This window comes from Lissotriton vulgaris, chromosome 2_1, assembly GCF_964263255.1.
Source record: "Lissotriton vulgaris chromosome 2_1, aLisVul1.2, whole genome shotgun sequence".
NCBI lineage: Eukaryota > Metazoa > Chordata > Amphibia > Caudata > Salamandridae > Lissotriton > Lissotriton vulgaris.
In genome coordinates this window covers 827,490,335-827,778,692 of record NC_141687.1, presented here as the reverse complement: position 1 = coordinate 827,778,692, position 288,358 = coordinate 827,490,335, and the positions used below count along the sequence as shown (strand labels likewise).

General features: G+C 43.8%; 2 protein-coding genes across 2 annotated transcripts in view; both read left to right on the top strand.

The window, feature by feature from the left end:
• The window catches only part of LOC147731232 (lanosterol synthase-like), a 95,394-nt gene extending 8,309 nt beyond the window's left edge, over positions 1-87,085 (top strand). Inside the window, exons 2-5 of the mRNA XM_086954167.1 lie at positions 37,177-37,257; positions 38,405-38,575; positions 84,556-84,634; positions 86,948-87,085. Of these exons, the coding sequence (XP_086810293.1) occupies positions 37,177-37,257; positions 38,405-38,575; positions 84,556-84,634; positions 86,948-87,085 (469 nt within the window). The remainder of the gene's footprint in view (positions 1-37,176; positions 37,258-38,404; positions 38,576-84,555; positions 84,635-86,947) is intronic.
• A 31,468-nt stretch (positions 87,086-118,553) lies between these two features.
• SPATC1L (spermatogenesis and centriole associated 1 like) lies at positions 118,554-287,517 on the top strand. The gene is made up of 4 exons (XM_086958709.1): positions 118,554-118,791; positions 198,842-199,207; positions 246,279-246,427; positions 287,041-287,517. Exons 1-4 carry the CDS (start codon positions 118,605-118,607, stop codon positions 287,362-287,364), a joined length of 1,026 nt encoding a protein of 341 aa, XP_086814835.1. The 5' UTR covers positions 118,554-118,604; the 3' UTR covers positions 287,365-287,517.
• The last annotated feature ends 841 nt before the right edge of the window (positions 287,518-288,358 follow it).

Here is a 288,358-nt window from a genome sequence, read left to right as displayed (position 1 = left end):
TGGTCTCCTCGGATCGGAAATTGCCCATGGTGACACATTGGGTCCGATCCGAAAGAAAGCTCTTTAGCCAAGCCAGTGCCATGCCCCCTAGTCCACTCCCAGTCAGACGCTCAACCAAAATCTCATGTGAGATGGTGTCAAAAGCTGCCAATAAATCTAGCAGCACCAGGACAGCTGTATGAATGAATAACTATTCCCCAGGGGTTCCTTCATGACGTTCATATGCCCGACTTTACGTCAAACATGGCATTACTAAACACCTTCAAGGTATAAAATATACCTTCACTTGCTATGGCAAAGCACAAATCTTGATGCAATCCCAATAATTGACAGAACTGCCTCTGGCTATTTTATTAACTTTGATACATTTTCCGAGGATCCCAGTGAACCTGAAATTACGCCAGTAAAAAGAACTATGAAAGAACCAGCAACAGACCTTTTTCATCACATAGAAAAGACTTATCTGGTTTCACCATGGATTGAACTTTGGATTGTGTTGGGTGTGCTTTTTCTTCTACTTTGGTTGACTCTGGTAATAACTTTGGGAATTCTGATAATTGGAAGATTTTTTAAAAAGGACACAGCAAGTAAGAACACCAACTTACTACTCAAGCCACACAAATCATCTCATTGTGAACAAAGAGACTTGTCATCAGTGAACATCAAAGTCGTTCCTATACCTGGTGGTATAGCTTGGGACAGAACTGATTATGAAATATTTGGCCCTGCGAAGCTGTTGAAGATTCCATACCAGTTCAAGATTTCCGTGAATTACTTTGTTTAATCTAGTACCTTTTCTGATGATTGGGAATTAGAAATGCCTGCTGAATTTACAAAGTCGTGAATACTTAGAATGTTCATCAGATTATGAACAAATGTATTGTTATAATCACTATGGTCATCATTTCTTGCACAAATCTGCAAACCCTAGAAATGTATTGATGTATAACCAATGGGAACATTGTCCTACACCACCAAAGGGTAGCTCAAAAAAAGTTTTGGTAACATTTCCTTTCTTTTCAGGTTTTAATGTTTCAAATCCAGAATCATTTTTCTTTAAAAATGTTAATAATACAGGAATGAAAAGTATGTTAACAAATACCAAGCACATTTATTCTGCAGCCTTTTATGCTCAGCTGTCTTCACTAGGTTTTGACTTTTGGAAAGACAACATTGAGACACAAACTGTCTGGGGCACAAAAGATTGGCAAATGCAGGGGATAGAAGATTTATTTAGAGCCTGCGTCATCCCAGAGCAAATTATGTTTTTGAATGACACTGTCCATCAGACATCTTGTCTTGGATTAGCCAAGATCAAAGAGCTTAACAATCCGTCCATACCTACACCTACACCTGATAGTAGTAACACTTCAGAGGGGGAGGTCGACGTACATACTATTTTGCATCACAACAGAACAGATCTAGATTGGAAAAATGGTTAATCTGGCCCACAGACACAAACAACTGTCAAGATAGATTCCTGAATCAAACACAGGGGTTCACATTCACTAGACCAGATCCAAAATATGTTCAGAGACAGCATCCAGGAATAGTAACAACATACAGTGTAGGGAAACTGTGCCTTGAATGGTTACATAGATCTACACTCAAGGATAATACAACACTTATCTTTACTTAAAGATGGCGCTGATCTTAGGGAATTCTTACTAGGAAGAAAACCACGTCATAAACGTTTTATATATGCCGGTATTTATGCTGCTTATAACGAAGCATGGAAGATTACGCAAGCAGAGACTGCAGAAAGAATACGAGAAATTGATCGTATTAATTTAGAGAAAACTCGCTCTGTGGTTGACAATGGGTTAGCGACTCTGTCGTCCAGGATATATTCTTTGGACAGCATAGTATCCTCTGCCATAGACACCATGGAACAGGACTTGGTCATGTTGCAACATGGTCAGTCGCAATTACGTTCTATCATGCTATTGGGCTGGGCGTTCAGGCTATGTGCCTTGGCGTTTAATCAATACTACGCCACTGTTTTCAGAATTGTGTGTATAATATTTATTGATTGATTAATTGAAATCTTTACAAAAACGCAAATACTCCATTATGTACATTTGATTTACAATACATCATTAAAATCACATTTTAAATATCAGTATATCTTTAAAATTGTAAACATTCGTTATTAAGGCTGCTTAAGTAAAATAAATTCATATATTTAAAAGTTAATGGAGAATATATTCATTCTAATATCCAATTTCATGTTGTTCTCATTTTTTCCATACAATCGTTAAAAATTTTGTCAAGGCAGAATTAATGAATACATCGTCTGAACAAAGACATCGAATCAATGCTTGCCTGCATGTCCTTATTTCTCTTTCATTAAATAACTTTTTTAGTAATGCTAATCTTTCATTTTTTAGTTCTGGACAGAGATACAAGAGATGTATAATATGTTCCTCACCGGATTCGCACAGCCTACACATTATGTTATTTTCAAGTTTTTTCCAAGGTGGTGCATAGGAATATTCTCCCGGCCATACTCCAAATCGCGCTTTGATGAAAATCTGTTTACTTTTCAATGACCATGCTGTGTCCAGATATTGCTGAGGCCTCTTTTTTGTATAACCATTTATTATGGACCATGCATGCTTCCTTTTACCAAAGGTAGCTTTGTCGCTGATCAATGATAGGTAATCTGTTGTTTTATTCACAACTTTTTTAAATGATTCCTGGGTTATGGTGGAGGTCCAAATCCCCCGAACCTCAAATTCATCCAAAGCCTTATCCAGGTATTTCCAGGCAGATGATTTATTGTTTCTTCAATTTCTTTCCACAAAAGCTGTGAAATTAAGTTGTCCTTATCATTTTTCACTCTGTTCCATACTTTGATTATATGACCCTTTCGTGCGAACAGTTGATTATTCAAGCCAAATTCCAGCCTGACTTGGGTTTGGGATGCATTTTTTGGAAGGAGGAAGAGGGATCTAAAAGTTTTTGAAATAGCATTGTTGACAATCATTGCGTCTTTTCTGTTTAGGGCCTCACTGCCGTAAGTTAAAGATGGTAACAATTTAACCGATATCACCTTAAGAAGTGGTTGATAGGTTAGATTACTCGTTGACTTTTTGATAATTCCAAATGCAGCTGTTCAAGCATTTGCTTTCCTAATGATATCAAGCTTCTGGGGGACAAAGTTGCCATTCTCATTAAATATGACTCCCAGATATCCTTAGGTTTCAACTTGTTCCAGGTTCTCCTTTCCCAGAAACCATTTGGAATTATACTTCCGTCTGGAATTTTTTGCAACAACCATAACTTTAGATTTGGTTTCATTTATTACCATATCATTTTCTGTGGCATATTCCAATGTGCGTGTAATTAGACGTTGTAAGCCCACCTTTGTGTTAGAGTAGATTTGATATATGTTTATCGGCAAGCTTAGGTGGGTGAGCATTTATGTCGTTCAGGGCCTCCGTCAAATCGGCTAAAAACAGGTTAAATAATAGGGGAGCCAATACACACCCTTCCTTCAGTCTACCTAGCGTTGGTATTTCCTTGGTTAGTGAATGACCATTACCAATACGTACTCTGGCCCAGGTATGTGTATGCAGAAGATATATATATATATATATATATATATATATATATATATATATATATATATATATATATATATATATATATATATATCAAAACACAACCCTTTCAGGCATAGAGTGACGCATAAATTATGCAAAAAAGAAGGAGAGAACTCTGGGTAGTTCTCAAGTTTAGGTGGAAAGCAGCTCCTGTTAGAGCACTCTCAACACCAGCGACACTCTAGATCTGCTCACCTCAAATGTCTGTTTTTCTATCAAAGTTTTTAAGCACAGGATTAGCACAGTGCTATCCACGCCGAGATAGAAAAGGAAAAAGTATTTTGCCATTTATACAGCAAAGTTTTTAAGCATAGGACTAGTACAGTGCTGTCCTTGCCGAGCTGTAAATGACAAAAGCCATTTATCATTCCAGGCACAATATTACAGCTTTAAATTGGAAAAATACCAAATCAAGCCAACCTGAAATGAGTAAAAGCAACCCCTGACACAGTGTTACGCTCTAATTAGAGCTCTTCAGAGAGGTATAGCTTTGTCCAGACACAATGGAGCACCCAGTATTAAGTCAAAACACAACCCTTTCAGGCATAGAGTGACGCATAAATTATGCAAAAAAGAAGGAGAGAACTCTGGGTAGTTCTCAAGTTTAGGTGGAAGGTTTTCAATAAAAGCAACATCTTGCCTGAAGCCGTGGGGTCTGTCTCCTTCTTTCGCCACGCCATCGGTGTGGAGGTCTGGGGATTCTCATTGAATATATATATATATATATATATATATATTTAGTCCAAAGGCCCGAAAGCTTAAAGATGCACACACAGCAGCTGTCACCAACAGGCTTTTATTCACAAGAAACCGGGATTTTATTCAGAGTAAAATTTCATTTCTTCAGCCTACGCGTTTCGAGGACACAGCCTCTTCTTCCTGGGCTGCTCTGCATAATCACTCAGGTGCTCCAAGTTCGTTCATTTGAATACATGCAGTTACCCCCAGTGGATCGTGCTCAGTGCTATTTGCATGCTGGGATTTTGAGTCCAATTTAATAAAGTCATTACTTGCAATGAGTTCCTTTTGTGAATATTCATTGTTTGAGCAATATTGAAGCATTAAAAAATTCTCCAGTGGGCCCCCAAATGTCATTCCGGTATATTAACTCACAACTGCTGTGCTGCACGGCATTGGTACAGTTCCTAGTTGCCGCGCTGCCTCTCCTTCCATTGTTGGGAAGGTGCAATCTTTCACGGCAGGGCAGCCGTGTTTATTTGTTTAGTCCAAAGGCCCGAAAGCTTAAAGATGCACACACAGCAGCTGTCACCAACAGGCTTTTATTCACAAGAAACCGGGATTTCATTCAGAGTAAAATTGCATTTCTTCAGCCTTTTCCAAAGTGCTGATGGAGCCTGCCTGCTGACATCGGTAAACTCACTCAGAGGATGAATAAATGTATGGAATCAAATGGGACAGCACAAATGAACTTTCTAAAAGATAAAATTCTTACCAGCATTAGGAACTTCACTCCCCATCATGCACCATGGGCTTATGGTATGAGGACACGCCCAATGGAGGGAAATGCTGGAAATAAAAGTTGGTAAACGAACAACGAAGGTCTCATTTTCGTGTTTTTCCCTGCCCAGGAAGAAGGGGCCAGCGAGCCCAGAAACGCGTTGGCAATACTAATCTTAAACTGATGGAAATCGGCAGGCTGCACAAACAGAGCTGGATGGCAGGAAATGGTTGTGTGCTCTCCCGAGCCCCAGGGCATTGCTTAAACATATTCACACGGCGCCTGGCCGTGGGGAGAGGCACCACTGCGAGCTGCTGAATATGTTAATCAACAGTAAGTGGGCTGCAGTCTGAACTCTTCATGACAGGAACAGCACCTTTTCCAAAGTGCTGATGGAGCCTGCCTGCTGACATCGGTAAACTCACTCAGAGGATGAATAAATGTATGGAATCAAATGGGACAGCACAAATGAACTTTCTAAAAGATAAAATTCTTACCAGCATTAGGAACTTCACTCCCCATCATGCACCATGGGCTTATGGTATGAGGACACGCCCAATGGAGGGAAATGCTGGAAATAAAAGTTGGTAAACGAACAATGAAGGTCTCATTTTCGTGTTTTTCCCTGCCCAGGAAGAAGGGGCCAGCGAGCCCAGAAACGCGTTGGCAATACTAATCTTAAACTGATGGAAATTGGCAGGCTGCACAAACAGAGCTGGATGGCAGGAAATGGTTGTGTGCTCTCCCGAGCCCCAGGGCATTGCTTAAACATATTCACACGGCGCCTGGCCGTGGGGAGAGGCACCACTGCGAGCTGCTGAATATGTTAATCAACAGTAAGTGGGCTGCAGTCTGAACTCTTCATGACAGGAACAGCACCTTTTCCAAAGTGCTGATGGAGCCTGCCTGCTGACATCGGTAAACTCACTCAGAGGATGAATAAATGTATGGAATCAAATGGGACAGCACAAATGAACTTTCTAAAAGATAAAATTCTTACCAGCATTAGGAACTTCACTCCCCATCATGCACCATGGGCTTATGGTATGAGGACACGCCCAATGGAGGGAAATGCTGGAAATAAAAGTTGGTAAACGAACAATGAAGGTCTCATTTTCGTGTTTTTCCCTGCCCAGGAAGAAGGGGCCAGCGAGCCCAGAAACGCGTTGGCAATACTAATCTTAAACTGATGGAAATTGGCAGGCTGCACAAACAGAGCTGGATGGCAGGAAATGGTTGTGTGCTCTCCCGAGCCCCAGGGTATTGCTTAAACATATTCACACGGCGCCTGGCCGTGGGGAGAGGCACCACTGCGAGCTGCTGAATATGTTAATCAACAGTAAGTGGGCTGCAGTCTGAACTCTTCATGACAGGAACAGCACCTTTTCCAAAGTGCTGATGGAGCCTGCCTGCTGACATCGGTAAACTCACTCAGAGGATGAATAAATGTATGGAATCAAATGGGACAGCACAAATGAACTTTCTAAAAGATAAAATTCTTACCAGCATTAGGAACTTCACTCCCCATCATGCACCATGGGCTTATGGTATGAGGACACGCCCAATGGAGGGAAATGCTGGAAATAAAAGTTGGTAAACGAACAATGAAGGTCTCATTTTCGTGTTTTTCCCTGCCCAGGAAGAAGGGGCCAGCGAGCCCAGAAACGCGTTGGCAATACTAATCTTAAACTGATGGAAATCGGCAGGCTGCACAAACAGAGCTGGATGGCAGGAAATGGTTGTGTGCTCTCCCGAGCCCCAGGGCATTGCTTAAACATATTCACACGGCGCCTGGCCGTGGGGAGAGGCACCACTGCGAGCTGCTGAATATGTTAATCAACAGTAAGTGGGCTGCAGTCTGAACTCTTCATGACAGGAACAGCACCTTTTCCAAAGTGCTGATGGAGCCTGCCTGCTGACATCGGTAAACTCACTCAGAGGATGAATAAATGTATGGAATCAAATGGGACAGCACAAATGAACTTTCTAAAAGATAAAATTCTTACCAGCATTAGGAACTTCACTCCCCATCATGCACCATGGGCTTATGGTATGAGGACACGCCCAATGGAGGGAAATGCTGGAAATAAAAGTTGGTAAACGAACAACGAAGGTCTCATTTTCGTGTTTTTCCCTGCCCAGGAAGAAGGGGCCAGCGAGCCCAGAAACGCGTTGGCAATACTAATCTTAAACTGATGGAAATCGGCAGGCTGCACAAACAGAGCTGGATGGCAGGAAATGGTTGTGTGCTCTCCCGAGCCCCAGGGCATTGCTTAAACATATTCACACGGCGCCTGGCCGTGGGGAGAGGCACCACTGTGAGCTGCTGAATATGTTAATCAACAGTAAGTGGGCTGCAGTCTGAACTCTTCATGACAGGAACAGCACCTTTTCCAAAGTGCTGATGGAGCCTGCCTGCTGACATCGGTAAACTCACTCAGAGGATGAATAAATGTATGGAATCAAATGGGACAGCACAAATGAACTTTCTAAAAGATAAAATTCTTACCAGCATTAGGAACTTCACTCCCCATCATGCACCATGGGCTTATGGTATGAGGACACGCCCAATGGAGGGAAATGCTGGAAATAAAAGTTGGTAAACGAACAATGAAGGTCTCATTTTCGTGTTTTTCCCTGCCCAGGAAGAAGGGGCCAGCGAGCCCAGAAACGCGTTGGCAATACTAATCTTAAACTGATGGAAATCGGCAGGCTGCACAAACAGAGCTGGATGGCAGGAAATGGTTGTGTGCTCTCCCGAGCCCCAGGGCATTGCTTAAACATATATATATATATATATATATATATATATATATATATATCCACAGCAGCTTTTTCAAAGAAAATACTCGCGCTCAGAATATGCCACAGTTTATTTAGCAAAGGTTATGCGTTTCGACAGCAAGAGCTGTCTTGATCACACGATTTGCTATTGTTACAGGAAGTGTATACATAGGCTCTAGACACCAAAAAGGGACTGTTTGTTTAGTAAGTGGTGTCTAAGTCAACCTGGCGGCCATCTTAGAACGGTATACAAATGTACATAGTAAAGGGCGCATGCTCATATATTTACATAAATATACATCATCAGTGCCTAATAAATCACCCAGGTTGTAAAAAATGTTCGTTAACAGCTTTTTACATATTCACAGTATTGTACATATTTATAATTTACATTGTATTGTCATTATAATTCTTCTTTCGACATAGTGTCAACATTTTTACAAATATCAACAAAAACGGGAGATATATCTCATTGACGAAGATATGCAGAATACTATATGGCATAGTGCCCAAAGAATCTCAGAACAAAGTCCTATATATCCATATATATACATATAAGATAGACCAAGATGTATTCGTTGATAGCCTAGATATTATTCCTTGTAACAAGTGAAATGGGAAGAAAAGAAAAGAAAGTGCACTAAATTGAATACATTCTTATCTGAAAACAGGACACTTGGAAGAAAAGGGTAGGTTATCCGGAACGGATGAGACAGTCCGCAGGTCAAGTAACCTTTCCTTTCCTCCTGCGTGCAAAATAAAATGAATATTAAGACCTACGTGAATATAAAATAGTCATATGATAAACTATTGCTACATAGTAACTAATCATATTAGTAAAAGCATGTCAATTGTGTTTCACATAAGCACAATACATGGTTGCAGAAAAATCATTATTATAGAAAAATCATTATTGCAGAAAAACACCAATGTCAGACCAAATAACTAATCTCTTAAGTGAGAGGCCAGTTCTTCATCGAGATTGTGGCCTTTGGGGTATTTGGTCTCGAGATCAATTATCCACTTTGATTCTCGTTTTCGTAAGGCCAAAGTTCTGTTACCACCCCTGGGACCAATATAAACTTGTTCCAATGCAAAAAAGCTTAACAGGTTGCTGTTGGATAGATGGAAAAGCTCAAAATGTCTGGCTATGGGATAATGCGGGTCCTTATTATTTATGGCCCGCATGTGCTCAAGTACTCTCTTCTTGGTTGTTAGTGTGGTACTTCCAACGTACCTCATCTTACATGGACACATTAGTACATATATACAATAGGTAGAACTACATGCCAAAAATTGATCAATCACTTTAGGTGTGCCATGACCTGGAATAGAGACACATTTGACCATACTGCTGTTGCGACAGGCTTTACAGTGCCCACAGGGATAAAAACCTTTCAATTGATGTTCACTGTCTGATCTTCTTGGTGTAATATCATTATGAACAATGATGTCTCTAATGCTCCTTCCTTTTCTGTATGTTATTTTAGGTCTGCACTGCCGCGTTGGGCCAATAATAGGGTAACTAGTAAGTACATCCCATTTTTCTGCTAGTATTTTAGATATTTGGGTAGAATTTCTACTGTAGGTAGGTATCAACCTAGTGATGTCTTCTGACTCCTTGTTGTTAATCTTAGTAGTTTTCTCTTCTTTCGGGCTAAGCAGTCAGTTACGATCTACAGTTCTAACTCGATTTATGGCTCTTGTTAGTACCCACTCTGGATATCCTCTTTCTCTAAATCTTTTGATCATGATATCCATTTCATGTTCGAAGGCAGAGGTACTGCTACAATTTCTTCTCGCCCTCAGCAGCTCCCCGTAAGGGATACTCCACTTTAGGGTATCCGGGTGGCTGCTGAGAGTGTGAAGAAGTGTATTTCCCGCCGTGGCCTTCCTATGGAGGCTAGTTTTAAGAGTGTTGTCTTTGGATGTTATAGGAAGATCCAGAAATTCCATTGATGTATTGCTGATCTGACTAGTCAGCTTTATATTGTAGCTATTGGTATTTAAGATGTTAATGAACTCTACTGCTTGTACTTCACTGCCTGTCCAGATTAAAAACAGATTGTCAATATATCGGAGCCACACTTTTACTTTAGTAAAGTAAAAGTTCAAAGTGTGGTCCGACCTGATCTCCTCCCACTTGCCTAGGAAGAGGTTGGCAAAGCTTGGGGCAAAACATGTGCCCATAGCAGTGCCCCGGATCTGTTGAAAAAGATTACCGTTGAACATAAAGATGTTGCCGGTCAGACATAATAACATCGTGTCCAACAACATCCTGGTATGTTCCAGATATTGTATGGGTCTTTTTCGTAAGTAGTTATAACTTGCCTGTATACTGTCCTCATGATTTATAATAGTATACAGGGAGTTTACGTCCATAGTAATTAATAGGTCAGTTGTCTCCCAGGTCACATCTTGAAGTTTACATATGAAGTCTGTACTATACTTTACATAGGATGGCAATCCAATGACACGTTCTCGTAAGAAAAAGTCAACATACTTGGAGACATTCTCTAAAGCGCTCCCTATGGAAGACACAATAGGTCTCCCTGGTGGAATAGTGGGGTTCTTATGAATCTTTGGTATAAGATACAATATGGATAATTTAGGATCATCTCTTTTTAAAAAACAGTACTTCCCCCATGTTATGTAGCATTGTTGTTCCCATTGTTTCAATTTCTCCCAAATAGCAATGATACTGGTATTATATACATCTGTGTTTACTTGGATGTAAAATTGTTTGTCATCAAGTTGTCTCTGTGTTTCCATTAGATATAATTCCTTTGCCCAAAGAACAATATTGCCTCCTTTATCTGCGGGGCGAATAATAATGTCTGTATCATGTGCCAGATCTATAAGGAATTTTCTTTGTTCACACAATAAATTGAAACACACTTTTTTGTTAGCTTTGCGTTTGAGTTGAGTTTAAGTAGGGCTTGAGTTACTACATCCTGAAAAGTGTCTATATTGTCATGGAGTAAGTTGGGATAAAAAACAGATCGTGGTTTGAATTTAGTTGATGGAGTCCGATCCGTACTTACACCTAACTCCCATTTGTTTTCCAATGTTGTAGTTTGATCTTCTTCATTAGCCAGATCTTGTATATTATAGATTCCTGAGGCATCTCCAATAATGAGATTGGGGAAGGTACAGGCAATATCACATTCTTGTGGTTGTGTTGTTTCATGATTTGGTTTATACAAAAAATGCCATTTTTTGAATTTTACCTTTCTCACAAATTTATACAGATTTTTTCGAGTATCTGCATAATTGAATACCTCTGATGGACAGAAAGTTAATCCTAAACAAAGAGTGCTTTTCTCAGCAAATGTTAATTGTCTTTTGCTCAAATTAATAATGGTTTGATTTACCATGTCCGGATCCATTATTTCTTGGTTTTTGAGCCTTGTGTCCTCGTTCCCATGGGCTCTTTTGTGGTTTTCTTTGGTTTGCCTTTGTTTTCTTCGTTTCCGTCTTTGTTTACTCCTCACCTCCCTCTTCCTCTTCCATGGCCTCTTCCACGTGATTTCCCTCTCGTCGGCGGTGACTGGGGCGTTGATCTTGGTACTTGACAGCCCCTTCGTAGGACCCTGAATTCGTACAAAAAATGTGCCCGTCTTGATGGTATCATCCTTTCTGAGATTGAGCTCAGTGAGAGATCAGTATCTGACCCACTTATATCCAAGGTTGTAATGTTATTGGGTGTCGCAGTTCCTACCTCTGTTGTTTTTAATGGTGGTAGGTCATCGTAGAGATAGTCATATTTAGGACTATTTGTAAGAATCCGGCCGGATTCATAGTCAACACAGTCTCTATGTAATTTGCGTTGTTTACGATTTTTAATGTCCTCCTCATGATGCTCCAATTTAGGTTTCATATCTTTCAAAAATTTGTTGATAGTATTCGTGATCGTTACTTTCCGATAAATCTTCCTTCAATGCCTTTATCTCTGATAGAATCACTTCGCGATCTTCCCATGCATATTTGATCAAAATATTCAACATGGTTCTAGATCCGTTGATCACATTTTCTTGCCAATCTAATAGCATTTGAGGGCTTAAGGATTCGTAGGAGGGCATAATATAAATACGTAGACCCCTTGGGACCATTTGTCTGTCCACATAGTCCTCTAATGAAATGGCTTCCCACCATTTAGATGTTTCCGACTTTTTCAGTTTTTCTAGCTTTTTCAGTTTAGTATTGAGTGATACATCTAATGGATTGTCATTTTTTTGCATGGTACATGTGCCCACGCCTGGCGCTCTTGCAAATAACAACGTTCTACTTCCATGTTGATGCCAAAATTTAAATGTGAGTCCTTGTGTAACTATTGTTTTACTACACGTGCGTAAGGCTGAATAGATTTTTAGTAAGCACTTCCCTTTACATGAAACTGTGGTCACGATTCCCCTTCTAGTTAGACGGTTTCTGTTGCCGCTTATACGTTTTCACTTTTGTGTTGATACCAGAATCGTATCATTCCGGGCTTCTGTTTGCTGATTCATTCGCACACTCGGGAATTTTGAAGGTCCCGTAGAGATTCTTTCAGGTATCTTATTTATTATATATGCACGTTTCCCCAAGAAACATATACTACATCAATCAATAATTCCATATATTATGATTGTTCTCCATCATAGGAGCCTCGATGTTCCATAATGTGCATATACTCGAGAGATTACAGCGTCCTGAGTCAGTGTCTCCTACAGCAGTGCAGCGGGCAGCTGAGCGGGCGCGTCTGCTCCCAAACATACCCACCCTCTCCCTCTGCACGCTCCCCAACAAAGGGCAAAAGGAGACACTTACCTCCTCAGCGCTATCGGTGAGCCAGTTCAACAAAGTTTGCGAAATTATTTCTGATCCTTCGTATAGAATGGCGGCCGGCCAGTGGACTTCTCCGGTAATTTATTCTCCATTATAATTCTATGGGCATTATGCCATATAGTATTCTGCATATCTTCGTCAATGAGATCTGTCTCCCGTTTTGGTTGATATTTGTATAAATTTTGACACTATGTCGAAAGAAGAATTATAATGACAATACAATGTAAATTATAAATATGTACAATACTGTGAATATGTAAATAGCTGTTCACAAACATTTTTTACAACCTGGGTGATTTATTAGGAACTGATGATGTATATATATGTAAATATATGAACATGCGCCCTTTACTATGTACATTTGTATACCGTTCTAAGATGGCCGCCAGGTTTACTTAGACACCACTTACTAAACAAACAGTCCCTTTTTGGTGTCTAGAGCCTATGTATACACTTCCTGTAACAATAGCAAATCGTGTGATCAAGACAGCTCTTTCTGTCGAAACGCGTAACCTTTGCTGAATAAACTGTGGCATATTCTGAGTGCGAGTATTTTCTTTGAAGAAAGCTGCTCTGGATATATTAACTGCCGAGAGACCTGCTCTGCGTTTTCTCGCCATCTGTCTATGGGCCACGGACTTCGTGCAAATGGGTCGTGTTGGAGAATATATATATATATATATATATATATATTACCTACTGGCGGTCGCCAGTAGGTATATATAGTTAGGATTTTTTTGAATAGGGATTTCTGAAAATTCTATGTTGAATAACTTTGGCATTGATGGACGGAATTGGCTGAAATTTTCAGGAAAATGGCACATTTTGTTTCTGAGCGTCCCCTTTAAGTTTGGGGGGGTTTCGTCAAGCGGGGGCCGAGAAAAAAGGGGGGTCCCAAAACGTGTTTTTAACATTGAGTTTTCCATAGGGCGGTTGGACTCACTTTTAGCTCGAACGGCTGAATGGATTTCCACAAAACTTGGCAAAATTGTAGGGACTGGTAGCCCGATGTGCCTTTGCTATGTCTCAAGATATATGCTCCAGTGGTTTTTACGAAAATTAACTTTGAAAAATATATATTGGGCTACATTGGGCTATATATATATGTTAGAGCCCAAATGTAGCCCAATGTAGCCCAATGTAGCCCGATGTAGCCCACTGTAGCCCAAAGATGGCCACCAGAGACAAAAAAAACAAATGTAGCCCAAATATCAGCCAGATGTAGCCCAACTATAGCCCAGTGACAGAATGTCCCAGAGTGTTCTAAAGAACAACTAGAGCGCTAACAGTCTTACTTATGACAAAAGTATGGCACACCTGAAGTCATCTTGATTGGAATAAAGTGTTAACACTTAAAACATTTAATTTGCAAAGGAACAAAATGAGGGGGTTCATTGTGCCATAGAAGTTATGATTAGTGCTGAAGAAAGAAAAATTAGGGCACATTTTGAGTGACTTCTCAAATCCTCTTATATTTCATTAAAAAATTCTGATATGCAGTCTCCCAAGATGGCCACCAGAGACAAAAGAGCCCAAATGTAGCCCAAATATCAGCCAGATGTAGCCCAACTATAGCCCAATGACAGAATGTCCCAGAGTGTTCTAAAGAACAACTAGAACACTAACAGTCTTACTTATGACAAAAGTATGGCACACCTGAAGTCATCTTGATTGGAATAAAGTGGTAACACTTAATACATTTAATTTGAAAAGGAACAAAATGGGGGGTTTCATTTTGCCATAGAAATGTTATATATATATATATATATATATATATATATATATATATATATATATATATATATATATATATATTGCCACAGCTTCTTCCTACGTTTAGTAGACCAAAGACACGGCACAGCAACAGATGGCTTTCTGCGTTTTTTATTTACACACCAGTGCAAAAAAGAAAGTGCATCAAATGGACGGTCTACGCGTTTCGGCTCCTGCCTTCCACTGGACGGAATTGGCTGAAATTTTCAGGAAAATGGCACATTTTGTTTCTGAGCGTCCCCTGAAAGTTTGGGGGGGGGTTTGTCATGCGGGGGCCGAGAATAAAGGGGGTCCCAAAACGTGTTTTTAACATTGAGTTTTCCATAGGGCGGTTGGACTCACTTTTAGCTCGAACGGCTGAATGGATTTCTATGAAACTTGGCAAAATTGTAGAGACTGTTTGCCCGATGTGCCTTTGCTAGGTCTCAAGATATGTGCTCCAGTGGATTTTGAGAAATTAACGTTAAAAAAATATATATATCTGTGACAGCGTCCCGGTTAGCGCCCCGGTTCGCGTACCAGACGCGTAACGGAACTTCGCGAGGAGAAGCGGATTGGCTCTCCGGTGACTGTCAATATTCTAAACAGTCCGGAGCGGCCACCATCTTGTCTCTCGGTAGGATCGAGAGACAAGAGGTGGAAATAAACGAAGGGGGAAATGAATGAAAGGGGGCAAGGTAGACCCCTCCTGACCCCCTAGGATTGATGTGGGGGCTATTAAAGGGCCCCGCGGGGCAAAAAAATAAAATAATTTTTTTTCGATTTTTCGCGTTGGAAGCGCTACCCGGTACGCGAACCGGGTAGCGAACCGGGTAGCGAACCGGGTAGCTCACGGGTAGCGTAACGGGAGTCCGCCATCTTGTGTTTCGGATGAATTTAGTCACAAGATGGAGGATAAATAATGTTGGGAATGGGTATAAGGGGGCACGGGAGACATATCCTGACCCCCTAGGTTTTCTGAGGGTGGCTGAGGAGGCCCATATATGTAAAAAAACCCAACCTTTTTTTTTCAAATTTTCGCACGGTTAGCGCCCGGTCCGCGCACCGGGTAGCGTTCCGGAAAGCGTAACAAGGGGAAAACCAAGGGAAATAGTAAAATAATATTTTAGAGTGCTTTGAGGTAGGGTAGCTCTGAATAGAGCTGTTGTGTTGTGTGGGTGATGTAAGTACCAACATGTAGGTACCAATGAAGAGTCTAAAATTCAATGTACACCGTCTCCTCTGTAGATATTTTGTATGTTCTAATATGGGTTATTTAAATGTAAATGTGTGGAAAAGCACTTCATGCTTTAGCACCTTAGCTGCTATGGAACGCCCAGCTTCAGTGCTGAATGTTCCATTGCGCAGGTGCAGCTGGAACGTCCAATGGCCGACGGCAGCACTCCCGAGGTAGTGGTGCCGTCGGCCGTTGGACGGGCGCAGCACTTATGAGGTTAAAGCAATTGTATTTTTGAACTGATTGTTCTTTCCTCTTAGTCCTCCTCTTTGTTTTTTTTTCCCACACTCTTCTTCAGCATGATAGTTGATAAATTTGTTCCCTCAAAAAATGTATATACATAAAAAAATTATATTAAATACATATAAAATATATTTTTCCTGTAAAAGAAGAATACATTTTACAGCTTTTGATATTTGCTATTAAAAAACCATTGAAATTCACTGAAAAAACCATAGGTAATAGACCATATATAGTTAGGAATTAGCATTTACAAAACCTTGAAAATTCACTGAAAAAACCTTAGGTTATAGACCATATATAGTTAGGAATTAGCATTTACAAAATGTTTTTTTACTCACACAAAACCATTGAAATTCGCATATATAGTTAGTTGCACTAACTATATATCGCGCACCCGCAATCCACTGCTGATCATGTCACATATTACATCATTCATGACATGGTCAGTGACATCACTGATGACATCTCAAATGACATCACTGATGACATCACTGATGACAACATCCAGTGACTGTATGTTTCTGTAAAGTTAAAATATGTCTTACATATTGAAGAATGAGTGGATGTATAAGTGTCTGGATGAAGGAATTAGAAGGTGCATGACTGACTGTATGAGTGAGTGATTAAATGTGTCTCACTGAGTGCATGGGTTAGTGACTAAACTGTCTTAATTTGTGCATCATTATGTCTGTTGTTCTGTAAACTGCTGCATGTGTTGATCAGTAGCTATATGAGTAACTATATGGGTTATTGATTGGTTGCCCAAGTATTTGTATGGGAGACTGAGTGTGTGTGTGGGTGGCTGGGAGGTGTATGACTCTGTGCTTAGATGTGTGAGCAGTTGATTCACTAGATGTATGGGTTCAAAAGTGCATGTGGAAACAGCTGTATGGGCGGTTGACTGTGTGCATGAGTGTATTGGTGAGTGAATGGATATCTCAGTGCTACATGTCAAAGTAAGTACATATGTAAAACACAGTACATGTGAGAGTTGACATATATAAATAACTGTGCATAAGAGCCAGTGAATGTGTGAGTGGCTGTATGGATCATTGTGAACTTGTATCAGGGATTGTATAAGAGAGTAAATATGTATTAGTATATGTTTGAATAAGTAAGGTGTGTATAACTATATAGTTGAGGAAATGGAGGTGTGATTGATTCTTTGCATGACTGACTAGGTGTGTGAGTAACTCTAAGGATGAGTGACAGTCTGTGAGTGTCTGTTTACACTGAGTGTATCTAAGGTTATATTAGAGTCTGAAGAGGTTCTTCGTATAATCACATGAATGATGTCATCAGTGATGTGATCAGTAATGTCAAATGAGATGTCATCAGTGATGTCATCAGTGATGTCATTTGAGATGTCATCAGTGATGTCATCAGTGATTTCATTTGAGATGTCATCAGTGATGTCATCAGTGATGTCATTTGAGATGTCATCAGTGATGTCATCAGTGATGTCATTTGAGATGTCATCAGTGATGTCATCAGTGATGTCACTGACCATGTCATGAATGATGTAATATGTGACATGATCAGCAGTGGATTGCGGGTGCGCGATATATAGTTAGTGCAACTAACTATATATGCGAATTTCAATGGTTTTGTGTGAGTAAAATAAGGTTTTGTAAATGCTAATTCCTAACTATATATGGTCTATAACCTATGGTTTTTTCAGTGAATATATATATATATATATATATATATATATTACGCTCCAAGTTCACCATCAAGGCAATCCTCGCACACTCGTGGACGGGTGCAGCTAGTATGGCGGTGACCCATATGTAAATTAAAGCTCCAGTTTCAGAAAAGAAACGCCGCACTCACAGGACCCCATCAGAAGTGCTTTTATTAACAAGAAACGCGTATTAATATATATATATATATATAGATGTAGTACAATTGTGGAAACATGACGACTCCGTGCCACGTTTTGAAGGTACCCCACACTACTTCAGTGATGGCGAGACTATAAGACTGTGAAAAGGGGATTGTGGGTAACAGCGGCAACTGGGACACTGTGGGCGTCTGATGAAGGAAACCCTCCGAAACGCATCATGCCCTGATGTCCAAAATAAATATGATGGTTTGAACCCTGCTGTGCCTCCCGAATCTGATTCATCCGATGAAGATTGCCTTGGAAAACTATAGCGTGCAACGGCTTGTGCCGCGGACCGCTGGGCAGGCACTCCCTTAAGTGGTCTAAAAGGGGTCGCTAGCAAGTAAGGAGACTCCTGGACCGCCCTGCAGTACAGAGGCAGCAAAGTTAAGCTGTAATTCAGTCCATACTCAAATGGAGGGACATCGTTACTTCACCGGTATCCCCGATGACTCTGCAGCCAAGGAAACCGCGAGGTTGGGAAACGCTGGACAAACACACCTTCGCCCAGAATCTACACCCCAATCCTCACCTGGAAACATAGCACACCGGCCTTCCAATGGGGAAAATGCAAAAAGAATGCCGAGAACGGAACCGTCAACAGCAAGTAAGGTACACTGCTTGCTGGGAGATGTAGTACAATTGTGGAAACATGACGACTCCGTGCCACGTTTTGAAGGTACCCCACACTACTTCAGTGATGGCGAGACTATAAGACTGTGAAAAGGGGATTGTGGGTAACAGCGGCAACTGGGACACTGTGGGCGTCTGATGAAGGAAACCCTCCGAAATGCGTCATGCCCTGATGTTCAAAATAAATATGATGGTTTGAACCCTGCTGTGCCTCCCGAATGGGATTCATCTGATGAAGATTGCCTTGGAAAACTATAGCGTGCAACGGCTTGTGCCGAGGACCGCTGGGCAGGCACTCCCTTAAGTGGTCTAAAAGGGGTCGCTAGCAAGTAAGGAGACTCCTGGACCGCCCTGCAGTACCGAGGCAGCAAAGTTAAGCTGTAATTCAGTCCATACTCAAATGGAGGGACATAGTTACTTCACCGGTATCCCCGATGACTCTGCAGCCAAGGAAACCGCGAGGTTGGGAAACGCGGGACAAACACACCTTCGCCCAGAATCTACACCCCAATCCTCACCTGGAAACGTAGCACACCGGCCTTCCAATGGGGAAAATGCAAAAAGAATGCCGAGAACGGAACCGTCAACAGCAAGTAAGGTACACTGCTTGCAGGGAGATGTAGTACAATTGTGGAAACATGACGACTCCGTGCCACGTTTTGAAGGTACCCCACACTACTTCAGTGATGGCGAGACTATAAGACTGTGAAAAGGGGAGTGTGGGTAACAGCGGCAACTGGGACACTGTGGGCGTCTGATGAAGGAAACCCTCCGAAACGCTTCATGCCCTGATGTCCAAAATAAATATGATGGTTTGAACCCTGCTGTGCCTCCCGAATCTGATTCATCCGATGAAGATTGCCTTGGAAATATATATATATATATATATATATTTCCAATTCCTCCTCATTCACGAAGAAGACACAACAGCACTCGAAGGGTACTTGTCAGTCACGCTAGATTTATTTCGCGGAAGGGGCTCACACAGATGCGTTTCGGCGTGCCGCCTTCGTCAGTGTGTGTTACACAATTAGCATCACCGTCATTCTATTAAAGTTTTCCAATGCTCATGAACATTGACAAAGGACTAACATCACATTACTCAAAGTGCGCGCCATCTTGAAGTGACATTGGATATATCTTGTATCTCAACCATTCAATGGAATTAGTTGTTATACAGCCCACAGATGGGCAAAGGCTCCTTGAAAAGGGTGATGCACATATTATTCAAATTGTTCATAACATAAACAAGAAATTAAGCCATGGATCGGCTAATGTCCTTCATCATTTCATGTCAACACTTTCATCTATATTCAAAATACATGTCCATTTCATACTAAAAGGAAAGATTAATTTTGAAAAGAAAACTTTACATTCAGGTACGTCAGGTTGTCAGCAGCAAAGGGAACATGGCATTTACATTTCATAATTCAACTCTATGAATAAATCATGAGTTATATCTCTGTATGTTATCAGAAACTACTAGTTCGTAAAAAGATTAGAGGTTCCATGAACCTAGATAACTAATTCAGAGAAAAGACTTTCGTCCGCTAAGACAAATTCATGACAATTTTATGAGACATTCCTAATTTTTGATTTTATGATCCATATACTGTTAACGCAATTTACATGTGCTGAAATATTCATCTAAAACCCTAAGGTTCCAAAGTTCATAGTTCAACAGTCAGAAATTCATAATTTCAGGAAAAGAATCAAATCAGATCAAATCAAATCAAATCAAAGTTTCAGTTTAAGAGTTACTAGAACAAATACAAAATACACAGAACAATTTCCTTGAACAAGGGGACAGCCTATACAGAGATAAAGTGGGGCTAGCTTAAGTCCACACTACCAGTTTGTACTCCTACAGTGTTCAAGTTCTTTTTACATTACTGTAGGCTATGTCTCTTATTTTCCTAGATGGAATGCCATCTCTTCCCCACTGTTAAGACCTTTAGGGTGTTTCGTAGAGAGGTCTATTATATATCTTGACTCCAACCTCCGGAGTAGCCTCAAGCGGTCACCACCCCTCACATTTGGAGGCACAATATCTATTCCAAAATATTGTAGTTTGTTGCGGTCCCGCCCGTGTGTATCAGCAAAGTGACGAGCCACCGTGTAGGCTGGGTCTGCTTTGTCTATTGCCCTAAGATGTTCTAATATTCTTAGTTTGAGCTCTTTGATTGTACTGCCATTGTAGCGAAGGCCACACGGGCAATGCAAACAATAGACCGCATATTGCGTACTACAGGTGATGAATTTGTTGATTGTCATTTTCCTCCCTGTTTCAGTTATTATGTATGACAGGACCCTTTTACTGCCTACGCACGCTTTACAGCGGCCGCAGGGGTAAAAGCCTTTCTGGTCCCGTAGAGTGTTAACTCTAGGGGCAGATTTTTCAAAGTGGCTGGTAACGAGCATATCTCCAAATGATCTTGCTTTGCTGAAAGTTAAAAGTGGGTGAGTCGGTAAGTCCTCCTTGAGTACATTATCAGTTAACAGAATGTGCCAGTTTTTCTTAAGCATCATTCTCAGATCTTTTGCCCCTGATGAATATGGGGTAATTAGCCTGAATTTCCATTTATTGTTGGCTACCTCTTTCCCATGTCTTCCCCGAGTAGGATTGGAAGTGAGAAGAGTTCCTCTTTTGATCTTCCTTACTTTCTTCAGTGTCTTTTGCAACAGTTTTTCGCCATACCCCCTGATCTTAAAATGGGATACGCACTCCGAATCAGCCGCCTCGAAGTCGGAATCTCTGGAACAGTTTCTACGGAGCCTCAATAGCTCCCCATAAGGAATACTATTGATGAGTTGGGGAGGGTGGCTGCTGCTGGCAAAGAGTGTTGAATTGTATGGTTTAGTGGGGGTATTACTTAGCACATAGATGCATCAATGACTGACTCACTGTTTGTATGTGTTTTGAAGACAGCATATGTGCAGGACTGTATGGGTGGATGAGTGTGTATATGTGTGTGTTAGTGAGTGAATGACTGTCTCACTAGTGTCTTTATCAGTAACGACATATGTTTTAATCTAGTATATGTGAGTATTGATGTTTATAAGTGAGTATATGTGAGATTGTAAGAGTTCCTGTTTAAATAAGTATGTTTTTCTATGAGTGATTGTTTAAGAGAGTAAGTATGTGTATGTTTTCTTAGAAGTAAGGTGGTAGTGTGTGTATAGTTGTATATGCAAATAAATGAATGTTCAATAGTTTATTTGCATGTGTGAGTAACTTTTGGATGACTGTCGGTGTCTAACTAGATGTATAGGTGTATCACTACATATGATGAGTGAGTATATGTATGAGTGACTATATAGAACTGTTGGTGAATGAGTGGATGTATACATAGATGGTGGTATTACTGAATTGGTTGTTGTAACTGGTATGGATATCTCCATTTTTTTGAAAATGTTAATTCCTATTTTCGAATATGTGTTTTAAGGGTTACATTACACTGAAAGGAGGTCTGTCACTCTGTCACAAAGATGGTGTCATCAGTGATGTCATGAGTGATGTCACTGACCATGTCATGAGTGATGTAATATGTGACGTCATCAGCAGTGCATTACACGCGCAAGTTATAGTGAGTTCAACTAACTATAACGTGGGAATTTCAATGGTTTTATGTCAGTAAAATTTCCAGCTAACTATAACTGGTGTGAAACCTATGTTTTTTTCTGTGAATTTAATAGGTTTTTTAAATGCTAATTCCTAACTATAACTGGTGTGAAACCTATGGTTTTTTCTGTGAATTTAATAGGTTTTTTAAATGCTAATTCCTAACTATAACTGGTGTGAAACCTATGGTGTTTTCAGTGAATTTCATAGGTTTTTTAAATGCTTATTCCTAACTATATATAAGGCCTCAAGCCTATGTTTTTTTTCTTTGAATTTCAAAATTTGGTTAATAGCAAATGTCTATAGCTATGAAATGTAACAATTTTGAAAATGATTGTATTTTAAACAATTTTTTTTTATTTTTGGACCCTGGTGCGCTCCCGGGGCGCGCCCCGGTGAGCGCCCCGGAAAGTGTAGTTGTTTGAAGCGCCCCGGTGCGCGAACCGGGAAGCGTCCCGTTAGCGCCAATGTCGCGAACGAAAACATGATCGTGACGTATTGCGTAGCCGCGTCCGCGTGATACGCACGGCGTAAGCGCACCCGGAAGCACTCGAGCGAATACGCTTGCGCAACATAAACATCCGACACGCTTACGCCACGCGAGCCGGGGCGCGCGTCGCGTAAGCGCGTCGGTCATGTGACCCGAAAATAACACTTTTAATTGGTGCAGAACAGTTTTAGTTTCATAATGATGAAATCCCTGGTCTTGTGCCCTGAAAATAACACTTCTCATTGGTTCAGGCCTTTTTTTTTTCCAAATGATGAAAGACCCCACCTTTTTTCCTTATTCTGACTTTGTCCTTTGACTTTTTTTCCATCCCAGAGGGGAAGAAAAAAGTAAATGCAGCCAAGGTGACTTGCCTAATCTGTGGCATGGAACTTTCTAGAGGGAACCCGAATAAAAAATATTCATTCGGAAACAACACAATGATTAATCACATGCAGCGCAGGCATCCAATAAACTATTCTGCTGCCGAGATGACGGAACTGGCCAGAAACCCTCCCCAAACTACAAGCACCACCTCGAAAAGAAAGCAACGCACTCCGTCGGGACAAGAGGCAAGAGAGACGATGCCTTGCATTCAGCCACGGTTTGCAGATTTCCGTATAACCTGTAAATATTGTGGGAAGACCATCTCCTACGGAGAACAGAGCGTAAAGCTCATAGTCCTTGCTGGGGACAACCACAAATGCCCCAATAAACCCTAATTATTTCTTTTTTTTTTTTTTTTGCTCCAGTTGAGCCATTTTCAATTCCCTGTTTTTTTGTTTCTCCCCATGAAAAATACAAAAAAAATATAAAACTGTTCATAAAACCCCAAAAAAGTTAAAAATGTTCAAAAAAACAATAAAAAAAATATAAAACAACAAAAAGAAGAAAAAAAACAGTTCTTTTTAGAACTACCTCCAATTTATAAAAAAAGGCTACATTTTTTAAAACTCTGTCATTCTTTTTTCCCCATGGTCCGCTCCCCGGTGCGCGTACCGGGCGCTTCCCCCGCGCAAATCAAAAAAAAAATTATTTTTGCCCCGCTGGGCCCTTTTATGGCCCCCACATCAAACCTAGGGGGTCAGGGGGGTCTATCCCTGCCCCCTTATGGTCATTTCCCCCTTTTTTTTTATCCACCTCTTGTGTCTCGATCCTACCGAGACACAAGATGACGGCCGCTCCGGACTGTTTCGAATGTTTACAGACACCCGAGAGCCAATCAGCTTTCCGTGTGCACCTCGCGTGGCGCGCCCGGGGCGCTCCCCGGTGCGCGTACCGGGGCGCTGCCATAGATATATATATTTTTTGGAACCCAAATTACTCAAAATCCACTGGAGCACATATCTTGAGACATAGCAAAGGCACATCGGGCTACCAGTCCCTACAATTTTGCCAAGTTTGGTGGTAATCCATTCACCTGTTCGGGCTAAAAGTGAGTTTGACCGCCCTATGGAAATTAACATGGGGAAAACACGTTTTGGGACCCCCCTTTTATCTCGGCCCCCCCTTGACGAATCCCCCCGAAACTTTCAAGGAAGGACCGGAGCTCCGCGAGGCAAATTTGAGGAAGTTTTCAGGCAGATTCATCAACCGGCGCCAAAGTTATTCCAAATAGAATTTTGAGATTTTGCATTGAAAAAAATCCTAACTATAACTACCTACTGGCGACCGCCAGTAGGTAATATATATATATATATATATATATATATATAGATAGATATATATATATATAATACTATAGTGATAGTTAAGACCATGTTTTCCCCAAAAAATGCCCCAGTGAATCTTGTTCTGCATGGATAGTGTCAGGGCGATCCGTCTAGCGGGGGCCAAGAAAAAGGGGGCAGTCAAAAAAATGTGTTTCCCATGTTCATTCCCATAGAGTCTTTAGTCACGCCTGCAGCCTGAACTGCTGGACAGAATTACACCAAAATTGGCAGAAAGCTAGCTTTTGGACTGCAGATAGTGCTTTTTCTTACTTGTTGTAACAGGCCCGGATTTAGTGCTGTTGGCGCCTTGTGAGACAATGTCTGTTGGTGCCCCCCCCCCCAATGACCACCTCTGCCACGGATGCCCTCATTAGCACCCTGTAAAAGTGCCTCTCAAGACTCCATAACCACTGTCTCTTAGATTAATTTACTTTTATAGCACCACTCATACCTGTTTAAGGTGTCAGAGCACTTTATACCACACACACATTGCACAGAGACAATCATAATGTGTGTAAATCAGTGTATAGGAAATGTTACATTAGACAGTACTACACGGTGTAGTGTAGGAGTGGCATATCATCGATACTGGTAGGCAATATAATTACAGTTCTTATTCCAGAAAGGCACAGATTCAGAATTTAAAATGCAACATAATTGTTAAGGTTCCTCTTTCATAATAAGAATTATTTTCTACCCAAATGACCCCTTTTCACAAGATTAGGATGATGAAAGACTGGGCAAAAAACGTATAGCTTTAACATACACCTTGTAGTTTGCAGCAGCTCAAGGGTGACAGTTAATAGCACAATGTTCTATATTAGGATTTTGACTTAGAAACGACAAGTAACAAAAGGAGATCTCTCACAGAAACAGAAACCCACTGACCTATTTACATTATATGCACTTCGTTATCTGCATGGTACACTTTCTTAGCAGCAGGCATTTTAACCCTCTGCACTACCTTAAGATGAGTCAAAATTTCCACTAGACAAACCTCTGGTCTCTTTCCAGGTAGACGATTTATCACTGGATTTCTCTTGACATTTTAATTGATGTCTGAAAGTTGCTGGAGGCCAGGAACGAAGCAGCAGGTGCTTTTAAAATGATGATACACATTTTCAAAAATGACGGCCCCACCCCAAGTCAACGCCTCGCACCGCCCTAGAGCCGGCCTTGTGCTGTAAATCTGTTCAGTGGTTGTTGTGAAGTTTAATGAAATCTAAATTTGTGTATCTACGACCTTGAATAATTTGTGAATAATGACAATCTCGTGCAGAAATCTGCAGAGCTCTGATTTGCAGCCAACACTTCAATCAGGAAGTGTTGGCAGCCATCTTGGGACTTGGCTTCAGCTGAGTCCTAAAAAGAAAATGCAAAAAAAAGAAAAGGGGGCTGTGGGATCCCAGAAGGACCCAGCCCGGGCAACAAAGCATATTTGAAAAAAGTATTCCTGCAAAATTGCCAAAATGTGCGAATATGTGGCAAAAAAACACTTGTTTTGAAAATGGTCCTCGGGTGGACCAGGTCCCAGAGGCATTTTGATAAAAAAAAGAGGGATGCGCATGGGGACCCCCTTCTAAGCCTCGTTGAGCCCCCGGGATCACCACCACCCAGGGAATAGAGGGGGCTGCGCAGACCCCCCTTCCTGGGCATACTGGTAGTCCCAGGGACTACCACCTCCCCAGGGCTTTACTTCTAATAATGGAGGGTGGCCCCCACACGCCACCTCCCTGAGGCAATAAATTAAGCATATTGTGGGGTGCCAAACCGACCCACCCCAGGCCCAAAATAATATTTTAAAGTAGTAGGGGGGATGGTGTGGCCTACCTCCTGGGCCAATATTGACCCTTGGGACCACCCCCTCCCTGGGCCCAGCCCGTCAATGCAGAAGGAGGGGGGCCATGCAGCTCCACTCCTTGACCCATATATGGGGGATTGGGGACTGCCGCACCCAGGGCTGGCTCCTGCAATGTTCCAGGGTGCCCTGACTTGGGGACACCTTTGACAGCTCCCGTCAAGTCAGAGAAAACATAAACTCTGCTCCCAGCAAGCAAATGCTGTAAAACCGCTCCCGCCTTCTGAGAGCCGAGTTTTCATCTCTTTCCCTCTCCGCAGTCAAGGAGGATGGGGTCCCCAGTGCCGAAATCAGCCCAGAGAAGAGGGCCACACACTCCCCTCCCCAATTAAGTCATGCAGGCCCCAGGGGATGAGGTTCATGGGCCGTTCTGGCCTTGGTGCTCATTGCACAAAAATCAAACCTCAACAGTAAGCACTTACACATATAAACATAGCAGGTGCCTGTTGAAGCCCCGCTTCTTTAAAGGACATTTGATCCTAACTCCAGGGCTTGGTGAAGGCAAAGCAAGTGTGTTTTCTTGGCAAGTCCATTTTGAAAAACAACCTGAAATCCTTTGTGGAGGTACTGCATCATTGATCTATTGGAGCGCAATCTGTATCTGACTGTGACAAGTGGGTTATTTCTTGCCCTCTCCGGGTGAGAGCAGAGTCAGTGGTTCTCCCATTAGATTGCTAGGAGTATGCAAATGTGAAAATGTGGAAATCACTTGGATGCTTCTCCGTTTGGGCCAGCCCATCTTAGTAGTATCCAAAGGTCTTCCTGCCTTTTGCCAGGATGATGGACAGAATTACAACTGCCCCCCATGCATTTCCTGCTTATTTAGGTGAGGAGTTCTTGATGCCGAGGAATATGACAACATCTCCCCCAATGAAAAAAAGCACTTACTTCATATAGTTAAGAGGAAGTACCCTTGTTTGGAGCAGATTTACCTCTTCGTAGTCTCGTTGTCTTCTCTATAGGAGGATTTATGTTATGACATACTTCTGTATAAAGACGCATCAGGAACAATCACATTGCCAAAACGCACACAATGTCATTGTTGGTGACATTTCTTCTTGTTCCATTAGGCAGCTGTATTGTAGAATATGTAGTGGACATTTACCCAAGAACGCAGCACTTTGTAATCAACCAGTATAAAGAACTTCACTTGGGCGAATATTTTGTGCAGAACTGTGGACTCTTGTTGGATAAAAGGGCAGGTTTGATTCATTTGTGGCTGAGTCACTCACACAAATACTGACACACCCACACAGACACTAAGACACCCACTCACACACTCAGGCACTCACACACCCACTGACAGACCCACTCAGACATTCACACACCCACTCTCAGATGCCACTCACAGACCCATTCAGACACACATGCACCGACTCGCACATATATGCACTCACAGAGCCACTCAGACATTCATGCAACCACTCACATACCCATATATCTACTCACACAGCTACTCATAGACCCACTCAGAGACCTACCCACCCACTCAGAGACCCACCGATCCACTCCGAGGCTAATGCAACCATTTCACAGACCTAATCAAACACTCATGCACTCACTCTCACAATGACTCACACACTCATGGAGGTACTTGCAAACCCACTCCGACACTCTCACACCTACTCACAGTGCCACTCAAATACTCATGCACCCACTCACACACCCACTCAGATACTCACGCACCCACACACACACCCAGTGTGACCCTTATGCAGCCACTCGCAGACCCACTTGCACACTCCCTCACACACCCACTGAGCCACTCACACACTAACTCTCAAAGGTTAGTTAGGAAATAAAATGGAAACAACATAGAAATTCACTTTAAAAAAACAATTGTTACAGGGACATTATAGTCAGGAAACAACATTACAAAACTTTAGAAATTCACAAAAAAATAATACGGTTACAGGGACATTATAGTTAGGCTCAGATTTCACTCTTACAAAACCACAGAAATTCAGCAGTTATAGTTACCTAAGCTAACTATTACTTACGCTCCTGCAATGCACTGCTTATGACCTAACATATTACATCAATCATGACATGGTCAGTGACATCACTGATGACATCTTAAATAACATCACTGATGACATCATCTACAAAACCACTCACACCCCTATACAACCTCTTAAACACCCATTCCCATACAACCCCTCACATACCCATTCATAGACCCATACATGTACTCACACACCCACTCCCTGATTCATAGAGCCACTCATATATCCACTCACTCATGCAGCCACTCACAGAGCCACTAACGCATCCAAACAGACAAGTATGCGCCCACTCACTCACCAATACAGCCACTAACTCAACCAGTCATACAGACATACAAACACTAACACAACGAATCATACACCCATTGAGACACTCACAAACTGAGTCAGTCACCCATATAGCCACTCAGAAACCAACTCAGTCACAATACAGTCCCTCATACAGCCACTCACTCACTCACACACTTACTAACGTACTCATACAGATACTAACACGTGTACTAACTCACCTATACAGTCACTTACACAAGTACTCACTCACCTATACAGTCACTGACACAAGCATACACTCACCCATATAGCCAGTCTCACATTCACTTACTCACTCATACAGTCACTCATTCACACACCAACTCACTAACCCTCACACCACTTATGCACCCACTCACTCACCTATAAAGCCATTCACACACTCCATCACTCACCTATCCAGCCTCTCTTATACCCACTTACTCCTCTATACACCACTGACACAGCCACTCGCTCCCCCCACACATACTGTCACTCATTCACCCATACAGCCACTCTCTCACCCATACAACCACTCACATACCCATAGAGCCACTCAGACACGTACTCACACATGGATACACACAGTCACGCAGCCACTCACATAATATGTGTTATAAATAGTATCACTCATTAGTAGTACACAATCTATACTAATTTAACTTTAGTAGTATCTTAGTATATATCTCTAACACTCTGAAACGTTTAGAAAACACGCACAATCAGTGGATGATGTAATCAATGATGTCATTTGAAATGTCATCAGTGATGCCACTGACCATGTTATGAGTGATGTGATATGGAGGTCATAAGAAGTGAACTGCGGGGGGGGTTAGTTATAGTTAGCTCAGCTAGCTATAACTGCTGAATTTATCTGGTTTTGTATGAGTGAAATGTGAGCCTAACATTAATGTCCCAGTAACCATTGTTTTTTCAGTGAATATATATATTAATTCCTAATTTTAACCTGCTTGAAACCTATGGTTTTTCATTGAATTTCAAAGGTTTTTTAATAACAATTCCCAAATATAATGTTGACTGCTTCCCCATATTGTCAACAAGAAACCAAATCTGCAATGCTACCTAAAAAAACAAGCAATAGTTTCACTAACCACTCACAAATTAACATCAACATTTAACTAGTGTAAGGACGTCGACTATGTACTGCGTGAATTACATCCAACTCATACCCATATTTAAAGAGCAATAAGTGATAGAGATACTATTTATACACTCCGACACCCAACAAAATAACAATACCCAGCGTCACCACCACTACAATCACCCATCCTCACCCCTCTCCCTCTACGACGTCAGAGGCTGCGCAAAACAGGACAATGGACCTTCCCAAGATAATATATGCCCTCAACAGCACACTAGCTCAATGTTCAGAGATGTGGTAACCAACTATGTATAAGGGAAGGAACTCGCACATCAACAATAATATACATAATGCCAAGACTACCGGTGAAATGCTATACACAACTCACTATAGAAACTAAAAGGTTTTCCATGTGTAGATATACCATTGATACTTGTGTACTCCATAGTGGACGCAACCACATTATCTCGGACTCTGGGGAATATCTCGGTCATGTTGCTGTGTTGTCTCCCCTCTTGAAGCAGAAGTGGAGTGGGCTGATCCAAAGTACTCAAGTTTGTGAGTAGAGTCTGTCCTACTTTTTAAGTGTTTTGGTGTGTGGATGTAGCTAGAACTGTATCATAATCAAACATGTAGCTGTCTTGCACATTGTGTGAGAGAAGTGTGAGGATACATGCAGTTGAATAAGCTGATACATGCCATCTATGGAGTGGTCTGTGTTTATACAGTTTGAACCACACAAAGAATACAGAAATAAGAAAGTGCATAGAGATAAAGGTATCTATCCCTTGCAGGACAAAGGTATCTAATTCTTGGAGGGACAAACGCAAGCATTCAGGCAGTTACAAAGCGAATCTATTTAACCAAATAATAGCCTTTCTGGAATGAAAAAGCCATATGAACTTCACAGCAACCACAAGACACTGTTTTTTTTGGAGAACGCAGATTATATTCAACTCTTTTGGCAGTGTCCAGCTCTTCCGGCAAGATGTGGGTAAAGTATTAAATAAAATCCTGGGTTGAGGTTTCGAAGTAAGCCTTCCTTTTGTGGAGAAGTGTGGCTCAATGATTAGAGCGGCAAACCCTGATGCAGAGGTCTAGCCCGGGACCAGGGTTCAATTCCCCGCCTCGGCGGGTCTTGGGCTCAAAATTCCACGGACCTGATAATTCTCGCCTCGGTGCCTATTCCAATCATGGAGTCCCACTCTGCAACTCTGGGCAATAGCTTGCTTAATTTCCACAACGGCCCCCACAACGCTACGGATGCCTGGCCTCCACCTTGGGGTATCCAGGAGTGGACGCCTCACAGTGAAAGCCAGGATGGGTTCCACAGCGGTATTCGTACAAGCGCCTTGAGACCCTTGCGGGTGAGTAGTGCGCTATACAAGTATCAATTTACAATTTACAATTTGGGTATATTTGGAGTACGGGAGGTAGATAAAAGAGTCCTGGGGAAGAACATCATATCTCTGTTGTTAACTCTAATGGCTACGGCGCACAGGGAAATTTGTGTAAATGGGTCTCTGAGCTCCCCTTGTGCAAGCTGGCTAAACTTTTCAAGGCATATAGCTAGATTAGTTTGCTAGACGGGTTCATCCAAGAACGAAAAAATGTGGGCCCCTTTATCTCACTCGGCATTTGATATCAACACTCATAATATATATTTTCCAGGCGGATCTAAAACTACATTCTCGCTGGGCTACCTCTTCGGCTTAGTCAAAGGATTAAGACAAGCTAAATGAGTTGAGCGGATTAATGGTGGCTACCATTAGACGGCTCATCAACTGCAAGCTGGAAAAGGCTTCCTCCTGGTGGCACAGATCTTGGAAGGTGCATGGTGCTTAGATCCTTCAAACCTCCAGATAGATCTCGCTCTTGACCTTTGTCAAATATGAGAACAAAAAAAAAACGTGGTTTTAGGCAACAGTTACCTGGGATCAGGAATGCGGACATGGTGTTGAAATTAAATGTGTGGTAATGTACCTCTGCTCTGCATTTGCACATAGTGGAATATGATAACTGTACCAGGCTTTCATCCATGTTGATCAAGTTCCAGGCACTTGATTTCAAGTTGCACAGTATAGACTTTCATAACATAAAAGACTGCATTTCTTTAATTTGCATTTATTTTTAATTTACGGTGTGCCTACATGGGTTTTCCTGAAGGTGACAGGCTCACAAAATATTTGCAGAATATGTTGTTCTCTTTAGCCATGTCTCTGGCCCTCCCCATACTGAGCTCAGGATCCCAGTTCTCATACTTTTTTATGCACTTTTTTTAATGATCTCTGGATGACCTGTGAAATACTTTGCACAAGACTATCATTAAGGTCCTGTTTGCAGAGCAGCCAGACCTGCCGGGCACACTTTAACTAAAGAACTGTGGGGCAGATTTATGTTGGGAATGCGCCACGTTTGCGTCACGCAACTGTGGCGTAAACGTGGCGCATCCCTACGACCGATTTACAACGTGACGCATCTAGGCAGATGCGTCACGTTGTAAAGCCCTGCGCCACTTGTGGGCGTTCCGGCGCAGGGTGGGCGTTCCGGGGCAGGTGCGCCTCGCAAAAGTGGCTGAGTGAAATCTATAAGATTTCACTCAGTCACTTTTAGGCCAATGCTGCGTCAAAACCCTGCGCCTGCTTGAAGCAGGCGTAAGGCTTGATGCAGCATTGGTCAGATAGGGCATCCCCGAGCATTGCTGGAGCTGCGTCGCGCTTGCGACGCAACTCCAGCAATGCGTCACTTTTACGGCACAGATGCGTGACGCATCTGTGCCGTTTTTGCCCCATGGTGCGCCGCATTGTAAATGCGGCGCACCATGGATGGCGGAGCTGCGGCGCACGATAACTGGCGCATCCCTGGGGATGCGCCAGTTATCATAAATCTGCCCCTGTGTGTTTGATGGATAGGGTTGCCAACTTTCTAAGAGAAAAACTAGGGCAATGTTTTCCTGCTGTAAGAGTCTGCATAGGCATGATACAAAATAGGACTTTAAGCAAAATCATATATATTCATTTGTAACATGCCTTTTCTGCCTTTGTTGCTTTTAATTGTTAGTCCAGGATCATAAAAGCAGCTGTGGAACACATTTAAAAGTGTATTTTATTTTATATTTTCTGTTTGAAGTACGTACAGATAAGGGCTAAAAATGCCGGCTTATTTTTTACTGGCCGGGACATTAAAATACTGGGGGTGCCAATAGAAAAATGGTCAGGTGACTACCCAATTGATGGGAGCTGCAGCAGCTGCCTGGGCTAGCATGTAGGAATTGAGTATGGGGGCTGAAGCCTTTTTAGCCCATTGGGTGTGGCGCACCTGAATTGCTGGGTACACAAAGATATCTGCAGATGGTGCCGTTGTTGTGTAATATGTGGTATCCCCTCGGGATCGTGTATCCCCTTGGTTCGGCAGACTCCGTAGGTCCTGCCTATTGGACACTTTGGACGAGCCCCCAAGCAGCCCCGCCCGCCTCAGGAGAAGGCAGCCTCGGCTCTAGCAGGCAGAAGCAGCTGCGCACCGAGCCGAGCAGCTGTCAGTAATATGCATATTTATCAGCTTTCAGGCTTACTGGGGCACTCGAAAAGGGTGTAAATATATAACATAACTCTTTCATTTCTTTACTCTGCCGTGACCTCTGTCTGACTATTTGAACGGACACCCTCGAGATATGAACTACTTGTAAAACAAAGGAGAAAAATAACAGGATAGCTCGAGTGCAAAACGAAACGAAAACATTACTTTAAGGAAATGGAATGAAATCAGTATGAGTTAAACGTAATTAAAAGGGAGATGACAGTTTCACAGTAATGGGAAATCACGGAAATAATGCAAATATTAAACAGGGAACAAGGAATAATTTCAAGATTGGAAAAGAACAGAGAGAATGCATGACAAAAAAATGGAGAAAAAAACATTTTGGCTTTTTAATAAAAAAACATACTCAAAACCTTAAAGATAATATATGGAAAGAAGAGTGTGTGCATGAGCTGTACCTTGAAAATATTTGAATTAACATATGTATGCTTTGACATTAATAGGTCACATTTCAGTGCTGCACTGAGAGGTACTTCTTAAAAGTGATAGGGGGAGATTTACAAGCCCCGTGTGCCTCTTTTACGTCGCCGTTGCGTCACTTTTGTGACGCAGCGATGGCGCAAAAGATGCGCCATGCTGCGGGGTATTTACAATGTGACGCACCTGGGAGATGCGTCGCGTTGTAAAGCCCTGTGCCAGAAGTAGGTGTTCCAGCGCAAGAACGCCTTCCAAAAGTGGCTGAGTGAAATCTTTCACTCAGTCACTTTTGAGCCCATGCTGCGTCAAAACCCTGCGCCTGCTTGAAGCAGGCGTAAGGCTTGACGCAGCATTGTAAAGATAGGGACCCCCAGAGAATTGCTGTAGCTGAGACTCAACTCCAGCAATGCGCAGCCTTTACGGCACATATGCGTCATGCATCTGTGCCGTTCTTTTTTTGTAAATGCGGTGCATCCATGGCTGCGGAGCCGTGGCGCACAATAACTGGCGCATCCCTGTTGATATGCAGGGATGCGCCAGTTATTGTAAATCTGCCCCCCTGTTCCTTCAACATAGATTTAGAACCATTTCTCTCCGCCCTTAAACTGGTGACAGTACCATTAGTAAAATAAGAGGCAGGGTAGTTTTTATTTGAACCCTGTCTGTGTCCTAGATCACTATCAAGTAGCGTTATGGTCTGTTAAATCAATCACAGTAGGCTTTTGTGCAGCTGGTATTCTGAAATCATATATTTGAAAGTGCTATGCCTAAGATCACAAAATGTAAGCAGGGAAGCCGTGATTTATCCAGGGTTTCTGGTTTCACTTTGTGAAAATCAGTCACTAAATGGGTATAATTTTGTCCCCTTATTATGTTAAGGCTTTGTTTTGACCTCTTTGTACAATTTTCTGCAATTTTTATATAACACAAACTCAACCCCTAAGATACTGGAGTGCTTTATATCAGCAATATTTACATTTAACATGGTCACGTTTCTTTTGATATGGGTAGGTTAAGTGATTTGCCTAGAAGCAGGTGTTGAGACTTGAACCTGGTTACTCAGTTCCAATGCCGACAGCTCTGGCAGTAAATGTCAGGGTAGAGCAAAGATGAGCAGAAGGGTAGAGCATTTGGGGCCTGCTGCCTGTGCCCTGGGTCAAGCATAGCCGCCAAGGTTTCAGATTGCGTATGTGTGACATCATAATTTCAGTGACATTCAACGACCATGAGTGACACTTTCTCACAAGCAAAATCAAGCAATGAAAATGAGGGAAACATATAAATATCAGGAAAGACACCAATGGGGGCGTGGCTTGGCCGGCTGCAAGATGGCCACACTCTAAGTGGGCTCTGCAGACCAAGCCAGAGATCCGTTAAAATCCTGCAGACAACGGCCTTCTCAATAGTTGCAATTGGTGCACCCTGTTAGATCCTCTCCTCACCTGCGGCATCGCTTGGAGCTCTTTTTACCTCCCGAGATCGTTCACGAACTGGGAGCTGCCGCCCATCTGAGGCGCTGGGATTACACCTCATGGGCCTGCGGGGGCCCGACCACTTCACTTCTGCTGTCATCGGGGCTGCCTGGGGCTGCGTGCACCCAGAGGGTCGCTGGTGGGTTTTCGCTGACATCAGATGAGTGTTGCCGCGACCGGGGGCTCTCTGTGGCGGGGCTGGAGGCGCACGCGCTGAAGTGCATTGCCCGGGCCTAGGGTGCTCCGGCACCATATTCCACCCTCACTCCTGCTTGGTGCCACCCCTGCTAGCTCTTAGTGCCCGGGCCTGGTAACGCGAGTAGTGTGTCCCCCGCACCTCCCATTCGTGTTTGCCCCGGGATGTGCGCGCTCCTCGCCCCACTGCTGCGGTGCTGTGCGGGGATCTCTGGTCCCACTCTCACCTCTGCGGCCTCTCTCGGCGGATTGAACCGGGTGCACCAGCGTTCTGACTGCCGTCGGAGCAGAAAAAAAACAGGTAGATGGGCAGGGCTTATGTAGCATGGAAAAACTGGCTCTGTGATTAGCTGGGTGGAGGCAGGACTGCCTCACCTAGTAAAGACTGGGACAGAGAGGACCCATGAGGGGGTAATGAGATGAGTTAAGACTAAGGGGCTGATTTAGAATAGGGTGTATGGAGTAAAGGCATTTAGGGTGGCAAAGGACTTTTCGTCTGCCTCCCTGCCTTAACGTCACCCTTCAGATTAAGAATTTACAGCCTACCCATCTATAGATTCTTTGGATTTGTATGAACCACCGTCACAATGGTTTATACAAAGCCACTGAAATGTTTGGTGCGCGTCTGTCTTTGGTGATGAATGCTTATACTAAACATTTGACACGTTTACATTTTGCTATGAGAAACTCCCAAAGTGGACATTTGTTTAGATAAATGTAAAACTAATGGCTCCCACACCATGAGTGTTTTCTTCAATGGTATGGGGGAGAGTGGGCCATTCTTTTGATTTTTACTCTACCTTGCCAAAAACCTGAGGGTGAATAAACAGCAAAAAAACAAAAAGCCATCCAACCGCCCACTCTAATTGAGTGGACGGTCGGATGGCTTACTCGGATAGCTCATACTTCATTGGGCCATTGGAGGATTAAGTCAGTGATGGAGCCAGAGTAGGCTTGTTTGTCGAAATACTGCCGGTCTGCCCAGTCCTAAATTGGCGGTGGGGTGGACTGAGAGTTTGGCGGACAGGGTATCCGGGTATTCTGTTGTCATTGCAACTAATTACCCTCCCCCCAAATTCCCAATTGGGCCCTAATTACCTTGATGCTTGGAAACTCTAGAATTCAGCAGCAGAATCCATAAGAAAGACTTGGGATCTTGGCCCTGCACTTCGTTTTTTTTGTTTTTGTTTTTTTTTTAACAAATTGGGCACTGGTTAACAAACCGTCTAATTTACAGACCTATGTACAATTCACTTTGCGATCTGCACTATTTCAATATCAAGTTTTATGGTTTATTATAATACTTGACTATATACTGAAGGAGTGGATTTAAATTTAAAATCTACCTAGGTTTACAATATGAATGAGTTTAAATATTGCATTTGGATGGGAATGCAATATTCATGTGTCTGTTTTGTTTTGCAAGCAAACATGAAATGCATATGTGTTTATACAATTTAATCATACATGTCTATCATGTGGATAGAAACATATTTTGTGAACAAGTGTCTATCTTAAGTATTGCTATATCAGATTATAATTTTTTGTGGGCCTTTGTGTGTTGGCAAATGATTGATGCGTTATATTGCCATGTATGTAAACTGTGAGTGGGTGCCTATTTAGTGAGTCAGTGGATTCATATGCTTTCTTCTTTGTATGTATGAGACTCCATTGTATTGATTTGTAATGTGTGGGGGCCTTTTATATTCAATGGACATGTATTGTGTGTGTGAACATTGTGCTTAGCTGGGTGCTTCATGGAGGTGTTTATATTTAATAACTGCCAGCGTAGTTTGCATGCAGGTTATTCTTGTTTCTTGCATTCGTGTTGTGTGTGGTGGGTGTTTCCTGGGTGAGTGCCTATCATGCTGCTGTTTTTTTGTTTGTGAGTACATCCCTTGTGTGTTGCTGTATGCCATGAGTCAGTGATATTTGTCGAAATTCTCTCAAATTGTTCCTGTGCTGATCCATCTTTCTTCTTGGCCTCTGCAGGAGCTGGGGTGTTTGCTTCACCTACGGGACCTGGTTCGGGTTAGAGGCATTTGCTTGCATGGGATACACCTACCGTGATGGGTATGTTTTACATTTGTTTTCACCCCCATAGCACTTTTCGCAAATATAATCATCTCTCGGTGCATGCTCTTTGAGGCTGGCTGCTCTATTGAGTTCAGTGCAGTGTTTTAAGTAGTGAGTTGTGTCTGGTGAATGAGGACTCCAGGGCAAGTTATTCCAGTTGGTTGGAAAAAGAAACATTTTAAGGCTCTCGAAAAGGGCATTAGGAGGGGACTAGCTTTGATCTTGACAAGGAGTTATGATTTGGGTGGTTGCCAGGGAAACATTTGGTCGCCTCTCCTCATATACTGGGTTTTGAGCATAATGAGAAATGTGTAGATTGTAGAGCAGAGTGACCTGTTCTATCTGCATAGAATATACATAAGATAAACTTAATGTGCAGTTCCACGACGAATAGAAGTTCACTTCATCTAAAGTAATTCTGTCTTTCAAGGACCATGTCTTCATTTGAGGTCCTCGGAGGCAACTTTGTTTGTGAGCTTCAACCTTACTAATAGCTGTGTTTGCACTGTGCCTTTTTCTAGGATTCATGGGAGCTAAACCTTATAGTCCTTGAGTTCATTTTTACAGTGTGTGACCAGGCCTACACCAGCCGACAGCTGGGGCTTTAACCTCAGTAAGGGAGGATGTGGTTCCTTGGCACTAGATTTGACTTCTCATCAGTTCTGAGAGTCTCAGACCAAGTTCTCACGTGCAGTACACAGCGTGTATATTTCGGTCATTAAGAAGACAAAGACATGTTATGAATCTGTCAGCCGCCTCTGCGGCTGGTGTGCTGAGGAACAAAGAATTGCTGCTGTGGGCCAGATTGACTTACATCTGCTCTATACATACAACAGACCGGTTTTTTGTAACCTGTAACATACAGCTGAATCCATAGCCAGCTCGATGTATTTTCTTTTGGTAGCAAGTGGGGGGGTGGGGCGGGTCTGTGTGCAGAGGCAGCAGGTGTACTTTGACCTACCTCTTAAGTGTGTGTGCAAGGGGGATAATTATGCCCTAACGGAACTACCTTAGTAACGCATTCTACATCTCTGCCCCTGTGATTCTGCTCCTTTGATGTCAGCTTCGGTAGGGGATGGCAATGACACCACAAATTAGCTTTGCTTACATTGACCAACTGTTTGCCTGTGTAACTGTTTCTCAGGTCTGCATGCAGTGAAGTCGTCTCGGCCTGCCAGTTCTTGCTTTCCCACCAAATGGCAGATGGCGGGTGGGGCGAGGACTTCGAATCGTGTGAGCAGCGGAAATATGTGCAAAGCAGGAACTCGCAGATCCACAACACATGCTGGGCCCTACTAGGACTGATGGCTGTCAGGTAATGTCTCCCCATTCACACCACCTGTCATGACTCAGAGCTGTTGGGTACTTAGTTGCTGTACGTCGGTGCACTTCATTCCTGCTGAAACCCATTGGTATTGTTGCTGCCCTGCTGACTCCCCCGTATTGTTGCTACCTTCCACATGAGCAACCTCTTCAACATTTGTGTCTTGTACTCAAGTAACAAGAACATTTTAAAACAAGAGAGTAATTTAATTCTAAAGGTAATGTTTGTAAATGTCTAGGAGCTCTTCCTAAAGACACACCAGGCTTTAATGGAAAGTGAGTTAGTGATATAAGGATTGGGATGGTCGGATTGCCTCATCGAGTGATTTCAGAGACAAGTTTCTCACCTTTCATAGAAGCAGGTCTGAATTTGGAGGGCAAGTACAGCTTGGACATAACTGCCTTGCCGGTCTTCTTCCCAATTGTATAGTTTATGGATATTCTCTCCTTTCTCAAGTGAAAAGAAACACATGAGACTCGGGGTCACCTCTGGGGAGCGTCTTGAAACTTAGACATTGAACGCTGAGAGTAAGGCCACTTAAAAGCCCCCCTCCACACCTCCCCCCTTTTAGGCATTTTATAATTCCAATGGTGAATTTTACATTAGGTTTCAACTATTCACCCTAACAACAAGGAAGGTCTGATTCTCTCAATGTATTCCAAAATAGTTTTATGACCTTTTACGACACTGTGCAGAAGACCAGAACCTGTCTCCAGATAACCTTTGAGAGAATCAGGCATGCCCTTTCTCAGCCACACAGTGGATGGGGTTGAGAGTATTCTCCTGAAGCAGCCAGTGGTCCACAAAAAAGGTACATATCCTTTGGTGCCCATCCCTGGCGTTCCACTCCCATGAGATGATGCCTTTAACTTGGAGCACCCCGTGGCTGCCATTCTCATTGAACTTTATGCTTTTTACATTATGACTGAGTGAATGAATGAAATACATTTCTACAATGCAAAACAGCTACTCCAAAAAGGAAAGTCCTGGCATCATGTGATACTAAGACGCAGTTAGAAAGAGTAGAGAGAAGAGCAATCAGCCAACATTAGCCCCCTCTGAAAAGGTGGGTCTTCAGGAGGCTCTTAAAATAATTCTCTGATGTGGGGCATCTAATATGATCCAGTAAAAGATTCCAGAGCTTCGGGCCGCCCACCTTCTCTGGTCTTTTTAATCTTTGGAATGCACACCAGGTTATGGTTGGCTGAGCGTAAAACTCTGCAAGGCGGGTATCTTTTGATGGTGTCACAGATATACATTGGCTATTTCATTTGAGTGGCCCTAAACGTTATTGTCAGGGCTTTGAACTTTATTCTTTGCTTGATGGGAAGCCAGTGGGAACTTATTGAACCATTCTGTCTGAATCAATTGCCCTTTTAGAATATTCAGCACCAGTCTGGCTGCCGCATTCTGAACTTGTTGCAATCTGTTTAACAATGCTCAAGGAAAACCCAAGAGCAACTCGTTGGCGTAATCAAGTCTAGATGTGATTAATGCATGAACAATGATCTTTCTGGTGTGTTTTAGCAACAATTTGAATATTTCTTAGAGTTTTCAGTAGGGAAAAACAGACTTGGTGGTAGCAGTAACAAAAGGCGTAAAAGAGAGGGCATTGTCTAGCTCGACCCCCAAGTTTTTCACTGAGGTAGATTATGCCAGGAGAGTCCCATTTCAGAAGGCAATGGGTTAGTCAAATCCGGTATGAAAGAGGAGCCAAACATCAGGATTTCAGATTTGTCGAAGTTTAAGCAAAGGCAGCATTTCTGCATCCAACCTGCTACTGCAGATAGGCAAGCCTGAAAGTTGGCTGAGACTGAGGCGTCAAGGTGTTTGAAGGCAGATATCAACTAGGTATCATTGGCGTAGAACACCACATTAAAACCCCAGTCTGAACAATTTAGCAAAGCAATCCATATAGACAGTAAAATAGACTCTGGCTTAAGGCTGATCCTTGTGGAACACTATAGATGACCTCCTGAAAACCCTATGCAAATGGGGGGGGCTGGGGGATAGACTGCTTTCTTGCAGTTGGAGAGAAAAGATTTAATCCATTTCCACATGGTGCCGCCAATTCCTGCTTTTTCAAATTTTGCAGGAGAATGTCATGTGACACTATGTCGAAAGCCGCCAATAAGTCTAACAGAATTACAATGGTATTTGTACCCAAGCCAAGGCAGGTTTTGATAAACCCAGTCACTTCTAGGAATGCCATCTGGCTATAATCCCAGATTGAGAGGGATGTAGCACATTGTTCAACTCGATAATATCCCTAATCTGGTCATTAACAGCAGATTCCAGCATCTTCCCACAAGTGGGAAGAAGTGAGACCGGTCTGTGTCCGGCAGCGCATAAGGATCCAGATCAGTTTTTTCTTTAAAAGTGGAAGGATGAGCGCCTGCTTCCAAAATGTAAGCACTGAACCTGATTCAAGGAGAGGTTAAAAAGAGCAGTAATATGTGGATTCAATGACTGAGAAGACCTTTTGAGAATGTGAGGCGGGCACAGGTCCAGCAGCCAGCCAGAATGAGCTTTTAGGATCAGGGTCTCTGAGGCCCCTAAGGACATCTATCTGACAGAGACTTCTAGCCGCAGATTTGTTAACGTAGAATTATCTTCAGGTGTAAGACGGGATCCGAAAAACTTTTTGCCACAGCATCCCTGCCCGCCGGGGGGACAGCACCATGTGACTCCGCCCTGACATCGTCCGCGTCCGTGACGTCAGCGAGGATACACAAGTCCCACCCCGGCGCGCCTGCGTCAGTTTTTTTCTCTTTACCGCGTGCAGGAATTTATCGCGGATCCGGATTGTGTCCTGGCCTGTTTTCGGGCCTTCTATTCTTTTACACAATTTGGCGTTAAGTGCAACAGTGTGCGAATGCCTTCGGGCTTCAAAACGTGTACCTCCTGTGCGCGTCCCATGTTGGTGACGGACCCTCACCCAATTTGCATGTGGTGCCTGGGTGAGCACCATGACTCGGAGAGCTGCAACGCCTGCTAGCACCTTAAGCCTAAGTCACGGCGGGAGCGCCGGATGAAGTTGCTGTAGGGGCTCTTGTCCAGGTCGGTGTCATCCCAGCATCCGTCCCCTACCTCGGAAGCAAGTAACCGCCGGTTTCGTCTGCAACATAGTCTTTCGCCGCGGCCCCGTGGGCATGGCTCGACAGCTGGTAGGTCCTCCAGTTTATCTCCGAGGCCTTGTTCTCCTTTTGCGGTGGGCGCCTGCTCACCCCAGGACATGCGCCCCCGCCTGTCGCCTTCTTACCTGCCGTTTCCTGGCATAGAGGCGACTAAGGCCCAAATAACAGCCTTTGCAGTGGCGCTGCAGGCTTCTTTGGCTCTTCCTCCACCTCCTGAGATGTCCAACGATCCTTTGCCTTGCGCGGGGTCTTCCGTGGAGTCACCAGCGGCCTGGCGCCGGAATTTTCAGCTCCAGGTCATAAGAGAGTGCTGTTGTTGAGGTTCGGTGCTTCGGGGCTCCCCTCTTCGGCGCCTGGTGTCCCTGCATCCCCGCAAATCCCTAACGGGGCTCCCTGTGGCATCGCAGGAGACCGCTAGAACTCCGGGCTTGCCCCGAGTCCCCCTCGGTCCTCTGAGCAGGCAACTGCCTCAACAGAGGTGGAGCCAGCGCCGCTTCAGCACCAGGAACCATCCATCCCGGCTCCGGTGGAGGCAGGGGTAGAGGCAGGGACCTGGGATGCTTTCCCGAGTCCTCCTCGGTCCTCGGAGCGGGCGGCTGCCCCGTCTACGGCCGAGCTGGTGTCTTTTCGGTGCCGATCCCTCGCCTTTCTGGTGTCGACCCCGCCCCACCCTCATGGTGAGCACGTGGTGGCAGGAGTCGGGCCGGCGCCATGAGTGCCCACTCCGGCGTCGACTGACGCTGATCAGGTGCCGGTGGAGACTCCAAGGAGCCGCACCGGTGTCGGGTTTCTAGATTCATCCCCTGAGGTTCCTTCTTCTCCAGAGGTCGGCCATCTGTTGGTGTGCTCGTCCCCGGAGACAGGGCGCCATATTGCTGTCTTTTCATCGGCATCTTCCAGAGAGGGCTCCTCGCCGTCCCTACGGCCTAAATCCTCAAATCTTTCTTTCTGTGGCTGGTGGATGGCTTTTTCCCCAGCCTCTCCACCTTCCGGGGTTTCTCGGGTTCCTCATTCATCTGTGAATCCCCCACTATTCCGGGGCTGGCCACTTCACCCTGGACATGGGGACGGGCAGCTCTGCCGGCAGCCGTCGCCCACGGAGGAATAACTTTTTCATCCGCAGCACCCTACGGAGGCTAGTGTTGCCTTTGTTCGGGGCATTTCCACAGCCGCAGGTATTCTGCGGATGGGTGAACCTGTCACTCTGTTTCCTAAGGACAACCTTTTGGAAGTTCTCCACCAGGGCTCTGGTGGATGGGAGTTGTTCCTCCCCTTTGAAGCGTCACTCCACAATTCACTTATGGGGGCTTGGGGGTGCCCTGCCACGGATTATCTGTTGCCTCAGGCACTTCTGCATCATCACCGCCAGGTGGTTGGATTCATGGGGGCGTAATGTCTTTGCTTCTTCTAGCGCTGCCTTGCGGTCGCTTAACACTTTGTGTGTATTGACCAGGGCTACTTCCAGTCTGTGGGACTCTGTGGAGTCCCTTTGTTCTCATGTTTCTCATGAGGGTGCCCATGCTGACCTACGGAGCCATGTGTTGGTCTACCTCTTCGATTGGCTGCTGGTTCAGCCCCTTTTGGCTAAGAGTGTCCTTTTTGGCTTCTTACTAATCCTTCTGTGGTTTCTGCCACAGGTTTTCTAATTTGTTCTCTGATGCAGGATTTCTTCCCTCAGAATGGTCCCATACTTCTTGGGCCGTGTCCTACCCTACGTGGGTTATTCGTAGCTATTGGATAGCCCTGACTTTTTCTAGGAAGGTGTGGACTCCCCCTTGTGGGTTCCTTGCCTTCCTGGTGTTGTTGCATGCCGCTTGTGCGTTTTCTTGGGCAGCTGCGGCGTTGTGCTGCAGTGTTTTTGCCTTTTGTCTGCCGTTTGGCCTGGTCCTCTTTCTGGGGTCCAGAAGGGTTATTTTTGTGTTGACGACTCGATTCGTCCTATTTGTTTCTCCTCTTATTTTCCAGCTGGTTGCTGGTTGGTACCCAGCTGCGACCGCCGATTCCTCTGGTCCACGGCCAGGGGCCTTGGAGGGAGGCCTGGCCCGCCTGCTTCTGGTTTTTCGGGAGCCTTCTCAGACTATGTTTTTCTCTTCCACCTGCCTTATTACTGAGGTGTTGTTCTGTCTGGCCTGTTGATGTCCAGCTGTGATGAGTTCGGACGCCCTCGGGTTCTTGCCCTCGTTTCTGCTCTTCTACTTGGAGTCTCTGTGTTGCTCTTCTTCCTTGGCACTCCCTGCATTGCCTGTACTTGGGGCTTTTGAGGTAAGTCCCTGGTCCTTTAGCTGCTGGATTTCTTTTCGCATTGCCTGTACCTGGGGTTTCTGGTTGAGCTCCCTCTTACATTGGCTGCTGACCTCCTTTCCTATTGCCTGTACCTGGTGTTTCCGGTGGAGATCCCTGGTGCATTGGCTGCTGGTCTCCTTTCGTCTTGCTTTTACCTGGGGCTTCGGATGGAGGTCCCAGGTACATTGGCTACTGGTCTCCTTTCGTATTGCCTGTACCCGGGGCTTCCAATGGAAGTCCCTGGTATATTGGCTGATGGCCTGATGATGATGATGATGATGATTTGAGCCTTGTATAGCGCAACTTTGCGTCAAGGCGCTGGAGATGGAAAGAAAAAAGCTGAGTGTGAAGAAAAGGAGGAGTGCCGGCTAGAGGTAGGCTTCCCTGAAGAGCCAGGTCTTCAAGGCCTTCCGGAACTGAAAATGAGAGGGTTGATCCCTAAGCGCCACAGGAAGGTCGTTACACATCCTTGGAACAAGGGAGAAAAAAGCCCTCCCGCCCCATCTTGCCTTCAGAATTCTGGGAACAGCAAGAAAGTTTTGACGCACTGAGAAAGACGCTGTCTTTTCTCCTGCAGAGAAAATCCAGCTCCAGTGTTTCCAGTCACCCTTGCAGGTTACTGGGAGATCGAGTCCTGAGAGCGAGATACAAGACCTTCTTCATTCTAAAACCAAGGTACGGAGCTGATTAGACCCTTAGAGAATTCTTGATTCAGATTCTTGGCAAAACTAACTTAACTTAAACTGCAACTCCCTTACTCCTTCCCACGTACTAGGCTTAGGTTAGGTACACCGGGGTAGGCGTATTTAGAAACACCAGTTGAGTACGTTTAGTCAACTTTTATCATTGTATGTAATTGTATATATTTTATCCGTTTTAAGTATCATATGGCTCAGAAACCATATCAATGCTTTTACAGTATTATTTCATAATACTCCCTTTAATGTACGCACTTTACTTTATGATAAGTATTGCAATTGTGGCAATTCACTTCTCTTGCATGAGAAAGAAGACTGCTGAATAAATAACACCTTTTATTGAAAACGCCCGTCTCTCTATTTCTCTGCACTCTGGTGAAACTAAGTATGCACGATTGTCTGAGTGAAATAGCTATCTGTTGTTTTCACAGGACTCTGGAGATATACTCCTTATTCTGGAGGGAGCAAAGTTGTCATGTTTATGTGGTTGTCAGAAGCTAATCCCTTCTTGTCTAATCAGGAAAGTTAACTCCTTCCTGTTCATTCTAGAAAGTTTCTAGTGACCTCTGAGCTAGCTGGCATACCTAATTAAGTCTAACATATTCAGTAGAGACCTAGTCGACCTCTGTCCTATGCCTAAACTGCCGTTTATGTTATTCTAATGCGCAGAGCCTATTGGGAATATAGGAACTACACTACATGGCGCCCAACGTTTGGTAAAGGCGATTATCTAACGCAAGATACTAGATTAACTCAGTCGTGCTTTTTCACACAGACCCCTTTTTCCCATAAAAACTCCAATAGACGTCTGGAGTGGGTGAAAGGTTAATATCCGCCAGAACTTAGTAGGAAGAGATTCCTATGTATTAGTTTTTGGTTTAGTCAACGTTGAAGGATACAGTGTTCCAAAATATTGTGCACCTAATCTTTGTTTCCTCAAAACTTGCTGTGCAAAAAACTTTCATTAAACAATGTCAAATCACGGCGACAACAATGAAACCGGTGGAGCCGCAGTAAATGCGAATCAACCGGGTGCAGACGTTACAGGGTTTAATGAAGATAACGACCCGGATGCAATAATCATCCCGGTCAATATAAGAAAAGCCACAACTATAAAACTTATAGAAAATGGAGTATCATCAAGAGGTGGTATGGTCGTATTTGTGATAGAGGCACATGAATTTCGGCAGACAGAGGTATTCTATTCCTGGATACATTTTCCAGCAGCACATGCTGTAACACATGAGTTCCACTACTACAAAATAGCGGAATCTCCTGAGGAATACTCTCCTTTCGAGGAAGTTGAAATTCCAATAACATACCAAGAGCACCTGCTCTGGTTTAATGGCTCCCTAAAACATCAAAGTCATATTACCAGGCTCGGTCCACTAGGTAGACCAGGAGCCACATGGCCGGTTCTAGCCAGCTACACACCACATCCCGACATTAAAACAATGTCAGACAGAGAACTTGTAGGTCAATTAAAACAGCTAATTAAAATACATAGACAATTGGTCCAATAAGTAATGCTTACTTCAACAGTCCAACCTGCAATTAAAGTTCCACAAAACACCCTGCAACAGGGAAACACACATAAAATTACACCACAGAATATACAATCATGTCTTGGTAAAACACCCGCAAAACGGGAACAAATTCCATTCTGGTTAGCTCAAAAAATCACTCAAACAGAGGCAGTATTTCCAGATACTACCCCTCACGAAAAACACAGAATTCTGACTATCTGTCTCCCAATGGGGATCGCACCACATTTGGAGGACTGTGACACTTGGAGCACAGTCTTTGCTTCTATATACACAAGAACACATGGTGTTCCGTCTATGGCGGTTATACCAGATGTACTAAAACAGATTCAAAATGAACACAGTCCAGAACCTGCTTTAACTCTGGGTATGAAATTACTGAAAGACTTTAAGCAGGTCTCGGCTATATTATTAGCCAACATAAAAGGAGAAGCAGCATCTGTGGCGATCCGCCAAAAATTAAAAGAGACGGATATAGCAGAACAACCTTTTGAACTTGCTAGAATAATTGAAAAATCCTATGAAGAATTAGGTAGAGATAGCTTGGGTTGTAAACCAGTAAAACCCCAACTAATTGAAAATCCTGAAAAGACTTTCATTAGAAATAATCTCAATTCTCAAAAGAAGAAGTGGGAGGGTAATAAACAAACCTCTCCCAGAGAAAAACAGTTTCAGTCCAGAGGAAGGTCTCCCCAACGAAGAAATAGATTTCCAGAAGGGGAGGCAAGTCTCCACAACGGGAGCCCTCTGAAAAAAGTTACAACCTTAGAAATAGGGACAATTTGAAAAAAACTGACAGATATCAAGATATTGATACATGTCCCTCTCGATCTTTTCAGACTTCCTCAAAGAAATCCGAAAGAAGAGGACGGTTAGAACATAAAGAAGAGCACGTCAAGTCCAAAGACAAGGAACCTGCTCATCAAAGTAAAAAATTCCAACTTCCCAGAAAGAAGGTAGCCAGTATTAAAATAAAACATGCCGAGAATCCTGAGGACACAACTGAAAAACGGAGAGTGGGCCCAGACAATGCTAGACAGCGCAGCAGAAGTGACCATAGCTCGCAAGATCCTGATGAATCTTCTGGAGACAGTGGACACAAATTAATACATTCAAGTGGAAACTGCAGACACCCGAGTTAGCGTGCCCCATAAACTATATGAAATAACATTACGTATAGAGGGAGATAAAACTAAGAAAATAGAAGGTTATTTTTGGCAGAATCTATCTAAAGGCTATGATATCCTTCTAGCAGAGAAAGACTGGCCACCAGAGTTTGTCAGGGAGTGCCCACATGGCGAAGAAATGATTATGCCTGCCTTCTCAAATCACATTACAATTCATAAAAAATACACACTTGCTAGAAAATGGGCAGTGGCCCAAGCCCCTGCATTATATAAAAATCATGTAGGGTGGGATGAGGATTCTCCTCACCATAAAATCCTGTTAAAAAATCAACCTACTGCACAGAGGCAGTATCCTGTTAAGCAAGATGCTAAAAAACAAGTAAGAGAAATTTTAGATCAACTTGAATATCAGGGGGTGATTGAAATATGCACCTCACAAATGAACAATCCTTTGTTTCCTGTCTCCAAGCCAGACGATTCATATTGTCTAGTTTTGGACTACAGACATCTAAACTCCTGCTGTAAAACTTTTTCAGTACAAAACTCACACAGTGGAGCACTAATGAATAATATCGTTCGAAAAAAATATAAAACGACATTAGATATTTCAAATGGTTTCTTCTGCCAAAACATAGCACCTGAAAGCAGATATGTGACCGCTTTCTCCAGCATGGGGACCCAAAACAATTTTGTCGTCTCCCACAGGGATTCAAGAACAGCCCAGGACTGTTTTCAGCCAGGGTAACAGAGTTACTACCAATTTATGATGATGAAGCATTATCCTATGTCGATGACATCTATCTTACAGACGATGACTTGGAGACTCACTTGAAAAGAGTGAACACCATAATACTTGGGTTCGCATCTGAAGGGTACAAATTCAACTTTAAAAAATCACGAATTGCCCATCTAACTGTCCTATTTTTAGGATATGAATTATCAAGTAAAGACAAAAGCCTAGCAGACAACTTCTTAGAGAAGTGTGTAGTGCTCCAAGCTCCAAAAACGCTGAAAAACTTACAATCAATTCTAGGTTTCCTGAATTTCGGAAGACCATACATTCTAAATTATGCAGAGAGAGTTAAACCTCTCTAGGAACTAATAAAACCTGATTTTAAACCAATTAATTGGACTAAAAAATACACAGAAATATTAAGATCATTACAGACAGACATGTTAACTAAAACAAAACTGCAAACACGCGCAAACGAACACAACCTTGTAACCTGAGTCATCCCAGGAAGATGTGGATTCACATACCTGACCTCTAATGGGGGAGAAAAGGTACCAATAGCTTACAAATCACACTTGTACACACAAGCTGAAATAAAATTCAGTTCTACTGAGAAAATTCTAACTGCAGTTCAAACGGCTGTAGCAAAAGAAAAGCCCTAGCCCAAGGGAAAAGGATATCTGTTTTAACAGCATTATCATCCCTTGAGGCTGTAACAAGACCAGGCATTCCAAATGCTATAGCTCTAGATCCAAAATTGATACAATAGGAAAATTCTCTTGCTACAGAAGACGTGAAACACGCTTTTGATCCGAAAATGAAAAAACTAGAAAATCTGGACTACGAACATGAATGCCCCCTGTCAATCGAAATTCTGCCTCTCGAACAGTACACCAGTGTAATCTACACGGACAGATTTGCACAACAGTACGTTGTGGGAAAACAAATTTACAATGCTGTGTGCGCGATTGTTAAAGGTCGCTGGCGCTTAGGTAAATTCAGACCGATGGTCACTAAAACTGAATCACTCAGAAACTGTACAGCTCAGCGAGCTGAAATAAGATCTCTAAAGATGGCGCTTGAAAATGCCGATCGCGAATTCCTGACACTAATAGTGTGCGATTCACATTACTGCGTCCGGTCTTACAATAATTCCATGCAGACTTGGATAAAAAACGGTTACAAAGATGAGACAGGTGCCACAGTAAAGCATAAAAAACTATGGGGACAAGTAGTTCTTTTGCAGAAAGAACTACAAAAGACTCACGTGATACATACGCAGAGTCTTCAACGTGATGGCGTTCACGTTGTAGGGAATTTATTGGCTGACAGAGCCACAGCGGCAGCTGATCACTCGGCTTAGGTAGCTACAAAAAAGCGTACGAAAAAACAAATAGATGGCGAAACGCTGCTTGCAGTAAAAGCCTCAATGGAAGGCAATTATGCAGCGTTACCTCTAAACTATCCACTCGGCAATACATACATAATTGATGCGAACTCCGTTCCTTTCGCTCAAATCCCTGGAGTGGGGGATAGAGTAATCCCAAACACGAACCTGAGAGTCTTCTTGATTAAAGAAGCACACATGGGATTGGGTCTGAGGCACCAAGAGATCCTGAAATCTCTAATAGAATTACAATCAAAATACTGGTGGCCGGGGATGAGCGTACAAATTTATAACTTTGCAATGAATTGCCAGGACTGCAACAGAGATCGCAGTTGTGAACCGGACCAGACACCTGCCCAGACACCTCTATTAGACAGCATCAGGCTATCTATGCGCAGACACCCAGACGGAAAAATGCGATCCCATAATTATTAAGACGATATTCATTTAGATGTGGCCCTAGCACTTGGCTGACACCAGAACTGTTATAAAATATTTGCGAGTCTTTATCGGAAAATACGCAATTGGCGTGCTACATTCTGACCAGGGTCCTGAGTTTAGCTCTCGGGCTCACAAGGAGGCCATGGCCAGCATGGGCATTGCATTGCGGTATTCTAGTCCATTCCATCCCGAGGGAAATGCGGTAGTGGAAAGAAAAAACCGTGACATAAAGCAATCTATAACAGCGAGGGTATTAGGTTCGGGGGAAGGGTGGGTCAAACATCTAATAAGTGTCCAACGTAGTCTTAATAACATGCCAAGAAATTCTCTAGGAGGTATCAGTCCTTACAAACTTTTATTTGGTACTAGAATTATCATCCAGGATTTGGATTGTCAGACTTCAGTGGTGAAACAAAAAACCTTTGATATCAAAGATTGTTTGGCTGTTTTACAGGACTTAAATGAAACAAGAAAAAGTCTGAGTAACGAAAAGCTAAAGCCAACGACCACTGAAGAAAAACCACCTGTCCCAGCAAGACCTGTTTGGATTCCAAAGATTGGGGATCTGGTCAGAGAAAAGATTGCGGTAAAGAAGGAATTTGGGCCTTCTTACAGAAAAGCAGTACCTGTCTTAGCTGTCAGCGGAACAAGATCAGTAGTACTACCGCCCCTTGCTGGTAAAAAGAAGAAACAAGTTGTATCGATCGACCTGGTGAAACCACAACCATGTGGCCAATAATAAGTAGTAGGCCCAGTGGACTCCCAAGAAATAGCAGAAGACCAAATCTTGCTACAATCCAAGAGGTTCAAACTGAGAGACTAATCACATTTGATAAACCTGCAGTGAATAAAAAAGGACTATGCAACAAAGCCATGGAACTTGTGCCTCTTGAAACCCAAATCGCAACAGTTCGTCAAGAAACACCTGTCTACAACGATGTAGCCTCTGACTATACAAATGTAACAAAAGAAAATCCAAAGATCAATGGAAATCCGGAAGCAATTCCACCATTTGACAGAACTGCATCTGGCTACTTTATCAACTTTGATGACTTTTCCGATGATCCAAGTGAACATGGAGACAAGCCAGCAACAAAAACATTCAACAAGAAAATCACAGAGCTCTTTCATCAACTCAGAGAAACATATCTAACTTCACCATGGATTACATTATGGATTGTGTTTGGTGTACTTTTTCCACTTTCTATGGCTCATCTTGGTTTTAAGTTTGGTTAGATTTATTGATGGAAATATAGTACAATGGACACAGCAGTCAGAACATCAACTTGGTCCTGAAGCCACACAGATCCTCCCACGTCGAAAAAAGAGAACTATCATCAGTGAACATCACAACCATCCCTATACCTGGTGGTATAGCATGGGACAAGTGTCCCAAAGGACAGGATATATAGAAAGGTGGTTGTCGCACGTGAAGTCTGAGGCCAGTTGTAAGTGGTCCGATAGTAAGACCAATTTCATGAAAAAGTACACTGTTTTTTCAGGAAACCCTCACTCACCCTAGTGGTGACATGCTTCATCATCGGGTCCACCGGGAGAGATCGAGTACCTCCCCGGTGTGCTGCGACGCCAGGAGACTGCGGAGCAGGTTTTAGTGTGAAGATGAAGTGTGAAAAAGTAATGAGGTTAAAAATGTCAATGGTTGTACCAAAAAAAACTTTATTCACTGGTCAACCTGACATATTAAAAACTGGATATGTGAAGGGAAAGTAGCCAATTATATTATACTGGTGTTTACCCTGTAAAGGAGGTCAACATGTTTCTGCCCATTCTATGTGTTAATTTACTGGGCTTTCATCAGGACCGGTAAGCGAGTGTGCCAATGACAGGAGGGGCGCGCTAAGGCCCGCCCTGCCAATGGTCGTGAAAGTTAAAAATAGCACTATGTGTAAAATGGTGCAAAAAAGAAAAAACAAACTCATAAGTTGTGGGGTTTTACCTCTTTTGCGAGGAACCTAGGAGTTTGTAAAGAAATAGATCCACGCCCCATAGAACTCAGGAGGGGGGTGGGAGCGACAATGGCACACCGCCCGCAACGCTCAGCACCCGCTTCGGCACCTAGCTGCACCCTCGCTGGATCTCGTGGATTGCAGCGAGGGTGCAGCTAGGTGCCGAAGCGGGTGCTGAGCGTTGCGGGCGGTGTGCCATTGTCGCTCCCACCCCCCTCCTGAGTTCTATGGGGCGTGGATCTATTTCTTTACAAACTCCTAGGTTCCTCGCAAAAGAGGTAAAACCCCACAACTTATGAGTTTGTTTTTTCTTTTTTGCACCATTTTACACATAGTGCTATTTTTAACTTTCACGACCATTGGCAGGGCGGGCCTTAGCGCGCCCCTCCTGTCATTGGCACACTCGCTTACCGGTCCTGATGAAAGCCCAGTAAATTAACACATGGAATGGGCAGAAACATGTTGACCTCCTTTACAGGGTAAACACCAGTATAATATAATTGGCTACTTTCCCTTCACATATCCAGTTTTTAATATGTCAGGTTGACCAGTGAATAAAGTTTTTTTTGGTACAACCATTGACATTTTTAACCTCATTACTTTTTCACACTTCATCTTCACACAAAAACCTGCTCCGCAGTCTCCTGGCGTCGCAGCACACCGGGGAGGTACTCGATCTCTCCCGGTGGACCCGATGATGAAGCATGTCACCACTAGGGTGAGTGAGGGTTTCCTGAAAAAACAGTGTACTTTTTCATGAAATTGGTCTTACTATCGGACCACTTACAACTGGCCTCAGACTTCACGTGCGACAACCACCTTTCTATATATCCTGTCCTTTGGGACACTCTTCCTTTGATTACCTGTAATTTGTTTGGGGACTAAGAGTGCCCTTAAAACCCTTTCTCTCTTTTTGTTGATACATAGCATGGGACAAAACTGACTATGAAATCTATGGCCCGGTTGAGCTCTTGAAATATCCACAACAATTTAAGATCTCCTTAAGTGACTTTGTATCACCTAGTACTTTCTCTGATGATTGGGACTTTGAAAATATTAATAATATGATGTCAGATTTAGAAATGTCAGAAAAATTTACAGAACATGATTATTTACAGGGTTCATCGAATTATGAGGAAATGTATTGTTTCAATCACTTTGGGCATTATTATCTGCATAAATCTGCTAATCTTAGAAATATTTTCAGTTATAATCAGTGGGAACATTGTCCAACTCCGCCAAAAGGCAGTTCAAAAACATATTATGAGAAATTTCCATACTTCTCAGGGTTTAATTACACTAATCCAGAAACGTTTTCTTTCAAAATGTTAAATAAGACAGGAGTGAAAAACATTTTAACAAATACTAAACTGATTTATTCTGAAAATTTTTGTGAAAAAATGTCCACATTTGGTTTTGAATTTTGTAAAAATAACATTGAGACAAAAACCATCTGGGGGACAAAAGAGTGGCAGGTACAAGGTCTAGAATCATTATTTAGAGCCTGCATGATCCCAGAACAAATAATGTTCCTGAATGAAACTATCCAACAAACAACATGTCTTAGTCTAGCCAAGATAAAAGATTTAAACAACCCGTCTATACCAAAGCCTATGCCTGATAGAAACACCAGTACAGATGGGGGGTTAGACGTGTCCTATATTTTAAAACAAAAAAGAACAATTCCTGGTTGGAACAAATGGTTGATCTGGCCCACAGACACAAATAACTGTCAAGATAGATTCCTAAACAAAATACAGGGGTTCAAACAGAACAGGCCAGACCCAAGATATTCCCTGAGATAACATCCAGGGATAGTTACAACATATAGTGTAGGAAAACTATGCCTCGATTGGCTACAGAGATCCACACTTCCCGAAATTAAGCAACACTTAACTTTACTTAAAGAAGGTGCTGACTTGCGAGATTTCATAATGGGACCTCGCAAACAGCGTCAAAAACGTTTCATATACGCCGGTATATACGCAGCTTACAATGAAGCTTGGAAAGTAACACAAATTGAAACTGCAGAAAAAATACGAGAAATTGATCGTATTAATTTGGAAAAATTACTTTCTGTAGTGGACAATGGGTTAACGACTCTGTCCTCCAGAATTTATTCACTGGACAGCATTGTATCATCTGCTATTGATATAATAGAACAGGATATGCTAATGTTACAACATGGCCAGTCCCAATTACGTTCTATTGTACAGCTAGGCTGGACGTTACAAAACCTCCGTTCAGGCTACGTGCCATGGCGTCTAATCAACACAACGTCATTATTTTCTATCTTTAAACTTACTGATAGACAAATCTCATTGGCACAAAAAGGAGCAGACTATACGGTGCTGAGCATTGAAAAACTAGAAAGATTACCATTGACAATGTCAGAAAGACCTGTCATTGAATGGATAATACATGGCACCATTACAATCCCGATAACAACTTTTCAGTTTCAATACTGCCAAAAGTATATACCAGCAGGCCTGTATGAAAGGTTGGGTAAAGGATACATCAAATCAACCTGGAATTTACCTTATACACATAGATGTTATAGTGAAAGGAAAAAAGAGGTATTTCTTAGTGGTAACAATTGTAAAAATCACTAAGCGGTACACTTCTGTGTCAAGGTATTAACTTGCATGGAGCCTGCGAAGGTTCATCAAACAACCTTTCATGTCATCTGCACGGCACCCCTGCTACACAGATAGAACCCTTTTTCAGACAACTTTCCAACGGTAGCTACGGTATATTAAGTGACCACAGCTGTTGTGGCATGATGCCAGGAAAAGCCTATCTCGTGAGCGTTACTTCCAGGGTCATTTGTTGTATGCAAGTATTGTATCAAAACAGCAATCCAGACATGGAGGCAGCAATATGGCCTTCTGTGAATATCTCTTCTATTCGAATTGATACTTTAAGCAGAATGAAGTCTTTTCTTTTACAAACAACTGTGCCTTTAACCTCGTCCAAAGAGACGTATGAACTGCAAGTTGCAAGGACAGCGGCAGAGATACATACCCTATTATCGACAAATTGCCCCATGCATTTCGTAGAAATGTTAAGCCAAATCTTAAGCATGTCAGATACCAGTGGCCTTGCACATGTATTTAAGACAATTTTTTCGGGACTGTTAGCACCCTTTGAAACAGTTCTGGGCATCTTCCTGAATTTTGTGTATTCTTTTTTCGGTGGCCTGCCTCTTATTTTGGGACTCGTAGCAGGAATTTTATTTTTGTTTCTTCTGCTCCGATATGGCAAGCCAAGTCACAGACAAAACTCAGGATACGAAGGAAGAAACGATCCTAGCAATACGATACCGAGACCGTATCACTAAGGTCCTCTGATTGGCCCGGCTAAGAGATCTGAATACTACCTGGTTTCTTTCATTCAGACCAATCTGGCAAAATTGCATCTTACCTGTGCTTCGATGTCTACTATGCGGAGAAGAATGCGTGTTGGAAGTCTGTCTTACACTACCATCAGCAGTAGATCTGCTGAGAGGGTTTGAGGTATTCCAGATTAAAGAAGGCGCACAGCCGAGTAACCGTAGGGTATTGTGGTGTAGTAGGGTATTATTTTCCAGGCAATGGGGCGGGCGGTAATCCCTCGTAACCGCTCAAGGGTGGATCAGAAATCCACACACAATGCACAAAAACAACAGAAGCCCCTGCTCTAGGATAAAAGTAATCAGAACTCAATGGTTTCTGTTTGGTGTATCAATAGTGACTAAAGCACATTAACCATGTTACAAAGTCAATACGATGTGCCCAGAAAGAAATTTGCAATGGAGTAGAATTCTTCTTAATGAAAACACTTTATTGTTCCTCTTGTTGTGGCCAACACGTGTTTCATCGCAGGGAAACAAACTGCGAATCTTCAGGGCTGGGTATAGATACAAAAAATACATTTGTATGGTTGTTCTATAAGAGCGAAGCATTAAAAGTGGTGGGTGAACCCTTAGTGATACTACGCAGGCATGCCATTGGGTGACATAGTGTCATACAAGTGTGACTTGAAATCTCGTAGTTTTGGTGACTTCAGTGTTTGTGAATGGTGATGTCCTTTATATTGTGGTTATACAGAATGTGTGAAAGTGACTTCGGATAATCTGCGATTAAATCTTTTTAAAAAAATTTTTTAAAAAAGCAAACACAATGACCAGTGTGCGTATTTGTGATATCCATTGAATAGAATTTCGGAAACAATCTAAGAGTTGGTAACGAGTGGAAACAAGTGAATAAGTAACTGTGCTTGTGAACAGGTGTACAAACCATTGTAACCTGTAGTGACTTTTTAGTGAGTCTATTATATCTAAGTGATTTGTAGAAGCAGTCAATTGGAAACATAGACAATTACGTACTGTAAGACCGGCAAGAATAAAATATCCTGTCACAGCTACATAGATAGGTGTAATGTGATTCAATAAAGTTTTTATGTTGGAGAATATTGTCGAGATACAGGATGGTGGATCCTGACGGATAAAGCACTGATGCTTATCCCCTGGTATTACGGACACGTAAAAACTGCTCCAATTTATGGTTTGTAGTACAACCTTGTGGTGGTGTCTACATCTTGCGAGGAAACTAACAATCATTCAATGTGCCACTGGTCAATATGAGCGCCGGCACGGAAAAAGGGGGGATGGGGTAAAAATTTATTTCATTGCAGAGGTATGCAATGTTTGAAAACCACACTATTTAAGTTTCATATCCGAACACCGAACGTGGGTCATTACGTATTTCTCAAAAACACGCATTTCATTCTTAAGTTAAAGCACATTTTTGGTCTAAGTTTTGTCTAAGTTGGTGCGAGGTCAAGTTCGAGTCCTCATCTATGTTAGAATATAAACATACAATAGTTAACTCACCCTTTTTGCGAGAAAAGACGGGATTTAAGTGTTGTGGCCAAACGCCCAGGAGGGCGAGAGTATGGAGAAAGCGCTTTAGGCGCGTGGTTTAGTTCATACCTATAAGTAAGCAGAAAGTGTAACATCGAAAAATCAGATACCGAGAGGCTTACGCTCCAATACGTTCCCAACATATGATGATCTCGATCTAGATCTAGTAAAAAAATGGGAGGAGTCTGTTACCAATAACTCCTTTGCCCTTATGGACATCTTGATAGAAAGTGCAGATCGCAAGTCCAGCAAACTACTGGGGGAAATTGCGATACTGGAGCAAGAAATTAAAGACCTCAACCTACCAGAACCAACTGTGAAAAATTACACCATTCTGGATGAGGTTCTATTTAAACATCAGGAAGAAATAAAGAACAGGAAGGCCAGACAAATTAAAAGAGATGACGCAGACTACCGTAATGGTCGTATCTTCACCTACGATCGGAAATACGATTCTCTAATTCGATCAGACAACCCAAAGAAAAGTGGCAATGTCACATCCGCCCCGAGTTCTGTCTCATCCAGTAATGCTTCACTCAACTCAGCGGGTATAAGCGAACCCGATCGAGACCTACTAGATACCAACAGTACCCCTTTTTTAGTGGAGCTAGGAAGGATGCGCAAAGGGAACAAAACACAACCCCAAAGAGACCCAACAGATCAAAGACCCACAGAGGCAGCAGGGGTGGCAAACGAAGATTACAGAAAAAAACTGAGGTCAGGAACAGCAAGGAGATAGAGAGTGGTCACAACGAGGTCCAAATAGTTAACCTTTCCTCCTTTCCTCTTACTCCCGACATGACAAATCTCCTTTCCAAGGGTTTAAACTTCAATCCCTTTTCAATAGGAGACACATGCCAAACCAAAATAGACCTCTTTAAATTTGTAAGGAGCCTTAAATTGAAGAAATATTTTGCTGGAAAAACTACTAACACGAGAAATGTTAAAAATATTCCTGATGTATTAACAAACAATGTGACTACAATAAAAGATATACAAGCAATTCACCTATTGTTATCTATTACTGAATGTGAGGACAGCCCCTTAGAGATGGGACAACTTTTAGAAGAATTGAACATCGACACAGATCTGGGGGTTGTTAGTGGCTTGAAAAACAAATCCACTTGGACACCAACACTACCAGGTGGAAACACGATTGACAATTTCCACAAGCGAGTTCTTGAGGACATCAACAAATTAAATACAAAAAAACTCAATGAAACATTCACATTTAAAGACAACCTCACCAAAGGAGAGCGTCTTGCCCTCGCTACACTCACACAGACTTCCACCATTGTGATCCGTGAAGCGGATAAAGGAGGGAACATTGTAGTCATGAATGCAGACGACTATAACAATGAAGTACTAAGCCAATTGGCTGATACCTCTTGTTATGAACTAATCACCATTAACCCAATGAGCACCCTCACCAGACTAATAAATGATCACTTGCAGAAGTGGAAAGAAGATGGCCTACTGAATGAAGAAGAATATATGTACCTCAAGGTACACAAACCGACATATCCGTGGCTTTACACCCTCCCCAAAATCCACAAAGATCTCCCCTTCCCACCCGGTAGACCTATTGTCTCGGGCATAGGGGGCCCAACCGAGAGATTGGCAGAGTATGTGGATTTGTTTCTAGGTCCTCTGGTCAAAAATTTACCCTCATTCATTCAGGACTCCAAACACATACTAAGTGTACTAAGTGACCTTGAATGGCAACCCAACACTACCATAGTAACTATGGATGTGGTTGCCCTTTATACGAGCATCAATCCTGTTCTAGGCATCGAGGCTATAACACGGGTTCTGTCCAACAGACCAGCATCCTTATGGGCACATACCCAAATGTTAATCTCTATGATGACTCTTATCCTCAACAACAACTTTTTTATGTTTCAGAAAATCTGGTATAGACAAAAACGTGGAGTAGCCATGGGCTCCAAATTCTCGCCATCTTTTGCCAATCTGTTTATGGGTGCCTTCGAAACCAACCACATCTGGGGCACCAAGGGCAGTGAATATACCGACTCCATACTATATTGGGGACGTTATATTGATGACTGTATCTTACTGTGGACAGGCTCAGACGAACTTCTCCAAAGTTTCTTCGAATATCTCAACCACAATGATTGGGAACTGAGCTTTACTATGAAGTTCAGCAAAACTAAAATAGAATTTCTAGACCTGGAATTCTATGTTCACGACAATAGACTGCACAGCAAACTTTACAGAAAACCCACTTCATGTAATGCTATTCTTCGAGCGGACAGCTACCACCCACCACACCAGATCAGATCAATACCTTTTGGTGAATTCTTGAGAGCCAGAAGAAACTGCAGCAAGGACAGCGATCTAGCTGACACTGTACAAGACATGGAACGGAGATTCGAAAGACGTGGCTATCCACAAGCCACCCTGTCCACAGCCAAGAAAAGACTTAATAAAATCACGAGAACAGAAACACTCAAATGTAACAACACTAACAAGGCGAAAGATTCCACAGTGAGGATGATCACTGAATTTAACAGTCTACACAGACCTATCCGCACCAGTATGTCCAAACATTGGAATCTGCTTAAAAATGATCCAGTACTCAAGGATCTCATTCCCTCAGTTCCCCAAATAACTTTCCGCAAAGGAAGAACCCTGAGGAATAGACTAAGCCCCACAGTTCCAAGAATAGACACAACTCCAGACTGGCTGACGCAACGCAGCAAAGGGTTTTACAAATGCGGCTTTTGCATAATGTGTAAATGGGCTAAACACAAGACAATGAAATTTATTGGTCCAAATGGAGACTCTTACGACATCAGAGTGAACATCAACTGTACCACGAAATATGTAATTTACATTATTGAGTGTCATTGCGGCAAACAATATGTGGGTAGCACAATAAGGTGTCTTAAAGATAGGATCTCAGAACACGTGAGAGCTATACAGAAGCAAGACCCTAAATATCCTGTTGCCTTACATGTAGCCAAATGCCAGCCTACCACTGAAGACTTCCGTATCAGCTTTTACGGCATTGACACAGTACCTATTCATATAAGGGGTGGCAATCGAGAACTGGCGTTGAGACGCAAGGAAGCGACCTGGATTATGCGTCTGCGCAGTATTGAATTCGGCTTGAACTATGACCCTGAGATGCAATACTTCCTAGGGGACTGAGATGAAAGAGAGAGAAAAAGAAAAAAAGAGAAAAAAAGTAAAAAGGACAACATAGACAACCCTAGCATTTGCTTACTCAAGAAACCGACTCTCACAGTGTAACACTTTTAGTAATACTTTCATAATGTTTCTACTGTAACAACACACCGCAACGCCTTCTTAGTGCTGTTTATTGGAACCATACTTATGTAACCACATGTATTCGTTTTATAACTGTACTTCACATTAATGTATTTTATTGTTAAATCGCCTGCTGATTGATGCAACTTCTGTCATTTGAACTAAGAATCTTCAAACCCAACATCTCTTTACTAATAACCAAGCCCAAACTCGGAGTTTATATTCAAACTCATTCTTTCTATCAGAACACCGTCTACCAGAACACCCACGGGCTAATAACCAAGCTCAAACTCGGAGCTTATATTCAAATTCACTCTGTCTATCAGAACACCGTCTATTAGAGCACTCACTGGCTAATAAATATTGCTAAAACGTACTAGTTTTCTTTCCCTACAAACCAATCCCCAATGGCACCATCGATTTCTCACCCTTTCTGTATAATCATTTATAGTATTTCTTCTAAAAACAGCCATTACTCAAACCGAAATGGTTTACAAGTTCGCGGTCTAGCTTCTCATCAACGCTGAGATAACAGCGGAAACATAGCATAAATAGCCCTCCCCACTTCCGGTCAGGTGACCGTCTTCGACAAACGGCGCCGGGAACCACAAGAGGGAGAACGAGCTTAACCAGGTAAATTGTCCAGCCGCCTTTTCCGGCAAATTCGCTACTCTATAAAACACCAGAATATTACAGAAGAGTGTTACAACACACCGCTTGGCTGTTTCTTACTCCCTCTACAGGTGCACCCGCCTGATTTTCGTTTCTGAGCGTAACAGCTGTAATCCAATTCTCCTCCCGGTTATGGCCCCCTTATGAGCCCAATAAGGTACGATTATTTCTCTACAGTTTCCCCTTTTTCTCGCGGAAACTAACTCCAATAAGGGTTCGTCATAATCTGATTTTTCGATGTTACACTTTCTGCTTACTTATAGGTATGAACTAAACCACGCGCCTAAAGCGCTTTCTCCATACTCTCGCCCTCCTGGGCGTTTGGCCACAACACTTAAATCCCGTCTTTTCTCGCAAAAAGGGTGAGTTAACTATTGTATGTTTATATTCTAACATAGATGAGGACTCGAACTTGACCTCGCACCAACTTAGACAAAACTTAGACCAAAAATGTGCTTTAACTTAAGAATGAAATGCGTGTTTTTGAGAAATACGTAATGACCCACGTTCGGTGTTCGGATATGAAACTTAAATAGTGTGGTTTTCAAACATTGCATACCTCTGCAATGAAATAAATTTTTACCCCATCCCCCCTTTTTCCGTGCCGGCGCTCATATTGACCAGTGGCACATTGAATGATTGTTAGTTTCCTCGCAAGATGTAGACACCACCACAAGGTTGTACTACAAACCATAAATTGGAGCAGTTTTTACGTGTCCGTAATACCAGGGGATAAGCATCAGTGCTTCATCCGTCAGGATCCACCATCCTGTATCTCGACAATATTCTCCAACATAAAAACTTTATTGAATCACATTACACCTATCTATGTAGCTGTGACAGGATATTTTATTCTTGCCGGTCTTACAGTACGTAATTGTCTATGTTTCCAATTGACTGCTTCTACAAATCACTTAGATATAATAGACTCACTAAAAAGTCACTACAGGTTACAATGGTTTGTACACCTGTTCACAAGCACAGTTACTTATTCACTCGTTTCCACTCGTTACCAACTCTTAGATTGTTTCCGAAATTCTATTCAATGGATATCACAAATACGCACACTGGTCATTGTGTTTGCTTTTTTAAAATTTTTTTTTAAAAAGATTTAATCGCAGATTATCCGAAGTCACTTTCACACATTCTGTATAACCACAATATAAAGGACATCACCATTCACAAACACTGAAGTCACCAAAACTACGAGATTTCAAGTCACACTTGTATGACACTATGTCACCCAATGGCATGCCTGCGTAGTATCACTAAGGGTTCACCCACCACTTTTAATGCTTCGCTCTTATAGAACAACCATACAAATGTATTTTTTGTATCTATACCCAGCCCTGAAGATTCGCAGTTTGTTTCCCTGCGATGAAACACGTGTTGGCCACAACAAGAGGAACAATAAAGTGTTTTCATTAAGAAGAATTCTACTCCATTGCAAATTTCTTTCTGGGCACATCGTATTGACTTTGTAACATGGTTAATGTGCTTTAGTCACTATTGATACACCAAACAGAAACCATTGAGTTCTGATTACTTTTATCCTAGAGCAGGGGCTTCTGTTGTTTTTTTACTACCATCAGCAGTACCAATGGATATCGATGCTTTGCTTTGTCCCGTAACGACTCATGCAACGTGTTGTCCCCAGCGGCTACCGATTCTGATGACGGCATTCGTTGAGACTTCACCATTACGATTAGGTGGCGGTGAAGTGCGAGATGAAAGCGGCACCTCACAGGTACAACCTTCTGTGAACATTGCTGATCTGAACACCGATGATGGCAATGCATCGCTTATATGCACTATTTCTGTTTTTTCAGCGTAGGCACAACTTTCACCTACTGTTGTAGACACATTTTTTGCTGGTCTAGCTGAGGTAAAGTTCTCTCCTAACAACGAGAATAATATTTGAAAAAGCGACCACACAGCGTTCCCTGAACTCTGAATCCGGCCTTCAGTTTTTATAAACAACACTACTGAAAACAGTTGGAACTACTTTTTCCCATGAAAGCGAAATTATTTTTCGAAATTTCCAAAATATTTACCTTTTTTTTCGGCACATGATACTCTGCTTAAAGTAGAACTATTCTTAGAGAACAGAACTTCTATTTTTAGAGACTCTAGAGACATTATTTTGAAACAGCCTCTAGCACATGTACACTCTTGTATAATTATGTGATGAAATGGTCTCGGCCTTCTTTTCTGTATTAAGAGCGATTTCATGAATGTAAATTTCGTGATTCATTCAGTCAACATTCTAAATGAACAAAATTTTATCTGAATGATACCACTGCTTTAAAGCGTGCACTATAATACTCATTTTCGTGTATCGTATCTATACCATTTCAAATGCATTTGATGTATTTTGAGGTGGGCTGGAAAACACATGCATACTTATTTGTTTATATATTGCTTAGTATTTAGTAATGATGGACATTATACGTGGAGTGGGTGTTGTGAACGTATCTAGGACCCTAATTAAATATTCCCGATTTATGCCCTTATGTGATTATAACAAATCATATCCTTATAAAGGCATAAGAATCATATCCATATTTAGTCATAGCCAATGCAGTCCAAATATGGCAAGGCTACTTCCTTAGACTCCTAGAAAGTACAACGCGTTCTTTAAACAAACCAAGCCTCCAGCAACCCGGGAAATCCCCCTGCTTTTGTTTTGATTTGTCCTAGAACTCCTGCGAGTCCTGAAAGAAATGCCAGTTCTTAGTGACAGTTCTTATTGGCGTCTTATGTCCAACCTTACGTCAAACACGGCACCTTCCAGGTATAAATATGCCAGCATTGCCTTAAGCAACACACGGTGGTTTGGAGCAGAGCGGCTATCTACTTACCCAAAGCCCAGCTGATGCGAGTGCTGAAGGAAGCCGTCCCTCCCATTTGACGCACTGAGAAAGACGCTGTCTTTTCTCCTGCTGAGAAAATCCAGCTCCAGTGTTTCCAGTCACCCTTGCGGGTTACTGGGAGATCGAGTCCTGAGAACGAGATACAAGACCTCCTTCATTCTACAACCAAGGTACGGAGCTGATTAGACCCTTCGAGAATTCTTGATTCAGATTCTTGGCAAAACTAACTTAACTTAAACTGCAACTCCCTTACTCCTTCCCACGTACTAGCCTTAGGTTACGTACACCGGGGTAGGCGTATTTAGAAGCACCAGTTGAGTACGTTTAGTCAACTTTTATCGTTGTATGTAATTGTATATATTTTATCCGTTTTAAGTATCATATGGCTCAGAAACCATATCAATGCTTTTACAGTATTATTTCATAATACTCCTTTTACTGTACACACTTTACTTTATGATAAGTATTGCAATTGTGCCTATTCACTTCTCTTGTATGAGAAAGAAGACTGCTCAATAAATAACACCTTTTATTGAAAACGCCTGTCTCTCTATTTCTCTGCACTCTGGCGAAACTAAGTATGCACGATTGACTGAGTGAAATAGATATCTATTGTTTTCACACGACTCTGGAGATATACTCCTTATTCTGGAGGGAGCAAAGTTGTCATGTTTATGCGGTTGTCAGAAGCTAATCCCTTCTTGTCTAATCAGGAAAGTTAACTCCTTCCTGTTCATCCGAGAAAGTTTCTAGTGACCTCTGAGCCAGCTGGCATACCTAATTAAGTCTAACATATTCAGTAGAGACCTGGTCGACCTCTGTCCTACGTCTAAACTGACGTTTATGTTATTCCAATGCGCAGGACCTGTGTGTCTGCTGGTCCACAACCTGTGTTCACCAGTGTCGGCCGGCAGTACCGCAACAGAAGTGTTTGTTTCTCCCTGGAGTATTTCTAGGCTGCTTTGAAAGTCCATTGTAATTCCAACAACGCTCAATTTTTACCCTCATTTTTACAATCATCTGACCCTCTCTTCAGGTTCAGCATTCTGTCTGGGAATACCCTATGCCCTACACACTTTGAGGTGCAGCTTTCCAGGCGAGCCACCCACAGATGATGAGAATGCCCCCGCCCCCCTCCTTCATGTTGTCAGTAGGCTTCCAGCCTTCTCCTACTGCAACCTGGTAAACCCACAACTACTCCTCTCCATGGGCAGGCTCCGACAGCCGTACCCGCCACATTTATCTAGCAAAACTTTGCCATCATTTTGTCATGTGCGTCATATAAAGATGAATATGTACAGAAGTCAACTATTCAAAGCAAGTGATAAGCGCCATTTGTCTGACTTAAAACTGAGCCAAGCTTTAATTTTCCACTGCAATATATTGAACACACTGTTACATGCCTCTTTAAACATATACATTTGAGCGCAAGCAGTAGCATTGTTACATTTCGACCCTGCAATTAATACAATATTAAGTGGGCAGCTATAGTTTGGACTCATGAAGGGAAACCGGTAAGAATAAGGCTATGTAGTGAGATGCTGTCTAAAATACCAGTCTGTGAATGTGACCGGTACACGCTCTGCAGACATTTATAGTTAATATGCTGCCTACTCCTTGGTATCGGTGGTTGTAGTACATTATTATCCAGTCTTTTGGCCGTCTATTGCCACGGAACCTAAGGTTAATACTGAACTGAAGTTTTTCCACAATATGTTTAGGATTCGTCACACACTTTTGCACCTTTGTAAAGGTAAGTTTAGAAATGTGTACTACGACAGCGAGACAAACTCGAAATTGGCATACTAAGGAAGAATGTTAGTGCGTATCTTGTGGTATTCCCTCATGAATGATTATTTACTAGCGATAAATATCGACTCCAGGAGTTGGGTAAAGTTTTGAATTTGATATTACAGGATGGCACTGCGCAAGTTAGGAGAAAGCGGTGTGCATGGATTTTTAATTAAAATTTAGATAGTATAATGTAATTTACTTCTCCATTGTCGATAAGGTCTGATCTTACTTTTAATGTAATTTTGACACAGCAAAGGCCAGCAGTATAGATAGTTCTCCCAACATGTAACTGTTTGACCCACCAAGGCTTCGAATAGCAGTGTATTTAATGCTGCCCTGTTTTCTTCAAGAACGTCACACACCACGGACTATTGTAAAAACTCATACGGTTTCAATTTGATAACTGCGTCACAGCGCACCTCTCGCCCATTAGGAGTCCCACAACGGTCATAGTAGAAGCCATTTCTACATCTTATGCCTCAATCCTTTCCTCAACCCCATCCCCTGCACCTGTGTCACAGCAACGTCAACTCACCCCTCGGCCTTTTTCACCTGAGTAACATGCTCACAGGAGGACAAACCTACATCTAGCAATTCCTATCTCCTGAACCTCTGAAGGCGCATATTTGGTGCTTACCAGCAGCCACAGGCCCTTAATATGTTTTAAAGAGAGGTGCTGGACTTCACATAACTCCATACTCTCAGTCGCCTCTAACACATGTCATACCAGAGCAAGGTACATATCAATTTACGAGCATGCTGATGATTGGTTAAGACTTCTGGCTACCCAACCAAGCATTACAGATTGTATACGACTCACACAACCAACCTGACACACGCAAGTGTGTTATCTACATTCACATCACTGATTGTCCAACTGGCATGAACAGAAATCAGACTCCTCTATGTGACTGTGACGGAATCCAGCCCTCTGTTGCCATAGTAATGTCAGATTATGTGCTATTAAAAAAAATTCTAATATAAACGAAAAGAGTACTTTGTTAGGAACTTGAGCAGAAGTTACAAAAAGTAATATTATAGGTTAACATATTTTATTTTGTGAAGTGAATGCTCCGTGATATGAAGCAAGAGCTAACAATCCTTTTACACAACCCAAAGAGTCTCCTCAACAACACCTAGTGCTGCCTTCAGCACGAGACAAAAACTTTGCACAGTAGTTTTGGTGAAAATGTAGTGTGAGCGCTACATCGCTGCCAGTTTTGTGAAACGAGGCTATACAACTATCTTACCAAAAACAACAGTCTTAGAAGCAACGGCTTCATTCGCCCCATACCTGCATGCTTAAAAGTGGTTTGTTTGTTGTTGGATGAATGGGATATTCCTAGACGGAATGCCCTACACAAGTGTGTTTCAGTGCAATGTGCAACGTGGATGCCGCCAATCAAAAAAGCTGCTCCGCACATATGGAAAAATTTGACTGCAATATATAAACTCTGCTTTTACTTATTATGCCTTGCATGGGATTGTTTGTTACAAGAGAACTTTGATGATGTTGACAGAAGAGTAAATGTATAATATTTATGAGGCTATGAATTGAGTTGAGCTGAACTACAGCAACTGAACATAAATTGTCCCTTTAGTGATCATTCTCCTGCTGGAGGCGGGGGCTATTTGTGACTATAAAACACAACTTACTGTTTCGTTAAAGTTGAGGGTGGGAAAAATGATGTATGTGATTTTGTGACCTCGCAGAAATTAGCATATGCTTGGAGTAGAAACGAACAGCGCCAAAAGACTATATATAGTGTTATTGTGTATAGGTAGCTGTACATTCTCATTCCCTGGTAAGAGTTGCAGTCTTGCCTTTATCGCCGAACTTTGATGTGAACTTTAAGACTTTGGCGCCAGAGCTGCCTCTCTGCATAGAGGTGAATACTGTGTGTTAGAACCAGATGCTAAAACTGTTGCCACATTGTATTCCTAAGTGCATGTGGGAAAACATGCAATTGGGTGCAAAAAAACAGACCAATACCATGCAATGATCATATTTCACTGAAATGTTTTTGCACCCGGGTTTTGCATGATGGTCAAAAAAGCTCTTATGTGGCTGCTAAACAGAAAAATCCTTCAGCCTGATTTAGATTTTGGTGGATGCAGGACAATCACCCAAAAAGTTGCACTCCAGACAAGCGTGCAGAACCCAATCAGCCAACAACCAAGAGGTTACATGAGGTCCTCTCAAGACACTTGATGGTGAAATGGCAAGAATGAATCCGACCATCGTGCGCTCAAAGACGAAAACAATGTTTTTGATACATATGCTGTGGAGGAGAGTTTGAAAGTGCGCAGATTAATGTACTGTCGCAGTGCACTACAAGGAGAGACTGGGAAAGCGACCAGAGCGAAGGCATCGTCCTTCACCTGCAGCAGCTCGGGGCAGTAATTTCAGCAGCAAAACACTTTATTGAAATCAATACTGTAGCACAGCGCTCTAGCTGTCGCGCGTTGCGTGATGACGCAACGCACCATGGTAATTTTGGATGGCAGTACGGAGAAGTTCTCGAGAGCACGGGACGTCCCGGCACTCTCCTGTTGCATATAATAAACCTAAATTTGTATATCCTCACCCCTGGCTCCAGCAGTTTATTGGGGGCGACAGCAGCTTTACAGTGGCAACGAGGCTGGGATCCGAGAAAGCACACAGAAGGGAGCTTGAAAAAAAAGAAATCGGACCCACTGAACACAGTGCTGACACCATGTGGAGCAGCAAGGGAGGGGAACCATAGGAACAGCAGGAGAGCGTGGCAGAGGACAGAACCACGACGTGCAGGCAACCAGGGAGCGCAAATTTACCAGATACATCGGGCAGAGCACGACGGCAGCGTGGCAAGAGACTAATCCCACAGGGACACCCACCATCATAAGGACAAGGAGGAGACAGAAAGGGGCAGACGCCACACCCGCAGGAGGTCCCCTGTCGATAGCGCCAAGAATATACGCAGGGCCCTGGCGGAGTTGGAGCACCACAGAGAGGTGGGCGCCTTGGGGCCCCAACAGACCCAGACGCACAGAGAGAGGGCAAGCGCGCCAGGCAGCCCGAGGGAAAAAGAAACAGAGCCAGAACGACGCATCGAAATGAGCGCACAAGCGTCCTCACTCACAATGCCTATCCCGTTCTTACCCAAGCCGGGAGAGCCCTTAATGAAGTGGGAGGACTGGAGAGAATACTCCATGAATTACATAGAAGCCCTGGAAGATGAAAATGGAGAAGCTTTCCCCAGCAAGAGAAGAATACTACTGCACAACTTGGGCCCAGAAGGGAATAGGGTTTTCCAGAATCTTGTACCCACCCCTAGGCAAGCGGCAAATGACGACGTATTCCGACATGCAATAGAGGATCTAAACAACCACTATCGGCCAGCAGTATGCACGTCTATAGATAGATACAATTTCCAACAGAGGAAACAGGAAGTGGGCGAATCAATAGACGACTATGTAGCTGCGCTGAGGAAACTGGCGATCACGTGCAAATTTGGTGTCTTGCACAATGAATTTATAAAGGATCAAATAGTCATGCACACGACAAACAAGACTGTCCAAGACAAACTATGGGTGAATGGAGAGGCAACGCTTAAGGAAGTGATTGCCATGGTGAAAAAAGCAGAGCTATCCAAAAGGTGCGCTGAGGCAGGAAAAAGAGAATCCGTCCCGAGGCCCATGGTTAATAAAGTCGATGATGCAGAACCAGTAGAGAGAAGCAAAGCCATGGCCACAGAAGGGAAAGCGCCGAACAGGTGGACAGGAAGGCCAACACAGCAAAGAAGACAGAACAAAGAAAGCACAAACACGTTCTACAGGTGCGGAAGCCAATCTCATGCGGCGCACGACAAACGCTTTCTGCCGTTCTGAACAAAATGCATGTACTGCGGGATAGTAGGACACTACGAAAAAGTGTGTCGCCGCAAGATGAGGACCAACGGTGAAATACGTTACACATGAACCGGAGGAGGAAGAGGATAGAGAACAGGACGAAGAGGACAACGTACTGTGCGTCGTAGACCAAGTACTAGGAATCGACTGCAGACGCTCCAGGAAACCCCAATGTGACATGGTGATTGGCGGAATACCGATAAAAATGGTAGCGGACTCGGGCTCCCCGTACACCATTGTCCAAAGGACTGTGTGGAGCGAAAACTTTAAACCCAGTCTAGGACCGCGTCTGGAACCCCCGGACATAAGGTCAGTCACGTACACTGGGGAACCCATTCCGATAGTAGGGTACCGAGTCTTAAAGTTCGAGTTCAAAGGCTGATGTGCGGAGTGAAAGCTGTACGTGGCGGAGAAGGGCCCGTCAGTCCGTGAGTGGATGGATCAAGGAGATTTGGGTATACAATTGAACCCAGGAGGAGACACGCAGGTACTAATGACCAGCACAGAGGGTCCACCGAACTTCGAGAGGATGAGAAGTGCATTCCCCAACGTGTTCGGAGGAACAGTGGGCAAATTAGTGAAATTCACACATCGGATTGACCTAAAGGAGAATACCACGCCAGTATCCCACAAAGCGAGGAACATACCCATAGCAGTCAGGGAGGCAGTACAACAGGAACAGCAAAGACTGGAGGGCAATGGGATCATTGAACCAATAAATTGCTCCGAGTGACTGGCTCCGCTGGTGGTGGCTATGAAACCTAACCGCAAGGTCCGTCTTTGTGTGGACCTATGCGAGTTAAACAAGTGCATCATCGTGGAGAAATTCCCGTTGCCACGAATAGAGGAGATGCTGGCAAGGACTAAGGGGGTAAAGGGGTTCTCCACCATCGATCTCACCTCAGCCTATCATCAGATAGCACTACACCCCACGAGCCGGAAGATGACATCGTTTATAACACCCTTCGGATGCTACCAGTTCCTCCGCATGCCCTTCGTAATAGCGTCAGCAGCAGCTGTATTCCAAAAACATATGCATAAATTGTTCAAAGACATAGAGGGAGTACAGTACTTCCAAGACGACATATTGGTGATGGGCAAAGATCAAACCGATCATGACAAGAAGCTGGACAAGGTGCTCCGAGTTCTGGAAGGTAATGGCCTCACGGCTGAGTGGGATAAATGCCGGTTCGGGATGACATCCATCCCCTATTTGGGTCATGAGATCGGAGAGCAAGGCATCACACCCAAACAAGCCAACGTTAAGGCGATATGTGAAGCCCCAGCACCAAAGAACAAAGAAGAGATGAGGTCCTTCTTGGGGATGGCTGATAATTACAGCAAATTTGTGCAACACTTTGCCACCAAAATGCACCACCTGAGGCAGCTCATAAGGGACAAGACAAGATTTGCATGGACAGAAGAGGCACAAAAGGACTTCAACACAATAAAGGGCGACATCAGCAAGGCCGTACCCCTTCAAGGATATGATCCTCAGGGGCGGTCAGTATTGATGACAGACGCCAGTGAAAAAGGACTGGGAGCAGTCCTTATGCAAGAAAGGAAGAATGAAGAAATGGCGATGCTCCGCTTCGCGTCCAGATCCCTATCCCCTATGATAGAAAAGGAGATGCTGGCAGCAGTGTGGGCCATGGGGAAGTTCCGCCAATTCTTGTGGGGCACGAGGTTCAAGCTCAAGACAGACCACAAACCCCTGGTCAGAGTACTCACGTCAAGCGGCCGTGCCAACGCAACCCTCCGCATCGCCAAGATGACGTTGAAACTGTTAGACTACAGGTACGATGTAGAATACATCCCAGGGGCAAGGAATAAAATAGCCGACTACCTCAGTAGAGCCTCGGCGATGGAGGAAGCCCCTATCGGAGCTGATGAGAGTGAAGTCCTGGTGGCTTTCACAGAGGATCCAGAGAGTGTGATAAGTGGCCAAGAATGGACAAAAGCTTATGGAGAAGATTCTGACAATGGGGGTGTCAAAGAATTTCTGCTACAGGGATGGCCGGAAAAGAAACATCTACGGGCGGCACTCAGATAATTTTATGAGGTGTGCGAGGAGCTGTCCATAGGAGATCAAGGGACATTCCTGTATCGAGTGGACAAAGTAGTTCCCCCAACGACATTGATACCTCACCTGCTTGCCGTACTACATGAGGGGCACTTGGCTATCGTGAAGACGAAGATGCGAACGAAACAGATGTACTGGTGGCCAGCAATGTACCTCCCCAACTGGCTTGGAAGGTGGCGACGAGGTACCGACGGAGAGAGCGGTGCTTGCCTCGTGTCCTGAGCCGTTGCCAGGTGGGGTGGAGCCCTCTACTTCGACTACAAGGTGACATACAACAACTGCGAGTAAAGACTACACCTAGGAACCCAGGTGATCTTTTTTCATGTTGCAGATTGTTTCATATGTAGTCACTTTTTAAAACACTACACACTATATCTTTGCAGTAGCATTACTTAATATCCAGGTCCTGATAAAAGCAATGGACTCTTTTATCCCTAGAATTGCTGAAACATGTTGACCGCCATTACATCTAGGTAAATATTTGTTTAATTTACCACTGCTGCTTTTTTAACATTGGTGGAGTGAGCATAAACCAGAATAAATATTTTTCCTGCTCCCTCACCCAATTTTATTTCCACTGACACCTTTTTCACTTGCACTGCAAATCAGTCACTCTCACTTTTCCACTGATGAGTGGCCTGTGATACTCCAAACCATACCGGTCACCACTAGGTTTACAAGAGGTGATTACATCTTATCTTTCATCTGAAACCAGTGGTGTACCTTTTGTATGGTTAACAGGAATCCCAAATGATGAAGGGTGGTTCCGAGTGGTGACTGATGGGTATCCTGTTAGGGATCACAAGGTACCTATCTATGCTTTTCTCATTTTTATGTATGGGTTGACACTGACTCCTCTAGCTTAGTGTACCACATTTAGACTTTATGTTCAGACCTTTTGACACTTTTGTGTTTTATATGTCATTTAGGGAATGTGTCTCTGCTGGTCTTTAAACTCCCTTAGGCCCCCCTCACCTTAGTGTTTTTTCTCTTCCATCCAATTGGAGAGACATGTAAGGGAATGTGACCAGTGCCAAAGAGCGGACAAGACTCAAACTCCCCTAAGGCCACCTTTAGGGAAATTCCCCAATCCTACGAATCCCTGGGAGGAAGTGTCGATAGACATTCTCGGGCCCATACTGAACACCCAGGGTACTCCAAAATATGTGTGTGTCCTCATCGACAGGTATTCGAAGTGGCCTGAGGTGCACATACAAGAGGAGATGGACACAGAAGTAGTCCTCCGATTCCTCACTGCCACATTCCTCAGGGAAGGCATTCCCAGATCCAGCTTGAGCGACAATGGGCCACAATTCACCTCGGAAAAGTGGTACAAGTACATGGAGCGTAATGTCAGATTATCACCCACTGGCCCAACACGGCAGAAGTGAGGATAAACCCAATCCGCTACCCCTACTCAGACCGTGGCTCGCAAAGCGTGTAACCGTGAACCTAACGGTCTGAGCACCGGGAGAGGGTGGGAGAAAACAAAAGGGGTGGAAGACCCAATGGACCTCGTCCTGTAACTGCCTGATCGAATCTCACAACAGTAAAGAAACTGACTTCTATGATCTGTAGAAGGGGAGAAAGAGACAAAAGAAAGAGAAACACATAAATCTCCAATTAGTCAATCTCGCATGTAACATGCATCAAAAATAGGCATTACATAATCCACACCGTATTCAGCTTACCGGTAGTGTTCGTATAATCGTCTTTATCCTTGTTCTGTCAGTAGCAGGCAATCAAGTCACCAGAATCTATGTCCATAAATAATAGAAACTCCCACGAAGTTCAGGTTAGGGGAAAAAGTCAACAGACATAAAAAACCCTAAGAAAAAAACCAACTACGGTCAAATACAAAAAAAAGATATAATGTGGCCACATGAAACGAAGTGAACTAGGAAAAATGCTAAAAGATGCTGCTTCGTGAAAGCGTCTTGTTTTCACACAATGATGGTGATCGGCAACAAGAGTCCCGGAAATGCAGCGCCACCGAGCACAGCTACCACCTCTGCACACAGCAGCGCACAGAAGGCTGCCGAAGGGGAGCACAAAGGAGGAACACAGGATTACAAAGAGCGCTCCTCACCAGGAACATCCAGGACTCGGGAATCCGCCCGAAATAGAGCTCAACAATATTCACGGTCCCGCGAACAGAACAAAGCCTTGTTCAAGTATAAAGCAGGCACGAAATCAAAGGATATCCAAAAAACCATGAAGGGAACCCACGCTTGATGAAAAAATGACTGGAATAGAAACCAAGCAAGGAAACCCAATACTAGCCCCACTTTAAAGCAATTGAAGAAGGAGGGGCGATACCAGCTGACACGGGTGTAAGCCTATGCATGTTCATAGAGAGAGGACAGAGTGAAGAAAAGAGGTAGGAAACCTGACTAATTCCCAACAGTACCTCCCCTCAAAGGTCTTCCAACCGGACGGGGCTTAGTGGGGTGTCGTAAATGAAACAGCCTCACCAGTCGAGGAGCATGTATCCCATCCACTGGCTCCCAGGTGCGATCCTAAGGGGGGTAACCCTTCCAGTCAATCAACTACATCAACCTCCCACTTCTACGTCTTGAGTCCAAAATGGCATTCACCTCAAACTCCTCAACCCCATCGATCACTAGCGGAGGAGTGGGGGGGGCAAGGTCTGGGTAGTTCTAGTGTATGGCTTCAATAAGGAGGTGTGAAACACAGGATGAACATGATACTCATCGGGTAACCCCAGCTTCATCGCAACAGGGTTCACCACTTTAATTACAGGAAAGGGACCCACATACCGTGGCTGCAATTTTCGAGACCCTTCCACTCTCAGGTTCCTAGTTGATAACCACACCTGATCTCCAATACCATAGATAGGGGCCGGAACCCTGTGTCTATCCGCCTGCTTCTTCATGTCCTCCTTTGCTTTCAACAGGTGTACCTGTGCTTTATCCCAAATCTGAGCCAAGGCCAAACCTAATGTATTCACTGCTGGAACATGCCCTGTTGGTTGAATAGGGATGGCGCTCTTGGATGGAATCCCATGGAACAATAGAATGGAGACATCCCTACTGCGGAATGAAAGCTGTTGTTATATGCAAACTTCGCTAGGGTAAGAGCCATAACCCAACTACAAGTCAATGAAGTCAAAAGACACCGCAGATACTGTTCCATAGTTTGGTTGGTACGCTCGGTTTGGCCATCCATCTGAGGATGGTAAGCAGATGATGGGCATAAATCCATATGTAATGCAGCACACAACCATGTCCAAAAATGTGATATAAACTGGGCCCCCCTGTCTGTCACTATGGCTGATGGTAAACCATGTAACTTCACCGCTGAAGATACGAAAACTAGGGCCAACTCTCTGGCTGTAGGTAATTTAGGCAACGGTATGAAATGTGCCATTTTTGTAAACAAATTCACCACTACCAGTATGACTGTAAATCCTGATTCAAGAGGGAAATCTGTTACAAAATCCATACTGATAGTGTGCCATGGAGCAGGAGGAACCGGCAGGGGCTGTAACAACCCAGAAGGACTAGTGTTAGTTGGTTTGCTAACGGCACATACTGGACAGGACGCGACAAACACCTGGACATCATGGGCTAAAGTATCCCACCAGAACCAGCGTAAACAAAATTCCCTAGTCTTGTACATTCCAGGATGACCCACAAGAGATGAGGAATGACACCACTCAAGTACTGTATCCCGGAGCTCAGGAGGAACAAACAACCGGTCTTCATGATACAACAACCCATCTCTTAGGGAGAAGGATGGTTGTGACAACCAAGGCGTAAGATCTAGGGTCGCCATTTTCTCCTTCACCAAAGCCATAAAGTAATCTATGGAAACACTACCTACAATCTTGTCGTGTGCTATAATAGGTCTCGTTTCTTTATCTGTTCCTGTATCAACCTGATTCACGTGTATATGAGACAACGCATCTTACCTCAAATGGTGGGCTGCAGTCCTATAGGTGATAACGATGTCATACTCGTTGAAAAAGGAAACCCAGTGCATCTGTCTTGGGGTCAAAGCTTGAGCTGACCGGAAAAACTCCAAGTTTTTATGATCCGTAAAGATCGTTATTGAATGTCGAGCTCCCCACAGATGATGCCTCCACTCTTCAAACGATAACTTAATAGCCAACAGCTCACACTCAGCCACCGTATAATTACGTTCAGCTGGTAACAGAGTCTTTGAGAAGAAGGCAATGGGGTGCATGAAACCGGTGTCCACATCCCTCTGAGAAAGTACCCCCGACTGCACACAAAGAGGCATCCGCCTCACCAAAGAAAGATAATGCAGGGTCAGGATGAATAAGCATAGGGGCCGAGGTGAATCTTTCGACCAACTGACATAATGCTGCGTGTGCTGTATCTGACCAAACAAACTGCAACCCCTTCTGCAGTAATGCAGTCATGGGAGCCGACTATATCCGAGAAATGCGAAATGAATCGCCTTTCCAACAGCCGGTGATTTAACTTTACAACCAGATCAATAAAAGCCACACAATCATCCGGAGGATTCACAACCTGAGACACACGTCCTTTAACTCCTCACAGAGACCCTGATAGAACAATGAAGTCCTCTTATCCATGGGCCAATGGGTTTCTGAAACCAAACGGTTGAAAGAGGACACATATGCCAAAAAATTCTGTTTACCCTGTCTTAGTTTTAGTAGTTCAGCATTGCTAGCTTGCATATACGCATGTTTAGCGAACAAACAACGCATCCGCTCCTTGAATGCTGGATAATTATATAACACAGGGTCATCATTGTCCACCAATGGGACAGACCACAATGCAGCTGTCCCCGCTAAATACGAGATGATGAATGCAACTTTAGCGGAGTCATCAGGAAAAGCTGTAGGACGGCACATAAAATGGAGGTGGCATTGGTTAATAAATATGCTATGCTTGTTAGAGTCCCCCGTGAACCATTCGGGAACAGCTAAAGGAACAGGAGTAGGGGTGGTAACAGTTACTGTTAGAGGAGGACCGCTTCTAGCACCAGGACCCAACCCCCCTGTCATACTGAAAGGTAGCAGGCTGGACCACAAGACCCTTAGCAGACCCCCAAGTCTGGTCTCTAGCCCACACGGTACTCAATTCCTGCTTTAAGCCCTGATTCTCTTGTTTTAAATCTTGTACCTTAGTTTGGAGGGACGCAATCGCCCCCATTAACTCCTGCAGAGTCGGAACCCTGTCCTCCCCTGTATTCCCCGACACTTCCATCCTCGCTTGGGCAGTGTATAAAATTTTTGGGCTTGGTTTTCTGTCAGATTATCACCCACTGACCCAACACTGCAGAAGCGAGGATAAACCCAATCCGCTACCCCTACTCAGACCGTGGCTCGCAAAGCCTGTAACCACAAACCTAACGGTCTGAGCACTGGGTGAGGGTGGGAGAAAACAAAAGGGGTGAAAGACCTAATGGACCTCGTCCTGGTACTGCCTGATCGAATCTCACAACGGTAATGAAACTGACTTCTATGATCTGTAGAAGGGGAGAAAGAGACAAAAGAAAGAGAAACATATAAATCTCCAATTAGTCAATCTCTCATGTAACATGCATCAAAAATAGGCATTACATAATCCACACCGTATCCAGCTTACCGGTAGTGTTCGAATAATCGTCTTTATCCTTGTTCTGTGAGTAGCAGGCAATCAAGTCTCCAGAATCTATGTCCATAAATAATAGAAACTCCCACGAAGTTCAGGTTAGGGGAAAAAGTCAACAGACATAAAAAAACCCTAAGAAAAAACCCAACTACGGTCAAATACAAAAAAAAAAACGATATTATGTGGCCACAAGAAATGAAGTGAACTAGGAAAAATGCTAAAAGACGCTGCTTCGTGAAAGCATCTTGTTTGCACACAATGATGGTGATCGGCAACAAGAGTCCCGGAAATGCAGCGCCACCGAGCACAGCTACCGCCTCTGCACACAGCCGCGCACAGAAGGCTGCCGAAGGGGAGCACAAAGGAGGAACACAGGATTACAAAGAGCGCTCCTCACCAGGAACATCCAGGACTCGGGAATCCGCCCCAAATAGAGCTCAACAATATTCACGGTCCCGCGAACAAAACGAAGCCTTGTTCAAGTGTAAAGCAGATACGAAATCAAAGGATATCCAAAAAACCAAGAAGGGAACCCACACTTGATGAAAAAATGACCGGAATAGAAACCAAGCAAGGAAACCCAGTACTAACCCCAATTTAAAGCAACCGAAGAAGGAGGGGCTATACCAGCTGACACGGGTGTAAGCCTATGCATGTTCATAGCGAGAGGACAGAGTGAAGAAAAGAGGTAGGAAACCCAACTAATTCCCAACACGTAACAGGATCAAGACGAAATACACATCTATATACCATCCTGCCGGCAACGGTCTAGTGGAGAGGTTTAACCGGGTCATAATGGGATCTGCACAAGCTGCCATTACAATGGACAAGGACTGGGAAAAAGAAGTGCAGAGTATGTTGTAGGCTTATCGTATTACGCCCACCAGCACAGGGTATAGCCCCTTCCAGATCTTGAGAGGGCGTGACCACTTCACCAAGGACAACCTGGCGTGGAAGGAAAAGACAATCACTAGTAAATGGTCCCCAGCTGTGGTGCAGCATAACTTGGAGAAAGCCCAACGAATGTATACCGAACACTACAATAGAAGACGGAATGTGAAGGAAGCCTCCCTTGAAAGAGGGGAGTGGGTCAGAGTCAAAATGGCCATGCTAAGAAGGAAAGGGGACAGCAAATACAGCCAACCCTTGCAGGTAAAGGAAGTGTACGACAGAGCAGCTTTGCTTAGTGATGGCAACGTCTGGTCCCAAGACCGTATGTCCAAATGCAATAAGATTTTGCAATGGACCAATGAAGAAAGAACGAGAACATCACAAGACCAAGTCCCAACCGCAGGTGGAAAGGCACAGTGCGAAAGAGAAACGGATCCTGGTGCAGGAGTTAGCAGCACAGAGTTCGAAATAGACGACAACCACATAGCAGGAGAACATCAGGAAGAGGTTGGTGAGACTCCGAGGAGACAGAGTCCTTGGGTAGCTGAGGACAAGCTGGCGAATCCGGCAGAGAGCAGCCCCAGTAAGGCCTCCACCACTCCAGTAAGACGGACAAGGACAGGCAGAGCTGTGGTGAAGCCTGCCAGATACCGAGACTATGAACTGGGAGATGGGAGATAGTCTGATGAGTGTAAAGACTGTATATTTTCTATTGAGATGTAAAAAGAGGGAGATATGTAGCATTGTGCTCTAGTTGTCGCGCGTTGCGTGATGACGCAACGCGCCACGGCCATTTTGGATGGCAGTAGCGTAAAAGTTCTTGAGAGCACCAGACGTCCCGGCGCTCTCCTGTTGCATATAATAAACCTTAATTTGTATATCCTCACCCCTGGCTCCAGCAGTTTATTGAGGGCGACATCAGCTTTGCAAATACATTCGCCAGCCATTCCGAATTAGAGCCTTTGCCAAATGAGCTGTGGTCTTTTATTTTATAGTGCTGAGCGCCCTGTAAGGAGAGGCATGCTTTATAAACTGTTGCAGTTATATATATATATATATATATATATATATATAGTCAGCAATGCGGGCTTTATGCGGTATGTTCCTAAATGAGGAATAGGCTCCTACATGTTGGTCATATGATTCTCTTAACTTGCATTAAGAGCCAATAGTTGAATGCTGGGTAGCATTCCTGAAACGACTTTCTTTTATTTGTATTAACATGGGCACAAACGTCTTTCTTTGTCATTTAATTTTTTTTTTTTAATCAAGATTCCTGAAAATTCTAACTGTTTGTATAAACTTGTATATACTAGTCATGTGTCTTGTGAATGTATTTTATATGCTTGTCTTTTATGAAGGAAAACTTCGAAATAAAGACGTTAAAAACTGAAACTATATATATATATATATATATATATATATATATATATGTATATATATATATGTATATATATATATATGTATATATATATATATGTATATATATATATATATATGTATATATATGTATATATATATATGTATATATATATATATGTATATATATATATATGTATATATAGATATATATGTATATATATATGTATATATATGTATATATATGTATATATAGATATATATATATATGTATATATATGTTATATATATATATATATATATATATATATATATATATATGTATATATATATATGTATATATATATGTATATATATATATATATATATATATATATGTATATATATATATGTATATATATATATATATATATATATATATATATATATATATATATATATATATATATATATATATATATATATATATATATATATATATATATATATATATATATGTCAGCTCCAACAATCCCTCCCCACAATCCTTGGGAAATAGGAGGCAGCACTCCGAAGATAGATGCACAAAGTAATTTTAATCTCACAAGCGCTTTCGGCACTCGGCCTTCGTCAGGTATGAGACGCTGATAACAAACAATAGATTGTATTTAAACTCCCGCGTTGCAAGGGTAATAAACATAAAGATAGGACTAACCTCAAAGGATAATTCAAACATAGAGTGGCGGTCGCCATCTTGTAATGGTAGTGGTTGCAATATGTTATACATATATATTCAAACATCCATGAGTAATATCTCAATATGTTTCCACATAATGCAACAATATCAACTAAATCATAGCGCCCTGTATGGGCATATTAACACCACGTTTGAGGTCCCTCTCATTTCTTTATGCTATATCGCCCTGGAGTGCGACAGGCTGGTGCGAGTGGAGCTGTTATATATATATATATATATATATATATATATATATATATATATTCCAGGAACTCCGTCTAGACATCCTTTACACCGGACACAAAGAACGAACCGGATCCAATCAGGTGAGTTTGCTGATTTTTATTTATTGCGACCTTCCGTTCGCCATGACGCGTTTCGGGCCCTAAAGCCCTTGATCACATGACATGGTCATTCTGTCCTCGTGATTTAAGGTGCATACCTGGGTCATCTACGATGGGCCTGTAGACATAAACAACAGACTTCTGCCTAATCCACAACATTTAACAATATCGGCGAGATGATGTATAAAATATGGCAATCACCAGCAATGTTGCTAAAATGTATACATTACATCGTTTTCACCTTTATAATTCTCCCCTTGAAAACCCAGGGACTATAAAACATTTTATTAGTCCTCCATATTTTAAGTATTAAATACAGCCCATATCAATTTATAATACATCAAATGTAAAATCATGGTTCAATATTTCATTATATATATATACACAAAAATGAATATAAATAAACATTTTGAATTTATTAGTGCAAATAGGCCAAGTATGTGCAATGTCTGCTGAAATCTGTGCAAAAATATGCATCGTTTTTCCAACTGGGTTTGAAAACAAAGAAAGGGGGAATAAATAATAAAAGCCCAAGTGGGCTTAATTTGTTTGGGGATAACTGCGTCTACACTGCCCTCATGATCTTGTTTACCCATTGCACATGTTCGTGAGAGTTATGTGATTTCACCTGTGAATATAGAGCAAAAATAAATCCTAAAAGCAGTTTTCTGTGTAGATGACACACCCCGCAAAATTTCTCCTGAGCATGCCCTTTGGTCATACTCCTGCTGATATATTCAACATCATATCTCAGTTTACAAGCATGTGTACAAGTCCTCTTATATGTATGTATATGTATATATGTATATATATTTATATATATATATATATATATATATATATATATATATATATATAGATATAGTTATAGATATATATATAGATATGTATATATATATATATATATATATATATATATATATATATATATATATATATATATATATATATATATATATATATATATATATATTACCTACTGGCGGTCGCCATTAGGTATATATAGTTAGGATTTTTTCCCTATGGGATTTCTGAAAATTCTATGTCTAATAACTTTGGCGTTTGTGGACGGAATCGGCTGAAATTTTCAGGAAAATGGCACATTTTGTTTCTGAGCAGCTCCTGGAAATTTGGGGGGGGTTCATCAAGGGGGGGCCGAGAAAAAAGGGGGGTCCCAAACCGCGTTTTTCCCATGTTAATTTCCATAGGGCGGTTGGACTCACTTTTAGCCCGAACGGCTGAATGGATTTCCACGAAACTTGGCAAAATTGTAGGGACTGTTAGCCCGATGTGCCTTTGCTAGGTCTCAATATATGTGCTTCAGTGGATTTTGAGAAATTAACGTTTAAATCAGGATATATATCTGTAACAGCGCTCCGGGCAGCGATCCGGTTAGCGAACTTTTCGCGTATCGGAACTTTGCGATGCGAAGCTGATTGGCCCTCCGGTGTCTGTCAACATTCTAAACAGTCCGGAGCGGCCGCCATCTTGTCTCTCGGTAGGATCGAGAGACAAGAGGAGGCCAAAACAAAGGGGGAAATGAAGGAAAGGGGGCAAGGTAGACCCCTTCTGACCCCCTAGGATTGATGAGGGGGATATTATAGAGCCACGCGGGGCCCCCAAAAAAAAAAAATAATCCGATTTTTTCGCCGTAGAGACGCGTCTTGGTAAGCGAACCGGGCAGCTAACCGGGCAGCTAACCGGGAAGCTAACCGGCAGTGTAACGGGAGTCTGAGGAGTAGCTGATTGGCTGTCAACATTGTAAACAGTCCGGAGCGGCCGCCATCTTGTCTCTCGGTAGGATCAAGAGACAAGAGGAGACCAAAACAAAGGGGGAAATGAAGGAAAGAGGGCAAGGTAGACCCCTTCTGACCCCATAGGATTGATGAGGGGGATATTATAAAACCACGCGGGGCCCAAAAAAAAAAAAAAATCCTGAGGAGTAGCTGATTGGCTGTCAACATTGTAAACAGTCCAGAGCGGCCGCCATCTTGTCTCTCGGTAGGATCGAGAGACAAGAGGTGGAAAAAAAAAAGGTGAAAATGAATGAAAGGGGTAAGGCAGACCCCTCCTGAACCCCTAGGATTGATGAGGGGGCTATTAAAGTTCCCTGCGGGGCAAAAGAAAAAAAAATTGCGATTTTTCGCGGTAAAGGTGCTTCCTGGTACGTTAACCGGGCAGCTAACCGGCAGCGTAACGGGAGTCCGACATATTGTGTTTTTTGAACGTTTGTGATATGTGCACGTGTGGATTTTGTCTAATTAAGGTTAAAAAAATATATATATATCTTTAAGCGTGTTCTGGCGCGCTTACGTTTTGGGTTTGGTTTGTGCTGCAGAGACGATACGTCACGGTTATGCGATGCATCATGAGGCGTCTCACGGGCTACGTGATACGTCACTTAATAAAGAATATATTTTACAGCTATAGATATTAGCTTTTAAAAAACCAATGAAATTCACAGAAAAAACCATAGGTTATAGACCATATATAGTTAGGAATTTGCATTTACAAAACCTTGAAAATTCACTGAAAAAACCATAGGTTATAGACCATATATAGTTAGGGATTAGCATTTAAAAAACCTTATTTTATTTGCACAAAACCATTGAAATTCCATATATAGTTAGTTGCACTAACTATATATCGCGGACCCGCAATCCACTGCTAATGATGTCACATATTACATCATTCATGACATGGTCAGTGACATCACTGATGACATCACTGATGACATCTCAAATGACATCACTGATGACATCACTGATGACATCTCAAATGACATCACTGATGACATCACTGACATCTCATTTGACATTACTGATTACATCACTGATGATATCATTTATGTGATAATACATCTTCAGACTCTAATATAACCTTAGATACACTCAGTGTAAACAGGCACTCACAGACTGTCACACATCCATGGAGTTACTCACACACCTAGTCAGTCATGCAAAGAATCAATCACATCTCCATTTCCTCAACTATACAGTTATACACACCTTACTTATTCAAACATATAGTAACACATATTTACTCTCTTATACAATCCTTGATACAAGTTCACAATGATTCATACAGCCACTCACACATTCACTGGCTCTTATGTTCAGTTATTTATATATGTCAACTCTCACATGGAGTGTGTTTTACATATGTACTTACTTTGACATGTAGCACTGAGATATCCATTCACTCACCAATATACTCATGCACACAGTCAACTGTCCATACAGCTGTTTCTACATGCACTTTTGAACCCATACACCTAGGGAATCAACTGCTCACACATCTATGCACAGAGTTATACACCTCCCAGCCACCCACACACATACTCAGTCTCCCATACAAACTACTTGGGCAACCATTCAATAACCCATATAGTTACTGATATAGCTACTGATTTAAACATGCAGCAGTTTACAGAACAACATAAATAATGATTGCCAAATTAAGACACTTTAATCACTAACCCATACACTCAGTGAGACACATTTAATCATTCTCTCATACAGTCAGTCATGCACCTACTAAATCCTTCATCCAGACACTTATACATCCACTCATTCTTCAATATGTAAGACATATTTTAACTTTACAGAAACATACAGTCACTGGGTGTTGTCATCAGTGATGTCATCAGTGATGTCATCAGTGATGTCATTTGAGATGTCATCAGTGATGTCATCAGTGATGTCACTGACCATGTCATGAATGATGTAATATGTGACATCATTAGCAGTGGATTGCGGGTCCGCGATATATAGTTAGTGCAACTAACTATATATGGAATTTCAATGGTTTTGTGCAAATAAAATAAGGTTTTTTAAATGCTAATCCCTAACTATATATGGTCTATAACCTATGGTTTTTTCAGTGAATTTTCAAGGTTTTGTAAATGCAAATTCCTAACTATATATGGTCTATAACCTATGGTTTTTTCTGTGAATATATATATAGATAGATAGATAGATAGATAGATAGATAGATAGATAGATATATAGATAGATAGATAGATAGATAGATATATACTCTTTGTCCTTGAGTGTGTCTGTGTATTCCTTTGTTTTGTTGTTTATGCTGCTCTCTGTAGCACTCCCCTTCCTGTTTGTAATTATGCGTGGCTGTGTTCTGTCATTTTGCGTGTCTGCTTTGCTAGTTTCTGGGAGTCTTCCGTTGGCCCTGTTTATGTCTAAATCTTGCCACATGTTCCTGGACAGGTTTCCAGATGTTGCAGTTCTTGAAAAAGGCATTCGAGTTTTGATTGACAGACAGCAAAGCAACGGAGACTGGCCTCAGGTAAGACAAAGTGACACCCGAGATACCTTGCTGGGGCATCTTGCTTGGCATACGCAGTTGGAAGGCTCGTTCATTGTTACAACTTGTGAATGATGCAGGAGGTCTTGTCATTTTAGAAAATGGGTTTATTTATCAACTGGAACTTGAAAAGTGTAGTCATCCTCATGAGTTCCCATCAGTGCAGAGAAGAAACAGTGGGGCATATTACCAAGCAATAGCGATAATTATCGCTATTGCTTGGTTAGAGACAAAAATTTACCGCTGAACTGCGGCGATTTTTACCGCAAATAAACCTTGGTATTACCAAGGTTTATCGCAAATGCGATAAAAATCGCCGCAATGCATGAATATCGCTGAAAAGTCAGCGATATTCATGCATTACCGAGCTAATGCTCTTAGCCATGTTATCCACCTCCCATTGGATAACATGGCTAAGAACTGCTCAGGGCAGGTGTTAGCTTTTGGAGATATTCGCGCTTAGCGCGAATATCTCCAAAAGTTGGTAATAGGAGATAGCGATGTTAGCGACTGTTTTCAGTCGATAACATATTGGCACGCCCACTTTGCATCTCATTAGTGATAAATATCACTGACATGCAAAGTGGGGCCCAAGATGGTCGCTATCTCCTACTAGCTGTCGCTAACTGGTGTTAGCGACAGCTAGGTAATAGGGAGATAATTTTATCTCCGCTTTCTTGGCTTTTAAAGCCAAAAAAGCAGAGATAAACCCCTTTGATAATATGCCCCAGTGTTCTTTCGCAGTTGTGCATTGCTAACAGTCACCAGCAGCAGGCAGTTCCAGAGTGTTCTTTTGTATCATGATGTTTGCTTGGGTTTTTAGACCAACTATTTGATCATTCACCGGATAGTCCCTTTAATGATAGCTCTTTAGTGCCTTGTTAAGGAAAAATACTGATTTTGGTAGAAGTTGAATTAAGAGGCAAATTCCTCGGCCTGTTAAATTACCTCTGCAAATGGGTTTCTTGTTCCTCATCATAAATCATAAATCTTATAACAGTCCACAAAAAGTAAACTACCTCTCTTCACCGATCCAATTTCACTCATTGCGAGTGACTTAAAGCCAGGTAACATGGTCAACAAATGCCCTACATTCATCTATTGTCGCACACACACAAGTGTGATCCCACTGTTGACTAACTTGATATCTCACTCAGCATGAGTACTATCCCTCGTCAACAAGCAAATTTCACACCCCTCTCAAGGGCACTGCTGCTCTTCAACCAAACACCTTATGCATAGCAAGTGGGCTGCTTACTTCTCTAACGTAATATCACATTCACTTATTGAACTTTTTTTTAACCAATTCATCTTTGGCATTCATATATACAGGTATGCGTCACTTACGGTAGATATACAGTACGTATATGTAGCGTTCAGTTTCCTTAAAAAATGAACTCTTTATCCACTAAACAGCAACCAACTGCCCCACTACAGCATTACTCATGAAAATGTTTACATACAATCAAGCCATTTTACAGAGGGGTTATTATCAGAGTTTATCACTGTGTCTTTTTTGACACTCTATTACGTCGTAGCTCAAATTCTCTCCTTTGCAATGTCTATAAGACAATCAAGTAAAGAATGAATTAGGAGACGTAATTGCTCTTTCTTTCGTCATCAACCTAATATCATGGTTTACCAGTGCAGCATACCTTGTAAAATGCAATGGTGAAACTCTATTAAATATAAAAGTATGAACGCTTGAGTGGAGTTGCTTGATTACTTAATTCTCCTGTCACCTTAAAAACTTAGGTTGGGGAATGTACCACACTTACTGCAAGTGCCCTACCCCGTTTAATCAGCCAAATATCACACTCTTCTGAAGTCCACTAAACCTCGTTAGGTAAAGGTCACACTACCCTCTATCCGAACCAAACACCGCACTCAGTCGGTTGACTACCCCTCTCCACCACCCAGACATTAAACTCCAGTAAAGGCACTACCTTCTTCCTTGACCAGATAATAAATGGATCTCAGGTGCATCACCCTTCATCAACTGAACAGCATAGTCCTAGCAAATGCACTGCGTTCTTCACTACCATAAATGGCAGTGCGCCGCTTTCCATGTGCAGTCTTGTCTTACCACCCAAGCAAAGTCTTTAATGTTAATGCTCAAATACTATATTGTGGCTTTGCTATTACTGGTTAAAGTCACAAGGGGGTCACTTTATGGCTTGTCTCCATCTTCTGAAGTGTTTCATCTTGAGTGGCAACTCCCTGTTGCGCACAAAGGTTGCAAGTAAAGCTCAGAATTTAGTAAAGCCTTAACGCTTCGTTCTGTTTCCCCATTAGGAGAACATCCCTGGAGTCTTCAACAAAAGCTGTGCAATTAGCTACACATCCTATAGAAACATTTTCCCCATATGGACGTTGGGACGCTTCTCGCGACTTCACCCAAATAGTCGATTGGCTGGCAAGCTGAAGATCTGACTGCTGAGAAATAAACAAAGTGTCTTACGGGCTGGAGGAGGAAAGGGCACTCAAACCAGGATGGGCATGTTGATTGTTCAGTGTGTTATTGTTATAATTCCTTGCCTCCCAGGTTTGTATAGTGGGACTCTGTAGGAACCCGGTCGTGGTTTCTTCTTCTTTCCCTACCCCGTCCCTCTTCCTACCCCTTGGAACATTCCTTCTGTTTAGCCAGAGGCTGCCTTGGAATGTTGACAAGAGCAGCTTGACTGGCAAAGTTTGTTGGTTGCTGTGTTTTGTGCTCTATGCACTTGAGGTGGCAGAGTGGAGGCCATAATAAAGAAAATCTTCACTTACCTGTTTCCAGTCTTCATTGTAACACTAGGGACAACTGGTCTGGGAAAGGGAGCAGGACGGCTCTCCTTCCCGTCTGTGTTCTACCACCACGTCAAGAATAATCATTACCTTGTGGCCCACAAGGTTAAGGTACTGTTTTCCTGCATTCCTTAATAGCGGCAAGCACTCCACAATTTCACGTCTATTCTGGCACTAGAGGAATCCTCCTCCTCTTCTTCCTCTACGAGAGCTGACTTCTGCTTCACAAGCTCTTTCTCTCTCTCCTCAGAAGCATCCCTGTTGATGGAGTCTTCGTCATCCTCACTGAGTTCCGCATTGTCTTTCTTCCTGGATCACCCCCGGCTTTTACCCGCGCCTTTGTAGGCGTTGCCGCCACGCCGGCTCACATTCTCCCTGAGGCGATTCTGTTGTAACCTTTGTAATAATGTGCATACCAATAGAAGTATGGTAAAGATAGGAGGTCTTTATTAAACAACCTCATCCAACATCCAACAGGAATAACTGACAAAGCTGGAACCTTCCCAAGGTACACATGAGGAACATTCCACTGACTTGGTTCCATGCTGGAACACTCCCATGGAACCAAGTCACATCATCACACTCCTTCCCCTTTACATTTCACAAGATCAAACTTAACAAATGAACGAGTACAATGACAATAACCAAGTGGAATGATAACACAATGCTATAACATAGTTTAGCTGACTTTCAACCCACATCTCAATTTCTATAAGAAAAATACATTTGAACATTTCTTGCAAAGAGAAAGATGTTATGCATAGTCATTCAGATAAGCGGGAGCTCTAGTAACTCTGCAAGAGCTGCGGGAGTCACTAACTCTCGTAACAGAATTTGAGATATTTTTACCATAAGAAACAGATGGTAAAAAAACATCACTTGAAACACAAATAGGCACATGTGCAACCCTATTTAGATTCCAAATTCATCCATCATCTGTTTTCACCGCATTTTTGAACATTTTTACAATTTTCTTTACATCAGTAAACTTAGACCACCTCTTACAACCAACAGGAACTCTAATTTTTACCATGTCACCAATTTTGAAATTAGGAACCAAAACATCTGTCTTTTTATCATAATAAGTTTTCCTTCTCCTCTGTAACTGGACTTCTTTATCTCTCCATTGTCCAATAATGCTATCTTTCAAACCTTTGTCCAGATCCATCCAACCTGGACACAAATTAGTATTTGAAGATCTACCCCTAAACAATTCAAAAGGAGTCTTGCCCGTAGTGAAATGAGGGGTGTAGCGATAAGCAGAAACTCTATTCTGCAATTCCACCCTCCAATTTATAGAATTAACTCTAGCTAACTGAATTCCTTCTTTCAAAGTTTTGTTTAACCTTTCCAAGGAACCATTGGATTCAGGATGATATAACGAAATCTTTTTGTGAACAATTCCACATTTTGTCAAATAATTTTCAAACTCAACTGAACAAAATTGAGGCCCATTATCCGAAAATAAAGACTTTGGAAAACTTTCTCTTTTAAATAATGTTTCTAGAAAATGTATCACACAACGAGAGGTAACATCTTGCACAGCACTAACCTCCACCCACCGAGAATATAAGTCCATCAACACCAACAAATAAGGAGTATTCTTCTCACCATGCAGTGGACCGACAATATCTATTGCAACTTCATCCCACGGACACAACGGTAAAACTCTGCACACCATAGGCGAACACCTTGGTTTGAGAACCTTGTCACTTACACAGCACGCCACACAGTTGCAAACAGCCCTTTCCACCATCAAATCAAGACCCGGCCACCAAAAATTCTGTCTGATTCGCTCCTTTGTTTTTGAAATACCCAAATGACCAACATGAGCCATTTTGATAATTTTGTTTCTAAAACTCTGAGGAGGAATTAATCCAGTCCCCCTTGCTAGAATCCCATTCACCACAGCTAGTTCATGAGAAATTAATGACCAAGGTTTAGTCAATTTCCCATTAAGATTTTTAGATACATAATTCATGACTTCGACCAGTTCACCATCCTTAGATAATTCTTCCTTCCACTCATCCTCTTTTATGGCACCTGACGTTATTTCACAAACCCTGACTTCACTCTCCTCATCTCCTTCATCATCATTCTCATCCTTTTCCAAATCCTCCACACAATTCACTAAACGTGACAAACAATCTGCGGAAACATTAGTGCTACCAGGAATATATTCAAACCTGAAATCAAATTCCTGAAGAGCAATTACCCATCTCCTAATCCTTGCGGAAACAGCACCTAGACCTTTTTTCTCCATTATCTCTCTTAAAGGTTTGTGGTCTGACCTCACTACAAAAGGACAACCCCAAACAAATTTCCTAAACTTATTAATTGCCCGGAAAATGGCAAGAGCCTCTTTCTCTATCACAGAGTAATTTAACTCTGCACCTTTTAAACACCTAGATGCACAAGCAATGAGATTTCTCCCCCATTCCTAACCTGAAACAAGCCCTTTACAACTAGCATCTGTTACTATGAAAGTAGGTTCTCCAGGTCTTAATGTTTGCAGATTCGGTGAAAGTTTGAGTTCCTTTTTAATTTGTACAAACTCCTTATTGCATTCATCAGTCCAGACAAACTCACATTTCCTACACATCATACCTCTTAAATTCTCAGTTTTGTCTGCAAAATTCTTAATGAATTTATTGTAAAATTACGCCCTACCCAAAAATGACGAAAGTTCCTCCTTTGAACAAGGTTCTTTAAGTTCTTCAATCGTTTTTACCAAATCTTCTTTTGGCCTCACACCAAAACCAGAAATATGATGACCTAAATAATCTAGTTCTGTCACACCAAACTTACATTTGTCGTGTCTAAGAGAAAGACCAGCTTTTAGCATCTTTCTAAGAACACACCTCAATCTACAATCATGTTCTTCATTAGTACTTCCACAAATTAACACATCACCCTGATAACATTTCACGCCACTTACGTCCTTAAACAAATCCTTCATAATCCGCTGAAACACTGACGCCGCAGAAATTAGTCCAAACGGCATTCTTTTAAATTTGTAGGACCCGAAAGGGGTTATGAAAGCCGTCAACTCTTGCGATTCACAGGATAGAGGAACCTGATGATAAGCCGAAGCCATATCTAAGGTCGTAAAATAACACGCACCATCCAATGTTGCAACAAGCTCTTCAATGTTGGGAAGAGGAAATTTATCTACTATCACCTCTTTATTCAAAGCCCGAAGATCCACACATACACGAATCTCATTATTGGGTTTTCTCGCAACGACAATGGGGGCCAAACATTCTGTCGCCTCCACTGCTTCAATCACACCAGTTTTTAATATTCGCTCAATTTCTTCCTTCACGGCATCCTGCATACAAATTGGAACATGCCTAACTTTTGCTGCAACAGGGATTGCACCAGCTTTCAACTTGATTTTGTGTTTGTAACCTCTCAAACATCCAAGTTTCTCACTGAACAACTCTTTAAAGTTTCCTACCACTTCAACACTGTCATCATCTACAGATTGTACCTGAACTGATGGGTTTGCATTCGGATTGAGCACCACACCCAAATTAGCTTGATGCGACCAGCTTATTAAGCTATCACCCTTTTCCGCAATGTAAATTTTCCCTACAACATATCTCTCATTGTATTCTATACTTTCTGTGAAGTAACCTAACATATTGATTGTTTTTTTCCATAACCAGTTGCTTTCACATCAGATTTTTTTAATACAAATTTCCCTTTAAAATGTTTTAAATAATCTTCTTTTGAAATGAAAGTTAAATGTGAGCAGGAATCAAACTTCATCTTAATCTTAACTCCTCCTACACTGACCTAATCAGAAGGATGTTCTAAGATGCCATCATTAATTTCGAAAGTTACTTCTTTAGTTTCAACTCTAATGTCTCTTCTAAATCTTAGATGACAATTCTTTCCCAAATGGCCTTTCTTCCCATACACATTGCATACAACTTTCAAAATTGGGCAATTTTTATCATTAGCCATATATTTCCCAATCTTCCACATCTGTAGCAATTTCCTTGAAAATTATTCCCAGTTCTCTTTTCCAAACATGCTTTGCTTGCTTGACTATCACTAACACCACCTTTAGCATCAACAGAATCTTTCTTCTTTTTCTCTTCTTGATTCTTCACCTCCTGAACTTGTACTTCCTCAATCTTTTCGTTGGTGCACATATTTTTTCCTGTTTTGCTCAACTCTCCCACAAACTTAACAATGTGTTCTACCCCCTTAGCAATAACCATCACTTCATCTAAAGGTGGTTCATCCTTCATCCAGAGTTCCTCCCATATTTTGTCATTTGAACATCTCAATACAAATTGATCTCGTATCCTCTCTTCTGTTAACTCACCAAATTTACAGCTTGAAGCTAATTTTCTTAACACAGTTACAAACTGTTCAACCGTTTCTTCCTTTCCTTGCTCTCTCAAGCCAAAATTATATCTCTCCATTATGGTACTTACTTTAGGCAGAAAATGTAAGTCTAATTGTTTTCTACAAATTTCATACTCATTAAGTCCCCTTTGTTCTGCTTGACTTAATGCAGGTAAATTCTCTAAAACTTCTTGTCCTTCTCCACCAATGCAATGCATCAAGAGAGCATGTTTCCTTTCTGCACTTAGATTTTTGCCACAGACCCGTGCGTAATTCTCAAACATTTTTTTCCACTTTTTCCATCTAATAGGTGGATCACATGGATCAGAAAGAAAAAACGGTGGCGAAGTTACATTCTGCATTTTCACACGCACTTCTTTTTAACTTTTCCTTAGGTTTAAATAATTATATTTCCTCACCTTTTTTAACTTAGGTAAACCACCAAGAGTATGCTCTATCTTATTTCACTTTTTACATATGTTTCCATGCAACACTATAACTTTACTTTTCTTATAGTATCATATTTTCATACATTATACACAACAAAAACAAAATTAAATTTTTTTAAAATATAAAAAAATTGGTGTGCTTATCACCGTAAGCCAGAGGTCTTCAAACTTTTTGATGCCAAGACCCCCTTGTAAAACCTTTTTAGGGGTAAGGACCCCCTTCCGACAAAGGTTTCTAGAAACTGGTACTCCTCATCATCATCTTTTGACAACCATAAATGCGCCTCTTAGACCTCATCACATTCATCCATCATTCATCCACCCACACTTTCACACATCCATCCATCCTTTCATCCTTCCATCCATCCTTCATCCATCCACCCTTTCATCTTTCCATCCATACATCCATCCTTAACCCATCCACCCTTCCATCCATCTACCCATCATTCATCCACCCACCTTTACACACATCCATCCATCATTCATCCATGCAACCTTTTATCCATCCATCCACCCTTTCATCCTCCCATCCATACAACCATCCTTCATCCATCCATCCACCCACCCTTTCATCCATCCATCCACCCATCATTCATCCCCCCACCTTTTCACACATCCATCCATGCATCATTCATCCATGCAACCTTTTATCCATCCATCCATCCTTCATCCGTCCACCCTTTCATCCTTCCATCCTTCCATCCATCCACCCTTTCATCCATCCATCCATCCTTCATCCGTCCACCCTTTCATCCTTACATCCATACATCTATCCTTCATCCATCTATCCTTCACCCATCCACCCTTTCATCCTTACATCCGTACATCCATCCTTCATCCATCCACCCTTTCATTCTTCCATCCTTTACCCATCCACCCTTCCATCCATCCACCCATCATTCATCCACCCACCTTTTCACACATCCATCTATCATTCATCCATGCAACCTTTTATCCATCCATACATCCATCCACCCTTTCATCCTCCCATCCATACATCTATCCATCATCCATCCACCCATCATTCATCCACCCACCTTTTCACACATCCATCATTCATGCAACCTTTTATCCATCCATACATCAATCCACCGTTTCATTCATTCCTCCACCCTTTCATTCATTCATCCACCCTTTCATCCATTCATCCAACCTTTCATCCATTCATCCACCCTTTCATCCATTCATCCACCCTTTCATCCATTCATCCACCCTTTCATCCATCCATTCATCCTTCATCCGTCCACCCTTTCATCCTTACATCCATACATCTATCCTTCATCCATCTATCCTTCACCCATCCACCCTTTCATCCTTCCATCCATACATCCATCCTTCATCCATCCACCCTTTCATCCATCCATTCACCCATCATTCATCTACCCATCTTTTCACACATCCATCCATCCATCCTTCATCCATGCAACCTTTTATCCATCCATACATCCTTCATCCATCTACCCTTTCATCCTTCCATCCATCCACCCTTTCATCCATCCACCCTTTCATCCATCCATCCACCCTTTCATCCATCCATCCACCCTTTCATCCATCCATCCTTTCATCCATCCATCCTTTCATCCATCCATCCACCCTTTCATCCATCCATCCACCCTTTCATCCATCCATTCATCATTCATCCACCCACCTTTTCACACATCCATGCTACCTTCATCCTTTCATCCATCCATCCACTCATCATTCATCCACCCACCTTTTCTAAGCCTCTCTAATGGGGGGGTGGGGGGGGGGGGGTCAGTATCTCTCTGTCTTCTTCCTTCTGGGGGACGTGTTACGGGACCCACAGCTCCAGGCGCGCAATATCCATTGACCTCAAAGGGCTACACTACAGCCTGCTCCCACAGCCCCCCTCCGCACCCCCACTTCCCCTCCTCCCCCAGCTCGAAACGGCTTCAGGGACACACACCACAGCCACACCCGAGTACTTGACAGGTCTTTAAAAGACCTTTTACTTGTTAATGAGGCTTTGATGTTTTTTACACCTCGGTGTGAATTAGGCCTCCACCGTGAGCACCCTTGATCAGCCCAAGCCAGACTCTGCACTCTGACAGAATCTGCGACCCCCTTGCAAGGACTCCACGACCCCCCTGGGGGTCGCACCCCACCGATTGAAGACCTCTGCCGTAAGCACAAACTCCTCTTCTTTTCTTTAATCTCCCACTGATTTTTATAGTAAAAAAAATACTTCACTGCTGATAACCTTTCTTTCTCATGTTCATTTTGATCAGTGTTCCTTTTCCTATGAAACCGCTTCTTCCTTTTTCTATTCTTCTGTTTTCACTTTTAAAACACGTGTCTCACCATAAATTGCCTTCAACTGACGTTATTAGTAAATTCTTTCATCCTTCCTAAGTTCAAATCCGTTTTTTTCTTCCAAAGGCGATGAAATCACAGTTCCTCCGATTTTTCCACACTTAAAATGGCCGCCGCGTGACGTCACAAACACTCGGTTCAGTTTCTCTAGGCAAATTGGGCACATCCTTAAACGATTTAGCACAGTGCTGTTTTTCCACACCTAAGATGGCCGCCACGTGACATCACATACAGTCAGTTAATTTTCCTTTGGCAATAGAGCTTGTTTTTCAACATTACAAAATCTCTCTATGGTGAGATGAGCTTGTTTTTCTTTACTCACGGCAGTGGAACGCAGACGAGGTACATGCATTTCACTTCGGAGCACAGCTGACCAAACTCTCCAAAGCGTTGCACTTCTCCCTCACTGATCTGCCTCACAGCCCTCCAGTGTCACACACTGTTTTCCGCTCACCGCCGTGCTCATTATCCTCGAAACTGATTTTCTCCATTACGTATCAATTTCTTTATCCTTTCTCTTCCTTGTTGTTGAGGTTGTTGACTTAATTCACCGTCGGTAAGTCACACCACCAAACGTCGCCAGTGTAATAATGTGCATACCAATAGAAGTATGGTAAAGATAGGAGGTCTTTATTAAACAACCTCATCCAACATCCAACAGGAATAACTGACAAAGCTGGAACATTCCCAAGGTACACTTGAGGAACATTCCACTGACTTGGTTCCATGCTGGAACACTCCCATGGAACCAAGTCACATCATCTCAACCTTCGCCTCATGTCAGCAAGCGAATGCCGAATCTCTTCCCCAGGGACATCTCTTCTTTATTTCCCACGCCTTCTAGGCATCACCGTCAAGCCCGCTGCCTATTTTCCCCATATCAATGCCCTTGGCAGTTATTCAAGGCGTGCTCCATTTCTTCAAAGGCGTACCGTTGGTACTTGACTCCGCTATAATCGAAGGCATGTTTCCCTCCTCACCTTCGCCCATGGTAATATCAGAGGTGCTGGACCCCGCCTCCTTCCTCCTCTCTTGACCCGCTGCTCTTCATTCAGTGTCAGGAATTAAAAGGAAAAAAAAAAAGCGAAGTCAACCTTGTCTGAACACCGGTGACACACACACCATTTGCATGTCTCCAGTTTCATCAGTGACACGCTCACTTTATGAGAAATAAATTCAAATCCACACAAATCATCTTGGAACACCGGTGACATGCACCCCTATATTGTGTGTCCCCACCTTTATCCGTGACATGCTCACTTCTCATCAGATCTTTCAACTACTTTGCGTGTCTCCAGTTTTAACAGTGGCACACTCACTGAACATCATCAGAATTTTCAGCCTTTTTGTGTGTCTCCACGCTCACTGTTCTTCAGAACCTCCAGTATATGTGGTTTAATGCTTCACGGTGACACGCACACCGTTTTGCGTGGCTTGAAGTTCACTGTGACACGCACACTTCTTGGTGTCTCACCTTTAAAAGAAAATTCTGTTTATTCTTTTCTTCTTCTCGGCTACCATTTCCTCTTCCGTTCTCCATGGTGATGCACTCACCATCTTTTTGGGTGCCACTCCTTCCACAGTGATACCCACACTTCCCAAGACTTTGTGTGTCATCCTTCTGGGAACCTTTTCACCTCTTCTTTTACTGTCATTTATGCGATGACACGCACACTCATCCTTGCGTGCCATTTCTTCAACTTAACAAGCATCTCCTGGATCAACAGTTCCTGGCAAGAACATCTTCTTACACCTTTTACCATCCTTGTTTTCGTCACAGTGACACGCAACCTTCTGATGTTTGCCCACCTCCTTGTCCTCAGCACTTGTCTATTGTATCCAACTATGGCTGCTGCAAGCATGACCCAACCTCTGCCATTCCTCAATGAGTGTGGTCAACCTAATCATCCGTGGAAAGAATGGATCAAGATCTTCGAGGCATACCTTATTACAATCCGGGGAGAAAAATTCAGTGCCGTAAGGAAACAACACATTCTTCTTCACAACCTGGAGACCCATGGAAGGAAAGTTTTTGATACTCTACCCGAACCAGACCTAGAGGATGAGGGAGATCCTTACGATACCTCTTTGATTAAATTGGAAAATTCACTTTGGAGATAAAATTAATATTGTCCTGGAACGCCACAAGTTCTTTTGTAGAGTTCAAGGAAAACATGAAAGTATTTCAAGCTATGTGGCAGTGCTGTGAGGTTTAAGTGAGCTATATCCCTAGGAATGAAGATCGCTAGGATTAACCCTGGAAGTAAGGAATTATGACTTAAATTTAATGGACTGACATTGAAGAAGAACGTCTCTGATGCAGGAGTACACCTACAACCATTTGTGAACATCACACTAAAGATGACGCAACAGAGGACAAAACTAAAACGACAATAATACCAAGCGAAAATGTTTTTTTTATGTTCATTTTGACATAAAAAGTATTGTCCAATGATGATTTGTGTGAGAAGTAATTGGTGTTACCTGCTTTGAGATGCAGTATGCTCAGATGGTAACAGGATGATTGGCTCATGGGAAATGTGCTATGCGGCTCAGAGTGAGGGGTGAAGAGGTTGAGAGTTTGGGTAGTTTGAAGCTCAACTCTCAGGCACCAGGATCTCTGTGCAGCAGCTGTTTTCCTTTCTTCTGTCTTCTTTCTCTGTCTTTGTTTTCTTTATGTCTATCTACTCTGCTGTGAAATGGATAATAGTGCTGCTGAAGAAAGCGTCTTGTTTCTTCTCTGCAAATGGAATCAACGGAGGGTTTGTGGTGCTAAAGTCGCCATTTTCCCAGCTTTCAGGAAGAGGCAGACTTTTGTCAGAAAACCAACATTTTCTAAACAGTTTTGGCATTTTTCTGGGACGTAGCCTATTTTTCCTATTTTTGGTGCTTTCAACCTTTTTCCAGTTAGTGGTAGAAATGGGTGTGAAACCAATAATGGATCTCAAAAAGCTATACATTTGTAGACAAAACTCTGAATTCAGCAATGGGTCATTTGGGAAGATCCTTCAAGGTTTACAAATGGAAAGTAACAGTTGAAATAAAAGAATATTGAATTAGTTGAAAAACACAGCCATTGTGCCTACATTTTCACCTGTAACATCTTCTAACTATGGTAGATTTTTGAAAGCTTTATACTGTTACGCCCCCAGGACCCTTCTGGTTGCGCGGTTATATGAGGCTTGTAGGGTTATCTTGGAGGTTGTGTATTGCTTCTCTCTCTTTAGTTTTGAGGTTGTTAAAGGCTTTGGGTATGTTGAGTTCCTCAATTTGATTGAATACCGCTTACTCGAAGGTGGTGATCTCAACTGGGATACTTGAGGGCGTTGTCATTACATTGACAACATCTTGATGTTATGGATGGGATCCAATGTAAATGTAAATGTATAGGCATTTATATAGCGCACTACTTACCCGTAGGGTCCCAAGGCGCTTCGACCGCTGCAAAACCCTTCCTGGCTTCCCTGAGAGATGGTCCCTTAATGTGTATCTCCAGGGTGAGACCAGGCATCCCCGGCGGTCTGGTGGGGCCGTTAGTGAAGATGAGGCAAGCTAATGCCCAGAGTTGCCGAGTGTGAACGCTGATCAGAGTGGGCACCGAGGCGAGAGAATTATCGAGTCCGCTGACCCTGGTCCAGAGACCTGCCGCGCCGGGAATCGAACCCTGGTCTCGGGCCGTCCTCTGCTCTCGGGTCTGCCGCCTCTAACCAGTGAGCCACACTACTCCAATGAGCTCCTGACCACCTTCCTGACCTGGTTGAATGAACGGGACCCCTACATACGCTTCACGAGCAGCGCAAGTGCCTCCAAAATTGCATTTCTGGACCTCAACATAGACGCAGTCGAAGGGAAGTTACAGACAACCACGTACTATAAACCTACATCTAGAAACTCCCTTTTGCAATTAGGAAGCTTTCACCACAGACATCTATGGGAAAACCTCACAAACGGCCAATTCTTACAAATACGCCGCAATTGCAGGCTCATACAGGACTACAAGAGAAAGTCCTCTGACCTAGCTATCAAACTGAAAGAGCGAGGATACCCCGAAAAGATAATTCAAACCACCGAAAAACGGGCACACAACCAACCAAGAGAAGCCCTCCTGGAAGATACAAGACGGGAAAACACTGTTACCCTATTGACATGCGTCACTACATATAATGTGGCCAAAATACTCAAACATAACTGGCGCATACTGAACATAGGTACCTTCAACTCGGAACAACCGCTCTTTGCCTATAAAAAAAACAGGCAGCTTATGAGACCGCCTGGTCTCCACCAGGCCCAAGAAACCCAAGACACCAGTCACCAACTCAGTACTCAACGCATGGGGCCTACCAGGAGTAGTGGGTCACTACCTCTGCGGGGACTGCATCGTCTGCCACCTCACTCAAGCCACCAAGTCTTTAGATCTAGTAACAGGCAAAATATGGCGACAGGTGAAGGTCACTAACTGCAACTCGACTAATGTGATTTACCTAAATGTTTGTGTGTGTGGACTATGCTATGTAGGCATGACCAGCCGTAAAATAAGAACACGTATTGTAGAACACAGCAGCACAATACGTTGTAAAAAGAACCTGAGTAAACTAACTGAACACTTTATACAGGCTGGCCACACACCCAATGATCTGAGATGCACAGAAATAGAACAAATTGACTGTTGAAGAACCGGGTTTTAGAACCCAGCGGCGCCAGGGGCACGCCCAAAGTCTTCGGGTTCACCTGTCTTAGAATACAGAGACATGGGATACTTCTCGGTGGCGTCAAAGATCGAGTTTATTGGCTGCAGCCAGAAACAGAAGTCCACGAAGTACAACACAGGTATATTCGTAGGAGACTGCTCAAATTCGTAAGGCAAGTCATCCTCTTTTATGCCAAAAATCAAATTCTGGACAAACACCCACTATTTACAATTTGTCCAATCATAGGCAACATTACAAAAAGTATCGCATGACAACAAACCCACTTTTCAGTTGTCCGGCCCACCATCAATTATACAGGAAAGCCCAAAATTTCTTCTTGCACAAGCCGGACAAACCCATAAAAAAAGACCACAACCCATATCATAAAGAGGCCATAAAAGAAGAAACAGAAACAGATAATGAGCAGGATAAGGGGTGTGTGTGTGTAATAAACTTTACAATGTTCTGTGCTCTGATCCTCAATCTTGATCAGCTACCGGGCAAGGAACTGGCTTAGCAAGGTCAGCTTCAGGCAACGGGGTCAGTTCACTCGGGTCATCCAAAAGTCAGCTAACGTGTACTAAAGACTCGTTCGGCCGCAGTCATTGGCCTATGTGAGGGCAACCACAAAATGGCTGCCATGCACAAAATGGAACCCATGGTTCGGAACGAAATCCCCAAATACATAGTGAATCCATCGGTCTAACATGACGAAATCACTCGTATTTGCTGCACTCACTAGTTACGGTTCGCTACTATCAAATTCGTAATGAAACCATGACATTTATAAAACGGGTTCAGAATTCACGGAACCTCAGACCCTTATTTTGCCCTTACATAGGCAATAACCTAAACTCACGTTAGTCTGAATCTAGGTCTATATCAATGTTCATCAGACCATCAAGATGTTGATGGAGCATCATCCTATTACTCAGTACTTCTCTCGACACAGGTTTCCTCACACACGTAGTAGCACAAAGGCTACATATAGCAGGACCAAACTGTATACAGAGACAACACGAGAAAAGAATCGCAAAAGCCATCCTGATGATCATCAAAATCTTCCATCCCCAAGTGGACAACAGTCCCCAAAACCATCCAGTCAACGACCAATCTCCTTCGTCCACATGTACAGACTTGGAGATCTTATGTAGCTTAGAAATGGCCTGGTATACTGTAGGAGCATTCTCTGGTATAAAAACGCAGCAGCTCGATTGGATCAATTTACATACTCCACCTCGATCTGCAAGTATGATATCTAAAATCCTACGATTCTGTAATGTCATAAGACGATCTGCTTGAAGCTCAGCGCTCAAATTACTAAGGGCACCGGCAGTTTCATTTATGGTGGACTCAACCACTCTTGTCAATTGCCGTATGTTTCTACTGTTAGCCATAGGTCCCCAAAACGGCAGGAAACCCTTGTGAAAGTCTCCCAATTCTTGTCCCGCGGTATCTTCCTGATCAAAGACACCTCTAACAACTCTCGTTCTGTGGTAATCTGCAGCAGCAGTATACGTAGGGGGTAACAAATATGCCACGTAACAGGCTCCCGAAAAATCAGGGAGCAACCATGTATATGCTCTGTCATAGCAAACAAAATACGTGCCCTTAGCTGCTAAAAACGGTGGGGAAGTCTAGGACGCAAAAACATACGTCCAAGTACAAACACTCTTCCCCAATTGAGCTCTCGGATTCTTGCCATTACCTTGCAGACAAAAACAACCACGATGGGGTACGATCCAAATCAGAGGTGACTTTTTCCGTCACTGCTTTTCACTCAGACTAAAACTATATCCAGTCACGTTCCATCCAATATAAGCTAGTTCCTCATCCTTAGGAATAGTCTCATCTGTATCGATATCTCTGATCATATCTGTTATTCCCTTCACTAAGGCACTATTACTCGAGTTATCTTTCATGGAACGCAGGGGATAGACTTCATGGGCATAAATAAACATCGTCTGATATGCCCATACAGACCCATTATAACTAAATGGCAGAACCAGATAGGGAATACCTCTATCCGTAGTATGTGGCATAAGACCACACACCCAACAATTAGTTGTGTTCACTACCAACTGGTGTTGATGCAGAAGCTGTACAAAAGAATTATTAATAAACTCTGACCTCCTAACCAGTTCATGTTCAGGTAAAGTATGAAAAGAATGCAAAGAAGTAGTAGTAGGAAAAGACATACGTTGGGAGGTGGGTGCAGATGTCAATTGGGTAGCAAAAACAATCCAGCCCACCAAAGACAACGTCATGCTAAGAAACACTAAAAGACACGTTATTAAGAAACATTTGCTACGAATCAATTTACACAATTTCGTCTTAAAGTTAATTTCTGCAACAACTCTCTTAATCTCAAAAATCTCCATCCTCTAACAGTGCTGTTCGCGGCAGTTGGTTTTCTTCGCTCAGGTGTGCTTCTGTAAGTCCAGGGAAGGCCCTAGAACAAACCAGATCTGTCGACCTTGCGTCTACATGGTTTGCCACTCCAAGTCTTGATACCGCGACCCTACAGCTGAACTTGGATGGTGGTTCGAAAAAGAAAAATAGAACAAAACAGCTTTTTGGACGAGAGAGTGCAGTTTTCAAAAACAAAAAGGAATTATTTCTTTATTTGTCCATTGTTTCTTGGTTGCAAATTATAGCTTCTCCCTCTGAAGAAAAAACCTAACGGGGACCCAGAGGACTTGAGCAACCTTCGGCCAATTTCTCTATTGGCGGCACCGGGTAAAATGATGGAAAAATTTATCCAGCAACAGTTAAATAGCTATATTGAGGCTAATAATATCTTACATGAGACCCAATCGGGATTTAGACCCGGTTTCAGTACCGAGACAGCTCTAATCGAGGTGGCCGAGTCAGTGAGGTGGTCGATGGAATCAGGGGACTCGGCGTTGCTGATGCTCCTGGATCTGTCGCCGCTTTTGATACGGTCGACCACAATAGACTATTACAACGGCTAGCAGGTATTGGGCTTCAGGATCAGGCTCTCGGGTGGTTACACTCGTACCTAACTAACAGACGCAGAAGGTGGCGCTGGGGGCATGTTCTTCTAAGCCCAGGGGCCTGAGATGTAGCGTTCCGCAAGGATCGGCACTAAGCCCTTTATTATTAAATATTTATCTGGCCCCGCTTTTCACACTAATTGCCAACTGGGGGGTCACAGCTATATCTTACGCTGATGACACCCAGTTGGTTTTTCCTTACTCAGAAGTGTCAGGGTCAGCCTTTGCTAGATTTAAGGGCTGTCTCGGCGACGTGGCAAACTGGATGAATACGAATAAATTAAAGCTAAATCCAAATAAAACGGAGGTGATCTTTTTTAGGAAAGGCACTCCGCCCACGGCAGAACTGTGGTGGCCCGGGGAGATGGGGCCTGCACCCCTACCCAGCGTTTCAGCAAAAAACTTAGGGGTAAAGTGGGACGATAGTCTATCTTTTTCCTCCTACATTCAGCAGGTGACGGGGGGCTGCCTTAGCAAACTGAGGAATTTACGGAAAATTCTCAAGTTACTGCCAGAGGAGTGTAGGAAAACGGTGATCCATGCAACAATTACATCTAGGCTGGATTACGCGAATGGCCTATATTTGGGTCTTCTGGAATTCCTGATTCAGCGCCTGCAAACCGCGCAGAATGCAGCGGGGAGGCTGCTGAGACGCATACCGTTTAAAGACCATGTCACCCCCCCATCTAGGTGCCCTACATTGGCTGACGGTGGCGGGCAGAATACAATTTAAGGCTCTCACGCTGGCGTTTCGAGCTTTGTACGGAAACTGTCCATATTACCTAAGATCTCGGTTGCCCAGGTACTGTCAAGCCCGCTCCCTCCGCTCGAACTGTCGGGTCCTGCTGCTCGAGCCACGAGTGAGAAGGGCTCGTATGGGGGGAAGGTCATTTTCGGCAAACACGGCTCGACTTTGGAATACATTGCCTCCAGGCCTCCAGAGCGCCACCTCGGAAGCTAACTTCAGAAAACAGCTGAAAACCTGGCTCTTCTCACAGGAACGTCAGACATTTTTCCCAGGGTTCTTGATCCGTTTTGCTCTCACAGCGCCGGGACACCTCCTTGTGGAGGTAGCTGTTTGCGCTATATAAAAATCTGTATTATTATTATTATTAGCAGCCTTTACCAGGCACTGTCTGATCTAGGAACAACAATTCAGGCTCAGTTGTGTCCAATCTCAAAGGCGGAGGCACAGCTGCTTGCAAAATATCATCGTCCTCTCGCTCAGACCTTGTCCATACCAAATGTGCGTCACTAAATGGCACGAATTTCAGCACACTTTCTGTCTCTGAATCACCAATACCTTCACGGGCCCACTGGTCGTACTGCAGAGGTAAAGGAACCCTCTTACAATGTACGCCGTGGATCCAATTCTTTTTGCCGTGGACTCTCACTGCTGTTCGTGTTGACAGAAGTACTTGGTGTGGTCCAGTCCAACTGGAATGATCGTTCTTGGTCCGCTGAAAGTTACGTACTAGGACTCAGTGTCCAGGATTAATAGTGTGTCCTGGATCTTCAGATGCTTGTGGGAGGTTATCATGAACCTGTTGATGTAAGACACGCAATTTAGCCATCAGGTCATACAAGTAGTCAATCAACACAGAGTATTCAATCTCGCTAAACTTTGTTGGCCTCGGCACTCCCCACACGTTTGCCAGGCGACCAAATACTATCTCATACAGACTAAGTCCTATTTGAGAATGTACTGTAGTTCTAGTTGACAAAAGTGCCAACGGCAACGCATCGGGCCATTGGAGACCAGAACTTGCCTGAATCTTGGCTAGCTTAAGCTTCAGGGTGCCATTATGGCATTCGACCAAACCAGCTGATTGGGGGTGATTCGCAGCATGGAATTTCTGCTTTATGCCCAAACCCTCACATACTCTCTTCAATGACCAAACCCACAAATTCACTTCCGTTATCACTCCACACCATCCTTGGCAAACCGAATTTAGGGAAGAATTCCTTGAGCAAGGCTTTAGCTGTGGATAAGGCAGTATTATCTTTTAAGGGGTAAGCCTCTACCCATCTTGAAAAGGCACAAACAACCACAAGGACGTATTTCAAATTGTTACATCCCTCCATGTGGATAAAATCCAATTGTAGCACCTCGAACGGATACGTCGGAGGCGCAAAGTGACCAGCTGGAATTGGCGTTCCCTTGCCAGGATTATACATCGGACAAACCATGCAATTCTTGACCAGATTATCCGCACACTTAGGAATTCCACCATTCTCCCACACTGGAGCCAACAACTTACAAATCCCTTTTGCACTGATGTGAGCCATTCCATGTGCCATCGTAACCACTGGAAGCACATACGCATCAGGCAACAACCATCGCTGATGTTCTGACAACTCAATCCAACAACCAGTCGAATCCAACATTCCCGTACTTTCTCTCCACACACTCAACTGTTTCTCAGTAGCTTCAGCCTAAATCGATTTCACACTCTCTATTGTGTCTTCACACATTCCTCTATCTGGAACCCATCTCGCTGGACCTGCAACATACATTCGACTCGTCACATCTTTCGCCGTTTCTTTCGCTACCTCATCCGCAAACGCATTACCACGACCAACGTCATCTGTAACCTTCGTATGTGCACTGCATTTCAAGATCGCAACTTGCGTCGACAACGTAAGTGACTCAAGAAGTTCATTCACCAACTGTCCATGCTGAATCTTCGTACCATGAGAAGTAAGGAATCCACGTTCCTTCCACAAACGCCCAAAACTATGGGCAACACCAAACGCATATTGACTATCAGTGTACACAGTCACTCTCTTTCCTTTCGACAACACACACGCTCTCGTCAGTGCAATCAACTCTGCTGCTTGAGCTGAATTCTGCGGAATACGTGAAGCTTCAGCAATCGTATGCAAAGTCGTAACCGCATACGCTGCAGTCGTATCGCCATTTGGAAGCTTAAAGCATGAACCATCCACCCATAAGGTACCATCAAAATTCGAAAGAGGAGTATCTTTCAGGTCAATTCTAATCATCGTTTCTTCCTCTGTCCTGAGAAAGCAATCATGCTGTTCCTGAACATCTGTCTCTACAGAAATCGGTAACAACATATCTGGATTCAACGTGTTGCATCGCTTTATATGCACATGACTCGCCAAAAGCGTCAACTCGTAACCTGACAAACGTGCACTAGTCAAATGCTGAGTCTTTGTTCTGTTTAATAAAGTATCCACTGCATGTGGAACCATCACAACCAACGTATTATCCATCACCAAACCAGCAGACTGTCGAATAGAAACAGCCGCTGCCACTGTAGCTCTCAAACAACTCGGCAATGCTCTCGCTACCGGATCCAAAGTCGACGAGAAATACGCACATGGAAGCTGCTTTTCGCCAAACTGTTGCGTCAAAACTGACAATGCACAACCCTCTCTCTCGTGAACATAGAGTGTAAAAGGCTTACTGTAGTCGGGAGTACCCAACACCGGAGCAGAACACAATGCATCACGTAATTCAGAAAAACTCTTCTGACATTCGTCAGACCAAGGAAGAGGATTCGGAGTATCCTTAAGAGTAAGTGCCAACAGAGGTTTCCCAAGTAACGAAAAGTTCAGAATCCATTGTCTACAATACGAGGTAATACCTAAGAAAGCACGCACTTCTCTCTGTGTGGTTGGCACAGTCATTTGCGCAATCGCTTGAATTCGTTCTGGGGTCAACCTTCTTCCCTCCTTCGATAAGAGATGACCTAAGTAGGTCACTTCTTGTCGACAATACTGCAACTTCGAAGGTGACACTTTATGATGAAGATTAGACAAAGGTCGCAACAAAGAAAGAGTAGCTTCTTTACAAGTTTCCTCATCATCAGCAGCAACTAACAAATCATCCACATACTGAATAAGAGCAGCACTAGCAGGGAAGACAATCGTATCAAGCTGTGTTTTCAAAGCCTGACTATAGATGGATGGACTTTCACAATAGCCTTGAGGAGCGCGCTTAAACCGGAAGCTTCGGGCTCCTAAAGAGAAGCCAAAATATCTCTACTCTCCTCGGCAATTGGGATACTGAAGAAAGCATTCTTCAGATCGATAACCGAAAACCAGGCAGCTGAAGCAGGGATCATAGTCAACAAAGCAGTAATGTCCGGAACAACAGGAAACTGTGGCACAACAATCTTATTAACCTCTCGAAGGTCGATCACAAATCTATATACAGGTGGATGAGAAGAGTCAGTACGTTTCAGGACAGGCAAAACAGGAGTGTTACACACATTACCTCTCGTTTCTTCAATCACACCTTTCTCAATCAGATCATAGATGATCGCTAAAAGCGCTCTTTCACTATCACTAGAAATCCTATATTGGGGAATACGTGGCAATCTAGCATTTGCTTTAAGCGTCACAACATAAGGTGGAATCTCCAAAAGACCCACGTCATTAGGACCAGTAGCCCAAAGAGTATCAGGGAGAAAACGCAATTCCAGTGGAAGCCGATCTTTAGACAAATACATCGGAGAGATCACTCTCTTACCCAATGTAAGCTGTACTCCCGGAGGAGAACAATGCAATGTCGCATGCAATCTCTTCAACAAATCCAAACCCAACAAATTCTCACCACAACCTGTCGTCAGAATGAGGGGTGCTTCCAATTCATAAGGCCCGATAGAAAGAGACAAAGGACTAGAAACTGGATTACGAACAGGGGCGCCAGAGAATCCTACCAAAACATTCGTTAAGCCAGACAAAGGTGTGCCAGGGAGTTTAGAGTGCTTGATAGAACTCTTCGCTGCACCAGTATCCAAAAGAAAAGGCTCTACCACACCCGATGTAACTACTGCAACATAAGGTCCACTCTGGTCTACTGGAACTGACACTACTCCCTCTCTTTGTCCATGGCTATCCTAGCAATCATTACAGTCAGCATTCTCACTCTCAACATAGTAATCATCAGCATAGTATTGAGTCGACTGACCAGACGCGACATACTGCTGATCAAAACAATTCATAGAATTCTGTGGGGGAAAGGAACGTCCATTCTGGGGGAACACACCACATCCTCTACCTCTAGGCATTTGCTGAACACATCGACCTCCCACACCAGACACACCTTTCGCACGCTGTAGCAAAATCGGACAACTATTCTTGAAGTGGCCTTCTTCCTTACAGTATGCACACTGAATAGGGCCTACTGGAACACGCTGCTGAAAAGACTCGGGCTTCTGTGATATTCTCTGAAACTGTTGAGATTGCTGAAACTCACGCTGATTAAAGCGAGGCGGATACGCCTGTTGCAAAAGAACCTTCGTCTTTAAATCTTTAGTCTTTTTCTCTGCTTTATCCTTCTCATCTTCATCTCTATTCTCGTAATATTGTGCAGTAGCCAATATCTGGGCCGAAGAAGAAACAGCCCATGAGCTCTCAGAGTCCATCATCTTATTACACAACTCGGTAAGCAAATTATGAACAAACTCATCCACAAACAGCCTTTGGCCACCTTCCGTACTCATATCTTGACCACTGTGATCGATAAACGTCTCTTCAAACCTAGTGAAGAAATCAGACACACTTTCGTCTTTCTTCTGCTTATATGCTGCTAACTTATCCCAATTCACTCGCATAGCAGGCATCAAAGTGGAGAAGTGTGGCTCACTGGTTAGAGGAGGCAGACCTGGAAGCAGAAGTCAGCCTGGGACCAGGGTTCAATTCCCGGCTCGGCGGGGTCTTGAGTCCTAAAATGTCCATGGACTCGACAATTCTCGCTCCGGTGCCTACTTGATTCACGGGTTCACACTCTGCGACTCTGGGCAATAGCTTGCTTAATCTCCACAATGGCCCCTCGCGGCGGGATGCCTGGCTTTCACCTTGCGGATACCCTGCCGGGGTTATCTCACAGGGGAATACCAGGACGGGTTCCCTAAGCAAGCGCTTAGAAACTGCTCGGTGATTTGCGCTATATAAATTCCTGTACATTTACATTTACAAAGTCTTCATAAAAGTATTAATCCTACCAGGAAGTTCCGCAACTAAAGGCTCAGGTTTAGCTCCTCCACCTTGACGACCATCTGCAGCAACAATATTCGCCCATGTATCACCTAACTCTTGCGCATGATTCTCATGACGAATCTTCGCCCACAAAGGTTGAGGGACCACATTCCCCAACAACATATCTATGTCAGCTAAATTCATTACACACGCATCAACTGTCTGGGACAACTCCTTATAATAACCTGCAGGATTCTTACGGGGGTCAGGTAGAGTCTGCTTAAGGGCCAAAACTTCAGCTCTCTTCCAAGGAACATGTACCCAGACACGCTGAAAATGAGCCGGTACACCCTGAATACCCTGATTAACATTAGCCACAACTTCCTCTTTCCATACCGGAGGAACTTCTCTCATGGGGTACTGCTTCACTTTTCTCCTGACAGAAGGATCAGGTTCAAACAACGGCTGAGAAGGAAGTCTACACCTAAACGCAAGAAGCGTCTCTACTGCTTCTTCAACATCAGGACCCACTTTCGTCCCTTTAGCAAAATCGAAGTGAACATTCAATAACATCGACGGAATAGGACCCATCTCAGTATCGTCCCATTCTTCACGAAGAAAAGTACACATAACATCAAAAACATACCTTTGCTTCGGCGGTTCCTACTGTAGAAAAACATCCATAACCGCTTGCAGATCATACCTGAAAGCATTCAAAACCCATCTACGAGCAAGGAAATCTAACACTGTTCGCTCCTCGAAACTCGGGAGCTGACTACGCGTTTGTGTCCTCACCGAAACTGGGGTCATATTAAGTGACCCAAAAAGAGGAGACAAAAAGCTAGTGACAGTGTCAACTATTCCTTGTCGAGCAGAAGGAGAAGAAGTCGACATGGGAACAAGAGACAAAGTATTCTGAGAAAACGAAGACATAGGGTCAGTAGAAAAAGAAGTTAAAGGCAAAGGAGTAGAAGGCAAAGGAGTCTGAGGCAAAGGAGTGACAGGCAAAGCCGGCGGCCATAGAGAAGGCTGCGCCGGAGGTGGGAGAACCAACTGTGGAAGAACCGGTGGCTGAACAACAGCAGGAGGCACAACAACTGGAGGTTGCGCAACTGGGGGTTGCGGAGGTGCCGTAGCACTCTGCATATAAGGGGGTGGTGAACTCAACAAATGCGACATCTAAGGATCCTTTTCAGAATCCTTTGGCACATTCGAGACAGGAGGTGGCAAAGCCGGATAACACTTATCAATGGCCATGCAACGCTGTCTATCTGACACCTCAATCTCACGGTCTTCTTCATCTTCTTTGAACTGCCTAGCAGCTTGCATTATAGACATAGTTCTATCTTTCCTATCTCTTTTAGCTTGCTTAATTTCTCTCTGTTTGGCTTCCTTACGCCAGAGGCGGAAAGAGTCAAACATCGCCGGCCGGGCTTTCTTCTTAAATAGCTTAACTTCCAAATTATCTAAGATATCTGATTCGAATTTTTTTTGAGTGTGAATACAGGTTGGGCCCACCACACAGATCTCATTGGGCCTTTCTCAGAAATTCTCTGAGTAAGATATACTTTAAAAAAAATGCTATACCTTGAACATTGTGCATAACACAGACCGGCTATTTGGTACCACTTGGTAGCGCATAAATGAGGCGTTTGTTTGAATAATAAATCAGTATACCCCACATGCTCCGTTCTTGCGACTTTTTTCACACGTATAGAGCATGGACACCACGCTCCTAAGTCACTGGACATTATGTGCTATTTATGCATTCTAAATGTTTTTCTGTATGCATGTTTTTCTGTCGACTTTCCTCCCACAGGAATGCGCAGTTAGAGGGAACCATCCTCTACCACATAACGCACCTTAGCGAGTGCACCACATAACATGCATTCCATGCCAATCGACTCATTGTGGAAATGGAGAACTTTTTTCTCCGTCCACCAAGGAAAAGTTAATAGTCTCTTTTTCTTTTCCCTCGTGTCTTTTGTCATGAGCCCAGTCATCAGTTTTGTCTGACACGTTTCATAAACACTTAATAAATACATTACATCTCTGCAACATTTCTTTAACTTCAACAAAACTTTACGAAACAGCCAGTGTAGGATATCATACTGTGCGCGCTTTCCTCTGTTTATTCTCCAGACGCTACTCACAGAGCAAGATCGCCTGCACCTGAACTGCTCTCACAAGTATTGAAGCCTCCCCCGGTTTCTGACTCAAGAAAACCAGTTTAGGAAGCAACTAAAAACCTGGATTTTCAATCTCCCAGACGAATATGTCATGGCCGCTATCTAATTCTGTCTTAGCAATTGTTTGCTCACTATCTAGCCAGCGCCAGGATGCTCCTTCCGGAGCAATAGTTGCGCTTTATAAATACACAATACAAATACAAATACAAACAACGCCGGAGTTCCGATGAGGCCGAAGTAGGTACGGAGGCGGGTCCCTGACTTTGATGCAGTAAGTGGGTTATGGGGGGGCTGCTTAACCACACGCTGATTACAGAATCCTTCTGCCACAAAACCACTGAGCCCTGAGTGATTCTGGTCATTGTTTTTTTTTTTCCATCTTTTCCAATCACACAGAGTGTGAATACAGGTTGGGCCCACCACACAGATCTCATTGGGCCTTTCTCAGAAATTCTCTGAGTAAGATATACTTTAAAACAAAATGCTATACCTTGAACATTGTGCATAACACAGACCGGCTATTTGGTATCACTTGGTAGCGCATAAATGAGGCGTTTGTTTGAATAATAAATCAGTATACCCCACACGCTCCGTTCTTGCGACTTTTTTCACACGTATAGAGCATGGACACCACGCTCCTAAGTCACTGGACATTATGTGCTATTTATGCATTCTAAATGTTTTTCTGTATGTATGTTTTTCTGTCGACTTTCCTCCCACAGGAATGCGCAGTTAGAGGGAACCATCCTCTAGCACATAACGCACCTTAGCGAGTGCACCACATAACATGCATTCCATGCCAATCGACTCATTGTGGAAATGGAGAACTTTTTTCTCCGTCCACCAAGGAAAAGTTAATAGTCTCTTTTTCTTTTCCCTCGTGTCTTTTGTCATGAGCCCAGTCATCAGTTTTGTCTGACACGTTTCATAAACACTTAATAAATACATTACATCTCTGCAACATTTCTTTAACTTCAACAAAACTTTACGAAACAGCCAGTGTAGGATATCATACTGTGCGCGCTTTCCTCTGTTTATTCTCCATACGCTACTCACAGAGCAAGATCGTCTGCACCTGAACTGCTCTCACAAGTATTGAAGCCTCCCCCGGTTTCTGACTCAAGAAAACCAGTTTAGGAAGCAACTAAAAACCTGGATTTTCAATCTGCCAGACGAATATGTCATGGCCGCTATCTAATTCTGTCTTAGCAATTGTTTGCTCACTATCTAGCCAGCGCCAGGATGCTCCTTCCGGAGCAATAGTTGCGCTTTATAAATACACAATACAAATACAAATACAAATACAAACAACGCCGGAGTTCCGATGAGGCCGAAGTAGGTACGGAGGCGGGTCCCTGACTTTGATGCAGTAAGTGGGTTATGGGGGGGCTGCTTACCCACACGCTGATTACAGAATCCTTCTGCCACAAAACCACTGAGCCCTGAGTGATTCTGGTCATTGTTTCTTTTTTTCCATCTTTTCCAATCACACAGAGTGTGACTACAGGTTGGGCCCACCACACAGATCTCATTGGGCCTTTCTCAGAAATTCTCTGAGTAAGATATACTTTAAAAAAAATGCTATACCTTGAACATTGTGCATAACACAGACCGGCTATTTGGTATCACTTGGTAGCGCATAAATGAGGCGTTTGTTTGAATAATAAATCAGTATACCCCACACGCTCCGTTCTTGCGACTTTTTTCACACGTATAGAGCATGGACACCACGCTCCTAAGTCACTAGACATTATGTGCTATTTATGCATTCTAAATGTTTTTCTGTATGTATGTTTTTCTGTCGACTTTCCTCCCACAGGAATGCGCAGTTAGAGGGAACCATCCTCTACCACATAGCGCACCTTAGCGAGTGCACCACATAAAGGGTCTCTAATATAGTAATTCTCAGACCACCACTTTAATTCCCACACATACTAGGTCCTGATGAAAGCCAGTCCAATAATGAGAACCTGGCTGAAACATGTTGACCAATAAGGATATCGGAGTTACTAAAGACCTCCACTGATATCCGTATCTCGTTTTTTAATCACTGCCAAGGGCTCAAACATTAAAATAATTTGTCTAACTACTTGGGACCCATTGGACAGTTTTTTAACCTTCACTCTTTCACTCCTCACTGCACACTCACTGCACATAACCTACTCCACAGTATTCAGGCGTCGAAGCACACCCGAGGTACACTACACTCGGTACCTTGGGTGGGACCCAATGATGAAGCATGTCACCATCTGGGTTGGTGAGTGAGGGTCTTCTAAAAAACACAAATGTGTTTTCCATGTACAAACATACCTTAGGAGCACTTCCTATATAGCCAGTTCTCCTTGATTTATACAAGCTTTGGGAGAGAACAGGTAGACTGTATTGAAAGTAGGGAACTCTGGGAAAAAGGCAGACTAGGAAAAAGCAAAGAGATTGAGAAGAAAGTGGAAAGGTACAGGAGAGAACAGGCAGACAGGGAAAGGAGGCGAACTAAGGAAGAACGAGCAAACTGGGGGAAAGTGGACAGACTGAGGGGAAAGCAAGCAGGGTTCAGAGAGTTCCCTGAATAGACGAGAGGAATATTTTATGAAAAGACAAATGACCCACTGTTACCTATCCACACGACTGGAGTTTCCCCTCACAATACTGTAAACCTATATTATATTATCTTCATAAAGAATATTTATATATTCAAAAAAGTCAAAATACTACAGGAGCCACTTCAGTAACCCTGCTTATAAAGTGATATCATCATAAATCCACAACATACTTTACTGGAAAAATCATCACAAAACCAGTCACCTACATGGGACATCTTGAGAGATCTGACCTTCAGTGTCTAGCAGGTGTATAAGAAAGAAATTCTAAATATTTCCTTGACCTCCGGCCATTTCAACAGACCTGCTCCAGCATCTGGAACTAAAGAGAAGAAAGCCTTAACACTCTGAAAAGTATTTTGCCCATTAAGAACGGTCAGCTAGAATACACCACATCAGTCCTTCCCAAACTTCCTAGAACCATAACCCACTTTTTAGCATGCCAACGTATCAAGACACACCTAGCTTTAATGGACATGAAGCGGGCACATGTATTTACGTTAATAAAAGCATTGTGTGCACAGAACATTTTCAATTGAAATGGCCACTACATTTGCACAGACATACAGTTTTAATGATGAAACTATATTGCACATAAATGATCATGTGATTTTGTTTTCTGAAGTGCTGAATGTGTAAAGTTCATTCACAGATATTTCCATTGTTGTGTGTTACAAATAATGATATCCTGGAGACTTTCCTGTCACAGTCTCTGTACCCCAGCAAGATTTTCACTTAATTCACCTTACTTTTCTTTCCCTGACTACAAAGTGAGAGGGGTTTGTAAACACCAATCCGCAAGTAAAAATAAAACAAATACCAAGCAGCAATTTGACAGAAGACATATCCTGGCATTAAACCTCTGACTTTGAAGCGCAGCAAATGTGACTAAATGAATACAGAATTTAAAGGCATCTTTATCGCTTGGATTTTCACTGCCCTTTACAATCAACCTAATCACGCAGATGTGACCACTAGTGTGAATAAAGAGGGTGCACATAAGTACATATCGTCCTCCAAAACATGCCATGGATGAGACATTTAATCAGACCTTGCTCATCACGATGGGAAGCCATTGGCAGGCCTGTTCAAATGCACAAGAAACGATCATGCTTGATATTCTCTATACTACTTAATACTTGTTAGAGATGCTCGTGTACCAGTGGATCTGTGCTCTAAATTAGCTCCAGAAAAGAATGACCTATCAATTTGAAATATTTTCTTTTTGAAAATGTTTTTATTATTTTTTATCCAGCAAGCATACAATAAACAACATTAAAAATTAGAGCTGCAAGTAAGAGACATTCTGAAGCAGACATAACTGCATATATCCATTCGAAGAGCATCAATTTTACAATGACCATTGAAATAAAAACGTGTATCTTCACACCCACAGGTAAGAGGCACAAGGTACAAAGGATACACGGTAATGGCAGATGAAATGTCCTTGGGTTGTGTGAGTGGTGGCACCGATTTGGAATGAAAAAAGGCAGTTACCTCGACTGAACAAAATGCACAACAATGGTTTCTCTACATAAATATCACTTCACATCAGCAAGTAAACCTACCATGGGAAGAGTAGTGCTCAACAGTCACCAGTACGCTTAAGAGTGAGGAGCCACATCCTGTGTATTGTATTGTAATTGCATTTGTATAGCGCTTACTACCCCTGACGAGGAGTCAAAGCGCTTTTTTTGGCGAGACGCACGCTACTCCGGGACCCATAGCGGATTAGTGCTGAATTACTATAGTAAAAAATGCAAGTAAATTTTAAGTGGTGTATAGTTACGTCAGTTATTTGGATTCGGAAGGATAGCAGAAGGATAGAAGAGGAAAAAAGGTTTGTATTTATATAGCGCTTGTGACCCCTGATGGGGTGTTGAAGCACGCTACTATGGAAACCCATAAAGGATTAGAGGTGAATTAGTATGCAAAATATGAATGTAATTACAGTGGTGGATATTAGTCAATTATTTGGAGTGAGAAAGATAGCGGAGGGATAGAAGGGGAAGAAAGGTGTGCATTCATATAGCACCTGCTACCCCTGATGGGTGTTGAAGCGCTTCTCTGGCAAGTAGCACGCTACTCCGGAACCCATAAAGGATTAGTGTTGAAAATTAGTATAGTGAAATATGAAGTAATTTGAGTGGTGGATATGTAATTCCGTTATTTGGCTAGAGAAGGGTAGGTGGCGGAATAGAAGAGGGAAAGAGGTTTGTATTTATTTAGCGCTTGCCACCCTTGATGGCGTTTTGAAGTTTTTTTTGGCGAGTAGCACGCTACTCTGTAACCCATGAGGATTAGTGTTGAATTAGTATGGTGAAACATAAACTTAATTTGAGTGGTGGATATGTTAGTCAGTTATTTGGATTGAGAGGGGCTGGGGAGGGGTAGAAAAGGGAAAAAGGTTTGCATTTATATAGCACTTGTAACCCTGATGGGGTGTTGAAATGCTTTATTGGCGAATATCACGCTACTCTGGAACCCATAAAGGATTAGTGGTGAGTTAGTATAGTGGAATATGGAATTTGAGAAGTGAACATGTTAGTCTGTTATTTTGATTGAAAATGGAGGAGAAGAGTCAGAAGGAAGAGTTTAAAGGAGTTTGTTTTGGGGGATCGGTATAGTAAAAGAGGTGTCAGATGATGCTAGGAGAGGTAGAGTAGGAGAGAGTCTAGAAAGGGTTATTTTGGGGATCATAGTAGTGGTGTGGTGTTTGGGATAAATGAAAGAGTGGATGTAAAGAATATATTGATAGATGTATAGGGTGAGAGACTAAGTCTACTGAAATTGCACAATTATGTAGAATAAACCCTTTTATGAGCCTTTTCCACTTTCTACTACTCTTTCCAATGCACTACTCTATGCATTGGAAAGAGTGGTAGAAAGTAGTTTGAGATGAGTCAGAAAGATGGGCTAGAAGATATATTGAGAGAAGTATAGGCTGAGAAATAGGGTAGTGCAGTGGAAATGCCAAATAAGAAGAAAGTGATAAATATATAGATCCATAAGTACATTGAATGTATAAAGATGCATAAAGGAGGAAAGTATATGTAGATTAAAGATATTGATAGAGGTAGAGGATGAGGAATCGGGTGGCGCATTGGATATGCTTTTTTTCAGGAGAAAAGTAACAGACACACAGCTTCAGGTAGATGGAGGTACATAGATGCACAATGGAAGCAAATACATGTAGACCAAAGATGTTTTTTTAACAACATAATTATTTTACATGTTTATACAAAGCAATACACAAAGATAGATACATATCTATTGTGAAAATAAATGCTTATATACAGAGGGATATGCTGTAAATTTCTGTTTCCGTATGGTGCCAAGAGCCATTTCTTGAGTAGTTTTCTGAAGATAAAGTGGTTGTCGTGGATCTTATGTTGGGGGGTAAAGAGTTCCATAGTTTGGCTGCTTGAACAGAGATGGATGTCCCACCCATGGTTTTTTTCTAGGTGATATATAAGTGGTATAATTGCCACATATGGTCCAAGGGGTTGTGTCAGAGTGTGGAGAAGCAGGTGAAGTGAACCGCATTTGGGTTGAGGGTGTTATTGCCTCAGTGGTCAGGAGTCTTAAGACATGTCACCTATGGCAGGGGCTGTCATATGTCTTTCGGCCTCGAAGTGAGGGGCTGTAGGGAGGCGTACAGTTCACTGGTGGTGTCGCAGTACACCAAGCTGTTGAGCCAGGCCTTTTCCGTGGGGGAATGTCCATTACCCCAGTGAAGGGCGATTTCAGGCTTGGCCAGGATTAGGACCATGGCTGTGAAGAGACAGGCAACTTGAAATACTTTCAACAAATAAAACAGGGATTGGATCACGTACATCAAATTGTCCCAGCGGCTGTGGACTAAAATTATGCTTGGAGCTAAACTGGATAGAACCGCTGCGTTACATTTTTAGCTTGAGTTCCTGGAACCATAGCATTGATTTGCAGTCTTGGACACAATTTGGAAAAGGGAGTCTCTGGCATATGTGGTGGCGAGCCAAACAAACAACCTTCTAGTCTTCTGAATTAGACGGGCAAATGGAATTAGAAAGAAAAACAATTTCCAGGCTGAAACTGTGCGAGAGAAATTGTTGAAATTGCTGTTACTGAGGAGTCCTCAGGAACCATCAGAAGGAGAAACACCACTTTGGGAAACCTTAAAACTTGGCCAGATCCAGCTCCAAGATCGCAGGGCTCTTTTGAAATTAAATAAAATCTGAGTCGGAAGGAACTCAATCATAAACATAAATTTGCTTTTTTGCTGAGTTCCGTAAACTCAATGACATGAGACATTAACATTTTACCAGATACTTAAAATTAACTTGACCATAGAGCAGCTTAAACTTGTATGAGGCACCGATGAGCTTTCCTGAATAACTCTCCTTAAAAAAATTGGCAAAGCAGTAGTATACCCATTACATGCCTCAGTTATGAATCTCCTGGTGTTTTGTTTAAAGTGCCAACAGCTCAGTTGCAAATATTTCCATTTAACAATGGATTTAGGAACGGGTAATATGAAGACTAAGTCTACTGAAATGGCACAATTATGGAGAATAAAACCTATATGAGCCTTTTCCACTTTTGCCTTGTGTAATCCATGCAAAACGGACGGGCTTCAGTAATACCTTACCTAAACCTAATGTTTTTACTATAGAAATTGATGACATTACTAATGCAAAAAAATTGACCTTATTGTAATTTTGCATATGTTGAGGTGTCAAGCAATATAACGATATGTATGTATTAAATATGCTGCAAAGAACATACTTTTCAGGGTTGGCAGAGCTATGATAATTACTTTAGAGTACTTTGATACTATTTAGTGTTACTTGATATTTTAGCCTACTCTAAATTAATAGCCAATGTTGAATCTGTTCACTATTTAGAACATTGGAATGTTGGGAGCTTATGGAGTGCTCCATGCTTCTACGGGCTGGTAAAGGCCTGCAGAGCAACATTCCAATGTTTCACAAAGGCCTCTTGGAACTTGAGGAGATTTAAATCCCCTCGAGCTTTGAGAGGCCTTTGTTTTATTTGTTAGAACATTCTGCCCTCTAGTGGCTGAATGTTCTAATGCCTTATAGCCCTTCGTAGCAGGGCTATACCGGCTATTAAAGTACCGGTCCCTTGTTAAAGTCCCTCACCTTCGGCTTGGGCCTTTAACACAGGAGCGGGCCGTTAATAGCCGGTATGGCCTGCTAAGGCGAGCTATAAGTCTTTAGTATTGTATAGTGGTCGCAGTTCTTTAAAGAGTAGAAAAAAATTGTTTTCTTCTGTCATTTCAGTTTATATGTCAAAGACAGTTCTTTTGTACGCTCCTATATGACATGGAGAAGTTAAGATATTGCGCCAAAGGTGCCAATCTATATGCTTGATTTTTGTATTGAACACCTGCCTTATTTCCAGTTGTCTGCATTGTGTGCTCCCTCTCTGTGCTGGTTAGTGAGTCTGGAGGCTCTTCCTGAAGCCAGTGATGTCACAATGCACTGGGAGCTGCAGAGCTGTGTCATGGAACCCTGAGGAAGGCCAGGCCAGTGCCATCTCCTGCCTTATTATGTGACCAGGCCTTGTCCAGGAATGGATGGTCCCACTGAATGGCTTACCCACCTGTTATCCGAGAACGTGGAGCTAAAACGGCAGGTCCGGCTGATGAGGGAGAACCTGGAGCTCCGAAGGTTTTTAGAAGAAGGTTCCAACGAGATCCATGCAAGAGATTGTCCCCACATTAAAGGTCATGGATATCCCGAGCCCTGCTCTCCAGTAGGTGAGAAAAGAAAACACAATCTCTGGTAGGATCTGTTAGACACTAAAATTCTAAATGGCCAGTTATAAACAATTTCTACTATACCCAGCAGCTGGCATATCGGTTTTTGGACATTTACAGCACTGCCATGGAAATAAGTTGCATTGTGGAAGTGATTATTGGTTTTGACTGATTTAAATTAATGTATGTTTTTTTTAACTACCCTAGAGTTGTCTAACATAAGTCGTAATTAGCTCGATAGTAGACTAGTTCCAAATTTTTCTTAGTGGATATATGTAGCCTAGTGTCTTCTTCGAGTAATTCCACTGTAAACTACTTGTTGATGGTCAATTGACATTACCAACAGAATCTATCAAGTTACATAATGTTTCTTTTCTTTGCTACACAAAAGGAGAGACAGAGGATCACACTTATGTACATTTATTAAAGAGGCACGTTTCTGTCTCAAGTCAAATTTTACACCTTACTCAATAGGAACTCATATTTTTACCCCAGTAAAATCTTTGGGTTCTGTTGACTAGTTTGAACCAAACCAGGTGAAACGGCCTTAAAAAATCAGCGTCTATCATGCCAAATTTGGTGTCGTTTTCAAAGTAGATAAAAGTTCCAAGGGAAAATTCCAAATCCATTGACTTTTTTCACATAACAGAGAAATAAACATTGATAACTTTCTATATGGAAACTCAAAAAACGCTTGCTGGAAATGTGCTGCCCAACCATCAAAGGAACCGTAAATATCGACTGAATAGAGCCTTAAACAAGCATTTTCAAAACAATAGGTCTCGCATTTGCTAGAGTTAGAGCTATTGGTATTGTAAATGACAATGGGCCAGATGTAGGAAGCCAAATAGCGATCGCAAATGTCAAAATTTGCACAATTTCAGCCTTTGCGATCGCAATTTGTTTTTAGCAATGTAGATAAGATTAAACCTACTCACAAAATAAGGAATCGCAAAAATTGTGATTCCCTATTTTGCAATTGCATTTAAGGAATCGCAAATTGCGATTCCTTAAATGCAATGTAATAAGCACAATAGAAAGTGCACTTTAGCCTTAAGGACTCGCTAATAACTACCAACTTCAAGTTGGTGGTAATTAGCGATTTCTTTTAAAAAAAGCACTTTTTTGCTTTTTTTAAAAGTGCCATGTGGCACACATTCGTGCCCTTAGGGCATGTATGTCCGCCACATGTGCACACATGCACATGCCAGGGGTGCAACAGGGTGTCCTTTTGGAACCATAGCACCCTTGCAATCACACCCACAATTTGTGAGTGCCTCTTGGTTACTCGCAAATTGCGGGCGCAAATTCTATTCATTCCTATGGACCTCTTGGTCCATAGGAATGAATGGGATGGTATTCCTTGATTGCGAATCTCAATTTGCGTTTCGCAGTCAAGGAATATTAAGGATTCACAAATATTTTTGCGATTCCTACCTACATTCAATTTTGCGAGTCCTAATAGCGATTTGGTAAAAATCGCTATTAAGGACTCGCAAATTTGAATTTACCTACATCTGCCCAATGTCTTTTTTCGATGTGTTTTGGTTTAGAGTGGAGTGGATTTATGTTGTTTGTAGTGGAATTATGTTCTTTGAATTGGAATTGTTAGTTGTGAAATTGTGTGGTGTGTAGTGTATTTTTGTAGTGGAAACATGTGACATTGTGAAAAGAAAGGGGTAAGAGCTGCACAGAATAGATAGAAAGGAAGATAGGGAGGGATAAGTAGTTTGTGCATGAAGCGGTGAATAAACTCTAGATAGAGGAGCAGAAAGAGAGAAAGAAGGGGAGAGTAGGCCATAGACTAATAAAGAGTGTACGCAGAAGAGACCTCACTTTTGCAAACACGCTATGAAAGTCAAAGTGCATTTATTTGCAAAAACGAACTAACAAATCAATAGAACGTGATTACCTTTAGTTCTGGCAGAGTTCTAGTTTTAACATTCAGAATGGTGAAAGGTTACGCTAGAAAACATCTTCGTCATTATGCTATGTATATAGATAGCCTTCAGAACTGTTCAATCTACCCTTGGGTTTTCATTACTTACAGCAGGTCGGTTGCTAATTGTTCACAGTGATTGTAATAGCACACTTGCAATGCAGCTTCAATCACTTAACCTTCCTTCACAACTCTAAAAATGTGATACTCTTTTCACGTGAAGCTGTTGAATCGCAAATAACTATTGATCAATAAAGCTCACTGTTCTGTGGGTTTTCCTAGTAGGTACAGAAATAAAAGATGTAGGCTGCGCTAAATAGGTATACAAATAAGCAAATACTCATTAAAACAGAGACAATAAATGTTTGTTTACTGAGAATTTGTATTTCAGCTTTCACTGCCCAGACCTGAGAGGGTGAGGAGCGATAAGCTAATACAAAATTCAGTCATCAGTATTTAACCACCAAGATTTTTCAGTGAGCTAAGCACTCATTGCTGATATCTGGGGTAATCTGCAAGTCAAAAGAGAAACTGCTGACAACGCCAACTCAGCTTTTCACACGTTTCCAATGTCAATAAACTGAAAACCATTAAATTGTGAAAACGAAAATCTCGTTTTCATTGCTGAAAGCTGCCTGTAGTAAGCTCATATGTAATAGAAAAGGTATACAGTCAAGTAGTAGGTACAATAAAGTATTTATTCCAGAAGTAAGATAGCCCACAACATCCTTCTAGTCTTCCAGCTTTGAAAATGACATAAAGAATCTCAGACTTAGAATGCCATAGGAAATGTAAGAATGTTTTAACATAACAAATTCCTTAAAGCCATACCAGATAAATATACAAGTAAGTATATACATACCACACATCCTCCCCTTATTAGGAAAATAACAAGAGATAAAACAAACTTATATATACATATATATACATATATATACATATACTTGAGATAATCGAGATAGAAATTTACAAATTCATTAACTAATAATATATACATACTAAATCTGGAAATAGAAAACTTTAGCTCATTAATTCATGACATAATCACGAAAACGAAAAGGTAGATTTCTAACTCTTGACGCACCGTTCAATCTACCATTACCCTCTCCCTCCCCTCTTAAAAGGAGCAAAAGGACGCAATGCAGAATGAGGGAGAACACCACAAGAATCCCCAGACCCACCCGGAGAAGCAGAAGTGAGAGAGTTTTGTGTTTGGTGACTCAAATCCTGACCAGCACGGATTAAGTTGTTTTCAGCAACATCATACCAATCCGAATTAGAATCATCAAGGATATTGTCATCATGTTTATTTTGGCGAATAATGGTGGCTTGCTTATTAGTAATTTTAACAAGCGCATTTTTGTTCCACCAACCCCTATCTTGTAAAAGAACTGCCATATGTGCCACCCTGACAACTTGAACAGGTGATGAAAATTTAGATAACCCTTTGGTTACTTTAACAGGTTTCTTGATTATCACCCAATCACCAGGAAATAAACGTTTCTCTGTGACATGCATGCGTTTATCATAGTTCAGTTTGTAGCACTCTTGTTTCTTTACTACAAAATCTCTAACCTTGGTAATATCGACTACATTGTGAGGACAATTTTCAATCAACCAAGTAGGGTTAAGCTTAGAAGTTGGAGTACGACCCTTCAGTAACACAAAAGGTGATACACCCGTAGTACAATGAGGAGTACAATTGTAATTCCAAATCTTATGAAATAGAAAAGAAGAAATATTTAAACCCCCAGCCACAGCAGTTTGAACAGCCTCTTTCAACAAACGATTTGCACGCTCCACTAGTCCATTAGAAGCTGGAATATAAAGAGGCACCAAAGACTGTTTAATATCCAAATCTTTCAAGAACAGCTCAACATCACGAGCCACAAAATGTGAACCATTATCGGTGATTACCTCATAAGGTGTACCTTCAGTGTAAAATAAGCGTTGCAAAAATAACACAGCAGAATTTGATTCAGCAAATTTAACAAAAGAGAAATAAATCCATTTTGAGAAATATTCAATTGCAACAATTAAAAATTTATTTTCAAAATTAAAAACGGAAAAAGGACCTGAGAAATCAAGACCTATTTTTTTCCAAGCTCTTGTAGGCCACTCCACTGGACAAAGTGGTGAGTTGGACGACTTCCAATGCTTGTCCGAACAAAGATACTGGAGACACTGATCAACATGAGCCTTAACATGACTGTCAATACCGGGCCATCAATATGTCTGTTCAATTTTATTGACAGTTGCAGTCGTCCCAGGATGACCATCATGAGCAAGAGAAATAATACGAGCTCTAATGCCACGTGGAGGAACAAATTTATCCTGTCGCATTAAAATGTCATTGGAACAAGACAATTCTGAAGCAACCTGACCAAAATTCCTCTCCTCAAGGGAAAGACTTCTATCCAAAGGCCATCCCTGAATCAAAAACTTCTTAACATTACCTAAACAACCATCTTCCAGTGACTCACTAAACCATTCATCACGAGTGATACCAAATTTTTCCACAACATCTTCAATAGAGAACACACATTCAAAATCCTCATCATGCTCAACAGGGTGAAGATTCGGAGAGGAATGCGTGATAGGCAATCCGCGCTGAAATTTTTACCACCAGGGAGATACTTAATGTCAAAATTAAACTCCTGAAGTCTTGCTAGCAGCCTGATAAGTGAGAAGAAGCTTTGTTGGAAGAACTATCAGTCAACATATAGATCAAGGGTTTATGATCCATGAATAGCTGAAACTTAGTACCCCAAATATACATGCAAAACTTCTCTACTGACCAAGTACAAGCTAAAGCTTCGCGCTCAATCGTACTATCGTTAAGTTCAGCTGATGACAAGGTGCGAGAAGCAAATGCAATCGTACACTCTTCTCCCTTGACCATTTGACTAAGCACTGCACCAAGTCCTCTAGAACTGGCATCAACCGTTATAATGCATTGTACCCCATACGTAAATGGTTTAATAGCAGGAGCATTGACAATTAATCGTTTAACTGCACTAAAAGCCTCTTGTTGCTCAGACGTCCATACAAATTTAGTGTGCTTTTTAAGCAGATTCCTCAAAGGTTCGACAACTAAAGCATATCCTTTAACAGAACGAGCATAATATTCGCTTAAACCAAGAAATGCTCTTAATGAATCCTTATCCAAAGGAGCCGGAGCAATACTAATGGCATCCAACAATGAAGCTTTTGGTTTAATACCATCACAAGACAAATTATGTCCCAAGTAATCAAAATTTTCTGCTAAAAATATGCACTTGTTCAAGTTCAATGTAAAACCTTCTGTTTGTAAAGTTCTTAACACTCTCTCAATTAAAATATAATGTTGGTCAATTGTTACAGAATGTACCAAAATATCATCCTGAAAAGCCTGAATCCCAGGACATTTATCAAAAATCTTATCCATCAGCCTCCGAAAAATACTGGCTGCAGACGCCAACCCAAAAGGAAGACGTTTATACATATAAACACCAAAAGTGTGACAAATGTGGTTAAAGGCTGTGATTTAGCAGACAGGGGAATCTGATGATATGCTGCACGTAAATCAAAGGTGGAAAAGAATTTACTTGAACCTATGTTTGCAAGCATTTCATGAATCTTAGGCAATGGGTGTACATCAACCACAATATTGCGATTCAAAACCCTCAAATCCGCACACAGCCGAATATCCCCAGAACTTTTCCGAGCTACGACTGCAGCCGGAATTCCACTCAGATGACTCAACTGGGCAAATGATATCCTGAGCACACAGTAAAGTAACTCAAGATGTTTTTTCAGATCCTCTTTAACAGATAAAGGTACAGAACGTACTTTTTAAACAACTGGACACACATTCGCTTTCAGTTTTATAACATGTTCAACATTTTTGACTAATCCAATTTTATCACTGAAAACAGTTGTATATTTCTCAAAAACTTTAGATAATACAGGATCATGTGTTTTGAGATCATTAATAGACAAAACAGGAAAATCACCCAGAACAACTGGTTCAGGATGACCCGGTTTAAGCATGATACCCAAAGCAGCCTGGTTGCGTCAGCCCAAAATGTCTCTCCCATTCAATGCTACATAAATCTAAGTGTTGATAATTCTTGAAAATAACCCCTCATAATGATGTCATACTCCCCAAATGCTTTGGGATTAACATCAGTAGAAAGCAATTGAACATCAGACCACAAGTTGTTAAACGTTTTCACATCCAAGATAATAATCAGCGAACCTGAATCCGCCATAACATCAAGAGCTTTTGTACCAACCAACACACTGCAATTAGGTCCCTTAACTTTGTTTCCATCCAGGGAATTAATGTGAACGGACAAAGAAGCAACATTTAATGCATCACAGATTTCTTCTTCAGTGTAAAAAAGGTTAACTTTCCCTTTACTTTTTGGTACTCTGCACATAGTAAAAAAATTACCAATCTTTTTGCAGTTATTGCACCGTTTACCTTGAGCAGGACATTTTGGATTGTTACCAAGATGATACTTCGACCCACATCTGTAACAAAAAAAATTGGACTTGTTTTCAACCATTCTTTTGTCTTTAGGACGAGTGCTTATAACATTTACATCTACCTCACTAGTGCTATCACTAGATACACACATAACACTATTACTTGAAACCTTGGTATTTGAACAATTGCTAGACGATTCAGCCAAAATTTTTGAGGAACTGACTGAACACTCAATACTTTTAGCAATAATCATAACTTCATCCAGGCGGGGATTTTTACACGTCAAAATCCGTTCTTGAATTTTCCTATTGAAACAGTTAAACACCAATTGATCATGAAGAGCTGTGTCCAAATAATTTCCAAAGTCACATTTAGCTACAAGGGCACGTAGAGTCGCAAGATAATCCTCAATAGACTCTTCAGATGATTGTTTCCTTTTGAAAAAAACATGACGTTCAACCATAATGGATGGTTCATCCTTATACTGTTTTCCTAAACAAGCTAGTGCTTCTTTGTATACATTCCAAACTCTTCTGAAGTAGTGTTCTGAATAACAGGTAGACTGTCAAAACGTTGTTGCCCAGCATCACCCAAATGATTAAACAAAATTGCCCTCTTTCTAGAGGCAGAATACTCCAAAGCATCAATTGCTTCCAGATAGTTAGTAAATACTCTGAGCCACTTATGCCAAGGTATTTGAGGTTTGCCAGGTACTTTCAGAAAACAAGGAGGTGCCAAAATACTATTATTTGAATTATCCATTTCCTTGCTTAAATAAAATATCAATGTTGGAATAAAATAACTTATTTATTCCGCAATATAATTTGCTCAAAAAGAGAAGAAAAAACAAAAATAATTCAAAAGAGTTTCAAAAATATCACAAAATAACACATATATTTACCGGATTATGTGTCATATGCTCGATGCTTCCAACGATCCACTGTAAAGTTAATAACGGCTGGCATTTGTTGCTGTCGATTTGATATTTAACAGTCTAGGCAACCATAAGAGACAATCAAAGAAATTTTAATAAATGGAAGGGAATTAACTACAAAATGTTTGTAAAGAAAACAATTTATTAAGAGTTAAAAAGAACAATATCACATTCACAGATTTAATATGTACGTTAAAGTGTAGTTTAAACAAACTAGACTTAAAACAACAATCTATAAATCTCATGGCATGAATCACAATGCAAATGTGAACATATATAAAGTTAAAAAACACTGGAAGTGGCAGATTGGTACTCTACGCGCGTTTCGGCGGCCAGCGCCTTCTTCTGGAGTAGCCACAAAAAGTTTCTAAAAAAATAAATAAATATAGACAGAAATAAGGATTACACACATAGGTAAATGACTTTACAACAAGAGAACAGTTTACAGATTTTACAGTAGCTTAAAAATTGAACCTTCCTATTTAAGATAGTCACAAAATAATGACAAATCTTATCATAGTTTTCATTTCCTTGTAATACTGACCAATATGGAAAAGTAATAAAAATTTACTTGAATAGACCCTGTGGTAGAAAATAGATAGGGGCAATGAACCCTCTTTAAGACTATGTAGATATTGATGGCCTTTTAACAAAACTGGCAGAAAAAGATGAGAATGATAATCTATACTTACAAAAAGTTGTTGTAATGATGTAAGGAAAATACTTTTCTTTCTTAGTTTCTTTAGAGAGCGGTTCTAGCTGTCTGGTAACAAGAGTCTAAAGAAAAATTTACTTTCTATATTAATCCTAGCTTTATGCGACATTGATATATATATATATATATATATATATATTTTATAGCAATTATAAGACACTTACATGATCTGTAGATATAGCGTGTAAAGCTCAATGGCGACGTCTAGTCAAGATAGGACATTAGTATTTTATTTCCTAGATGGACGGATTCCAAACAAGAAAATATCACGCTGTAAAATCACAAGGGATAAAAATGATATTTAGAAAAAAGGCCAGGTTTGTTATCTTATTCTAGCCATATCATCATAGTTAAGTTATCTTTTTGTATTTTAAGGGTGATTTTATGAAAGGGTTCCTAGGCAGATTATCTGAAAGATTCAATACTGGTTAGTATTGTTAGGTAATCAGTCTACAACTCATTTAAATCCAGGAGATGCAGGTATTGGAGTTTTTTTATATATCACCCTTATCTTATTCTAAGGAAATTAAGCGAGATAGCGAATGATAGAATCCATATTATTTTAGTTAGTGTAATGATCGGTTAGATAAATTGATCTCAATTTGAGAATATGGATAAACTACCAACCTATCATTATAATTAATCTATTTGGAAATTCGTGTTATTCTAATTATGTTGTTCTAAGGAAAATTTCAGTGAGTTACCTGTATGAAAAAAAGGTTAATAACTGATCCCGCCGGCCGGAACCTCTTATTCATTCAAGTGAAGGATATACTTGGTAATTTAAAATAGCGAGATCCTCCTGATGTGGAGATATTTGGTAGAGGAAAACCCCTGTATAATTAGAAAAAGGAAATTTTAATTTATTTAAAAAGAGGGGAGCGCAAAGAAAGCGATTTAGGTTCTGTTATTTTAATATTCCTAAGAAAGGATATCACTATACATACATATTATTGTATGAGAACTCTTGTTGTTTTACCTCTAATAAGGTGGTTCTTCTTCCAATTGAGATGATTAGTTAAAGGTTAAAATAACTCCCTGTCTGGAAAATAAAAGAAAAGGGATATGTAGCTAATAGGTAAATTTAAGAGTTAGTATTGTGCTATTTAATCTAAAGGTGCACTTACCCAAAATGATTCAACAGGGCTCTCTACTTCCGGCGGCGGTACTCGAGGTTTGTGCAAGCGTGCACAAGCAGAAAGTGACTGAATGTGTCTGTGCGGGTGTTTATATAGTGTTGGGAGGGGATTAGATGTGGCTCAGGTGTGCTTTACATAGGAGTAGAAAGCGGACTGGAGCCGCTGAAGAGATAGAAGTGGAGGGCAGACTACTGCCGCTGAGAAAAGACTCCATATTGCTGTTTCATGTGTTAACAGGGTAGGAAAGGAACTGAAAAAGTATATTTCAGTGCCAGCATTTCTATCGAGTAGCGATTTAGAGATGAGATTTTTGAAATAAAAACAAAAGAAATTTTCAAAAGTAATTCGCTAATATTGGAATGGGCATTTAATAGGAAAAAGACCCAGTAATATACAATGATATATGGAAATGAATGGAGGGCAATTACGAACAAGATATATTTAATATAACACGGGAAAAGGAAAGGGGTTCTTCTGCTTAACAGTGGAACGGAGACTATAACCACTGGCAGATGTCTAGTAAGGTTATTTCTTGTGAGATGTGGGTTGGGATTACTGGGGGGCCGGAGGTTCTCTTGCTTAAACAGCTTGTAAAGCAAGGAAGAATTGGAAAAGACTCATTATTGATAAAATTCAAAGGAGGGCCAGAGTTACTCTTGCTTGAACAGTTTGTAAGGCGAGGTAAGATTTAAAAAGGCTCATTATTGGTGGAATTCAAAAAGGGGGGGGAAAGAAAAAAATATATAATGAAAATAAATACAGGCCCTATAAGAATATAATTTTCAATTATTAGGATAATATATTCTTTAGTCTCAACTTAAACTATACAGCTCATAATGGGAAAAAGAATAAAATGAATGAAACATAGGGAAATGGCTTCTATATGGAACATATAATTTGCATCAAGGGAAAATTCTATTATCAGCGGATATACCTAACAGACAGAGGGTAACTTAGCATATGGCATGTTCCCATGGTATTTCGCTATTTAACCCCTGGCGGAAGGTGTTAAAGACAAAAATCCAAAACACCTCCCTTTTCTTTCTTATTACTGATCCTCCATTCGTGTCAGAGGTGTGGATTTTTTCTAAGACTCGCCAAGAGAAGTCTTCAGCATTGTGCCCTTTCTCTAAAAAGTGTTTTACCATAGGGGCAGCAAGTTTTCTAGTTCTAATTGCAGAGCGATGTTCATTTAAACGTGTCTGAATCATACGGGAGGTTTCTCCTACATACCCCAGGAGACAGGGGCATTGTATAAAATAGATCAGGTTCGAAGATCTGCAATTGGACATTTCCTTTGCAGATGTTTTGTGTCCATTGTGTATAAAGTCTTCTCCTCTCAAAATGTTGGTACAAGAGGAGCAAGAGGAACAAGGAAAAGTTCCTTTGATTGGATTATTTGTCACAATTGACCTTTGCATCAAGTTTCTTCCATTTGTAGTTTTATTAAAGCGAGAGTGGACAATATATTCTTTTATGTTTTTGTTTCTCTTATGAGCGAAGAGAGGTTTGGCCAGTTTTTGTTCAGAGGGGCAATTACTGTTTAAAATATGCCAATTTGAATTTATTATTGTTTAATTTTGGCATCAATGGTGGAATGTTTTGTTATACAAACAATCTGATCTTTTGGATTCGGACGGTTGGTTATAAGAAACAGTCCCGATCGTAGTAACGGGCACGCTTGTAAGAATGTCTCACCAGCCGGTGAGGGTAGCCTCTCTCAATAAATTTACTTCTCATGATTAAAGCTTGTCGGTCAAAATCAGCTAAATTGGTACAATTGCGCCTAACTCTCAGGAATTGGGAGAAAGGGATGCTGTCTTTTTGTGATCTTGGATGAAAGCTATTGTAGTGTAAAAGAGTATTCCTGGCTGTAGGTTTGACATGTAGATCAACAATCAGACTGCCTCTATCATTTATTATTTCTATGTCCAGGAATTCAACTTTGTCACAACTAATATGCGATGTGAAACGCAGATTGGGGTCCGCTGCATTCATCCATAGGATGAACTCATTTAGGGTCTCCCTCCCATCGGTCCAGACAAAGAAGATATCATCTATGTATCTGGACCAATGGGAGACGGACTCAAAGAAGGGGGCTATAATGTTATCGATGTACCTATCCTCGAATGCTGCCATAAATATATTTGCAATGGATGGTGCCACCGAAGCGCCCATACTTACACCTTTGATCTGGCGGTAAGTATTGGATCCAAACTCAAAATAATTTTCCGTTAGGACAATTTCTAAGCATGCCATTAAGAAAGTTTTAGGGCTGGGTATATTGTGTAAGTCAACAACCAGGAGGTAGTTTTCATTGCCTCTGCTAACGGAACATTACTATATAGGGATTCTACATCCATAGTAACGAGTAGGTCTTGGTTGGGATTGAAGGCTAATCCCTCTATCTTTCTTATCATATCACCTGTATCCCGGACATAGGATTTAATTTTTGGAATAAAGGGGCGTAGATAGTTATCTACATATTTTGATAATGGTTCTGTGGCAGTACCTATAGTGGAAATTATTGGACGATAGGGCGGATCGTGTGGATTCTTATGGATTTTGGGGAGTCCATATATACATGCAATTTTACCAGAATTATGATTGAGGAAGTCAAATTCCTTGATACTAATTAATCCGTCTTCAAGGGCTATTTTTGTCAAGGACAGTATTTTTTTAGATAGATTTGAAACGGAATACGATTGCACTGGATTATAGAATGCTCTGTCATCCAACATTTTAAGCATGTTTAATTCATATTGGGTGGTATCAATGAGAACGATACCACCTCCTTTGTCACATCTCTTAATCGTTAAATCTTTGTTAGAAGAAATGCTTAGCAGGGCTTTATGTTCTTCCTTATCTAAATTGTAGATAGGTTTAGGAATAAATCTAAGGGCCTGGTCTAATTTTTTTAGGACTACCAATTCAAAAGTAGTTACCTCTGGCCCTAGTTGTTCTAAAGACGGGCTAAAAGTTGATGGAAGACTTAGAGGTTTTATGATAGCGGTTTCTTCTTCTCTCTGATTATCTGTTGTAAAGAACTTTTTTAACCGGATTTTGCGAAAGAAAGAGATGATGTCACAATAGAGTTCAAAAAGATTAAGAGTAGAGTGAGGTACATAGGAAAGACCTTTAGATAGCAATGTAAGACTAGATGTGTCCAGGTTGGTTTTTGAAAGATTGAAAATGGGGATTATAGTCCCTGTTTCCAATATTGCCTGTTTCTGGTTTCGCGTATGAATTGGGGTTCCTCCTGTTGTCGGTGGTGATGTTGGGGTGTGTAGTTCCCTCTCGGTTGTCCCTGGAAGTGGACCCGAGGGCGTCCCCGCCCCATCCCTCTGTTCCCTAAAAAAGGTTGTCTACGGGTACCTCTACCTCGGGCCTGGTTGTAGTTTGGTTCTGGTTCATAATAGCCTTAATTTTCAATATCTGAGTCAGAACTTTGTGAAAAGGTATTTACCCTTTGTTGTTCATCTCTATTTTCTACAGTATAGTGGTTCTGTTTATAGAAATCAGGTTTTAGGTAGGGATAGGTATTTTCAATTGTGGCGAACCGTTTATCTTTTAGTAATTTGTCATTCTTTCTTTTGTCCAGATAACTTGAAAAAGACTCAAGTTCTTTATTGCAGTCTTGAATCTTTTTCAAAGCCTCCTCTATATTTCCTATTTTTTTGGAAAGGGGCGACCACTCGGTCCCCCCGAACGTATGGCAGAGTACCACGATCCCCCCGGGAAGCCATCTTGGGCGGGAGGCGAGTCTCGGCTGGTATGCCCGAAGCGGCGTAGCCGGGGCGCGCCTTTTCCCGCCCTAGAGTGGGTTGGCCTAGACACTGACGCGGCTGGCCACGCCCTTGGGGCAGGCAGGGGCGGGTTTACGCCCGCCCTGAAGACGGATAAAAGGAGAAGCAAGATCCGAAGGCATCCTCTTGTTCCTGTGCTCTGAAGCTGCACCTCCTCGCTGCACGTGAGCTCGAGACGGAACGAAGAGCCAATTTTGAGCGTTGTAATCGTTCTTGTTTGTTTTGCAGATACTCTGTTGGAGAATGCCGAAGAAGGTGGGAAAGCGCATGACTACTGAACAGATGCTGCGTGTTCTCATGAAGGAGATGACCGAACTAAAGAGGCGAGTGGATAAGAACGAGGAAGGGGGACCGAAACGTCCTTTGGCGGGAGCAGCCCCGGGAGGGAAAAACAAGAGGCCCAGGAGGGGAGCAGCGGGAGAAGACATCCCGGGTCCCAGTGCCCCGCTCGAGGCACCAACTCCCGTGCCGAATGAAGGGAATCCTATTCCCGTTGTGGTCACCCCCGTGTCCGAGGAAGATATGCCGCCCGAGCTGGCAGCACAATTGGCAGCGTGGTTGGGAAAAGGTAAAGAGGGCGCCACGGCTGTCGACGCACAGGAGCTAATGAAGCAACTGCGTGAGTCACGGGAAGCAGCGAAGGTGTCCACGCCGGCCGCAGCAGTAGAGAAGCCGCAGGGGACGGGTTCTGTAGCAGAGACAACGTCCGGTGCAGGTAAGCGGCCATTGCCGATTGCGAGGGATGAGTCGGCACCCTCTCGTAGGGAAAAATTGGGTCAGCATGTTCCTTTGGCTATTAAGGAAAAGATATGGGCAGGGGAGTATGTACACATATTCTCGTTGCTTACTGATCACTATGAGATGGAGCATGTCAAGGGCCAGAAGGAGCTCATGCATCCGAGTGTTTGGCGCGCAAAAATGGCCGCCTTTAAGGTAAATGAAAACATTGGCAATTGGGGCCAAGCGTGGGGGGTTTTTACATCGATCTTGGGGGAGCGAAGGCCCGATCTGTTACCCGAATTGCCGATTTATCAATCACGAATCATGGGGTACTCGGTATCACACGAGGGTAATCATTGGTTCTGCTATGATAACCTGTTTAGAAAAGCTAAAGAACACGATAAAAACTTAACATGGGATTGTTATGATTCTGTGTCATGGTCCAAAATGAAGGAGACTGGTATGTTGAAATTGCCATTAGTGGGGAGTATCGTTGGCGAATCTTCCCGCCAGTATGCGGGGACGCCCTTTCGGTCAGGTACGGGTACAGACAATTACTCGAAGCCTGCCGGTAACACAGGGAAAAGGGGGGTTTGTTGGAACTTCAACAGGGGTAAATGTACTAGGCCCCAGGGATCATGCAAATTTAGACATGAATGTAGTGGGTGTGGGCAATCATCCCATCCTGAGTCCACGTGTAGAGCCAAAACGGGTGATAACGGGGGTAGAGGAGGCGCCAAACAGGTCTAACATAGTCCGAGGGGCGCCTTTACCTACCCCGATTGATACCTTGGCAATGATTCCTTGGCTCAGTGAATACCCGGATCGTGCTTCTGCTGGGGTGTTGCGGAACGGGTTTTCTTATGGTTTCCGCATCCCAGTGGGGGACTTTCAGGGTGCATCGAAATGTAAAAATCAGCTATCGGTCTTTCAGCATACGACTGTGGTACAGAATAAGATCAGGAAGGAGGTTGCTCGAGGTCGAGTCGCCGGTCCGTTTAGTGTACCACCGGTTCCTAATTTTGTTTGTTCCCCGTTAGGTGTGGTCCCAAAGAAGGACCCGGGTGAGTTTCGGCTGATACATAATTTATCAGCCCCACGTGGTCTCTCCGTCAACGAAGCGATAGACCCGGAAGTGTGTTCGGTGCGGTACGCATCATTCGATGAGGCCGTAGCCATTTTGAATCGCCTGGGGCCCGGGGCGCTGATGGCTAAATCTGATATCGAGTCAGCGTTCCGGTTGCTCCCGGTACATCCAGACGATCAGCGTCTCTTAGGTTTCATGTTTCAGGGTCATTATTACATGGATAGGTGTATGCCGATGGGGTGCTCTATATCTTGTGCCTATTTCGAAAAATTCAGTAGTTTTCTACAATGGGTCTTCACAAGGAAGACAGGTTTCCGAAATGTGATGCATTACCTGGACGATTTTTTGTTCCTGGGGGCAGCCGGGGACCCGGAATGTGGGCAGGCTTTGGCACAGTTTTGTGACTTGATGAATCAGTTTGGCGTGCCATTGGCACCAGGTAAGACTGTGGGGCCTTCCACGTGCCTCGAGTTTCTGGGGATCGAGTTAGATTCCGCAGAAGGTTGTTTTCGTTTACCAGCTGACAAAGTGTCAAAGTTCAGGACATCCCTGCAGATGTGTATAAGGGGACCTAAGGTTAGGCTGCATCAATTACAGCAGTTAGTTGGCCAGTTGAATTTTGCCCTGAGGGTTATACCAATGGCCCGCCCCTTTTCCCGTTCGATCGCTCAAGCCATGGTCGGCCTGAAGGAGTGCCATCATCGCACAAGGCTCTCGGCAGAGGTCCGCCAGGACATGCGCATTTGGTTGGCATTTCTGGCGAATTTCAATGGTCGAGTCGTCTGGAACAAACCAGCCGTGTCCTCTGAGGAGCTGGGGCTGTGGACAGATTCGGCAGGGAGCATAGGTTTCGGTGCCATATTCGGCACGAGATGGTCTGCACAAAAGTGGCCGACATGGTGGCATGACAGTGGACTGACAAGTAACATTGCTTTCCTGGAACTTTTCCCCATTTTAGTGGCCCTGAGAACTTGGCCCGAAGGGTTCAGAGATCACTCGGTGGTATTTTGGTCGGACAATATGACCGTGGTCGAGTGTATCAATAGTCAGGCAGCACGATGCAAATGGATTTTGAGACTGCTCAAAGAAATTGTTTTACTTTGTATGCAATTGAATGTGCTATTCAGAGCAAGACATGTCCCAGGGGTAATGAACCAGGCGGCTGATGCACTGTCTCGTTTTCGTATACAGGCTTTCTGGGGTTTCCTTCCCACAGCGGACCCGGAGCCGGCACCCTTTCCCGAAGCTCTCTGGTCTCTCGGTGCCCCGAACTTCGTAACCTCGTGGGAGAGAGTTTAGCACCCAGGACGAGGAAGGCATATGAAGGGGCGTTCCGGTCCTATTTGGCCTTTTTGGGTACTGATAGGGAGGAGCTTTGGGGCCAGGAAGAGTGGGTGGTGGATTTTCTGATGTCCTTACATCGGGTCGGGAAATCGGTGGCCACGGCTCAGAGGCATCGGGCTGCCATTTCCTTTGTTGCTAGGGCTCACGGGATCCAGGATCCGACAGCGTCTTTCGTTGTACAGAAAGCGCTACGGGGGTGGCAACGCCTTGAGGGTCGCAGAGTAGATGAGAGGCGCCCGATAGGTTTGGATAGGCTGGCCCAGTTATTATCCAGTCTCCCTGCTACGTGTTCATCTCAGTTTGAGACGGTGTTATTCCGAGCCGCTTTTACGCTGGCATTCCATGGGGCTATGCGGGTAAGCGAATTAGTGGCGAGGAACAAGCAGGATGTGACAGGAGGACTGTGCCAGGAGCACGTCCAGATCAGAGGGGAGACGATGACGGTCTCTTTTGTCAGGTCTAAGACCGATCAAAGTGGGATGGGTGACTGCGTAATCATACGCAGGATTCCCGGGTCCTCCATGTGCCCGGTAAGGTGTCTAGAAGATTATTTAGCACGAAGGGTGGCATCATGGGGGGGGACCTTGTTGAGACACGCTGACGCCACCCCACTGACAAAGTTTCAGTTTCAGCGGGTGCTTGCGATGTCGATTGCCGCTGCGGGCTTGAACCCGGGCGAGTTTGGGACCCATTCCTTTCGGATAGGGGCTGCTACAGAAGCAACAGCCAGGGGTCTGGATGTTGAACAAGTTAAACGGGTGGGGCGTTGGTCCTCCAATTGTTATAAGAGGTATGTGCGGTTGCACATGTTGTGAAGCTGTTGCAATGTACTCACGCTTCTTGTTTTTGTTTGGTTTTCAGTTGCGCAAGCCTACGAGGCGGGGCGGACTTTGCAGTCGACCCTACACCGGGCCAGCGGTCAGACATCACCGGCTGTGAAAAAGGAGGTGTGGGTTGTGGGCCACTCATACGTGAGGCGTGCCGTAGACGTATTCAAGGCAGGTGATATGATTCACGTAGCTGGGGAATACGGGTACAGTGTGTCCTTCTACGGAAGAGGCGGGCTCTGTATTGACCAGTTTCAATCATTTTTTGAGGGTTTGCTAGGGCGGACGAGGTCACCGCCATCTGTAGTGATAGTACATCTTGGGGGTAATGATTTGGTCACCACTGGTAGACGACTTCTTCTTGAGGCGATGCTTTCCACTGTAAGTTGGTTAGCGAGGAGAGTTCCAGGGTGCACAATTGCAGGGTCCCATATGATCCCACGAAAGGTGTGGCGGGGGGCTATTTCGGTGCCTGCTCTAAATCATTCTGTTAGGAAGCTTAATAACAAAGTGAGTAGGTTGTTCCGTTCCAAGACTCTGCATGCTATTTCCCATGGGTGTATTAATGATGACAGTATGTATTTGGGGGATGGAGTGCATTTGTCTCGGGTGGGGAATGAGTTACTCATAGGAGACTTCTTAGCATGGCTAAAAACGTTACACCATGACCTTTAGGTAGGAGTGTTGTGGGGGGTCCGGATAGCCGGTCAACTATCCGGCCTGTGGCGGTAAGGTCATGATCGGTGAGCACTAATTGGAAGATCCCTATGAGTGGGCGTCACCCAGCACGGATGGGAGCGCTCGGGGGAGGTGGCCATTGGCCCCTCAACGGGGAGGCGGTCCCTTCTAAGGATGGGTCGCCGAAAGAAGAGGAAAGGCGGTCAAGGCCCCTTCCTGGGTAGGAGGGGTTACAGCCCCCTCCTGGGGAATTTCCCGGGGCCAGGACGTCTGCGACGGCAGATATGGTAAGTTGTGTGGGGTTTGGGGGGAGGTCTACGCTACCTTCTAGATACCTCACACGAGTCCTCGTACGACCTCTAAGTGGCGACGAGTTTTATTGGGGCCCCCGTCAAGTCAAGGGAAATTGGTAATTGCACTTGAGGTACGCCTCTGGGCCGCCCCTCACAAGTGAGGGCGATATTTCTGGGTTAGGGATCTTGACACCGGTTACGACCTTGCCGTTGGCCCTTAAACGTTAGGATGTACAATTTCAAAATTTCAAGTAAATGTTTTGCAGGATGTTAGTTCGGCTAGGAGAACCTTTGTATTAGAGACTCTGTTAAGGTTAGCCAAACATCGCAATGTGGTAATGAAATTGTACATAATATGAAACTGTTTATTTAATGTTTTAATTTTGTTTCATATTTTAATAAATACGGCCGGGGGGGTTACTCCCTCCCGTCTTCCAAAGACTTCAGAACTGTTTCCGGTTTCCCATCCTTGGGGATTGTGTTGAGAGGGGGTGGCGGGTATCTCAGCCATATGGAAAGGGGCGACCACTCGGTCCCCCCGAACGTATGGCAGAGTACCACGATCCCCCCGGGAAGCCATCTTGGGCGGGAGGCGAGTCTCGGCTGGTATGCCCGAAGCGGCGTAGCCGGGGCGCGCCTTTTCCCACCCTAGAGTGGGTTGGCCTAGACACTGACGCGGCTGGCCACGCCCTTGGGGCAGGCAGGGGCGGGTTTACGCCCGCCCTGAAGACGGATAAAAGGAGAAGCAAGATCCGAAGGCATCCTCTTGTTCCTGTGCTCTGAAGCTGCACCTCCTCGCTGCACGTGAGCTCGAGACGGAACGAAGAGCCAATTTTGACCCACCCACCAGCCCCTGATGACAGCAAGTGGTTTTGATTAAAGTTGATGGACAACTCTGATTTTCGTTTACAGGTCGTGGTATTATCGTGATGATTTTGAGTATGTAATAAAGAATGTCGATTTGTGTTTTGCAAATAAAGAAATTCTACTTTAGTGTTTATTGGTAAGCATGCTTTTAATAAAAGTATAGTTGCTACTGTATTTTAGTTTAATCATTTAGTTAGCATTGTCGTATTTATTTTGGTCGGGCGGTAAGGTCATGATCGGTGAGCACTAATTGGAAGATCCCTATGAGTGGGCGTCACCCAGCACGGATGGGAGCGTTCGGGGGAGGTGGCCATTGGCCCCTCAACGGGGAGGCGGTCCCTTCTAAGGATGGGTCGCCGAAAGAAGAGGAAAGGCGGTCAAGGCCCCTTCCTGGGTAGGAGGGGTTACAGCCCCCTCCTGGGGAATTTCCCGGGGCCAGGACGTCTGCGACGGCAGATATGGTAAGTTGTGTGGGGTTTGGGGGGAGGTCTACGCTACCTTCTAGATACCTCACACGAGTCCTCGTACGACCTCTAAGTGGCGACGAGTTTTATTGGGGCCCCCGTCAAGTCAAGGGAAATTGGTAATTGCACTTGAGGTACGCCTCTGGGCCGCCCCTCACAAGTGAGGGCGATATTTCTGGGTTAGGGATCTTGACACCGGTTACGACCTTGCCGTTGGCCCTTAAACGTTAGGATGTACAATTTCAAAATTTCAAGTAAATGTTTTGCAGGATGGTAGTTCGGCTAGGAGAACCTTTGTATTAGAGACTCTGTTAAAGTTAGCCAAACATCGCAATGTGGTAATGAAATTGTACATAATATGAAACTGTTTATTTAATGTTTTAATTTTGTTTCATATTTTAATAAATACGGCCGGGGGGGTTACTCCCTCCCGTCTTCCAAAGACTTCAGAACTGTTTCCGGTTTCCCATCCTTGGGGATTGTGTTGAGAGGGGGTGGCGGGTATCTCAGCCATATGATTTTTTCCTCAAGTTCTTCAACTTCTGATCTAACTTCTGCTGCTAGTTCTTTGGCAGTTTCTACAAATAACATCATGAGGTCTCTTGAGCACCTACTTGCGATTCTGCTCCATTTATCTAAGAATGCTTTGTAATGAACAAAGAGACCAGGAATATTTCTTACACGAAGGCCCATAGGAATGATGCCAAGACGTAAATATGCCAACAGGAATTCACCATGGGCTTCAATCCGTGTAAGTTTCTTTTTGAGTTCTAGTAATTTCTTTGTGTCATCATTGTGTCGATTGGATTCACCTGTGGTGTTATATTCCCTGGTCTAGGAATCTATTTTCTATGAACTCAAGGGGTCCTTGTTAAATATACGCCAATTTGTTGCTGTCGAAACAGGGAGGTTAACGAGGCGATTTGTTCGTTTACACGAAACCCAAAGAGGAAGATTTATTACACCTCTGTGACAGCTTATGAACTGGTGTATTATACAAAGAGGCAGAAGGAATAGAGAAGTAACACTGTTGTTCATGGTGCAACACACGTGTCCTGATGATGGTCTCGGTGATTTGTATGATATGAGACCGAAACGTCGACGATACGACACTTCTTTGTAAATAGAATCCCTGGATTTAAATGTGTAGTTGTCGAACAATGTGTATATATGGTAGATATGTAAATACTATCCATATTGTGTACAAAAAGCGTCAGTAAGTACTGTACATGTCAAAGAACTGAGTAACAGTACATCTTTTGTGTTGCCGTATATGGAATGACATATGATTTATACGTATGCAAATGAAATACAATTTGACATAATGCAATAAAATAGCTAATGCATTGTAAGTATCTCGCTCGAGTGCTTTGGAATTCATGTTCACTGCTGTGACAATATTTGACAAATTGTAGAAATAATATGGAATAACTCCTTCAGGAACATTTTTCTATTGTGTTATTGATTATACCCAGTTCCTTGGGAATATTGGGTTACCCTATTAATTTTGAAGTAAAGTTAATAACTGCACAATTACTATAAAAAAAAACAACAGTGCACTGTTTAAAATGAATACAAGTCGCCCCAACTCGTATTAAAACAAATGTAAGCCTTCCCAACTTAACAAAATGGCCGCCAAAACGTGATGGCGTCACACGCTTGCAACTCAGCGTGATGAGGAATGACGCTCGTAGTTAGAGTCCAAGTTCCGAATTCAAAGGGCAGCCTGCAGCACGGGAAGAAGAAGACTCATGCACAGAATGAATGCGCAGTTGAATGTCAACAAGAGCTAACGGTGAGTCGGCCGTTACGGCTTTCCAGAATGAAAATGCCAAAATATCCAAAATTACATACTCACAATAGTGTCATTGGAATATGAAGCTGAGAAGAGTCCAGGCAATAATAAAAACAGTTATCAAAATATGATATCTCATTGGTCGGCGGGATTATATAATTTCCATTGAAGATCCTTTCTCCTGAGAAATATATATATGAGCAAAAAAAAAATGTAACCAAAAAGTCGCCAAAATATGTAGTAAGCGGGGCGTGGCCAAGATGGCGGGGTAGACGGACGTGTCTGCTAGAGCTCCCGACCCCATCGGAGGCCCCAAGCCCTGATCTTAGCTGAATCTTCCCCCCGGAGCCCCGCTGACCGGCTCCGCTGTTTGGAGAACGAGTGGCAGCCTGATCGCCGCTTTCAGCGCACAGCGGAGTGCTGAGCTCACCGTGTTCCCGGTGCCGTGCTCGGAGCCTGCGCGGGCCGAGGCTGGAGCTGTGCCCTGACCCGGACGGGATAGCTTGGCACCGGACGACTGAGGCGAGGAGTGGACGCGCCGCTGTGAGTGGGGCTCTCTGGCTCCGGCGGACGGCATAGCTGGGCGTCACGGAGTGGAGCGGTGAGGTGTCCGAGAGAATCTGCTGCCCTCTGAGGCTCTAAGATGGCGGCGAGCCGAGATGGGGGATCCTCGCCCGAACCCGCCGGAGGTCCACGGACTGCACAGTAAGTGCGCTACCCGGGCGGACTGCCCCCGTTGCCCAGCAGACACTTCCGTCGGCGCGGTAGGCAGAGCGCCTGGAGCCGACACTGCACTAGCCGAGACCCAGTAATCTCCTCGCCCGAGGTGCTGCCCAGACCGGGGGAGGAGCTACGCAAACGCCCGGCTTGGAGGCCTAGCCGGGCGGCGACGGAGGCCTAACACAGCGCCTAGCGCAATTGCTCCCTTGCGGAAGCGGTCTGCAGCCGACAGGACACAGGCGAGTGGCACCCCCAAATCGCCAACAATACTTTTTCACGCACACCGGAGCACCCGCACGGCCCAAGGTGCTCGGACTGCACATCCTGGTGCACGCTGTTTGCGGTGGGACGGCCCTGGGGGGGCCGTGGAGCGCCTGGAGCGGCCGCCTCGCACCCTGAGTCCTGGGGGTCGCCGCATACCGAGGTACTGGCCAGACCGAGGGGAGAGCTACGCAAGCGCCCGGCTTGGAGGCCTAGCCGGGCCGCAGAGTGGACCGAGCGCGGCGCCTAGCAGAGTGGTTCCCTGGTAGAGGCGGTCTACTGCCGACGGCACACGGACATCCCCCAAGCGAGTGGCACCCCTGATTCCCCGGCACCACATTGACCGCGCGACGGAGCATCCAAAAGGCCCAAGGTGCTCGGGCTCCATACCCTGAGGCACGCCAACTGCAGTGGGACGCCCCCAGGGGATTCATAGGCTGCGTGGGCGCCCTGGACTGCCGGAGGGAGGACTCGAGGGGGATCTGGTAGATGGCCCCGGTGGATGGACACCGCGACTAACCCCTGACCCAGGCGAATACGCAGGGGGGCCCGGGAAACATTGAAGGAGGGAACCTTGAACCCCTGCATAACGCCAGGACTGTGGCGAGCGACCGGGAGCCCACTACATCGACCGGACATCGCGACTAAGGTGAGGGGCGCCCACACCTGTGCCAGAGAAGCAGCTACAGGATCTCCGTGGGGACAACTACGGTAGCCCCCCCTCTCACACCTGGGGTGGGGCTATTGACCTGGGCCGGTGGTGGTCTTCTGGGCGGACGCGGGCCGACGTCCGCCCCGAGCTGGGAGCAGGCTCCTTGAGGCCCGGACTCTACGTGCAGAACGGAGTAGACTGCTGGGGAAGCCTGAATCATGGCCGGTCAAAGAGGGGGAAAGCGCAACGATCGTACCGACCGCACGCTCCCTGAGATGCTCAACAGACAGCAGACCAAAGGGGACAGAGCTTCTTCTTCGCCTGGAGCAGCTGGGGGCTCGCAGTCAGGCGCAGCAGCGGAGCCCCCGGTAACCAGATCCTTTTTGGAGTCTCTCTTTGGCACGCTGAGGGAAGACTTCCAAGCCCTAAAACAAGAAGTAGCGGGGGAGGTGCGTGAGGTCCGTAGAGAAGTGGAGGGCCTAGGGGAGAGAGTGGACACTGTGGAGACCTCCGCACACAGACAAGCTGAAGAGATCACTCTCCTCCAGCAGGAAGTACTGACCCTTCGAGAACAACACCTGGACTTACAATTGCACAACGAAGATTTAGAGAACAGGTCACGAAGGAATAACATTAGGGTCCGGGGTGTGCCATCCTCGGAGGAGAACCCAGACATTGTTCAATACCTGCAAGAACTTTTCCGCATGGTCCTGGGAGAAGGGGATGACTTCCCCATTAGAATCGACAGAGCGCATAGGGTGGGTCCCACCAGAAGATCTAATGGCCCCCCTCCAGACATCCTGGCGTTCCTCCCAGACTTTCCACTGAAAGAAAAGATCATGGCGGAGGCCCGAAAGGCGCGCTCTCTCACTTTCCGGGATCACCCAGTGGCCCTATACCAAGACCTGTCCGAGATCACGCTTCAGAAGCGCAAGTCGTTCAAGATTGTGACAGACTTTCTCAAACAGCATGAAACACCTTATTCATGGGGACACCCCTTTCGTATTATCTTTAAATGGCAGGGTGAGACGCACCATATACGGAACCTCCAAGACGCCTGTGAAATCTTGAGCATCACCACAGAGGAGGAAGACTCCCACACGCCTAGACGGCTACGCACAACTGACGATGGCTGGCATCGAGCTACAAGAAGGAGAAGGGGGACAACAGAAGCGGCACGGAGGCCGGGGTCCCCGACGATCAGAGCGGAACAAGAGGCCGCTGTCCGGACTGCATCCACGGTGCTTGAAGGCCCAGAAACGGTGGCACTGACCGCTTAATTACGCTCCGGGGGGAATTCATAGTAGCAGTATTTCCATGGCGGGCTTGGAAAGTCGGTGGGGGGAGCGAAGGTTTGACTACGTGTGGCTGGACGTCCACTAAGGTAACATTCCACGGACTGGTTCGTTTGGGCTTGTCCGGGACTATTTCAGGAAGTTTTGGGTGCACTGGTGAGGGGGGGGAGCATGACCCGAGGGTCGATGCTGAGGGCAGTGAGGGGGGAGTTGGGGACGTTATGGTGTGTGTTGAGAGACATGGGAAGGAAGGTTTGTTTGGAGTTGGGGAGGGGGGGGTTGGGGGGGGAAGAGTTGGAAGTTACCTTATCCAGTGCTTCTACAGTGTCAGTGAATGCTAGTGTAGACAATCGACTTTGCTTGGCAATCATCCTGTTCCCACGCACTCTGGTTCGCACACACAGGCAGAGTAACCCGACCCGCCCATGGCTGAATTGAAAGTAGTGACCCTGAATGTTAAGGGGTTGAACAATCCCACGAAGAGAAGGGCTATCCTTTCCTTATTAGAAAACTCTCGGGCAGACATCTGTCTGCTCCAGGAGACCCATTTGTTAGCTAGTGATTGTCACAGAATGAGGTCCCACCATTTCCCTACACAGTTCTTTTCCTCCAACACGACTAAAACAGCGGGGGTGGCTATTCTTCTGTCCAAATCGTTTAAGGGTGAGGTGTTGCACAAATTCGTAGAACAGAAAGGTAGACTCCTTGCCTACAGACTTAAAGTGGGAGTCCTAACGTTTACTGTAGGCACAGTTTACGCCCCGAACGAACAGCAAGATAGATTTCTACGCGGGGCTCTGGAGGATGTCACGGCTTCACCGGACACACACATAATACTAGGGGGGGACATTAACTTGGTCTTTGACTCCTCAAAAGATAGGTCGGCGCAGCGATATTCACAGACTGGGGAACTCTCGCAGGCAGTTAAGACACAGTTAGTTGACTCCGACCTGCATGATCTCTGGCGCGAACTCCACCCGACTGACACCGATTTCTCCTACTACTCGCACGCACATAAAACTTATGCCAGACTTGATTATCTACTGGTCTCCGGACCTGTTCGTGGCCTTGCCACAGCCTCGGAGATGGGTGTTGTTTCTCTATCGGACCATGCACCGGTCTCGGGGACCTTCCATCTCCAGCCGAACTCTGCCCGGAGGGGGGTCTGGAGACTTCGAGACACCCTCCTACATAGGAAAGACGTGGTGCAAAACATTACTGATTCGATCAAGGACTTTCAGCTGCACAACTCAAACGCTGATACTTCCCTGTCGACTCAGTGGGGAGCCCTCAAGGCGGTATTGCGGGGAGAATTTATTGCGGTCTCAGCTGCGGATAACCGAGATAGGAAACGTACACAGGACGAACTCACCCAGAAGGTCAGGGAACTGGAGAACGTACACCGTCGCACTGGGGCTCCAAGAGTTTGGAAACAGTTGAAGGCAACTAGGAAACTCTTGTCCTCTCTGGACCTTGATAGGGCGGAATATGCGGCATTGCGCCTCAAACACGCATATTACACTGGGGGGGATCGATGTGGCCGCCTGCTGGCAGCCAAACTGAGAGTGGCCCATCAGAGTCGCCAGGTGAAGGAACTGACAGGAAGTGCAGGACAAGGGATCACTGGTGACGCCAAAATTGCGGAGGCCTTTCGTCGCTTCTATGCTGCTTTATACAGAGCAGAAGCCGCCAACATGGAGGACGCGGAGGGTTACCTGGATTCGGTGACCCTGCCGTCCCTGACTCAAGAGCAGGCAGATTACCTAGAGAGAGAGATTAAGATTTAGGAGGTGATTGCAGCGATTTCTAGGCTCAAACTAGGAAAAGCCCCTGGCCCAGACGGCTACACTGCCCTCTTCTATAGAACGTTCTGCGGGACACTAGCTCCTATCTTGACCAAACTGTTTAATTCCTTCTCTGATCCTGGAACTATCTCCCCGGATCTGCTACAAGCGACAGTGTCAGTTATCCCCAAACCAGGGAAGGATAGGAAGCTGTGCGGCTCGTACAGACCAATCTCCTTACTGAATTTAGACCTGAAACTCTACACGGGGATTCTTGCAGCGAGATTGGCGCAGTACCTCCCTGGCCTAATCGAACCGGATCAAGCCGGTTTTGTGCCGGGACGGAAGACGGTGGACCACACTAAGCGCATAGTTCACGTCTTGGAAAAAGCCTCACGTATTCCAGGGGAACGTATGCTGCTCTCGGTCGATGCAGAGAAGGCGTTCGACCGGGTGCACTGGCCCTACCTCGAGAGAGTTATGGCGAGGCTGGGAATGGGGGAAGAGTTCCGAACCATGGTCTTTAATTGCTATAAATCCCCCTCAGCCGCTGTGCGAGTGAACGGCTGTGGCTCTCGACGGTTTGATATCGAACGCGGAACGAGACAGGGATGTCCTCTCTCCCCCCTCCTCTTTGCGCTCTACATGGAGCCCTTCGCCCAACGAGTGCGGCAGAACATGGCCGTAACAGGAGTACGAATGGGGGGCTTCACCCATGCAATAAGCCTTTACGCAGACGACGTTATTTTCGTGCTGGATAACCCGAGGCAGGCCCTACCCGCATGTATGGCGGAACTCAAAGCTTTTGAGAGTGTGGCCGGCTTTCGGATGAATGTGGAGAAATCCACGGCTTTGGACCTTTCCCTGACCTTAACAACTAAGGCCGACTTACAAAGGCTTTTTCCCTTACGGTGGTCGAAAGATCAGGTGCAATATCTAGGGATCACTTTAGCTCCGACGTTGCAGGCTATGGTTTCCATTAACTATGAGGCAGTGGGCAAAAAGGTGAGAGACGAACTCGGGAGATGGAACAAAGGAACGATCTCCTGGCTTGGTAGGGTAGCAGCGGTCAAAATGACAGTTTTACCCCAAATTTTGTACTTATTCCGGGCACTGCCCTTACAACCCCCCAAGGGCTGGATCCAACAAATGCAAACGGACGTCTCCCGATTTGTGTGGCAGGGCCGCAAACCCAGAATGTGCCGCACTCTCACGACACTGACACCAGAATCAGGAGGGCTAGGAGTTCCCGACCTCCGCAAGTATTTCCAGGCAGCCCAATTGAGATATCTGGTGGAATGGAGCAGGTGGGAGTCCGATAAACACTGGCTCTTCCAGGATCAAGCGGTAGCCGGGCGCCCTTTACAAGAAGTACCCTTTCTTCGCCGCCCACACCGCCCCCCGAATCTCTATGCTTCTTACATAACGCGAGTTCCACTGAAAGTATGGGATGCCACAAATCACACATTTGACGTCACCACGTTTCCCTCGCCTTTCACACCGATTGTAGCCAATCCCGACTTCACACCGGGGATGGAGCAAGGGGCCTTCTCACATTGGAGGGACAAGGGCTGTAGGGCACTCTTTCATATGTACGCGAAGGATGGAGTCATCCCCTTCCACAGCTTTAAAGATATTTACCAGTTGACCGAATCTGACCGCATGAGATACTGGCAGGTACGACACTGGGCCTTACAGCCGAATGTGAGAGAATCTGCGGACAGGAAGCTCCTACCGTATGAACGATGGCTGATCACCTGCGCCTCAGACTCTAAACTTATCACTGACCTATACAAAATGCTCCAGCCCCCGTCCTCCCACTTCTACATTCCCGGTAGGGAGCGCTGGAGTAGAGAACTGGGGAGAACGCTTAGCCTTAAGGAATGGGACCGTATCTCATACAGAGCACGACACTCGGCCTATCACGTGGGCCTCACAGAAACCTTCACCAAAATCTCCACCTACTGGTATCACACCCCAGAAAGACTACACGAAATGAACAGGCTCCTTAGCGACAGATGCTGGAGAGAGTGCGGGCAGATTGGTACACTAACACACATCCTCTGGGATTGCCCAGTTCTACAAGCCTACTGGTCGTCAGTGATAGATGAGATTGATAAATGCTTTGGGATTGAACTGCCTCGATTTCCAGCGTATACCCTGCTGGGTCTCCCAAATGATTTAATGTACCCGCTAAAATCTAGGAGGGGGAGGCAGATTGCTATTATGCTGGGCTCTGTAGTACAAAACATACTGATACACTGGCGCACCACTACCACACCCTCACGCACTGGCTGGCTGCACCGGTTGTGGCACGTTCTGGGGATGGAAAAATTGTCTCTCACGTTAGCAGGAGATGTGACCGGTTTTGAGGAACTGTGGCAACCCTTTCATTCACTGCTGGCTTCAGAATTTACGGAAATCACATGCCCGAGATACCTTAGGCTGCTAAGGCTTACGCCCCCTACATGAAGCATTGTTTTATTCAGGAGGGGATAACCATGGACTCACGGGCAGGTACAGAATCAGAAGGGAGAAGGATGATTGATTGCTTTAATGTTGCTCCGCACTGGACTGGGAGGGTGGGAAGGGGGAAGGTTGTTGGGGAATGTTGTTTTACTTAAATAGAGGTACGAGCCCATAGGGCATCTTTTTTCTTTGTTCTCTTTTTTCTTTCCTTGTGTACGCCTCAGTGCGAAGGGCAGGACAGTGGAGAAGCCCTATGGCCTGGTCATTGGCATTTCTGATCTTGAGTAGCCTCTCGCAATACCCACTGCATGTTTGTAATTTGCTTTCCGTATGCGGCTGTACCTTTCTAATAAAATACTTTAAACATAAAATATGTAGTAAGCTCATATGTAATAGAAAAGGTATCCAGTCAGGTAGTAGGTAAAATAAAGTATTTATTCCAGAAGTAAGATAGCCCACGACATCCTTCTAGTCTTCCAGCTTTGAAAATGACATAAAGAATCTCAGACTTAGAATGCCATTGGAAATCTAAGAATGTTTTAACATAACAAATTCCTTAAAGCTATACCAGATAAATATACAAGTAAGTATATACATACAACACTGGCCATATTTCCTTTAAAAGTAGGGTGCTGATCTTGGTCCATCCTGTACTTTAACCTCCATCTCGTTCCCTTCCTTCTCCCTCTCGCCCCCTTGCCTAGGAGCAGGATAGATGATTCAGGTGAGGGAGGAGCAGGGGTTGTTACCTGAGAATAAATACAAAATCCTCACACCCCTTTAATAAAAGCGCTATCTTACCAAAGGCCATATTCAGGGCTGCTAAAATTATGCAATACTGGGGCTGATTCCTTTTAGCATAGTTATGTTTTTGCCACATAATTCATCATCTGCTGCGTAATCTGCACATTTCAACAGAAAAATAGTTTCTAGCTCAAACGGATCGATAGTTACCATGCGCTCTGTGACAAATATTGCCGAGCAGTGAAAAACACTTGCAAGGGGTGATTGGCACTCACTGTGGGCCATATCTGTATTTCAGTGGGAAAGTGGTACCAATGAGGTGACACCTAAGCCTAGGTAGTGTTAACACGTGCAAAAATTCCAAAATAACAAGATAATACTAACACTAATTGTGCCACATTATGCTGCCTGAGTTGTCTTCTCTTGCCGCATAATTTAGTTAACCATGCCATGTAATTTGGGAGTCTCCTGCCACATAATTCCAGTGTCCCTGGCTATAATGTACTTATCCTGCACTCAGAGCCAGAGGAGGCTTTGTGGGCGGGAGGCACAGAAACAATGGGCCGTATTATCAAGAACGGCGATAACATTATCGCCTAGGGTGACCAACCGTCCGTAAATTCCACGGGCAGTCCGTAAATTGGACCTCAAATCCGTTGTCCGTGAGGATCCTTTTTACGGACGCCTTTTGTCCGTAATTTTGGGCCTTTCAGGGAACAGAGCTGTTCCCTGCAAAAGGCCTCAGCTCCCTGATGGGGCCGCCTCGCACTCCTCTGAGCACAATAGCAGCCCCACCAGCCCATTGTCATTCTGTGTGGGGCTGATTGCCACATACAGAGTGACAATGGGCCGGTCTGGGCTGGCACAGCATGTGGTGGCCTCCTCCTGCCTCAGTCCGGGGCAGGGCATTCGGTTACATGGAAGTGAAAAAACGCCCATGCTGCTGCTAAGTGAGAATCCAGTTAAGCAAAGGAAGTGGGTGAAAGAAGTTTAAAGGAAAAGAATATAGTTACAGTATAGCAGCCATGGTTGCTGCTTTTTTATTTTATGCAACTAACAATCATTGACAAAGCTAATAGTCCTGGCTTGTAGTAGGAGTAACGTTACTTGTTCTAGGTGTAAAGTTACATGTTGTATTATATATCTGGATGCAATGACAGAAGCAACAAAAATACCAGTCTGGGGGCACATTATATTAAGCTTATATTTTTAGCTTATGTGTTTTAAGCCACACATTTTATAACATTAAACACCCTTTTGGAGAGACCCCCTAGTTTTTACATCCCGCTTAAAGCTCTGGAAACAAACACCATGTCACAGTCGCCGTACGTCCAGGCACTGTGCATCATGCATTACTCATGCCTTCCACTTTTTCAGATTGCCTATGTGCAGGGGCATAGTGAACCCTGCCTCACCCCACCCCTTGCGTGTGTGGAGTTCTTGATGGGTCTCATAATTAATGTGAAAAGGTGAGTGAGTAAGTAAGTGAAGGGATGGGTGGCTGGATAGATGAGTGAAATGATGGATGGAGGGATGAGTGAAAGGGTGGATGACGGGCAAGCAAATGGGTTGATGGATGAGTGAAAAGATGAATGGATTGATGAATTGATAAGTGAAAGGGTGGATTTATGAGTTAAGTGAAAGGGTGAATGGATAGACGGATGAGTGAAAGGGTGGATGTAAGGCTGGATGAGTGAGTGAAAGGGCGGGTAGATGGACAAAAGGATGGATAGATGAGTGAAGGAGTGAAAGGGTGGATGAATGAGAGAAAGGATGTATGGATGAGTGAAAGGATGAATGAATGATAGGTTCAATGGATGGAATCATGAGTGGATGAGTAGATGGATGGGTGGGTGGATGGAAGGATGGATGGCTAAGTGAAAGGGGAATTGAAAGAGAAAGAGGATGGGTAAATGAATGACTGAACTGGTGAATGGGTGGAAGGATGAGTGACTGGATGGATGGATGAGTAAGTGAAACGATGGCTGGATAGGTAAATGGCTGGATGGATGGGTGGAAGAGTGGATGGATGAGTGTATGGATAGATAGGGTGAAAGGGTGGATGGATGGATCATGGATGAGTAAAAGGGTGGATTGAGGGATGGATGAGTGAAATGACGGATGGAAGGATATGTGATGGATAGGTTTGTAAATGGATGAATATGGACATGGATGGGCACACAGATGGAAGGACAGAATGAATGGTGAAAGACTGAATGATGGATGAAAGTATGATTACACATTGTAAGCCCCATTATTTTAAGCAACATTTCCTGTACATTGACTTTCACATTTATATGAGTGATTGTCTCTATATAATATGTGTGTGTTGTAACACACTCCAACACTCTGCCCCACATACTTGGGATGAGTAGCACTATAGAAGAAATTAAAATCGCATGAGGGAGGGTCTATGTGAAGATGAGGGGCACCATTGGAGGGTGATATCAAGGCCAGACTGGCGGGACCGGGCATCAGGCATTTTCTCAGGGAGCTGGAAAGGTGGGGGCGGTTTTGTTACCACAAAAAGCCCTGCACATTTGCTCAAAGCTGCCCACATTTATTTATAAAGTTTTATATATACTGACAAACCATGAAGTGCACAATTGTCTCAACCTAATATAAACATATTTTTACTTGCACTTTAGTAGTTGTCTATTTGCTTACTTATACACTATTGCGCAACCTTCTCTGATGTGTCTGTAAAACTTACCTGTTGTCCTGAATTTTGACCTCCTGTACTACATTTTTGTCCTGAAATTTGACCCTTTGTCCTGAATTTTTACACTCACTGTCCTGAATTTGCACCCATGTCAGTTGCTCACCCTATTATGGCCGCTTTAATGGTAGGAAACTGCCGCTAAAGCGGTGGTAAGGGGCTTGATAATGTGCCCTTGTGAATTCCCATAGAAGCCTAGTTTTGATGTCACGCACACCAGAACCTGGGCTTCTATGGGAACTCACAAGGGCATATTATCAAGCCCCTTATCGCCGCTTTAGTGGCAGTTTCCTACCGTTAAAGCGGCGATAATAGAGTGACCAACTGGCATGGTTGCAAATTCAGGACAGTGAGTGTAAATAATGTTATCACCGTTCTTGATAATAATGCCCAATGCGTTTGAAATTAGTTAAATCAGAAGCTAAAGCTCTAACATAAGCAGTGTATGTTGAAGACGTTTTCAGCTTTCTCGGGTTTCTGTATCTTTTTCAGACACCTCCATGGTTCTGTAACATCATGGCCCAAAATCCCGTTACTATAAACAAACAATGGTCCAAAGCCTATTGATTACAACTGATGACTCACTATAGGACATATAGGTTTATGGAGTACAATGTTATGTTTTGAAAATAATATCTTGGCCAGGTTTTCAATGGGACAAATTATATGTCCAGTATTGGTTGAAAAATAATGTGAATATTTCTTCTTTTTGTTCATCACTGTGTTTTCCTTTCATCTGTTTCAACTTTTTTGAGCACATCCTTTCTTCTTTTGCACGCTCCCTTCGGGGCAACCTATCTGCTTTTACTCACTTCAGAACATATTGTAATTAGTATGAATACAAAAAATGCGAATTTAAGAATGAAAAATAAATACATATATATTTTTCTTTAACCGTGGTGTTAGGTTTTCTCTCAGTATAATGTATTGATATACTATTGGGCAAATTGGATATTGTTGCTCATAAAAAGAAATTGAGTCATTGTTGATTGAGTCATCAGTTGTAATCAATAGGCTTTGGACCATTGTTTGTTTATATTAATGTATACCCAGGTCCATGTCTTATGGGCTACCCCATTTTCTTAATGGTCACCAAAATCTCGTTACGACAATTTTGTGGGCAAATGTGCCTTATGATTAGTATACAATCTACAAATCTGTTATCAACTGAAGGTATTTTTCCCTCAATTATTTTTGGCATTATCATCAGGTACGTCTGCTCGGGGCCTGATGGGCAGGACATTCAGGGCAGAAGATTTTATCAGGAGAATATGCCCAAGTTCATGTTTGGCATCATAGGCCCATAAGGTAACTAAGCTTTGTCCTGCAGCAGAGGAATGTGTGTAACCTACTGGGTGAAGAGTTGACTCGATTCTTCATCGTTTGTGACTAGTTTAATCGAGTCGTGTTGAGATATCAATGCTGCTTATTGAGGAAGAAATTCAGTTTGTGGAGTGTGTTTCACACCGGACTAAAACGGGTTTCATTTATTTTTAGTCTTCTATAGTGCACTGGCTTTACAATCCGATTACTGTAACCGCCTCATAATTTAGCAAGTGAACAGGAGTAGGCATGGGTTGCATGAGAAGAGGAAGAGGAAGAGAGTGGGCCTCGATTGGAGAGTTTGATGCTTCAGGAAGCTAGTAACTGTTCAAGAGGTTTCCGGGTCACTGCGTGACCCTAAATCAGAGCTCAGCTCGAGTGGGCATCATGGCAGAGCTCTGCTATGGGTACATTTATTCCAGGGCGAGACTTTCGTTTCGTTTTCAAAGCTGCCAAGTTTTCAGTTTGCATATGTGCGACATTCCACTGATGTAGGTGTGGCATTTTGAGTGACAATGAATCTTGAGCAGAACAAAGCACTTATGTCCGTGTAACGAGATTCTCCTTAAAAATAATTTCCTTCCTCTGTAGTGGAATGGCACGGAGAGTACATTACTGCAGCACTCCTGCGCAGGATCAAATTACCAATGTTCAGAAACAGCATAGCATCACTCCAGTCAACACAGTATTGTTACGAGTATTTGTACAGCACACTAACACCCTATATGGATGGTGAGTCAGTGGATATCTGAAGTAGAGCGCTTAGTGACCTGACTGCAGGTCTGGCCACAGGCATGGGATGCATCCACAGACACAGGGAGCACATTGTCAGGGCTGCAGCTGGTGCGGAGTTCATCCTTGCCTGTCACAGCTTAACTTTTTCCATTGTACTTATATAGCACTTGCTATCCACAGAGTGGCCCCAGAGTGCTCTTAACTGTTTGGCAAAGTCTGTAGGCGCCTGTGTATGTAGATGGGTGGGTGTTGGTTGGTATTATAAACCAAGCATTGGCATAGCCAATAGGTCTCGCCTTTGGGGCCTTATAAGTGTTTAGGCAGAGCTATTGACTTTGCCAATGTGTTTAAGCTGTGATGTAGAGAAGTGTGGCTGCCTTGCAGGATGCTAAAAAGTTGTAATAAAAAAGTGCCAGAAGCATTTTTGTTACCTTATATATGACCAGGAAGGCATTATGTCCAACAGAACGACCATATTAAAAAATGTTGGTACAATAAAAACTTTCCTCATTTTTTGTTCTTGCAATGCTGGCAACTTGTTTTTGCCTATTCCAATGGTTGTTTGTTAAAGTTTTTTTTGAGGGGGCATAAACGATTGGAGATTAAAGGTTGTGAACTAGTACCTGTATTATAACACTAGCAGCGGCCAGACGGTAGGGGAGAATCAACAGATGGCAGATACAGAGAGCCGGCTGCGGTGGTGTTGAGTGAGGGAAACATCGTCTACAATGAATTTTTAACAACGACTTACTTTATCCAAAAGTCTGAACAACGAACCGTGACATTTCAACGATGACCTGAACCACGAAGTAGGGAACCACGAAGTACAGAACCACGACTCTTCACTGTGGACCGGAACTGGATACACTTTGTTTTGAAAGCTGACGTCTTGTTTTGTGTGGCGTATCTACATCATTTCCTCTTTGGTTATCACAGGGGTTCTGTATTACATCATCTGGTAAGTGTTCCATGAGGTTGGACTGTGTTGATGTATTCTAGAATTGCATGTAGTCAGTTAGCTGTTGGACCTGAATGTATGATGACCTGATCCTTGTACCTGCTTGGAATAAATATTTGACTGTACTTGAATATCACCTGGAGTAATCTTTATTACATTTTGGAACGGGAAAGTATGATATGCACGTCTCTTCTCTACGCCTCTCTAAACATGACGTCACTTTTCTCCGCCCCCTCTCTTCTCTGAACCGAACATTAGAGAAACGGGAACTTGCCTCAAATTATTTGGCGAAGGCACTATTTTTAAAATAAATATTAATTTACGCAATCCATGCCTTTTGAAAGGAATTCTTGCAAAACAATATAACAGGAGTTAAAAAGAATGTTTGGATGCAGATTTCATTTTTCAAGATTGCTTGCACGACGTGGGAATTGCTACTTTTGGAATTTACTTGCATTTTCAGGTAGGTCAATCTTTTTTTCAAACATATTATTAACCTTTGACATAGAATCTAAAGTGGATTGTGGTAGTGGGTTTGGGAAGTAATTTAGTACTCGTTATTCCTCCATTTTAGTATTACTTACAGACAACTGATTTAAAATAGATAATGGACTAAACAATTTGTGGCGCAGGGTGAATTAACGTACTTTTCTTGTCTTTCAACGTATTATTAAGTATGTCTTTCCATTGAAATTTTTTTTTTATTTACGTAATCATCTCCTTTAAAAATAAAGGTATCATTGTGCTGCACTCTGCTTTATTGTGCTCCACGAAGAACACAGCTCGTTATATGTTTATTCAAAATAAGATAATGGCTTTAATTGGTAATGGGCATTTAAATCTGTTTAAAATCGTTGTTTAGGTAGTAGTTGTTAGAAAAGTAGTGGTTAAGGACAGTTCGTTGTTTAGCTTTCGTTGTTGAGGAAGTTGTGGTTTGTGCAGTAGTTGCTAAGTCATAAAACCGTTGAGTGATGTTGAGGTGGTAGTTGTGGTGGCGACTGGTGCTGAGACAATGCTGAGGTGATGCTGAATGATACTTAGGTCTTGCTGAGTGATGATGATGTGGTGGTGTACTATTGCAAAGGCGATGCTGAGTGATACTGATGTGGTGTTGAGTGATGTGGTGGTGCTGAGTGATGCTGTGGTGGTACTGGGTGATGCTGTGGTGGTGCTGAGTGATGCTGTGGTGGTGTTGAGTGATGCTGTGGTGGTGCTGAGTGATATTGTTGAGGCCCTGAGTGATGCTGTGGTGGTGTGGAGTGATGCTGTGCTGGCCTTGAGTGATGCTTTGGTGGTGCTGAGTGATGCTGTTGTGTTGCTGAGTGATGCTGTGGTGGTGCTGAGTTATGCTGTGGTGGCGTTGAGTGATGCTGTGCTAGCCCTGAGTGATGCTGTGATGGTGCTGAGTGATGCTGTGATGGTGCTGAGTGATGCTGTGGCGGTCCTGAGTGATGCTGTGGTAGTGCTGAATGATGCTGTGGTGGCCTTGAGGGATGCTGTGGTGGTGCTGAGTGATGCTATGGTGGCGTTGAGTGAAGCTGTGCTGGCCCGGAGTCATGCTGTGCTGGCCCTGAGGCATGCTGTGCTGGCCCTGAGTTATTCTGTGGTTCTGCTGATTGATGCTGTGGTGGTGCCAAGGGATGCTGTTGTGGCGCTGAGTGATGCTGTGGTGGTGCTGAGTGATGCTGACTGATGCTGTGGTAGTGCTGAGTGATGCTGTGGTTGCCTTGAGTGATGCTGCGGTGGTGCTGATTGATGCTGTGGTGGCGCTGAGTGATATTGTTGATCCCCTGAGTGATGCAGTGGTGGTGCTGAGTGATGCTGTGGTGGTGCTGAGCGATTCTGTGGTGTCGCTGAGTGATGCTGTGGTGGCCCTGAGTGATGCTGTGGTGTCGCTGAGTGATGCTGTGGTGGCGCTGAGTGTTGCTGTGGTGGTGCAGAGTGTTGCTGTGGTGGTGCAGAGAGATGTTGTGGTGGCGCTGAGGGATGCTGTGGTGGTGCTGAGTGATGCTGTGGTGGTGCAAAGTGATGCTGTGGTGGTGCTGAGTGATGCTGCCGTGACACAGTGTCTTTGCTAGTTACAGTGGGTAGAAGAGGGGTAGAAGAGGGGTAGAGGGGTAGAAGAGAGATAGAAGAGAGGTACAGGGGTAGAAGAGAGGTAAGGGGTAGAAAAGAGGTACAGTAGAGGTAGAGGGGTAGAAGAGGGGTAGAGGGGTAGTAGAGAGGTAGAGGGGTAGTAGAGGGGTAGAAGGGTAGACAAGGGGTAGAAAAGGATAGAAGAGGGGTAGAAGAGTTGTAGAAGAGGGGTAGAAGGGTAGAAGAGTAGAGAAAGGGGTAGTAGAGGGGTAGAAGGGGGATAGAGGGATAGAAGGGTAGAAGAGGGGTAGTAGAAGGTTAGAGGGGTAGTAGAGAGGTAGGGGGTAATAGAGGAATAGTAAAGGGGTAGTAGAGGGGTAGAACATGGGTAGAAGGGTAGAAGAGTGGTAAAGGGGTAGAAGAAGGGTAGAGGAGGGGGCAGAAGAGGGGTAGAGGTGTAATAGAGAGGTAGTGGGGTAGTAGAGGGGTAGTAGGGTAGAGGGGTAGTAGAGGGGTAGTGGGGTAGTAGGGAGGAAGAAGGGGGTAGAGGGGTAGTAGAGGGGTAGATGGGTAGAGGAGAGGGGTAGTAGAGGGGCTTAGGGGGAGAAGAGGGGTAGAGTGGTATAAGAGGGGTATAGGGGTAGAAGAGGGGTAGAGGTGTAGATGGGTAGAGGGGTAGTAGTGGGGTAGAGGAGTAGAAGAGGGGTAGAAGAGGGTTAGAGGGGTAGAAGAGGGGTAGTAGAGGGGTTGAGGAGTAGAAGAGGTTAGAGGGGCAGAAGAGGGGTAGAAGAGGGGTAGTGGGGTAGAAGAGAGGTGAAGGGGTAGAAGAGAGGTAGAGGGTAGAAGAGAGGTAGAGTAGAGGTAGAGGGGTAGAAGAGAGGTAGAGGGGTAGAAGAGAGGTAGTGTAGAGGTAGAGGGGTAGAAGAGAGGTAGACGGGTAGAATAGAGGTACAAGGGTAGAAGAGAGGTAGAGGAGTAGAAGAGAGGTAGAGGAGTAGAAAAGAGTTAGAGGGGTAGAAGAGAGGTAGACGTAGAGGTAGATGGGTAGAAGAGAGGTAGAGGGGTAGTAGAGGGGTAGAAGAAGGATAGAAGAGGGTTAGAAGAGGGTTAGAGAGGTAGTAGAGGGGTAGAAGGGGTAGAAGAGGGGTAGAGGGGTAGAAGGGTAGCAGAGGGGTAGAAAAAGGGTAGAAAATGGGTAGAAGATTAGAGGGGTAAAAGAGGGCTAAAGGGGTAGAAGCTTAGAAGAGGGGTAGAAGGGGTAGAGGGTGGTAGAATGTTAGAGGGGTAGAAGAAGGGTAGAAGAGGGGTAGAAAAGGGGTAGAGGGGTAGTAGAGAGGTATAGGGGATGTCTAGGGGTAATAGAGGAGTAGAAGAGGGGTAGAGGTGTAGAGGGGTAGAAGAGGGGAAGAGGGGTAGTAGTGTGGTAGAGGGGTAGAAGAGGGGTAGAGGGGTAGAAGGGGTAGAGGGGTAGAAGAGGGGTAGAGGGGTATAAAACGGGTAGAGAGGTAGTAGAGGGGTAGAAGAGTAGAAGAGGGGTAGAGGGGTAGAGGAGAGGTAGATGGGAGGTAGAGGAGTAATAGAGGGGTAGTAGGGCAGAGGGGTAATAGAGGGGTAGAAGAGGGGAAGTAGTGGGGTAGAGGGGTAGAAGAGGGGTAAAGGGGCAGTAGAGGATTAGAAGAGGGGTGGAAGAGGGATAGAGGGATAGTAGAGGGGTAGAAGAGAGAGAGAGGGGTAGAAAATGGGTAGAAGGGGTAGAGGGATAGAAGAGAGGTAGAGGGGTAGAAGAGAGGTAGAGGGGTAGAAGAGAGGTTGAGGGGTAGAAGAGTAGAAGAGAGGTAGAGGGATAGAAGAGTGGTAGAGGGATATAAGAGAGGTAGAGTAGAGGTAGAGGGGTAGAAGATAGGTAGAGGGGTAGAAGAGAGGTAGAGTAGAGGTAGAGGGGTAGAAGAGAGGTAAAGGGATAAAAGAGAGATAGAGGGGAGGTAGAGGGGTAATAGAGGGGTAGTAGAGGGGTAGTAGGGTAGAGGTGTAGAGCGGTAGATGGGTAGAAGAGAGGTAGAGGGGTAGAAGAGGGGTAGAGGGGTAGAAGAGGGATAGAGGTGTATAAGAGGGGTAGAGGCAGAAGAGTAGAAGAGAGGTAGAGGGGTGGAAGAGTAGAAGGGATATGGAGGGTAGAAGAGAGGTAGAGGGGTAAAAAAGAGGTAGAGGGATAGAAGAGAGGTAGAGTAGAGGTAGAGGGGTAGAAGAGAGGTAGAGGGGTAGAAGAGAGGTAGGGATATATAGACAAATGAAAAGGAAGTTATCGACTTCAGGAATGTGAAAGAAAGCTCTTCTATCTTGAAAGCTGATTTCAAGCATCTCCTGAGAAATGCGGCAAAACTAGAAAGCTCTTGTATCTTGAAAGCTGATGACCCATGACGAGAGAGGAAAGCCATATGGCGCCTCTGCTTGTAAGTGTGCGCCCACGCGCGTAATTGCAAGCTCTAGGCGACAGTGGTAGCATTTTCTGAAGCCCTTACTAAAAAGTCTCGCCAGGCAGTGCATGCGCTGGCTCAGGCGAGACCTAACAAGGAAGAGCACAGAGGCACTTGACCGGCTGGCACTTGGCATCACTTGCAGATCACATCTTCAGTGCAACAGCATCTGGGATATTCTTTGGTGTGCCCGAAAAGGTATGCCTAGCACAGAAATAGCTATAATATATATATATATACATTCATGCTGCCCTCTGACCTGCATGTCCCAGCTTAGCTGGTGGGTGTCATAGGGCGCCAAAGCTACCCATGTCTATGTGCCTACCTCATCTGAACAGTTTTTTCTTTGAATTTTGTCTTATGTCGGCAAAGTTAAACCATAGGTGTGAGGTGATCAGGAATATTATTGTAAATAAAAAAAATAAGTTGCTAATGATAGCATAGGGGACAGGGAAACAGAGATGCAGAATGAGTAAAAGTAGAAGGAAAAGAAGCAGAATTATAATGAGATCCACCAGGAAATGCCCAGAAGACAACAGACAAGGTATGGACAGATTGAGAAGCTGAGGAGACTAAGACAGAGTCATGGGTAGACAGAACCGAGAGGGCAGGTGGGTGAAGAGCTAGGAGTTAGGGGCAAATGACTCACATAATGATAGAGCAGAATGGGAATGAACTGTTGCTGGCAGCTGCTGGAATCCCCTCCCTTCCTCCACCCCACAAATGCCCCTCCTCTCAGTCACAGTATGGTTCCAGGCAATACCAAGTCACCAGGGGTGAAATACTCTAGTATTTGGATTGCCTTTTGTAAACCATTGCAACAAACTCAGTCCAATCTATTTTGTTGATGATTATTAAGTCTGCAATTACCAGATTGCCTCTCGTTCTTAAATATAACCCAGGTTGGATAATTGCCTTGTTAGTTACATGGAATAGTCTCTTCAGATTACGTCAGTATGCAAACCCATAAATAAATAAAAAGGTCACTATGCAGGTGCAAACCCAACATGGACCATACTTGAATAACTGTACAGCTTGAGGTCCCTAAGAAAAGGGCAGCAGCAGGATTCTCTTTGGGTACAGAAGACATTGCCTTGCCTTTTGTCATTGAAAAACACTTGAAGACTGGGAACAAGAATAGTTTATGAGTAACACCTAGGCCTCTGACTTTAGGCACTCCAAGAGCTGCCGATATGTGCGGGAGCAGAGATCAGTAATTATTAAAGAAGATATACCGACAGAGCTGCTGTTTGAGTCCATGAGTCAGCCTGAAGACTGGATATACATGCCCAAAACAGGCACGCTGCAGGTTAGTGCCATGGAGGTTAGGTGCTGACAGAGAAGGGGCTGCGAGCAGCCCCCAGAACTCACTGCTGCTCACTGCCAGTGTGCGTTTCAACACCAGTGACACAGCAGCGTGTGACGCAGCACGTTGCCAACAAGTCACTGCTGATAGGACTGCAGCCGAGCTCCCACGTTTCCGGCTGGCATCCAGAAGGAGGGACTAAGTGATAAACCGGAGACTATGGGGAATATCTCAGATTACAAGAGCACACTATGAACTGAATTCAGCTGATATGCGTGACTAATTTACGGGCCTGCGTTGATGCGAAGTATTCAGTCAGAAAGCGTCACTCTAACATCCGATGCGTGGTAGTTAAGCAATGCTGCGTTTCATGGTGAGTTCTAAGCCCAACTTTTTATGAGCTGCGGGACTGGCATGCTTGCAGTGTTCTTGAAATAACCATTATTCTGGCCTCCTGATATACCTCTGTACAAAAATTGTCCAGAGATTTTCATTTTTGATTTGTGTTTTTGTATCATTAGATATGTGTAAGAGGGCGGGTTTGATAAACAGGCGTGGAGGCGGTAGAGGTGGTTTAAAGGAAGTAGGTTTATTGAAAACAAATTATGAGGTGACGGGGATTTGTAAAGGATCTTCAAACTTTTCTTCTTCTTCCGATGTCTCCGGGGAGGTGTCAGGTGATGAAGTGTCCCTTGTGTTCTTCGCCTTATCTTCAGGACGTGGTTGGTTTCCCCGGTGGCTCATAAGAGAAGGGAGGAATAAATGAGGGGACCGTGAGAATGACAATAATAACCTAAAAGGATGTATTTCCCTATACCACACCTTTAGTGGTTATGGCCAATAGAAGAGTAACAGAGTAGGCAATCCATATGATTCGCACCGAGGTAGAGTGAGATTGGGATAGGGGTAATTGTTTATAGTGCCTAGGGTAGAACGTTTAAAAGTGCTCAAAAACGCCTAGGGCAAAACGATAGGAGTGCTCACAGTGCCTAGGGCAAAACGATAGAAGTGCTCACAGTGTCTAGCGTTTTCCGTTATAAAGAGAAAGACAACAGTATTGCACCATGCATTTAACCAGCCTATGTATCAGGTACTGGTTCAAGTGTGTACAAGTTACTGAACGTGTGCAATCCCCGTTTAACCAAACAAACCCTCCCCGTATTTCCCCACCCGCTACCCACTACAGTTCCCAAGAGCCGATGTCACTCACCGACCCTGCTGTAACTCTTCCTAGAGTCACAGCCGCTCTCCAGCCTCCACCGGACACCACCAGTCCTCACAACAGCTGTCTTCGTCGACGTCCTGTTCGGGTGTTGTCTGGGTCTCCTCGGGTCCCGCGTCTTCTTTCACCGGGTCAGCGCCGTCGTCTTCAAGAGTTCCTGCCTCATTCACAGGTCCCACGTCTTCTTTCTCCATCGGTGCACTTCCTCCTCCTTCTTCAGCGTGGACGCTCACTTTCTCCGCCCTCGCCTCTTTGTAGGCGTTTCTCATTCGTCCGGCAGGGCTGTGTCCGGGTGATTCCTCCTCCACTTCCGGGTCACCACCTTCACTACGTGCGAGCGTCTGAGGAGAGATAGCAAAGGAGCGGGGTTGATGTAGTCCGAACGTAGGGCGGCGCGAGGTATTGTGCTCGGCTATTCCGGTCTCTTCCTCACAATATGTAATTTAGTGTGGTATCCTGCTGCTCAGCCAGAATGACTGCGTGAGAGAATGTTGGTACGTGAAATGTTGGAGTGCTTAAGTCAATTGGTGGATGGGTTGGGCAGCAGGGAGGCTGCTCCTGGTGGGGCTCTCTCCTATGTAATTTGCTACTCAATAAACGTACATGGAAAACTACTTGGATTCGACTTCCTTCATTTTACTACATTTCGATACCAGAAGTGTCAAACTACGGTCTGGAAAAGAACTACTGATATTTCAAACATCAAGCCATTTGTTGTAACCTCGTCAGGGAGGAACCGGACACATTCATGAGGTAAGGGAAGTAGATTTATTCAAGGTCACAGCCTGGCAGACACAACACCAGCTGACTGAACCACCAACTGACTCCACAAGAACATTACCGTAGATTATAGAATACACACAGGTATTCTGGAAGGGTGGGGAAGTGGGAAGACAAAGAAAGGCATAACAAGAACAGGTAGCCATGTTGTGAGAAGTAACAATGTACAACACACCTTCCTCCTTTATAGAGAAAAGTAAATAACTACTATTTGCAACAAAAGTTAGCAACAATATTCATTCAAATAGGGAAGTGGTCTGCGACATCTTGAACTTCTGAATCCCACGTACAAAGGAGTGTTTTGGAGGTCAAGGGTGTTAGGAGGAACATTGCCTGAATCACAAGCATCACCACACCCTACACTCCTTCTACCAACAGGCACAGAAAACGAAGTAGTGTCTTCTATAGCGGACAACATGTACCCACTATTACACGGAGAGACATAAATGTCTTGACCAACAACATTAGTAAAGTTAGTGAAGAATTTTTTTGATACTGAGCTACTCGGCGGATTTTCCATTTCTCGCCATTGGTCAAGACAACATAATGAGGAAAAACATCTTTGACAGTAAAAGTGCTGCTCGCCGCTAAAGCCTGAACTTTTGCTTTCCTGAGGGCGTTTGGACTATCCCTATGATTTAGTGTGGGTCCCTGGTGTTTGAACTGAAGGGGGACGGTGCCACGAGAACTGCCGACGGAAGCGGGTGTCTGGGACTGCGAGGACCAGCATTCCACGCTGTCATCACCTGGTACCTCTTCCCACAGTAGCCCTCCTTCATGCTTGTAGCCTGAAGCTATTTAACGTCTCGCGGTCCCCGCTTCGCGGGAGCCGCTCGCCGCTACAGCCTGAACTTTTGCTTTCCTGAGGGCGTTTGGACTATCCGGATGATTTAGTGTGGGTCCCTGATGTTTGAACTGAAGGGGGACTGTGCCACGAGAACTGCAGACGGAAGCGGGTGTCGGGGACTGCTAGGACCAGCATTCCACGCTGTCATCACCTGGTACCTCTTTCCCCAAATAGCCCGTCTACCTCCCTACTTAATCAGGCTCCTCACACGCAACGCGGGACGCGCCCGAGCAAAACGAGGGCCAAGGGCGGGCCCGTTTTAGCCCGTTATACACCAGGAGAGACCGGACCGGGCTACCCCCATTGCTTTATTTCATTTTCTTTGGAAAAGTAATCTCTGTGGTGCGAGTTGGGCTGAAAGGAAATTTCTGCTGCTACGTCGCCCCACACTAACTGTATTATGTCAGGGCGAGAAACTAGGAGTAAAGCTTTGTCCTCAGCCGCTCATACAGTTGGTACCATGGATAATTTCATAACTAGAGCTAGTTCGCTCCTATCGCATGAAATCACATCTTTAGAGCGGAGAATTTCCCAGGGAATAGACATGGGTAAAAGATCTTCCTTGGGTGCTATAGCAAACGCTAGAACGCCTGATAGACGGCTGGTTCCTGAAGAAGCCAATATAACTCTACCTAACTCGCCAAACTCTGGGAATAGTGGGACACCTAATAGAGTCTCCCTTCTGGCTATACCCCAGTCTACGGTAATACCTAGCACCTCTTCTAAGACACTAGTTGACACTCTGGACAGGTCTAATGATCGCCAGAATAGAGGGAACCGGGAGGGGGCAGTCCCAGAAAGGAAGCGTGGGCCACAAGCATCCGAGGGGAAAAAAGCAAAGGTTGCTAAACATTTAAACAACCCAGGGGCATATTACCAACGTTTAGCGATATTTACCGCTAACGATGCTTAGCAATGAATTTTTTAACGCTAAGCATCGCCGGAAATTATCGCAGAGATAACTTGCTATTAGCAAGGTTTATCTCAGTAGTGATAAAAATCCTCGCGCTAACTGCCAATTGAGAGATTATCGCTGGAAAACCAACGATTATCTCTCGAAGTTTGGCCTTAGCTTGATGATAGGGGCTCACAAACTTAGCCATGATATCCACCTTCCATAGGATATCATGGCTAAGTCAGGAAAATACTAGGTGTAAAAAAAGCAGTGCTAACCGCGGTTAGCGCTGCTTTTTTTTATCACTAACAGGGTTAGCGAAATCCTTGATAATAGGAAAAATGTCGCTTAACAACGGGCATATTACCAACGTTTAGCGATATTTACTGCTAACGATGCTTAGCAACAAATTTTTTAATGCTAAGCATCGCCGGAAATTATCGCAGAGATTACTTGCTATTAGCAAGGCTTATCTCAGTAGTGATAAAAATCCTCGCGCTAACTGCCAATTGAGAGATTATCGCTGGAAAACCAACGATAATCTCTCGAAGTTTGGCGTTAGCTTGATGATAGGGGCTCACAAACTTAGCCATGATATCCACCTTCCATAGGATATCATGGCTAAGTCAGGAAAATACCAGGTGTAAAAAAAGCAGTGCTAACCGCGGTTAGCGCTGCTTTTTTTTATCACTAACAGGGTTAGCGAAATCCTTGATAATAGGAGAAATGTTGCTTAACAACATTTCTCCTATTATTTTTCTCTGGAACGCCTCCTTTGCATCTCATTAGAGATGCAAGGGGAAGCGTAGAGAAAAAGGGTGCTAACATGCAAATTTGCGTGTTAGCACCCTCTTGCTGATAGGGAGATAATTTTATCTCCGCTTTCTTAGCTTTTAAAGCCAAAAAAGCGGAGATAAATCCCTTGATAATATGCCCCAACATTTCTCCTATTATTTTTCTCTGGAACGCCCCCTTTGCATCTCATTAGATATGCAAGGGGAAGCATAGAGAAAAAGGGTGCTAACATGCGAATTTGCGTGTTAGCACCCTCTTGCTGATAGGGAGATCATTTTATCTCTGCTTTCTTGGCTTTTAAAGCCAAAAAAGCGGAGATAAATCCCTTGATAATATGCCCCCCAGTCATTAAGACTGGGGGCATTAGCAAGGATCCTGCTCCCGCCACCTTTAATTCCATCTTTCCCATGGCCCCAAATCCACTCATGGCGCCTACAAATAATGCCATCTTTCCCCCGGGCCCAAATCCATTTACGGCGCCTACAAATAGTGCCAATTTCAGCGGCTCACTGGCGCTCGGTGCAGATCTTCCAAATTTCAATCTAGCCACCGTACTTAAGTGTCTGCTTAGCCCAATAGAAGTAAGGCTCACCCAAATTGAAGCAGAGCTTACAAAATTAGAAGCAACTACTGGGGCTGCTGTAGATTACATCAAAACTGCAAGACCCACTCAGGGTAGCATGGATAGGAACAAGGGAGTCACCTCTACAGCTAATATCCCTATAACTAATGTCCCACATATGTTAGCTTCCTCTTCCACCGTCTCGGGCACTTTGAACAAGAATAGCATCCCCCCTCCTGTCAGTGCCCCAACGGTGACTAACAAGCCAATCACGCCCGGTGGTTGCAAGTACTGGATGATATAACCTTCACTAAAAACTTGGCAATTGATCTCCCCCCTGATGCGGCCCCTTTAGTGGTTGTTCTAACAGGTGTCCCTGAGCTTGTTCCTCCTACTAGAGAGTCATTTGATTCACTGAAAAACAAAGTTGTATGTTGGCTGAATAGGTTCAGACTCCTCCCCCCCACAAATCTGTATTGAAATTTTACTGGTAAGGAGGGTACCCTGGGTGGGCAGAACCCAAAATAAATTAGCGGTGATTGCGGCCTGGTAAATTTCAGGGACCCAAGGAAGGTCTCCCATGTTTGTAATTGGCCAATAGTTAACCCTGAGACCCTAATTCATGCTATGCCACTGTCTGCCTTTTATCCTTCTGATAAAGCGCGTTTAAGGTGGGGACGTGATGACGGCTGGACTAGAGTGCCCCGTAGGGGGCAGTACAGGGGGTATTGGAATGAATACCACAACGCCCACTGGCCTGCCCAATTATTGGACTACAATAGGTTCAGGTGCTTGGATTCGGTAGAGTGACAATAAAAGGAGTGGGGGCTAATAGGGAGACACCATGTCAAAAAGGGACTAACCAGGAACTCAACTCATGTCAGGAGGATTACTTGCCCTCTGGGGGAAATAGGCTCTCAGGAACTTATCCCTGAGGGGGTCAGTTACCCCAGGGGTCTTGAATGCTCCTATGGTATAAGCGATGGTGATAACATAGATGCAGGCTCAAATATCTTAAATATTCCCTTGCTGAGCCCTCTGACAAGAGAATTAAGCACCTTTAATAGGAGTACTATGTCTGTTTCAGACTCTGGCTCCTTGTCTATTTTGTCCTGGAACATTGCAGGTCTACGTACCAAAATGCCATGTCCTGACTGGGGTTCTTTTATAGACAAAAGAGACGTGTGCCTGTTCCAGGAAACCTGGGCCAGGGATGACGCACTACGCAGTGGATTTGCTACATATTCTGTCCCTGCAAAGTGGGCGGGCTAGAGGGGCCCGTCTGGGGGATTAACCATCTGGGTGGGTGCCCATCTGGGGTGCAAGGCCAGGACACTGAATACGCCATCTGAGGACATTCGATGTGTCCTTCTAGAGTGGCCGAACACCGCTAAGCTAGCTCTGGTAAATGTGTACTCCAGACCTGTGAATCCAACAAAGGAGTCTCAAACTATTGACGAGCTTTACTCATTCCTTAGTTCCATTCCGCAAGGTGTCCTGTTCGTGGTTGGGGGCGATTTAAATTCCAACTTTGAGCCGCTTCCGTCTTTGTTGGACGGAGCGTCAATGGAAGAGGACGACCAGTGGGAAATTCCACCTGTAGCGGGTCCACCACCCAGGGCTTGGACACCATTAGCGGTCAAATTATGGCTCTGACGCTTAATTTTTCCATCAGGGCATGTAATGGACGCTCAAAATCTGATATTCCACCTAAACCTACATTTAATAGACTAGGGCAAGAGTCACGTCTGGACTACATTTTTGTTGAGACGCGAGCATGGGACAAGGTCATCGACTTTGTTGTTGCGGAAAGAACTGAGAGCGACCACAATGAGTTGATCTTGAAATTCTCTATGCCAGGGGTACCTAACACTGACCAGATGGCTAATAACCCCCTTGATTCTAAGGCGCTCTTATCTAATGACAGAAGAAGGGTGAGATGGGCAAAAATAGTAGAAAATCCTGAAGGCATGGCTGAGCTTTTTGCCCAGATCGTCCCGGTACTCCAAGCCATGGCTACTCTAATTTCCCAAACCCACCACACAGATACCTATAAAGAACTGGGGAACCTTTATTTGGAACTGACACATAAAGTGGTGGAGGTGCTAAACCCCATAGTGCCCAAACGGAAATGTAAGGGGAACAGAGCGTCATGGTTTAACCCGACCTGTAGGAAGGCAAAACTAGACCTTCTGGCCGCCATAAAACAACACAGTAATAGGGCACTGATCAAAGTAAAGAGAACTGAGTATAAACGTTTAACCCAGTGCGCCAAGGTGAAATGGGATCAAAATAACTGGACCAATATGTTGGCGGCCTTAAAATTCAGAGATTCACGGAAATTCTGGCTGATTGTAAAAACAGGGTCTGGGGATCAACCAGCAGCAGTTGAAGCTAACATTGCTCCCACTGTCTGGGAGGACCACTTCCGTGCTCTATATGAAAGAGCCAATATTGATCAAGAAGTGGCAGTGGATGGCGCTTCTCTTTGTTTTAATGCCCAATATAATCAGGACGACTTCTCGGAGGAGGAGGTTACTGCAGTAATCCTAAAACTCGCAGCAGAAAAGGCACCAGGCTTGGATATTTACCCAAGGTATGGGCCCCTTTTCTCACGATTATTTTCAATGCAGTTTTGGGGGGGGGGTGGCGGTACCCGGTACTTGGCTGGGGGCAGAGATTGTCCCCATTTTCAAAAAGGGTTCACCTCTGCTTCCGGCCAATTACCGGCCTATCAGCCTCATAGATGTACCGCAAAAGGTTTTTGCGAGGCTGATCTTAAATCGCCTACTGGATTGGATTGAAGAGTATGCTGCTCTGAGCCCGTACCAGGCAGGCTTTAGGAAAAATATATTAACCACGGACCAGATCTTTCGTTTGACCCTCTTATGTTGGAAAACGGTGAAGATTGAAGGGGGTAGCCTCTACACCGTGTTTGTAGACCTCCGTGCGGCTTTTGACTTAGTCCCGCGGGGGAAACTGTGGTCTGTATTATCTGACCTAGGCATTCCTCCCTACCTTCTAAACATAATCAGACGGCTTCATGCTGATAACTTTGCACATGTGAGGTGCGGCAAGAATGGCGCACTTTCAAACAGATTCCCCGTTGACAGGGGGGTGAGACAGGGCTGCGTCTTGGCACTGACCCTGTTCTGCCTCTACATCAACGGGGTCATTGGCCACCTGAATGCGGTGGCGGATAGTGACGCCCCAAAGCTTGCAGGCAGCAGGGTGCCAGCGATTATGTTCGCGGATGACACCCTGCTGCTGTCTAAATCCCCTATGGGGATTCAACGTATTCTCAATGGTTTTGGGGAATTCTGTCATGAGCATGGCCTCGAGATTAATGCTCTTAAGACCAAGTTCATGATTTTTAATCCTCCACCAACATCACAACCAAATCCTAGCATAGGCTTGACTAGAGAGGGTTCACATCTTTGAATACCTGGGGGTGAATATTAATGAAAATCTGACCTGGACACACCACGTAATTAAATCCCAACTTAAACTGGCCCAAGTAGAGGGGGTATAATCAGGCTGACAAACAACAACAAATCTACAGTTAAACCGATTGGCCCACCACTTGAAATCTATAGACTCCAGGCCAGGGGTGCGGTAACGTATGGTGGTGAACTGTGGGGTCACGAGAGTAGACATTAGCTGGAAGTTACCGAAAATACATTTCTTAGGCAACTCTTAGCTCTACCCCAAAGCACACCCCTCTTGCCTCTGAGGCTTGACCTTGGCCTAAGACCGCTTGACGAGGATTTGGGTTTTAAACCTTTAGCTTACTGGCAGAGGCTCTGGACAACTCCAGAGCTTCATAATTACAGGATGGTGCTACGGGAAACCCTAACCCTTCCAAATTCTGGGAAAATGCCCTGGCTCACCCATGTAAGAAGTGAACTTGGGAAATTGGGGCTCCATTCACTAATGTCCGAGCCGGAGCATGCCTGCTTTAGGGTTACACGCAATAATCTAGCAAAACTGTATCATGAATACAAATTTATGGTTTCTATAAAGAATGCGCAGATCGGAACTTTAACAGAATTATTCTTAAGGATCAAGGATGTGTATCAATTTGAGCGTGTTTTAGATGACATGTATCCCAGTGCTACTAGGAAACTGTTTTTGCAGTGGAGGTATGGAACACTTCCAACTAGGAGTTTTACAAGCAAATGGAGTTCTTCTAATCCGAAAAATTGTCCTGGCTGTGAGAGTGCCGTGGAAAACGATTTGCACATACTGTTTTTCTGTCCAGCTTACTCCAAATGTAGAAGACATTGGATTGTTCCATACTGCAAAAACAGATTTAGCAAGTGTGACTGTCTTTGCTGTTTCCAAATTTTTAAAAGCCATGTGGCGCAAGCGAAGGATCGTAATACAATTTGAATGAAAAATCATTTGCTTTTACTATCACCTGTGGGGATTTTCTCACCCGAATATATTAGTTATGAGAGATTCTTAAATTTATAAACTGTCTAAATATCTACACTCTGTTGCTGGCGGGACACTGCTATCTTACTTCCTTGCTCCTAAATGTTGGACTGTAAATATAATCAATTGATCTTTTAATATGTATGTATATTTTTATGATAACTTTTATGGCTAATTTGCCGAAATAAAGGAATACAACAACAAAAGGGCCTTAGAATTTGGATAGACCCCTAGATATCATACCTGGTTTTACCTTGACTAAATCACCTTTGGAAATGTGAGAAGATGTGCATTTGAAATTAACAATGGGTGTAGGTTTAAAATGTCCACCTTTAGCAACCCACTCTTTAATCCAGGAAGGAGTGAGTTTGGTACCAGGAAGTCTGCCATGCATGAGCTCAAAAGGTGACTTATCACTATTACTGTGTGTACTAGTACAATAAGCCCAGACCATTTCTCGAACAATATCATGGGCAAGACTACTACTGGAGCAAGCCATCTGAATTATATCTTTGACAAACCGGTTGGTCCTCTCACACAAACCATTCCCCTGCGGGTTGTACAAAGATGTGCAATGGTGTGCCACCCCGCATCCGGACAAGCAAGGAAACATGTTGTGAGAGACATGCTGGGTGCCGTTGTCTGTGATGAGAAGAGAGGGATAGCCTTCCTCTTGAAAGAGATTTTTTAAGAAGGCAATAGTGGGCTCAGTGGTGATCTATTTAACAAATCTTACTGTAAGCCACTTAGAGAAAACATCAATGACTGCAATGGCAAAACATTGGCCAATTGGTAGTTCATCCATGGGTCCTATAAAAAGAAGACATATACTGTGCCATTGACCATTAGGAACTGTTAAATGACCCACAGTTGAACCAACTACAACTTTAAATCTTTTCTTACCCTGTCTGCAAGCAGAACACCTCTCAATCCAGGAGGACACTTGTAGATCCATGCCCGGCCACCAAAAATTAGCTTTGAGCCTACGCTGAGTCAAAGTTTGTCCCAAATGTCTTTCATGGGCTAGATTGAGCAGTTTGGGCCTTAAGCTAGAAGGAGGGATGAATGTATTGCCTCGCAGGAGAATACTATCACCACAAACTTATAATTCGTCCAGTACTTTGAGGAAAGGACGGGCAGAGACATGCACACATCTCTCTCGTCTGGAACCCACTTGAACTAAATCCATAACTTCTTTAACCCGTTAACCGCGGCGGTAATTCTGTTGCGGTGCGGGCGTTCTCTTGCGTGGGCGGGCCGTGTCAGCCATTGGACGTGCGCAGCACTACCAAGGTAGTGCTCGCCACGGCCGATGGCAGCAGGAAAGGGGTTAAGAACATGGTCACTTGCCATGGATTTACACCATTCATCATGAGTAAAAGTGCCCTCACCAACAGCAAGCACATCTTGAATGGAGGCAACAGCTCCTTCATTCGCAAAATTAAGAGACATGTCAATGAGCTCTTCCCACCTGATGGAGAGTCTAGACAGACAATCTGCCTGGAAATTATGCCAACCCTGAATATGAGAGATGTCATATTGGTATTCTTGAAGCTTGGTAGCTAGTCTAGCCAACCTGGGAGAACCCGTGCCACACCACCAGGATACAAATTGCGAAGGAAGGGTTTGTGGTCTGTCTTGAGTAGGAATTTAGTGCCCCAAAGGTAAGTGTGAAAGTACTGAACACCCCATGCAGGGGTGAGTGCCTCTTTTTCGATTACAGAATAGTTGAGTTCTGAAGGGGTGAGAGCATGAGAGGCAAAGGTGATGGCTCTCTCACCTTCAGGATATTTCTATAGTAGAACAACGCCTAGGCTAGTGGCACTCGCATTAAGCATGACAATAGAAGTATGATTTATGTCAAATGGTGCTAAAACATTGGCCTCACATATTTCCTTTTTGATAAGATTGAAACAAGTATTTTGGTCATTGCCCCATACAAATTTTACACCTTTCTTGAGTAGGAGTCTTAATGACAAGGTCTTGTCGGAAAAGTTCAGAACAAATTTAGAATAATATTCTATTAGTCCCATGAAGGATTGCAGCTGGTCCTTGTCAGAGGGACATGGAGCTAATCCAAATGCCTCCAAGAGGTTCCTTTTTGGATTTACTCACAGAGCTTTAACTTCATACGCAAGATACCCTATTTGTTGCACAAGAAAGGAAAATGTTTCTTTGCGAAAGGTAAGTCCAGCTTTGGCAATTCTGTGCAAGACGTCTTTGAGTACAAGGTTGTGATCAGCAATGGAGTCCCCAAATACAAGGATGTCGTCTTGGAAGAACACAGCTTTCTGAATCCCCTTGAAAATCTCAGTGACCATGCACTGAAAAAAGCTGCTTGCTGAAATTAGCCAGAAGAGAAGTCACGTAAACTGAAATGTCCCCTCTTTTGTTATGGACGCGGTAAGATGTTTGGAGTCATCATGTAGCCTTATCTGATGGTATGCGCTCTTGAGATCCAATTACGAGAAGAACTTTGCTCCCTTCAAAGTAGACACCGATTCTCCAATGTTAGGTAGGGGAAAGGTGTCTTCAACTACACATTCATTCACTGACCTCAAGTCCACACAGAACCTCAATTTTCCATTTGCTTTTTTAGTAATTACAACTGGAGACACCCATGTGGACGCCTCCACAAGTTCAATTACACCACTTTGCAACATTTCATTTATTAAGGATTTAACTTCATCCCTGACTATTAAGGGAACTCTTCTTGGTTTGTGCTGGACAGGTGAGGCATGTTTCTTCAATTGAATCAAGTGAGAATAACCTTTCAATTTGCCCAGTTCATTCCTGAATACAGCACTAGCTCCCTGAAGTATGTCATCCAAAGTATAGTCATCCACTACCATGACCTGAGACGGTGCCCTGGGATTGATAATGATATGAAGGTTGTATTGATTAACCCAACCTAGGATTGGAGGTCCATCAACAGCGACATAGATTTTGCCCTTAGTAGACCTGTTGGCAAAAGAAATATCAGATTCAAAATAGCCTAAAATGTCTATAGTGTCACCTTGGTAACCTGCAGGAGAAATGTTAATGTGTTGCAAAGATACACTCTCTAACATGGATTTAGGAATGATAGTATATCTAGATCCTGTGTCTACCATTAGAGACACTTCAAGGCCATCAATAAGAAATGAGGCTTTGGGTCTATTCTCTCTCTTATCAATATCAATGGTCACATTAGTATCTTCAACTACTAACAACCTCTCTCTCTCCCTTCTTGTTTCTGTGGGGAAATCTTGGATGACTGCTACTTTTGGACGACTTTTAGTTTCAAACATACTTTGTTTGACGCAAAACAAAATCTAGATTCGGAAGGGTGCCCGTTGCTGCCACATCTCGAACAAAACTTGGTAGATGTCTTTACAAACGTATTCTTTTTGTTAACAGGTCTGTTTCTGTTTCTAACTAAAGCCACCGGATCATCGTCACCAAAATCCCTTTCTTCCCCAACATTCTTTTCTAACACTTCAGACACTTCTTGATGAGTGTTGTTTTTTTGTAATTCCGTCATACATATATTTTGACTGTTGAATTACTTTAGCCAGATCGATAGCGACTTTTAAGGTGGGATTTTTTGCTGCCCACAATCTTTCTTGAATTTTACGATTGTTGCATTGTACAATCAACTGGTCTCTAATAAGTTCATCAGTCATAGCTCCAAACTTGCATTTTACGGACAGTTCTCGCAGTCGGGCAACAAACTCATCAATAGATTCTTGGCTCCGTTGTTGAATATAAAACTTATAACAGTTCATTGCCAGATTCTCCTCTTTTGCAAATCTTACCTCTAACCTACAGACAGCGTCTTTATATTCATCAGGCATGTGTAGTTCATTTGCTTGTAACGCTTTGGGAATGAATCTAAAAATGTGTTGACCTTCTTTGCCCAATGTGCTGAGTAGCAATGCCTTTTTGCGCTTTTCTGAAAATTCCTGACCATCTAAAACATCAAGATAATTGTCAAATATTACAATCCAGTTCTCCCATGGTATGGAGGGGGTACCAGGTTCATTTAAGAATTGAGGTGGTAAGGTGACTGCAATCTGTTGTGCCATGACTAATGGCACTCGTGATCAATACAAACAGTATAAAAAAATGCAATTATATACTTTGAGTATGTCAATAAACAAATTATTAATATAATTCAAACTGAGGGCATGCGCATCACCATGTGACAAGCACTGGAAAACTGTGAGCAGTACCTGGGAAATAAATACTGCTATGATGGTTTGCTCAGAAGCAGGCACAGCACGTTCACACTTTTGGTGTGCGTGTCACCGAATATCATGTCACAGGTGTGCGCATCACCGTAGGCGTGGTAGTTGAGATGCACAAATTTGCAATGAATAAAGTAGCGGTAGAGGTACTGGTAGAGGCTAAATTGAAATGACCTTGATCATTGATGAGAAACAGAGTAATGTGGCGATGTGCATAAAAAAACAACACCCAAGATGGCGGCTTTATGTTGGACGGCGTGCATCAAAACGCTGTGCGTTTTGTGGAGATGCGCGAAGAAAGATTGAAAAAAACACCCAAGATGGCCGGTTTACGTTGGACGGCATTAGTCGTGATGCTGTGTGTTGCGTGGAGACGTGCGATGAAGGAGTGAATTGCAGGGACAGGAGCTTTTTGGTAACACCGCTTAGTAGCACTGCTTCCTAGCAACCAGGAGAGCGTGCAAGACTGGGGCGTACAGGAAGGGACACTCGCACCCAATAGCTGACTCGACTCACGGTTGATGAGGATGACGTCAGGGGTGATTTCGGGTGATTTTTTCCTGTTTCTTCATTTCTGCCCTGATCAGTAACACGACCGCCGGGAGGCAGTAGCTGAGCAGAATGTCGTGGGTTATCTCGGCGAAGTGTCGCTTGAGTCTGTGTGGAGGACGAGCTGTGATGCAGACAACTCGCGGTTTCCTTTGTGGCTCGGTCAGCACTGCTTCTCCAAATCGTCACCAAATTGTTGTAACCTCGTTAGGGAGGAGCCAGACACATTCATGAGGTAAGTAGATTTATTCAAGAGCACAGCCTAGCAGACACAATGCCAGCTGACTGAACCACCAACGGACTCCACAAGAACATTACAGTAGAATATAGAATACAAGCAGGTATTCTGGAAGGGTGGGGAAGTGGGAACACAAAGAAAGGCATAACAAGATCAGGTAGCAATGTTGTGAGAGGTAACAATGTACAACACCATTCCTAAACTTAAAGAGGCTGACAAAACCGGCAACCAACGATCAAGCTAAAGGACTTTCTTTGAAACTAATGCTGAGCACTTCAAGTTAACTGGCACATCCGAACCCCACCAGTGACCTTCCATCGGTCACCCACAACCCAAAGGTGGCAGTTACAACTTAAGTCTACCAGCTCCTCCTACCTGCTGTTTTGATGCCTTCCTGCCTGTTTGCCTCTCCTGTAATCTTTCTGTTCTTGTCCTGCTGCCTTCAGACTAACATCCCTTTCTTGCTGCCTGTGCTACTACCTCTTGTAAGAGGTCTTCATCGTGTACTGCACTTCGAAGGAGATGTGCAGAGGAGGGCCACGATCTCTAAAGAATGAAGTAAACTGAGCTGAGGTGATACCGCCTACATACTGGCGACTGAGTTTACCAAGGGACCATCGTGAAGGAGAATACCCGCTGTTCCTGTTTGTGCACTGAGGAGTTCAATTGTCATGTTTTGAAGAGGAGTGATCAGTGGGAGGTATTTAATGCTTGTTTTTGTTTTCACGTTTTTCTCTTTGACTAGACCCTTTATCACTGCACCATTCATTTAAAATAAACCGTCACCTATTTACAACGTTCGTTGGTGCTAGCGTGAGCTGTACATCACCTCGCGGAGCGCCCTGCTCCTTCTACAATGTACTGCTTTGGTGTGCCTGCAGCCACCTGGCATTACGTTCTCCTACATACTGCCATCTTGTGTTTGGAGGCACCATCGATGCAGTATGCAATGCTCTGTTCTGCCTTAATTGCTTGTTAGCACGTCTTCTGCCAACCACGTTTGTCTTAATAAAGCTTTTCGAAGATTTCTGAGGTCCGGTTGCTTTCCGGCTTTCAACTTGAGCAAAATGAATTGTGAGGCGTTTTCTGGTGAGCGTTTACTTATCATCAGTTTTCTATGCCGTCATTCATCTGCAGTGTTTTACTTCAGCTACAAGTTGTCTGTGATTACGCATGATTTGCTTCAAAAAACATCTTATCGCCGTTTTGGATCATCATTGCTTCACTGCAGGTGCTGCTGTTTTTTGTAAACCTGCTGCCCCTCCTACATTGGTCTTCGGGTCTTGCACTAATGGAATTTAACGTTACTCCTGAAATTTGTTCAACTGTATTACATTTGGCACCGTCAAAGTACTAGACTTTTATTTCTCCACTGTGCCACCTAGTACATTAACTTTGCCTGCTGCATTACTTGGAGTTAACTCAGAGTCATCCTGCAATCTACATAAACTTTTGTGGGCAACCTATTTACTTTGTTTTCAAGAATTAATTCCTGGTTTGACTTGCTTTCCTATTCTCCTTAATGTGTTTTAGACCATTACCTTACCCCTGCAAGGGCTGTTATTCTGGAAATGTATATTCACATGTCTACATGCTGTTGCTCTTACTTGCTCTCATCTGTTTGCTAAGGAACCTTTCTTTACCTGTTTTGTGGAAGTACAAAACAGGTATGCTCTGTTCTTGTACGTTCTGCCGGGTGGCTAGTTGCCACACCTTCCACCCCAGCTTTTGTTTGGGGCATTAATAACGTGTGGTATTTTACGCCACACCTACTTCTGAAGTTCCTGCGTTTTGCACTGTACTGTGTGGCATTTCCTACCACACCTGATTTGGTATTCCTACATATTACACTGTACTGTGTGGTATTTTACGCCACACCTTGTGCTGTACTGTGCGGTATTTTCCACCACACCTAGTTTTACATTTCTTGTATTGCATTGTACTGTGTGGTATTTTCCACCACACCTATTTCTGCTGTTCACACATATTGCAATGTACTGTGTGATATTCTCCGCCATACCTTGTTCTTTATTGCATTGTGACATGTGGTACTTTCCGCCGAACCTAGTTCTGCATTCCTGTATATTGCAATGTACTGTGTGGGACTTTTTGCCACACCTAGAATTTGCTGTCTTTCTGGGGACTTTTCCCCATGCTCTTCCTTGAGTTAAAGGCAACTATCCTCTTGCTTGTTCTATCTGCAGCTGTCTTCCACCCTTTCACTGTTCTCTTGCTCCTGTGTTTTGTTCTCTCCTTCACCTCGTTGCTTATGCCCAAGTTTGCCTGGCCAGCTTGAATGATCTTTGTACCTGGCTTTTGTTGTTTGTGTGAGGGAGTGTCTGGGTTGTCTTTATGTGAGAAAGGTAGTTAGTGCAAGAGTCGTTTGTATTTTCTTTTCCTACGTTTCCACCTTTTATTTCCATGCCTTGTTTCAGTGTATTTTCTCCTCATTTTCTTGCTTCCATTCTGATGTCTTTTGATAGTTCCTTCCTTTCCATTGTAAAGGAGGGAGATGTGTGGTATCCTGCTGCTCAGCCAGAATGAATGTGCGAGAGAATGTTGGTATGTGGAATGTTGGAGTGCTTAAGCCAGTAGGTGGATGGGCTGACAGCAGGGAGGCTGCTCCTGGTGGGGCTCTCTCCTATGTAACTTGCCACTCAATAAACCTACATGGAAAACTACTTGGATTTGACTACCTTCATTTTACTACATTTAGCTTGGGTAGACATTGCTGATCCTGGGCGAATTTTTCTGGACAACATTTTTTTTAAATGACGGATGTGTTGCAATGATGATATAATATTGTAGGACCCATGAGACCTATATACTTCAGTTTGGTGTCAAAACGTAGGTTTAGGGGGTCAAGTGGTCCTATAGAGATAGAAAATAACTCCTCAGAGGAACCTTTCTACCATTCTCAAAAATGGTGGCTATAATAGAGGAAGAACAGCCATATATAGAAATAAAACAAATAATATTGGTTTTGAATCCTTTGTTTAGGATCTGAATGTGAAAAAAAATGTTTATCACTCCTGTTAAACACATTTTCATAGTTAACTTTATTTATTTGTTTCAGCAATCGCGCATGGTACATTTGCAGAATGTTAAACATTTTAGAAGAGCATATCGACAGGGACATCTTTATTTAGCACTGGTTTCGCAAGTACATGTACGTGTAAATTCTGTGGATAGAGGCTTAGGAAATTTTGTAGGTTTTAGTACCCCATCAACATCTTCCCGACCAAATTCACATGGCATACATAGGGATGATCCAAAACATTTACACATAATCTGATCAAACAGAACACTTTTTTTTTTGATAATCAAATTTACTGAAGTTTTCAACACAAAGTTCATTAATAGTAGATCACACAGTCCAATCAAATACCCCTGCCCCTACCACCTCCCACCTCACAGTACATATCAGGGAGATAAGGTGGTAATCGGAGCAGTCCAGGGAAGGCGGGTGTGTCTTCGGGATGACCACGATAGTCGCCACATCTGATTCAGAGGGGAAGACCCGTCTTTGGCCACTTGACGGAAAAGCTCCGTCAGATGGGGGACCAGATCGTCGCGGAACGCAGAGTAATATTCCTGGGGAAAAGCGTCAGGCCCTGGCGTCTTGCCAGAATGTAGCAGGGAAATGGCTCGTGAATTTCTTCCAGAGTGAGAGGGCGGTCTAGGGTATCCGCCGTTTCCCTGGGAAGGCATGGAAGGCATGTTACAGAGTCCGTCAGCAAGGTCGCAAAGGAGGCTCCGGGAGGGCGCGCGGTGTAGTGGACCTCATAATATTGCGCAAAGGTTTGCGCAATGGCCAGAGATGTCACATGGCGTGTCCCATGGGCCGTTCGGATCTCAGGAATGATGCAGTGGGCTCTAGGGTAGGATACCACATTGTGGAGCAGTTTGCCGTTCTTGTTGCCCCAGCCGTAGATGCGCGCCACAGAGGAGCGCCAGAGCATTTTGTCCGATTCCATGGAGAGCCGTCGAATCTCGTCCCGAACCAGCGCGAGCTGTCTAGAGGAGTCAGCATTGTCATCAGCCAGTTGAGCCTTTTCCAAGTGAACGGCTATGGACTCCAGCTGCGCCAGGTGGGCGGTTTGGTCTGTGCGCTTGGCATGTACGAGGCCCTTGGCGACTCCGCAGAGGACACCCTTGCCCGCCTCCTAAAGCGTTCCCTGTGAGGGGACCGACCCTACAATGGCAGAGAAGTAATGTCGGAGCTCCTGGCCGAGGGAATCTATCAGTTCGGGATCCTGCAGAAACCACACGTTTAGATGCCAGGTTGTCTTAGGGCCTGTGGATGGGGACCCAATGCGGATCAAGATGGGGGCGTGATAAGAGATTCCCCGGGAGAGAATCTCTGCCCCTGACATCAACTGGAAGTCCGTGGCAGGCATCAGCATCAAACCTACTTGTGAGTGGGTGTGGTGGGCGGCTGATGTGTGAGTGTACTGTTCCCTACCGGGGTTCCACACTCGCCACACATCGCAAGGACCCAACGCCGAGGTCCATCCCACCAAGCTCTTTGCAGAGGCAAGCTGATGTGCCGAGGGAGGGCTGGACACATCCCTAGAGGGTTGGAGGACCAGCAGAACACTTTTAATGTGTCAATGCACAGAATTTGACCGGTGGAAGGTCAGTTAGCTGGACTGATCTTTTGAACTCACTGTACCGAAGATCGTCAAATATATGACAGTCAGAACTTGTTTTCCACACATGCACAAGGTATTTTACCTACATCTTTAAAGTCACATTCTTCTTCTGTCTCAGTGAATCACTTTAAAAACGTTCCAGGTACAGCAGTTAAAGCTCCAAGCTTTGTTCCAATTTTGCTCATAGTGTCATCACCTGTAAGAATAAGTGCCTTGACTAGACCACTGGGCATCTCCGGGTCAAGTTTTTTGTAAAGAATATGAAGCGGGATTAAGTGTATTTTTTCGCCTCTTCCAAAACATATCCATAACACTGACAATCCTTGACTTATGAACATTTCAACAAATCTAAGTAGGCCAATAATACACATCTGTGTCAGTTGACAGTACAATGACTCAATTGGAACCATTCCAAACAACCCACTCAACATGTGGCACAACACAAACGTCAGCTCCCTTCACTTTTCTGTTAAGTTCTTAAACAATATGGCCCGTATCTTTTGAATATATCTCTGCCTGCACCAACTGTTCGTCGACAATCATTCCACTTGCAATAACGGACATTCAGTGTTCACTGAAGCATCAGCAATGTTTTGGCGAGTTTATATCTCCAAGTGAATCTCGTTCAATGTTGACTAGATTTTATCAAGTTGCACAGGTATAGTTGTCGATATTTGATGCAGGCAAGGTCAATTGTTCCACTTGTAGACATTCATCTGAACCTCTTACATTCTTTAACAGATAGTTCAAGATAACTGTCAAAGACAATGTGCAGTTCTTGCAGGGTGCACACTGACTTTGATATCTTAGTTTTAAGTGGATGACATCTTGACCATTTGCAATTGTGACATATAGTCCACAACAACAGCAGTTTTCCATGAGGATACCTTTTCAAATTGAATATCTTCAGGTTAAAGTTTTTTTTGACCTCTTGTACGAGTTTGTGCTTCACTGGTTTGGTTGCAGCATCTCCATCAAATAATGCGCCTGTTGGAAGAAGATCATGCGACTGAATCTCCTTGATAAATTCACCACTTTTTTTGCTACATCCATCTCTTTATGTGCTTGCAGAGGTTGTTTTTTTGTAACCTGTTTTGTAGTGGCTGGTTGGATGAAACTATTATTTTGGCAATTAGAGCATGGAAGCTTAGCTTTAGTGATTACGTCAAACAGCTGTTTCTCTTTCAATACAAATATCTTCTGCTTCAGTTCTGCATATAGTTTCGATCCATGTTCCAGGGCATCTAGTAGACGTGTCTTTATATCGTTATCGCCATATTGTTTGGTTACGAAGTTATGCAGTTACACAGGCTCAGTCCTTTCAAAGGGGTTTCCTTGCTGCTGCATGAAATTAAAAAGGCGGCTGTCAACATGTTTATTAAAAAGTTGCCCTCTCTTTCCCTCAAATTCGTCCTGAGGAACTGTTTCTGATGGTCTGTTGATTTCGAATTTGTCATCTCACTGAAAACATTGCAAATAGAAAGGACTTCATGGTAAACTAGCTTCCATTGAGCAACATATTTACTTTTACGTGTCTGGCCAATTATTCCCTTGGAGCTTTTCTGTGATCTTTGGATTGTCTGTTCCAGTTTCATATCTGGAGCCACAGCATTGAACCTTCCCTCTTTGTCTTTCACCATGAAATGTCTTTGGATGAATTTTCTGTAGAGGTATGATTTTTATCCCCTCTAGCTTCTTCACTCTTTCCAAATAACAGGATCCTTATTGCAAGTAGTTTAAGCAATCAAATTCGTGAAACACAGTAATCAGTGAATCCATAGTCTTCATGTGCCTCTCCCAATCACCTTCCCGATCAGCATTTACCCAGTTTTTCACTAGGGTTATCATTTGTAAAACATTTCCCCAGTACTTGCAAAGTTCTGATTTTTCTTCACATTCTTTAACAAACTCTATGAACTTGGTTTTCAGGTTTTCTGATTTTGAGCATTGCCTGCCAGTGCATTATGTCTTTTGAATGAAGTGAACCCTGTACCTTATTCAATTCTGAGATAAGATATGCAAAACTTAATTTGCCACTCTTGTTCCAGAAAGCATTCAAAGGCGATTTTTCTATAGTCTCAGGTATAATGAGCATACCTTGTAACGAACAAACATAATGACTTTTGCTCAATACTGACTGGAAACCTTTGCTTATAAAGATTTCTGCCTCAATAAGTGCATCGTCTATGCCACATCCACAGAGATAAAGTCCTGCACACTGCACCGCAACTTTTGTCATGAGGAAAACACCCATCATTGGATAAAGATCATCAAATTCTACTGGATTGCTTATAAAAATGTTAGCTACAATACTTTCAAATACTTTCATCGCAGAAAATTAGAACGATAGGCTGGTCTTCAAGCTGAGCATGCACATTTTGGAAATTTTTCAGAACTGTGTATACTGTTGCGTAGTTTGTGACTGGAAATGGCATTACTAGTAAAAACCTAACCATCTTCAGTGGGACGGTATTTTAGGCGATCAGAGCATGAAGATAATTTAACATTACGAATTGCAGTGTCATTTGTTCCTTTCAGAGTGGTGATTTTGTTGTTGAGTCGGTGAGTCTTTTTTTCGGCTTCAAATGAATGTATTTAGTCTGCCCTCTCTGTTCTTATAATGTTCATTTCACAGGCCTTCTGCTGACGTCCCGCTATTCTTTACAGTGGGCATATGGAACATTACCACACATCTCTTTGAAGTGGCTTATGTCCATTACAATAAACAATGGATTTAACACAGATCTCTTGATCGGGGGTGGATGTTTGATTTGCTCTTCATTCCGTCCATCATCTTTGTGCCTTTTGCTGTCTCACGGTAAATTATTAGCCAATAGCTCACTTCTGCAGGGCCACTCTTATTGTTTCTTAATACGCCAAGTGCACTTAGCAGAACATGGGCTTGCTTCCTTTTGTGCTGATTGTTTCTTTCATCAGTAATCTGTTTTATGGTTGGGCTACTTGCTCCTTACCAGTGTATAAGAGCTTTATTTAGCTCAATTTGTTTCTATCTCCACACGGCCCTCCTGCTATCACAGGACGGCCACTAGTGTTCGCTCCCTTTCATCCTCGGCGATCCCAGCCTGATATAGGGTCTTTCACTATTTTTTTTTTTTTACTTTTTGAGGCACTTAAGGTATTAGGGCACATGGCACAACTTGGATGTTTGCATGTCTCTCTTTGTTCTAACTATGACTGCCTTGGATTCTTGTCTGTATTTTGAAGCCGCTTATCAATTAGGGGCTACACAGTGCCGTGATGCAAGTCTTAGCGTCGCTCTGCTTTGGGCCCTGTGCAGTCGCCGATCAGGAGCTGAGGTGTACTGATATCAAGGTTCTGCGTTGGATTCGGTGAAGCCGCCAAGGAGGAGCCACGCGGTGCTGTGATGCATGGCTCTGCGTCAATCTGCTGGGGAACTGGTGAAACCCTCAGGTCAGCCAGGAGAGTACACTCTGACTCCAAGCAAGGATCCAGGACCTGAAGTACAGCCCCTGGGGTTAGGACTCACTCCCACAGAGGCAGCAGGATAAACAGCAAGCCATTGCTATTGTGCTTGGATTTAACTATGCTCCAAAATGTTACCACACAGGAGAATATAGCAAACATACACTCTCAAACACTTTAAACATGCCTATTTCAAATTGAAATACTCTGCTAAAACAGTTTTCATTGATTTAAGGTTGAAAAGGAACGATTAGGAGTAAAATAAAGTGCCGCACAAATCCAGCAGAATTTCCATTATTGTGCTGCAAAATTCCCATTTTTGTGCAGCAAAATTTGCGAATCTATGCAGCAATATCCTGGGGGGTCTGTATAAACAGCTGCCCACAATCTTACTTAACAGCTTTCATCAAAAGCTTTCACAAAATGAAGCTGCTCCATCTATCATGCTTTGGGCTGTTTTCAAAGATTGTATGCCTGCCTAAATGACTCCCAGGACCCTCTAGAACTGAATGAAGACTCTGCCATTAACAGTAAGAAAGTCTGACTCAGATCCTAAAGATATGCTCTGTGTTACCAAATGAGTGCAAGTTGTTGCTGCAGAATATTTTCAACCAACGTGGCATTAGATGGATCCTGCTGTTATGCATTACTCTTCTGTCTGAAGGGCTATGCCCCCAAGTGATTGCATCCTTTATAAAATTCATGTTAAAAGCAAACAGGCTGCTGACAGCTGATGGTCACCCAGTATCCAGCATAACCCTGAAATGAGCTGCCAGCATGGGCTACCCACAACTCCTACTCGATGCTCCTTAGAGGTGATCGGCATACATTTCTACATTCTAGTCCAGAAAAGGGAGTGAGACGGTATGCCCCGCCAGCACCAGAGTATTATAACTGTATCCTTGCACTTTACAGCACGGAAGCGATAACATAAGATGTTGGAGGTGTGCGCCCAACAGGACTCCGAAGCAGCAAGAATATAAGGGAATTGCAGGGCCAGTAGCGCTAGACCTACATGACCATTTACCCTTGCACTTTGCAGCACGGTCTGCACCAACACCTCTGCACTTTTGCATAAACAACTGGAGTGAGAACATCAGGCATTGGAACTGCATGTCCAAAAGGATCCTCCATACCTGCCTCTATGCAAAATTGTTGTCCATAGAAGTCCTTAGCCTATGCAGTCCTTATTTTAACTGTTTTTGATCTGTAAATGTTTATGGTTTCAATTAACTGAAATAAACATGCTTTGATGCTACTTTCCACTGTGATTTCAGGTTTCCTTTTATACACTATAGCAACAATCTAAAAACAATCTTCCTTTTACAACCTGTAACCTTAGATCCTGCATAATCACTCTTAACGCATATGCGCCTTCAAATGGTGCTCGCACACTCCACATCCTTTGTCTTGCCAACATTCAGGCTATTTCTTTTTTCTTCATCTACCGCCCATCTGTATTTTACAACTTAGCTGTGTACACACCCTCTCACCTCTTCTTTCAGCAGCACTGCTTCCACTTCAGCCCTAAACTAGGGGTAACTTCAGCCGCCATTCAACTCTAGTTACAATTGTTGTTGGCGCCACAAGGTCTTTACTGAAAACGGTTGATTCTTCCAATCAGTATTAACAAACATTCAAACAAGCATTTACAATGCAACTTACACACCCAGAGCCACACACACACCCACACACCCAGAGCCATGCACACACCCAGAGCCACACACACACCCAGAGCCACACACACACCCACACACCCAGAGCCACACACACACACACACCCACACACACACCCAGAGCCACACACACACACCTAGGAGAACAAGCACAGCGAGGGGGCAGGGAAGCAAGCACCTCGAGAGGGCAGGGAAGCAAGCACAGTGAGGGGGCAGGGAAGCAAGCACAGCGAGGGGGCAGGGAAGCAAGCACAGTGAGGGGGCAAGGAAGCAAGCACAGCGAGGGGGCAGGGAAGCAAGCGCAGCGAGGGGGGCAGGAAAGCAAGCGCAGCGAGTGGGCAGGGAAGCAAGCGCAGCGAGGGGGCAGGGAAGCAAGCGCAGCGAGGGGGCAGGGACGCAAGCGCAGCGAGGGGGCAGGGAAGCAAGGCGCAGCGAGGGGGCAGGGAAGCAAGCACAGCCAGGGGGCAGGGAAGCAAGCACAGCCAGGGGGCAGGGAAGCAAGCACAGCCAGGGGGCAGGGAAGCAAGCACAGCCTTGTCTTTTCAAGAAACCAAGGTGACCTCAGGCGGCGGGAGAAGAGTTGGTTTAGTTGTGGTGAAATCCATTCATTTTCCGATTCCTCGATTCCTTCCTCTGCCAAACAGGAAGCGCTATACGAAGGCTAAGGCTTGTATCTAGTTACATATAAACAGTGAACATTAACATTTATATAGAGCTCACATGAGGGTCATCTCCTACAAACATCTTCCCTTGTAGCAGAGATTGGCTTAAGCATCCCCTAAGCTCAAGGCTACCTTTGTGAAGTGTGCGGAGCTCAGCGGGATACGAGGAGGTGGACGTGCCCTAGTTTATTACCTGGCTCAATGTACATTGCTGTCCATTAAGCCAGTGCTACCTCTCAAGTACACACGATTTAAAATGAGTAACATCAAACGTCTAAAATGCCTACAATACAAAGTTCAACAGTCACGATCCCAAACTGCGAAGCCAAGTTTGTGTGCTACAACGTGTAATCTAGTAACACGGGACGCTAGAGTGGTCTTTGACAAAGCCCTTGAACCTCGATTTACCACAACATTTGTGTGCATACAAAAAGCCTCGAGAAGATGAACTCTTGTTGAATATTAACAAGCGTCTAAAACTGAAACAAGAAACTCACTGCAGTGCATATATAGCGGTCTCGGCAGTCGATGCATTAACCCACCGAGACGCGCTCCCAGCATACATAAATAATAAGGGACCGTGAGCAACCAAGAATTATGAAATATCTATGACTCTGCGATGCAGTGCGTGTGCGCCCGTGTGTTAAAGAAATGCAGAGCACGGCACAGCAGCCTCCATAGTAAACCGGTACCTGAATGCACGGATAGCGGATCTGTAAAGCGTTGCAAACCCTGCACTAAGTATAGCCGAAGACTCTCCTTCCTGTACGGCACGAGACACCTTGCGCCGCTTACCTCACTGTGTCTGGGTGGGATGCATGAGGCAAGAAGGATGCATCCGGTGATGATGGGGAAACCACCGCTTTAAGCAGCACCAAGTTCAGCATCCAGCACCACACGGGGCTCTCCAGAAAGGGCCGTCTGCAGCACGGCATTGGAATGTGCGCTCACACAACGGTAATTCATTAACCAAAAGCCCCCACCCTCTCTCTGCTAACTCAAAGCCAGTCCGAGGCTGAGCCTGTACTCAGCCAGGCAAATACAGTGAACAGGACCGGCAAGGACTACCTGCAACCAGCCGACAGACCCAACATGGCGGCTCCCTGTCTTGGACTGCCATCTGGCTGGGTGCCCTGAGAGCACAGCTGCCTCCACAGCGTGAGCCCAGCAGGGAAACCGAAACAAAGGGATGGAGAGTTGGAATTGAAAGGATAAAATATATGAATAAACTGAACAGCAAGGACAATATTGAGAAGGTCTGGAATGTAAATGCAGCAGCTGCTGCCGATCACACGACAGGCTCCACCCCTATCTGCAAGGATGACGTTAAGCACCAACTGATTCTGAAGAGCAACAAGCCTGGCCGCTGGAAGCTCAGCTGTAATATTTGTGAGTATACAGGCAGTAGTGTTAATAACAGCTTCCACTACTCTAGTCAGATGACGAATTTGCCCACTATTGAACATAGGTCCCCATAGAGGAATCAAGCCCTCCAAAGCATCAATGAATTGCTGTGATGTAGTATTTGTCTGATCAACATCTTCAAAATCAATAATTCTCTTTACTCTAGCCAATGAGGTACCCTTTTTCTGTAACTGATTAACTTTATGATTGATAATTGGATGGGGCTAACTAAACAGGGGGCAGGAGGAAAGAGATATAGCAGTGTCCTGCCCATCCTCTTGGGAGCCATACATAAGCATGTGTCCCACAGACAAAATATACTCTTGGGGGTGTAAGCAAAGGAGGACTACTCTTCATGGTCAATGTGAACGTATAATTACAATGACTCCCAAACTTCCTACACAAAATGGGGCTGGCGTATCAATTATCGGTATGGGTATAGCCTGGCTATCTGGAATATTTTTTTTCATGAAAGGATCTAAAATACTCTGTAACATTGAGCCCTTGGAACTCTGTCATTTCATTCTTTTCCCAAGAACTGTTTGCACTTCGCTCATAAACATTCATACAGGCATCTGGATGCAAAGTACCTTCCTCCCCTCCTTTTCCGGGAATGTATCCCTGATGGAACACCATATATTCCAACACTGCTTCATAATCTTCTTGAGTTAATTTAGCGGTCTCTTCATGCGAATGAGTATACACCACAGGAAGGAGCTGTAACCATGCTTCACAACTTCCTGGATATGACAGAGGCAAGGATATAAGGAGATCATTCTTATTATAATAATAATAAAAACATTTATAAAGCGCCTGGTTACACTATAATCAGTGTGTCCCCGTGCTGTTAATACAGTCCAAAAGGAGGCAGTCGTCATGGCAATCAGCGGAAAACAGAGGTCAAAGACATAGATTCAAATGTTATTCTTAGGGAAAAGGTGAGTCTTGAGTTTCAGGCGGAACCTTGTTTCTGAAGGCTCCATCCGGAGTTCAATGGGTAGTTCATTCCACTGTTTGCAGGCTAAGTACCTAAAGGAGCGACCTCCCATCCGAGCTTTGTGAATATGAGGGACATGAAATTGCATGCTTCCAAGAGATCTCAGGAGTCGTTTAGGACGGTAAACGGTCAGCATATTTTGAAGATATGCAGGACCCTTGCCCTGTGCAATACAGTGAGCCATGCACATAGTTTTAAACCGAATGCGTTCCCGTATGGGATGCCAGTGCAGGGTAGCTAAGGCACGTTTCCCTGATGACTTCCTGGGCAGGTTAAGTACGAGTCTTGCGGCCCGCATTTTGGACACATTGGTGTTGGTGCATACCTTTCTTGTTCAGACCAATAAGCAAAGAATTCCCATAGTCCAGGTGGGAGGTGACTAAGGCGTGTATCAGCGTTTTCCTTGCTTTAATGGGAAGAAGGTCTAAGACTTTACGAAGAGTTTTTAGAATGCCATAGCATATGCCTGTCATACTTCCAATGTGTTGTTCAAAGGAGAGATTGGTATCCAGGTATACACCTAAGTTCTTCACAAGGACAGAAGGAGTAGGTGTAGGATCTAGTTCTAGAGACCATCAAGCCGACGACCAAATGGATGGTATATTACCGAACACTAACAACTCGGTTTTGTTCCCGTTAAGGTGGAGGCAATTATTATTCATCCAGCCAGCTAATTCAGTTAGACAAGCGGAGAAGTTGTCTGCCGCCTCAACCGGGCTTTGGGATAAAGTGTCCACCAATTGGGTGTCGTCGGCATAGGATACAATTTCCACACCATATGATTCCACAATCTTCGCAAGGGGTTCCATATAAAGGTTGAACAACGTGGGGCTCAAAATAGAGCCCTGTGGAACCCCCTGCCTTAAAGCCCGGCATGCTGATTTAAACGGGGGCAGTAAACTTGGAAACCCCTATCCGCAAGAAATTAGCACAGCCAATTGTAGGCCGATCCTACCACTCCAGCCTCACTGAGACGGGCTAGCAGCAATGAGTGCGAAATGGTATCAAAAGCCGCACTCAGGTCTAGCAATACCAAGGCAGCTGTCTGTCCCTCATCCACTTTTTGCCGGAGCATCTCTGTGGAGAAGAGAAGGGCGGTTTCCGTCGAGTGGTTTGCCCTAAAGCCGGATTGGGAAGGGTGGCGCAGTTGGCCTTCTTCCATAAATTTCATTAGCTGGGTATTAACAATTTTCTCCACTACTTTCATACAGAAAGGAAGGAGCGAATTGGGGCGGAGATTATCCAGTTGGGATATATTCAAATTTACTTTCTTTTTTATAGGGATTACCTGAGCCATTTTCCAATCATTAGGCACATAGCTTTCCTGAAAGGAGAGAGTGGCCATATGACCTATATGGTTTATCAGGAGTTCCAATGACTCCTAAAAATCTTGGGCGGGGCAGCGTCGGTGGGAGATCCTGATTGAATGCTAAGCGCGATTCTCAACAATTCCAATCTTGGAGGAACCTCGAACTGATTCAAGTATTTATCCATTGTGTGCCTCGTACTTCCGTCAAGGTCAGATATGACCTTGCCAGCCCCTGTCGGGAAGGACACATATATCTTATCCACCTTCTTTACGAAGTGGTCAGCAATAGACTCACAGACCTCTTCGGAATAAGTGTCCTGGGCCACTGTTCTATTGGGCAACATTAGCTCCTTGTATATTGAAAAAAGTTCCTTAGAAGAGTTCTCGGCTAACTCAATTCTCTCCTTTAAGAATTCTCTTTTCACTTTCCTTATCAGCCTATGATACTTCCTCAGGCTGTTCTTATATTGCAGCTTATGGGTCGTACCATAGTCTTTACGCCATGAACTCTCTAGGTCTTTACAAGCGGATTTGGCTGCTCTTAATTCCTTATTGAACCATGGAGCGGACTTAGTGCAACGTGCTGGGGCCCTGTTAGTCCATGGTGCCACTTTGTCTAATGCCCTACTCATCCAATCTTCATATGTTTTCCATGCCTCGTTAAGTGTCCCTCTTAACGGAGGATAGTCTTGCTTCAAGTCAAGCTGAAATGTTTGTTGGCTAAATTTCTTCCAATTCCTACGTTTGGGTAAAGAGGGTCTCCTCGATGTCGCCCCTATCGAACTACTTAAAACAGAGAACGGAAAAAGGCAATGGTCAGACCAGGGAACCCTGATAGGGCACTGTGCCTTCCCTTCGTCCCAGTTAGCAAAAATAGGGTCAAGAAGATGGCCTGCTTGATGGGTAGGTATCAGCGATAGGAGATCAAACATCAGAGACTTCATGGAAGCAATAACCCCTTGTGCCTCCTTGCAACTTACATCATCAAAATGTGTCATGTGTTATGCGTCATAGACGGGAGTAACCCACACATCCAACACTTTGTTGCATTAGTCATTTGGTGTACTTCATGGAGCATTTGAATAAAAGCATTTCCAAAATATGTTTGCCTATGCCTTTCTTTATGCGGAGCTAGAGAAACAAATGAATGCTCAGACGGAACAGGAGTGGTCCCTATCAAAACATACATTGGGTGCTTATCTTCTAAATAAAATATGAGACCAAACAATATAATGAGCACAACTAAAAAAAGCAAAATAATATCACAACTTTCGTTTTTGTGGTCCAACTAGGCTATCCTGGATCATTTTGACCTATGGGCAGGGCCACCACAGGCTGCTCTTCTTGAGCGACTAATCGCCCGAACGGATACATATCTAACACCTAGTTTGTACTGAAATCTTGGAGTCACTTGCGACCTTTCTTTCATTCAATGAGTAACTACTCCAAAGTCCGTTCTAAGCCTCTTTCGTAGGCTTCTATTGTCCATTAAACTGCATCCGACGTCTTCATCAGTGTAGGGCCTCCCAGTCTAGGCCTTTCCCATGAAATTAGTCCTTCTCAGTTTCTGTTGTAGTGCTTTCCTGGCAAACACTCTCAGCTCACTTGAAAGTCTAAGTGTTCATAGCAGTGCACCAGTGTCTCTCTTTTGCGGCAGGCACTACAGACATTGTGCTCTCCCCATAAACTCAAATTCACAACTCTCTATTTCCCTCTGGTGCTCTTTGTTGGTCGTGGGCGCAGATCATATTGTGCAGCCCCAGGTACTGTTTGATCAGAAAAGAGCAATGGCGTTTCAGGTTCAGCCACACTCTCAGGCTCCAACACTCGTTGTTCAGTGTCAGAGGACGCTCGGGCTGCTCTTATTTCAGGAGGGACAGCTTCATCATCCTTAGCCTTTTCTGTCTCCGTCCAAGTCAAATGGGCATCCGAAAAAGGGGTGAACTGTGGCAGGTGCTCACACTCCTGTCTCTATAACTCTCCCTGACCCAGCAGTCGTGAGGGAGTGACAAGGGAACGCTCTTCGTATGGTGGGTGTGAATCCAATGTTTGCTCCCGTCCACCTTCACCGCGGTTCTCGCCGCCAGCAACACCTGCTTTGGCACAAACCAGCGAGGCTCCAAAGCCTTGGTCCTAGTGAAATTGCAAACGAGAACGCAATCACCAGGCTGCAGCGTATTCCCAGCACCCTCAGAAAGAGGTCCCAGTGACTCCTCAATCTGTTGATGAATAGAACGAAGATTTTTAGTTAACTCATACAGATAATCTATCATCATTGGATACTCAATCTCCCTAAATCTCTTGGGTCTAGAAACACCCCAGATATTGGTGGGGTGCCCAAAAACGACCTCGTAAGGAGATAGACCTGTCCTCGTGTGTGCAGTCATTGTTGTAGATAAAAGAGCTAATGGTAACGCATCCGTCCACTTCAGACCTGTACTCTCCTGGATTTTAGCTAGCTTCAATTTAATCGTACCATTATATTTTTCCACAAGACCTGCAGATTGAGGGTGATGTGAGGCATGAAATGTCTGATTTATGTGCAGCCCTTCATACACCAACTGCATAAGTCGGGCATTAAAATGGCTGCCGTTGTCACTCCAGATCACCTGAGGCAAGCCGTAGTGAGGGAAGTACTCTTTAATGAGTGATTTTGCTGTGGCACTTGCAGTAATCCCCTTCACAGGGTAAGCCTCCACCCACTTACTGAAAGCACACACTACCACTAAAACATACTTCAAATTGTTCACTCGCTCCAGCTCAATGAAGTCCATTTGGAGAACCTCAAAGGAGAGCGAGGGTGATGCAAAATTTCTGGGAGGCCCAGGAGTACCTTTTCTAGGATTATACTTCAAACAAATCATGCAAGTCCTCACTAACTGTGCGGCCACCTTGGGAATTAGATCATTTCGCCACACTGGATCTAAACATTTACAAATTCCTTTTGTGCTAATGTGAGCGGGACCATGTGCCATAGTGACAACTGGAAGAACAAATGCATTGGGCAACAGCCATCTTCGGCTGTCAGATAAATCAGTCCAGCACCCGTCCTAATCTAGTGTGCCTGTCCATTCCTGCCATAGTGCTACTTCCTCTGCTGTGGCCTCACTCTGTATATCCTTAACACTATCTACAGTGTTCTCGTACATTGTATTGTCAGGTACCCACCAAGGAGGACCTGCTACAAAAATCTTAGTTGTCTTCGATCTAGCGGTGTTCCTAGCTGTTTGGTCCGCAAATACATTTCCCCTACCTAGGTCATCTGTGACTATCTTATGGGTGCTGCATTTTAATATTACCAGCTTTTTAGGTAAAATCAAAGCTGGCAGTAATCGATGGACCAATGGGCCATGCTGTATCTTCAACCCTTGGGATTTTAGGAACCCCTCTCCGCCCAAAATTATGAGCGACTCCGAACACGTACTGACTGTCAGTATAAATGTTTACAGTCATTCCCTCACTTAACTCACAAGCTCTCAACAAGGCTACCAGCTCAGCAGCCTGGGCAGATTGGTATGGGACGCGGGAAGTCTCTACGACTGTGCGCAATGTGGTGATCGCATATGCAGCAGAGGTAGTGCCATCTGGTAGCTTAAGGCAGGAGCCATCGACATATAGTTCCCCTTGGGGTTCAGATAAGGGAACATCAATCAGGTCTACCCGTCCCTTTGTTTCTTCCTCTGTTCTGTACATTCAGTCATGTGCATCTACATCATGACTTGTCGAAGGGAGGGGTAGTAATGTGGCTGGATTCAGAGTGACACATCGTTTAATGGTGACATGTGGAGCGAACAAAGTTAACTCATATCCAGTCAGACGTACACAAGTAAGGTGCTGTGTCTGCATTCTGTTCAATAGAATGTCTACAGAATGGGGTACCATGACTGTTAGGTCAGTATCAAGGACAAGCCCTGCCGATTGTCTGATTGAGATTGCCACCGCAGCAGCGGCTCTCAGACAGCTCGGGAGCACTCTAGCCACGTTGTCAAGGACTGCAGAAAAATAAGCACAGGGCCGGTACTTACCACCGAAAGCCTGTGTCAACACACTCAATGCGCAGCCATCCACTTCATGAACTTACAATACAAAATGCTTCATATTGTCAGGAGTACCAAGAACAGGAGCAGAACACAATGCATGCTTCAGCTGTTCGAAGGCATGCTGACACTCAAGCGTCCACGGAAAAGGTTCCCTCACTTCCTTCGTAGTTAAGAGAAGAAGATGTTTCACAATCAAAGAATAGTTCAGAATCCAATGCCTACAATATGAATTCATTCCAAGAAAAGCTTGCACTTTTCTCTGTGTCTTGGGTGCACCCATTTTATTGACTGCAGAAATACGTTCAGGTGTCAATCTTCTACCCTCCTTCGATAGGAGGTGACCTAAACAGGTAACCTCCTGTCGACAATACTGAAACTTAGAAAACGACGCTTTATGTTCATTTTGTGCCAAATGCATCAACAATTTAACTGTGGCTTCCTTACATCCTTCTTCAGTGTCAGAGGCCACAAGGAGATCATCAACATATTGCAACAATACATTACCAGCCGGAGGTAATAAGGAATCCATTTGCACTTTCAAAGCTTGACTATAGATACTAAGACTTTCAGTATACCCCTGAGGAACTCGTCAGAAAACAAAGCTTTTCCCAGATAAATTAAAACCGAAAAGATACCATGAATCTGGATGAATCGGAATGCTAAAGAAAGCATTCTTCATATCTATCACAGGGAAATACCGAGCTGTATGAGGGATCATGGTCAAGATCAAAGTAATATCAGGAACAACAGGAAATTGTGGTACAACTATTTTAATAATATCCCGAAGGTCAATAATAAAACGGTACACATCCAGATGGGCATCAGGGGAATCCGTCGGGACCATCTTAAGAATCAGAAGAATAGGGCTGTTACATACATTAGAAACTGCTTCCTCGACTACTCCAGAGGCAATCAAATCATTTATTATTTTTAACAAAGCTGTCTCACCTGCTTGCGATATTTTATACTGGGGAATACGGGGCAGAGAAACATTGTCCTTAACCTGAATGGAAACTGGTGGGATCTGTAACAGTCCTACGTCCGTAGCATCTGTCGCCCACAACACACTTGGCACGTCCTTGAATTAGTCAGTGAGAGGGGCGCATTTGGCAAAATGCTGTTTTGGCCACATCACACCGGGTCCAATCATCATGGAAACACCATATGGGGAACAATAAATAGTTGCATGCAATTTTTTCAAAAGAAATGAAGATTTCACTGAAAACTGACCAATTGTCAAAGCAAGGGGCTTAGAGATGGGACTAACAACTGGTGTGCATGAAAATCCCACTGAAACATTATTCTTGCCAGACAGAGCTGGCCCAGGAACCAGCGAACGGGAAACAGAGCTGTTCATAGCACCAGTGTCAACTAAAAACTTTTGGAAGGTACCAAGCAAACCTGCAGCAACATAAGGTCCGCTTTGATCTACATTCACCGAAACGTGTCCCACGCCATGTCCATCACTGTCCTAGCTGTTAATGGACCTCCCTGTTTTGCATCTACATCACAATCCTCACGACAATACTGTCGTCCTCTAGGATCATCAAAGTAGTTCTGATCCTTTTCAACATTTTCAAATCGTACTGGTCTCCTTTCATCCTGTCCTCCCGATCCTCTACCTCGTCCTCGAAGATTTCCTGTTCTTTGCAGTACGCACATTGATTAGGTCCCACAGATACATATGGAGCGCTCGTTCCACCACCTCGTGGTATGGACCATCGCTGTTGTGTTTGCGGTTGACCCCTTCCTGTTCCTCTACTTCCCTGCATCTGCTGCAACAACACCTTAATCTTTAATTCCTTCCCTTTCTTCTCTGCACTCTGTTTCTACTCATTCTCTCGATGTTCATAATATTGAGCCATGCTCAATATTCTCGAGGGAGTGGATGTGGACCAGGTACTTTCCACCGCCTTCATCCTGGCTGCAATCTCAGGAAGCAAATTATTAACAAAACTATCGACAAACAGCCGAACTTCACCAACCACTGACAAATCCTGTCCACTCCCTCATATCTTATAAAAAAATCTGACACACTCTCATCTTTCTTTTGACAGCATGCCGTTAGCTTATCCCAATCCACTTTCTTTGGAGCAATAAATGAATCCAGGTATGAAATGATGCAGCCAGGGAAAACTAATATTTCTGCTCTTGGCTTCTCACCCAGCTTCTGTTCTTGATCCCATAACTTTATTAGATCCCATGTTGTCCCTAAATCTAACACATGGTCTACCAAGTGTACCTGTCTCCAGATGTCAGTCGGCACCAGAAGTCAACATAATGTCAGCTAACTTCATAACTGTTGAGTCGGCAGCCTCAGTCAATTCCTTATAATAAGCAGTCGAATTCTTTCTAGGTTCTGGCAATTGGCAAGTACTTCACTTTTTTTCCAAGGGGTATACACCCATTGCTCTTGAAAGCATGCCCCCACCTGGGGTCATATAACATCACCTGTAGCATTCAATACTGCTGGTATTGATATATGGGGTGAACTTCTCTCAAAGGGAACTGTGCTAATGCTGCAGAATTTTCTTTGAGCATCCTATTTTGATATTTCAACAAAACAGTAACCTTATTCAACACAGCAGCAGGAGCCATGTCATAACCATACACACCATCTCGTATCTCACAAATCTCCCTTGGGACTTCAGCATTAAAATGTTGCTCCCACAAACTCTTCAACACCGCACACATACGCTGACGCGCGAGCCGCTGCATAAGTGGTTCATACTGTCTCATCACATCCCACACTGTCTCAACCGTATAGATCAGATGTCGAATCCACTGTGCAAACTGGTTTGCCACCACTTCTTTCTCCCAGTCACTTACTGCAGAATGTACCAACACTCTACTCACCGGGCATACGCATTCACTCGACTTCCTGGGGACAATCCACTCACAGGCGTTCAGTCAAATTGCATTATGGGAGATGAAACATCTCCTGTTGAAAGAGTAGATGAAGGGACAGGTATCATTGAAGAGCGATCTTGACTAGAGGGGGTAAAACGAGTCAAATCAGAAGGCGCAGAAGCAAGAGCCACAGATGGAGGAATATCCTCCAATCTGGGCATCGATAAAGTACTATAATGTCCAGAAGGCGTCAACTGTAAACTCGGAATGTTAGCAGGGGAAGAATCAATGGGGCTAAGAACTGAAGCCAGAGCCCCTGAGGCCGGGCCTGGGAAGCTGAAACAGTTGGATATTTTGGCGCAGGAACATAAGGCGGTGGTGCAGAGTGTCTAACAGATCTTCAACAAAAGTATCACTATCATGTTTAACTACATAACTTTTCACAGCTTTCAGCCGAAACGCTGCTGCTTTGCCTCCTTCTGCCAAGCCATTAACATATCAAACATTGACTGCCCACTCTTCTTAGCAAACAGCTTTCTTTCTAAAAATTTCAATTTCTGTTCATCAAACGAACCCTCAAGTGGCCACTGCAAATGAGCATTATCCTTTGTATACTTATGCCATAGAGTGCTAAATACAATAAGGCCAATGCCATGCTTTACGCACATGTCATAATTCGGGGTACCCTCTGAGGGGGCAGGTTGTCTTCCCTCCAATCGATCACGTGAACAACAACAGCGACTTACAAAACATCCAAGTTTACTAAAACACGGCATCTTAACACCTTAGCTGCTTTGGAACGTCCAGCTCCAGTGCTGAACGTTCCATTGCGCAGGTGCAGTTGGAACGTCCAACGGCCGACGGCAGCACTCCTGAGGTAGTGGTGCCGTCGGCCGCTGGACGGGCGCAGCGCTTAAGGGGTTAATATAAAATACGAAGTAGTTTCCACTGCGCAAGCGCAAAGCAAATCCACGTCTTCTTGTCCAAAAATCATTACACAAAATACGAACAAAAATCTGTACGAACAAACCTCTTAGGTATGCAGTACAACATGGCCCAAACAGCCTTCACCAAGCACCACCTAAGAGCCTCTGTTACGTGTAAGGATAGCCCAACTCGATCCTATTGCATCTCGACACAATCTAAAACCTATCTCGTATCTTGTAGCTCGTAGAGTCAGTAACAACTCTCAAACCACTACGAGATTCAGTCCTAGGAATCTGCCATACCATTTAGATTAAACTCGCTATCAGAGCACAGCCCAGCAGCTTGTCTCACACTAGAGTACAACTCTGGGTCTGCCTCACAAGGCGTGGTCCGGCGCTGCCCATGAGGTACGCCACTAAGGCTCGTCTAATGCATGGTTCAGGACCACTAAGATACAGCTCGATGGCAACATCACCTTCACAGGCCGGCACCTCTATCAGAGCACAGACCGATCGGTACTGTCTCCCTCAAGTTGGTAGTGTGGCTCCGTCCAGGAAACACGCCCGAAGGCCCTGCCCCTCCCGGTGATACCCAAGAACCCTCATGAGATGGGTCTCAAGAACCCGAATCACCCGGAGCAGTTCAAGTTCACACCGAAAGGCGGACGTCAACGGTCTACCTCGCACGGGTCAGTCCAACACCACCTCAAGACTGGCGCCAGTAAATTTCCAGGAACTAAAACGTACAGAAGTTCACTCACCTGGTTACTCCTCCAGGTTTCGCACAAAATTCTCTACCACTGACTCTCCAGACCAACCTGGTCAGCTCCAAGGTCTCGCCAACTCTCGGACTCTGGCATATCACCACTAGGCAGGGCACCTTTGATCAGGCGGGCGGAGCAAGCTTCACAGAGACAAAGCTCTATCTGTGGGGTACCCGTCGATCCCCCCACCTGACCTGCCGGCACCCCGACCTCATGACCCGTTTGTGGCTGCGACGGGTGATAACACGGAGACTGTGTTCGGGCGCCAACTGAAGGCAGTGACCCAAATAGGGTCAATCGGGTTATTAAACCAACTCTCGGCCTTACTTACATTATAGAAGAGTCGGTCAGTCAGTAGAGAAATACAAACAAGCAGTTTATTATCAATACTCTGCAGAGGTTCCCAAATACAACAAGCCGCATGCAATGCTTGCTACCGGGCTGAATCAATAATGGTATGCAGCGTAATATAATACATCAAACACGTCATGAACCCTTTGAGCATGCCTACAAGGGAAAGTTACAGGTTTGGGATGCGTGATGCGTCTTCTAGGGAGGCAGGGGGGCGTACATCACCAGCCCGAGATGGGCACACACCATCTCCTGCTCAAGGTCGTCCAGCTACTTCCCCACTCCTCCCCGCGCAGGAGAGGTGCTGTGAACAGTACATTGCTTACAGACACAGAATTAGCCTATTTATTAGCGAGACAGCGCCTCTTGCTCAGAACAGAAATGAAACTGGGCGTATTCTTATTAGGTGAACAACAAGTGTCATGGCACAACTATTTGGGCCTATCTCGTTCGCAGTTTAGAGCTCACTGCGTACTTATTCTTAACCAAAATCTAAAATGGCGGCCAGTATACAAAATTGATGCCACCCATTCAAGACTAATCTATACTGCAAAACATCATTCTTATTAATATAGGTCAGTGGGTTGTAAATATCAATGCTTACCACCTTATATTTAGCTACATAAGGCTAATCTAATAGTGTAAAATATGACAGCGTATCACCACATTTATTTTGAAACTTACAGTACCAGCCATTCACCTGTACGATTAATAGTGTTGTCTTTCAGTGGCTTAGCCAGTGTCACGGGCTCTACTGTAATGAATAAATTGGACCCCATGCCTGCTGTTTTAATTGCAAAATACACCAACACCAGGGTTCAGTGGACGTGTCAGACCAGTGGGGCCCGGTACACCTACTCCTGCTGCACTAATGATTCACTCACCCATTCACACAAAATATCATTACAATAACTACAATACATCCATTTTAAACACTCAAACATTTAATCGCAACAATAAGGTAAACTTCAAATAAACATAAGAGCATTTCAAGACCTATTTTAACTCTCTTGACAACTCGAAGCGAACTACCCTCTGGGCCATCTGGGGGTTGCTATGGACTGCATTTTATCCTTTATTGGAAAGATCATTACACCTGTTTTGTCACCTCGGATTGGTGCTCTCTCCAGAGTCATCCTCTACGTGGGCACGCAGTAGCGTCTCCTAGATTAGGGAATAGATGTTGCGTCAAGTGTGCATTTCCTGTTATAGTTTAGGTGAACCAACTGGCCTTGTGCTATGCAGCGTGAAAGTATACCAATGTAAGTAACAGAGTATATTTGTTCTATAGCATGCTCTGAGCAGAATGCCTTCTAGTTGGTTTGGAATTTGTAATTGATTGGACCAGAGATCTTTTATAATACTGATTATGCTCTCTGGGAGTTATATTTTAATGTGGGTTATAAGGAAGAAAAATCACAAAAGGATCCGTGAACTACTTTTATTAATCTCAGCCACTGGTGTTTACTCTGGGCACGTTTGAGGCCATCTATATTTTGGTCACTGTGCCACTCCAAACATGGGCCAATCATACACAAAGCAGCCTTGGCCTGCCCCAAGGTGGACAGTCAAGACAGAACCACAGGGCCACTTCACCAATAAACCAAAACCACAGACATAATGTGGCCTTGTTGGTCCTCATCAGTAACTGGAATTAATAAAGGTTGTTCCCTGAATTACTTCAGTTTTTCGCTGCTACCTCTGCTCTGATTGCTGGCCTTGAATTCCAGTCTTTGGTTCCTTGCCAGTAGTGTCTATATGCTTGTTCTGCTGTTGGAGTCCTGTTAGTGATTTTTTTGTGTTGTTTTTCTGTTTCACAGCCTTACGATGCCTTAATTACAGCCCAATACAGCGCCGAAGGTTGAACAAGTTCCTGGAGGGTCAAGAATCTTCATCCAGCCCTTCACTGAAATTTTTACTTTCTTCAAATCATGGTGCTAACTGCAGGGAGAATGGTCTTCAGAACTTGAGGTGTGTCCCTCAGACTGTTGTCGGCTCTGGACTCTTCTCGCTTCATTCTCCGGATCAGATACCCAGCCAAGGTTCCGGAGAGGCAGGCGACGGCTCAACAGAAAAGCCACTGTCAGATACAGAGGAAAAATGCAAGGCAAAGAGAGTCTGGTTCTCAGATCCCTGTTTACCCCTGGTGGGCCAGAACATGAGCACCCCTATCTATTTTCTGAGCGGTGAGTTCTGAGTACATGGGATCCTATGCCCCAGAATGGCTGTTCTAGTATTTAAGGAAGTAACAAAAAATAAAAAGGGAGTGAGAGGGATGAGCTGAGTGCGTCCTCCAAAAGAGATTTATAACACAAAACAAGCACCCGGCAATTCGGAAGAGTCTGACCCTTTCCTAGGAAAAAACAAAGTTTTTCATAAAACCATCACCCACCCAGGTTTCCCCTTGGTGGCATGCTTCATCTTTGGATCCATCCCGTTCCACTGCGAAACGGGGCGTGCTGCAATTTAAGGATTACGCTGAAGCACTTTGAATGACTATGCAATCACAAAAGAAGATGAATCTGGAGGGAGGAGTGGGGGCGGATCTTGAAGTCTTTTTAAATATACCTGGCTAGTAGGTTTAGTTCTTTATTCTGACCTGTTGTAGGTATAGTTAAAAGCAGGGGGGATTTATTAGGAAAGAAGGGGTAATGTTCTTAATTCCTAAAAGGTTGACATATTTCTAGCCATACTCCTATTGGCTATTCCTCAGGACAATGGGAAATCACTACTATTGTAATTGCCTGGTTCCACTCCTAAAGTCAAATACTAGCTAAGTACTTTAAAGCATGCTAACAAAAGGTGTACATACTTGTACCACCTGCCTTACGATCATTTATCGGGATATTATTGAATTTCAGCTATTTCTTCATGGTTCCTCCGGAGGAGAGTGAAGTCTGAAGTCACACTCTTGTCAAGACTACTCTGCCTGGTTACCTATTTGGGAGCCACGGGAGACTGCATATTCTTTTGTCATTGCATTGTCACTCAAAGTGCTCCCGCGTAATCTGTAGGTCGCAGCACGCCCCGTTCCGCAGCAGAGCGGGTTGGACACAGTGATGAAGCATGCCACCAAGTGTTAACCTTGGTGGGTGAGGGTTTTCGAAAAGTATTTAAGGAGGGTCATGATGCATCCACTTTAGGATGTCGCAGAGCCGAGCAACTTATTATAAGAAGTTTGTCTTGCAGAAGCAGGTTCTGCTTTTATCGGGTATCTTCTTCACCTGTCGTCCATCAGAATCACTAGTTAGAATGTGTACAAATAGTGATCTGTCCAACACAGTAATTCAGTTTCTAAGATTTAATACTAATTTAGGGTTTGGTAGATCACTGCAAAGCATTGCGGATGTCCTGTCCATCGTATTCAGAGTGCCATTGACATAAGTGCATTTATTACTATGGCTCCACTACCTTTTTGGAAGATATTCACATTCATCCAAATATAAATGAGGCCCTTAGTACTTGTCTAGAAGAGTACATTGAAATTCTCCTGTCCATCCCCTTTGTTATGTCTGTGTTTTTTAAAGGTTTGTAATGATATAGAGACTGCAAGGTATTACAGCGCTCAAGATTATTGTTTAACATTGTATTCCACGTTATACAGGCATATTTGCATGTGATATAGTTAAAAGCCATCACACATTGTCTTAAAACTGTATGTGCAAAGTACATAGTGATAGTGTTACCATTCCTACATGACCATACTGCCCATTTAGTCGCAGTGGCACTTAACCTAAATTTATTTGGGGGTGGTGGGGGCAACCATCCTCATTTTCAATTTCCAGAACCATGCATGAAAGTCCTGGGTGGGGAACACAATATGGTACCATGTAAAGGAACAAAAATTCCTGCGCGTCAGGGGCATTATTTTTTTATTTTAGAAAACACAAACTTTGTCAAATGGACGCATCAAACATAGCAAAAGTTCCGTGGCGTGAATGGCACCACAACAGCAGTTGCTTCCATCAAAGCGCAGAGATCCACACCCACCTGGCTGGGATCTCTAAATCCGGTGGGTGGTCCTCTACCAAAGGAGAGGAGACTAATGCTTCCACCGATCTGGCTGGTCGATGGGCCGCCCTCCAGACTCTAAAGGAGGCCTTTGTTTGCATGTGCATTTTCAGCATGTGATGTTGCAAATTCAGATACAGGGTTCTCACTGTGGGTATATTCCCCCATCCTTTAATCAAGCCCTACTCTAATTAATGCAACTGAGAGGAACATTTCAGTTTCCCTTATCTTTGCAAATGGAAGCACGAATGGCATTTGGGCAACATCATTCATATGCTGAATGGAAGAGGCCAGGGATCAGTGCAAAGATATGCTAGAATGATAGAGGGGTCAGAGTGGGAGGGGATCTGTAGATTGCAGTGGAATTTGGAGGAAGATTGTGTTCTGTGGCCACAAAACTTTGGAATACTATCAATCATGTTTCTGGAAGCTTCCCTACAATGTGTTCAGTGCTCCAGGAGGACATCAGTATTCACTTGCAAATTCCAATTACAATGGAAGATTTGGGATATGATTCATAAATGTTGTACCCTGTGTTGATGCAGGCTCTACGGAATGAAGGGTTGCTACAGAGAGCTGAAACAATATTTGAGGAGCCTGCTCCAGAATACTAGGATACAACCAATCAAGAAGCATGTTTCACTGCGAGTCCCGGCCTCACATTGCCTTGGCAAGAGCGGACGAGAGGCACAAAGAAAAGAATGCTTCAATTAAGAAGCAACTTGGAGTTTCACATCAGGAAGAGCAACCTATCTCAAACTCAAGGAACGCATAGACAGGAAAAGAGAAAACCTTTATATGACATGTTGCAGACCTTCATCTTCCCAGATGTTAGCAAAGCACAGATTCTGACAAGGTGGGCACTAAGGTTGGTGAAGAAAGTTTTCCAGCAGTATCAGATGGAAGCAGACATGATGTAGCGCGTAAGATAGAGCGTTACCCAAGAAGAGCGAAAATACATATTGCAGGAGCCATGTGCACCTAAAGTATTTCTGGGCCTAGGGAAATGGAGACAGAATAACATGAATACTTGTGTATTCTAGAAAGAATGAAGAAATACCATGAGATGAAGTAGTCACTGAATAGAAGACAACAGGCGCTCAATGTTTTCGTGAACATTAGAATAGAGTCTTTCAAAGAATACGTCAAGACATTAATCAAGACTTTCCGAGGTTTAGATCTGCCGGGATTCAGCTGGAAAGGATCCCGATGGATTCTCTGTATATCCTTATCGAGCTCCTCTATTGACTCCTCAAATTTTAGAGAGTCCTTCAATAGTCTGATTGTGTAAGACTTTAGGTCTCCTCCTTCCTTTCCCTCCGGTATCTTGAGGAGGCGCAAGTTATTTTGTCTCGAATAATTCTCTAGCGATTCCACCCTTTCTTTCAAGGCATCACCTTCCCTCCGTAAGTTATGGATTTTTGACTCGGCTGCTTCCAGATTTGCCTTCATTGCCCCAACAGATCCCTCCAATATCTTTGTTCTTTCAACCAGCCCGTCCACCTTCCTTTCCAATGCCTCACAGGACGTCCGAATATCGTTCTGGTTTGCCTTAGAAATCAGTAAATCATTGAGGCTATTGAGAGAGCCAGAACTTCCAAAGCACTCTCTGTGTGGGTGGGCCTCTTACTTTTGTCTCCTTGTTCTTCCTCTCCCACCTCTAAATTATGTGGACTTTCTTGGGATGCTGCGGTTTGGTCACTTCCTTCATTTTCTAGAATATTTTTTTCCACAACACTTGGTATTGGAAGAGCTGGAAATTCCGCCATATCTGATACTAGGATAGGAGACTTAGGCTTGCAATTAATGCTGTGGTGATTGGGATTTGTGGCATTGGATAAGCAAAGAGAAGGTGTAGGTATACTATCCCCCTTAACTAAACTGTGGGCCGGAGTCAAATCGAAAACTTGAGGTAAAACTTTAAAGTAAGAACGCAAGGAGGGGGTAATCTTCCCAGTGCTATAGGTTGAATTTAGGGGTTTACCTCCTCCTTGTGGGCCACCTCTACTATTTTTTTTACTGCCTTTTTCCCCTTAGTTATAGGTTTCTGTTTTAGCCTCGTATTTGCTGAGTCCGATGTGACAGATATGGAAGGCTTTACTGTCGCAACTTCGTCTGGGGAAGAGGACTCTGGGAGTTGTAGTCTTTTTTTAGCTGCCCTCTGTTTCTTTCTCGTCTTCTCAATTGCGCTTTTAGAGCTCTTAGTGCTCTTAGTACTCGTAATTCAGAGAGCGGCGCTTTTATCTTTAGATCCGATTATCTTTGAGGTCACCTCGTAGCCTCCCACTTCTGCATTTATTTTGACCCAGGTCTCAACAGAGGCAAAGCTAACCCCACTAGCCCCACACTCACGTTTTGTTGCGCTTTGTTCCCCTTCTCTGACTCCAACCGCTACATCGACGCCCTCTGAGGGAACCCATAATCGCTGCAATCTTTGTCCCTCCTCCCCAGCGCAGCCCAGCCTACCTCTCAGCAGTCCACGAGCCGAACGACCTCGGCGGAGCTCCACGGCTGCTCTCTGCCACAGGCTCCGAGGAGGTGTGGGGCTGCTGGGGGGAGATCGAAAGGCTTCCTCACTGCAACACATCTACCGGTACCAGCACCAGCACCACCCAATTCCGACGGTGACGCTGGAGATACGAAGCATTAAAAGTAAAAAAAATCCTCAGGAGTCAGGCCTTCCAAGACAAGTTACTAGCTCGAATAAAATCAGTCATCTCCGGGATAATACAATAATCATGAGTTGCGGGGGAGTATATACAGAGTTGGATGTCAGAGGATGACCTCTATCCAGTTTTTATCTTGGAATGTCAATGGTCTGCGTGTGCGTGGTAGAAGAGAACGTATTTTGCAATATTTACGTGACTCCCCAGTGCAGATCATAGTCATCCAAGAATCACATCTCTTAAAAAGTGAGGCCAACATAATATTAAAAAAGCAAAGATGGATAGACAAATTCATCAGCACTGATCATAATGCCAACTTTAGAGGAATTCTCATACTATGTAATATAAATCGCCGAAGGCTCAGATTCTTTCTTACAAAGAAGATCAAAGTGGTAGATGGCTCATAGTGAATATGTCTATTAACGGTCGGGTGTGTAACCTAGTAGGATACTACGGCCCTAACACTGATGATTCTTCCTATTTAGAAATAATAAGGAACCATCTGACGACCTCTTTGGATCCAATAATGTGGACAGGGGACTTTAATGTTGTATTGAACCCAAAATTAGATAAATCATCCTACCATAGAGGTCAGTCCCCTTCTAATTCAAGACAATCTCTTAAGGGGATAATGGAACAGTTAGGCCTGGCAGACATATGGAGAGAAAGAGTGGGTAATAAACAAGGGATATCCTATAGAAATCTAAAATATAAACACACGTCAAGAACTGATTTCGCGTTATTCAGTTATTGTCTCCAAAACTCTCTAACCAGTATTAATTATATCCCTTCCCACTTATCAGATCATTCAGCTCTCTTATTTTCTTTTAAACTCCCAGCTCAAACCAAACATCCTTCTTGGTCATTTGATCGTACCATCCTGTTAGACCAAGAGGAAGTGACATATTTGAAGAAGGAAACAAGGACGTTGTTGGATATAAATTTGACCTCAGCTTCTCTTGACACAGTATGGGAGACTCTAAAGGCATTCCTGAGAGGTTGTATAACAAACAGATCCTCCCATCGGCATAAAATTTACCGATCGAAGATCCAAAATCTTGAACAAGAACTAGAAAAGATTGAGCAGAGGATCGGAGCCTCAATCGGTTCACCCCAAGATCAAAAAAATATGCGCGATCTGAAAAACCAACTAGAAAACATATTACAAGAGAGAGTGACGAAGAGATGGGAGGCAAGCAAAATCTCTCATTTTGAATTTGGAGAAGCAGCAGGCAAGATATTGGCTTGGAAGGTTAAAGCCGATCAAGCCAAAAATTATATTAGAGAAATTAATGTAGAAGGTGAGTCCGCTGCTAGGACTTCTAATCGAGAGATAAGCACTGGCTTTAGGGAGTTCTTCGAGGAAATATACAGGGAAGATACCCCAGACGTACAACAGACTAGGGACTTACGGCTAAATCAGATCTCTTTCCCGTCCCTTTCGTCCATACAGAGCGATGGGATCGAGATGGAAATCTCTGAGACGGAAGTGAGAAATGTCATTAGGTCCCTCAAGCAGGGTAAGGCCGCAGCTGATGGGCTTCCAAGTGAATTATATCGTGCTCTGGTAGATGTTATTGCCCCTACTCTAACAGCCCTCTTTAATCGAGTCCTAAGTCCCTCCTAGATCTTGGGGTGAGGCTACTATAGTATTGATCCCTAAGCCTGGTAAAGACCCAACTTTATGTGGGTCCAACCATCCTATATCACTACTGAACAGCGACTATAAGATCTTTGCTTCCATTATGTCATCTAGAGTGGGTTCAGTAGTGGGGTAAATAATACATTGGGACCAGAGGGAATTCATCAGAGGTCGCCAGCTATCAGACCTGACGTAGGATCTGATGGGGGCAATTGACATCGCCACATTGTTTTCCCTTCCGCTGGCAACACTCACTTTAGATGCAAATAAAGCATTTGATAGGGTCAACTGGCCCTATCTAGGGGCTGTCTTGAAGAAGTTTAATTTCGGCGATAAGTTCTGTAGGGCTGTATCACTTATGCACAATGTGCCATCTGCACGGTTAATAATCAATGGCACATTGTCTAACTCATTTAAAATCTTGAGAGGGACAAGACAAGGCTGCCCGCTTTCCCCTCTCCTCTTTAATCTATACATCGAACCATTTGCAGAAGTTTTGAGGGGAGATGTAAATATTCCATCATTTAGATTTGGGGAGTGGGAAAGACGGGTAGCTCTTAATGCAGACGACATTTTAATTTTTACCTCTGATCCGGAGACCGCATTTCCAGAGGTAATATAGAGAGCCGAAGAATTTGGTCGCATCTCGGGGTATGAGATAAATGCAAGTAAAACTGACATCATGGTATGGAATATCCCAAACTTAGTAAATCTGGAGAGAGTGTTTAATGAATGTAAGAAATTGTTAAAATCTTGGTCCAATCTCCCATTGACTATTCTAGGCAGAATTAGTCTGATAAAGATGTCTATCCTCCCTAAATTTACTTTTATATTTAATACCATCCCCCTGGCATTTGATAACAAATTATTGGAGAAGTGTCAGAGAGAGCTGAATTCTTTTGTCTGGAAATATAAATCGGCAAGAGTGGCATGGAAAAAACTTAGGAGGAGGAGGGAAAAGGGGGGACTGTCCTTGCCTGACTTACAGTACTATGCATGGGCCTTTCAATTGTCCCACTCCAGAATGTTGTTAAAAACACTTCTGTTGGAGTAATGTTTAAAGCCATGTTGGAGGGAACTGCAGTATCAACCAATGGCTTCATGTTTAAATTTGCGGATCAAAAATACTTCAAAAAAGTTAAGTTAAAAACCCTTATGTCCCAGGCGAAGATCTGGTCACAAATCAGGAAAAAACTAGGCCTGCCGTATTTTTCAAACTTTGCACCCATCTGGGATTCTCCCGGGTTACCTGTGTGTCTTATAGATAGGCTGTCAATTCCGGTGAGAGACAGAGGAATTACAATGTGGTAAATAAATTTACCTAGACATTTTTCCGTATAATTATCATTACAAGACAGCTCATTCAAATGAGAGGCAGAGTCCGTGGTATCTGAGTCATACGGGCTTTAATGGCATTATCCTTAAGGATGGAGCATCATGTTCCGTCACCTCTAAGGTTCAGGAAGGGACAGTCTCATAGTTTATTAACATTACACATCATATATAGTAAAACCTTACAATAGAATCCAATACAGTAGGCGTAACAGGTGAAAAGAGTGAGATAAGAACACATGTGCGTAAGAGGAGGCGTGAAAAAGAGGCATACACATGGGCGTGCACTGTTCATGTCAGAGAAACGTCACAAGAATCGTCACATGTGGGTGGATACATAGGGAAAATGTTGCAGAATCAGCAGAAACCTATGACCTGGATGCGCGCGCAACGAGCATGACGTGTAACTGGGGGCTTTGACTTTAGCACTAGTGGGGGAGACTGGTGTCTGGAGTGTCAGGGCAACCTGTACCTATAACATATCTAGTATCTTATGTTTTGAGGATGTAGTGTCTGAAGTAAAAGGTCTCTCGGGCAGGGGCCATCCCCTACTGAAAGCTAGTGCGTTCATACGTGTCTGGGTGCAACGTGCGGAGCAATGGGCCTACCATGGTAACGGAGCCGGTAAATCACTTGCAAGGAGGACAGGAAGGCCGGGCCCTTTACTCTGCAGCCGGGAATATGTTTAACTATTTCACTAGACTGGAATGTGTTTTCGAGGAGGCTGAACAGATAACTGTAGGCAAAACATGAATTTGGCAGGCAGTCCAGGCCGAGCCGGGCACCGCTGCGCTGTCAGGAAGTAAGGCAGAGGTCAGGGATGCATCTCTATGCTGCAGCTTTCAGAAGCAGAGACAGAAGTGGTTTGAAGTCAGAAATCAGGGCCTAGCTCGGCAGAGCCAGGAAAACCAAAAAGTGTACCATGTAAAGACGTTGGCATGGCATGTTTAGAAACTGAATTATCGATCCATTCAAGGTGGATCTGGTAGAGGACATGTTAACGTTGGACGCAAATGTATTTGCGTCTTCATATTCGGTCATGGAGGGAAATTACATGTACTTTAAGCACGTACATGGAAACGTTGGGGTACACGTTAGGGGACATACTCGACCATAAAAATTTCAATTACCTCAACAACATGGGGAGAATTGCTTGTCGGAGAGTCACTGAGATCGTGGGAGGATTTACGGGAACAATTGGGCCCAGAATTCTCGCGATTTAAGTTTATACAATCAGATAGCTGGGCTAAAGCTCTGGTTAGGTCAGGGATATCACTTGGGAAAAACAGTATCATAGAACGAAAGCTGGTAGAACGACAAGGGGGGGGTAAAGAAATTTCGCAGTGGTATTGGGATTTGCTGGAGGAGATAGCGCCAGGACGCTCCTTGGCTGGAGTAGCTGTGCGCACAATAAAAAACTTTAACATAACATAACATAACATAACATAACATAACATAACATAACATAACATAGATGGGGAATTCACCCTTCCGGAGGAACTATGGGGATTAGAGCTTGGGGCCCAAAGTATAGATATCTAGCAGAAATCTTTTAATCTTATACCTTGCTATACAAATGTGTAAAACCAGCATGGCTGAGGCGTAACCACTTTTTCACGTTACATCGAGCGTATTTCACCCCCCTAAAGTTGTCTAAATTCATTCCAGGAAAGAAATGCAACAAGTGTAATTATATCGCGGCCTCAGACACCCATATGTTCAAGGACTGTCCTGGTATAGCTCAGTTTTGGGTTGAAGTTAAAGCGACCCTGGACTCTATTCTTAATATCTCGGTGCCCATCACATTAACATTAATAATATTTGGATGGGATAGCAGTATAAAGGGCCATGCAAGGACATTTTTGTTTTACGCAATATTGCTTGCTAGAAGACAGATATGCAAAGTTTGGATTGAAAACACGGCACCAACACACGCAAATTAGCTGTCATCCCTGTATGAATCATCCAAGACAGATTTGTTGAGATCTTGCAGCCAACGTAATGTGGCTTTTTGGGACTATTTGGTTCAATGGAAACAGTAGCCGGGGTTTTTTTTTTTTTTTTTCCCCGGTCCAATGATTATGCCATAACACTCCAAGAACTAGGCCCCCTCCTCGAATTCATGGCTAGTTCTACAGGTGGTAACACCAAGCCTGGAGTCTTTCCCTGTACCTCTTCGGGTCATCTCCTGCCGATTCTCAGAATTCGCTCTCTATAGTGCAGTAAATCTCTGCACTCAGATTCAAGATGCGCATGGCAATTGGAGGCTAATCAAGAGGTGGGCAAGGCAAATAAGGATTAAAAATTTTTTTTTTTAAAAAGAACATTAGAATAGAGTCAACGTGAAGGTGTTTGCTCACATTTGGGGCTGTGGATTGATTCTGGTGGAATTTGAGCCAAGAGACGCATGGGTAGCATGAATAAATTCTAGTAACGAGAGTAGTATCAGAAGAAGGAGTATTATCTCTTGGTTAGGGCAGCGAATGAAGCAAGACTGTACAGCATCCATGACTACATAACTAGCACATCCTTCCCTTCTCACTCCTCAACCCTTAGTCTTCACTCCTCATTTCTCACTCCTCACTTCTGATCCCTCATCCTTTACACCTCATTTCTCATTCCTCATATCTGACTGTTAATCCCTCATCCTCATACCACAGTCATCATCCATCACACCTCACTCGTCATTATTCCCTCCTTATTTTCCATTCCTTATCCCTTATTCCTCTGTTTCCCCCCCTCACTCCTATTTTCTCATTCCAGTCCCTCACCACTCACCATTGTTGACTTCTGATGGGTCATCTCACACTCGTCATCCTTGTGACTCATCCTGCAGGCCCCTTGCTCACTTTTCATTTCTGATCTCTTATTCCTCATCCTTTACTCTTTAGCCTCATTCCTCAAATCTAACCCTTACCTGGTCATTCCTCATTTCTACCCCCCACTCATCGCTCATTTCTCGTCATCATGCTTCGCCCCTCACTCTTCATACTTCAGTTATAATTGCTTTTTCCCCATCTTAACTCATCATTTTTGATGCTTCAGATCTCAAGACTTGAGAAAAAGGCTTCTGGTGCAGGAAATTACCTGTTAGAGGCCTTCTTACCATCATTTATTAGGTTTTAGTGATTGCAAGAAAGAATTTAAAAAAGATACAAATTCTAGCACTGACGAATCAAGAGTTGAAAAACACATAACATTCTGACAAAACATCTTCAATCGAGTTAAAACCTCCTTGTTGAAATTCTCTGCTCTGGAATCTGTCTTCCTAAAGTGGATCACACATTCACTTTCTCTTAAATGTAGCGAATGGGCCATTAAACCTTCCACTGCACTGTGAGGGCTGAAGGATGAGGAGGGAAGGGCAGTGGACATTTTAGGGCCTCAGAGATTTGTGGTATCAGGGATAAGAAATGAGGAGTGAGGCATGGAGAATGAATGATTATTAGGGAGGGATGAGGCATGAGGTGTGAGGGATGCGTAGCAAGGAATGAAGGAGGACGTTTTATTGGATGGCGAATATGGAGCAAAGAGGAGCAATGAGTGGTAAAGATGTTCACAGCCCTGTCTGTCCAGCTTGCGGATGAGGGAGTTTGGGACACAGATGCATTAAAGATTTAATTTTTTAACCCAATTTTTATTCTTTTATGTTAAGAGTTGCATAACATATTTGATATTGAAACCTGTTCACTCAGACATGTCTTATAAAGATATACCATAATTACAGCAAGTTTAGAGCAATCAATAGTCATTGAATCATAATTGACGCGCCTTCAAGCAGATCTTGTTCTCAAAATATAACCTCAAGCTTCAGTACTTCGCGCTGTTCCTCCATCCAATTGCAAAATTAAACAGTGTTTCAACTACAAATAACTGAACTATGGAAGCTTGTTGAGTATATTGATCGGCTAGAAATAGTAAATACAACGAAGAAGTGTGGGGGGGATAAGCCAGCATCAATCTAAGTACGCTTCTAGGGCTCTCAAGCGGTCAAAGTCCAGTAGTCAATGCTAAACAACTTGAAAGTGTAACTGGCATCAATCTTCTTCTTCCTGTGTAGGTAGTAGGTACCCCAAGGCAATCACCGTCCAGCATGGGGCAGGCCGCTGCAATTGCATCCCACGCTTGTAAGAAGTCGGACTGGCATTCGCTCTATTTTAACGCCAGCTGAAGCATATTGAGTGTTGCTTCACATTTTCTGATGTCGGGCCCCCAGAATTCTTCCAATCAATGGATATCTGCCTTCGAGCTAAAGCCAGATTAAGAAATATGGTGGTTACCTTCAAAGCCTTAAAACTCTGTAGTTGGCCTAGCAAGCTCTCCGCCGGACTAGTGGAAAGTGCTCTATTAGTGGTCAGCTGAATACATTGCAGTATTCTCTCCCAAACTATGCGAAAGAAGCCTGACCTCTCTTCTCCACATCGGGGAAATGTGGCTCGGGCCATGGGATACACACAGTTTACTGCATTTGGGGGTTGTATGGACCCTATCCAAAAATGTATATTGTATACGTTGAAATTTGGAGATGCAAGAAACTTTAGGGGTGTTTCGTGGCACTACATCCCACTCAACCTCATTCAAATCGTGCCTACAGTTTGTCTAAATGTGAGGACTCTTGAGTTGGAGAGGATTAGGATTGTCTAGAAATGGAAGTTTGATAAACATTGATGTGAAGGTCATTACAAGAATCATGCTATTGGGAATCCCTGATGAGGTCCCCTTGTAAGGACTGAACGTTTATTGTGGAAGATGCAAGAATAAAGTTGTTTTGAAGACTAACTCGTGTTATGGAATCAAAGGACTGAATGCACAATGTATATATATATATTCGGATTATGGACACTGCGGCATTGATTCTACCTCGGTTTATTGAGTGCTCCCCAGTTACTGTATACAATTTACTGTTTGTGGGGTTACTTGGGCGATGGATGCACTCAATGCGCCGGGAAACCCTTTCGGGTAGCTGTTGCGCAATATAAATTCTAATAATAATAATAATAATGGAACCTTTGGGGTGGAAGCACCAAAATTGAGAATAATAAGGAATTGCTTCTGTGTGGTATAATTTGGTTACAACTGCCTTTTTGTTAGATTTGATTTTAGATATATACTAGATGGCTGAGACTTTCATTATTAACAGATGCTCACTGCCTTCCTCATAGCTATATTACCAGGATTGCAGGACGCAACCATAGCAATGGACACACGTTGTGTTGCTTCAGTTCTTACTTGTGTGAAGTGTTGTGGGAAGTGAGTGGGTGGCCACAAGGGAGAAGAGTCTAGCCAGTGCAGGTCATTTTTGGGCACGAGTAAAGTAGTAAACATTGTTCTAAACAAGGACCAGAGGGTCATTTCTAGGTAGTTAATATTTTGTAGGCTGCCTCAGACTTTGGTTGGCAGACTTTTCATCTGCCATGCTGGTGGACATACAATTCCTGCAGTCTGTGGTTGAAAATCCATCATATTCTGGGTAGGTGTTAGGGAGAGGTTTTCCTATAAAAGTGGCTGCTTGCTTAATTGGAGAAGACCACGAACAAAATATTTTAGTGAAAGAACCATCAATGTCTCTCCAGTCCAGCAGAAATTCATCATAGTTAATGCTACAATAGTAGTCTCTCTTCAATAGTAGTCTCTCTCATAGGTGAGAGGTGCATCCCAGCCTGTTTAGACACTAGTCGTCCCACTGTCTGTAACTCCTTTACCATTTCCATAGCATTTGCTGGGCTAGACAAGGTGGCAACCTAATAACCCTAGGATGGACAATTAAGCCACCACCATATCGGATTGGATCAACAATGTAGTTTGGTGGAGCTGGTGATGGAATTGCAAGACACTCCATCAAAGGCAATTCTGAACCTTAGGTATACTGAATAGGGTGGAGATGCTGTTTTTTGACAGCTTACCCATAACTACCCTCCTCTAAATAAGGCCTGTGATTGTTTTTGGCCCCATTTAGAGGTGTGTAATGGGACAGCCACCAAAAATTGCCAGCAGTTCCATTCACCCAACTACCACATCCCTGCCTCGTTTAGAGTGCAAGGATGTCGGTTTTAAATGAAACATAGCCCCCACTGGCTTCACCATCAATTAAATGTATTCCCTACACACGCTTCATCCACATGATGGCGTTTCTCAAGGCTTCAGAAATATTTGCTGTGAATCATGTGTAAGCTGGATTTCGGATAAGGAGTTCCTGTCAAAACACTGTAGCATTTAATGGTGTCCCCATCAGTATTAGATGTTGTGACAATCTATGGCTAGAAGATGGAGAGGCTTGGAGTGTAGGACTTCATCAGGGCAGCTCCTTCAGTAAACCCCAACTTGTTGCAGTGTTAATGTTTTTTACGTTATTTCTCTTTATCTTTGACTTTCGGTTCCAGCTCATTAAAAGCCCGCGGTCTCGATGGAGGGGAGCAGTGCCCCTCCCCTTAACTGTCACCAGGTTGAGGTGAGGCGACTCATCCGTACACAACGGGCTATCCACATCGTTGTTTTCATTTAGAGGGAATTCCGATTCCAAATGATGCCGTGCGACTGACGACGCATGAAGAAGTAGAAGTAGGAGGTGAACTACGGGGAGAGAGAGATTCCTGTTACCTGCCTTCGAGTGTCCCAGCCCCTCTGCCTTCTCTGCTACCATTGGCTTGATTAAACAAGCATTTGCAATGCAATAGGTCTTGCATTTACGCAAGTATGAGCTATTGACATTGCAAATGACAATGCCTTTTATTTTTATTTTTTTAAAATTTAAACATAAATTAATGGGATTGTCATTTACAATGCCAATAGCTTAAACTTGCGTAACTGCGAGACTTATTGCATTGCAAATGCTTGTTTAGGGCTTGTGCCCTGACTGGATGCATATTTCCTTTTCTGAAAACAATGTTCAAGATTTTTTTTTAAATGTAATACCCAATCAGGAAGGGAATATACTATAGCATGTTTTAGTGAACAGCAACGTGCACAAAGGCATGTACAGTTCATGGACATGAAACTGGTACGGCGAGCCTCTATCAGCATGGTACAGAAACTATCGACGAGATTTAAACCTAGGTTGCTGGTCACGTTTCTGGCAGGGAGCTCATTTGCAAGGCTGAGACAAATTTTAAGTGCTTAAGCCAGAGTTAAAGTAAACACATTAATTAAGCCGCGAATTTTTAACAATTACAAAAGTAGTATGGTTACAGTGAGGGCTCATGTAGATGTGCTCCCACTGATCCCGGCTTGCTCTCCCTGGGCAATTGTGAAAGATTGAATTTGCCTGACCCGAAATGAAAGGCTCCACGAACGAAAGAAGTAATGGAGCTGACCGCTTCTGAGAAACTGTAGAATGAAGCAGACACAAACTAGAAATAAGCCTGAAAACGTGGAAAGTGAATAGGAAAATAAAACACAGAAACAAAAACAATAATGGGTTGGTTGAAATGTGAAGCACATCCAGAGGCTTTGTAATTACTTGTACACTTTAAGAAATGAACATAATTCTATGCAGTGATCCGAATTGTGAACACATGAAAATGATTGTTGGAAGAGGAAGCAATGTGAACTGCTGGTTAACCACAGCATTTGAGTACATAAGCGTGAGATTGCTTCACCTTCCCTGCGCAGGGCAGGTGCCTGTGGGTGGGGACGCTGGCTGCCTCTTATTTCCTTACGCAGAACTCACCCTGCAGTTAGCGACAGTGGCAAAGAACCCTGCCCATTTTTTCCTGGAGATTGAACATAAGCAGAAAGGCAGCGGTGATACTAGTGGCTGGCAGCCATGATGACATCCTAGAGAGAAAAGGGTTGCCTGCAGCAAAGACGTGCTGCACCAGCCAGCAGCCACCAAAGACACAAGTCACGTATTGAGAAACTCACCGCCGCAGTCTGGCTTGGACAGGAAGCCAGGCAACCTGTGTTGGGACGAGGGCAGGGCCGCAAAAAGACAGGAAGCAGACGGGAGCCTACCCCGCACTCCTGTGCCCGTGAAGCCAGCCGGAAGTGAGCGTGTGAGCTAGTGGGGCTCCCATGCTTGTAGAGAGCCCCGCCTGCTGCCGAGACTGACCCGCTGATGAGGGAGAGAGGGACAACCAGCGTAGTAGGCTGTACCTTTACTTTCCAAGAAGAGCAGCGTGTGCCAGGTGATGCGGCGGAGTTACGGAGCCTGTAGCAGCGGAAAAAGCCTGGTGAGTGGGGGGGGGTGCGCATGTGTGTGCGCGGGTGTCTGTGTGCATGTTTGTGTGTGCGCGTGTGTCTGTGTGCGTGTGCGCACGTGTGTTTGTGTGTTGACGCACGTGTGTGAGTGCACGCGTGTGTCTGTGTGCGTGCGTGTGTCTGTGTGTGTGCGCGCATCCTGATCCGATTCCGGCATGCTGTTCACAGTCACAATATATAATCCACATTTGTAAAGCGCACAATCACCCGTAAGGGTCTCTAGGCGCTGGGGGCCGTCGGGAAGATTAGGCAAGCTATTACCCAGAGTCACATGGTGCTGGGCTAATCTGCCACCGGTGCCGGGATCTAACCGTGATCCCCAGATGCCGGAGTCAGTCACCCTAGCCGCATTCACGCATGTGACCTGGTCCGATTCCGGCATGCTGCGCGTGCCCATCTCCTGTCTCCTTGAAAGCAAAGCCGATAACTATAGGTCTCGCAGGCGAGACAGCGCTTCGCGCTGCATCGCCAGGAACGAGACCTAAAAAACCGGTCAGTTCTTCGCTGGTGCCAAATATCCGTCTTCGCCACTTTGAGCCTCGCAGCCCCACCATGGCGAGGCGGAGGAGGAAGGATCTGTAAACTTCTCCAAGACGCAGCCGTACCGGTGGCCTAGCTTGGTCGTGAATACAGGCCCAACCCCCTATTTATATAAAAAAAGTTGTAAATCGCACAGCAGACCAGCAACAACAGTATATCAGTATTCCAGTTTGTAACATCTGAAAACGTCATGCAAAACAATTTGAAATGTGTTTGTCTACGTGAATCTGAATTTGACTCGGAAAATCTTTGTAAATCAGGATTTATATTTAGTAAAGAATTAAAAACAACTCTTACCTTTCAGAGATGTTTCATATCTGCATGAATGTTATTTAAATCGAATAAATAAAACACAGGAAGTCAGCATGAGAAAAAAATAAAAAAGTAAAAACATTCTCTTCATCTTTAGTTCCTTAAACAATGTTCAGGATTCTTTCAGCCTACGGGCCTAATAGTGAATCACCGCATCAAAGAGAAGAAGTGTCAAACACACACATCGTTCAGTTACTGAATGCCTACTGAAGAGAAGGCCTGTCCTTCCATATAGCCTATGCTGCTAAGTAGTAGGTGGCACACTGTTGTAGTGCACATATGTTTGTGTGCCTTCTCAAAAGTCTTATACAGATTGCATCTAGATATTACACTTACTGAATGCACATATAATGGCATGTTTGTGAAGTGCAACTTATGTCACAAGTGTCCTCTTGACAATATGTGGGACATGTGAAATTATATTTTAACTTTTGGGTGGGAACTTGAAGCTTTTATGGGAAGGTGGGTGGTTAGATAGTCATCAGTATCACTTAGTTGTACCAACAATTAATTTCAAAACCTGGGTGCCTGGATTGAGAAGGCTGTAAACCAATTCTGTTCCTTCCTAGGATGTTCTGATGCCCCATCTCTAAGCCTCCTTGTGCCATTGGAGGGTATGTTTAATGCTTATGCTTTAAAGTGCATAATCCCAACTTTGGAGATGACATGGCAAATTAATTGCACATTCTGTATTGTTTATTTGCAGAAGGACCAAAGTAAGCACTGATTGCAAACTCAGTTTTGGAAAACACCAAGGCAATTAAAGCTTTCACTGTGTTAGAGATTCCTCTGTCAAGGCTCATATGCCTTACACTTGGGTGCAGAGATTCTTCTAGTAATGCTACAATGGCTTACAGCTGGCTATTGGTGAGCAAATGCCCCTTTGTGAATGAACTTCTGGTTTACATTTACACCTTGGTGGTGTAAGTGGGAAAAGACAGAATCCCTTATATGAACCCTCAAGTGACTTACACTTAGGGTGTATTTATTGAAATTTAATTATTTGCAAAATCAGACCCAAACATGTTAAATAGGAATTCTACATCATTCTACATGACGGTAGAGAGGATAGATGGTACAGATTAGTTAGGTGCATTTTATTTCAAATCTATTTAACTGTCAAGCATGTAAGAGTTTAAGACTATAAATAATTGTCAACCACATAGAAAATCTCCAACATCTTAACAAAGCAACTTGAAAACTTTTGAGGTGTCATATAAGTAGTAAAATCAACAGAAAGAAAACATAGTGTTCAAACTAGACCCATGCTGGCTGCCATTGTGGACAAAAACAGTAGGAAGTTCTGGGGACTGGAGAATTCTGCAACTCTCTTGTCGCCATCCTTCCTTGAGGCACATTTCAGTAAGGAAGACTGGAATACTTTATTCACTCACTTTATAGGTGCGGCGAATCTGAAAACTGGGTAGTGACTGAGTCCCAACCCCAAGTCGATGTGGAGGCGATTGCAAATACACAGTCACCAGTAATTCTGTTGGAAATAATTAGCAATATGGAGGCCTCTAGGGCTGGTGGCCCAGATGGCCTGCCATTTGTGATCTTTAAGAAAGATCCTAGAAAGTGGAGTCTAATTTTGAGTGTGTTCGTCAAGTGGGTAACGGATTCAGGCTGTCTCCTGGACACCTGGAAATGAGTCATAGTGAAGCCAATTCACAAAAAAGGCGAATTGTCTCAGCCGGCTACTTATTGCATGTTTAGCCTGGTAGATATTACTTCCAAATTGTTTGCTTCAACTTTGTAAATGCCTTTAGCTGCTTGGGCTTTTGATTCCAGGTTGAGCCCTGTTCAACAAGGGTGTTTTAAACCAAATTATTTTACAATGGACCACTGGTTCACCCTGTGTGGGTGGGGGTGGGGGGGGGGGTGCAAGGAAATCTATGAAGCTGGCATGTGGCCTGTGCAGCTGCTTCTTCGACTTCCGAGCAGCCTTTGACAGAGTGGAGAAAAGTACACTCTGGAACAGACTTCATCAGTGGAATATCTCTGGGGCCTTGTTAAGTTTGCTGACAAGGCTTTGCAGTGATAACTGGGTCCAGGTTCTCCTAGATGGCTCAGGTAGTTTGTTGAGGAAAATTCCAGTAGAGAATGGTCTGCACCAGAAGTGTCTATAAGCCTCTTTGCTATTCAGTCTGTTCATTGCGGACATTCCTCAGATGCTAAGTGCTGCTCATAGTTTCTCACCTAAGACTGTATATCAGCTGCCTACTGTATGCTTATCTTGTTGTGATGGATCTTATGCATATTGTGCTTCAACGAAAACTCAATGCTATGAACTCTTACTTTTTTTTTAAAATAAATTGACTAATAATGTTGATAAAACATAGACATTGTTCTTTGCAAAAAAGAAAAGGCCATTCACTTGGTTTCTATGGAATGTGTGGCTGGATCAGGTCCGAGAATATAAGTAACTGGGTATGATTTTTTTCAGATGATCTGCTTAGGGATAAGCATATTGCCTCTTGTAAATTGGTAAGCCAAAGTGAAGGCTGTGACTATAGACTTGGCAGTTAACTTTTGAGCCATTAAGTAAGGTGATCCAGGGTAAACTTATACCTCAGGCAGTTTACGGGGCGGTGTTGTTAGCAATGGATATGCATGTCCCATGGGAAAGTCTAGATGGGTATATGTTGAAACTGCTCCTTAACCTTCCCAAAAGTGCAATGATTCATGCTATAAGGAGGGAGCTAGGTACTGTTGCCTGGAGTGCCCTAACTAATGCAAGAGCCCTGCTCTTTTATTTTATGATTATAAATGAGCTCTGGCTGAAAAGCTATCGCTTCTAATATTTTCTGAGGTACTGTCAACCTTGTCTTGCAAGAGTAATCCTGTGTCAGTAATGCTAGGGCACCTCAGTTTTCATGATTTATGCGGGGAGGAAGGTACGTTTTACATATCAGTCTAATAAAATGCACTCTCAGGAAATGTGTCATGGAAACTAGTCAAAGGGAGGATTTGCACTATCTTAAGAACAGGAGTTCTGTTATTCCCTTCCCTACTTTTGAGGGGAGTATGGCACATTTCCCATATTTATATAGAATTCCTGAATGGTCCCTCGGATACAAAACTTTGCGCTAAAGGATTAGCATTGACCCTGGATGGCAGATACCAAATGGAAATGTTTAGGTGAGGAAACAAGGCAAACATCATAAAAAGAATGATCATACAGAAACTACAAGATCTCCAGGAGCTATCTCTTGTTACATTCATTGAACGTCCTGACTTAGAGGGATACCACTACCACCCACACCTCAGGAGAAGAGAGTACCCTATATATCCACATTAACAGAGACAACCATAACATCAGCAGTTAGTGATTGTTCATTTTTCCTACATATGGTCCCTTCAAGTTATTCATAAAGGTCTTTCCTCCACCACTTGTATAAAAACATATTTCATGCCCTGGTGCTCCAATTTAAGTTTAGCGGTAAGGCTGAACACAGCCTTGACATTAAGCATATCCAAATATTTTTTAACAGCTAGAAAGGCCCACTCCCTGATAAGCATCTCCGGGCTCAAGCCTGGAAAAACCTGGCCCACCATCCTTCCTTCCTTTTATTTTTTTTTATTTTTTATTGACAACCAGAGAGGGTGAAAGAGAAAAACAAAATGATACAATAAAATTAAACAATTTAGCAGAATAGAGATACAAGCAATTCATAATACATATTTAAATGAATGAATAATAACACAACAAAAGATAAAAACCATGAGACCGGAATGTTGGTGCATATTTAACCAAATGTCTCAAATAAGGAACCAAAAGATTAGATATATTTCAAATGAAGCTACCCCAAATTTTTTCAAATTTTATTAATGAACGTACACCTCTGAGTTTTGCAAGGGCTAGCTCCATAGTATATATTTTGTTTACTAATGACCACCAATCCATGATGTGAGGGGGTTTAGGAGAAATCCATGCTCTAGCTACAGTTAATTTTGCACAAGACAATAGTATCGTTACCAAAACAGAATGTATATCTAATGATACTGTTAAAGCCGTAAGAGGAGGTAAATTTATCCGTTTAATTTTCAATACCTTGTCTAGTGCAGACCAAAACTCACTCAAAACCGGGCAAGAAAACAGCATGTGTTCAAGGTCTGCTGCTTCAAGGTCACATTTGGGACATTTGTAACGATCACTAAAAGAAGTATTAGGACCATTTAGAAATCTTTTCAGGTGTATGGTATAGCATGCATGTAGTTTTAAATTGTTATAATCTTAGACTTGAAGATTGAACACGTTTATTAATATTAGAAAAAGATACAGCTGTCTGATTTGGGGTTATGTTCGAGCTCATCTTAATGCTCCATTTTTCCGCTAATTTTAAACAGTCATTAGTTTTATAAGCACTAAGGTACCCATAGCCTTCACTAATTAGAGATTTATTCTTAGATGAATATAGACAGTTCCAAATATCAGAATCTGAGATTTCGCATATTTTAGTCTTGCGTATTAAAAATCATATATTTGAATATACTTAAATCTCATTGATTCTGTCAAAATATACAAAATTGTGAGTGTCTGAAAGTCTAAGAAACCTTGGGTGCCATATAAATCCCCCAGTGTGTTAATGCCTTGAGCGGACCATGTGTGAGCCATGCCGTTGTTAAAAATCCCAGGAAGGCCCGGATTTCCCCAAAGCCACAATTTAGGATGAAAGGAAGAGGTTTTACAAAATGCCAAGATATTAAACCAAATCTTGGCAGTATCTCTAGCGGTCTTAAATTTCACCCTCCTAAAGTAATTAGGATCCTTAAGTCTTAGCAAAAACATTTTAGAGTCAAAATTGAGCATAATTTTATGAAAGTGCATTGGGTTATCCAAATTAAGCAAAGAACGTAGACGCCCAAGGAAAGTAGCCAAAAAATATAATTTAAAATCGGGAAAGTTAAGCACGCCGTTATCTAGAGAATTTTTGAGTAACAGCATGGACCTACGGACTTTCCTGTATCCCCAAATAAAGCTGCTGAATATCCCATCCAGCTTCTTAAAAAAAGAATTGCTAAGTTCTAAAGAGATAGATCGAAATAAATAAAGAAATTTAGGGAGCACTTTCATTTTAATCAAATTAATTCTACCAATTATACTCAAAGCAAGTTTATGCCATTTTTTTAAAGACAGAGTTGTTATTTTCATTAGAGCATCGCAATTATTAGAGATTATATCATGTATTTTGGAAGTCATTTTGACACCCAAATAAGCCGCAATTTTACAAATCCCGGAAACAGCTACCACTGGTTTATAATTAGCAACAATTTGTGTTTTATTTATATTTAATTTATAGCCGGATACCGCTCCAAATCTGCAAGCCTCTGTCGTTATCCCTTCTAATGCCTCTACGACATCAGAAGAGTAAATAGCGATGTTGTCGACATAAGCAGTAATTTTCAAAGATTGAAGGCCGGATCTAAAAGGGACGATTTGGGATTGTATCTGTAAGGCATATACAAACGGCTCCATTGAAAGAGCAAATAATAAGGGTGATAAAGGGCACCCATGCCGGGTGCCCCGAGAAAGAACAACTGTAGAATAAATCAACCCAGCATAGCTAATACTAGCTATGGGATTATCATATAGCGCCCGTATCCATCTGACAAATTGACCACTAAACCCCAAAGTTGCCATGACAGACCAGAGATAATCCCACCCCACTCGGTCAAAAGCCTTCTCAGCATCTAATAAAATCATACCAAGTGGGGTGGATTCCGTCTCAGCTATGTCAAATGCTGCTATGGCCATATTAATGTGGGTTGTAGTATCCCTCCCCATCACAAACCCATGTTGCTGCGGGTTGACAATCTTGGGCATAAGTGGAGCCAGACGGGTTGCTAAGATTTTAGCAAACACTTTAGCATCGGTATTAATAAGAGAGATGGGTCTTTATGATCCACGTTCTTCAGTAGGTTTACCCTTTTTAAGAAAAACAATTATTTTAGCCATATTCCAAGAATTAGGAGCTTTCCCATTTACCCCGATGAATTGGATAACTTGAAGTAGTAAAGATGATAGTTCCTCAATACAGATTTTATATACCTCTACTGGAATGGTATCTTCCCCCACTGCTTTTCCTGAAGGTAAAGAGATAATAGTATGTCTAACCTCCAACGGAGTAATATTCTCCGACAATTGATCTAATTCCAAAGTGTTTTTTATTATTTTTAATATTCTCATCTAAATAATCCTGTATTATGGCTATACTGGGATAGGTCTCCGGAGTATATAGAGTACGATAAAAATCCACAAATTGTTCTAATATCTCTGCTGGTTGGTCATATAAAATATTATCAGAGCCTCGAATATTCTTAATCACGGTATTAGCTCTATCATCCGCAACTTTATAAGCCAGGATTTTCCCAATCTTATCTCCACTCTCGTATTGAGCTATTTTGAATTTATGTAATTTGGCGCTACTTTTTTGAAAAACTATTGTTTTTAAAGTTGCTTTTAACTGTCCCAATTTCAGGCCTAATTCAACTGTGTCAGGAGAGTTTAAACGCAGAGCATCTGCCAACAATAGTTCTTGTAATACGATATTAGAAGTCAGCAATTTATTCATTTTGCGTCGTTCAGAATTTTGTCTAAAAACAAATTCCTGAGTAAACCCCCTAATAGTGGCCTTGCAAGCATCCCAGACCGTTGTACATAAAGTAGAATTAAGATTATATCTGATAAATTCTGTAAGATGAATTTTAAGCTGTAATATAAACCTAAGATCTGACAATAAGTATCTGGGAAAGGAGAATAGCCTAGGACCCGGGCGGATCTGTTGTGTGGAAAATATAAGCAAGATGGGGTTATGGTCTGAGGTGACTCAGGGGCATACCTCCATATAGCTAGTTCTCAATAAATTGTCAGTAGCCATGGCCATATCAATACGGGAACACAGTTTATGAGGCGCAGAATAGTATGTGTAGCCAGCAATTTTAGGATAAATACTGCAAAAAAACATAAGAGTGTCAGAGGGTCTACAACGTCTATGTGTGGTTCATTAAACTAATAGAACAGTGTCAACTCATCTAACAGTGATGGAAAACATTGGTGGATACCAGTGTTCACTCTCAGGATATCCATCAGTCACCACTCGGAACCGCCCTTCATCATTTGGCATTCCTGTAGTCCACAAGGATTGGTACACCACTGGTTCAGATGGGGGTCAGTTGGTATAACCCACTGAGAACCAAGTGATGGCCAATAGTGGTAGAGTGTCACAAACTACCCATCAATTGCATAAGTGGGTGACTGATTTGCAGTGCTGTGAAGAAAAAGGGGTGTGATAAGTGAGTGAAAAAATTGTATAAAATTGGGTGAGGGAGCAGATATAAGACAACTTTATTCGGTTCTATGCTCGCTCCACCAATATTAAAAGAGCAGCATAAGTAGATTTAACAAATATCTACTCTGATGTAAAAATGGTCAACATGTTTCAGCAATGTACTAGGGACTATAGAGTCCATTGCTTTCATCAGGACCGGATTATATTGAAATGCTACTGCAAAAAGTGAGGTGATGGATTAAAACAGTGAGAGAGTATTGACATTGCTGCAACATGAAAAAAGATCACCTGGTTCTATAGGTGTATTCTTTTGTTCGCAGAAGATATAATCGTCACTACAAGACAAGAAAAAAGACACAGACAAATACATGTAAAATGACCACAGACATATAGACTGAACATCATGTGTGTATTTCACATTAAACTATAAATCAGTATTCTTGATTCAATCACACATTGGTTCTATATTGTATCCACATGTAGACATATAAATATGATGTTCTCATGTCGCATATTTTACACCATCTTACCATTATAGTTGGAGCAAATGGCCCCACCCCGCCTGGCAACGGCTCAGGACATGAGGGAAGCACCGCTCTAGTAAAAGGAAGCAAAAAAAAACACAACAGTATGTAATTGCTTCTCAGTCAAACGAAAATAAAGCACATTGAAAAGTACCCGCAGAGAAGTGACTCATATGGAGTTTATATAGGTCAGGGAGGTCCATTGGTGTTGTTAAGGTAACCCAATCGGGAAGAAAATGAACCTTTTCTGACACATCATGGACGTCTCTTATGTCCAAAGTTCACCATGGAGCTATTTTAAATCACCCCTTTGTCCAGGATTTGAATGGCAGCATAGTCTTATATTCCGAGTTTATAGTAAGGTGTGCGGATGTTATTTCAATCCATTGTCTGAAACAGCCTGCTGAATAACGTGTGAACCGAAGTATCACCATTACTCAGTGCTCGTGTAGCTCGTAGCATTAAGATAAGAGGAGTTGATCTAAACGCTCAAGATGTCAATAAGCAGTTTGCCCAGAGAGTCATTTGCTAGCGTGTGTACCCCACTCGGGAAGAAAAGCGCTCGCGTTCAGCTTACCTCTCCGTCAGTACTTCTACACCACCGTCAGAGCCGGTTGGGGAGGTGCCGGAACGGAGTTGAGATTACTGTTTCAAGCTGTGTCTTGATTGGCGGGCCAAGGTCATGTGACCGGGTCAACCAATCAGAAATGTTGTCACTACATATTCCGACACGGACCAGTACTTTGTTCTAATAGGTTACGCGGCGATCACGTGATCGGGCTAGTTGATCCTGTATTGGTCACTCGTCGTGTTTATGGTTGCTAGGAAACTAGCGTAAACACTACGCCAAAGCAATCTATTCAGAAATGTTATCGTTACATATTCCGACAAGGACCAATACTTTGTTTTAATGGGTTACGCGGCGATCACGTGATCGGCCTGGTGGGTCGTGTATTGGTCACTCGTCGTGTTTATGAAACTAACGCCAGAGCAATGCTTCATTGATTAATTCATTATGAAGTGCAGATCAACAATATTAAACTCGATCCTGCCTCGAGGGGTACTGCATCCCGTGTACTTTCTATTGGTCTCTAGATGTATATAGACCAGTCTCATGTGTGATATGTCATCTGATCGGGAACTTTCAAGACTCGTGTAAACACACACCAGAGAGTTGTTTTCTATGATTAAGACTATTAGGCTCGGTCCTGTCTGAAGGGAGTTTTTTAATCAATATAGTTTCTATTGGCAAAAGATGTTTGATGGCATATTTGATGTAAAATTGAACAAAGACTTATAGGTGAAAAAGGACAAATATTACAATCTGATTCTATGATTACATCATTTGTATTTGGGAGGATGATAGTTCTCTATTCGTTCATCAGTACAGACAAGGATGACTATTGTGTGGGTCACATATCCTGACAAGAGTGGTTAAAGGGTGGACCATGGTATATCATCGTTTAGTCCACTCTTATTGGTCCCCAGTTTGAACACCCATTTCTGTTCTTTACGAAGAAGGAATTTAGTGTGGTCTGTTACATGAGTAGGAATATATGGTTGTTCGAGCACAGTCCATGAAAAAGCAGTGGGAGCATGTTGTTTCACAAGGAAATGTGTCGTGAGTTTGGTTGCCTGTCTCTTGCAACGGATCGTGCTCTTGTGCTCGGAAATTCGTAATTTTATTTTCCGAGTCGTCATTCCTACGTATTGTAGACCGCATGGGCAGGTGACGAGATAAACCAATTTCTCGCTATTACAGTTGGTAAATCTAACTTGCCTCCAGGGTCTATTCGTGCCGATATTTATTTCGGTTGTCCTGGTGGTTTGAGGGCAAGCTTGGCACGACCCACATGGATGATGTCCCACCACTGGTGGAAGATCCCAAATAGTACCAAGAGCCCTTGGCACTTTCATCTGGGGTCTGGTGTGGACAATACGATCCTTCAAGTTTGAACCGCGTTTGAAAGAAAAAAGAGGTGACACAATCGTTTCTTGTCCAGAGTTTAGTATGGACCAATGTTTTTTCACTATCTTTTGTATTTTATTAGATAGAGTCCCGAACGTGCTAACACAAGTTAGTCTGTTTGATGTCGCTTTAGGCACTGAGGGTTCCAATAGGGCTAGTCTGTTGTTATTACTTGCCCGCTACATTGATTCTTTCACCAGTCTGGGAGGATACTTCCTACAGTGGAGTTGATGTTGTAAAGCCTTTGCATGTTTGTTATAGCCTTCCTTGGTGGAGAAATTTCTCTGTACCCTCAGGAATTGCCCATAGGGTAAGTTTTCTCTGAGGGATTTAGGGTGATGGCTATCAAAACACAGCAAGGAGTTTTTCGCCATTGGTTTTCTGTATAATTCAGACTGAAGGCCCCCAGATGTAGAAAAGATCCTTAAATCTAAAAAGGCAATCTCAGTTCTACTTGCCTCTACTGTAAACCGAAGGAAAGTGTTCCTGCTGTTAAGCCAGTTCAGAAAGGCCATAAGATCTTTATGTGTCCCTCGCCACACAACCAGTATATCATCGATATACCGTTTCCATAATTTTATACAGGTAACATATGGATTGGTGTCAATAAGGACATGCTCTTGCTCGAAATGATGTACATACAAGTTAGCCAAGCTGGGAGCAAAAATGCTCCCCATGCTAGTTCCGGAAGTTTGTAAGTAGATAGTCTCCTCAAACTTAAAGAAATTTTTCTTCATGGCCAAGGTGGCACAGGCCATGATGAAACTAACAGGAGTGATGCTTTCTAGATCACGGGCAAACAAGAGAGAGGAGATGACATCTAAAGTTTCATCTTGTGGTATGGATGTATAGAGTGATTCTTCATCAAACGATACAAGATGGTCATTGTCTGCATCAAACTGAATATCAGGGAGGAGACGGAGCACGTCTGTTGTGTCTTTAAGATATGTGGGCATTTCTTGCACCATAGGCCGCAAGAAATGATCGACGAAGGTGGAGAGTGTTTCCAAAATGGACCCAATACCCGAGATTATCGGGCGGCCTGGTGGTGGCCTTTGTGCTTTATGTACCTTCGGGAGGCAATAAAAATAAGGCATCACTGGATGTTCTGTAACCAGAAAGACCGCTTCCTGCCGAGTGATCCAACCTTCTGAGAGTGCTTCCTCTACCATCTCGGTAATTGTTTTACGCATGTCAGTTGTGGGATCTCCTTCTAAGGGGCAATATGCTTGTCTGTTGTCGAGTTGTCTCAGGCACTCGTCCCGATAATCACTGGTATTCATCAGGACAATTGCTCCCCCTTTGTCTGCCGGTTTGATGGTAAGTTCTGTATTGGCAGACAGGGATTTCAAAGCATTTTGTTCGGCTTTGGAGAAGTTGAAGAAACTATCTTCCTCTGTAGAGAATAATGTTTCAATATCCTTTTCTACGGCCTGTTTAAATGCTAGTACTTGTACTGGTACCATATGAGGACCAGGGTTGAAGGTTGACTTCTTCTTAAGACCAGTGTTACTGTTTTCTGGGTCTGGTTCTTTCTGATTTGATTTAGAGAAGAAAAACTTAGGTCCTCCCCCACCTTTTGTTTCCTTGTTTCAGAGCAGCTGCATAGCTGCGGGCCTTCTAAAACTATTGCAAATTTAATTTGCTTAGCCTTATGCACAGTAAGACTTCATAGCTCAGTAGTGTGTCTTTTGATATAAAGCATACTTAGGTACCCTTGAGATTGTTGAAATCTAGTGGCTCTACTCGCCCGGTCTATGTAGGTGCCCCAGTTGGTCACTCATAGTGACCGGGTACTTCAGTCTTGTCATCCATGGGCACTGAATTGCATGTGGTGTGAAAGCTCGCCTGGTGACGGTTCTTTCTTACTACCTGCTTCCTTGTCCACTACTCTGTGGGTCACAGGTGATAGAAACTCCTTCTTGCAGTGCAAGTTACACCACAATCCACTTCTGGTATATACTTCCAGCATAGCACAGTCCTCCAGTAGTCCTCTGTGGTTTCACACAGCTTAATAAAGAGGTAGAGGTTGTGTACGGTTTTGCACTATTGCCATTCCAGGTACCTCACCACATGGTTGCCAAGGTGTGGTGTGGGAGTATCCGCAATCAAGTCTGAGGTGTCCCTACAGTGGACAGATATTGACTGGTACCTTTTCCTATCTCTAGTTCCCCAACAAGTCAGGGTGTAGAGCCCACAACATGAGCCCAAGAAGAGAGCAGCCATCTTCGAAGCTTGCATGCTCCTCCTCTCGGATGTAATTAACAGTATTGGGAAGGATGATGAGTAACTAGTGAGGTTGAGGTTTTTCACAAATCAAAACCCTTTGGCAGATTTGGAAGCGTTAGTCAGTTCCCAAATACTATAGCCACCGGACCTCACCTCCGCCGATGACATCACTGCCCACTACAACACAAAAATGACAGACACAGTTGCCCCTCTGAAACTCAAGAAATCAAGGAGTATCACTTTCAAATCCTTGTTTAATAAGGACCTTAACAAAGATAGGCAACAACTCCATTTGACTGAAAGAAACTGGAGACAACAACCTTCATTAACCCATCTCTCAAACCTCTGAGCTGAACGCCTAACATACAAAAAACACATCTTCAGAGAAACATTCTCCTTCTTCTGAGCCCAACTTGACCAGTCTAGGAACAGACCTAAAGATCTTTTAAACATCACCAAACTGCAAACCTCCTTGTTCCCACAGCACTCTACAAAGCGCTGTGAAGAGTTTGCAACATTTTTCAGTGAAGAAATATCTAACATCGAACTCTCTCTTGCCCCTCCCACCTCCCTATCCTACACTAAGAATGTTCCTCCTTGCAAAGAGGGGCCAACCAAGGCCCCATCTCCATCTAAAGGCTGTCGCCTCAAACACTGCCTCTCAGTAATCCAGCATACCAACCTCAAACCCTTGCAATTGAAAAACTGTGCAACTTTGACTGAATTTGGCTGTATCCCTGAAGAAGAAGTCCTCAACTACTCGCTTGCAAGAAGCCGAATTTTCACATTTCTAACCACCTCCCTGCTGTTCTTCTAAAAAACCTCAGCCACATCATCTCTCCTACATGGACCAAAATCATTGACACCTCTTATTTAGTGGTTCCATGCCGGCCTCCCTCAAATTTGGCCAAGTAACCCACTCATCAAAAAACGAGACACCAATTAGAATGACCAGAACAACTACAGACCTATAACTAACCACCCTATCCTTGCCAAAACCATCTAAAAATGTGTGCTTGCACCATCTAACATCACATTGAAAAATACAACTTGCACTACACCTTACAATCTGGATTCAGGAAAGGCTGCACTGCAAAGACTGCAATATTGAACATCACATGCAAACTACACAGATCTCTTGATGATAGCCAGGTATGCCTCCTAGCCCTTCTGGACCTCTCAGCTGCTTTTGTTATTGTCAACCATGGTGCTATCCTTCACTGGTTTGCTTCTTTCCCTAACCAACGAACACAGCTAATTAAACTGAACAACTTCTCCTCAAAATCAACACTAGTCTTACAAGGAGTCCCTCAAGGGTCAATCCTGTCTCCTGCCTTATTAAGCCTCTATATGGAACCCCTTGCAATGATCCTGACACCAGCCAGAATTGCCTATTATCTCTATGCAAATGACACCCAACTCTACATTAAAATATCATCAGTTAAAGACATCCAGCCCCTAAACAACACTGTCAGCATGGTTAAATCCTACGGGAGTAGTAAAACCATCTTAAGCTCAGCCTCAGCAAAATCAAACACCTGTTCATCCAACCCAAAGGAAAGTCCTTTCTTGTAGATGTTTGACTCAACAACCTCACTGCACTGAACTGCAAACTATCCATCTCCAACTCTGTCAGATCTATATGGATTACACTTGACAAAAACCTGAACATGAAAGAGCCTATTAATGCCTCACTAAAAGTACATTCTATACGTTGAAACACCTTAAAAAAAATCGAACCCTTCATCCCCATTGAAGGTGTAAAGACTGTGGTGCATTCTTTAGTCCTTTTCAAGCTGGACTACAGTAACACAACGGCCACGGGTGCCACAAAAACATACTTGGCCCATTTCAAAGCTACAGTCCACACATCCGCCAGACTACTATCGAGGGAGAGTTGCTTTGACCGCATTGCTCCCACTTTCAAGAAACTCAACTGGCTATCATTTGAAGCAAGATGTATACTCAAAATAGACCTCTTCGATTCCTTTAACAGTCTGCTCCTAGTTCTGCTAAAATGTAAAAAAGAAAAATCTCACACCCGCCCCTTTACCAGGAACGCTTCTAGAATCTGGAACTCGCTGCCTCAGGATTCATGTGACAGTCACTCATTCCCTCATTTCAGGAAGAAGCTGAGTAAACTTCTGCTTCTCAATAAGATCCAAGCTCCCCTCCCTAAACCTTCTGATTGGGCTGATGTTCCCAACCCACACCCTCCATTAAAATTTGAGCAACACTACCAAGGGGAAAAACTATTGTAAACTATTGTTTACATATCCACTCTCTATCATACACTTCTTCTATATACTGGTACCATGTATTTTTATTTACTCTTTATATAACTCGTGCAATTGCTCCTATATCGTTTACATATCCTACTGTCTATTGTATAAGTCTTTTTAATACCGTTACTATGCATTTTTATTTACTCTTTCCGTAACTCATGTAATTGCCGCTGTGCTAACTCTGTGAAGCGCTACCTTCAGGTCAAATTTGCTCTATACAGAACTCAATAAAATAAAGAAATACATTTATCAATCAATCAATCAATAAATTCTTTATTCGGTTCAGATCTTTGAGCCATAAAAGTACAGAATAAAATCGTGATAAAAATATATTAAAACAGCATAGTGCATATCAGAGCAGATTTTAAAGTGCTAATGCAAACTCTTGAGCAGACTAAATTTCCAATGCAGACATTGATTTTCGTACCTGCACTGCAACTTTCAAAAACTGCTTAACACAGTTAATAATATCCTCATCTTCTAATCGGTGAAATGCCTCAATAGATTCTCTGCAAATGCTAAAATGACAGATCTTAATCAAAGGAAGAAGAAAAATCTTAGGGGCCCATTATGATGGCAGGCGGTTCGCCCCCGCCAGGCCGGTGGTGGCTGGCGGGGGCGATCCGTCTGCCATCCGTGCCGGAATGACCCCCGCCATATTAGTATGGCTGGGGATCCGCGGTGGACGGAAAGAATGTCTGCTGTTTTTCCGCCCCGGTCGCCTTTCGACAGGGGCTGAAAAAGGTTTATATGATGGCGGTGTCTATCAGACATTTAGCAATGCCATTCCGTGGCGGCATTTGGTATGCGGAGTCTGCTTTGGGTGCCTGTTGCAGGCCCCCAAGGACTCCGGGGGGGGGGGGGGGGGGGATGGGGTGAGGGGTGCACATGGGGGGTACCTATGGTACCCCCCAGCAATTCCATGGACAACATGGCAAGCACCGCGTGGTGCCTGCCATGTTGTGCATGGAAGTGCACAGAAGGCCTTCTTGCCATTGTGGCGGGCGGTGCTGAGTGCACCGCCCGTCACAATGGTAGGAATGATGTGGCTGGCGCATCCTAACGCCTCCATCGGGACCCCGCCCTTATGGTGGGCGGTCTCTTTTTACGATGGGATGGCGGGCGGACAAAGTCCGCCCGTCATCCTAATGGGGGCCTAAGTGTATGCAAGATAAAAACTACAAAAGAATAAAAAGTGCAGCATCAATTGCCCGGATTTCCCATCACAGGGACAAGGACAGGTGTCTAGGTTGGCTTAGAAGCCTAATCAAAAGTTCAATTAATATGTTATGGTGCCTTCTCTAAGGCGAATCAATAAACTGCGCTCCCAATTACTCGTATTACCAGTCAAATAATTTTGTGGAGAGCCAACTCATCCCTGATTCCTAGTAAGGTAGTCCGATACTCTTGTTTTTGCTGTCTTCCTTTTTATTCTATCTTCCTGCAAATAAATGTATCACATATGGACATAAGGGTGGACGTTTTGGGTATGCAGGCATTCAGGTGACTGCTTGTCTACAGAGGGTTGTCAGCCAAGTTATTCTAGAATAATGAGGAGATGGGCCTTTAGGGAGGTCTAGACTGCAGGGAGTATAAGAGCGGTCCTGGGGTTACTTGATTGTGAGTTCCAGTGAAGGAACTGAGGAAATAGAAGGATCTGAACTGGAACTAAGTGTAAGATGGATTAAGGAGAGTGAGAAATGAGAACAGCCGGGGGGCAAGATGGCCGCTGACAGACTGTAGGGAGAGGACGTGTTTTCCTCTCTCTCCCTGAAGTTGGTTGCGAGGAAAAGATGATACATGGATGATACATGGATGATACGCGGATATTACTTGGCAGACAAAGTCTTTTGATGTACTCGAGAAGAGTGAGGATATGGTGTATATACTCGGACAGGAAAGCAAGGAGGATTTTATTTTAACTGCAGCTGAGTACAAACTGCATGGGAAAGAACTAACCTCCCTGTGGCTGAGATCGGCGCTGGCGTGGACACTGACTCATACAAGTCAGTTGCTAATTAAAGTTACGGGTTGGGCTCAACTACGCTATCAAAGAGTGGTAGCCACACCGTCCAGCTTCTGGGGGATGATGGCCCCGAAGATTGCAAAGAACTTAAGAGAGGAGAAAGAGAAAGCTGCCTGGAGCGATTCGGATGCCCCGGCGGCCAATCTCCTAACAAAGAAAATAATGCGGAGCCAGGAAGAACGGGATAATTTGCATACTGTGGAACAAGGAAAGAGTGCCAGCAGAAACGATGCAACAGACAAAGCAACGGAAAAAAGGAAGAAAAAAGAGAAAAGCAAGGCGGTATCCGTCAAGAAGTGCTATGCAGGAAGTAAAGTTTCTGATCAGGCAACCATGAGGCAACCCACGGTGTACGAGGCGTTTTTACCTGCTGCTAGTACACGCGGGTTACCAGCTGTTACGGCGTCCTCTGCAGACCTCGCTGTGTGCGATTCTTCCATTGCCGGTCTTGCAGCCCAGCATTTGGTCCAAGACGGGCTCGTGGTTACAGATCCAATTTCGGTAAGCATCGAGACAAACACTGTGGCAGCCGGTGCAGTGAATGACCGGGGGGCGGGGCATGCGGATGTGGAGCTGCCAGAAGGGGTAACGTTACAGGAGCAGCAGCCGGAGGATGTGGAGCGAGGGGAGTGTGGGAAAGAGACTGACTATCGGGGAAGGGAGCAACAGACAATGAATCCAAGGCAAACGAACAGTACAGCGAACAGGCAAACGAACAGTACAGTTCGAGCTGAAGCTGAAGCTGAAGTAGCACAGGCTCTGCAGGGAAAAAAGGTGGAGAATAGTGCTGGCAGCGTTAACGATCAGGACGAGGAGGGTGTTGTCTCTGTATGCACCGACAAGGCTATTGTATTAAAAGAGGTATTGACAGTGGCGGTAACAGAGAAACATAGTGTTGATATCCCGGGTGAAGCTATGATCCAAAATCTGGAAGCTGTTACGGGAGAGACTAATCAAGAACTTAATAATTTTGACTCTACAACAGCAGTGAATGATATGGCCATTGTGGATACTGATGGCCCTTTGGTAATTCCAGGCTCTCCATCTGATGAATGTTTCTTTTCCGTAAATGAGGGTGAGAAGGGAGAGAATGAGGAAGAGGAGGAGGAGGTGGTGGACGGAGAAGAGGAGTTGGGGGAGGGGGAATCTCAAACCTCCTCTAGTGCTGCGGAGTCAGAGAGCGATCAAACAATGTCAGGAATAGTGACAGAATCAGTTGTCACATCAGAATCTGGTGAAGGATCATCCCAAGGGATATCTGTAAGGCGTAAGTCTAAAATCCTGACAAAGAAATGAAGGAAATCAAAAGGTATCCTAAGCCCTATAAATGCTGATGTTGCAAAGAGACTTGATTGGGACTACTCGGCTACGTCACAGATGTACCAAGAGAATACTGGGGTGTCAGCAGATACAAATATGGGCACTCTAGAGATATTGGAGCAGAATATGGAACAAAGATCTAGGCAGAGTCAAAGTCCAATTCAGAGCCAAAGCCAGAATCAGAGCCAATCTCAAGGGCAAACATCATCATCAAAAGGGTTTGAAATTATGTTTTCAATGCTGAAGCAGATACAAACTGAGGCGAGAGTGGAAAGCCGCAGAGCTAGGCAGGAAAGCAAAAAGATACAAGGATCTCTCCGTAAAGTAAATAAGTTATACGCAGACCTGGCAGGGAGAGTCACAGAGGTGGAAGAAAGAACTGGGGTGTTGGAAGATGAAATGAAGAGTTGGAAGGAATTTAGGCAGGAGCAGGAGAAGACTACAACTGATGTGTTATGGAAGTTGGAAGATTTTGAGAACAGGCAACGCAGAAACAATACTAGACTTTTGGGAATTGCGGAAGGCAGAGAGGGGCATGATGTGAGAACCTATGTTGTAGAGCTTCTTAAGGGCGCACTCCCTGATATAAAAGGTTGGGATTGGGAGTTAGAGATACAGCGCGCACACAGATTTCCATTCACACAGAGAAAGGGGGACGTCTCAAATAAGCCTAGAGCAATACTTATATATGTCGGAAACTACTTGCTGAGAGAGGAGATAATGGCGAAGGCGAAACCACAGACTAAGCGCAGATACAAAGATGTTGAGTTCTTTGCTAGACCTGACTTCTGCCATACAACGGTAGAACGGAGGTGGAGATTGCGGGAATTGATCGCACCATTTCAAAAAATGGGATGTGAGGCATATTTGATGTTTCCTAGTAGGCTGAAAGTGGTAAGAGACGGTCAGTTCAAAATTTTCCACTCTGAAATTAAAACATATGAGTTTCTGACATGGCTGAAAGAGAATAACCCACGGTCTCAAACACAGGCTGATAGGGAACGAGCAGTAGCCTTGGTTGCCAAAGGAAAAAAGCTGGAGTCAAGCTAGCCGGGCTGATGAGAGGTGTTACCTCGAAACCGGTCCGGTCCTCGGTTGCTTGATTCCGTTCTGGGAAGGACATGGCTTTTGTAGTTTGGACTGGACTGTTCCCATGGGGCAACAGGGTCAGAGCTGATTTGCATATCGCCATTGTCTAACCCAGGGTGGTGTGGAGTGCAAAAAAACGATGGATTTGGGCCCAGATCTTTTGACTGGGGGAGTGTGTGACATTGATCCACATTCAGTCCATCACTTGTTGTTTTTGCAATTGCCGCCCTAAGTGCGCTGGGGATGCCCAGACGTGGGTCCCAGGCACTCCACACCGCTGGAGTCAAGCTAGCCAGGCTGATGAGAGGTGTTACCTCGAAACCGGTCCGGTCCTCGGTTGCTTGATTCCGTTCTGGGAAGGACATGGCTTTTGTAGTTTGGACTGGACTGTTCCCATGGGGCAACAGGGTCAGAGCTGATTTGCATATCGCCATTGTCTAACCCAGGGTGGTGTGGAGTGCAAAAAAACGATGGATTTGGGCCCAGATCTTTTGACTGGGGGAGTGTGTGACATTGATCCACATTCAGTCCATCACTTGTTGTTTTTGCAATTGCCGCCCTAAGTGCGCTGGGGATGCCCAGACGTGGGTCCCAGGCACTCCACACCGCTGGAGTCAAGCTAGCCGGGCTGATGAGAGGTGTTACCTCGAAACCGGTCCGGTCCTCGGTTGCTTGATTCCGTTCTGGGAAGGACATGGCTTTTGTAGTTTGGACTGGACTGTTCCCATGGGGCAACAGGGTCAGAGCTGATTTGCATATCGCCATTGTCTAACCCAGGGTGGTGTGGAGTGCAAAAAAACGATGGATTTGGGCCCAGATCTTTTGACTGGGGGAGTGTGTGACATTGATCCACATTCAGTCCATCACTTGTTGTTTTTGCAATTGCCGCCCTAAGTGCGCTGGGGATGCCCAGACGTGGGTCCCAGGCACTCCACACCGCTGGAGTCAAGCTAGCCGGGCTGATGAGAGGTGTTACCTCGAAACCGGTCCGGTCCTCGGTTGCTTGATTCCGTTCTGGGAAGGACATGGCTTTTGTAGTTTGGACTGGACTGTTCCCATGGGGCAACAGGGTCAGAGCTGATTTGCATATCGCCATTGTCTAACCCAGGGTGGTGTGGAGTGCAAAAAAACGATGGATTTGGGCCCAGATCTTTTGACTGGGGGAGTGTGTGACATTGATCCACATTCAGTCCATCACTTGTTGTTTTTGCAATTGCCGCCCTAAGTGCGCTGGGGATGCCCAGACGTGGGTCCCAGGCACTCCACACCGCTGGAGTCAAGCTAGCCGGGCTGATGAGAGGTGTTACCTCGAAACCCGTCCGGTCCTCGGTTGCTTGATTCCGTTCTGGGAAGGACATGGCTTTTGTAGTTTGGACTGGACTGTTCCCATGGGGCAACAGGGTCAGAGCTGATTTGCATATCGCCATTGTCTAACCCAGGGTGGTGTGGAGTGCAAAAAAACGATGGATTTGGGCCCAGATCTTTTGACTGGGGGAGTGTGTGACATTGATCCACATTCAGTCCATCACTTGTTGTTTTTGCAATTGCTGCCCTAAGTGCGCTGGGGATGCCCAGACGTGGGTCCCAGGCACTCCACACCGCTGGAGTCAAGCTAGCCGGGCTGATGAGAGGTGTTACCTCGAAACCGGTCCGGTCCTCGGTTGCTTGATTCCGTTCTGGGAAGGACATGGCTTTTGTAGTTTGGACTGGACTGTTCCCATGGGGCAACAGGGTCAGAGCTGATTTGCATATCGCCATTGTCTAACCCAGGGTGGTGTGGAGTGCAAAAAAACGATGGATTTGGGCCCAGATCTTTTGACTGGGGGAGTGTGTGACATTGATCCACATTCAGTCCATCACTTGTTGTTTTTGCAATTGCCGCCCTAAGTGCGCTGGGGATGCCCAGACGTGGGTCCCAGGTACTCCACACCGCTGGAGTCAAGCTAGCCGGGCTGATGAGAGGTGTTACCTCGAAACCGGTCCGGTCCTCGGTTGCTTGATTCCGTTCTGGGAAGGACATGGCTTTTGTAGTTTGGACTGGACTGTTCCCATGGGGCAACAGGGTCAGAGCTGATTTGCATATCGCCATTGTCTAACCCAGGGTGGTGTGGAGTGCAAAAAAACGATGGATTTGGGCCCAGATCTTTTGACTGGGGGAGTGTGTGACATTGATCCACATTCAGTCCATCACTTGTTGTTTTTGCAATTGCCGCCCTAAGTGCGCTGGGGATGCCCAGACGTGGGTCCCAGGCACTCCACACCGCTGGAGTCAAGCTAGCCGGGCTGATGAGAGGAGTTACCTCGAAACCGGTCCGGTCCTCGGTTGCTTGATTCCGTTCTGGGAAGGACATGGCTTTTGTAGTTTGGACTGGACTGTTCCCATGGGGCAACAGGGTCAGAGCTGATTTGCATATCGCCATTGTCTAACCCAGGGTGGTGTGGAGTGCAAAAAAACGATGGATTTGGGCCCAGATCTTTTGACTGGGGGAGTGTGTGACATTGATCCACATTCAGTCCATCACTTGTTGTTTTTGCAATTGCCGCCCTAAGTGCGCTGGGGATGCCCAGACGTGGGTCCCAGGCACTCCACACCGCTGGAGTCAAGCTAGCCGGGCTGATGAGAGGTGTTACCTCGAAACCGGTCCGGTCCTCGGTTGCTTGATTCCGTTCTGGGAAGGACATGGCTTTTGTAGTTTGGACTGGACTGTTCCCATGGGGCAGCAGGGTCAGAGCTGATTTGCATATCGCCATTGTCTAACCCAGGGTGGTGTGGAGTGCAAACAAAACGATGGATTTGGGCCCAGATCTTTTGACTGGGGGAGTGTGTGACATTGATCCACATTCAGTCCATCACTTGTTGTTTTTGCAATTGCCGCCCTAATTGCGCTGGGGATGCCCAGACGTGGGTCCCAGGCACTCCACACCGCTGGAGTCAAGCTAGCCGGGCTGATGAGAGGTGTTACCTCGAAACCGGTCCGGTCCTCGGTTGCTTGATTCCGTTCTGGGAAGGACATGGCTTTTGTAGTTTGGACTGGACTGTTCCCATGGGGCAACAGGGTCAGAGCTGATTTGCATATCGCCATTGTCTAACCCAGGGTGGTGTGGAGTGCAAAAAAACGATGGATTTGGGCCCAGATCTTTTGACTGGGGGAGTGTGTGACATTGATCCACATTCAGTCCATCACTTGTTGTTTTTGCAAAGGAAAAAAGAAGCCATAATGTATATAAAATGAGATCAGAGCAAAGTAATGTAAGAAATTTGTATATATATATGGGATGCTATATGATGGTATCATCTTGTTTGTACGGTTTGTTATTAAGAAGGGGGGAGGGGGGGCACGGTGAACCCCACACAGTCACAGCTGTCACACATAGGTCTTATGGACCTATTTGCCTGTAGGAGGGGTGGGACAGTCAGGGTGGGGGTTCAGGGGGGGCAAGGGGGGGGAGGGAGGAACAGCAAAAAATTTGGAATTATTGTAGAGGAAAAAAGGAAGTAACTAGGAAGAAAAGGACCAGCAGAATAGGGGAAATTTATGAGTTCTATTTGGCTGTTAGCCCACTAAGACTAAGTAAGGAGCTGTGCATTGATGTAATAAATGATGTTCTACCAGAATAATGACGTGGAATGTCTGTGGACTAAATGACAAATTAAAGAGGCAGAAGGTGGCTATTTTGATTAAGAGTCTTAGATTAGATTTTTTATTACTGCAAGAGACACATTTTCAGGCGTCTGAAATCCAATTACTCGAACAAATAGGTCTTACTGTATTAGCGTATTCAAGACAGGGGGCTAGGAATAGGGGGGTGGCTGTAATGGCAAGACAAAGAGACATTACTACCAGGAAAAAATGGGAGGACGCCTGGGGGAGATGGGCTCTGGTAGAATGTTTGGTAGGAGAGCAATGGGTAACTCTTGGTTCTATATACGGTTCTACAGGAGACTATGCGGAAATCTTTGAACAGGTTGATATTGAGCTGGCGACTTGGGCCCCATACGCCGTAATAGGAGGGGATTTCAACATCAATGGTGCAGGTGGACTAGGCTTGAGGTTAGGTCCTCCAGTTAAATATAAAGGAAGGAAGAAAAGAGTGTTTCAAGCAGTCTGTTCTTTAGCTAGGAATAATGGGCTTTTGGATGTCTGGGATACTCTCAAGCCAGGAGAAGATGGGCATACGTACTATTCAGCACCACACAAAGTAAGTGCAAGATTAGATTATTTCTTGATCAGTCGCCAAGGCAGTGATGGTGCATCTATTGAGAGACTACCAAGATTACTGGCGGATCATAATCCCTTAATTGTTACTTTAAACGGACTGGTAGTGGCAAGGGGGGTTACAGTGTGGACTTTTGAAAGAGTACTGCTGGAAAATGAGGCATATATCCAACATATGAAGAGGTGGATAACAGAATTTTTGACAATAAATAGAGGAACTGCAACTGTAGGGATGGTATGGGATTGCTTCAAGGCAGGGGTGAGGGGAGAGACTATTAGCTTTGGAGCTAAGAGAAGGAAGCAGGAGAAAGAGATAAGTGAAGCCCTAAAGAGAGAGATACTTTTAGCAGAGGAAGAAGTGAGTAAGAGCCCAGATCCTGCCAACAGCAATGGAGATGTACTAAATCCTGCCCTTATTAAGTTAGCAAAATTACGATTGGAAGCAGAAGAATATATAGCAGCGAAGGCAGCAAAACAATATGTGGTTAATAGGGAAAATTGTTATGAGATGAGTGAACGAGTGGGTAAAATATTAGCAGTCAGAGCAATACAAAAAGCATCGCTTGGGGAGATAAAAGCAATAAAAGATAGCTCAGGAAAGGTGGTAACAAGTGTGCAACAAATTAGAGAAGTTTTTAGGAAATTCTATATGAATTTATATCAAGAAAAAGATGTAAAAGATCCTGAAGAGATAGCGGCCTACTTGAATAACTACGAAGGGGCTGAGTTGGATGAATCAGAGAAAAAGAAATTAGACAACCCATTAGATCAACAGGAGATAAGAAGTGCTTTGAAGAATCTTCCATCTGGCAAAGCGGCTGGACCGGATAAGATCCCGTTAGAATTTTATAAGGTGTTCTGGGAGGAGTTAGGGGAGGATATGGTACGTACTATGGAACAGGCACAGATGGGATTGTCAATACCAAACTCTTGGTCCGGGGCAGAAATAGTTGTTATTTTAAAGAAAGGAAAGATACCCATAGTTCCGGGATCGTATAGACCCATTACGTTGATGAACACTGATACGAAGATCTATTCAAAAGCACTGGCAACAAGACTCGCCAACGTAATAACACCATTAGTTACTATCAGTCAGCACGGTTTCATACCTGGACGAGGAACTATGCATCACACACGAAAATTAATAACACTTATAGATAAAATGGAGGTTACCGGGGAACCATTTCGGTTTTATTGCTAGATGCTGAGAAAGCATTCGACCGTGTATCTTGGGTGTATCTGTGGAGTGTCCTAGATAGGATGGGGTTTGGAAATGGTTTCCTCACGGCAATAAAGACCTTGTATAGAGACCCAGTGGCTACGATAAGAATAAACTTGGGAACAACTGACCAAGTGAAAATTAATAGGGGTACTAGGCAGGGATGTCCGTGTTCCCCGCTACTTTTTGCTATATATTTGGACCCATTAATACGCAGAATGGAAGCAAACGCAAGTATACCTCCAGTTGCCACACCTAGGGGGGATTGCAAGATACTTGCATACGCCGATGACGTGGCTGTCGTAACATCAACACCCACAGAGGCTATTAGACATGTGGAGCTAGAGGCTATAAAATTTGGAAAAGTGTCAGGATATTCCTTAAATACTGGGAAAACACAAATTATAAAAAATAGTAAGGCAGTATGTCAAGATTCACGAATAGTTCAGACAGGAACATATCTGGGCATAATTATCACTGCAGAATTAGAAAAAGTAGTAGAGTTGAATATAGATCCTATTATAAGAAAGGTGGGAAAAGACCTAGATAGGCTTAACAATTTACACCTTACAATAGTTGGTAGAGTAAACATCATTAAAATGTTAATATTACCGAAATTTTTATATCTGTTCAGGACAATTCCGTTATGGTTTGACAATCTTTGGTTTAAAAAGATTGAAGGAATGATTAACAGATTTATCTGGTCTAAAGGTAAAACCAGGAGAGCAGCAAGATATATGGTACTCCCAAGGGAGAGAGGAGGATGGGCATTACCGGAGCTGAAATCTTATTACTGGGCTGCAGCCTTACAATATATGGTTGGATTAATAGGGGGAGCAGAAGTGGAAGGAGAAGACGATTTAGGTTCATTAGCGATATATGGTTTACTGATGGGGGAAGAAGTTAAAAATATATTTTTGAAACACTTTGACACAGCTTATTTTAAAAGAACACGATTTAAGACTATTTTGGGAGCGCACAATATTTGGAAGGCCTTTACTAAAAAATATGGACTGGGGAAAATTAACAGATATACGAGAATAAAAGATAATACAGCATTTCCTGAAGATATATTTTCTGATCTAGTGTACATAGAATGGTACCGGAAGGGGATTTGATGGCTCCACAGGGGATGAAACAATTTGTGCAATTGCAGGAGAAATATGATTTGGCAACAAGACACTTTTTCAAATATTTACAAGTAAGAAGTTATCTGCATAACAAAAGGGGGGGAACGAGAGGGTTTGAGAAAAATCATATACTAGAGGCAATACATAATGGAGCAGACTGCACTATCAAAAGTATTTATGCAAAGCTAATTGAATCAAAACCGGATGATATGGTTAAGTGGGGGGAAAGCTGGTCGGCGAAGCTAGATATAGAACTGGAATGTTTTAATATGTCAGTAGAATTAGGAAATAATATACTGTGTTCTGCATCTCTGCAGGCTCAGCATTATAAAACCATATATCGGTTATATTATACTCCAGCAAAACTTGCACAATGGGGGGCTACTACTGGTATAAATTGCCCTAGATGTAGAAGCTTAGAGGCAGATGTGATCCACATTTTTGCACCATGTCCATCTTTATCGACAATACTGAATGATATAGAAACGTTTCTTCAAAGGGCATTGAAATTAACTGTCAGTTTAACGCCTACGATAATATTATTGGGAATAGATTCGGGCAGTGAGCATGGGGAGGGTAGTTATTTTATCTTTGTTGCTATGGCAGTTTGTAGATTATGTATTGCCTCAGCCTGGCTTGATCAGTCAGCACCAGTATTTCATCAATGGTTAGCTAAGGTTCTAAGCATATATAGTTTGGAAAAAGCAATATATTCAAGAAAAGGAAGGAATGCGAGGAAGCTAGGATTGTAAATATGGGAGCCTATATCAAATTGGAAGGAAGAAATATAATGTATATAATGTATATAAGGTTGTAAAGATTATTGGGTCATGAGGGGGTTATAAGCACTAAGAAGAAATAATGTGATGTATGATCTATTAGTATGTAAATAGAAGAAGAAGTACAATGTATATACTGTATATATGATAAATACGGCCTGTAAAAATATCAGGGCAGGAGGGAGGAGTTTCAGGAGTCTTATGCGTAACAATGTGTCATATGATGTTCACACTCTAAGTTTATATATTGTTTTACTTTCTTTGGGTGGAAATATGATTGAACTGATTTTGTAAACTGTCCCTCACCCCCCCCCCGGTGTAGGGGGGGGGGAAATAAAATGTAAAAAGCTGTTAATAAAAAGAATTTTAAAAAAAAGATGGATTAAGGAGATCAGTATTTAGGGACAGGTTTTCAGAAAGGTAGATGAGAAGGTACAGTGAATGTCTTTATACACCAAAGTAGTTATACTCTGGTTTATAAAGGTATACATCTTTGCTTACCGTCTTCCAGCTTAGTATCAAAGAGGAGAGATAGTTTTTGCAGAGGTGTGGCAAACTTATTATCATATCCTCCTGGGAGAATGAGTAAAGTGGGAGGTTCAGTAGGAGACCATTACAGTAATCGACTTTACTTATTGCCAAGACGTTCAGGAGTATCTGGCCATCAGGAATGGGAGGTAATGAGTGTGAATCTTTCTCTTGTGAGATCCTGATGTCTGGTTTTGGTGGCAGAAGTGAAGATGATGGTTTGAGCAGAGGAATTAGGACATTAGATAATCTTAGCAATACAAATTTAGCATGAGAATAGGATAAGATGTTAGCAAGAGAGTGGGGATCCAACCAGTGCCGAATGGGAGTCAAACAAAACGACAGTCATGTCCTAGAATTGAGAGGGAAATATGGGAGGAAATAGATTTATGTGCCATCCACATAAAGATTACATTGAAAACTGAAGTAGATGATGTCACCAAGCGTAGAGAGAGAAGAGCAGGGAGCAAATAATCGCCTTTCAGTCCAGAGGTTTGGGATGACTTGAGTGAGGGCAATGATGGCAAGTTGAGCAGAGGGCAAAAGAAAGATGTGTAGGAGGGGAAGGCTAAGGAGGAGAGATTGATGAGGGTGATTTTAGAGCAGTGCTTAATTTGAGCTGGTGGTTTCTGGTGCTCAACACCAGCACTTTATTGTCAACACTTGCTCTTATAACAGTTGCCACATGGTGGACCTGTTTGTCTAATTTAGTGAGAAGTACAACAGTTTTTTCATAATTAAATATACATTAAAATCAGTAATACCTGTCTCCAAAAGCTGTAAGAATAGCTTGGGCAGCATGCATTAGTAATTTTTAATGTATATTTAAAGTCTGAATTGTCACACTTGTATGAGTGTGATGTTTAGTTGTGATGGCACTGTCAACGACAGCACTAGTGGGGGTAATGGTTGATGCAAGCTGCAATGGAATACTGACAAGGGTCCTGGAAATTATGTTTTTTACAAATTAGTACTGCTTGAGAGACAAAATAAGCAGCAAATGGGGGTGGCACCCACATTGATGAAAGGTGGTGCAGGTAGAGAGTTGATGTTGCATAGACATTTATGATAGGGCTTAATGGAGGGAATTAAGGTCAATAAAAAGGTATATTTCGTCACAATGGTTCTAAGGGCAGGCGTGACAGTGTTTATGGCCCGTTTGTGGTCTTCAGGAGGTTCAGGATGCCATGAATTTCTCTAAGTGGGAGGGAGTGAGATTGATGTGTTTTAGATGATAAATGGCGAGTGAGACAGATATGATTATAAAACCAAGGTATTGCTTTGTATGCGGATTCTAGCCAATGGGTAGTTTTTAATAAGATGTGTGAATATGATTTTTTTCTAGGTGATTGTTTTGGGGACAAAGGATAATAAGAGGAGTAGAGGCAGATGTAGAACAAACCATTTGTACTGGTGTAGGTGGGAATTAGACGTGATGCTTGTTGCACAGATGACATACACCTAAGATATAGGAAGAGCCCCATGGGCGGATGCTGGAAGGGCTTAAAATGATTATAGTTAATTAGATACCCATGTGTTAATGCTTAGATGCTAGTCCCAAGGATATAGGTAGCAAGAGACCTTTTTCTGAATTCCAGAATTGCTTTCAATTGAGTAAGCAGAGGACCCTGTGGAAATCATCCTTTCATTGATGCCTTTAAGACAGACCCATACTACATTTTATGGGGATGCATGAAACTCATTCTTATATTGGTGAAGCTAATCATTGATACTTTAATATATGTAGCCATGGTCAAGGAATAGGCACATGGCTTTTCACAATCACAATGTATTTGAACGCTGTCTCTTCTAGTCTTCCGCTCACCTCCATCATGTCTCCTGTCCTCCTCTCACCTCTATTTACAAGGTTACCCCTCACCTCTATCTTTCATATATATTCTTACCTCAATCTCTACCTTCATCATCCTCTCACTTGTACCCGAGTGTTACTCACTTCCAGTCAATTTCTCTTCAAGCTTTTTCTCAACTCCATCTATCTCACTTTCACCATCACCTCCACCTCTAGTTGCTTCCTTCTTTCATCTGTATCTCGCCTAGAATCCCCCTTGCCTCAGCCTCCTTATTGTGATCTACCTCTTTTTTCAGAATTCTCTCTTACCCTCATGTATACTATCCTCTTCTCTCACACCCATGTTTACCGGTGACTCGGTCACACACATTTCTCAATCATTCACCTATAGCTTTTCACATGCATCCTCTTTTAACTGTCTCATTTCGTTTTCCTCACTTGTATGCTTCTTTCCTTCTCACCTCCATTTAACACAGCTCTCCCACCTCCATATTTCCTAGTTTTCCTTCTCACCTTCATCTCTATCTCCCATATTCTCACTTGCATTCATTTCTTCCTCTTACTCCAAGTCACATTTTCTCACATCCATTTCTTCCAGTTTCCATCTCACTTACATCTTTTCCACATCCCCTCTCATCTTGACCCTCTGAATTCATGGCTTTGTTTTTTCACTTAGTTCTTTTCTTATGCCTTATGTCCTTTCCCTTCACTCTCACGTGCCATTATCATCCCCTACCTTTCTAGTTGTCTCACCTCTATCACATCTGGTTCTGCCTCAAGCACGTATCTATTGCTCTCTCATTGCTGGATCTGTCAGCTGCATTTAACATCATTGAACAGACAACACTTGTCGGCCATAGGGCAGGAATCAGGGGCATCATACTGACATTGCTCCTGTGCTCGTTGAATTAACCTAATCTGTCTGTCTTCCTACATTATATCCCAGCGCTGCTTCTTTTCTGGTGAAGTTCCACCGAAATTTGTTTATGTGACTGTCTTCAACCTCTGTTTTTGTGTCTTTACCTTTGGTATCCAGTCATTCAGCTTCTGCTCCTGTTCATAGGAAGATGACACCCAACTCTTTCTCTGCTTAGTCTGAGATCTGTGGTGGGATCTATCATTGTACATTTGCCTTTTTTGCTGGGTGAGCAGCCATTTGTTGAAATAAACACTGATTTAAATGAGATACTAAATATTAGTAGCAGGAAACTCTATGATGTAGTTGAACCCAATGCACGTATGCTCATTCTCAGGGTCTAGTATGCAGAACCTGGGCTTTATATCCTTTTGACCTAAGGTGAAGGCAGTGGGCAGCTCTTGCCCTTCCAACTGAAGCTGCTGCAGAAAATCCTCCCTTTTTGGATCATTGCAACTGGACATTTGTGGTCTTGCTGGTGGTGATCACAAGGCTGGACTACACCAACATTTAGGAGATGCAAAACACTTGAAAAAATGCCTCCAATTGAATTTAAATGCTTCTGTGTGTCATAAGTGAACCCACTTGCATTTTGTAGACTCCTTTGGCTCATCTGAGTTCTTGTTCTTCTCTTTGGTATGGCTACCTGAAAAGAGTAGGTCTTAGTTCCATCTCAGCTTCAGCCGCCATGATGTGGCCCTGACATCTTTAATCATCTATCTCACAGTGGTGTCTGAGAAGTGCATCTGTCTGATCCTCCTCATGGTATGTAGACATGATTGTGGGGGATGAGTGTTCCATCGCCTGGGCTGCTGTGAAGGCTCAGTTCTCAAACCTCGTCCAGACTTGTCCTCAGTAATCCATCAGCCAACATTGAGGATCAGCCCATTTGTCATCAGTGTATGCACCCTGATAAGACACACAGGTTCTGCTGATAGATTGTGTCTGGGATTAAATATGTTAATTGGCGTTGTGCGTAGATGATCCCAGGGAATTGTTCTCCTCTAGTACCTTATACTATTCAATGGAATCCTAAATTACCATTTTATTTCAGTTCCCTAAGTTGCTGAAATAAGTCATTTTAAAAATGATGTGCTTTGTATGCCTGAGGGTAATAACATCAGGTGGTACCAATGTTTTATTTTAAGAATATCAATATCTTGTTAGAATGGGGTTACCTTTGGGGGAACATGCCCAGTCACTCTCATGATCTCTGCTCCTACAGATCTCAGAGGATCCCATGGGGGCAAGGAGGGTCGTGTGATTGGAGAAATCGCTTTCCAGCTGGACCGGAGGATCCTGTTCCATGTATTTCCGGGGTCCACAAGACTCTACGGATTCACAGTGTCCAACATCACTGACAAAATAATGCAGGTGAGACAGAAGTCTGCCAGAGAGACATTCTCTTGCCACTAAAACTCACTGAATGTCACCCTGGGGGGTCACTGCTTCAGTGCACAGGAACTTCAATGCACACTGTATACCTACAAAGAATGAGTTTGACTCTCTCTGTCACTGCATGTTTGCTCTCTCTATCAATGCCAAATATTCCAGGTTTCACCTACTCTCTAACCATACACCTACACGCTACATGCCATTCTGTACTATTTACCACTGTACACCAAAGCATATACCTCTAGGGATCTAGGCCTGTGCCTCTCAACGCCAATGCCAGAGTCTGTGGCCCTCATTGCGAGTGTTCCACTTAATTGCGGTATTCGCGGTAACTTGTGTTACTACACATATCACAGTTATCAGTTTTGTGATAAATATGGGATGGTCAAACCTACTGCTAATTATTGTGGGTAAAAATGGCTGGCATTTGCCAGAACATGTGGATTTTGGTACGCTAAACATTTTTGCATAGGTATTTAAAATTCCTTTGGGCTTTTAGGAGTCACATTTGCTTGAGTCCTTGCTGGGAATGTGATTTAAAGCAATGTCAGCCTTACACATTATGGGGATTAGGCCTCAGGCATGAGTGAAGGTGTTGAAGAGAGTAGCCATTGTTTTACTCAAATAAGGAAAAAACATTTTTGCAAGAGAAGACTAGGATACCATATGAGCCTGTTTCAAAGTTTTCAGGACCTCCTGAATAAAAGAGACCAGCATAGGACTCTCAAAGGGTTCTTTCAACTCAGCCGAGAGGGGTAAACACCTGGGAGCCTCCAAATACCCCTTTATGTCCTCTGTCTCCAACCCCTTCATCTGGAGCTTTGAAAGAAGTCTCTGAACACTTCCTGCTTGTCACTTTCTGTATTCACACATGACCCATCCAGTTTTTTTTAACCTTGGCAATGTACATTTTTGCTCTTCGGAAGCATAATTTCCTCATTAGCAGAATCCCCATCTTTTCTACTGATTCATAAAATAACTTTTTGTTCTTCTGCAATGCTTCTCAGTTCAAGTAACCCTCTGGACCCTGAGCTGGCCTTTGATCATTGATAGGTGTTGTTGGGTGTTTTGATTGAGTTTTGCTTGTCCTCGTTTTATAATATGTAAAGTTCAGAGCTGAACGCTTTTTACTACTAGCTTTGCTCCTTTGCTCTCCATGGATTTATACTGATGGCTTCGCCTCCTACTGTTGCTTTGAGGGCATCCCTGACCATACGAAGGGGAATGTCTGAGATGTCATGTGTTTAAAAATAGTCACTTATCCCTGCAGCCTTGCAGACTAGATTTCAGGTGATTCATCACTGTAGAATCCTCTGTCTCCCTTGTGGCAGTATTCCTCTGCCTCTCAGGATATCTTCAGATGGACCTTGTCCAAAATAGAGATGTCACAAATGGTGTTTTTTTAGGGAGTAAATCAGGAAATAAGAGTGAAGTAGGTAGTCTATGTGTAAGTATGCAGTGTTGGCTTGATAATAGTAAAAATAGTCTTTCTCCCCTGGATGGAGAAATCTACAGGCATCCACTAGACGCATATGTGACAATTCCTTTTTCAATTTCCCTGACATGGCCCTCTTAGCTTTGTGTGACCATCGGGCTCCATCTAAGTCAGGTTCCCAGACGGGGCTGAAGTAACTTCCCACTATCAAATCACTCCTTAATTCCCCCAAGTGTTAGTATAATAATATCTAACGGGTTGTAAATGTTACAAGGTACATTAGAGCCTGAGGTGATACCAATCCCCACCTCTCCTAACTTTGATGTTACCCTCTCTGACTTGTGTTTTGTGACAAGACTGGCAACACCCAGGCTCTTGTGGTTACAGAAGTTCAAATTGGTGTTTATTGTGCATTTAGGGTTGGTTGTATAGGAGCAAATGGGTTTTCTGTCGGAAAATTATATTGGGATTGTGTCTAATTATGTAACTCCACACCTATTGACATTTGTTTGGACAGTTCAGGTCCTTAAATTAATTAACAGTAACTTGAAAGCACATTCAGAAGCTAATATCATTCATCTTCTCCCTGACTTCATGTAGAATGAGATATCCTCTCTAGAATCCCTCTATCTGTGTTTTTGATGTGTTTCCATCCACTGCCTCTCTCCTGTTGAAAAAACAGAAAATAACCACCCAACTAGGTCTATTAAATTGTTCCCAAGATATATGCTCATTAAACTCATGATCCTTTCGTGACCTTTTAATTTGGGTGTTTGGGGAGGGGGCGAAGGATTGGCTTGGAGCGTGGGCTTAGAGCACTTATGTCAATGTGTTGTGTGGGACTATAAGTATTATTTCTTGAGTTAGTAAGCTTTCCAGAGCATGCTAGCCCTCTACTCATCCCTGCCTGACCTCTGCATCCAATCAGGCACCCCTTCAGCCCTTCATGCTCATGTGTCACCATGATCCCTGGGTAGTTATGTGTTGCCAGTGGCATATCTGGCACTTCATTTGTTTCATTATCTTCAGAAGATCGGTTGTCATCTTTCGTGACCCGTTGATTAGGAAGGTTGAGGGGCTGTATGTTTCCTCAAGTGGATTCAAGGTGTAAGAGCTTGAGTTTATTACCTCTTAAGATTATTGTGTCTCTCTCCTTTTCTTTTCCATTGATCAATTCATTGTCCTACAAAAACCAGATATTTTTTTCAGCATATTTGGTGGGAACTTCTTCTGGTCTTACTTGGTGTATACACATTGTCGAAAGTCAAGTCTGATCAGTTGGGTATCCGGTCATTAGCCAATGGCTTGTAGAACATCTTGCATATTAAGTGTTGAATGTTGCTATCTGTGACTACTCATGAGAGCCCCTGATCCTAATGTTGTTATGTCATGGAAACATTTCTAGGTCCTTCCCTTTACTTTGAAGTTCAATATTTTGATTCTCCAGGGCCCGAGTCTTAGCCCTGAGTTGAGCTTGTTCTTTAGACCTGTAATTCTGAGGCCCACCGCTCCACTCACTCTGGGCTCTCTGAGGACTTCAAAATTGCTCTAGCCAAAGGTAGCAAGACCCACCCCCAGCATTACTAGCAGAGACAAAATGGTGCCTGCCCCACCACGCCAACTTCCATAGAGAGTGTGTCCTTTCTTCTGTGTCTGTAAAGTCACCCGATCAGCTTCACAGATCTTCACAGCTTACAGGCATCCTTTACTATTCCTGACAGGCTGCACATAACCTCTGATACACCGCTGCTCTGGGGGCGCTGACTTCCTCACTGACCGCCTCCCTCAGAGTCCTCTACAAATCTCTTTGGGGTCTACTGCAGTCACTTGAGATCCCCCATTTTAAGCTTCCCATGTGGCTCGTGTTCAGCTGGGCCTATCTCTGCACCACTTTACCGCCTTTCTTGGGTTCCCTGGGCTGCACTTCTCCACAGCCCCAAAACAAACTTCCAGCTTATTTTCTCAGTAGATAGGAGGCAGCCTTTAGTGGCGCTGCCTATCACCAGTGGCTGAGAACTGCTCACTCTCTGCTACACGTGTGTTCCGAGTCCAATTTGGCTTGACTTGGGAGGCTTTGCCTTCGATGGTAAGACAGCCCGCATTGCCCCAAGATGGTACTCACTTCTCTCTGAGGTCTCTTGTTTTCCAGTTCCTCTTACATCCAGCAGCAGAAAGGTCTTGATGCTGGCCTCCGACCCGTGCTGCTGCTGTGGGCGACTAACAACATCCCGGTGTCACATATGGCGGTGGATGGCACCTGTGGGTGCTACTGCAATTATTTTTATGCCAGGCAATTGCAAAGCCTCTACCAATGGCCCCCTATGCCAACCCAAGTCGGATCATACAACCGATTTTCATTATTTCCTATTGGAAGAGCTCCAGTTGATCTTCACAATGTTGTTGAGACACTGTTTTCTATGGCTTTCTGGGTGATATCACTCATAGATGCTAAAAATCGCCCTTTTTGACTTAGCACCTCACTGACATGTTTCCAAGACATCAGCTCAGCTATCTCCTTACTCTTTTAGTTATTATTGTGCCTGATGTCTATCTTGTATTCTGTGCTCTGGGTGGGACCAACTTAACCAGTTCTTTGAATATACTGTGGTAAAGGTTTTCGATTAAGACCTTGGAGCCCATGGCTTTCATTGGGTTTGTTTTGATTTCTCTGTAGGTTGCCAAGAACTCTTCAATGGTGATGCCTTTGTAGTGCTTGACAGAGAAGGGTTGTGAGTCCCTCCTGCTGAAAAGGGTAAGGTGGAATATCATGTTTGACATATGGAGTGATATAAAAGATTTGGTCTGATGTTGCCCATCATGTAAGAGTTTTCTGTGTCGTAGTTCAAGCGTGTGTACAGCTGTGTTCATTGGGTCTTTTACCACCTGGCTGAAGTTTGGAGCCTGCATATTTTCAAAGTAGTGCATAGCTAGTCTTTAATCTAGGATGAAGCCCAATATTGCGATGTTTCATTCCTCCTAATTAGTGCTTGTGTAAAGTAATGGGAATGAGAAAGTTTTTTCCCTTGGATCCTGAAACTCTTACACTTTGAAAGCAAATTGATTCTTTTGTTGAAAGGTTGGAGCTAAATGGACACCATTTAAGGATCAAATCTACAAATGTAAATCTGACCCAGGCCTTAACTTTAAAACAGTTAAGGCTCCATCTGGCATTAGATGTGGGATCTCACTGTGTTAAAGCATAACTAAATTGATGCCCGCAATTTCACCCATGTGACATTTGGGTAGTTGGCTTTTCCTTAGTCCTAAATGGAGTCTTTGTGTAGTTCAGTGGGCAGATAATTGCAGAACTCAAAACCACTTGTTTGAAGTTGAGTGGGATCAGATGGAGGACCTTACATAATCGTTCCAACAGGTAATTAATGTTTTACACACATATTTAACCTTTGTGCTGATGCTGAGGTGTCTCTCAGAGAGGATGGAGGTCAAGGCCTCCATGGATCCAGTTGGCTTATGGGCCACCCACTAAATTCTAGCGCAGCCTCTTGGTCTGACATCATTGCCAGATAGTACGTTTTTTTTTAACCAACATAAAGTTGTAGACATCCAATGTGCTTCCATATTTCTAAGTACTGAAGGATAGATACTTTGACAGTTTGTTATTTTAAGAACCGTCCACACCAATACGTAATTGCAAACTGATCCCGCAAGACACCAACCCGCGGACAATTATCACTAAAATACACACATTCTGGCCTCGCTGGAGATCAATTTTAGGGCTTTTCTATATGCCAGATCTGCCTAACAATTTGAGCCTATTTAATTACTAAGCCCTTTTATATACATGGATCTGTTTTAGTTGATTAGTATAGGTAATTTACCACAGAAGTATTTATCTTATTTATTCATTAAATGACCACAGACTCAGTTTAAATTTTACTGGTTTATCTGAATTTTTAAGTGAAACAAAATACAAATTACAGTGTTAACTTCATCATTCTGAAGAGGTAAGATTGGTTTACTTAAATTGGACTATACTTTTTAATGATGACTACCTCAAGAAAAAGGGGATAGAGAGAAAAGGCACATTGACAAAATACACAGATTATATTTACCTAGAATGTTGCAAGATCAGACCTCTCTGGCCAAGAGTTTGAGCCCCTCAGAAAAGTATCAGGTGACAGGTTCACGACAGGATAGGACGGGGCAGATCACCTCTTCTGGATTTAACACCAGTGTCAAACCCCTCTCTGGTGCTAGTTTCCTCCTCGATTCTTCCGCAAAGCTCCTTCCTAGGTCTATTGCCTCCTCGATTCTTCAGCAAAGCTCCTTCCTAATTTTATCTATTTAAAATTCTAAGTCTGCTTTCTGGTATTTCGATCAGCATTCGGACACCATCTCTATCTCTCAGGTTTCTGGCAGCGATCAAGCTCCCTCATCTAACTAACTACCCCAATTATACCTTTTGATGGCATGTTCCACCCCCAAATGTTTCAAACTTGTGTAAATTTTGAATTCTGATTGGACAAGCCAAGGGGATGATCACCACACCATGCTAAGTTCATTACTTTTTCTTAAGAGCATTGTCTTATGTTCCCGCCCATTAATTTGTGTCACCCAAGCTTTATTTCCCACCCGTTTTCATAATGACTTTATAACATTGTATAACATTTATACATTTGTCATTGAGTCTTCAGGATGTTCCGTCATTACTCAGGACATGGGAAAGGAGTGTCCTTGATCAGGTTCCAAGACTTGAGATCATGACTCCGGAGTTGTGTCTAATGCGCTTGTGTACATGGACCACGTGATTATTAGCCTCATCTCTCTTTTAGGCCCAATTACGAACTAACAAAGAAGTAAAAAAAGACAAGATGTTAGATTCAAATAAAATGGTTTCACTATATACCACTTATCTCTACTCTAATCCCATTTAATAAAAATACTTCTTTATTCATTAGCATGTAATATAAAACACCGTTTAGTTTCGATCAGAGCAGATGCTTAGCATGTGATTTCTGAAGTTGCCATGTTTGGTGTTACTGCGCAGAAGCCAAGCTTTCCCTCCAAGTGTTATGACGTCATGCAGTTGGCGCATTCGCGGTTCATTTTCTCACGTTAGCAGGCATCTTTAGTTGCACTCGGGTTACTTGTTAGTAAAACACATAGGCAAGCTTCCCCCTTTTCTAGTAAATGTAAAATGTTGTGTAAAATTAGTACTACAAACGTTATTAGTAACTTATTATGAAGTTATATGAGAGTATTATATCCAAGAAAGTTGCTTATGTGCAAATCCTTGCTCCATCAATCCCCTCTCTGATGGCATTTATGCAATCAACAACTACCCATACGCAAATCAAATGCCAACTTTAGCATATTTTTATTCCTGTTTCTATTTTATCAATTTCTACATCACCTTTCTCTTTTATGTTCATAATTTTCTTATATCTTTCTCCTTTTAATTCTTCAAGCCTGATTTCTTCGGATTTCCTTTTCTTTCCCTGTTTATTTACCTCATAATTTTTCCTCCTTTTAAAACACTTGTACCAGATCATTATTAGACCTATCATAGTTATTCCAAGTATAGGTAGTATTACTTTAGCTACAACTCCTTTACCAAAATTAGCAAACCATTGCGCTATTGATGTTAAGCTATTCGTTAGTCTTTTCCATACACTGTCAACTTCCAGTCGTTTTAATTCTTCTTCCAAATGTGTAATATTCTTAATGTATTTCCCAATTTCTATACTTGTATCAGGTATGCATGTGCAACAATGTTGCTCTTTCAGTATTTTAGAGACTCCACCCTCTTTTGCAAATAAAATATCAAGGGCAAGTCGATTTTGCAAAACCATAGATCTGATCGCAACCATTTCAGTATTGATCATTAGAAACCCTCCAGCAGTATCAATTGATAAGCGATCAACTACTGTGGATAATTGACAAATTCTTCTCGTATTCAGAATTACTCCCACTGAAGGTATCAATGCACTAAATATGTCTCCTACTATTTCTGCAAAACTAGTTATTTTAGTATGTATTAGTTCATTATTGTTTTCATTGCTTCCAGTGATTCTTTTCACATGATAGACTTTAGGAAATACTATTCCAAAATAGCAACCCCCATGCCATCTTGCAGGTAGCTTAAAATAAGCCTTGCTCCCACATATATAGTAGATTTCAGGAAATACTGGATCAGTTCCCCCTTTTAGTCCCCATCCTCCAATAACCAAAAGATTATTTTCACATTCATTGGAACCAATAAATATATTGTTTTAATCAGTTTTTAACTTATGGAGCCAGATCTTCCCTTTCTTTTTGAAATCTAGTGCCATCACAGCCTGAGCCTTGCCAGGTGTAAAGATTCTTTCTTCTCAGCCCATGGTGGAATTTTGGGTTTCTGTTCATTGGCTTTCTTTTGGAAATCCTGTCTCCTTTCTTCTACTAAATTCAAAAATATATTTTCTTCTTCTTTTAGTGAACATGTCAAATTATGCTTGTGAGCTTCTGCTATATCTTTTGCATGTTGAGCTAGGAAACATTCACCCATATACTGTGCTGCTAAGCTACTAAGTACGGGATTAATATTCCTTCTAACAGGAACTTCTAAATATATCACATCTAGGTTTGAATAATAATACTGCATTTTTCCTGTTTTGTAAAACAGACTTGCTAATACACTAAATGAAATGCCATATATTAGCGGTAAATTGTGATATGTAACACCTTCTGCTACTGAAGCTGGTAATTTCATACATACGTAACAATCACTAATCTCCATAGTATCTACATATTCAAACAATAATTTGGTGAAAACATTTAGATCTGTGTTATTATCTGTTACTGTGTGATGTATTTCAAACTCATCTGATGCTTCTAGTTCTACTCTATTTCCTTTTATGTTAGCTAGTCTTCCATCTGTAACTGTAGTATTGTTCTTTTCTATATTCATTAAATATGGTATTGCTATTGTTAATCTAAACATACTATAATCACCAATAGAATACTACATATACATATTCTATAACATTTCTGTAAACAATTTAATTTTGATCTTCAGTAACTCTTTTTCTAGCCATATTTAGGAAGATCTCTCTTCTTTCTTTCAGAAAATTCAAATTTTATTAATTTGTTTTCAAGGAGGTCTCACATCTCCTTCATTAATTTGATCTGTAATTATTTCTTCATCACTTTCTTCATTCAAATCTAGATTTTCAATATCTTTGAGAATAACGTAAGTCCATTCAGGTCCTTTTAGTTTATTATTCAATCTTCTTTACCGCTGACTCCTTCGCTTTAGTTTCTTGTTATTCTGTCCTGATTGACTTGTGACTTCATTCACTTGATCAGGTTCTTCATCAATGGTCTTTAGGTGATACCTCAATCTTTTGACATATCTGGGCCAATTATCACCTTTTCTGACTCTTTTGGGTTGCACTGTATTCTCACTTTCTTCATCACTTTCAAGTAATCTTTTATCTGTATTTTGTTGTGGCACAACTTGATTTTCTTTGTCTTCTGAATCCCTCTCTAGTTGACCGAATTCAGGACCTTTTGTGATACCACTCTTCACCTGAACATGTTCCGCATTATCTAACTGACCTTGTGCAGAATCCTCTCTAATATGTTCTTCTCCCTCTTCTTGTTTCCCTATTCCTATTTGGTTTTGTTCAAGGTTGTCTTCTTAAGATTTGTGTAAATATTTGCTCAAGTCAGTCTGCGTGTATTTTTCTCTCCCTGGCTGTTCCTGCTCAGAATCTTCAACACTCTCGTATCCTGTTCCCTGAACTTGATCTTCTATATTTGTCCGATCCTTACTAACTTCTAGCTTTTCTGCTTTTGTTCTGCTCCTTGTTCTTATTTCTGCATCAGGTAAGTTGATTGCTGGTACCCAATCCTCCTGACTAGTGCTTGGTTGTTCTTGATTGATCAGCTACTTCAGAGTTTGTTACTCTAGGCTCTTCAGCTGCACAACCTTCTGCACCTTCAACTTCAATTTTTTGTTGTTGAATTCCCTCATCAGGAGTTGGTACTTTCTTTGTATGGCTGGCATGTATCCATTTACACATTTCACTGCTGTCGTTGTAACCGGAATGACCTGTTTTGGGGTACTCCACCTGGGTGCTAGACACGTTTCTCGGTGTGATTCTTCACTACCACCCAGTCACCTGGATTTAGATCATGTGCTTGATCTGGTTGCCTGGCCTCTGTGTCTTCTCCAACCTGGTGGGAGACAGAATGCACTAGGTCAGCCAATCTTTTACAATAGTCCAATACCAGATCATCAGTTATGCTTAACAATCTGTGTTCAGGTATGAAATCTAATCTCATTGTTCTTCCAATGAGTACTTCATGGGGACTCAACCCGGTATTTCTGTCAGGATTGTTTCTGAGTCGCATCAGAACAGGAGGCAATGCATTTGGCCAACACAGTGAGGTGGATGCGCACATCTTTGCCAATCTTGATTTTACTGTGCCATTCAATTGTTTCACTATCCCAGGAGCCTATGGGCGGTAGGCACAGTGTAACTTTTGTTCAATCTTGAATGCTTAACAGATCGATCTAATGGTTTCATTATTAAAGTAAGATCCTCTATCTGATTCCACTGTTACTGGAAAACCAAAACGCGTAATAAGCTCCCTCAACAGTAATTTGGAAACTGTTATGCTGTCATTTCTCCTGGTTGGGTATGCTTCCACCCATCGTGAGAACAAACACACTATGACTAGTATGTATTTTAGACTCCTACATGGTGGTAACTGAATGAAATCAACTTGCAACCTCACAAAGGGTCGTTTGCCTTTCCAACTCTTCCCCAACTGACCACTGTTTTCCTACCTGGGTTATTTTTTGGACAAATTAAGCATCTCTGGAAAAGGCTCTCTGCAACAGTTCTAAACTTCGAATTGTACCAATCCGGTCTGAAAAGTCTGATCATAGCATCCCTACCTATGTGTGTATCTCCAAGATACATTCTTGCTAGCTGTGAACGTAAACAATCTGGCATGACTGGTCTGCCATCTGGATAAATCCAGACACCATCTCCTTCTCTTCTTTGGCATCCTATTTTGATCCACTCTTCCTTTTCACTTATTTCTACCTCATCTTGTAAATTTCTCACTTCTTCCTTAGTTTCTAAAGCTGAAACAAGCATAAATTGGCATCTGATCCCTGTAGTTTCAATTTCTCTATTCACTGCCTTTTTTGTTTTAGCACAGTATTGAGCAACTTGGTCAGCATAACGATTTCCAGCAGCCATAGTAATTTCCTGACTGGTGTGCAGCACATTTGACCACAGCTACTTCTTTTGGCAATTGTATGGCTTCTAAAAGCTCTTTCACATATTGTCCATTTTTGATAGAAGTTCCTGAAGAAATCATAAAATCTCTTTGCATCCAAAGTTGGCCAAAGTCATGCACAACCCCGTAACCATACTGACTATCAGTATAAATTGTTACTCTCCAATTTTTTCCAATTTTGCAGGCTTTAATTAAAGCAATCACGGAACATAAAAACAATGTCCATAAAAGTACAACAAATACAAGCAAAGTACATTCATCAGAAAAAAAAGCAATAGTCCATGTAAATAGTTAAAAAATCATACTTTTTCCTGGCCCTAATCGCTTTCAGAAGAAAAGTAGCAGTAAAAAAGCAGATATTAACATGATTTAAATTAAAAAGCAATTTCAAGGCATCATGAACTGTCCTAACACCAAACTTAACAAAGACAGGTTTTAAAAAGGCGGTACGAAAATTTTCATATAACTTACATATCAGAACAAAGTGCGGAGTACTTTGTGCGGAGCTATTGTCATATGGGCACGCGCCCTCTGGGTGCTTGTTCAGGGAAGGGAAAGCCACCAAATGGTGCACAATCCCCAACCTCATCCGAGTCAAAACAAATCGGTGGGACACCCTATTAACATGCCTTAGATAAGGTTGAAAACCCGCACTTTCATTATATTTGGCATAGTAGGAACAAGTGGATAAATTAGCTCCATTACATCGCCGCTGTTCAGACTCAAACATTAAAAAAGCATTCTTCAGTTCAGCTTTAGACAAGTCGGAGGCTGCTAGGCTGTCCCTCTTGACATCAATTCCAATGATCTCCTTAAAGGTGTTAATTACATATTTAATCCAGGGGATCTTAAAATAATTGTCAAGGGAAAGACAGTCCCCTATAATAACTCTGTTTAAGGACGTTTCTTCCTTCGCCCACACAGCACGCCATAACATTAGGGGTCTTAAAGCAATTAAATTAGACAAATGGGGGATATCTAGTTCCTTGTGGACTAAATCTTTCGAAGATGATTTAGGTAAGCACAAAAGTCTTTTAAGGAAACAGTTTTCCTCCACCTGGAGACTACTTACAGATGCAGAACCCCATATCCCAGCTCCATAAATTGCAATCGATAGGGATCTCGCCTCATAGATCTTAAGCATGTCTTCAATCCGCCTATCTCCCAATCTAGTGGCAAATTTGCATACCCCATGTGCGCTTTTCGCCATTTTGGCCCTAACGTTATTGAGCTCACAACCCCAGCCTTTATTTTTAGAAAACTTAATACCCAGGTAGCAAAAGTTATCTACAAGATGGACCTTCTGGCCATCAATAAAATATGGGTGATGTTTCCCCCTACCTTTACCACATTCCATAACATAAGTTTTGGATTTGTTAATGACCAGTTTACGTTCACCAATAAAAGGAGAAAACCTGTCCATAAGTCGTTGCAAACCCAAGGGAGTCCTTGACAGCAGCACCGCGTCACCCGCGTATAATAATACCGGGACGTCGATATTATTGACTTTAGGGGCGTCTGCCGCAATAGTTTTAAGAACTTTATCAACTTCATTGATAAAAAGAGTAAAAAGGAATGGGGCAAGGACGCACCCCTGCCTAATACCTCGCCCTACCCTAAATTTGGGTGTACGTTCCCCACTTGGGCCATAACGGACACTCGTACGTAGGTTGGCATAGACACGTGCTAGGAAATAGACAATGCCCTCAGGCGTTTCCAGTTCTAACAGTTTGGCCCAGAGAATGCCATGGTCCACCAAGTCGAAGGCGCTACTCAAATCCGCGAAGCAGAGATAGAGAGAGCCTGACTTTGCCTGGGTATACTTCCCTATCAAGAGTTCAAGATTGAGGCATTGTTCAATGGTACCCCTCCCCTTCCTGAAACCATATTGGCAATCTACAAGAATATTATTTGAGGTGGCCCACTCTTCCAATCTTGTAAGTAGAACTCGGCTCATAATTTTTACAGAAGAGTCTAATAGCGAGATGGGGCGATAATTCTTCACCCCCCCCCTGTCACCTTTCTTGTAAATTGGGACAATGATGGATTCCTCCTATGAGGGAGGGATCCCGTAACAGACTGCAGCATTAAAAACTTTGGTTAACAAAGGACCCCAGAGCTCAGGGATAAATTTATATACGTCGATAGGTACCCCGTCAGGGCCCTGTGCTTTTCCCCCTTTACTGGCATTGATGCTATCCTCAACTTCCTTTAGGGTAATATTTAGTGGGACAATAGGCCATGTGCCATCACGGACCTTAGCCCAGCCTTCCGAGTCGAAAAATACCTGAAAAGTGAGTAACCCAGGAGTCAGAATCAACATTAGAAGTCAATTCGGGAGTTTTGTCGTCCTTTAGGAACGAACCATTCACTGTGGTCCAGAATAGCGTATTATTGGAAGTTTCTGCTGCCAGAGCCAAGTTATCCCAGTCTTCCAGCTGCAGTTCCTTCTTTCTACGCTTAACTTCCTCCTGGTAGATAAATCTAAGTTGTTTTACCAGACTTGTTACTCTCGGTTTTACAGTGAGTGCCTCCTTCAACTTGGCTACTTGTGCAGACCTGACTCCAGGTAAATAGGATGCTTCGACTATTCCAGCCAATGTACAAATATGTATGTATGTATGTATGTATTTGTAATCTTTTATAGCGCGTGTCTGTCACCCACACGGGTATCCTGGCGCTTTGACTGAAAAAAATCCTGCTGCGCACCCTTCTGAATTTAGGAACTAGGAAGATGCAGTCCTAGGAAAGAGATGTATTTTTAAATTTTTCTTGAACGAGACAAGGTCATGCTTACTTCTCAATCCTAGCGGAAGAGTGTTCCATAATCTGGCTGCCGTAAAGCTGAAAGATCGGCCGCCCAGCCGTGATCTCAGAACTTTAGGCACCACAGCAAGATAAGCGGAAGCCGAGCGAAGGGATCTGGACGGAGTGTACCAATGAAACATGTTCTGAAGTGGTACTGGGCCGTGTCCGTGAAGGGCCCTGAATACGATACATAAAGATTTAAAATCGATCCGTTGAAGGATCGGTAGCCAATGAAGGTCTCTTAATGCCTGGGATGAAGAGTCGTGTCGGCGGCGAGCAAGCGCTAATTTCGCTGCGAGATTTTGCACCCGTTGCAGTTTTCCTATCAAGGTGGCTGGTGCTCCAAGAAATAGAGCATTGCAGTAATCCAGGCGGCTTACGATAATGCTCCTCACCACCTCTGGCCTACTGTCCTTAGGAAGCATCAGGAGAACCTTTCTCAACATGCGAAGCAATCCCATGCAAGTACTCACTGTTTTATTAACAGCTGCATCCAGTTGGAGATTGGACCCAAACATCACTCCCAAGTTGCGGACCGAGGTGGTAGGCACAGTCGTGCTTTGGAAGGAGGGTGGCCAGAAATCCGGCGGAAGAGGTCTAGGGACGCGGTCAGTGGTGCAGTGTAAGACTTCTGTCTTAGAGCTGTTAAACTGTAGCGAGTTCTGATTCAGCCAGTCCGCCGTTGCGAGCATACAGCGGTGGAAGGTGTCAAGTGTCACTGCTTCCTTGCCCTCAAGTGAGAAGACAAGTTGAGTGTCGTCTGCGTAGTTCGTCACCGCTATGCCAAAGGATCTAATCAGCGCAACTAGGGGGCGCAGGTACAGGTTGAAGAGGATAGGGCTGATGGCCGACCCTTGTCGAACACCTTGCGCCACTCTTCTGATGTTGGATTTAAACGGTGGCAATGCCACTACCTGGTGACGGTTTCCAAGGTAAGATGTCAGCCACTGTAGGGCATGGCCAGTTACCCCTACTTCCTCTAGTCTGTTAATCAGAATTGCGTGACTGACAGTGTCGAACGCGGCCGACATGTCGAGCAGCACTAAAAAGGCTGCTCTTCCATGGTCGGCTCGCGTTCTAAGGTCGTCAAGTACAGTCACCAGCGCTGATTCCGTCCCATGGGCCGGTCTAAACCCGAATTGGACTTCATCCAGACAGGACCCAATCTCCAGGTATTTAGACAGATGTTTTGTGACCCATTTTTCCAGAATCTTTATTGAACAATAGCGTAAGCAGCTCTCAACCCTCCTTCCTCAAGCCTCATGCACGAGCCATCTCCGAATAGTCTGTTTTCACAATTAATCAGGGCTTCTTCTTGTATGTCTGGGCGAGGTTTTGTACAATATTCTGTTCCATCTAGGCAGTCATGATCAACATCATCCCTCACTTCTTCTCCATACACATCAGGCAATAAAGTGACTGGATTTAAAACAGTACACCTGAGTACTGTTACATTTTCTGCTCCTAAAATAATTCTCTCATATTTTGTCATTTGACTTGGAGTGAGATACTGTGTTCGAGTTCTGGTCAGAAAAATTTCGACTGAATGAGGGACGTATACCTCAACAGGATGTCCCATCATAATTGGTTCACTTTGTTCAAGACTTGTGCAAGTAGCAGCTACCGCTGTCAAACAACCAGGTAATCTGGGTCCAAAGTAGCGGAAAAATATGTCACTGGACGTCTCATCAAACCATGTGTTTGGGTCAATACTGACAAGGCACAATTATTTCGTTCACAACAAAATAATGCAAATTCTTTTATGTAATCTGGCAATCCCAAAGCAGGAGCTTCAAATAGACAATTCCTTAATTTTACAAAGGCTCCCATGCTTTCATTGTCCCATTCTACAGGATCGTTAGCTTGTGTTCTTGTCATTTGTATCAATGGCTTGGCCAGTAAGGAAAATCCTGCCATCCACTGCCTACAATATCCTACAACACCAAGAAACATTATAATTTCCTTCTGGGTTTGAGGAAAATGCATCTGTTTTATTATTTTGATTCTTTCAGGTGTCACCCTCCTTGCCCCTCTTTCTAAATGATGTCCCAAATATTTTACGTCAAACCCCTCTCTGATGCTAGTTTCCCCCTCAATTCTTCCGCAAAGCTCTTTCCTAGGTCTATTGCCTCCTCGATTCTTCTGCAAAGCTCCTTCCTTATTTTATCTATTTAAAATTCGAAGTCTGCTTTCTGGTATTTCGATCAGCATTCGGACAGCATCTCTATCTCTCAGCTTTCTGGCAGCGATCAAGCTCCCTCATCTAATTAACTACCCCAATTATACCTTTTGATGGCATGTTCCACCACCAAATGTTTCAAACTTGTGTAAATTTTGAATTCTGATTTGACAAGCAAAGGGGATGATCATCACACCATGCTAAGTTTATTACTTTTTCTTAAGAGCATTGTCTTATGTTCCTGCCCATTAGTTTGTGTCACCCAAGCTTTATTTCCCACCCGTTTTCATAATGTAATGTATGTGTCTTGTAAAGCGCACTGCTGCCCTGAGGCGTCATGGCGCTGTAGACCGCTAGGGAACCCGTCCTGGCTATCCCTGTGAGATGGTCCCTACTGGGTATCTCCAAGGTGAAACCAGGCATCCCCGGCGAATGTGGGGGGCCGTTGTAGAGATGAGGCAAGCTAATGCCCAGAGTTGCCGAGTGTGATCCCTGGTTAGAGTAGGCACCGAGGCGAGAATTATCGAGTCCGCTGACCCTGGTCCACGACCCTGCCGCGTCGGGAATTGAACCCTGGTCCCAGGCCGTTGTCTGCTTCTGGGTCTGCCGCCTCTAACCAGTGAGCCACACCACTCCACACCACTCCATTGACTTTATAACATTGTATAACACTTATACATTTGTCCATTGAGTCTTCATATTGTTCCGTCGTTACTCATGACATGGGAAAGGAGTGTCCTTGATCGGGCTCCAAGACTTGAGATCATGACTCCGGAGTTGTTTCTAATGCGCTTCTGCACATTGACACCGTGATTATTAGCCTCATCTCTCTTTTAGGCCCAATTACGAACTAACAGCGAAGTAAAAAAGACAAGATGTCAGATTCAAATGAAATGGTTTCACTGTATACCACTTATCTCTACTCTAATCTCATTTAATAAAAATGATTCTTTATGCATTAGCACTTAGGTGTTTGGTGTTACTGCGCAGAAGCAAAGTGTTATGACGTCATGCAGTTGGCGCATGCGCGGTTGATTTACCTGCGTTAGCAGCCATCTTTAGTTGCACTCGGGTTACTAGTTAGTAAAACACATAGGCAAGCTTCCCCCTTTTCTAGTAAATGTAAAATGTTGTGTAAAAGGAGTACTACAAACGTTATTAGTAATCTATTATGAGGTTATATGAGAGGATTATATCCGAGCAAGTTGCTCATGTGCAAATCCTTGTTCCATCACAAGCGATATGCACATGACTGATAGTAATTCTTCCAGTCATGAATAAGTAATATCAACTGCCTAGTGTTGATTTTAAAAAGGCACAGTGATAGAAGCAATCCCTATAGCACATGCACACCACAATCGTTGCTTTAAGGGGAGGGTAGCAGAAGTACCTAGCCACAGGTGCGGCTCTTCCACTTGGGCCGAGGAGCGTCGCCCCACTGCTTTATGAAGTGCGAGAAAGCCAAAACATAAAATGGTAATAACTAAATTTTATTACTATTTTTTGTTTACTTGCGCATTGCTGGTGGGTGGGTGGGCGGGCCGCTCTGCTTTTTGAGCAGGGCAGGGGAGGAGTGGTTTGCTCACTCCTGAATGAGCAAAGACTGTTTGGTCGGTCCTCTCGGGCCACCAAACCAGTCATGAGCACTTTGCCCTTGTCCATGAGAACATTGCCATCCCATTAGCCCCTGGCTGGGTGGCATTCCGACCAATCACAACACTGCTTTCAGTTTTGTGATTGGCTTAGGGGATGGTGCCTAGCTGCCTGCTTCCGGTTCCTGTCAGAGGCAGGAGAGCAGGAGCAGGAGCCGAGAAGAAAGATGACCCAGTGGAAAGGTAAGTTTAATGTAACTAAATTTTTTAAAATTTCCCCTCGATCCCCCCGCGAATCCCGCCCGCGACCCCTCCTGCTCACCCCCCCACCCGCAAGCAATGCCGGCTGCTACTGAACTACAAGCCTATCTAGATAAATAAGGCAATGTAGTCTCCCCAAAATCAAGCCTTCGTCCCTCTTCAACATAATTGATACCATCCTTAACATTATTAGCCAAGGTAAGCTGGTCATGTTGGTCCTGTTGAACCTCTTTGCCACCTATGAGACAGGCCCTAATTACACCACAGCTATATGAGTGCCTACATCCAGTAGCAAGTGTCAGAGGCCAGACTTTACTATGATTTCATTGCATTTCTTCAGATTGAACCAACACAGACTGACTAGGCAGTAGCAGCTGGCATTGCTCGCGGGTGGGGGCGAGGGTCACTGGGAAATAAAAAACTAAAAAATCATTCAATTAAACTTACCTTTTTGCTGCAGCCTGCATGGAGAAGGGCAGAGTGCGCATGACTGGTTTGGGCGGTCTGAGAGGGCTGACCAAACAGTATTTACGCACTAAGGAATGGGCAAACCACTCCTCCCCTGCCCTGCTCAAAGAGCAGAGCAGCCCTGAACAATCCACAAAGGAAACATAACATGGTAATAACTTTTAGAAAGAGTACTGGAAGTGATAGCTGGGAACTGAGTGAGGGAGCAGGGGTTGAGAGGGGAGGAATCTAAAGGACTATGGGAAATGGAAGGAGAGATAGCATTCTTAATAGCTGCAATTTTCTGAATAAAGTAGATGTTAAGCGCATTGCAGGTGTCTTGGGTTGGGGCCTGAGAGGGAAGTACTCTGTGATCCGATGAGAAATCATTCATGATTTTAAAGATTTCTTTGGATTTGTTGCGGGCTGAGTCGATTCTTTCAGAGATATGTGAGGCCTTAGCTTTAGTGATAGCATTTCTGTATTCATTGCGGGCCCTCACAAACTCTGCACGGTCCTCCTTGGAGTAACCCTGTCTCCAGTTGCGTTCTAGGTGGCGTAACTTTAATTTTTGTGCTTTAAATTCCTCTGAGAACCAGCGATGAGAATTGCCGTATCTGGTATGTGCAAATCTGGTGAGAGGGGCAAATCTGTCACTAGCTGATTGCAGCCAGGTGGTTATCCCGCCCTCCATAGAGTCAATACCTGATTATGGGTTAGTAATGGGGCGGGTGTTGGTCACAAAGTCAAGGAACCCCTGGGAGTCATAGGAGTTCCATTTACGACACAGTCCACCAGGGAGGGTAGGGGCCTTAATCCTCCCTTTGATCGTGATGGTAACCTCTATCAGGTGATGATCTGACCAGAGACAAGGGGAGATGATTGGGCGAGATAGGGCGAGGTTGTGAGTCCAAATATGGTCAAGAATGTGACCCTTGGTATGGGTGGGTAAAGTAATGTGTTGTGTCAGACTTATCAGAATTTCAAAAAGCTCAGTAGCATGGGGCCCTGCTAGGTCGTTGTCATACCAATAATTGAAATCGCCAAATATGGCGATTCTAGTATGATGGGTAAGCAGGCCAGCTACCTGTTCGCTCAGAGACAAGGGGAAGGATGGCATCGACTGAGGGTGCGATAGAGTAGTACAAGAGCAAGGGCACCGCCTTCAGTTTCCAAGCTGATGACTATGTTATCTGTCCCAGGTAGGGTAAGCGAAGCGGAGGTAAGAAATCTGAACTTTTTATGAATGATGGCCGCTACTCCTCCTCCGGGGCGGTTCAGAGGGCGATTGACGTTAAGGATATAGTAAACTGTCAGGTTATCGACAACCTTAAATACAAGGAAATGCTGCCCCAAACAAATCAACCTAACAACATGTTTTACTAGAGATCCATAACCAAGAAGAAGAAATATAAAGGAGTCAGGCTGCATGTCTCAGTAATGATGTGTGTCTAAGAAGGTGGGGCGAGTGCATGGTGGGGTGTAGAGGGAGCATTGCAGATCTCAGACAGAAGTGGAATTAGGGTGCACATTATCCCCATCAGCATTTAGTTGCAATTGCAGTTGGCCTGGGCCTCTCTGTATAGGAGGTGGCGGAACTGCGTGTGCAGGTGGGCACTTACCATCTGCCCACTTTAGTGATTCTCCAGACCAAGCCCGAATGATAGGGCTAACTGTAGTCATCCAGCAACGAGCAGTGTGTTGTTTAGCAAGGATCCGCGCCAGATCATTTAACCTACTTGTGGCTTTAGTGGTCTTCTATCTAAGTGATGGCTCCATAAACACTTTTCAGGGACTCTCTGAAGTTGTATGTTATGTTATCTTATGTTATGTTATGTTATGTTATGTTTATGTTATGTTATGTTATGTTATGTTATGTGATGTTATGTTATGTTATGTTATGTTATGTTATGTTATTTTATGTTATGTTATGTTACCCAATTTGTAAAGCGTGACATATACCCGAAGGTGTCTTGGCGCTGATTCTGTGAGCCACGATGAGCAGAGCAAGAGAACCTACTGATTGAAAAGCCATCTTTTCAAAAGTTTGCTAAACTGAAGCAAGGAAGGGGCCGATCTTATGCTGAATGGCAGGAAGTTCCAGGATTTAGCTGCTCTGACCGCAAAGCTGCTGCCACCCCATTTAGATTTTTTAGATCTAATTAAATGTATTCTGCATATGCCTGATGATCTTAGGTTTCTAGTTGGGGTGTATCAGCAAAAGACTTTCTTCAGGAAGGTGGGACCAGAGTCTTGGAGCGCTATAGGTCAGACAGAGGGCCTTGAACTTAATTCTATTTTTGACCTTCAGCCAGTGATGGTCTTTGAGTGCGGCGGAGACAGAATGGTGCCTGGGCACTTCTAATAAAAGTCTGGCTGCAGAATCCTGGAGAACCTGCAATTTGTTCAGATATTGGGCCTGCAGGCCCAAGTAAAGGCCATTGCAATAGTCTATATTTGATAGTACTAAAGTGGAAATCACTGACTTCCTAACAGATGTAGGCAAAAAGATTAGTATTTTTAGGTTGAGCTAGTGTAAGCAGTGCAAAGCACTGCGTCCAGCGAAGCATCTTTTGTTACTCACTGCCTGGGAATGTGAGACAGGGGATGGGCGCGTGTCGGCGATTCTCCCATGTGAGTGCGCACGTTCACCCACACGCCGTGCACATCTCCTGTCCTACATTGCCAGGAAGTGGATAACACATACACACAGACACACACACTTGCGCAGGCACACACACACACAAACACACACATGCGCACACACACTCACAGACAGACACACACACACAGACAGACACACGCACACACAGACACACTCGCACACACACGGACACACGCACGCAAACGCACGTGCACACATCCCCCCGCCCCGACAGACACATGCACACACAGACACACACGCACACACACAGACACACGCGTGCACACACACGCGCGCACATCCCCCCCCCAATCACAGGGCTCTTTCCGCATGTCCCTCTCTCCCTCGGCAGCCAGTGGGTCAGTCTCGGCATGGGAGCTCCACAGTGCTATCCGCTGGTCTTCACCGGGGCCCCCTCCTGGGACCCGGGACTTCAGCTGCCACACATCGCTTTGGTGCCGGGGCTCTCTCTTCATAACAAATAGCACGCATGCGCAGGCAGCCCTCGCCCTCTCAGTCACAACCCGGTTGCTGAGCAGCTTTCTGTTTCGCTGTCTTCCGTGTTCGGTGGCAGCCTGTTCCTCCTGCCCAAGTCCCACACCGGACAAAAAGTGTGCATTCCTCATCTGCCAAGACTGCACCCTCTCTCCAATGCGGACAGATATCTGGGCTGCTGCATGCTTGTTTTGTTAAGTCTCTGTTCAATTTTTGTCAAGGGCTTCCCTGCCAGTCTTTCGTAGGTGTCTAAACCTAGCCATAAGCGTCTTGGGTCCCACCTTGATGCAACATTGCCAACGCATCCCGCTGTCCAAACACGGCCCAAAAACTCCTATTAAAATTACTGCATGAAATCAGGTTGATTACACATTACAGTGCCCGGTTACCCAACTTATCTAAGTACAATCCTGAATGAGAAATCTTACGCCACAATTCTCAGTGAGACTTCCGGAACTCTCTGCCTATCAGTGCTTTGTCAAGGACGTTTGATAAAAATATTACTACTTTTCTAAACGTCTTTCTCCATGAGATTAATAGAGCAGCTGCCTGGCAGGATGCCCGGCCAGCAATCTGGTGTCAGCACGTGGCCTATCATGCATCAAAAGAGGGGCGGCTCTAGGCTCATGGTGGCCCTGGGCTGGGAGCGTAGGTAGGGGGCCCCGGAAGAGGGGTTCCAGGCAGGGCGGAGCGCGAATGCCAGTGAAGCGGGAGGTCAGGGTGTTTGGAAGTGGAACAGAGCCGGAGGCCGCCAAATCCTTGCCAGGGGCCGCCACGCAAATATGTATCCATCCTCAGAAGATTATTATATTAAGGATATATATTGGTGTGGTCGCCCCTAGGGTTTGGTGGGCCTGTGCAGGTGCACAGCTTGCACATGCCTAAGGCCGCCCCTGATCAAAGGCGGGAGTCTGCCAAGTGCACAAGCCAGTAGCAGACAGGAACAGCCGGGACATCCCCCGCGTCACACAGCGCCCAAACAAGGAACAGGCACACCTGCTGCCAAAAACCTCAGACCAACCATATGCATGCACGTGCTAATTAAAATGTTTTATTTGTTACGTTTCAGAACTCTTCGGCTCTCCGATGGGCAGGAAACAGGGTGCATCCTTGTAAAACGTACGCCTACAGCCCATACACTGCTGACTAAGCAACTGCACATTCCAGGATAGTCTATAATCCGGATTCATGATGAGGAGCTGATGCAGAAAAACGTGTGCTTTGGAGACAATTTGTAGAGTGTTGGGTTCAGAGTAACTTCAGTTTTGTCGTGATGGAGTGAAATTTAGTATTCACAAGTACGGCATGGGGTACGGTCAAGTGTGAAAGTGTAAAAGGGATAATATTTTTCAGCGTAGGGGCTGGCATATATTTCACAGTCGGCGGATTATTGCACAGCTGCAAAAAACGGTTTGGCACCTGCAAAAACCAGGTTCCACCCATGACAGACGAGCTGCATTCTTCCGGGGTCTGAAATGGAAGCAAAAATTTCTGGACTCACAAAAAAGGGAAAAGCTGTGACAGCATGCACTCCTCATGAATACATTAGAGGTCGAGTTGCAGTAACATCCACTATTAATGAGATAAGTAATAGTACCACAAAGTGACAGTGGGGAAAGGAAGCACTCGGGCCTCTTCAGAACGCCACCTAGGTGGGCAGCTGTCCCTGCATTACACTACCATCTGTTTAAATTCAGATGAGGTCTTCTACAACCTGAAAGCCAGTAACTGGCAGCAAACCTCGACATGTCCACGCCCGACATTCTAGCAGCCCTTCCAGGCACTTACTTCTTAATGCAAGCCAATGCACCCCCGGGGAAAAGAGGAGGAGGGGTGGCCGCTGTCATTAAACAAGCATTTGCAATGCAATAGGTCTCGCTGTAACGCAAGTTTAAGCTATTGGCCTTGTAAATGACAATACCTTTTATTTATGTTTTTAAAACGAAAACAAAAATGAAAGGCATTGTTATTTGCAATGTCAATAGCTGAAACTTGCGTAACTGCGAGACCTATTGCATTGCAAATGCTTGTTTTAAGAGTTCTCAAAATGTTGTAGGGAGAGGACACCACTGTGTTGATTTGATTGCCTAAAAGTAACTGATCATCAATGATGACCCCCAGACTTTTGGCTTTCCTGGTGGGGACAGGAAGGGGTTCCATATCTGCAGGCCAGCAAGGGGCAGACCAGATATTGGGGTTATTGCAGAGTATAATCACCTCAGTCTTCCCAGCATTAAGCTTAAGACATGCTTGTTCATCCAGTCGTAGATATGTTTCATGCAGTTATGAATGCGGAGGCTGGTGTCGTACGCATTATTTGAAGCTGATAGCACAATCTGCGTGTCGTCTGCATACGATGTGAGAGAAAACCCAAAGGATTTAACCATAGGAGCCAGATCTGCAACATAAACAGTAAAAAGGTCAAGAGCCCTGCAGAACACCACAGGGCAGGTGGAAAGAGTTCGATGAGAAGGCATCAATGTTGATCACATTTTCCCTGTCTAACAGGAAGGAGGAAACTAGTTTCAAGGCGAGGTTTTTAATACCTTTTACCTCCAAACAGTGGATCAGAGTGGAATGATCCACCTGTGTCGAATGCAGCAGACAGGTCCAGCTAGATGAGAGCAGCTGATACCCCTCATCCAGGATGAACTCTAGTTCATCAGTAGGTTTGATCAGAGCAGTCTCTGTATATATCTGGTTTTGTTACTAGACATCTCCATACCATACGTCTGAAGTCAGACCCTATTTCCCCAAATTTAAGGCACTTCTGGTTAAATCATGTGGATCCTTTTGAAGGTAGCCTACATCACAATTATTTAATAAAAATGTATTAGTTTAAATCTGCAGTTTCTGGAAATTTTGGGAGCATTTCTTAATATTCTCATCCATTCTTTCTCACTAATCTGTTTAACTACATCAATTAATAATTTTTCCTTGAGATGTTTGAATGTATACTTCGTGTGATGTCCAAATGCATGGTAACAGTGTAATAACTTTAGGGGTGCTGTCGACTGTGCAAACCCCTTGTGCATCTGAGGTTGGGCACGCCTCACTCTCCAGAGTTTCGGCAGACCTGCTATATTAAATCCATAAAGAAGAAAGTGTCCCCCAAGAATGTCATTACAATGGTGCATCTCTCTAAAGGGCCCATATTATCCAATCATAGTTACCCGATGTTTCAAGTCACTTATCTATTAAGCTATAGATTGCTTCCAATGTCCCTGGATGAGGAAGGGTTAGCATGTACATCTTTGGGAATTCCAAAGCATGGGGCAGCTGTGTGCACTTTTGCTGACGTGAATCCCTTGCTCACTTTGCCACTGGATTCAAGCAAGCCGGGCTGAAGACGGCTGGAATGCCAGAAACCGGTCCTCGGAAGCTTGTTTCCGGTCCAGGGAAGGCATGGCTTGGCAGTTCGGGCTGGACTGTTCCCATGAGGCACAGGGTCAAACTGATTTGCATATAGCCATGTCTGAACTGGGGTGGCAGAGTGGGCTAAAGAACGGTGATGGATCAAACCCAGATCTTTTGACTGGGTGTGAGTGTTTGATTGGTTCAGATGCTCCGTCCATCACCACCCCCTTTTGTACCGCTTTTGGCCGCCATACGTGTGGCAGGGTATGCTCAGACGTGAGTCCCTTGCTCACTTTGCCACTGGATTCAAGCAAGCCGGGCTGAAGGCGGCTGGAATGCCAGAAACCGGTCCTCGGAAGCTTGTTTCCGGTCCAGGGAAGGCATGGCTTGGCAGTTCGGGCTGGACTGTTCCCATGAGGCACAGGGTCAGACTGATTTGCATATAGCCATGTCTGAACTGGGGTGGCAGAGTGGGCTAAAGAACGGTGATGGATCAAACCCAGATCTTTTGACTTGGTGTGAGTGTTTGATTGGTTCAGATGCTCCATCCATCACTACCCCCTTTTGTACCGCTTTTGGCCGCCATAAGTGTGGCAGGGTATGCTCAGACGTGAGTCCCTTGCTCACTTTGGCACTGGATTCAAACAAGCCGGGCTGAAGATGGCTGGAATGCCAGAAACCAGTCCTCGGAAGCTTGTTTCCGGTCCAGGGAAGGCATGGCTTGGCAGTTCGGGCTGGACTGTTCCCATGAGGCACAGGGTCAGACTGATTTGCATATAGCCATGTCTGAACTGGGGTGGCAGAGTGGGCAAAAGAACGGTGATGGATCAAACCCAGATCTTTTGACTGGGTGTGAGTGTTTGATTGGTTCAGATGCTTCGTCCATCACCACCCCCTTTTGTACCACTTTTGCTGAATTACTCTTCTACAGTAGTACTTAAAGGCGTCAACCAAGTATTGCCAGTTTCCCCCTTCTCTGGAGGTCTGAACAATATATGTATTAATATCTCCATCAAAGGCATGTCCAAGGCCTGACAGTCCCTCTGTTCAATATTCAAATATATACATCTGGTGCCTCACTGTATCTGAGCACCAGATAGTATAATTCATATTCTGGGGTTGCCGTCCCCTCTGTGACCAAGAGCCTCAATTTGGATAATGATAGTCTACGCAATATTCACTCTATTTCTTGAAACATTTACTTGGGAGATTTGATTGGTAGGATAGCGAACAGATAGAGCAGCCAAGGTAGTGGCACCATCGTTGCTAGTGTGATTCTTCCAACCACAGACAATGGTAACATCCACAAAAATGTCATACAGCTCCGCATTAGACTATATTTCTGATCTAACATTCCCTTCTAGGAGATCAGACTCAGATCCTTATATACTCCCAAGTATTTTACCATCACCTGTTGCCATTTGAATCTATTGAGATCCACATGTGTTATAGCTTCCTTTTCCGCATAGTGCGCAGTATAGACCTCTGACTTGCCCCAGTGGGCTGTCAACCCTTAGTTATCTATAAACTGTTCTAGCACATCCATTTCACCCAATGTATCACACTGAGCTTACCTCAAGAACAAAGCCACTGCATCTGCATATTAGGCAATTTGGTGGGTAATTCCAGACCTCAAAGATATCTGCCCTGTCTAACGGTACTTGCCAAAGGCTCAAGTGGTATGGTAGAAAAGGATACAATGCTCTACTGTGGTGAGCGCCCCACCCACCAAGTATGAACATGAGGTAATCCTTCCCGCTCGGACATGTGCAGTGCGCTTAGTATAAAGCAGTTGTGTCCTGTGTGTGAAGCCTATGCTTAGCCCCACGTTATCCATAACCTGATACAAATACTTCCAATGTAAGGATTCAAATGCTTTTTCAATATTTATAGTCAATATCATTGCATCTGAACAGTCAGTTGAGGGGGAAGTCAACACTCAGATCTGCCCGATGTTCATCGCTGTGTTCCGGTCAGGGATGAACCCACTTTTGTCAGGATGTATTAGCCCTTGAATCCTAGGAAGGAGTCAGGTTGCTAATACTCTGCTCACTTTCTTATAATCAGTAAGGAGCATTGACAAGGGCCTTTAGAGTCCTATTCCAAAGCACCTCTTCCCTCTTTTTGGAGGGAAACAATCAGCGCCCCGCAAGCTGTGGCGGGTGCTTCTGGCTCACCCTTGCATAGTTATACATCTTAGCTGGTTTAGGTGCCAGGATGTCTATACACTTTTTTGAAAAAACAAGGGGAACCCAGTGGGTAGCTATGGACCATGGGTAACAACTAAGTTTAAGTTTACGGAAAACAAAGGTCCTAAGCTTAAGTAAAATCATACAATAATATTATATAGACCACAATAGGCTACTATATATTTCTCTCCCTTGTCCAGCCGGACAGGGAATTTATTAATCAAATGACTTATTAAAGGTTAAGATACATTCGGCAACAAAACATTGCATTGCAGTAAGGCACAGTCCTGTACCGTACTGAGAAAGGATAGGAGAGAAGGTAGTAGAGGGGAAGTGTTTCAGGCAAAGAGGGTGAGCAATCAGGGCACTGTTTTAAATCAATATTATCAGTGTTTCCTGTAGTAACACATACAAAAATTAATGTACATTGGTTAAACGTATGTCTACTCAAAGGGGTCGACGTTTCGATCCTGTACTCAAGTTATAAAGGGATCATCTTCAGGACTTAAAGAGTTATTTTGCCTGGTTTGAAAAATAAATATGCCTGTTGGGAAGGAAACAGCGGAAAAGAAAAAGAAATAACAGAATTTACGTCAATTTCAGAGAAGGTAATGAGAAGTCAGCTTATCCGGTTTTTTACATTGTGTAAACAATCTTCGGAACCGCAGTGGTAAAGTTTTGCCAGCTGGCGTGGTCATTAAATAAAACAGTTAAAAAACATTTGGTGTTCGTGCACTGACGGTAATTAGGTGACTAACTGGCTCCTCCGTGATTGTGGCGAGGAGAACAGTGTGCACGTATACTGGGTTTGGGAGAGGATTGCCACTGGAGGTTATGGCGTGCAGCCATGGAGTGACACAATACAGCAAGGGTTACGGGCTTAAGGCGCATGGGGTGGCGTTGAGGCACGCGTTTTAGACTGGTGTGGGATATGCCAATGCGTATGGTCGATTGCATACCTCCGCCGGGGGTAGTGAGGCGTATCTGAGAAGTGCTGAGAGGGTATACTTCGCTTGGATCTTTCGGGCACAGGCTTGGAGACGTGGATGCTGTGGATGGAGTAGGGGTTAATATTCTTGTGCGGGGAAACTATTCTGACTGTAAGCTAAGAGAACCGGAACATACCAGTAGGCTTGGTAGAAGCCTTTTGGGGAGTCCGTGATGTGGTAATTCCAGGCTCGAGTGTCAGGACAGCCAGGCGCTGAGTGCCTGTTGGTGTGTCTGTTGGGTAATGGAGGCTGGCTCGAGTCTTAGACGCGCAGGGTTTGAACCGCAGATGCTGTAAGGGAGGGAATGGGGGTTAGTTACAGTTCGGGGACGTTGTGGGTGAATGGCTAAAAGGTGCGGACATACCGTTGGCTCAATTGAGGTTGAGACGCTATCGGGCTGTCTGTGGATTACTGATTAAGAGCTTCGTCGCGGGCTAGATGACCGACGTAGCACCGTGGTCGAGTAATTCAAAGATCCGCGAGGGAAAGGGTTGAACGGTGATTAGATTGGAACAAGAAGGGGGCGAGCGTCTGGCAAACCCTAGAGCTGGGGACTTACCGGGGAGTAGAGCGATGTCTGGATACGGACAGGCCGTTGCGCTTGTCCGATTGCGCGCTTGACTGGGAATGGCAGACATCTTAGTAATGAGCCAGAGGGTCACGTGATAAGGCACGCCATAACCTTCAGTGGCAATCCTGTCCCAAACCCAGTATACGTGCACACTGTTCTCCTCGCCACAATCACGGAGGAGCCAGTTAGTCACCTAATTACCGTCAGTGCACGAACACCAAATGTTTTTTAACTGCTTTTATTTAATGACCACGCCAGCTGGCAACACTTTACCACTGCGGCTCTGAAGATTGTTTATACAATGTAAAAAACGGATAAGCTGACTTCTCATTACCTTCTCTGAAATTGACGTACATTCTTGTTATTTCTTTTTCCTTTCCCCTGTTTCCTTCCCAATAGGTGTATTTATTTTTCAAACCAGGCAAAATAACTCCTTAAGTCCTGAAGATGATCCCTTTATAACTTGAGCACGGGATCGAAACGTCGACTCCTTTGAGTAGACATACGTTTAACCAATGTACATTAATGTGTGTATGTGTTACTCCAGGAAACACTGATAATATTGATTTAAAACAGTGCCCTGATTGCTCACCCTCTTTGCCTGAAACACTTTTCCCTCTACTACCTTCTCTCCTATACTTTCTCAGTACGGTACAGGACTGTGCCTTACTGAAATGAAATGTTTTGTTGCCGAATGTATCTTAACCTTTAATAAGTCACTTGATTAATACATTCCCTGTCCCGCTGGACAAGGGAGAGAAATATATAGTAGCCTATTGTGGTCTATATAATATTATTGTATGATTTTACTTAAGCTTAGGACCTTTGTTTTCCTTAAACCTAGGATGTCTATACACATCGCATAAGATTCCATGTGTAGACCATCGTAGGCCGGTCCTTTGTCGCTTGTCATGTCTCTGACCTTCTGCTCAGTAATGTCAGACCCCAGTCTCTTGGCTTCATCTGGGGGTATCACACATAGCCTTGGGACTTGAACAAATGCCTGTACCACTGGCGTGTGGCAGTCATTGGAGAGGTGTATGATATCTTAGGTGTATGATGATTCATAATACTCAGTAAACGCCCTGTTAATATTTTCCTGACAATGCATTAGCCTGCCTGTTATGTCTCAGATTCCCAGTATAGAAAACCTTCTTTTGTCAGGGTCTTCTAGCCATGCAAGTAGCCTTCCGTTTGTGTTTCTCTGGTTCTGAGCTTTAGCTAGGTATGCCTACTAGTTCTAGCCTCTTCACGAGATTAGAATCCAACCCGGAAAGTAGTAAAGGGCTGTCGGAGTAACATTACCCTCCTACAGTCTTGGTATCCCTGTTATGAAAGCCCATGCAATCTGTCCACTTTTGTCCTCCAGCCCAAATCCTTCATTCTGTGTAACATTCAGGATCCAGAACTATTTGATCATTTCTGGGGCAGTGGCATGCAGGCACTCCCTGGCTCTTCTGTTTGAATGGTCTCTAAACACAGGAAATAATGAAAAAGGTAGATTGTCGATTGTGGCTTTTCAGTATAACTTTCTATCTAGGACTGTTGCACACTGCCACTTTTGCTCTGTCCCATAATTGCAAGGAGAATCCCCTAACTAGCCTACCCAGCTTGGTAGTACCCAAAATCACGTCACTGCCACCTGTTGGACCAACCTGGGCCTCTCAGGCAGGGCACTCATTCATCTGCATCAAGCTCACGTGTGGTCCAGCACTGCATTCAGACAGTCACCATTCTCTTTGTAAGGGGGAGCTTCATTGCCTGTTGTCTGGATCTTTTAATGAGAGGTAAAGAGCTGATCTTAAGAAACGTAACAAGGTAAATCTGTTCTTAGCGCTGCTTTACCTCTGCATTGTGGTTGTGATTTATTTTCCTTGTATATAGCTTTTTACAAAATCAAAGAGAATCTATCTGGCAGGACTCTAAGAGAAGCTGCTACTCCACTCACATAAGATTCCCAAAGGATTGTTAGCATCTTACATAATCGTCTGCACCTGCCAAGATAGGCGAGGAATGAGGACACTCAGCGAATCAGAGCAGTCGTGATCAAACTTTATTGCAGTCCAATGGACAATCAACAGTTCTCAGCCTCACCATGGCCATGCGTACTGTCTCCAAAGTCCATCACTCAGACCTCTGCTGTTCACTGTATGTGTTGCTGGGCTAGCCTTCTCCTCAACATCCAGGAGAGCAAGGAGTAGACTGGGAGAATGGATGAGTGCATGGTGTGTACTGTGTAAGGGTCTTCACAGGGTATGAGTATCCGTGTTCTGGCCAGTATTCCGTCCAGAAGCTTCTACATTCTCTTTTTCTTTTTTATTCTTTTTATTGATGTGACAGGAAACATAACAAGTTATACATGTTTCAATACCCGTTGTCATTATTTGTACAATTTCAAGTCCCTGGGTATATCCGTTTTCCCAGCCAGAACCTCTGCACTCTGTAGTTTGCCTATTTCTATTACGGGGAGTCTATCATCTGGTTTACTCTCCTCTGCATCTCTTCTCTCAGGCTCTCACACAAATTTCGACGGTATGCATTCCACATGTTCCAGATCTGCTCCCATTTCTTAGGGCACGGCCTACTTATATACAGTCAGTGGCGTAACAAATGTTTAAGGGGCCCCCCTGCAATGTACACGGAGAGGCCCCTGCTCCGGATTTTATCCAGAGCACTCAGACCAGAGTACTGTGCTGAGGGGCCCCTGTGCAGCTGGGGGGCCCCCCTGTAAGACAGGGGATACGGGGGCCTGTGTTAAGCCCCTGTATACCGTTTTTAGGTCTCGACCTCTACCAATGCGCTTGCGCATTGCAGATGTCAAGACTATTGAGTGGAAACCAGAAAAGCTAATCCAGTCGGATTGCGCTGAGTGCATGTGTGTCCTTGCACGCGCTTTCCATTTGCTTCCCGAGCCGCCTGCCTGCTTCACACTTCAAAGGAATGCGCCCCCGCCTACACAATGCCGATAACCAGCGCTTCCCTCTCATTCGCTCACTCCCCTTCTCCCCCGCCCCCACCCCATCCGACTTGTTTTTTTTATTGCCGCGCGGCGTCACATTTACAGCCGCGCGGCGCCAATGCTTGTTGAAATTGCATTCACTTATACAGAAAACAACCTGTTGTTTTTAAGTCCTGACAGTACATAGTTATGTCTGTGATACAATTTGATCATTGTAAAACGGAATTCCTTCTTCAAAGCACCTCAGCGAATCAGCACTGAACTCATTCATTCACTTCATGAGTTACAGGAAACGACTACTGTAGTTTAAGTGCAACTTGTGAGTTTTCTGTATCCTCCTTTTTTCCGCAACTCAACACTGACATCCAAACCCTCTGCCTCTTAATTATATGTGGGTGACCCGTAGCTGCGTGGTTCACTTAGCTACACTCTCGTTGACGTTCTTGTTTACCAGGAGGTTGCAATTACACGAGACTCTACCATCCGATATTTGTTGAAAACAAACACCAGGTATCCGGTTGGTTGCCTGGACCGGGCATGGCTTCCTTCACAGGCACAGACTGCGCACGTGTCCAGACGGCCATGTTGAACATGGAATACTCCACTTTCTGCGGGCGGAACCATTCTTTTCTGATATCTGTTCTCAATAAAAGCGTTTTATTCTTGATTCAAATGCTTCTTATGTAGGGCACTTGTTAAGCTGTGGATAGCTGGTGAATATTTCATATTGAGACCCCGGTATCCTCGCACTTACACCTTCATAACTATGACGTTTGTATTATTGGTCCCAGTTCTAAATATCTTTTGCTGAATGGACACTGTACCTTAAAGTAGGTGTCTGTGGCCTTTGTAAAATTTCTGGCATAATTTTGTCTGAACAAATGTTCTGTGCATTGAGACATAATGTTCGATGGGAGTGAACCCACCTAGATGCAAAGTGTATGCAGACTTATTTTTCCCTTTTTTTCTGCCCTTATGCCCTCTGTTAGACTCATTTTTTGTGTCTTTGTGCCCTCTGTTAGACTCGTTTTATTGCCCTTCTGCCCTCTGTTTGACTCATTTTTCCCTTGTTTTTCTGCCCTTCTGCCCTCTGTGCTACCCCAGCATCCCTCAGCACCACCATATTATCATTCGGCACCACCACATTATCACTCAGCACCACCACATTATCACTCAGCACCACCACATTATCACTCAGCACCACAACAGCACCACTCAGCACCACCACATTATCACTCAGCACCACCACATTATCACTCAGCTCCACCACAGCACCACCACCAGAGCACCACTCAGCACCCCCACAACATCACTCAGCAGCACCACCACAGCACCACTCAGCACCACCACATTATCACTCAGCACCACCACATTATCACTCGCACCACCACAGCACCACTCTGCACCACCACAGCATCATTCAGCAGCACCGCTCAGCACCACCACAGCACCACTCAGCACCACCACATTATCACTCAGCACCACCACAGCGCCACTCAGCACCACCACAGCACCAACACAGCACCACAACTCAGCACCACCACAGAACCACTCAGCACCACCACAGCATCACTCAGCGCCACCGCAGCACCACTCAACACCACCACAGCATCACTCAGCACCACCACAGCACCACCACAGCACAGCACCACCCAGCACCACCAAAGCACCACTCAGCACCACCACAGCATCACTCAGCACCACCACAGCACCACTCAGCACCACCACAGCATCACTCTGCGCCACTCCAGCATCACTCAGCACCACCACATTATCACTCGGCACCACCACATTATCACTCCGCACCACTCAGCACCACCACAGCACCACTCAGTACCACCACAGCACCACTCAGCACCAATACAGCACCACTCAGCACCACCACAGCACCACTCAGCACCACCACAGCACCACTCAGCACCACCACGGCATCACTCAGCGCCATCCCAGCATCACTCGGCACCACCACAGCACCACTCAGCACCACCACAGCACCACTCAGCACCACCACAGCATCACTCAGCACCACCACAGCACCACTCAGCACCACCATAGCATCACTCAGCCCAACCCCAGGTTATAGGTGTCAAATTGGCAAAAGTTATAACTATTGGCATTGTAAATGACAAAGCTATTAATTTAGCTATTTTCAAAACCAACACATAAATAAAAAAAATGTAATTTACAAGACCAATAGCTCAAACGTTCCTAATGCGAGACTTATTGCATTGCAAATGCTTGTTTCTACAATCATACACCAATCAAGGTCCCTCTCCCACTCCCTCATGCACGGCACTTCCGGGGGCATTGCAAATGCTTGTTTCTACAATCATACACCAATCAAGGTCCCTCTCCCACTCCCTCATGCACGGCACTTCCGGGGGCCCCCGGTGCCGAGCAATATTCAGTATGCATTGCAAATGCTTGTTTCTACAATCATACACCAATCAAGGTCCCTCTCCCACTCCCTCATGCACGTCACTTCCGGGGGCCCCCGGTGCCGAGCAATATTCAGTTTTGCAATTATGAGCCCCAATGTTACCCAGATCCACCTTTTATCAGTAAGATCTGTGGGTTTCCATATATTGAGGAGACACCAGCTTGGAGTGGGGGTCAGTTTTATCTCTTTGACTTCGGACATCTTTCGTATGATGGATTCCCAGTATTGTTGTAGTCTGGGGCATTCCCAAATCGTGTGATAATATGTTCCCTCCAGGCCACAGGAGGCATCCTCCATTTTGCCCATTCTAACCAGGCGGCTACACGACTAATATATTCTGTGAAGCATCTTCAATTGTTCCAATCAGAACTTGTTCGAGATGGCCACTTCTTTCGGGGATGACAGAGCGTCTTGCCAGTCCTCCTCAACAATTTCCCCTATGTCGACCTGCCATCTTTCCCTAAGTTTGGTGAGGGGGTCTGCGAAGTTATTTATCAGCTTCTAATAAATTAGGAATATTGCTTTCCTATTCATATGATCTATTAGGATTCTGTCTTCCAACCGAGAGGACTCCAGGAGTGTTGCGCCCTTGGGGATCACCCCTGCAGTGTGTGTTTAATTTGCAGGTAACAAAATGTTTCAATATTAGATAATTTGTATTCCTGTTGGAGTATTTCGAATGTTTGCATGTCGCCCCCTCACCCACAAATCTGCCACCCAGGATATCCCGATGAGATCCCATTTACCGTATCCATGATGTTTGCCAATGTGCCCGAGTAGTTCTGCATCCCATAGTGGGCTGTGTTGCGTGATCCTATTTTCCCACCCCATCTGTTTCTGGACCATATGCCAAAGTTGGACCGTGATTTTAGTTGGCCCTGTAAGAGCCTGGTGACTGGATGAGGTGTAAAGCGCTCTCATGTACCCCCTCCTCCCCAGAACATATCTTTCCATACGATACGCTAGATCTTCCGGCGATTGATACATGTATTGGTTAATGTCCACCAGTTGGGACGCCCAACAATATTTTCGTATATCGGGCAATGCGATTCCCCCATCGTACCATCCGGAACGAAATTTTGGTGAGCAATTCTCGACAGCTTTTCTTCTCAAAATAACTTTCTTTGTTCACTTTCTATTGCGGTAAAATATTTGGGGGGTACCGCATATGGTGTACTCTGTAAGATGTACAGAAAGCGGGGAAGTGCCATCATTTTGAAGAGAGCTATCCTTCCGAGCAAAGAGGGAAGCAGCATCTTCCAGTGATTTATATCTTCCTGCAGGCACCGCAGGGCAGGCAGAAAGTTGCGGTACAGAAGAGGTTTGGGTCTGTCCTTATGACCATTCCTAAGTAGTGGAAGCCTTCCAATACTACCTCTGCCTCACATTCTGTCGGAATTGCTGGGGATTTGCCATGTTTCACATAGACGGTGGATTTGGACAAGTTTATGGTGTAGCCTGAATACCTCCCAAAGTTGGTAAATATATTCAACACCCTGCAAATTGAGTGTTTAGGGGATGCCAAGTACAGAAGGATGTCATCAGCATATAGGAACATTCTATCTTCCTATTCATCAGTAAAACACAATCCCTTGATCAATGGGTCCCTTCGGACCCAACAAGCCAAGGGTTCCAACATTAGTGCGAAAATCAGGGGCGACAATGTGCACCCTTGCCTTGTTCCTCTCTTCAATGGTAATCTCTGAGATGTTGTATTATTGACCACCACTTGTTCAATAGGATCAGTGTAAAGCAGCTTGATCCATGCCCTGAACTTAGGACCAAACCCCATTTTCTCCAATACTGAGAACATGTATGACCATTGTACGGTGTTGAAGGCCATCCGAGCATCGAGAGACATGACTACTGCATCCTCCTGTATTGTCGCCACCCTTCCCAACACTCTGTTAAGTCTACGGAGGTTGAGCGCTGTATTCCTCCCTGGCATGAAGCCAGATTAGTCCAAGTGTACCAGTCGCGGGATGACTTGGTAAGATGATCGGCAAGTACCTTGGCAAGGATTTTTTCTTCTGGATTGGCGCGATAGATCGGTAGGACGTACATTTGTCTTTCAGTGTTCCCTCCTTGTGGATCACTACTATGGAGGCGTGGTGCTGATCTTCAGACAACGCCCCTAGCTCCCAACTTTCATTGTACATGTTTTTTAAATGGGTGGTCACCATGGTTGACACGATTTCATACAGCTCAATTGGGAGGCCGTTGGGCCCTGATGCTTTCCCCGATGGGACGTTTTGAATCGCTTGTGCTATCTCTTTCTCCATTATGTCTTCTTCTGTTAGAGTCAGGGCCTCTGCATCCAGAGCCAGAATGGGCATGTCCTCAAGCAATTCTCTCGCCTCTTCTGCTGTTGATTTCTCGGAGGGCGAATATGCCTCAGTGTGATAGGTTGCAAATTTGTCCGCAATCTTTTGGGGCTCCCCAAGCTGCTCACCATCTCCTGAGCTTATTGTGGCGACTATTCTACTAGCTTGTTCCCACCGGTCCAACCAGTCAAGCAGTTTCCCTGTCTTGTCTCCTAGTTCATATATTTTGTGTCTGGTTGCCATATGCTGGATCCTACCTGCATCTGTTGCCAGTTCGCGATACTCTTTTGTTTTGATAGCAAAAATATGTCTAGTCTCCTCTGCATTGTTATCTGTTAGAGCACCTTCAATTTCCCAGATTTCGCCCTCAATTTCTTCCATCACTACGTTTTTTCTCTTTCCTGTGTCCTACAATTGAGGAGATAGCCTGTCCCCGTATCACAGGTTTGTATGCCTCTCATAGTGTTAGCGTGGATTGGGCTGACCCAATGTTTTCTTTGACATAGTTTTTCATCGCTAATAGTAAATTCTTCTTGATGTTTGGGTTTTTGAGCCAACAATCTTTGTCTTTTCCCCCTAGTTGGGGTCCCTTTTCAGAATAAATTGCCCACAGCGGTGAATTGTCCGATATTCACCTTGCCATGTGTCGTGTCTCTTTGAACTTCCCCATTAAATCTGGCAATGTGATTATATAATCTATTCTTGAGAGGCTGTTGTGGGCTCCCGAGTAAAAAGTATATTGTTGTGCTGTGGGGTTATAAGTATGCCACACTTCTCCCAAATCCATTGCGTTGAGGAATTCTAACAATTTAGAGTTAGTTTGTTGTGTGGATCGCTGTGGGTATCTATCTAAATTTACAGAGATCACAGAATTAAAATTTCCTCCGATCAGGAGTTCTCCTACCTGCAACTCCAACAGTAAATCACCTATATCTTGGAATGTTTGTATGTCCAGTTCTGGGGGAACATAGAGTGAGACAACGTTTACCACCCTCCCTCTCCAGGACTCCGACACTACCACGTTTCGTCCCAAGGTGTCAGCCAAGGTTCGAATCACCTCTAAGGGAAAGTCCTTTTTCGGTGATATCTCTACCCCTCTTGAGCCAGCTGTGAATCCCGCATGGGCGATCAATTTAAAGCCCCATCTGTCTAGGGCTTTACAGGTATTTCTGACAAGATGTGTCTCTTGGAGTAGACCTATGTCGGGGTGGTGTTTTATGTACTGGAGTACCATTCCTCTCTTGACTCAGTCCCCTGTCCATTTACGTTCCAGGAGAGAAGTCTCATTCCCGGGCATGTGCCCGTATCATCATCCTTTACTATGGTTTTGCCTTTCGTTATGCCTATAGCCATTTGGATGTGCATGCCTCCCCCTCAAGGGATAATTCCGGTCTTCCCTGTCTCTATGTCAGCACAACATTTTTCATTCTTCCTGTCAAACAACTGAACTCCTTGTCCCTTAACCCATTATCTCTGAAGTCCCCATACCCACTCTTCCCCTCCCTTCCCTTTGCAATCTTAAATTTGAGAAATAAACAAACAGATACCCACCTCCCGGCCTAGTACTGCCCGATCCCCCAACTATGCAGAGTGCCTGTCGCCCTAACCCATTCTGTATCATCTCAGGGGGACTACAGGGCTTTGCCCTTCCTCCACCCGTTACCCCATCTGTTTATGTTTATGGGATTTGTAAAGCGCGTGACTACCCTTGGGCATCTCAGCGCTGAGTGATTTAGAGGTAAAAGGCAGTGTACACTTAGTCTTGTGGGAAGAGCCATGTCTTAAGTCTTTTCCTAAAGGATGCTTCATTTTCAGTGAATTGAAGCTCTGGGTCTAGGCTGTTCCAGAGCGTAGGTATCAGATGAATGAAAGATCTTCAACCCCATCTGGCTCTTTTGACTGTGGTCGCTTTCATCAGGAATTTTGAACTCGAGCTAAGATGTCGGTGGGGCGAATAGTGGGCGACCAGCTTTTGGATAAGGGCAGGGACTCTCCCACACATGGTTCGATGGGCCAGACTTAAGGACTTGAATTTGTTTCTGGCTTGAATCGGGAGCCAATGCAGTTCCCTCAATCCTGGTTTGACTGATTGACGTCTGAGTATCTTCAGTAGCAGTCAGGCAGCTGCATTCTGAACAATTTGTAGTCTGTTTGTTACATATTTGGGGGAACCAAGAAAGAAAGAGTTGCCGTAATCCATCCTCGATATCACTAATGCCTGGACTACAGTCCTCCTTGCGTCCTCTGGGAGTAGGGATATGATTTTCCTAATCAGGCGTAGCATCCCAAAACAGGTACCAGATAGTTTTTTGGCTGTACCTCCATTGTTAAATTCTGGTCCAGCCACATGCCTAGGTTTTTTATGGCTGCTTTGGGGGAGGGAGATGACCCCCAACTTGTTGGCCAGAGGATCTCTATTCGAGGATTGAAGTTGTTTCCCAGAATCATCAGTTCTGTCTTATCCCCATTCAACTTGAGTCTGCAGTCCGACATCCATTATCCAATTTTTTCAAGGCAAGGAACAAGTTGCCGGTGGTCTGAATTGAGAGCATCTGAAATTGAGAACACTAGTTGCGTGTCATCCGCTTATGACACGATGGAGATACCGAATTCCTGGATTATATGGGCCAAAGGACTAAGAGAGATATTGAAAAGAGTTCGACTCAGGGAGGATCCCTGAGGGACTCCCCAAAGTGCTAAAAGAGAGCCTGACTTAAAGCCGGCCTCCGCACATTGAAAGGTCCTGTCACTCAAGAATGACGCATCTCATTGCTGCACTGTTCCACCGATTCCAACATTTTGCACAAAGTTTTTCTCAGAAACCTGCATCCAGCACTGACGAATGTTGGGGTTTACGAATATAAAGGCTGCATAGTCTGGATTCCACCTCATGCCCCTTTCTCGCTCCACCATACACTTCATGCCTGTTTACTTTAAATTTAATCTTGAAAGTCCTGATTTCTTCCTTTGTCACTATTTTCCATCTTTGTTTACCTCTTCTTTTCCTATTTTTGTGTTTTTCTTTCTCTTGCTGTGGTACAAAGTCTGATGAGGCAAAGTAAGAGCTGATCCACAGAAATGAGTGCTGGTGGGCCCCATCTGCAACCATCGGCTCAAATTGAGCCATGGGCATTGCTAAGGCACTGCAACATAAGATGGAAGCACTGGATTCTCCCCAGTGACTTCATTATGATATCTCTCACCTACAGAGGGATCCATGAGGGCCATTTAAGAGCTAAGTGGGCCTTGGTCTTGCCACATAACAGCCACCTTATTCCTCTCTATTTTATCCCCATTTTCCAGAGTTCTGTCACCTCCCTTTCAATAAGCAGTCACTTATGGAGGTTCTCTAACTGGTAGGGACACTGTCCAGCCAAGATGGGCATCGCCCTTTGAATTTGTAAGAATGGGCAGGTCCCAATTCTGAAAGAATAAGGTATCTCTTGTTGATTTCTCATAGCTACTAATGACTAAGCCTGGGCGAAGTTCGCCGAGTTCCAAAAAACTGTGCCATTCTACGTCGAGCTCCGCAAGCGTTGGAGTTTCTTTAGATAAATGCCATTCAGTGTCTAATGCTTGTCTGCACTGGGCACTCATCACAAACGGCACCATGCACAGTGCAAGTGGGCGGGGCTTCCTTTTTGCCGCCAAGGTAGATTTTTACGCTAGCAGCAGCTTTCTCAATGCGTACGGACGGTTTCTCAACGAAAGCGGTTGGGAGTATAAGTGCCCGCACACAATGAGAAATCTGACTGCCCGCGTTGAGAAATCTCACTAGGAGGTTGATTTTCCACGCTCGTGCTCGCCAACTTAATGTTGACGATCGCAAACGAGGAAAACTCTTGCCAGGAGGTGGATTTTCCTCGCTCGCCAACTTGACGTTGATGAGCACGAGCAAGGGAGAAAACTCCCCTCCCCAAGCTTTTCAGAACTCCGCGAGCTCCGTGTAACGCAAACTGCGGAAAGCTCCGCAAACTCCGCAAGCAGAGCGGGGTTCACCGCCCAGGCTTACTAATGACTCTTCTCATTTGCCCTTGTTTGCAGTCCCAGCCATTAGATTATGTTTAGAGTTTGACGGCATATGGGCGAGCTTCCTGCTGTGTACAAAAAGGAAAAGAAAGTACAAAACTAAATAATATGCTGATTCTTTCCTTTATCCATCTGGACATGAGTGCTAATAACCTCTCTGCTACCGAAGTACTATGCTACCCTACGCCTGGTTTTTCCAAACTTGTAAGCTGTTGTGTAGACATTATTTAACCATGCACTGTGAAAATGTGATAAGGGTCTTATCTGACGTATTACAAGTGTCATAGGCTATCATGCACTTGTAATATGGTGAACACGATATCCTCCATGTTTGTGAAAGAGTATGCTGTCCACCGAACTTGAAATATGGCTTTAAGTTTTGTGTTCTTATGTTATCAGCATTTGAAGTGTGCAGTGAACTTGGCTTTAATCAGGGCCATTACACGTGGTTGCAAAGAGAGTCTAAACTTTTTCTTGTATCATAATGTTTCCTCCTTTCCCCCTACCTCAACTTGTCCATCCCCTACTGCTCCCTGCCCCTATCCATCCTCCATCACTTACTCCTTTACATTGCATTGTCTTTGTTTCCTCTAACTCTCACTCTTTTCCCTGCAGTGCTCCAGAAAACCTTTGGATGGTTCCTTGGATGAGGAGAAGCAGAAGGAAATGTCCCAACGATACTTGTCACTCATGTGCCAATTGCAGAAGCTAGGGTACCACCGGGATGTGCACCCCATCTTGAGCGAGTTTCTCATAAACGCCTATGGCATCCTCAAGCAAAGGGATCTGCGGGGAAACCCTATTTACAGCAACCAAGTTTCCCTCCGCAAGATGGTCATCAACATCATGCCCGCCAAATTCCTGCGAGATACCTTGCTTCTGCTGAACTGTCTGTGTGAGATGTCCAGTGATGATGGAAAGCCACTCTTTGCCTGGTGACACCCTGCCCTCTCAACACCTCCATCTGCCACCACATCTGATGCTGCCATCAAATGGCAGAGTCCAAGTAACTGATTGCATAAACTACATGTCACAAAATGTTACATTTTCTATGATAAAGGAGTTACTTTGATAAATGTTCATGTGTGATATGTGACTGGAGGTCTGTCTGAGCATTTTATGACCTAAGTTAAAAATTTCTTTTAGAGCCAGCCAGCCCGTGTTAGTGCTACCCCACTTGGAAGTAAACACATTCCAAAGTCCTAGTCCCACCAACCCAGGTTCCGCAGTCATCCTTTACAAAGGCAGCGTGCTTTGCGATATACACTATTGCGTAAATAGTACACGTGATGCGGTACCAGCTCAATCCAGATAAGAGAAATAACAATGATGCAACAGAAAATGTGCCTTTGCCCGAAGTATGACCATAAATGTTGCAGACTTACATTTCTGCTAGCTGGGAATAGGTTCCCTGTTCCTTTGTCTTGTGCTACTCTGCTTGGACCTGCCGAACTAAGGAGGACCCAAAATCTCTTGCGGGGAATGAGATTTTAATATCTTTTTATGATCAATTTAATAACTTATCTCATTCATCAATTTTGGATCGCTTGTTTTCTGTCATTGAGTAAAAGACAAACCCCGCATAGGTTAGATAAACCCCATAAACTGACGCAACTCTGAAGAACCACTTACAACTGATAAAGTTTAAAAGATTTAATATAAAATTAAGAAAAGTTGCATATACAATCCTCTCAGGATAAGGTTCATCAAATATACAGGAACTAGAAGGAACATATATTCCCTAAAGAACCTCAGTCTACAAACGAATACAATTAAAGTCAGCTCGAGAATCAACAAATTAAAAAGCATAGATATGATGTGGTTCCGTTGCGTCATCTAAAGAAAGAGAAAAATAATCAAGTTAATCTGTCCCTACTCTATACTAAGTGACATCCCTACTTCGCAAGTTCCTAACCTAAAAAGGTGTCAGCAA

Coding starts and splice junctions, on each gene's coding strand:
- SPATC1L (XM_086958709.1), top strand. CDS start 118,605: ATGGATGGTCCCACTGAATGGCTTACCCACCTGTTATCCGAGAACGTG. Junction 118,792..198,841: donor CGAGCCCTGCTCTCCAGTAG/GTGAGAAAAGAA, acceptor TCTGTTTCACAG/CCTTACGATGCCTTAATTAC. Junction 199,208..246,278: donor CCCTATCTATTTTCTGAGCG/GTGAGTTCTGAG, acceptor CTGCTCCTACAG/ATCTCAGAGGATCCCATGGG.